Raw genomic sequence first — 280869 nt, 5'->3', positions numbered from 1 at the left:
ATTTTGACATCAAAACTTTAGCTATTCAACACCTATTTCTCAGGAGAGTAAGAAATCAGTTAGGTCTGAGGTGCACTGACTTTCTACTGTATCACTGAAAGCTATGAGCAAAGCACTCATTCCCACCACATTATGTGCCCCCTCCTATTTTGGGGGCTCACTCTGACAGCATGGCTCTTGAGTGTGGGGCTCCAGCAGAGCTTACTAAAAGACTATGCCTTTTATGAATAGCCACTGGACACAACAAACAAGTGGGGAGAGAAAATTCACAAAACGTTGAGACTAATGATCCACAACTGCTTTTTCTTACTAACCCAATTCCAGGAGTGAGGTGGGAATATTACCTCCTCTTTTTTATAGGGAGCTTCCAGCATGGCCTCAATCACTATATCAAAGTCATCGGATGCCACCGTAGCAGATCTGAGGAGAGGATATCAATACATAAGAACCTCATTTATATTTTTTTCTCCCCTTCCAGCACACTACATTCCTCCCTCCCTTCAAGTAACAGACTTCAGAGTATAGTTCTGCTTCATAAATTTCAAAAGAGTCTTACCACCTGTTGCTTAACCTAGTTTTGCACCTTACTGACCAGAACTATTTTTGCTTGGTGGCTTAGAACACATCAAGGGTCTAGAAGGAAACTAGACAGACACAAAATTTTAATACAGACCCTGTCCTATCATGTGAAGAGAAAATGTTGGTACTCTTAAGTAAAATCACCATTCATTTTACAATGAACACTAGGCCACCATTCTATTGTTCAAAATTCTGAATAACTGGTTTAAACTTAAATTGCAAAGTGCACGTTTCCAATAAAAAAGTAAAAATGCGCCCTGGCTGGTGTGGCTCAGCGGATTGAGCGCAGGCCTGCGAACCATGCGATTGCGGTTTGGTTCCCGGTCAGGGCACATGCCTGGGTTGCAGGCCAGTTCCCAGTGGGGGACACATGAGAGGCAGCCACACACTGATGTTTCTCTCTCTCTCTTTCTCCTTTCCTTCCCCTCTCTCTGAAAATAAATAAATAAAATATTTTTTAAAAAAAGTAAAAATGCAACACTAAAAATAAGGATCAAGACAAACAACACCAGAATAATGCAGAACTGCCCTAAGCTTTCCCACCATATCCCTCCCAACATTAATAATTAAGGGATTCATCATTAAGCATTTTCCATACAATAACAACTAGAGTTTAGATAACTCAAAAAGATTAAGACAGGCTTAACCAATCCCACTTTGAAGCCTTTCTGTCTAGACAGGCAGGGTGAGACTTCTTGCCTCCCCCAAGCTGTCACATCTGGCAATCGTCTTCCCCAATGTGTCTACCACAGTCCTGTTAAATAAGAAAAACAGAAGATACCAAACAAAATCAATAGGACAAATTACTCAAAAGTTACTAGCTTGAAATTATCAATACACATAACATGGATGAATCTCAAAATAATTATGCTGAAAGAAATGAGACAAAAAAGAAAAATATGCATTATATACCATTTTTTAAGATTGTATTTATTTATCCTTACAGAAATAGGAAGGGAGGGAGAAATAAAGAGAGAAACATCAATGTGAGAAACATCAATTGGCTGCCTCTTGCACATGCCCAAACCAGGGAATGGACAGCAAACCAGGCATGTGCCCTGACCAGGAATCAAGCCAGCAATCCTCCTTGTGAGATAATGTCCAACCAACTGAACACCACCAGCCAGGGCTGCATGAGTATACTTATAAAAAATTCTAGAAAATGCAAATTAACCCATAGTGACAGAAAGCAGATTAGTAGTTGCTGAGGGACAAGAGTAGGTAAGGAAGGGCTAGGAGGAAAGAAGTACGAAAGTACACAGGAAACTTTGGAGGTGATGTTTCATGGGTGCAACATATCAAAAATCATCAAACTGTACTTTAAATGTGCACAATTTTATATCAATTATACCTCAATAAAGCCAAGCCCCCCCCACCCAATCTTAAGATTTTTTAAAAAGACTTTATTTATTTATTTTTAGAGAAAGGGAAGGGAGGGAGAAGGGAGGGAGAGAAACGTCAATGTGTGGGTTGCCTCTCACATGGCCCGCACCCCAGGTATGTGCCGTGACTAGGAAATAAACCAGCAACCCTTTGGTTTGCAGCCCACATTCAGTCCACTGAGCTACACCAGCCAGGGCAAATCTTAAGAATTTCTATGTTAAGAGGTTAATCATAATCATACTTTCCATATCTATAAGAGCTTTGTCTTCTTTAAAGCAGCTAATACATCCTCTAGTGATGCTGTCCATGTTGCCCTCAGAACCCATGACTTTATTAAACCTGATGATTTAATAAATAAGTAACATAAAAGTTAATAAAAGGAACATGAAAATAAGTAACAAAAAAGTGATATAAAAATAAGAGTAATCATTACACTTATCAACTTTAAATAAAACTAAAAAAAATTACACAGTATATTAAGATGTCTATTTTAAAATATACTATTCTGGAGAATTAATGTTCTGATAGGTGAATCAAAAGAATCAGTCCCATCAGCCACACCTTATTGTGTATGTTTCAAAATACTAAGAAACAGGCTAATTGTAAAATATACTATTTGGCCTATTGTGGAAAAAGTTTTAAAAAGGAAAAGTTTTTGATCCTCAAACCGTTCCTTTCAGTTATTTTGGCTGCTAAGTCTATACCAATTTTCTAAGTGTCATAAAATTCCTCCTATCTTTTACAATCTGCTTTTTCCTCCCTAAATGAAACGCTTCTGATTTCAAGAACTGCTGAGTGTTAGTACAGGGTTGGGGTAACAACACAAACACACACACACATTTCACTTAAGTTGACACATGAAACCCCCCCCCCCCCCCCGGCAATTACAAGTTTTCACTCAGACTCAGAAATAAATGAACTGATTTAGGTATAACCATATACAACATGAGCACATTTTAACTTGCAATCTCACTGGGTTTAGTATAGGTTTCTGGTGTCCTAAAAGCATTTAAGTCCCAAACACTATGCATTTTTAGGTTAGTTTTTAAACTCTCTCCCTGTTTTAATTTATGAGTCAAAGGCCATTCAATCCTATCCATTAAATCGCTACAGATCTTACTTCCATCCCTGCTCCAAAACTACGTTAGGGACCCACAATCATGGTAATGCCTGGAACCTATCATAAAAGTACAGTCAAGACCCAAGCCAGCGCTGAGGCCCACTGCTGCGGGGGCAAAGGAGAGTGAAGAACCACTGTCAGTTCAGTTCAGTTCAGGCAGAATTCACCGAATGCTGGTGATGGTAGCGCCATCTCCTGGGTCCGGTCACTGAGCTGACACAAACTTCTTCAAACTGAAGGCAGCTTAATTAAGAACAAGAACAATGAGAAAAAATAAAAACATTTCCCATGATATGTAACAAGCCAAGGCTACGCTTTAAAAATGGACCTATAAGCACCATCTTTGCGAGGGCCACTGTCCCAATGCTAAAAACCTCACATGTACTCTTTCTCCACGGAAAGTGTGGTCAACAAAGAAAGAGGGAAAAGCCCACAGAGGCCAATATACTGAAATAAGTCTTCCAGAAACTTCAGAGTGAGGAAAAAATCTCGTCTCCCTCGTCTCTCTGAGTGGTGACACTAGAGGCTGAAAACTGACTCTAGGTGTTCTCTCCTCCGTGAGTCGATGCTCCCTCATCAGTAAGGGAGACCCTAAACGTCAGGGATGCAGGGATCTGGAAAGAGATCCGTGAGTCACTGGGATTCTTTGATACAGCGTCTTCATCGGTAAAGGATATAGCCACGAGCGTGCCGAGCCCTAAAATGCTGACAGTGTACTACATTTAAATAGCAAACACTTCCAAATCCAAAAACTTTTTGTTTTTTAATTTTAAAAGTTTGCCTGATTCTGCTCTCGAGGCCATTTTCTGCCTGTGACGTCAAGGGCAGGCGCCGTACGGCTACGTCACGCACAGGTGACGTCGTGGAGGAACCGAGTTTCAAGGTTTCTCACCGGTTCCGGGTCCCCCAGGGGGGACCCCGGTCTTCTCCGTTCCTTTGGGTTTGTTGGGGAGTGCTAAACACTGCTATCTTCCAAAGTGTCAGCAGTAAAAGCAGCACTGCAACCTGATTGCTCCTCTTCCCGCAAAATGGCGGTACCTCCGCCGTCTTCCAGAGTTTTTCCCAATGTGCGCAGGCGCTGAAACATTAAAGCGGTGGACCCAACCTCCCTGGTTTCGCGGCAGCAGTCCAAAATGCAGATTTTCATTGGCTAAAATTCTAACCATAGGTGGACGCAAACTCAAACATTTCTTAGCAACCATCAAGTTCCGACTGATTGGCTACTCTCCTAGACTTCCGGAAAGTGGCAGAGGTCTTAAGCAGCCGCCCATCGCACTCATTGGTTGTGACTTGAGGAAGGCAGGGGAGTTGGGCGGGAAAACAATCAGGAAGGACCCTCCTACCTAGCTCGTGTGCCCCAGCTAATCCACCTATGTGGCCAAGGACCACGAGGAGGTATAGTAGACGTTCTTGGCTGCCCCTATAGATTTGCCAAGGGGGTCACGCCGCTCCCGGGAGGGATTTGTGGAGCGCAACTGCCTTGGTTCTATGTGAAACGGGGCTAGACCCTACGTCCCCGTTCTGAGCCATCTGTCCACACTACCCTCCCAAATGCTTCCTTCTGCCCTCAGTGCTTGGGACCTGGGAAACATAAGTTTTATCACAAATTTGCCTTGTCCTGCAGCTCATAGTTTGGGTTCAAATCAGTACCCCACACACCTCATCCTGCCAGAATAAACTTGAGACACCAGAGGTGACCCCTTCCATGCTGCAGTACTCAACCTTCTAACCAGAAAGGGATAGAATTTATATTCACCCTCTAATCCCAAGACTTCCAAAACATTAGCTGGTTCTACCACAGAAAGAGCCAGAGTCAGAGGACCTGTTCTAGTCTGGATTTGAATACTTTGGATTTGTATTATTGTACCAATTTCAAATACCTCCTCTATAACATGAAGAATTGGACTAGATGACCTCTTAGGACTCTAACACTATGATTTTTTTTTAAAGAGTTTATTCATTTATCTTTAGATGAAATGGGAAGGAGAGAGGGAGAGAAATATCAATGTATGGTTGCCTCTCATGTATCCCCTGTTGGGAACTGGCTTGCAACCCAGGCATATGCCCTGACTGGGAATCAAACTGCAATACTCTGGTTCACAGGCCCACACTCAATTCACTGAGCTGCACCAGCCAGAGCCTCCTAACACTATGATTTTATTCAAATGAAATAGGTGGCTTCTTGGTGGAGTTGCATGGATGGCTTTGTTTCTCTCACTAGAGGTAAAAGAGGTGCTGGCAGTTTGGCAGCTCTGGAACATGGAAGGAAAGTTAGCTTTATCTACCCCATCTTTTTTCCATGGTGGCAAATTATGCCTCCTTCCCAGATGAAAGCCTAATCTCGGGTCTTAGTGGACAAAACCTGTCTGTAGCTAGTCAGAAAGGCCTATACACAGGAGTCCAAGAATCACCACTAAGCTCCCCAAAGTACCTTTGGGTCTTGGATAAGGGCACAGATCTGAACATGCCTAAGTTTAAGAAAGGCGTGGGAAAGCACAGGCAGAGGGAACAGGAAAGGCCATAACTTCACTTTATTTGTATTTCTTCCCGCACAAATCCATCGAAATAGGAAGAAATGGGCAGGAAAAGGGCTGAAAATGTGTGCAATCTGCATGTTCTCAGGGCTATTCCAAGGGAGCGCTTGAGGCTGAGTGCCTGTTGGAGTAGCTTTGCAGCCAGCACTAATTCCTCATGCCTTGGCCTGAAGTCTTCACAGACTGGTGGCTTGAGCCTGTAATTAATTCTCCTTTGCCAACTTTGATGTAAGGCAGGAAGGCAGACTGAAATGCTCCTCTCTGATGTGCAGGGGAAATCACAGACCACAGCTGTACTGCACCTTTTGTGCTACAGGAGCAGAGCCTGAAGCTGCTGCCAGATATTTGCAGGCGGGGCTAGAGGCCAATGGTGTATGAGCGGCCCGTGGGATTGTGAATAGCAGAGCAGACTGGTGCTGTCACAGCCCACTCATACCACACCTTCTTGGAATTGCTGCATCGCCAGAAGCGCACACAGATGGTCTGGCCTTCACGCACTGTAATGGGCTGCTGTAAGAAAAAAGACAGAGTTTTAGGGTGGGGCTAATAAATTATATGTTGCAATGTACTGAGTTAAGGGTGGAGATAAAATGATAAAATATGACATCTCAACCCTCATGAAGCTTATTTGAAGTCTATCAGAACTTAAAATTTTGTCAGGCATTAAACAAATCATCTAAAATGTGACCAGTGCTGTGACATGCACAGGGTGCTCTGAAAGCACCCATGGAAGGGAATGCTAACTTAGTCTAGATGGTCAGAGAGTTCTCTGACAATATGCATGTTTTTATGGAGACCTGGAAGATAAGCTGGCTGGATGAAGAGGTATGCAAAAAATTTTACAGGCAAAGGAGAAAGGTATGAAAGCCTGAGACCAGAAAAAAGATGAGTATTAGAGGAACCAAGCACCAATCCATTGGACTGCAGCAATGTAATCAAGGAGACAGTAGCTGAAAAGGCAGGCTAAAACCAAATCACGCCAAGTCTTACAAACAGTGTTCAGGATTTTGACTGCTATCCAAAAGATAGTGGAAAGGATGTTAAGCAGGAGAAAGACAGAATAAGATTTGAGATTTAAAGATTTTATTTATTTATCTATCTATCTATCTATCTATCTATCTATCTATTTATTTAGAGGGAGAGAGGGAAAGAAACATCAATGTCCAAGAGAAACATCAATCAGTTGCCTCTCACACGCCCCAAACTGGGAATTGAACTGGCAACCTTTTGGTTTGCAGGCCGCTGCTGCTCAATCCACTGAACCACACCACCGGGGCGTATGTGAGTTTTTACAAGATGACTTTTACTCAGGGTAGAAAACAGACAGAAGAGCAGCTAGAGGAGACGTGGGGAAGCCAGGCAGAAGGCCACTGTGGATATGCCAATATCTACAACTGGGAACCAAGCCTGAGAGCAGCAGGACATGGGTCATAACCAAGCATCATCCATAACCGAACAGCCAAAGTTATAGTCCTTAACCCAGGGAGTTTTAAAGGCAATTCCTACCTTTATGGGGAAGAAGATGGGAAACCATGAGAACATCCCAGGAGAGTGAGTCTCTGGACGGATACCTATGTGGACAATAAAAAAATTGAGGTCTCCATGTCTGTGCTTTTTGACTAGGTTGAGGAATCTTTTGGATTACTTTAAAACAAGTAATCAAAGATCCCCATTCACTGACCCCTGGACTCCCTGTGACTCTAAATGAAACATTTACATAAACTGTACGTGCTCATACCCCACCATCCACTGCCCCAGGCACTCACTCAGAGTGATGTCCTGATACAGCACAGTCTCAAAGTAGCCTGCAAAGCCATGCAGTACTGTGTTCACTTCCACGGGAAATTCCAAGGTACAGTAGCGGTTGTTATCAATCATAGGATCTGTCATGGAAAAGTTGTGTGGGTGACAAAGGGCCAAAAGTCCTAGACAATTTGGTAAAACAAAGGAAGCCTAAATAGGGCAGACCCAGGAGAACAAGAGAACAACCAGGAGGGCAAGCTCCTACCCACTGAGTCAGAGGACAGATACGCAGGAACCCACCTCTGTTGGGATGGCTGAAGGTAAAACAGGGCTGGGGTGCAGACAGCTGGTGGAAGTTGTGTAGCCGTACCACATAAGGCATCTCAAACTGGGCCTAACCCAAGAGACAAGAGAGCAAGAAAGCTGGAGAAGATAGGCAAGAGATACCTAGTGCTTTAAGGAAAGTAGCTCAAGCTTCAGGGGCACAGAAAAAAATGAAAACAAACTTTCACTTGGGCCACTTTCCCATATTCCCAACTCCTCCTCGACCTCTCCATCTTCTGCAATGGAATAAAATAATTGGTGCTAGCCCTGGCTGGTGTAGCTCAGTGGATTGAGTGTGGGCTGCCAACCAAAGGGCTGCCGGTTCAAGTCCCAGTCAGGGCACATGCCTGGGTTGCAGGCCAGGTCCCCAATGAGGGCCACGTGCGAGGCAATCACACACTGATGTCTCTCTCCCTCTCTTTCTCCCTCCCTTCCCCTCTCTCTAAAAATAAATAAAATATTTTTAAAAATTGGTGCTAATACAGAGAAAGAAAGGACTAAAGAGAGAAGTCCTCCAGAAGAAGGGGGCTCTTTACCTCAGGGTCACGGTCCTTTTCCCGACAGGCTCGGACCTCATTGTACAGCTTGGAGGAAGAGATAGGAGCCAGAAAGGAGGTATACTCCCCAGGGATGCTTACGCCACCATCTGAGTGGAGGAGGGCACCATTAATTCCCAAGGCATGGAAATGATTTATCTGTACTGAGTGGTCAAACCTCACACATCCAAAGAGACCCAAGCAGCTCTATATCGCATTCCTCCTCCCAACTCCTGTCATGGAAGACTCCACTTCCAGGTTACTTTATAATTATAGGATTAAAACTAGAAGGAATCTAAGATATTCTAACGAAGTATTTAACTTATGTGAAGTCACAAAGCTCTTTGAGATCTAAATGAAAGCTAAGCACAAAGTACGTATCACAGCAGCAGCTCAGGGAGTCCACACACCTCAGATTGAGTCTCTGCTTATTTTATAGGTGAACACAGAAGTTCAGAGAGATTTCCTCAGGGCCATGACCCAAGTCCAACCCTCCTCCCCCTAAAGCTTCCTAGGCCACTGTCTACCCAATCCCTCAACCCTACCACCCCTACTGCCTCCCCAGCTGATAATCCAATCCCCCTACTCAGCACACCCCAGCCTGGAGGCACCTTTTAGGAAGTGCTGGGCTCCATCCAGGCACTCAGGTGACAGTTCATTATCAGCAAAGGAGCCCAGAAGTTCACTGACAATGATGTCTGCCTTCTCTGGAGCCACCCATTCCCGCATGTCTGATGAGACTACTGTCACCTGACTTCCCCATTCTTCAAACTGCCAGTTCTCCAGCCTAAAACAGAGATGATACAAGGGAGGACATTAATAAGAAAAACTGACACTGGGGACCAACTTCCCAGCAAGAGGACCCCTACTCACGTCACCACAGCATTAGGGTTCTTCTCCACAGCATACAGCTTTATCCGCCGGTCAGCCTGCTTGGCTGCCCGCAGGGAAGCGTTCACCAGGGGACCTCGGCCTGCTCCCAGCACCATTAGCACCCTAAGGAAGAAATGAGTAGAGCTAAGCTGATTCAGCATATAAATAGGCATACAAATCTCTGGGATTGTGGGAAGGGTACTCACTGAACATTGGTGTCCTTCTCTTCATCTGGCACTCGGTCTAACAGACATTTATAGATGGCCTGGGAGGAAGAAGAGAAGACCTCATGGCTACAATCCTACCCTCACCTGGGTCATTCCATCCATGTTGCCTGAACCAATCTGGGATGTGCGCTATACCTGCTGATACTGAGAGTATTTGATGGGGTCCTTTTCAAACACTTCATATGTCTGAGATTCCAGATTGTCCATCAGTGGCTGATGAATGATAGTAAACAGGCAAAGTAAGTTAGCCAGTTCCTGGCAAGGACAATGTACCAGAATATCAAAACCTTCCCACCACTGCCTCCTGAGCTTCGGTAGGATTTTAGAACACTCGTTCTCAAGGCATATTCCCCACCCCACTACCAACCTCCCTCCTCTCAGTGCACTCCAGACCTACCTGGAGTGGGGACTGCAGATAGTCTTCATAGCCTTTGGCAAAGAGTTCATAGGCATTGGGTGGAGGGCGGTTCTGGCTCAAGTATTCCAAATACTGGAGGTAGGAGCAGAACTCCTTTTCTGAGTGGTGGTTGGTGCCTGTGATGATGAACTGCACCTCCAACTGTGAGAGCAGTCAGACCGTCAGACACAGTTCTTATGCCAAGACTCTGGAATATTACTATGGCTTATGGCCAAAGAGTCCTGGCATACAACAAGGCCCAAATACCAACAAAAGCAGTATAACGCTTCAATGATCTTAACTTATAAACCCCTCCTGTGCCATATAAACATCAGCCTAGCTCAAAGGGCCCCACAGATCCTCACTGTAACTTCTTAATTGAAATCTTCTACAAAGTTCTCATGAAATCTGATAACTTAAAAATATATTTTTTAATGTGTTGATTTTAAAGATTTTATTTATTTATTTTTAGAGAGCAGAAGGGATGGAGCAATAGGAGACAAACATCAACGTGTGGTTGCCTCTCATGTGCCCCTTACTGGGAACCTGGCCTACAACCCAGGCATGTGCCCCACCTTGATTGGGAATTGAACCAGTGACCCTTTGGTTTGCAGGCTGGCATTCAATCCACTGAGCTATACCAGCCAGGGCTAATGTATTGATTTTAGATAGAGAAAGAAAGGAAGAGAGAGAAGAAAAGATGGAAAGAGGCGGGCAGAGGTGGGGGTGGGGAGGAGAGGAAGAGGGTGTGTGTGTGTGTGTGTGTGTGTGTGTGTGTGTGTATACATATATATATATATTAGAGAGAGAGAGAGAAATCCTGATTTATTGTTCCACTTATTCTTGCACTCGTTGGTTGATTCCCATATGTGCCCTAATCAGGGATCAAATCCACAACCTTGGAGTATCAGAATGATACTCTAACCAACTGAGCTACCCAGCCAGGGCAGCCTGGTTACTTTTTTAATGTTTCCGGGGCTCTTAATGCCATCTGCTTTTTCTTCTCAAGCAGCCCCAACTTTGCCATAATAGTTCTTCAGAAACCAGAGAGGAAAGGAGTCAGCCCCATAGAAAAAGGAATATCACACATACGAAAATAAGGTAAAAGGAATAGATGGAGTACCTTTAAAACCCTTCCACCACCCACCTTGAGCAGCCGGAAGATCAGCCTCTGGTGCATCTTAGAAAGAACAGGAAATCCCTTCTTATTGGTCAGGAAAATGCTGGTGGGGAGAATGGCTGCTTTGATGGGCTCTCCTAGCCAACGATCAATGACATGATTAGATGGGAGGTCGGCCCCAATTTCAAGAGCTACACAAGGGAAAAGAAAGACTTGTCAACTATTGTTTGGCAAGAAGGCTTTTCTTGCTCTTTTGTGCAAGCTTTGTTTATTCCTTAAAAGCAAGGCAGACCGAGGCACAGGAAAATAGCTAAACTAACCAGCAACCAAGTCTACATGAAACTCGTGATTCTTGGTCATAGGAGGTCAGAGAAGGAAACCTATCCTAAGGCCCTCAGGGACTTACCCACTGCAATTCTCTTGCTATAATCACACAAGGTCCGGAAATTGTGCCACCTGTCCAGAGTCAAAACACAGAAAAATACAGTCAAATACATATGGTCCACCAATCACCGTAACTCAAGAAGGTCCCATAGGTTCCACCCAGTACTTCCTTTCACCCTGCCCTTTGCCCTGGTATAGCAGCAAAAGGAGACATACCACATCCATGTCTTCTCCTCTCCACTGCACTCCTCTGTGTGTGTATTTGGTGCATTCTCAATTATATCATCTCTCAGGTCCTCCGGTGCCACCAAAGGTACTCGCATCCAGAACTGTACATGAACAAGTACCCTATTTAGAACTCATTGGGTCCAGAAAGCTTCCTTCAATTAAAAGACTGTGCTCCAGATCTCAAGTCAATCCCTTTACATGTTTTTTCCAAATCTGTGATTATATGTACATGCACACATATCTTGTGTATATCCTTATGTAAATATTGGTCTTGTCCTTAATTTCAACTCTAAATTTCTGGGAATAATTGTATCACCTTTTTTTTATAAATCTCTGCTCACCACTTGTATACAGGGGCAGGCAGAACTGACATTTCAGTTCTGCCAAAAGCACCCTTTATTGAATGACTAGAGATAAGAAGGTATGTAGCACACCTGTACTACCATAATATGCAGCAGGAAAAGAGGCCCAAAGCCATACCATGGAGGAGTGGTGGCCAGTGTGGATATGGTTAGTCAACACTCTGGCCAGGTTTGTGTTATCTTCTTGATTTAAGGGCAGTAAGAAAGCTGGAAGACCCAAATATGCTCCAAAATTCAGCTCCTGTAACATGGCCTGGAATGGAGATCAAAAGGAAAAGATTAAGAGCTAGGAACCCAAAGAGCTTTAATTGCATATCAGAGTCACTAAGTTATAGGGGGTAAAACTGCTCTCCCCCACAGCTTACTTACAGACCTAATCTTTAGAAAGATCCAGTGGAGAAGTCAAATAGTCTTACCGCCTCGGAGTTCCTGCGGATCTTCTCCACTTTTGAGTCTGGACGAATCCACGGAGAAAGCTTCCCCACAATTAGCGTATTCCAGTCTGCACTCCCCCACCCAAGATAGACAAAGACTGAATGAGGTTAGGCAATTTACTCTTCCAATATCTAGTTCTTAATAGGGAATAAGAGAGTAGAGATGAGACAAAGACTTTCTATCACAGATATAGGATAGCCTAATGCAGATTAGGAAACTAAGGTTTTTAGCAGGTAAGCAAGGGGAAAAGAGTTATCTACATCCCAGGGACTAATCAATATATCTAAGCCAGGAAAGAATGAGGGCAGTGACAAAGCAGAAGTTGTTACTGCCTCTAATAATCAAGGAGTATATGGGATGGTCCCTACCCCTTCCTGACAGCAGTAGGTCTGATCGTGTCTGGGGGCCCGGTCGATTCTTAGCAGGTTCCTGAGTGAATTCCCTCTTGAAACGCGGGTGGAAGACAGGCATGCAGAGGAAATCAAACCTACAACCGCGACAGACCCGGAGTCGTCATGTAAAGAGCAGCAGTGCCCAGAGATCCAAGCAACTGGATAAGGCTATCTGGATTCTGCACAACCCTTTCAGCTGCCACCATCAGTCAACGGACTGGACTGCTGAGTTCAGCCCACCTTGGGACATATCACTTCCGCTGAACTGTGCCTCAATACCTCCACAAGACACAGCCATGGAAAAGATGAGTAAGGAGAAAAGATGAAAATCCACACCTAGTGGATTTTCTACTCCGCTGTCATTGGTTTTCCAGGACTGTCACCTCCAGACCGGCCCATGCCTTCCCCTTAAAGGTTATCTCCTCTCTCCCTAGCCCCTAACACTTCCTCCCACTTTCCAGACAATAATTTCGCTCTCCAGGGCCCTGGAAGTCTGTACGCCCATTTTTTTTTCTTTTTAGTTTAACAAACACCTCCCCTGATTTCTGAGCTCAGAGACCACACGCCCCCCCCGGCCAATAAGGTTTTTTTCTAACGTTCCAGGGCCCGGGGCTTCTCCCCCGACTATCCATCTTATTTACTCTGGCCCCCTCACCCCTGCCTTTCGGTGGTGACTAGTCTGCCCCTCTCCGTCCTCGAGTTCGGACCCCGCATTCCGCCCGCGGAGGTCCGGACCCTCACCCCTGCTTGGCCACAGCCCCCAGCGTGTCAGCTATTTCGGGGACGCAATTCAGGTCCCTGCCGCTGGACACGCGGCTCCCACCGGCTGCACCAACCGCCATCGCCGCCATCTTTTCACTCGCCCTGTCTACACCGGGACACCTTGGTACTAGCAGCCAATCACAAAGCCGGAGGGGAAAAAGCCCCCGGGAGGCGGGACGAGTCACCCTAACAACCAGAGCGTCTCTCCGGCTACCCTGGGTCCTTCCCGCCAATCCGTGGGCTGTACAGTGACGTACGCCATGGTTTCAGAAGATCGACCAATCTCAGGGTCTGGTTCTTGACGCTCTTCAATCTCCCAGAATACCTCCTGAATTCATAGAATTTCATTATGAGACTACAAGTCCCATGAAACCCTGCAGTAAAAGCTTGAAGTACTATCACTGAAACGAGCTCGATTGTCTCAGGGCCAGTGGCGCAATGGATAACGCGTCTGACTACGGATCAGAAGATTCCAGGTTCGACTCCTGGCTGGCTCGGTGGGGCAACCAATTTCTTATTGGTTAACTTAATGTAACAAGTTGGTCCCTATACTACTTTCCCTATACTACTTCCCTATCTTTCTCTGTTTTCTTACACTACTGAAACTTTCCTATCTTCTTACACCCACGTTTTCAGGTTTTAATTTGATTGAGTTCAGCAGCGTCTCATGTCAGCTTTTTCCGTTACCTAATTCAGAGGTTCTTGTGTTACTACTACTTAGGTCCATCTGAACCCTGAGAAAACTACGTTAATGGCTGGTCCTCTTAAAACAGCGTTTGTATGTAAGGTATATTATATTTGTGAATCGTGGCAATTCAGCCACTAGTTCCTCGTGATTCTGTGTCTCAAACACAAAATGTGAATAAACACACACCCACACGCAAAGATAGAAACAAAAATTCATGGTGAACAATTACAGTAGAGAGGAGTCATGAACTGCCTGGCGGAGGCCTGAGAAAACCTCTACATTTTCCTTTGTCAATCAATACCTAATGGAAGGATGGAAAAGAATGAAAGGGATGAAGAAAGGAAATGTTACCGGATGGCCGGGAGTAGGTCTGTCTCAGGCGCGCCGGGAGTGTGTGCGCTCTTGATTTCCTGTAGGAAATATTTCACAATTTGAGTCCAGGTGATTTTGAGAATTCGTTTATTAAGGTGGGCAGCAGTGAAATAAAAGAAAGACTTAGGGCGTAAGAAGTAACAGGAGAGAGAGAGCTAGCCTAGGCGGTATTCTACTTTGGCTCCCTAGAAATGTTACAGGAAAGGAGTGAGAGAAGGCAGTGTTCTGCTGTTAGCTCACCTGGGAAGGAAAGCTTACAGAGACAGAGGACTTCAGGTAGAAGAAGTAATAGAAGAGAGCTTAGGCGGTATTCTTTGACTGCTTCGAAATGTTATAGGAAAGGAGTTATTTAGCCAAGGTGGTATTCTGCTGTTAGCTCTCCTGGGAAGTCAGCGTTAGGGGGGGCTCTGGACACAGGATGGGGGGGGGGGGTAAGCCTGGTGGAGCTGCCACTGCCGGCTGCTCCCCTGGCTGCAAGTCTCCCTGGGACCCTTAGAGTTTAGGAGGAACTAAAACGTTCATGCCCAGGAAGGGGCACAGGTATGAGAGCAAGCCTGTGCTACATCTCACTCTTTATCTTTTTATCTTTCCCCCCCTGTGGATGAAAAAAGAGAAAACCCTCTTAATGGGAGGGTTTTAGCAAAATACTCACTAGTTGCATTTTTTAAATATGCCAATACGTCCAAATGAGCATATAGGGGTTTGGGGAATATTCTTTGGTCTGTTATACTGTTTTACTTTTACCTTGGGTCTGGCTTTTAATGGGGTTTTGTTATTTGTTTCCCTGACTTCATTTGTCCTTGGGTTTAGTTGGCACAAATGACATTAATTGGGTCTTTGTTCTTTATTTCCCAGGCCAGGGAGATTTATTTAAGCTATGTGTTGTTTGGTTAGGGAGGAGAGGTACAAACCATTCACTCTCAAGTGTCCTTGCTTAGGGGAGATAAGTTCTTGCAATTCACCAGCTGCCTGTAAGTTGTTCAAACTGTTTGGCTTGTTTAATTTTCTTGTCTCAGTTTCTTCGTTCCACTAGCCCAGAAATTTCCCTAGCTTCTCACTATCCTGCTCAGAAAGACAAAGGGAGGAGAAAGAGAACACCTGCAGGCAGGGGGCCCAGAGGTGCTGAGGGCTTGGTAGCGGGATGGAAAGGGGAACACAGTACAAAAGGCCCTAAGCAGGAGGCATTGGCAGAACTTAGGGACCGTCTGGCAGAGAGACAGGAGAAAGAGAATTCTGGGGGCGATGCTTAGGGTTGTTGGCCTCTCTGTGAGGCAGAAATGAGAGAAACCGGTTCCAGGAGAAGCAGGGTTTGGAGTTGGAAGTGCTGTACTGGACGCCTAGGGGGCGCTGTGTATTAGAGAGTTGAAAGAACAGTGACCTGAACCGGAGATTCGGAAATCGCCAAAGAAGCCATGAGATTGAATGAAATCTCTGGGGGGAACAAAGATTTCGTCACCCATGGGGGACAAAGTCCTTGGGTACACAGGAAGGCTGTGGGTAGGATAAACAGTAAGGACTCCCCACCACTACCACCAGCAGGCAATGTAAGTGTCCCAAAAAAGATGAAATTGCAAAAGCCAAAGAAGAAAATGCCTAGGAAGCCAGAAGGGTTTGGAGGTGCTTTAGTCCCATCTTAGTCTTCATTTGATTTTTGCAGGTATTATTATTATTAGACTGTATTCCTTAGAATAGTTTTAGATTTACAGAAAAGTTGAGAAGGAAGTACGAGTTCCTCACAGCTTTCTTTATTATTATCATCAGTTATAGTACATTTATTACAACTCATGAACCACTATTGAAAACATTTTAACTAAAGTACATGTTTTATTCAGGTTTCCTTAGTTTTTATCTAATGTCCTCTTTGTTTTCCAGGATCCCACCCAGGATAGACCATATTACATACAGTCGTGGTGGGCTCCTCTGGGCTATGACAGTTTCTCAGGTTGTCTTGTTTTTTGAAGACTTTGAGGAGTACCAGCCAGAAATGCAATAGGATGCTCCTTCCTCTATTGGAATTGGTCTGATGGTTTTCCCATGATTAGACAGGGACCGTGGGTTTGGGGGAGGAAGAGCATAGAGATAAAGTGCATTTTTATCAGGTCATATATCCAGTAGACACTCTCAACCTAATTTATGACTGTTGATACTGACCTTTGCCACCTGGCACAGTAGTAGAATTACTCTCCCCTCTCCCCACTTCCATCTTATACTCATTGGAAGAAAGTCACTTTGTGCATCCCACACTTAAGGAGTGGAGAGTTATGTTCCCCCTCCTTTAGGGTGGAGTAGCTACAATATTTACTTGAATTCTTCCCTGCAGATCTTATGAGTAGGTGGTTGTCCATAGGAAGTGGGTGAGTGCTCTGCTGACATTTTCACAGATATAAAAGAGTTGTCGAGGATGCTTGCTTGTTCTCTGCCCCAGCTGTGACCAACCAAACTGCATTCACAGAAGACTTAGTAGATGTTGTTTCTTCTTCAGAAGCTAATTATCCGGGTTGTGGGCCATCTGTGCTCCTGGCATCCTCCTTCCCATGTCAAGCTGGCCGCTCTGTTGATTGTTAACTAACCCATCCACGGGTGAGAGGCAGAGAGGAAAGGAAAATCTGTAAGACAGTAATGTCAGCTTTGCCATCAGTTAAAATAATTTTCAAACGGATTGGTGTAAAAGGAGTCTAGAATTTATGACTATCCTTAAAGTAAGTTTAGGTGAGCTGAATTTCACTTGTCTGTTATGTCTTCAGTTTTGGGTTTTGGTTATTTTTTTTTCCCCATTCAGAGTGGCCTCAGCTACATAGCATGCAGTTTCTCATACTTCCATACCACATTGCTGCCTGCCTTTCCTGCAGCAGTTTCCCGTATCATTTAAGAACAACAACAACAATAAAAAAACAAAAATAAAACCAGCATGTACCGTGGGCTTGTTTATATGAACTGTAGAAAGCATAAGGAAAGGACTAAGAAATAAGTAGAGAATCTTATAAAGGACTCTCCTTAGCACAAAGTCAAAGTTGGTGAAGTCTATCCATACTCTGCTTCTGCTCTGCCCCCCCCATGCTGAGCTCTTATGTCCAGGAGCATGAGAATGACTGTTGTACCCCTCCATGGATGTAGGTCTTGGCTGGGATGAAGACAGAGAGATGGTAGAACGAAATGGCAAATATGCTGGGTGAGACATAATGTTTCTTTTTCCAACAAGAGCCAGTGACCAACAGGACAGAGCACTGGAAACTGGTCTTTAAGGGAAGGACAACCCACTCCCAGACCATCCTCCAATGGGAGTCCAGCATTCCTCACCTTCGGCCCAGTTCTTCTACCTTTTTTTTTTTAATGTCCTTATGCAAACACCTCCAGCCCATCACTGTAAACCCTCCTTTCATCTTCTCTTGTGCTGACCTCTTCCCTCAGCACTTACTGCCCTCCCCAGGACCACCTTCACTCACCTCTCCCTGCCCAGCCAAGCCGAAGTCTTCAATGCCAAAATCATGGCCTGTTTGACCTTCCCGCTGCTCCAAATTGCTGCTTCACAATCAAAGCTGTCCTTTAGCCACAAAAGTGGCCAAGTTACTGAGGCAAAATAATCTGTGCTGATTTGCATTCTCTTCCTTGTCATCTTCTATTATCTGTCAAATAGAAAGTAGAAACTGTTCCGGAACATAGAATAGGATGGAAAACTACCCAATTTGTTTTTGAAGCCAGAATATAACTAATATCAAAACCTGTCAGAAACAGTACCATCACACACACAAAACAATCTATGAATCAATCTCACTTATAAATATAAATGCAAAATCCTAAAATAAGATTAACACATAAAATTCAACATTGTATTAACATTATAATTATATGCCACAACCAGTTAGGGTTTATCCCAGGAATCAACACAAGGTGAGGTGTTAACACAAGGTGCTAGCAAATTTATTTATGTAATAGGTCAAAAATGAACCGAACAAGAAAAACATTTGATTTTTTTATTTTTTATTTTTAAGTGTATTTTATTGATTATGCTATGACAGTTGTCCCATTCTTTTTTCTTCCCTTTATCCCCCTCTGCCCAGTACCCTCATTCTGTCAAGCATTCCCCCCACTTAGTTCATGTTCAGAGGTTGTATATATAAGTTCTTTGGCTTCTCCATTTCCTGTACTTTTCTTAACCTCCCCCTGTCTATTTTGTACCTACCAAGTATGATTCTTATTCTCTGTACCTTTTCCCCTATTTTCCCCCTCTCCCTCCCCACTGATAACCCTCCATGTGATCTCCATTTCTGTGAATCTGTTCTAGTTGTTTGCGTTTGTTTGTTTAGGTTCAGATGTTTGTAATTGTGAGTTCGTTGTTATTTTGCTGTTCATAGTTTTGATATTCTTTTTCTTAGTTAAGTCCCTTTGACATTTCATATAAAGGGGTTTGGTGATGACGAACTCCATTGGCTTTACCTTATCCCGGATGCACTTTATCTGCCCTTCCATCTAAATGATAGCTTTGCTGGACAGAGTAATTTTGGACGTAGGTCCTTGAGTACTCCAGCCCCTTCTTGCCTGCAAAGTTTCTTTTGAGAAATCAGCTGACAGTCTTTTTTTTTTAAGATTTTATTTATTTATCTTTAGAGAGGATCCTCTTCTTCTGGCACCCCTATGATATGGATGTTGGAATGTTTAAAGTTGTCCCAGAGGTTCCGAAACCTCTCATTTTTTTTGAATTCTTGTTTCTTCCTTCTGTTCTGGTTGGATGTTTATTTTTTCTTTTGTTGCAAATCATTGATTTGAGTCCCAGTTTCCTTCCCTTCACTGTTGGTTCCCTGTATATTTTTCTTTATTCCACCTTGTGTAGCCTTCACTTCTTCCTTTTTTTTTGTGGCTGCACTCAATCCTTTCTGTGAGCATCCTGATTCCCAGTGTTTTGAACTCTGCATTGCTTAGTTCTTTTTTTTTTTTTTTTTTTGAGTTTTGATCTTTTCTCTCATTTGGGCCATATTTCTTTGTCTCAGAACACCAGTCTGGATGAGTGCTTCTTCTTTAACTCCTCGGTTGTCAGACTTCCATGCAGTTTGATTTTCTGGCAGTCCTGGTTGTTTTTGTTTTTAAATTGTTTTTTTCCTTCTCTTGGTTGTGCGAAGAGGCAAAGCTTCTCTCCCTGTGCCTCCATCTTGGCTGGAGCTCCTCAGACAGAGGAACATTTGATCATTTTTTAAAGCTACCAAAGAACCCTGGTTGGTGTGGCTCAGTGGATTGAGCATGGGTCTGTGAAACAAGAGATCACTGGTTCGATTCCCAGTCAGGGCCCATGCCTGGGTTGTAGGCCAGGTCCCCAGTAGGGGACGCGGGAGAAGCAACCACACACTGATGTTTCTTTCCCACTCTTTCCCCTTCCCTTCCTCTCTCTAAAAAATAAAGAAAGAAAATATTTTTTAAAAAAAGCCACCAAAGAGAACGTGGTAAGTTATTTCCACTTTCTATAAACATTCTTTTAAAAATTGTTTTAATTTATTGATTTTTTTAGAGAAGGGGGGGAGAGAGAGAGAAACATTGATTTGTTGCTCCACTTATTTATGCATTCATTGGTTGATTCTTGCATGTTCCCTAACCAGGGACTGAGCCCACAACCTTAGCGTATAGGGATGACACTCTAACCAACTGAGCTATCCAGCCAGGGCTATGTAGATATTCTTAATAGTCTTAATATTCTTTACATATAAATACAGTTATGTATATATATGAAATCAATAATTTATGTAATGATAAAATAAAACAAGACTGTAGTCTCATTGCTGTATTTAATATTATTCTGAAAAATCCAATATAATAAGACTGGAAATTAAAAAAGAGGGTGTTATAACTTTTGGAAAGAGAGAGAGAGAGGCAAATTCATCATTGCTTGTAGATGATTTGTTGTATACATAGAAAATTCATGAGAATCAATTCTAAAATAATGAGAATTAATAATAGAATTTAGAGATGTCACTTGATACAAGACAAATATTGGGTTGGCTGAAAAGCTGATTGTTTTTTTTCATAAGATGGTTCTAGTAGCACTTACTTGTCTTCAACTTCATTTGAAACAATTTTGTTAGGTTGTATTGTGATGGCTGTCATATCAGCATGCATTTAAAAAAACTTATCAAAATTGGTGAATTTTCATGTAGCCATTTTAATATTGAAGATGGAAGAAAATAAGCAACATTCTTGGCAGATTATGCTTTATTATTTCAAGAAAGGTAAAAACGCAACTGAAACACAAAAAAAGATTTGTGCAGTATATGCAGAAGTGTATGTAACTGATTGAATGTGTCCGCAATGATTTGCAAAGTTTCATGCTGGAGAGTCTCACTGCGTGATGCTCCAGTCAGGTGGACCGGTTGACGTTGATAGCAATCAAATTGAGACATTAATTGAGAACAATCCATGTTATACCACACAGGAAATAACTGACATACTCAAAATATCCAAATCAATAAATTTATTGCTGAAAATAAAAAAATATGTCTTTTATGAAAAAAACCATATGGACTTTTTGGCCAACCCAATAAAAAACATATGTAGAGCCCTGGCTGGTGTAGCTCAGTGTATTGAGCCCAGGCCTGCGAACCAAAGGATCACAGTTCGATTCCCAGTCAGGGCACATGCCTGGGTTGCAGGCCAGTTCCCAGCAGGGGATGCACGAGAGGCAACCATACATTGATATTTCTCTCCCTTTCTCCTTCCCTTCCCTTCTAAAGATAAATAAATAAAGTCTTTTTAAAAATTGCCTCATTAAAAAAATATTAGCCTCCTTATATACTGAGAATAACCCATTAGAAGACAAAATCAGTTTTAAAAAATATCCCAGTAACATGAACGTTAAGATCACGGCTTGTGGCGCCAGATTCCCTGCTCGGTCATGTACTAACCACGTGACCCTAACCCCTCTGGCTTGTTTTCTCATCCACCAAATGGGAATGTAAATCTCACAGAGCTGTTTGAAGATTAAATTAGTTAATGCAGTAAAGCATCTAGAACCCACTCTGCTCATAGGAAGGCTTCACTGTATCTCAGTTATTGTATTAGTATTTTCCCAATTCATAATGGTTATAATAACATCACCATAAAAAGCTTAGCTGTAACCTTACTCAAAAATGTAAGGAACCTGAGAAAAGACAATTACAAAATTTTGCTGAGATATATAATGAAAGGCTGAAAAAAATGGAGAGACAAGCCATGTTCTTAGAAAAAATGAATCTTATAAAGATATTGATTCTTACCCATCAATTTGTCATTTTTAGAACATCCAACCACAGCTCCAATGGAATCCTTTGTTATTTGATAAAATGATTCTACCATTCATCTGTAATAAAAAACAGACAAGACAAGCAAAGAAAAGTTTTTTAAAAAGGAGAAAGAAGAAGAAATTCGTTCTTCACCTCAAGCCCTTTATGAAAAATAAGCAATACATAAATAAATAAAGGGTTACAGTGTACAAGAATAGACAGAATAAAAGAGCTAAACCAATAGCCCAGAAAAACACCTTTGTATGTGCATGGGTGTGTGAGTAAGTATAAAAATTTCATTTGTGATAATAATTACAGTTAACATTTATTTTGCCCTCATTTTGTGTCAGTTTCTATGAAAAGCAGTTTACGTTCACAAGAAGCCCATGAGGCAGGAAGTATTATTCATCTATGGGTGAAGGGCCTAAGTCTTAGAAAGGTTAAGTGACTTGCTGCCCTATGTGTGGATTTACATGAGGTCAACACACCCAAGTGAAGTACCTCTAGAGACTATGATCTTAACTTTAAGGCATATTATTTATAATTTCCCTTCTAGAAAATTATCCTAGACAATCTTTACAAACTAGGACAAAGATTAATTAAGAGAAAAAACCTAGTGTAGCATTTTTTATGATTACAAAAAAGCATAAAACAACAAGTTGGATATTCTACAGGGATAGGATTAAACATATCATCTCTGCAATGAAATCTTAAGCAACCAGTAGAATCAGTGTTGTCAGAGAAAATTTAATAATGTGGAGAAATGTCCATGATATGCCATTAACTGAGGCAGATTACAAATTGTGCAAACAGAATGACTGCAGTATATAGAAAACTTGTATTTTCCAAGTTATTTATAATCATGTTTATATTATATGGAAAAAATTTTTTCTTAAAGATTTTATTTATCTTTAGAGGAGAAGGGAAGGAGAGAGGGAGAGAAACATCAATGTATGGTTGCCTCTCATGTGTCCCCTGCTGGGAAATGGCCTGTAGGGAACCAGCCTGCAACCCAGGCATGTGCCCTGACTGGGAATTGACCCGCGATTGTCTGGTTCGCAGGCCCATGCTCAATCCACTGAGCTACACCAGCCAGGGCTACTTAAAAATATTTTATTTATTTATTTTTAGAGAGAGGGGAAGGGAGGGAGAAAGAGGGAGAGAAACCTTGATGTGCAAGAGATATATCCATTAGTTGCTTCTTCCACTACCCCAAGTGGGGATCTGGCCTGCAACCCAGGCATGTGCCCTGACTGGGCATCAAACTGGGGACCTTTCAGTTCACAGGCTGGCAACCAATCCACTGAGGCACACCAGCCAGGGCTTGATCATTTACTTTTGATTACGTGCCCTTGTTTCAGCCAGGCTTGGTTCATGTAGGTCTCTCTAAATTTCAGCTGTATTTTTCTGAAACTAGATCTTACTTAGCGACTTTGGCTGGACCGCAGCCACTCAAATATAAAACATCTTCCAGGGTAAATTATTTCTACAGATTGTTATCTCATCCATCATGAGTTGATTCCTGTATTTTCACTGTCTCAAGGTAGGGGTCCTGCTAGTTCCTCTAACAAAATAGCTCAGGTCCCTCAAAATGGGAAATGTGAAGAGACTCTTCATGGGGTGAGGGGCCCCACAGGGAAACTGAACCTCAGAGATTCCTCTGTCCTTTGTCATCAGGCTGGTCTCTGGGGGAGGAGGTGGCTGAGGAAGAATGCGGGGTCACTCCTCAGACCATTCATTCTTCATTGAGCACCTTGAGGGCACAGGTTTTTTTGTCTGAGAGCCTGTTTTCTTATGGAGAGTTATTGTACTCGGAGTTCTGCAAGTGATTTGCTTTGCCTTTTATTATGGAGGATTAGGGTATAAAGGATGGTCTTCTGCTTCTGCTCAGCTGACTTTGACACTAGCCAGGGCCCTCCCTTGTTCTAAGTGGACCATGGAACTTGGTTTCTCAAAGTGATCCTCTCCCACCCTCTGCTTTTGGAAAAAGATGTGACCCTCCAGCCACACCAGAGGGAACCAGGCTCACAGTGGCCTGTGTCCTTTCCTGTAACAAGAACTGGATGCCTAGCTGCTTTATCATAACACCCCCCACTGACAACCAGTGACAGAATAGTTTTCACCTGCCTTAACACCTAACATTCCTCTGGAGATTAGTTTTTCAAGGGCAAGCCCAGTTTTAATCTACTCTTGCTCTCTAAGAATGAAGTCCGACTCCATGTGGACAGGCTGGCACTTCTACCTTCTGCCCTTTGGGTAAGCAACTATAGATCTGTCTCTGTTTGTTTCCACTCAGTTCCCCTCCTTACCCTCACAGCCTTTGATACTCTTTTTCCATCTTTGCCCAAAGAAAAAATGACTAAAACTGAAGACTCAATAGTATCACTTTATTCAGGAAATAATCAAATACAATAAAGGGTTGACACTGAAAAAATAGCTGTGCATAAAATTATATAAATCAGATACATTTTGCAGAAGAGATTCAGTCATTGTAAACAGGAAGAGGAACCAGAAGGGTGCCCAAATGACTGCAGTGTTTCCACCAAGCATCCCGCATGCCCTTAAGTGAAGACGAACCCAGGCGGAGGTGCTCCTTTTAGCAGGAAGAGGAGGAGGCAGCACCAGTGCACAAGCCATGCCTCCTGGCCAGCCAAGTTCAGCAGTAGGCCTTGCTGAACTCCTGGAGCGCCCAGCGCTTGTTCTCAGTTGCTTGCTTGAGTTGGGTGTACTCTTTCACCAGCCTGTCAAACTCCTCTCCAAGGACCTCATAGGTGTTTAGGACCTGTTGGGACTTCTCCACGTCCTGTTCTTGTAGATGAATGGCTGCCTCCAAACGGTCCCTAAGAGCCCGGGCACAGAAGATACAATATAAGGATTTGGCTCCTCAGAAAGTAGACAAGAATGGGAACATGTTAAAATGAGTGAGTCTTGAGAGTGTGGGAACCAGCTCTGAATAGCTGTACCAAACTTTCAGTAGTTCTCACCTAATGAGACGATGAACTTCCACTTTCTCAGCAGTGTAAGTGTCAGACAGAATCTTTAGCTCCTCCATCCTGACAGAGGAAAGAGAAATGTGAAGCTGAGGATCCCTGATAGAAACAGGGTTAGGAATGGGACATAGTAGGTGGTCAAAGGTGTGAACTAAGCAGTGACAAATTAAACAAGGGCACTCTGAATTCCTGAACAGTTTACCTCATAGTCAAGTATCTATTTCAGAAAGCTTTAAAATAAAAGAATGAAGAATGTTGAAAGCTTTGGGGTAATCTGAAGGCTAATAAAAATAACATTTACTGGATCCCCACAAGGAAAGTGAGACAAGGGCAAGGGTTGCAGGGGTGGTTTGTCCCTTAGATCCATAGGGGTCATAACTCACCTCAGCTTAAGGATCATGGCACTGCACTTAATTTCCAAGTACTGGGCATTGATGCGGTCTAGCTCAGACTGAGTCTTTAGCCGGTGCTCTTGAAGAAGTCTCTGCAGTAAGGCGAGGCAGCGGAGAAGCACCTGAGCCCCCAGGAGGCAAGAGGAAGAGGGTGTAAGGAAAAGATAGTAGAAAAGAAAGCAAATCAGAAGTCCCTGTCTTCCCTGAAAGTGTCCAGGGGTCAGAGTGAAAGAGAAGAGGCTATCCCACCGCTAGACAAACCTGGGAGTAGGCAGCACTCTTCTTCTCCAGCAGCACCATCTGCTCCTTCTGCTGACTCTTGGCATCCTGGCACTGCTGCTTCTCACTCACCAGGACCTCTGCCAGTTTCCATACCTTTGCTGCCTTCAGGGTTTCACTGTCTGAATCTGGGCAAAGAGACAGCACTGATTGGACAGGAAACCCCTAACTGCTATGGCCCTTTGAAGGCCATTTTTCAGTGCCCCTATCCTACTTCTAGTCCTAGAAATTCTGTCTTCTTCCAGGTTTTCTTCTATTGCCCTGTTAAAAATGGACCAGTTCTCATAATTATGTTCTCTTCACTCTTACCTTTAATTCCACATTTGGCCCTTAGTCCTTAAATTATAGAAATTAAAACAAGGGGAATACCTATTAGCCTGTACTTTCCTCCATATTCCATTCTGAGTCTTGTGTAAACAAACTCATCCTTCACTGCAGCAAGAGGACACTCCAGCTTGTCACCTTCCTGAATAGAAGGGGTTCTCACAAAATTCCTTAGTTTTGTTCTACCAGCAAGGAAACAAACATCTCCAGTGTCTCCTATGCTTCCCAGATTCTATTCCAAATCTAAAATTTAAATACATTGTTCTCATAAGAGCCGCCCAAGAGCCCTGAGGGCCAGCTGTGAACAGAACACGGAAAGTCAGCACTCACCTGAATTGGGGTCATGGTAGCAGAGCAGAGTGAAACATTTCTTCTTGAGCTGCTCCTCCACTTCAAGTGGGAGCCGGGCTCTCATCCACACAAAATCCTGCAGCCACAGAAACAAAAAGAGAGATACGAGTAGGCTGGCGGAACTGGGAAGACCAGCCAGTGCATACATGAGGACAACAATCTCAATGATAACCAAAGGAAATGCATTAAGAGACATCAGGGAGACATTTTCAAAAATTTTTTTAATGCTTTTAGTAAGGATGTATATAAAAATAAAATTATCAGGGCAAATCATCAGAGCACTGTTTATGATAGCAAATGCCTAAACAGGAAGATGCATTTTAGCCTGTCAAATTAGCAAAGAATAATATGACTGTCAAAATCCCATATTGATGAAAATGTGGGGAACCAGGGGCACCTGAAAACACCTTTTGGGAAAAGTTTGGCCATATGCACCAATACGTTCTATGTGTGGTATCCTCTGACCCAGTGACCCTATTTTGAGCACTGATACTGGGGAAATATACAAGGGCAAAGACACATATATTCACATCAGTGTGATCTCTTACAGCAAAAATGTAAAAATTTCTTTAATGTCCATCAATAAGGATAAACAAATTGTGTTATATCATACAATGGAATCCTGTCTGTTATTTAAACCCATGATATAATAAGAATACTGAGCACTATGTGCCTGGATACCATGCTGAGTGCGTTAGGGGTTATCATCTTATTTACATTTATTGATCAACTTGAAAAGAAGGCCAAAATATATTAAGTGAAAACAGATTATGTTCTCTATACAAGCAAGGAGGGTATAACACTATTTATGTCAAGCTGCATTTTTATATTTAATTAATTTTTTAAAAGATTTTATTTATTTATTTATTTTTTTGAGAGAAAGATTAGAAGGAAGAAATAGGAGAAAAATCTTGATTGGTTGCCTCTTGCATGCCTCCAACCAGGGACGGGGCAGGCAACCCAGGCATGTGCCCTGACCAGGAATCAAACTGGTGACCCTTTGGTTCACAGGCTGGTGCTCAAACCACTAAGGGGCACCAACTAGGGCAACATGTATATTTTTATAAAAACAATAAAACTTAACAAAAGAAATGTTCAAATATATAGGGACAATTAAGCTAATATTGGTTCATCCCCAACCTCTGAGGGGGGCATGCGCTCCAGGAGGTCTGCTTTCTCCAGTCCCAGCAGTGGAGGAGTCTCCCTCTCCTGGCTGGGACCTAAGAGCTGTGCTAGTTCAGTCACAAGTAGCCGCTGTTCAAGGGTCTCATGAAACTAAGAGAGAGAATAAAAACAAAAAGAGGTTACTCTAAAATTTTTCACTCCATCTCTTCCATCCTCATGAACCTGTTCACACATTTTCCAAGTCCTCAAATATATCATCCCCTTCAGATAACTTCTCAGCTGGCAGTGCCTTCTCCTGTTGATCTTTCTCTTCAAAATGGACTGTAATTATGTCACCCACCTCTCCCCCCATAAATGAAGTCCATTTCTTTTTGATAAGTCATTATGTGAAGCTTCTTCTTCCCCCAGGTCATATAATTATATGAAGCCATAGTTGGCCTGCTTATTCCTGTGGTAACCAAACCCTACTTCATCTCTCCTACCTCACCTTTTTGTCCTCAGAAGTTAAATTTGTATCTTGTATCTTCACATAGTAGTCCACAAGCAGCTCTTGAATTACTCTATGTAAAACCTCAGACCTCAGCCATGTTGTCTTATGCAGTCGAACTTCCTTCCATGCCTGGAAAATCAAAAATAGCTCAAGAAGGAACTTTTCTCTCAGAAGATTTTTTCCTTCCTTCTATCATCCCTTCAACCAGGGCCCTTACCTGAGCCTGCTCCTTTGCCAGGGAGAGACTTAAGCCACTCTCGTCCACATGTTGTGAGAGACTCAACAGCAGTTTGCTGAAGTGTGGGTTCTGTAACAAGTCCTCTTCACTCAGGTTACAAGGAGGAAGCTGTTTGCTGCACACTTAATGGGATGTCCCCCATTGGGACAAAAAGCAAAGAAGGTATAGACTCTTAATTTATATAAATGATCATAACTCTTAGCTTAATAGTCATTTCTAAAAAAAACCCTAGGTTTTTGGTAGAGAAGTTTTCTAATTCTAATGAAATTAAAAAATAGAGACCTGGCTGGTGTGGCTCAATGGATTAAGTGCTGGCCTGCAAACCAAAGGGTTGCTGGTTCGACTCCCTGTCTAAGGCACATGCCTGGGTTGTTGGCCAGGTCCCCAGTAGGCGGTGCATGAGAGGGAACTACACATTGATGTTTCTCTCCCTCTCTCCCTCCCTTCCCCTCTCTAAAAATAAAGAAATAAAATCTTTTAAAATTTTTTCAAAACCAAAAAAATTAAAAAATATATATCCACAAATAAATAGAGGCAATGCTCAAAAGAACAAGCATTATATTATATACAAGGGCATTAATCAAGAATTAGGAAGTGAGTCTTTAATAAAAGTAAGATCTTAGAAAATGGAAACACAGCTGAAGAGTATGAGACAAATTGAAATCAAGAATAAGGGACCCTTTAGTAGGGATGAGCCCAGTAACCAAAATGTCTCAGACACACAGAATAACTACAGTTCTTCAGGAAAGGGGAAAAAAAACACCACATGCGAAGTTCCAACTTTGGATATAATCTCTACTCTTATAAGGAAGTCTGAACATATACTCTTCTTAAAAGTAAAAAATTTAACTGACCAAATTTTCTCCTTGGTGTAAATAGAGCTGAGTAACCCACAGGGATGCAGAACAACATATGCATGACAAAAAGTCAAGAACATATGGGATCCTGTTGTAATTCCATATGTCTGAGGGGCTTTCTTTTTTACTCCCACTTACCAAACATTCAAATTCTCATTCTTTGGACTACCAAACCCAAAGTCCTTTTAAAGAAAAAGAAATCTCTTTTTTTTTCCTCACAAGGCAGAAGGATCAATATGAAAATGGTCAAAATATAGAAGATTCAAGTTCTTGAAGGATTCAAGATACAGAAAGGACTTGAGATATGGAAAGGATTGAACATATGGAAGGATTTGAGATTTTGGAGACAAGATGAAAAAATTCAAGACACAGGTAGGAAGAAAGCCTTTAAGGAGTTTTCTAGCTACCCTTATCTTCTGAATATGTTTGTTCACACAGCATGGAAGCATCTTGAGTTTTTATTCTACCATACAAGCATATACTAAACAGGAGTCAGTGTAATCTGTTTTCTAATAAGACAGTGTTTGAGAATCTTCATGTATCCTAATTTTCCTAGAAATATGAGAGGAACAATGCTGGTGAACATTATAAATCCTTTTTTTTTTTTTTTTTTAATAGAAGAACCTGGATAAAACCTCTCTGGATAAGTCATCAAATCTCTTGCAAAAAGCTTGGCTGGTGTGGTTCAGTGGATTGAGCACTGGCCTGTGAACCCCAGTCAGGGCCATGCCTGGGTTGTGGGCCAGGTCCCCAGTATGGGGTGCTCGAGAAGCAACCACACACTGATGTTTCTGTCCCTCTCCTTCTCTTCCCCTCTGTCTAAAAATAAATAAATAAAAACCTTCCAAACAAAAAAACAAAGCCTCTTACAACTGGCTATCCCTACCTTGTTGGAGTATTTCCATCCCCTCTCCAGGTGAGCAGAAATCCCCAGATGCCATCTGATATTCTTATATTTGGAATCAAGAGAGAGAAAACAAACAAAAAAATGAATAAACTGGCTGGCTGCTCCAGAGGAAACTACCTTGGGTTCAAATTTCTATTGTCTACAAGCTGGGGAGGACCTTCAGGGATGCCTCTTAAAAGGAAGGGAGTATATCACACATCCTGGGTCCCAAGCTCTCATACATATTTTATAGACAAACTGACTTATCAGTGGCAAAACATTTTGCATTCTAAACATGTAAATGTTTCCACTTATTATAAGCTGCCTAAAATGGAGCTTTCTTAGGCAGGAAAACTTTCCAACTCATTAGTCTAATGCAGGAGGGTGCCCCCTATCCCCACATTATTTCTAAGCTAAAACTGAGCTGCTGCTTCCCAATTGTTCAAAATCTACTCCCCCCTCCATCACTCAGCTCTTAAATTCCACAATGATTTCTTGCACTTCTTTAACTTCTTTCCTCTAAGACGTGTTGGTAGTTTTTGATCATTAACTCCAGAAACCCCTTCCTGAGTGACAAATCATTCCACATTTGCACAACTGGTTTTCACATAACAGAATTAGTGAAGAGCACTCAGAAGAGTGCGACAAGATGCACAGGAAGGTCATCGCCAAAACAGTAATGCAAAGGTGTAGTTAACGCAGTTGAGGCCAGGACATGGGCTATGGGTGTTTTGCCAGAACATAAAGTAAACTGAAAAGAATGACATCAACACAAAGGGGCAGTAGAGATGGGCAGTTTGGGCTCTGGAGACAATTTTTTTTCCTTGACATTATTTTCTCTTTTGCTGCTCCATCTTCTCCTCTCAGGTATCAAACTCCAAAGGAAAGCTGTGCCTCCCAGAGCAGAACAGACATATAAGGTTATTATGATTTAACACTTCGTGTTCACGGAGCATTTGGTTTACTCCTGCATTTTATTAGTAACATCAAAGGAACTACTCATTTGTTTTGTAACATGGTCTAGAGCAGAACGCAGCTAAGGAGTCAGAATGCTAGACTTAATTTGTAGTTCTGCCGCTGTTAGCGAATTTGAGGGAAATTTTTTTTTGTGTGTTGTGTGCCGAACTTCTTTCCACCTGCAAAACTGAGATAACAATTCCTGTCTTGGAGAGACATTTTAAGAATTAATAACACAATCTACTTGTTAAAAGCCACTACTTAGGTAAGCTCAGTGTTTTTGAAATTCTGTTTATCGTTGATCTAAGCCTGAAAATAAAAGTTCTGCAGTCAAGTTTCATACACGAAAGTGAGGACCACCCTAAATTTCTAAAAAGTGAGTGTTACTGACTCCCTAGGGGAACTGCCCACTTGATTTTTTAAAAAAAAATTTTAGTTATTTTTCAAGTACATTTTTTTGTCTCCACTTGAATATTTTTAATGGTGATTTTCTTTACCCTTTTTAAATGTTACAGGGCGTGGACGACGGCGGCAAACAGGCTGGATTCTCCCTCCACCCTCTGCACTCAAACGTGTTAAAGCGCTGCTACAGCTACCCAAGTATTTCAATATTCTGACTCAGGCGTCTTTTAAATTCTTAGAGTTGTCTTTACACGCTGCACTGAACGTTAAATTGATTTTACAGGTATTTTCACAAGATGTGACCCTTATAGGGCCCGACATGAATCAAAATGCGGAGCTGGTTCTCCGGCTCCTACTTGCCTTCTGTCTGGGAAGCCGGTTTCCCAAGGCCGAAGGCAGCCTGAGACGCGGGATTAACCCTCCCAGGGCTCCTTTCCCCCCGCAACGCCGCCCGCCGACCCTGTGAAGCAAACCTGCACACCCAGGGGCGGCTGAAGCCCCAGGGGCAAGGCAGAGCGAGCTGGGGCGTCGACACCCTGGACCCCGCCCGCGTCCGGGGTCCGGAACTTCTCACTCCGGCCCGGCGCAGAGGTGGGGGAAACTAGGCTTCGGAGGACCGCTGGGTGAGGTCGGAGGGGAAAAAGCCGAAAGAACACGGGAAGTCGCTAGAGAGCGAAGGGGGCGGGGCCACGACCAAGGCGGGAACGGCAGGTCCCACCCCTCGCCGCGTCACGCCCTTAGACGCCCGCGGCCGCAGAACAGGAATTCGGAGTCGGTGGTAGGAAAGCCAGTGGTCTCCGGAAGGTTTCTGTGCACTTTCTCCTGGGTACCTATCTCACGTTGAGGGCGAACGTTGATAAAATGGTAGTGATTGCCAACTACTACTGAGGGCCTCTGACGGGTCAGGCACTGTGCGGAGCATTTTACTTGCCTTGCTTCTCCTCATTTACAGCGTCCTAGGAAGTCACTATCAGACCCATTTTACTGAATGGAAACTTAAGGCGCAAAGACGTCAAGTGACTTCTTCAGGGTGGCGCTGGCCCAATGTTAAGGGTTGAAGCCTGACCCAGTGGCCCTTTGAACCTTCTCAGAGCTGCCGCTCACCTCTACCTGAGTCTCCTCACTCAGGCGCTGCCCACTAACTCTGTCCCCTGGGTGGGCTTCTCCAAATTCCTCTTCCAAGCTTTAGCTCTCACCCTTCATTCATCTCTCTCTTTCCCTCTTAAATATATTGACATTTATTGTTTGCTTAATGAGAAGTCTGGAGCTGAGGGTGCAGAGACTTCTCGGCACATGCCAAACAGGAAGGGAGGAGAAAAGGCATTCTTCCTATAACAGTAAGGCAAGAAATTCATTACCAGAAGCACCCACCAGACTTTCCCATGTTTCACTGGCCAGACTAGAGGTGACCTGCCCACCTCTAGACCAATGAACTGGGTATCTTCCGTTTGCCCCCCACCCCCAGATCCATATTTTGCCCTTTAACACCCTGTGTAGCCGGTAGGACTACTTGTAAGGATCTCAAGGTCACCATATTCCCTGACTGGTTTTAGCCTAGGGGTATCCCAGGAAGAGGTTGGAGGGAGAGAGGCAATGATGGAGGAGGGAGACAATTTCCCTGACTTCCTCCATGGGCTTAACCTCAGGTTGGCTAGGGACTTCAACCGAAGGTTGTTGTTCCTCTCAAGGGGGTCCCCCCACCTTCTGGATGCCTTAAACCCTACCACCATCTTCTTTCCAAAGTTAACTGAAATCTGTCATTAGGTGAATTATTTCAAAAATAATATTTGATGCTAAGTAAATTGCACCAAGGTATCAAGTCTCTTGCATCAGAGGAGAAGCTGATAGTCTAGCTGACAGGGAAGGAATCAGTCTAGTTATGCTAGGTGGTAGAGTTTAACCTTTTCTTTTAGTACCAACTAGAGAATTATTCTAGCAATACATAGAATAGTGCAATCCAGTGCAGAAATTTTATATCCCTACTCATCTTGTCAGCTGTCACCTTTCATGCTTAATACTAAAGTGCTGTCATTTTCTGAGGCTTTTAAAAATCATTTATGCTTCCTCAGCTCTGTAGTGCAGCATCATTAAATATCAGTCATAATGCCCCTAACAAATGGCACTTGGGAAAAATAGGAGGCATGTTTGGATGACTCAGGGCTGATCAGGAATCTACTGAAATTTCATGTCTCATTTTGTCAAGTTTTTTAATATGGTACTACAAAGCTTTGGCTAAGCAGATCTAAAGTATTTGGGAAATGAGGAGGTGAAGGATGCAATGGCGTATCTTCAGGTAGAAGGGTAGAGTCAAGAGTCATGGGAAGCCTTGAATAGGATCAAAGCTTCAAATGAGATTATCTGTCCCATCTCAGTCTCTGACAAACTGAGTGACCTGGAGCTTCAGGTTCCTTATCTGTCAAATGGAGGAAATAACATACTTTTTAGCTCCTCCAATCTCATAGTGTTGATGTAATGATCAAATGAGATAATGGCTGAGAAAGTAACTTTGGAAAGACTATCAAAGTGAGGTGATTTAAAGTTGACACATATTAAGCACTTATTAAGTGCCTTGGGAGAGACATAAAAATAATGTATAACCCAATCCCAGATCTGAAGAGGTTCAGAATCTATTGAGAAGATAAGACATGCACAAGAAAAGTGAATAAGCAGCAAAAGTTGTCAAAGGAGCAGTTTAGATTATAAATACTAGAGAAATTTGAAGAAGGTACAGAATTCTGCAGGAATGGATTGGGAAGACTATGAAATATATCTTAGCTAGTCCTGAAAGGAGAGAAAATCTGGATCAGTTAGAACAGAGGAAACATCCGAGCAAGTAGATTTGGAGACAGAGTCTAAGTTGCATTCTGGGTCCAAGAAGAGACCGGACCAACTGAAGTGATGGATTTCATAGGCCAGTTCTGCATAAGACTAGAAAGTTGAGCCAAGACACCATCCTGGCAGTTAAAACTGAAGCAAAATACTGAAAAAGGATTTTATCATCAGATACCATCTGGTGTCCTTGAGCAAGAAAAAACTGCATGAATCCATAGAATTCATTCTCTTTCTTCCCATTCCTACTCCCCCACATTTTTGTTCTGGCTTTTAAAAAAAAAAAGCTTTACTGAGATAGTTTGTCATACAGTATCTGAAGTATACAGTTCATTATGTTTTGACATAATGATACATCTGTGAAACCATCACCAGAACCCATACAGTGAACATGTGCATCATCCCCTGTTTACTTTGCTCTATTGTAACTCTTCTCTCTGGCGATTCCAAACCACTGCTCTGCTTTCTCTCACTATAGATTTGTTTGTATTTTATAGAATTATATATAAATGGAGTCTTTGGTTCATTTCACAGCATGATTAGTTTTGAGATTCATATATGTTATAGCTAGTATCAGTAATTCATTTTTTAAATTCATGTCTTTATTGCTGAGAAGTAGTGCAGAATCCACTTTAAAAACTTTAATTTGAAAAAAAAAAAACAAACCTTAATTTGTTTGGGTTTGTGTTTAAGGAGGTGCTTCCTCCAAGATTCCATGGTTGCCCATCACAGTGCTTGGCATACAAAGGCACTTATTTGTTGAAAGAATGAATTTCTGACCACTCCCAGAGTGCTGATATCGTGTATGGTTGTTTTTGTTGTTGTTCTGTGGAATGCTTGGCCTTTATTACCCATCTCTTCAACAGTGTTGTTCCTCTCACTTTCTGCTATGCCACATGCAAAATACAATCACTCACTTGTTAAATGTTCTTTAATGATAAAGCCAAGAACACGCTCAGGTATTCCCGAGCTAAACTCTTGTGTGGGGTTGAGGGGGTATAAAAAGATGAATTAGGCATAACTCCAGCCCACAATCCACTACCTTCTTGAAGATGTTGCTCTTGACAAGTATTTTTAAAATATCCATGTATGTTTTTTTTCATGTATTTGTTTTTTGAAAAATGTAAATGGGAATCTGAGAAAAAGTGTACTTAACCTTTCAAACTCAGACATTCCTTTGCTGCATTTTTAGAATTTCAGAGAAAATCCCCAGCTGGTGTGGCTCAGTGGATTGAGTGCTGACCTGAAGACTGAAAAGTAGCCTGTTTGATTCCCAGTCAGGGCACCTGCCTGGGTTGCAGGCCAGGTCCCCAGTGGGGGTGTGCGAGAGACAACCATTCTATGAATCTCTCACACATTGAGGTTTCTCTCCCTCTCTTCCTCCCTTTTCTTCTCTCTATAAATAAATAAATTTAATCTTTTAGAAAAGAAACAATTGCAGAGAATTGCTGAGACATTGCAGGGACTCTGTCTCCCACACTCTATCCAGGAAACAAAATAATGCTTTGAAGATAGAGATTTCAGGTGAGTATTTAGCATTCTACTTGTCAAATTAATAGAAACTTTTGAGTAGACTATGCCTCACACTGAAAACATAGGCTTAAATAACCAGTTTCAAAGGTAGGAAGTTAAAATAGCCATTGGACTGTGGAACCACACTTTAAAAAAACAAAACACCACTTCAAAAGTATCTGAAGACAAGTAGCAGGAATATATGATATTTTAGACCCAGACACTAGTTTCAGGAATTAAAAATTTCACAGGCAGTCAGGAGATTTTAGATTTTCAAGGATGTTCACTGAAAAATAAAGGTATTCAGAGTCACAGCTATTGATAATTGAGCTGGAAAATTTCATGCCCATTGTTAAGTACATGATTTAAAGGGATAACCAAGTAGGTGGACAATATGTAATCAACCTATGACATCAAATGAAAATTTTAGAACAAATGTCCATAATGTGCCATTTTTGCAACTGCTTAACCCTTCCAAGGGATTTCAAATCCAGACCCTAGTGGCTTCAAGGGTTGCCTGCCTGTTGATGGAAACTTTTGTCGTACAATCTGGAATAAGCCTGATTTTACTTTAAGACACTATTGTGAACAAGGACATAAACAAGACTCAACAGGGAATTTTAGATTTGAAAGAAAAGCTGAGAAGTTTAGCTTCAAAAATAGGACAGATTGAAACAATTTTTACCTAAGGAATATGAGACAGTGAAGGAAATTAATTCAGAAGAAGACTACTAGTATCATTTTGAGAAGCTAGATATAAAACACAAGGTGTGCAGTCCTTGTTATAACAACTGAGTGTCCTGCTGTAATGCGAGAACATGTGCCAGGCTGCTAAGTATGGATTTTAAACTGATGGTGACACTTTTATACTGAGTTGCATGTGAAATAGATTTTCACCTTTAAAAATTATATTAGAAGCAGTGGTAGAAATAGACCAACCAGAGGGCATGTGGAGTTTCAGCTTGGAAAGAACATAATATTGTAAATTTTGAAACTCAGCCTATGATTAAGGTATTATGACAAAAAATAAAAACCTTAAAGCCTTAAGGATGTTAGCAATTTAGTATTTGCAAGAGAGAAATTTTGGTAAACTATAGTATGCAAGCATGGTAGCTAGGTAGATGAAGTATCACATCGGGGTTTCCCATGACTGTGTTGCCTTATTTAAAAAACAAAACAAAACAAACCCAGGCACAGCCCTGACTGGTGTGGCACAGTTAGTTGGGTGTCCTCCCACAAACTGCAAGGTGGCCAGTTCCATTCCTGGTCAGGACAGATGCATGAGTTGCAGACCCGGTTCTGGTTGGAGTGTGTGTGAGAGGCAGCCAATCAATCCTCTCTCACATCGATGTTTCTCCTTCCCTTCCCCTCTCTCTAAGAATAAATAAATAATTCTTTTAAAAAAAGTCACAGATAATTCTGAAGTGGATGCTTTTCTTGGTAAGTTAATTTATTGGTACCTTCAAATGATTAGTAATGAGAGGTTGTACAGATGGGGAGGTCATTCAGTTCATCCAAATCAAGGGTTACTTACTCAGATGCCTGTGGGATCTAGGCAGGTAAGCGACTTGTGAAGTGTACAGAAGAAGGAATGGTAGGGACTGTGACAAACAGTCCTCTCTCTCAGAGGTAGGGACTGTGACTACCATTCTCTCTAAGGAGAGAATGCACCGAATAAAGGAGGAGCCATCCCTTCGTTCCAACCAATTGCTGCCATGTGGGAATGGAAGTCTAGAGGTGACAGATATGATTATTCTAAAAGCCTTAGAAACCCAGCTCTTCATATACAATACACAGATTTTTATGTGAAGTATCCTGAATTATCAATGTTGGCAACCAGTTATTTTCTTTGCAATAATTTACTACAGAGGCAGTACACATGAATTGTATAAAAATAGAAAATGCAGGCTAACAAACATATTCTCACCATAGATTACTTTAGTGTGTGTCCTTTCAGATCACTTTTCCATAAATACACAGACACTGTAAAAATAAAATATGATTACCCTCTAATATATGGTTTTGGAACTAGTGTTTGTTAGTGATTTTGACCTTTTAAAAAATTATGCTTATTTTATTAACTATGCTATTACAGTCTTCCCAATTTTTCCCCCTTTGCCTCCCTTCACTCCACCCCCCTGCTACTCCCTCAGGCAATCCCCACACCATTGTTCATGTCCATGGGTCATGGGTATAAGTTCTGTGGCTACTCCATTTCCTATACTGTACTTTACATCCCCATGGCTATTCTGCAACTACCAATTTGTACTTCTTTTTTTTTTTTTTTAAAGATTTTATTTATTTATCTTTAGAGGGGAAGGGAAGGAGAGAGGGAGAGAAACATCAGTGTATGGTTGCCTTTCGTGCCTCCTCTGCTGGGAACTGGCCTGCAGGGAACTGGCCTGCAACCCAGGCATGTGCCCTGACTGGGAATCGAACTGCGATTGTCTGCTTCACAGGCCCGAGCTCAATCCACTGAGCTACACCAGCCAGGGCCAATTTGTACTTCTTAATCCCCTCACCTCTTCACCCATTCCTCTCCATCCCTCTTCTATTTGGCAATCATCAAAAAGCTCTTCGTATCCATGAATAGTCTCTGTTCTTCTTGGGTTGATGGAGTCTCAGATGTGGCACCCACCTGCCAGCTTGTGGCTCTGCCCACCTATCTGTCTGGGAGAAAGCTGTCCCCCAGCTCTTGCCTTGAGGCCAGACACTTCAGTTTCTCTCTATATGCCACTGGTGACTTTCAAGATCCTGGTGCTGGAGCTCAGAGGGAATGAGTCTGAATAGTTTCTTTAAGAGGAACTGCTTGGGATTCCAGAAGTTTCTTTCACTGACTCAATCCCTGATGGTTTTTACAGCCAGAAGTTATGGAGACTTATTTTCTTGGCACTGGTACCCTGGGCTGGGAGGCCTGGTGTGGGGCTGGGACTCCTCATTCCCAAGATATCCCTCCTGAATTTTTACCCACCACACGTGCATGTGGGACCAGCCTGTTCCACATCTTCACACCTTCTACCAGTCTGGATGGATGTGGTTTCATTAATTTAGTAGTTGTCAGGCATCCATTTCACTGATTTCTGCCAGTTCTGAGTGACTGTTATGCTATAATTTAGTTGTAATTTTGATGTGGTTGTGCAAGATGGTGAGCCATGTTTACCTATGCCACCATCTTGATCAGAAGTCTTAATAATTTGCACCTCATCTAATCTTATCCGTTAACAATTTTCCAATTGACCTCAATTATCTTTTATAGCAAACTTTTTAATATGAAATTCAGGACCATGCATTATGTTGTTATTATCGTATTTTTTGGACTATAAGATGCACTCCCCCCCAAATTTGGGAGGAATAATGGTTGTTAATGCTGCTGTTGAGTTCTGTTTACATTTACATTAGTGAAATATTATGTTACTTATGTTATTAAATATTTTATCACATTTTTTGCTTCAAAATTTTTTCCCATTTTTTTCCTCTAAAACCTAGGCATGTCTTATGGTCTGAAAAATATGGTATGTACCTTAAGTATCTCTAATTCTAGTAGCTTTGACTTAAAAAAAATCATACTGACTTGCGGAAGAGAGCTGGCCAGGTGCCCTACAGAATGCCTCACCATGTGGATTTGTCTAGTTGCTATCTCCCAGTGTCCTTTAGTTTGTTCTCTATCCCCACCATGTCCTGTAAACTGCAAGTTAAACCTAATAATTCTTTTTGGGGGTGGGAAGTCGCTAGAATATTTACTGGGTTGGGTTATGTATTTGCCTCCCACTGGAATTGGTCTACTGGTTAGTGATACTAAGACCCATTCTAGGAAACCAGTGACGAGAGTCTGATCCCTCCAACACAATTACACTTCTGGCCTCAAGATTAACCTGATAGTGTCACAATCAATAGTGTTACACTATTGAATATTCAGTTGTCTACCAACCATTTCACCTATGGTTTTAACATCAATTAATAATCTTTGCCAGATCAATAATTTTGTTAAGTTCACAAAATGCTGTTTGTCAAATTCTGTCATTCTTTATTTATTAGCTGGCATTTTCCTTTCAACTAGGGTTTGAATTAATTTTATAAAAAACAAGTGCCAGTGGGCCAAATTCAATGCGTTTGGCAGTGGGATTTAGCCTATGAGCCTCCGCTCTCTGATCTACGATCCAAGCCAGACAAAATCTCACCCCTGTCATCTGTACCCTGCAGTATTAGGTCTTTTGTTTGTAACACTCAATTACTTTGCATTTGTGGACATGTTGCTTGTAATCCTCTGAAGGCATTTTATGTATTTGTCTCCCTGGCTAGACTGTGACCTTCTCAAAGGCAGGGACTCTCCTGCAGTATATTTCCTTTGCTTCTACTAATGTGCTTTTAAAGTTATTTTGGCTACTGCTAATTCTAATTAACAACAACAAAAAGCACTAAGAAAAAACAAATGTTTTCATCACTGTTTTTTGTGTTCCCTGGCTTTCCTACTAAACTTTCCCTAAATGTATATCATAATGAAGTGCTCATCACACTTCCAGTTTACCTCTGCTGTGGGAATGCCTGTGATGGAGTGGGAGGAGAGAGGAAAAATAGGTTTTCTATTGGTCTTCGAAAGTGTCATCCCTCAGAGTTTCTATTTCTTCATTCAGTAAAATGAGGTGACTGGGTTATCTTCAAAGTCACACCTGGCTTGGCTCTAAGTCTCTGGGATACATACATAAGCAGTACCTTGTGGTATATTCCTCCCCGCCCATTGCACCCTGCTGACAGCACCTTGGCTCCCTTCACCATCAGCAGTATTCTTTCTAAGCTTAGGTGAAATAATACCCACAGGCATAGAATTTGCCTCTGATGACTCTCCTCCCATCACAGTTAGACTGGTCTAATCTACACATCCCAGTAAGTTTGCTCATATTTCCAAAGTCAAACCTTAGTTGTTTACAACTAGAGCCAAGTGTGGCTGTTTCAAGGGCCCTGTACAAGCAATTGTCATAGCGGAGGCCCAGTCTTAGGTCCTCTTGCTGCAAGGGAGGAGAGGATGCAAAGGGCTGAGACCGGTTGGACCTTTGTCCTTGTTGTGGAGCCTCACCATTAGGGCTCTGAATGACCCCAGGCCAGCTCTGAGGTATGGGTCTTTCTAAAAAAACAAAATGAAATAAAAATGCTTTAGCTCGCTTTTCTGAATGCTTTTATTTCAGTTCTATTGTCTCCTTCCTCTTTTTATTCCCTTCTGTAAAAAAAGGTACAATCTCAAGGACCTCTTCCAACTGGCTTTATGTGCCTGGAATTAGCTCTTTCCCTAGAAATAAGTCCGATAGAGAAAGACAAACACCATATGATTTCACTTATACATGGAATCTAAAGTACAAAATAAATGAACAAACAAAATAGAAAAACACTGTCCTCCCCCATGGCTGAGGACAATCTCCAGCCGGATTATGAATGGAGTCTCACCATTTCCTGACTTTGAGAGCTCCGGGTAGGGAAAGGGGAAACATCTCTAAGGAGTAAGGCAGAGAGCCACCACCAGCCTTATTTTTTAAGGAACTTTAAAAAAAATCCCCACTTGAGGATATGTTTATTATTCAGAGGTCTGAGAGAGAGAAGAGAGAAGAAACATTGATTGGTTGCTTCCCATATGCACCTCCACTAGTGATCCAACCTGCAACCTAGGTATGTGCTCTGACCTGGAATCAGACCCACAACCTTTGGTGTACCGGACAATGCTCCAGTCAACTGAGCCACCTGGCCAGGGCCCAGCCTTGTTCTTGATAAACCACATTTCGGGCTGTGACAAATGGGACTAGTCAGAGCAAAAAGCCAAAGTCATCTATAAAAGCCTGATCCCTGTCCTGTGACTCTAGCCTAAAAAAGACACAAAACAAATCCATAATTCTTCCATTTTCTCCCCTACCCCATCTTAGGCCTAGTGGGTGTTGATGGCAATCTGGTGGAGAGTTGCCAAACATGATCTACCTGTTGCTGTATCCTTGGCAACACCCTATTAATTTTTCACTATCAACTGTAAACATTAAATACAACTATTAAGGATGAGCTATCTCCCAGTGAGTAGGAAGAAGAGCTGTCAGTGGTGGGGGTAGCTGGGGCTGTGATTCTGACATGGCTTGCCTTCCCTGAGTCTGTCTGTCCTCATCAGATGTTAGCACTGTTTTTCCTCAGGAAAGAAAGTAGCCACAGTGGTAAGAACAGTGTTGGTGAGCATAGAAAAGAATCAGCCAGTCCAGCAGCAGATGGAGGTCAAAATCAGACTAAGAAACAAAGGGTCAGAATGACAGAGTAGACAAGACCCCAAGAGTAAAGAAAATACTGAAGGGATGGATATAGTTACACATGCTTCTGTGGATCTCCCAGGCCTGGAGCACCCTGCTGAGAAAATTTCCCAGTCACAGAATCTAATAATAATAGTTACAAGTAACTCCAGCTGTAGAACGAGTAGTCTAGTGTCAGCACATTTATTCCTCTGAAGTGCATTTGCCCCTCTGGTATGAATCTGAACTCCTACTCACTCACTTTCTCATTGAGGACTCTTCTGTGCAATTCCCAGGATGGCTGGCATGGTCCTCTTAGAATAACCGCTAAATGTGTAATTTTTAATTTTATTTTAGAGAGAAACACGGGTTTTGTTGTTGCATATATTTATGCATTCACAGCTTGCCTGTAGTATGTGCCCTGACTGGGGATTGAATGCACATGCTTGGTTTATCAGGATGATGCTCTAACCAATTGAGCCACCCAGCCAGGGCTTAAATGTGGAATTTCTATTCTCAGGAGTCATTATTTACGTTATGACATTCTAAGTGATCAAGAATGAAGACTAAAGATTCAAAATTGTGAGATTAATTTGCCTAAAACCAATTTATCTAAAGACAGTCTAAAATATTTATCAAATCTGCAGCATTCTCAAAAGGATTTAGCAGATTCACCCCTCCACTTTATATTACTGTTGTCTTATAACCTTGAATTGTTAGTCAACTGCATATGCCACGTGCCTGTTCATTCGTTTAGAATATATTGGCATTTTAACAGCATGGATATGGAAGTTAGACCAAAGCATAAAATCATATTGAGCTTTGTTGTTACATTTTTCAAGGCATCTAATTTGTAAAGGAATATTGGGTTAAGAAACACAAAAAATGATACACAAAATGTTTGTACCAATTATATTTATTACTAGAAATTTGAAGTTTTAAAAAAGTGTTTGAAAAGTAGGTAACATAGCGACAGATACCCATAAAGGTAGCAGGAAGCAATTTCATCATTTACATATTGCTGCAAATTTGATAAATTGATGTTGCTGATAATTCAGTACTCTTGGATGAAGAGATATAAACCTTTGAAATACTCAAAGCATGACAAAAAAGAATAGAACACCTAAAAGGCTAAACAAACAACCCAAATGGGATTTGAACTTTTGGCAAAAGTGGTTGAAAATTTAAACACAGGTTTTCAATGAATTGATTTTAAGAGATCTAGCTTTAGGTGAACCAATTTCAGCCAAACTGACTAGAACCAAGTCAAAGTGTTTTGGCCCTCTGGCTCCCCAGAACCTCCGAGTTCGGGAATTGCAATAGATATAATCCTGGATCCTTCTGAAAGGTGGCAGCTCTGGAGTAGTGAGTTACTGCTAGGCAACCAAGTGTAAGAGTGACCTGAGAAGAAGGGAAGTGAGTAGGTGTGTGGGAGAATATGCCAATGGGTGCACATACTGGGGGGAAGGGCTCAGTGCACTTACACCTAGGGAGCGTGGATAGCCTGAAGCTTCCTAAACATCTCCCCCAGCAACCTCACACCCAGAGACCCACTCATTACCTCCTCCCCCAGCTGAGAAGAGGAACCAAGAACAGGCACCCCAGGCCCACGTGAGTCCCTGAGAAACAGGCAACACAGGCAGCAGGCCCACCTGGAGCTGGTCTCCACTCCCAACAGAGAGGTGAGCAGCTTAATCCTTGGAGAGAAGGTGGCCAAGAAGTAACTCATTAACAAGGCCCACCTCTTCATGTAGATACAGAAATAAGATACTGTGGTGTGGTAAGAACTTGGCTGATCCCACGTCTGACCCCATGTGTGGGGCACAAAACAGTCAGGAGCTCCCATGATGTCCGTTCTTCCTATAATCCAGAACCAGAACACTGCATGATTTATGCACAGATGTACACTGGAGATCAGACTAGAATCAGACCTTTAGAGTATACTGGAACCTGCCTGTGTGTGCCTAAGTATATGGTACAGCATAGGTTGCACATGTGGAAAGAAGGCCAGTCACCCCAACAACGGTAACTGGAAGGTTCCTCCTCCACAATCCATTTGGAATGTCATGATCTTTGGGTCTCTGGCCGTTGGGGTCCTCCCCAAGGGACTCTTCTGCCAGGCCTGCAAAGTACATCCTTTGCCTCATATGGCCTCAGGGGGGCCCACTGGCCAGAGGAATTTGTCGAGGGTGGTGATGGCAGCAGCAGCGACTACAGCTCAGATATAGTTGGCAGGGAGCTGTCGAGCACTGAGCCGCTGCATGTGACAGCTGTGGCAGAGCAAGTGCCCATCCAGAGGGAAGCAGCAGCAGCCTTCCTCATCACTCAGCTGCATCCGGCAGTCCTAGGGAAAGAGGACATCTAGTTGACCTCAGCCCAGGCACCTTGGAAGTCTGCCATTCTCAACACCAGACTTCTAATGACTAGGAGAAAAAGGATGAGTGGGAACAGACTCCCAGAATAGAAACCAGGGAAAATACCTCAGCTGGACACCAGGTGTCGCTGCTATAGTAGAAATAATAAGGCTCCATTTCCAGAGGATACCAGGAGGCCCTATAGTTTTAGGAGTCTTATAAGTACTGCGCACTAATCGATTATGCCACTGGAGCTCAAGTTTTAGGAGTCTTGACTTTAGGGAAGCCAGATTCAGAAAGGACTAAACAACTAGGACCAGAGAGACTGGCTGGAGGATGAGAAAGAGACTGGAGATAGGTCAGAGCACCTTCCTAGTGTTCCATGCTCTATATTCTCCTTCACTCAAGTCCTAGGACTTGACTTCCTGGGCCCTATACCAATTCTCCTCCAGGAGCCCTAGCCCCCAACACTCACCTCACAGTGATAGCACTCAAAGTGATAATCTCGGTCCATGGATATCACCCTCACAATGTCCTCACAGCCCTGAAACAATGCAGACCCCCATGGGGATGAGAGCAGTATAACAACCCCAACTCCACCCTCCCCCATTCAGTCCCCTCCCCCCGCCACCCTAATTGGAAGAGCATAAAAAGGTCCCCAGAGCCTCTCTGCAATCCTCTGTAGCTTTCAGGTGGCTCGTGCAAGTCCTACTAAAACTTCTCCCTCCTTTTCTTTGGCCTCAGGGGTTGGCCTTCCTTACCTCTCCCAGCTGTAGGAGAAGTGAAAGGAAGGGAAAGGGGTAGGGTAAGCTGAGGACAAGGAGATCCAATAGGGTCTGATTCCTCATTGGGCTAGGCATGCCCTTAGCACACCCAGCATAATTCATTTCTAACCTCTTCCTACCAGCCCTGAGGGTTCTTCCCACCTTTTTCCAGCCCCTACATCTGGGATCTGGTGACCTTGACCTCAAAGAAAATCTCTTCCTTTGGATTGGGAGAGAAGAGACAGAGCCCAGGCCCAGTGAGGCTGCCAGACATGTCCAGGCACGGATGTTAGTGTCAGGGTGGTGACCCTGAGAGCAGAGTCACACGGGAATCTTCACAGAATACATTCCTCAGCCCCACTGTATCCCGCGGGAGTCCAGGCAGCATGTCCCCATCCCTTCCCCAGAGGCAGCAGCACTGGCTGCCCTGCAGAACCCAGACATACTGACCTCTGAGGGGAGGATGGGTTGGCCACAGGCCGCACATTTAGGAGCATAATTTCTGAAAGAGAGAGGGTGGGGATGAGCTGAGATTCAGAAGTCCCTAAGCCCTGTTCCATACCATACCCCAAGAGGAGGACTCACTTGTGGTAGTCGGTAACACAGTACACCTGGTTGGAGAAGTCTACAGTAAAGGGGATGCCATCTAAGCACTTGTTGCACACGATGCATCGGAAGCAGCCTGGGTGATAGGACTTCCCCATTGCCTGTAGGATCTGGCCCACAGAATGGGAAGAGAATCAGTCTCCCTCCAGTCCCAGCTCCCCAGCTCCCCATGATGTTCCCTGTTGCTCCCACAAAACTCACCCAACCCCCGCTATCCTCCCAGAACAATGCTATGACATCTGAGGCAACCAAGGAGTCTTAAAGTGGAGGCAGAAACCCTGGAGGCTTTAGTTAGAGAGGACCCAGCCTAGTGGGTCTCAGCCCTGCCTACATAACAGAATCATCCAGGGAGCTTTTAAAAACCACCAGAGCCTGGATCCCACCCCAGAAGTATTATCCAGGTGCGTTCACCACAGGCTCGGCTGATGATCCAGGCACCAATATTTTTCTTTACTCCTTCTCAGGTGATCTGCTAGGCTGCCAGGGCTGAGCACCACTGGTCCAGTTCAATCACTCTTTTACAGAAAAGAAAACTGAGTTCCAACTGATTCTAGCCAGTAGCAGAAAGGAGATTAAGACCCAGAACCCCATATTCCTAGCTCAGCTGGAGGGCCAGACTGTGCCTGCTGAATTAAGGAGAGGTCAGATCACACAGGTCTAGGGACAGCAGGATTAGGAGTCCAGACTTGATCTCAGAGGCGGAGAGGAGCCACAGTAAACAGCTGCTCTGGGGAAGAATGGATGAAAGTGACTCTCTGGTGGTACGTGCTGCCCGCCTATTCTCATTACTCCTTTAGTCCCTGACTCTACCCTTCAACCTTATAGAGTCTCAGCTGAAAATATTTTGCTTACCTTCTCCAAAATCAAATGACCACAGACACAGCACTTCTCAGCTGCCTCCTGAAACCCTGAAAACTAGAGACCAAGGGAGGATGTTACAAGCTGAGAATGACCTGATGGCTGGAATCTTAATGGGCTACAAAAATAAAGGTGCCAGTGTAGGAGTCAATTCTAAGCCCAGGGAGGGAATCCGTCTCACTCACCAGATAATCTTCCTCACAGTACACAGAGCCGTTGACGCTGTAGAAAGCCTTGCAGCGCAAAGTTCTCCCTAGAAGCAACAGAGAAGGGGCTGGAGCCTATTCTGGTATCCAGGAACAGGGCTTCTCCACTCAGTGCTCTCCAGTGTTGTGTGATGTATTTAAATCCTCCTAACTGCTGTCTGCCCTCTCTCCCCCAAAACAAACCTCCCCCATCTGATGCAATTCTAATCTGCTTTAGCCTCATTTTTGCCAGTCTCCCCTCTTCTCTGCTCACTGCTCCTCTAGTTCCTGCCTTCCTCTCCAGCACCCGGGGTGCACAAGGAGCCACTTGGGAAAGCAAAGCCAACCACAGGCTGAGCTGTGAAGAAGGTGGTGTACAATGCACAGAGAGATGATCACAATCACACTGCCACAGGCCTTGCCCTCTGGGACCTCTCGAACTAGGAGCAGAGCCTCTTTGCCTGGGCATAGCTATCCTGCTCTGCAAGCCTGATCTGTCGCCCTCCAGGGATAGGCTCTACGGAGGTCGGTTACTGCTGAGGACAAAGTGCTTTGTATGGGAGCAAAGTTGGTCGACTTTCCTGCTGCACTAGGCTGCTTCCCCAAGCATAGAGGGACTAAGAGGTTCCAGGGTCAGAGGCAGCTCAGGATCTCCTATGAGAAGAAAAGGCAGGACCATTTCCCAGGTAACCCACACCTAGGCACTACACCGGGGCACCTACACTGTCAGGAATGGGGGAGGAGTGAGACCAGGGTGGAGAATGGGTCTTTCTCCCACCTCTGCCCTCTTCTCATCAAAATCTCCACTCCCAGCTCTGCCCAGTGGTTAGAAAAGCTGACTTAGAAACTTACGGGACACAGGGGAGTAGAGAGGGAGAGAGATACCTGGAAGAGGCCCTATAAACAGAAGGACAGACAGATAGATGAACCTAAAGAGAACCAGGCAGAGGCTGGTGGGAGGGGGTGGAGGGTGAGAGAAAAGCTGAGCACTGGAGTCAGACAGGCAGAGATAGGAGATTAAGGGTTTAGCAAAGGAATCAGAGTGGGTAAGCAGTGGGGAGGAGATAATGAGGGACGTGAGAGAAGGGCTGGGGTGTTAAGGCCACTGGGAGCAGGTCCCCTCCCCCTGCCTCGGGCCTCCTGAGTTAACAGCAGGCATTCCTGGAGCGTGATGTCACCAGCTTGGCATGGCCCGGTGGCCTGCACTCTAGCGAGGTGGCTGAACTCTGACCAGCCAAGAGAAAACCCCCTTCGCTGCCCCCCACAGTCCCCCACTCCCCCAGCCCACCCCCCGCCCTTCCCACATTCCAATCTTTCACTGTCGCCCCAGGCAACTGGGCTGCCCAAGACCAAACCCCACTAAGGAGAGGTGGGAGTCCAGGCTGGGCACGTAGGGAGGCAGAAGAGGAAGGAACAGAGGGGAGGAAAGAGGCTGAAAAGAGGAAAGACTTATTCCAGAAAGCAGACCCAAAATGGGGGTGGGAGAACCAGGCAGAGACAGAGAAGGGAAGCAAGAGAGAAGGTGGGGCAGTAGTAGCCGTCCAGATGCATGGTGGGGACAGCTGCTCTAAGAGCAAATGAAGGGGCACAAGTTCTGCTCCTGCTTCCCTGGGCACTTGTGATTGTGTACGTGTGGGAAGTGCTCGAGGCCTCGGTCCCGGTCCAGGTGTCCCGGTCTGGGGGCAGCACTCACCACAGGAGCAGCAGACAAAGCACTGGGTGTGGTAGAGGCTGTCCAGGGCCTGGCAGGCGTTGCTTTGCCCATAGATGCCTTTGTTGCACTTGATACAGGTGCCTGAGGGGAGAAATGTTGTCAGCATCACACCTCACCCCACCGCTCTGCTCAAAACCAGGAATTCCTGCTCCTTCCTGATTGTGCCAGAGGACCACCAGTCGGAGCCTCCCTTTCATGGGCTGCCTTCTGGGGAAACGGGACGGTGAGAAACGGAATGCAGCACGGTCTTGCCTGAGCAGATCCATTCTTATTCATTGATTAATCAACAGATATTTCCTGAGCATCTATCTTATGCCTAGCAAAATATTGTGCTCAACACTGTGAAAACTGGAGAAAAGTCAAAGATAATGCTTTGACTTTTCTATTGCTTTCTAATGCTCACTTTCTATTGGGGAGAAAAGGCTAAAGAGGCAAAGTATAATCCCTCTTGCACTAGTGGGACAAACAGTTGGAGATGCCAGTTCATACAGGCCCAGCAGCAGACTCAAAAAAAACTCCCCAGAGAGAGCAGGCCAGGCCCAAAAAGCCTCTCTGGGACCTGTTTTCCCAATGTGTGAAATGAGCTGGTATTCAGCTACAGAATGACTTCTCACTGCTCCAAACCTCCAGGCTTCCGAGAATGGAAAAGGAAGGCTTTGGCTCAGCAGTGAGTCCTATGCAGAGGGCACCATGTGAGCATGACTCCTGGAGGGAGCTGGCTGCTGAGAATGCAGGGTGTGTTCCCGGGGGGGTTGCATGGGAAGAGGGGGAAGGGTGGCAGAACCCCTAATGTCTCCCTGTCACCTTCTATCATGGGAGGAGCAGAGCTGAACTGCTTTTCCCCAACATCCCCCCTAAAATACATACATCTGGCTCTGGCACCCGCCTTTCCTGGGTGTGTTCTTCCCTCCCTCCACTCCCCAATTCCAGGCCCATGAGTGAGGGTGAGGGCCTGTCTTTGGGGAGCAGATCCCAACGGGCCTGCCTCACCCCGCCCCACCTCTACGCCTCGGCACACTGCCACGCTCCTTGCCTGTTGGGGCCCATCCCAGTCTTTGCCCAGGGGCTTGGGAGCCCGTGCAGCAGCTGCAGCAACTGATGGGCCCAGGCCTGTCCTGCTCCCACCCTCTGGCAGCTGGGCAAAGCTGTAGCCAAGGAAGAGGGCCCCTACTAAGGGCAGGAGTAGGAGGGTACAGTTAGGCTGGGGGTTCTGTCAGAGGAGAGGCATGATCTACAACATGATCTCCAGGGAGAAGAGGCCCCTATCTCTGGGGTCGAAACGTGGTCTCCCCATGGAAATGAAGCTCTGCCCCAACACTGCCATGCCAGGGGGCAAGTCAAAGCCACTTCTTTGCAAAGACTTGGGTATTATGGGAAGGCAAGAGCAAACTGCTCAGGCATGTCGACCTCACTTCCTCTAACTCAGGATATCCACACCTAGGTTCTTCCTGCCATTTTATTGCATGCACCCTCTTTGAGTTCTTTCTTCCTTTTGACTCTTATGGCTTAGCCAAAGAAACTTCTTTCCACCAAACGACCATTTCTCCTGGGGCCCCAAAGAAAACTGCAAAAAGGATTCTGTTACATCCTCTCCCTCGACCAAAGCTTCATCTGTTTTGGGCTTTCCCCTCTAAAGGTAGAGGGAAAACAATGGAAGGGGTTGGGTTAAACCAGGCAAGCCCCTCCAGCCTGCGGCCCTGCTGCCTCGGCACCTCCTCTCCAGCCTTCCCTCTCTGGCTGGGGTTCTCTCCTACTCACATTTCTAGCCATAGAGGTCTAGAGCAGGGGGTCCAGGGCAAGAACATGGACAGGAAGAAAAATGAGGAGATGCTTAGAAAACTGAAGAGGCCCATAGCCCTGGGGTGAGCCCTCCACTTCTTTCTGTTCTTCCTGTCCCAATCAGATTAGTATTTCTTTATACAGGGAAGTGCTGCCTGTAGGTCTTGGCCAGAAAAGTTCAAGACCCTAATATCCACCCCCCCACCCCCCGCCAGCTGAAACATAAAATCAATCAATAGTTCTTAAAGACATGAGGGAAGAGAGACAACGACCAGGGTTCCTTAACAGCAGCAGAAAAGTAAGAAGCTACTTCTAGCCTGAATTCTGAGCAGGTAATGGCCAGAATTTAAGACCACGTTATTCTGGCAGTTACACGGGGTTGTTATCCATCAGGGATGATGGTGTCCCAGTGATCATGCCTTCTGCCCCGACTTCCGGACGGAAAAAATAGAAGCCGACACCACCGGGTCTCCGCTTAAATGCCCACGCAAGCATCGAGCCAGCAACAGCAGGGGCCGGCAACAGCAGGCTCCCTACTTTGCGACCCAGTGCGCTTCATCCCCCCTCCCATGTTCCATTTCCCCAACCGCGGCCACAGCTCCGCGCGTGTTAGGGAGCAGTCCCTCGCCCCCCTTCCGCCGCACCCCACCCCTCCGCCCTGCACCGCACAGTCGGCCCCGCCCGAGGGCACCTGGAACGTCGGGACAGGAGCCGGCACGCACGCGGCGCGCCCGCCCGGTCCCCTCCCCCCAGCGAATTCCCCGAATTCCTGCGGGCGGAGCCTGGGCCCGCGTGGGGGCTCAGCGCATAGAAGCCTGCAGGGGCACCGCCACCGAGGGGGGGGCAGGATGGAGGGATGCTCTCACTGCCCCATGCGCCCCCCCCCCCAAAGGCCTGCTTCGGCGAAAAACCGAGACTCTAGAGCGTGGCGAACTGGGACTCAGGATATAATGGGGGGGACTAGAATTCAGCAGGAATAAGGAGCCTCTAGTCCGTGTGAAACCCAGCAAGAAGTCCCTCTAGCCTCTTTTCTAGAACACGCGTCTACGCCTCTGACCACCCGGCGTCGGCAATTAGGGCTGTCGGGTCAGTGAGCAACCAAATGCAGTGACGGGTCCCTTCCTTTCCCTAACCACTCACCGAAGTAGTCCTCTCTGGCCTCCGGCTCCCGCATTCGGGGTCGGGCGGCCTCCGGAACGAAAGGACCTGGAGGCTCCTCGAGACCAGATGGTTCAATCGCCGAGGGCTCCCCACGGGCACCGACTTCACGTCCACCTGTGCCCGCCGTCAGGCGCAGCAAAGCTGTTAGCTCGTCCTGGTATCCGGCGCCCGCAGCGCAGTCCCCATAGCCGGTCACCGAGTGTCGTCCGGGTTGCATCCCTCGTCTCTCCAGGGGCCCTGTCGCTCCCACTCCAGCCCCGGCTAGAGCCCCAGGGCTGCCCAAGGCCGGGGGATACGAGTGGCGGCTTTCCTGGCAGCCGAACCCCGGGGGCCGATGAGCGCACAGTCGGTCCAGGGCAGCGTGGAGCTCGGGGTAAGCGGACGGCACCCCTCCAGAGGAATAGCCAGCCGGAGCCCCTGCCAGAGGTGGGCCAAACAGGCATGGCCCGACGGGCAGGGGGCTGCCGTGGCGCTGGTCGTAGCCCATGCTGATGCCGCTGGTACGATTGCTGCAGGGTCGGCTACCTCCGGCTCCGCCGGCCCCTGCCCCGTCCAGCAGCAGGCTGCCTCGGGGACTCGAGGGCTTACTCGCATCGCTGGCTGAGCTACTGGCGAAACTGGAGCGGGGGCTTAGGGCTGGGGCCGTGGTCTCCAGCCGAAAGTCTGGGGTCAGTGACTGAGGTAGAGGCAAGGCCCGAGTGGAAGGCGGACCCCCGGAAAAGGAGCCCTCGTAGCGCTGCGCCTCAAAGGAGCCGCGGGGGTTCCGCTCAGCGTCCAGGGGGCCTTGCTCCCGGGCCGGCTCCAGCGGCTCATCCCCAGGTCCCCCAGAACCTCCACCGGGCCCCGATTTTCTAGGTAACCCCGACCCACTCAGTCGCCCCTTGCCTGGTCCGGGGGTCCCATCAGACCCAGACCGGCTAGATTCACCCTTTCTGCGGCCGAACTTAGCGCTGCCGGAGTCCGAGAGTCTTAACTTCTCCAGTAGGCGACTGGCTTTCTCTCCTAACCGCTCCATACCCTCGGGCCTAGGGCCTCAGCCCCTTCCCCGACAGGCACCCTGCGGCGTCTGGGCACCGCTTCTTTTTCCCTGCAGCCGGACTCCGGGTCCCCAGGGGCACAGGGTAGGCACACGGGATTTAGCGGGCGGCCCGGATGCCGGGTGCCAGGAATCCCACAGCATCCCCCAGCAAGAGGGGCTGTGTCCCCCCGGGCTTCAGGGGCTGAGCAGGGCTAGAGGGGCCTATGGCCGCGGCTGTCCCACGGGCAAGTCCTTCCGTTCACGCACCAAGTCGCCCAGCCGCCCCACTCTCCCCAGCCCCCGCCCCCCTCACTCTCACACTCAGCACGGACGGGACTTCTCTCCCAAACTTTTGTCTGCCTGGCCGGATCTACTTTCCTGGAGGGGCGGAGCGCCGACTGCGAGGAACAGGGGAGTCTGCGCAGGGATCTCTGCTGCGCTGACGGGGCGGTGGGAGCTGGTACTAACTGTCCTGGAGGTGGAGATCCGTCGACTGGAGAGGAGGGCAAGTTTGGGCAGCTGCTACTACATCATTCAATAATTGGAACAGGAAAAAGTTAGGGTGGGACTCTTTGTCTACAGTTGGAATGCGCGGAGGGGCACGGTGGAATGTCGCGGTCTTGTACGAGGCGACGCGAGGCATGTTCTGCGCAAACACCACGACTTTGTTCCTACCGTGGGGACTAGAAGAGCTGGAGAGGGACTGATGCAGAAGTGATGGGGGGGGGGGGTCCTTTAAGAGGAAGACAGGGAGAAACCAGAAAGGTAGATACATAGAGAGGTTCAGAGACGCCTACATAGGGTCCAGAAAGGCTAGGAAGCCGACATAGAGAGGTGGTGCAAGACAGGTAGCGAAAGGAAAGGGAGCAAAGGGGGTGGAGGGTGGCGCAGGGACCGAAGAAGAATAGACTAAGAAAAAAATTTGTGTAAGTCCAGGGAGAATGAAAGATAAAGAAATAAACTTAAATAAAAAGACACCGCTCTCTGAACCCAAAGCTCTGTGTAGGGAGGCAAGGTATTGAGCATCTACACAGAAGGAGGAAAAGGATTGGAATTAATCTCTACCTTTAAGGTTAAGACAGATCGAGGCATAGCCCCCTGGTGTTGGGAAATAAGATTGTTAGCAAATATTTCAGGTGACTGGGGAAAGGTCTGGTTTTAGGGCTAGTGAACGCCTCCCCTTTGGTTGGCCCACAGAGGATTGATGATAAAAAGTAAGTATTAAGAGGAATAAATGTCATTTAAAGGAGATAGCAAGTGAAAATGATCAGGGTGGAAAAGGAAGAGAGGCTGACATTGGCCATACTAGAAGGATCAAGAATAAGGAAGAGAAGAAACCATAGCTGAAGCTGAACATAACCAATTAAATACCAGCCAGTTGATTTTGCCCAGACTACCATATCAGGGGCAAGGGATGGAGGAAGTAGAATGGAGAAAGAAAGTGAGTCCTTTGTATTTAGATAGTAAATTAATATGAAAATTATATGTAAACATCATACATACTACTTTTGGCTCAACATTTTGAACACCTTTTATAATCTTAGTGTAGCCTTAGGGAATGGGGAAGGAAAGGAGGTGAATATCTTTTGGGAACTTAATTTGGCACCAACTACTTGGCTTCTTTGTCCTAGCTGCATGCATTGTTTCCCTGACCTCATCTCTCTTGGGAATCAGCCTTTCTTTCCCTGGTCAGGCTTACAGCTTTTCTCTGATCCAGAGGAGACTTTACTATCAGACTGGAAGCAGAGAGGACTGAAAGCATTAGCAATAGAGGGGAGCTATCAAATTGCATCCTGAACTTGCTACGAGCAATATCTTTGGAATTAACTATAGGGCTCTCCCTCCTTTCCTGTTTCCAGATGGGGAAGGAGAACCTGAATTCTTCCTTCTAATTATTTATATCCAAAATATTCTCACAGCCTCTAATATTTGAAAGCTTTGTTCCATTGGGATGAGGATGGGAGAATAAACCTTATGAAAAGTTGAAAAGCTATTAAAGGAAGCCCATTCATGAGTTGGTGGTGGCAGCAATGAGCACAGTTGGGATCAACAACCTGTGTTTTCAAGGGATCATAGGAAGTAGACACAAGATGGAGAGGGCGCACTGAGGGCATGCTCCAACAGTGCCCACAACCTCAGGGCAACCAGTCCACAGCATGAGCTGGAGCCAGGAGCTCCACAGGACATATGGTCCACCCCCAAAACTTTAATTAAGGTCTGTATATACAGGTGACTGCCAAATCCATATCTCCAACCTGACTTTCTTGGATTTAAAAATTTCACCTGACTACTAGTATCTCTACTTAATTGTCTCAAAGCCATACAACACCTTACACTGACCTCACCTTCCCGGTCTCCTGAAACTAGCTCCTCCAGCATTCCCTGAGTAAATGGCATCATTAACCACTTGGCTGCTTAATCCAGAAACCTGAACATCAGCCTTAGCATCCTCCTCCCTTAACCTCAAATCCAACTAAGTCCTGTCACCAAGTCCTATCAATTCTCCTTCCTAAATATTCCTCCAGTCTGCCCTCCCTTCGTCATCACTATGTCAGGCCACCATCTTTTCTCTCCTGAACCACTGCAGCAGTCTCACTGCCAAGGCCTTCTCCCTCCAGCTCATAACCTGAGGTCAAGTGATTCTTCTAAAACACAGAAAGGATCAGCCCACTTTCCTCCTTAAAACCTTTCAGTCATTTCTTACTGCCCTTGAACTTAAGTCTAAACTATTCAAGATGTTTTACAAGGTTTCTCTACCTCTCCAGCTTCTTCTCTCAGCATCATCCTCTCCCCAACTATTCTACAGTAGAACTGTAGAATTTACCTTGTCTGTGCTCTCTAGTACCTGATGTTCCCTATGTTTGAAACACTCTCGTGGTCTCCCCTTCCCTTCTGGTTAACTCTTCCCCATCTTTCAGGTATCAGTTTAAACACTACTCTGCAAAGCCTTTCCAGACCACAAGAGCAGGTTAGCTACCCCTGCGGTATAATGCCAGTGTACCCTACACTCCCTAATTATCACTTATTGCAATTTTCTTCACTGCCTACTAAACTGCCTAGCTTTCTGACTAGATCATAAAACCTCTGATCAGCATCTACCTTGATTAATAGTGTGTCTATAGCACAGTAACTGACACCTACCCAGTAAGCAATGTTTGTTATATGAATGACCGAATAGAAAGCCATTTTTACTTCTCAATCTTTTCAAAATGCACAAATTTTGTGTACTGTGTGTGTGCACATGTGCACACATCCCTTCCTCAAAATACACCTTGGCTGATAGGACTAAGAAGTAACTACAGAGTCCTATATACTGTTTGGTCACACAGTGGGACTGCAGGTGCCAGGGGGACAATGGGAACTCTTTAATCCTTACTCCCTCATGTATAAGGTGTGAATAATAAAATCTGCTTCGTATTATTCAATATAGCTATTCCATCTAAACCCTAAATCCCAAAAAGGGATGGAGCCCCTCCCTGTTCAGCGCAGAAGAATCAAGCCCATGACTGAAACTGCCCACCGGGCGGCAGTATTACCCTGGACTGGTCCTGCGCTGCTTCCACTGCAGAGCAAGACCAGCAGTCCCTGGAAGCCGAAGGTGCAACCAGAACTGCTTCCCTAGAGCTTTGAGTGAAACCAAAAAATAACAACAATAAAAATAACCTCAGAGACCAGAGCATGTCAAGAAGGTCTCATGTTTCTTAGATCCATCCTCCTCCTTCTCTCATCCCAGGCTCTTCTGGGGCACTGTGTATACTTAGGAATTTTCTGGCTTGCCATTCACAATGGGGGGAGTTTCCCCCCTTTCACATAAATCCTTTTATTCTACCAGAGCTGCCATCTTCCACCTCCTTTTCTGCAAGAAAAGAGACAGAATTGCTTTCTGAGACTGCAGAGGACGTCTCGTTATTCTGGGAAGCCCCGTAGCCACCTGTTTCTGGGACGTGGGGAGTGGCAGAAGCCACAGCTACTCTTGATTATAGATTTCACTCATCCTTTTCCACCTTGATTTCAATGAATGAGTTCAAATCAGGACAGCAGGTTTTGTGGGACTGGTCAAAAGACAGGGAGACAGGTCCATTTCCATCACCTCCTTCATCTTCCTCTTCTTGAAAATTAGGATTATAAAGTTCTGGTGGAAGGAGCTGGGCCTCAGCAGAAGGTAGTCGGTCCGAGGGAGGCCCATACACACGGTTGGCTTTCGTGCCATGCTTCGAGTTGGCATCCAGATGGTAGCAGAGCTCTGTGAGGCGCTGGGCCCGGAAACGAGGAGGCCGGGCTACCCAGACACCTGGCTCGTTGAGACTGTCCTCTTCATCTGACATCAGCTCTTCTGTCACGTCTTTCCACAGGCGTTGGTCCTCAGGTCCAAAATGTCTCATGATACTGGATCGGTTGGCAAAAAGCTATGGTAGGAGCCAAGGACAGAGATTAGGAAGACAAACAAACTATGGATCAGGTGTGGGGAGAGGGTTGGGGTAGGAAGAAGTCTCTGTAAAATCTGCGCCTGAGAGAACCCAGCCCCCAAGTCAAATCTTAGAACTAGCTCACCCTGTTCCTCCTCTCTCAGCCTACATTCCTGGCTCTCAACTCTGTTCTCAGATGCCATGACCTCTGGCCCTTCCTACTGTAGCTTATTAGGGTTTAAAGTTTAGCATCTTGAAAGGAAGGCCTAGAAACATACCCGGTATCTGCGACTTCGAAGTTTCTTCTCCTCTTTTTCCTTTAGGCCTTTAAAGGGGTTCAGGGAGTTGCGGTACTCACGCCTCTTAGTAAGGAAGTAGGCTACACAGGCTCCTGGCAGGTAGGGAGAAGGGAGAGAGCGAAGAGCAGTGATTCTCAGCCCTTTGTTCTGCCCGAACACTACTGGATGGGAGGGTGAGAATCACTCTTCAGACAATGGGTTTTCTTAACGTAATCACCCATCAGCCAAAAAAATCAATCCACTATTTTCAAAACTTCCATCTTTGGTTTAGCTCTTCTTGCCCACATCTAACTCTAATTCCTCCCATACCTCCCACTAGAAAAAACAACTCCAGTGCTTTTGTAACTCCTTTCCCCCTGCCCCAGTTAAACTCACTCCCATTCTACTCTGCTGATAGTGGAGTACAAGTGCTTTTTCAGTGGAGGTGTGTTGTTTTTTGTTTGTTGTTGTTGTTTTTGTAAAAAGGTGGCTTTGTCACTTATTCACCTTATCTCAGTTATGCCATTTTGGCATACACAATGACAGCCCCTGGAAACTGGGGTCAGTTTCCCCCACTATGGTCATTAACCACAGAGCTGGGCCTGAGTCTCAAGGTCCCACTGACGGCTAGAGGCTGCATGCAGGCAGGGGCTTCAGGCTTGAGCCATGCCCCCGGGGACTGTTGCCTGGCTGCCAGAGGACCTGGCATCCCCATGGGTGGGGCCAAGCAGACCAGATATGGGGGAGGTGTCAGGACTCTGCTCAGGACTGGGTCTGACATATGATATGCTGGTATCCATATGCCCTGGACTGGGGTGGACTGATCCTCCGACCCCATGCAGGTTCTGTAGCTGGCTTGCCAGGTAGCTTTAAGCAAGTTGTTTCTTGTCCCTTGGTTGGTCTGTTTTCTGATTAGCACTGCCAGTGAGGACTCCTAGGAGCCTTCCTGACTCAGACAGGTGTTAAGTTTGCCCTCTACTGAATTGTAACCTTTGCTATCTTCCACAGAATCATCCTTAATGCCCAGGGTTAGCTACAGACAAATAACATAATACCAAGGAAAACAGAAAGCCTGGGACCTAATACTTAGGGACACACGGGCAGGCCTGGATTCTGATCTTCTTTTCCTAATACCCTAGATGGTTTCTTTCCTTCTCCCATTTTCAGTTCAGACTGAGTGGGGCAATAAAAAGGCAATGAGAGATAATCCTGTGAATACTGTAGGTGAGAAGAAGCAAAAAAAAAATTTTTTTAATCTGCTATTTTCAAAACCACCCGAATCATCTCCACGGTTCCCCTTCTCCATTGACCAGGAACAGGGAGAAAGGATGAAATGGGAGTGAACGTGTGTTTCTCACCTTTCAGCTCTTTATCAGTGTAATTGTGGGGACTGGTCATCAACTCCTGCTTGAGCTTTTCCAGAAGGAACTTCACTACTGAAATATTCCAAGAGGATTTGATGCTGCGACAAAGAAAAGAGTGGATAAGGCAGTCAGCATTTTTGAAATTAGACAAATAGAGATTCCCAGGTTTAATCAACTTTGTGGTAAACTCTTCTGTGGCCAAGATAGGATACAAGAGGCAATGGTATGTCCCAAGTCTTAGACTTACTGTGTTAGACCAGCCCTCTCCACTTCCCTTTCCTTGGCAAAGTATGTCATGGCTCTCTCTCTCTCTCTCTTTTTTTTTTTTTTTCATTTATATTTTGGTTTCCAGGCCAGCATTCAATCCACTGAGACACAGCAGCCAGGGCTATTTATTTATTCAAAAAATTTTTGAGAGAAAGGGGGATGGGAGGGAGAAAGAGGGGGAGAAACATCACTGTGTGGTTGCTTCTTGAGTGCCTCCAACCAGGAACCAGGCCTGCAACCTAGGCATGTGCCCTGATTGGAAATTGAACTAGCAACCCTCTGGTTTACAGACAGCATTCAACCAATGAGCCACACCAGCCAGGGCTATTTATTTATTTTTTAAAGAGAGGGGAAGGGAGGGAGAAAGAGAGGAAGAGAAACATTGATGTGAGGAGAAACATTGGTTGCTTCTCAGGTGCTCCAGCTGGGGACTGAACCTGCAATCCAGGCATGTGCCCTGACCAGGAATCAGGACTCAAACCAGTGACCTTCTGTTTTACAGGACAACACCCGACCAACTGAGCCACATGGGTCATGTGTGCTGTAACTCTTTTCCTTCAAGTGGATCATACCTTTCAGACCCATTGAATCTCTTGTCGTTGGTGATGTGGTTATGTACATTGTGGACCAGTTTCTAGGGGGAAAAAACAAATACGCATAGAATCAAACCAGGAGTAGACATGATGAAACCCTCCTCCGGTCCCTACTCATTGTCCCCATAGGGTTCTCTGCCTGAATCCTTCCCACAGTTTGGGAACCATTTCTGTCAATGCCCCTTCTTAACTAGAAAGCCTATGCAAGTTAGCATCTCTAATGGGGTCCTTTCCCCCAACCTTTTCAATTAATTTGTGTGAAGACTCCAAGATCATGCTTGGTCTTCTGTGCCTAATATGATCACTAGAGCAGAGGGTCTCCACAAACCTACTCCCAATAGCCAGGAGAGAGAATATGCACCAGGGCTATTGCAAGTGGACATTTCTTGAAGCCTCCTACTCTTGATTTTCTAAAATTTTCTAGTAAAATTGATGACACAGAAAAATGCCCCAGGTATACCATTTGCACATTACCACAAATCCCAGGGGTATACACACCATGGTCTGAAAAACACAAACCTAGAATAACAGAATTGTGAATTGAAAGGGACCTTGAAGACTCTATCGCTCAGCCCCCCCTTTCACATCATTAAACAGGCTGTCTTTCAGCTTTGCTTATACACCTTTAATGAGGAGTCCTCACTAGTTTTTGAGTCATCTTATTCTACTGTTAAACATCTCTGTTAAAAACTTCTGTCTTAGATGCTCCAAAATCTGACTTGCTCTGCCTATAATAGTACCTGGAATATTTTAAGACAGCTTTCACATACTCTCAAAGTCTTCTCTTACCTGGTCTAAATACCCCCACATCCTTTAGCCATTCCTCATGACGAGTTTCCAGACAGACTCATCATGAAACTATGAGGCTCTCTGCTTTGCTGGTGACCCTCTTACGATGTGGTGCCAGGAACTGAGTCTAATTTGTCAGTTGAGGTCTGACCAAAGGGGGCATTACTTCCCCAGTGGAGCTCCATAGTTGTAGGAATTAAACCCAAGATGGTGTTACCTTTCTTAGCAACCCCCTACTCCCGGTGTTAGCAGGGATCACTCGTAGTCAACTCAAGTTCACTTTTCATGTGGATTACTATGTCCACCATTCTTTAGTTTTAAAAAAAGATTTTAATGCAGGATCTAACATTTCTTCCTATTAAGTTTAGTTCTGGGTTTTTTTTCCAATTATATTTTCATCCCAAGCTCCTACAGTCAATGGATGTTACCCAGGCCCAAGTTGATGGACTCATATCCTGACCTCAAGACTTTAGCATTGTATTCAGAAATGCCCAGTTTACTCTTCTACCTCTATAGCTGATTGACCATATCAACTTAGGAAATTGTTAATTCTTTGTGGCTATGGCCTCCATTCTATAAAAGACTGTATATTATATGAGCTTCATATTTGATAGAGTTATTTTACTTCTAAAAAGTCCAAACTTAAGGAATCACAGGATGATGTGTGAATGCTTTAGTGAGAATTTCAAAGAGTTACAAAAGAAGAAAGAAAAAAAGGAGTTACATAGTTTCCAATTCAAGTGGCTTAGAAGAGATGAGCTGATAAAAATCAAGCCAGGCTTGAAATGGAAAGGGAAAATACTCTAAACAATAAGTATTAAGACTGTAAAGGCTGTTGGCTCACCTATATCCTGAGTGAGCTAAAAATAAGTGGATTTCTACAAGGGGTGTCTGGAATGTACAGCGTTCCAAGGAATCCAAAGTTCTGGTTTGGTCGTTTGGATCCAGCAGCAATCCACAGCAGTCTCGGCAGATTGGAGAGAGGCCCCTCTGCTCCCTCCCCAGAGCTGAAGGTTGGAATAGTGAGCATCTGCATCTATCCTCTCCCTCTAACCTAGTCTGGCCCAAGAACATCTTAAACCTTCCTCTGTGATGGGCAGCAAAATTCTCTGACTGGTCCTCTAGGTCCTTTTCAAGTACTATAATGAGTGCACATACTGGCCTCCCAGAAGGTCTGCTGCTCCACCAAAGTCCTTCAAAGGGCAAGAAGAGGCCAGGCCTCGGTATTAACCCTTGTTCCCGGAGGCAGTAGGCAGGAGAGGAACGGAAGTGATAGAAAACCCCGATTTTATGCAAATTAGAATTATCATACATTTATTCATTACTTAAACACTGTAAGTTTTGGGGAAATCCCTTGAAATGCCTCCATTTTTACCACTGGCAGCAAAAGCAGACCTCCTGGGTCAGAAATCCATGACAGAGAAACTAAACCTATTCCCTGTTCTTTTTTTCTGTTAAGATTTTTATTTATTTATGTACTTTTAGAGAGAAGGGAAGGGAGGGAGGAAGAGAGGGAAAGAAACATCGGTGTGTGGTTGCCTCTTTCATGCTTCCTCCTGGGGTCCTGGCCCCCAACACAGGCATGTGCCCCGACTGGGAATTGAACCAGCAATTCTTTGGTTCACAGGCTGGCACTCAATCCGTTGAGCCACATCAGCCAGGGCACTATATCCTGTTCCTGATAAGTGATAAGATATCCCTGAACACAACCCAAATTTGAAATGAAGGTTAGAAACCAGTTCATTATTTTGTGTCTTCCTTCCTAGGGAGATAAAGAATCCCTTGATGTAAAAACAAATCAAACGAAAGGGAGAGTAAGAGTAGGATCTCTTAGAAAAAGAAAAAGAGAGAAAGAAGAAATGTAAATAAAGGAGGTATAAATGTTTTCAATCTTTGCTAAGACTGTAACAAGAAGAAATGGGCAATATACAGTGATAAGATTTCTGTTGGATGCGAGTAGGGATCTCCACCGCTAACCAGAATTCCCAAGTTACTTCACCAGCCATTGTCCAGGGAATGGAAACCCAGTATAGGCAATCTGAATGTTAGATGGCTAAAGAACATCTCTGTGGTTATCAGAAAAACGTTTTGGAGAATTGATCCAAAGGACTATAATCACCCTAGAATAGGGTCTCACAACCTTGGCACTTGACATTTTTGGCTGGATAATTGTCGGGGGTTGTCCTGTGCACTGGTGTTGAGCAATGTTCCTAGGACTTTATGCCACATCAAGGCTTTAGAGAGAACTAGTTCGGGCCAGTACCTTCTCTGACAGGAGTTCTTAGACTCACTAGAATTCCCGAACCTTTATAAGTGAGTTTAGTGCCTGGTGGCCCTCTGCTTCTTTGAGGATTAGGACCCCCTCAGGATACCCTGGTCTTTCTGCCCAAAGGGCTTACCCTGAACACTGGTAATCTGCAGGTAGTCTCCAGTGCCACCCCTCAGTGGTTACACTGCTCACTCCCTTAAAGATCTTCCCCTTAGGGTTATTAGATCCCTGGGAGATGTGATATAATGCCCCCCTTCTTAAATGGAAGATATCAATATATCTAGAAAAGGCTTTAAAAAGTTCCATTGATAGCAGAGGGACTGCCTACCCCTAGAGCTATGGAACAAAATCTCCTTCTTGTCCCTCCCACTCCAGTAAGATTCAGGATACCATTCATTCAATAAGGGAAGCTTAAAATCAACCCACACTTCACTCTTCATTTATCTTTCCAGACTGAAGAAAAATTCATAGAAATTGAGCTCACTCACAGAGAGTACCAGATCCCGCTTGCGCCTGGAGTTCTTCTGCCCACTCCCTCTGGTCCTGCACGGGGAAGCAGTAAACCCTAGAGAGTGTCTCAGCTCCCCAGTTCCCCCTGGGCCTGACTCTTCCAAGGCACCTTCCAGCGCAGCGGCAGCACTGAGCATGTCCTCAGGGCGAGGCAGTGGCAGCTTGGTTCCATTTTCTGGCCCTGTCTCTGAGGTTGCCCGCTGGATAGCCAGTTGTGTGGCTGGTGAGAGCTGCTTGGCATAAGCAGAGACCAGCACTCGCTGTACTGCACCCTCAGAGGCCACAAAATCATCCACCAGCTAAGAACATAAAAAAGAATAGCCTATTAGCCAGCTAGGCTTAGGGGAACCTGGTTAACCATCAATCTTTGGCCAAGGATAATGAACAGAGAATGGAAAGCAGGGGGGATCTAGCACAGCCTTTAATGGCCAGTGGTTTGTTTCTCTGGGACTCCTGTGGGAGTGTTGGGCAAATATTTCTGTGTGTACAAGGCCTCTTGTGTTGGGTCATTACCATAGCACTGATTATAAGGATAAGGCATGTTTTTGACACTCCATTTGTGAGGGGTCATTTATGATTTGTTCTTGGGTATAAGAATTGTAGGTAGATAAGTGTTTCATCTCAAAGGGATTGGGGGAGGAAGTGATGACAAGAAAGGAAAACCAAGCAAGAGAAGGAGCAAGAAAGTAAAATGGTAACACCAATAAAGAGGAGCAACAGGAGAAAAATGGGAGCGAAGAGGGAGGTACAAAGTCAGAAATCTCTAGAGGCTGCCGCCAACTCCCCCCACCCCCATTCCTTTTGTGGGGCCAGTCTGTGCCTTCACCTTAATCCTCCCTGACCACAGCCAACTGTCACCGTCTTGACATTTACTTGCCTACCTGTGCCCTCCCTCAAGGACACACAGGACGGGGAAAGGAAGGAGGGTGGAAGGGAGAAAGAGGAAAGAAGGAAGGAGGGGGGTTTCTGCACCAAGAAAACTAAACAGTGAATGTGGGGGAAAAAACACAGAAAGAAGCGGGGGAGGAGGCTGAGATTTATAGACCTGTGAGCTGCTTTCTGCACTGGGAAATGTAATTCCATCCTGTCAGCTTGGAAGCTTTCCCTGCCTGAAGGAACCAGAGCTCGGGGAATTGCCCAGCCTGGCACCCTCCTGCTTCTTCCCACCTTCCCAATTCCTCCTTCCATAGCCTCAGACCATGGACAGTCCTGGCCAGGTACAGACTGGGGAGAACACCAGCGGCCATTACCCACCCACCTGACTAGGCCTTTGGGGAGAAGTGACCAGCTGCAGTGTGCCACTGGAGGGAACAGAGGGATTTATATTCCTTTCTCAGATCCAGCAGATGGGCTGGGTATTGCATCCCTTCCATCCACCCTGTGTGTCCCGTTCCTCTGCTCTTTACTGGGTGACTGAGCCTTGTAGTGGTGGAGAGGAGGAAAAGGGAAAGGACAGAGGAAGAGGCTGGTGAAAGAGAGTTGACAGACCTCCCGCTGTCTCTCAAGTAGCAACACATCTGTTATTTTCCCATCTCTATGATCTCTAGAGCTGTTCCTTCTCCTTTTCTATACTTCTATGTGTGACATTCTGCAGTTTTTACTCTACTCAGCCAGGATTTGCCTGCTCATATGGCCCTGAGCAATGAAGAAACTGAAATAGCACAAAGTATTGTACTTCTATGTCTTTTCCTGTTCAAATATGCTCTCGCCTCCCTCTTTCTCCTTACATTATTCTCTTGTTGTTAACTCTCAGTGGCCCACTTCCTCATTTTATTTCCTTTCCCCTACTTTCCTCCCTTATATTCTCTCTTGCATAAATTATCTTCCCATTCAGATTCACCTTTCTTTTACGCTCCCTTTTTTCACTTGTTCTTGTTCCTCAACCCTTCATTTCCACCTGCCTCTTTTCCTCCCTATCCTGCCTACTATAATCTTTAACCTTCCCCTCTCACTTTTTCCTTCTCTTTATCTCTTTCTCCACCTTTGCCTCTCTCCCCCTCATTCCCATCTCTCCATACTGAATTCCTCTTGGCAAACAGAGGGCTCGTGATAAAATATAAATGAGCCGTCTGTGCACGGCAGGCATTCTCGCTGGGAGAGGCAGCGCACACGGAGCAGCAGAGACAGCTGTGGAGAAGGTGCCGCACAGCTACTGAGAGGGCGGAAAGGACAACCCCATCACCACACACACCACAGATGACCTCCTGCCAGAGAGGAAGGAAACAGGAGTGCCGTTATCCCCGAAGGCAAGGGATATGTGGTACTGTTCTGTTTTATCACAAATACAACCAACAGAGATGTTTAAGGAGGGGGACAAATACAGAAAAAGAGAGAAAAGAGAAAGGCCAGGAAAAGCAACAACGCTCATGTCCTGCTCTGCAGCCATACTCACAGGAGTGAGCATCGAGGTCCCCTCATTGGCAGTCAGGGCACATCCCGGGAGCCGCACATCTCTCTGAGCGGCTGGGAAACCCAAAGGCCCAGGCCCTACAGCCAGGGCTGCTCCCAGCTGCTGCTCGATCACCACCTGCACACCGCTGCCCACGCTGTCACACTCCTCTTCCATGGCAGGCACAGCCTTGCAGGCTTCCCCAGGACTCTCCTTGAGAGACCCAGGCTCCTCAAATGGTGAACCATGTGCCCGGCTGTCCCCATCTTCATCAGGGGTGGACACTTGTCCTTGCCTCAACTCACCCACTTCCTCCTGGAGACGTTTTAACAATTCATTGTTGGCCCTGGCAAGACCCAGAGCAGCCTCAGCCAGACCCACTGCCTTATCCACCCGCTGATAGATAATATGCAGGAGCTGCTCTGAACTTTGAACCGCCAGGCCATGTCCGGTCACTGTGATAGGGGTGCCGGGAGGAGGATTCCCGCTCTGAGAGCCCGTGTTGCCCCCACTAGTCTCGCTCTTACAGGCACAGCAGCAGCATCTGGCCTCACTGCCACTGGGAGGGGAGAAGAGAATGGTGGCGCTGAAGGACATGGCTGACGGAATGGGGAACCACCACGTTCACAATGCTGGACTGCTCGGAAAGCTATCCCCAGTCAACTGGACTTCACGAGTTTGGCAGGAAGCACTGGCCTCTCGATTCACTCTTCTTTCTCATAGCGGGTGATCAGAGGAGCCTGGGCACCAGGCAGTGTCTTCTGGGAAGGAGAAGGCAAGCTGTGAAGGAGCACACAGTCCATGGCTACTTCTCCTCGTCCTGCAGAGGAGAGACAGACACTTTCTTCTGTCTGCAGATCCTGTGCTCTCCTAGCACAGCACACTGGGTGTCACATTCACCCCTTACTGAAAGGGTGGTGCCTACAAAGGCCTTCCTGATGAACACAGTTTCTGCGGGTAGAAGGCATTCTCTCTGCACACAAGCATGGAACCTCCTACCACTCCAACCTAAGGAGCAGAGAGGGACTCGAGGGACCCACCAGGATCTGAAAAGATTAGAAGATTAAGGAAGAAAATGTAGATCTGTCTCCTCCTCATCACTATCTTTGCTATAACAGTATTGTACTTTATTGCTTTGACATCATTCCCTAAGGAGTTCAGAACATTTCATATAGGTTATCTCACCCATAGAGCAGCCCTAGGAAACACATATTACACCGGGTCCAGAGAAAAGACTTGTGAAGAAGTTATATATCTTTTTCAATATCAGAGGAAGACAGCAGAATCCAGTTATCTATTTTCAATCTAGTGTTTATTTTTTTTGAACTGATATCAGTTCTTTATGTCAACTACTTTTTGTTGACATAAAGAATCATGATTCTATCCTCTATAATTTTCATACAGTTGCATTAAGAGCAAGACTCCTAAATAAGAAACATGCTGGTCACTGATCAGAGAATTGAGCTACAGTAACCCAGGGCCGCAGAGCCCCCTGTCCTGTTGTAGACCTGGGCCTCCACCTCTGCAAAAGAAAGTTCTGAGTCCTTCAGTACATAGCCCAGAGAGATCACCTCTTCAGTCCCTCAGCTCCACTTCTTGTGCTCCTTGAAGGGGAGGCAAAGCTCAACAAGAATGTCTGAACAGCTAAGTGCAGCCACGTTGCCCACATGACGAGCCCCCATAAAAGGAGAAACCAGAATACCACTGATAAACCAAACTGCCTCTCTTTTGAACTACTGTAGTTAAGCAACTACACTACTTCAGGAGAGAGAGAGAGAAGGAAAAAAGGGGTGGGAAGGTTGATTTGTACCAATGGGAACACTCCAAGGAACTTCATACTGTCATTTTAGAAAAAAGGAATCATTCTGCCTGAAGCTCCCTTAGTGATAAAGTCTAAGTATGTTTACAATTTCCTTAATAGATACATTTCTATCTCACCCTGTAAATGATAACATCACAATTAAAAGGAGAGGAGGAGGTTAGGATATTTTTGTATATATTGAGATTTGGGGTGGGGATTGGTTTTTTTGTGGTTGTTTTTTTGAATCAGCAATCCATTTCAGAATCAGGTACTATCAATGCCTCTGAAGTAGGTAGGTGTAAACCTGACAATGCATTTTCATTACATTTGGTTATGAAAGAAGTCTTTAATTTGTTCTTTCCACCTTTTATATGAAGAAATGATTTTTTTGGTGCCAGATATTCACTTCTTGCAAGAACTGAACTTAAATCCATTATAGATTCTCTGTCATTAAAGTTACTGGAAGGCACAACTAAACCTAAAACTAAAGGTTAAAGCCAAATTAAAACTAAAGGTTAAAGGGAAGCACTAAGTGATTCCTGTGTCAATTCATGGATGAATCATTTCTATATCCCCTTTCTTCCTAAATAAAGGCCCACGCTGCTCCTGCAGGTTTTTTTCATTTTTTAATCCACATCATTCAAGGAGTTTAGTCTGAAACATGAGTGTTATGAAAAACATAACGTTAAGTAGATGATAACATACAAATGCTTTTCAGTTGGGATCAGTATTTGTAAAATCAGAAATTTAAGATGCATCAAGCTAGGATACTGGGTGGGATCTTTCTAACACCAAACTGATGTCTGCTACACTCTGACCCCAAACACTTTCCTGCAGAAGGTATTAACCCCTGCCCACAGATGCCTGCCTCGAGCCCTTCTCTTCCCTTGAACGATCTTTCCCAAACAGCATTCAACTGGAAATTTGTTAAAAGGCTGGGTGGGGTGAGGGTGAGGGGGTTCATCCTGCTGCACCACTTAAGAACTGTTATTCACTCTTTTTCTCATCTCTGCCTACTCAGTGTGTTTTTGTTAAGATTATCTAGAGTGCTGGTATTTACAAAGTAAGGCATCTATAGTGCTGGCACATGGTCAGTGCTCCACAACAGCAGCTGGACAATACAATGACTATTCCTGAAACACTTGGGTCCCCATGGACACCCATCCCCATTTCCTAATCTTAAAAAGAAAAAAAATGCAATGTCTTGAAATGGAATTTGGGGGATTTCCCCTAAATTTAATCTGAAATTTCTAAGAATAAATTCAAGTTTACAAACATGCATTTATATAGATACACAACCTTATGATACAAATTAAAGATAATTAAGAACACAGTATTTGCAATTTATTTACTATAATATCTGGTTTTAGACTAAATAATATTCAACTCTGGCAGTTTTTAACAATAGACTTTCCTATTGTGAATTCTCTTTGTTCCTCAATTTCTTTCTATTTTTCTATTCTATGTATTCACATACTATGTTCATTTTAGAATGTCACATTCAGGACAACAAATAGGTGTTTTCTTGAATGAGGTACAGTACACTGTAGGCACAATGAGAATTAAAATAACTCTTTCTTGGTTTCCATAAATATTGTTGCTGACTTGTTTCCCTGCCTCCTGCTATAGTCTCCCATTGAACTCTAAGACATTGAAATGAAAGGACAAGGAAAGAAACTGGGTCAGCAGGGAATTTCACATTATAATATTTACTAACCAGATAACTTAAATGCTGGATAGTGATTAAAAACAAAACAAAACACTAATTTCATTAATTTCATATATTCCCATTACAGAAGGTGAACAAGTTTGTTGTTTAAAAAAAAAGAGGTGTTTCTAAAAATTCCCTATATGTAATGACATGCAAAAGGATGAGTCACCAAAGTGAATTATCATTTCTAAGTACTCAAAGACAAGACGAAGTCCCTACATGCAAGGAGCTAACAGCCTATGTGAGAATAGGAATGTCTAAAAAACAAGCAATACCACAAGTGCCTAAAAATATGGTACAGGCTAAAAAACTGAGGAGTTAGGTGGAAATAAGGAAAAAGCAACAAAATGAAATCACATGAGAAAGGGGTCTTACAGAAGAAAAACCTCTACTTGAGCCTTGAGTAATGTATAAGATGAACAGGTTAGGGCAGTATGAAGGTGTAATAGGTGAGAAGGAAAATAAACATTACAGGAATTAACAGGGCACGTGTGAGAGGTCAGAACAAAGGGGCTTATATAGAAATGTAAGGAAAGCTGACAGAGGACTTTGTAAACCAAGTTAAGGAAACTCGCACAGCAGGAGTCGGCAAACCTTTTTCTGTATGATTACACAGAAAACAATTTAGGCTTTACTTTTTCTCACAGCTTCTCAACTCTGCAATTGTAGCACAAAGCAGCCATGGACAATATGTTAAAAAATTGAGCATGGCTATTCCAAAAAAACTAACTTTATAGACATGGAAATATCATAAAATATTATATTTTATATTTACATTAAAATTATATAAACCATTCTTAGCTTATGAGCCATACAAAAACAGGTGGAAGGCCAGATTTAGCCCATGGGCTATAGTTTGGTGACCCATTTTAGAAACCTAAGAGGACTTCCGCCAAGATAGAGGTATAGGTGGAAACACTGTACCTCCTTGCAGAACCAAGTTTAAAAACCACAAAGTTTTAGTAACAAAAAAACGCAGTCAAAACACAGAAAATTGAACTATACGGAAGTTGGACAACAACGAACCTTTCAGCCAGACGGGTAAGAGGGGCAGAGCCAACAGCGGAGTGGGATCGGGCAGGAAAGATCCCCCGACCCAGGCGCAGAGGCAGCCATGGGGGGATCCCAGGTGTGGGGTAGCAACGGGGCGGACCCAGTGAGAATGCAAGGCAGCTGGCTGACCGCGGTCACACATTTGCACGCAAGCGAAGAAGTGAGCAGTGAGACAGACAGCGCAGGCCCCAGTGGTGGGAAGCAGCAGAGGGAACCGCCATTGCCCCTCCCTGACCCCACCCCTACATACAGCGTCACAAACCAGCGACTTAGTTGCCCCACCCTGGTGAACATCTAAGGCTCCGCTCCTCTTACATAACAGGCGCAAACAGACCAAAACCTGGCTCAAGAAGAACTCAAAGCCCCCGAGCTGATAACTCTAAGCGACCAAGAAATAGCCAAACTTTCAGATGCACAGTTCAAAACACTGGTGATCAGGATGCTCACAGAACTGGTTGATGATTTTAGTCACAAGTTAGAGGAACAAATGAAGGGTAAACTAATTGAAATGAAGGGAAATGCACAGGAAATAAATAGTGATGGAAAGGAAACTGGGACTCAAATCAATCGAGTGGACCAGAAGGAAGAAAAAAATGACCAAACAGAAAAATATGAAGAAACAAGAATTCAAAAAAATGAGGACAGGCTTAGGAACCTCCAGGACATCTTTAAACATTCCAACATCTGAATTATAGGGGTACCAGAAGGGGAAGAGACAGAGCAAGTGGAAAACTTCTTTAAACAAATAATAAAGGAGAACTTCCCCAATCTGGCAAAGGAAATACACTTCCAGGAAATCCAGGAAGCTCAGAGAGTCCCAAAGAAGTTGGACCCAAGAAGGAACACACCAAGGCACATCATCAATACATTAGCCAACATGAAAATGAAGGAGAGAATCCTAGAAGCAGCAAGAGATAAGGGGACAGTCACCTACAAAGGAGTTTTCATCAGACTGTCAGCTGATTTCTGACAGTCTGATGAAAACTTCTTGGAAAGAAGTATTCCAAGTCATGAAATTCAAAGACCTACATCCAAGATTACTCTATCCAGCTAAGCTTTCATTTAAAATGGAAGGGCACATAAAGTGCTTCTCAGATAAGGTCAAATTCAAGGAGTTCATCATCACCAAGGCCTTATTATATGAAATGTTAAAGGGACTTATCTAAGAAAAAGAAGATAAAAAATATGAACAGTGAAAGGACAGCAAACTCACAGTTATTGACAACCACACCTAAAACAAAAGCAAACTAAGAGGACAGCTAGATCAGGAGCAGAATCATAGAAATGAAGATCACATGGAGGGTTAGCAACAGGGGAGTGGGAGGAGGAGAAGGGGGGAGAAGGTACAAAGAATAAGTAGCATAGACGGTAGCTAAAAAATAGATGGGGGAGGGCAAGAATAGTATGGGAAATATAGAATCTAAAGAACTTGAGACACGTGGTCATAAAGTAAAGTGGGGGGAATGGTGGGGGAGGGGGTGTGCAGGGTGGAGGGGAATGAAGAGGGGAAATAGAACAACTGTAATGGCATAATCAATAAAATATATTTTAAAAAAAGAAACCTAAGAGTGGAACAGTTAGAGATTAGGAGACTCCTTAAATAATCCGGGGTGAGTTGATGAGAATGAGAGGGCTGTGAAGGTTTAACATCCTGGAAGAAGAACTGATAACATTTCTTTTTTTTCCTTTTTTTTTCATTAAAGATTGGTTGCCTATTGCACACTCCTAACTGGGATCTGGCCTGCAACCTAGGCATGTGCGTCAACTGGGAATTGAACATGTGACCTTTCCTCCATGGATTGAGTTCCCGAGCAGGCACTCATTCCATGGAGCCACACCAGCCAGGGCTGATAATATTTCTTTACTTAATAAATATGGGGGATATTGGTTGAATACAGAGATATTGGTTGAAGACAACTTCAAGATTATAAGACTGAAGGTTAGAAGATGGTACCACTGAAATGGTACAAATGAGGAAGTTGAGAGGAGGCTCTAGCACGTTAGAAACCTGTATTTATTTAACCTGTTAAATTTCAACTGATGGCAACATCTTTAAATAAAATGTACTGAAAGCAAGTGACTACGATTGGGAAACACAACCAAGAGGAGGGTCAGAGCTGGAATGCAGATTTGAAATCTTTAGCAGAAGGGTCTTAGTTGAAACTGAGAGTAATTTAGTTCACTGAGGGGTAAATATAAAGTGTGAAATGCAAAGACCAAGGGCAGCACTTTAGGCCAATCTATGAAAGAGGCTTTATTAAAAAAGAATGGTCAGTGAGGTGGGAGAAAAACAGTGTTATGAAAGCCAAAGGAGACAAAATGTCAAGAAAGTGGGCCTAATCAATAACAATTGCAGCAGAATAGTTTAAGAAGACAAAAAAAATTGCGATAGTCAGAGAGAGTGTTTTTTGGTTTTGGTAGTAGAAGTAATACTATGTAGTAGCAAAAGAGGAATTGATGGAAAGAAAATGGAAGGAAAATATGAAGTCAAGTTTTCTCTAGTTTGGTTATGAAAGGAAGAAAGGAAATAGATTAGGGACTCCAGACCTTTAGTATATTTAAATGCAGAAAGAAAACGTTCAGTGAAAAGTCAAAAATAAAGATATTAGAAAAAAAAAGCCCTGGCTGGTGTAACTCAGTGGATTGAGCACTGGCCTGCAAACCCAAGGGACACTAGGGGTCCCAGTCAGGGCACATGCCTGGATTGTGGGCCAGGTCTCCAGTTAGAGGCATGCGAGAAGCAACCACACATTGATGTTTCTCTCCCCTTCCCCCGGTCTAAAATTTAATAAAATGTTTTTTTTTTTTGGGGGAGGGGGTGGTGGCTTCTGGGGGCCTGCGGAGGCGCTGATGGACGGTGGGGTGCCGGTTAAAAGATATTAGAAAAGGATATAAGGTTTCTCCTGGCAAGGATCCTCCCAATATGAGAGGAAGAAAGGTGAACTCTTCCCTGAGACTGCAGGGAAGAAAAACATAAATGCAGGGACAAGGATTCATTGAGGTGGAGAAAGAAAAAGTCATATACTATAGAGACATTTTTTTTACTTTGGAGACAGATCTTCTGCAGTACGAATAATTCAAATCGGTAACAGAACTTTATTATAGGCACTGCTGCATTCTGTTATTACAACCTGTTGAGTTCTTTTATAACACTTCAGACCTAACGTAATTATTCTTGTTTTTTTCCATCACTAGTTTAAGGTTCTCAAGCCTTAACCCTGCTACATTATTAACATGCCTAAACTTGATTTTGCTACCTTACTTCTCTTAATTTAATAACCTATGAAGCAATAGGTGGAATGTTTGGCAAAGCTATGGTTAACTGCAGTAAATTAACCAGGGAGTATCAATAACAGTATTATTAAACATTGATACTGTCAACTTTTGCAATTTCAGATTGTTAATCTATTTTAAAACTGAACTCATATTTTTGTTCAAGAAAGAAAAAATAGGAATAAACTAAGATTGACCACCATATAATAATATACATGCCTTTTGCAAAATGCTATCAACTTTTAAAATTGAGTGTTCAGAAAAAGATCTTCGGTCTTACAATAAGTTGCCAACACAAAATGACAGCATCTGTCAAACTTAAGTTTGAATGAAATATGTGTTTGGGGTTTGTTTCAATATTGGTCTAATTTTAATACATGTGAAAGGAGCCTAGAAAATGCACTTTTCCATAATTTTTATATTTGCCTCACAAATATTTGGATTAAAAAAAGAAAACTCATCTTCTTCAGACAGGTAGTTCAGCATGAGACAGTCCATAATCTTAATTATCCCTTTTCTCCCAAGTCACATGTATTTTTGTTGGAACTAAATATATCATACTCTGGCAGCTCACTTGTTTGCTTTCTACCAATTCTGAGTTTGAATTTTCTGCATGACTGAGTTCACCTCCAAACTATGAAAAATAAAAAGTTTTTTCACTAATAGATGTGTTTGATATGGTATCACTCAGATGATATACGTTTTTATAATGGACCCTTGACTCATTCAGGGTCATGCTAGCAATGGACTTCCTGAGATGTGATTACTGAAAGCATAGCAATTCATGCCATAATTTTCATTTTAAGAAATAAAAAATGAAAACGGCCACTTAAAGCTCCTGCTGTGCTGGTCAGCTCCAGTCCTCCACTTGAAGGTGCAAAATGGCTCGCTTGTTAAAAGGTCCCCTGAAAATCTATTTCTATCAGAAATGAGCTCTATCACACAAGAGTGGTTGGCATATATCATAAAGTACTAATGTCCTGCAAAGAAAATCTAAGATCTCATATTTAGGGGTAAAAAAGAAAGATAGAGCCCTGGCTGAGTAGTTCAGTTGGTTGGAGCATCATATGTCAAGGATGCAAGTTAAATCCTGTCAAAGCACATATAAGAAATAACTAATAAATGCATGAATAGGTGGAGTAACAAATCCATGTTTCCTCTTTCCCTTCCTCCAACATCATTTGAGAGAGGGAAAGAGATACAGACCCACATACCAGAATGAAAAGAATTTCACCTAGCCCTTGCTGGTGTGGCTCAGTTGGTTGGAGCACCCTCTCACACACCATTGGGAGTTGATTCCTGGTCAAGGGCACATTCCTTGGGTCCCCAGTAACCAGTCGATGTTTCTCTCTCTAAAATCAATAAACATACCTAATGCAAAAAAATTCAAGTCTAATTGTAGGGTGGTATGAGTTTTTAACTTAGCGTAGCACCAGCTTCATTTACACTTGATAAAATGCAATTTGGTCGAATTAAATTTTCCGTTTTAAGCTTTTCATATAAATATGTCTGATGTTAAAGTATTCTTCCTGCATTTCTGGAGAAACTGAAAAATGAAAACCTAAAGCTATATCAAGTGCCCAGAAAGCCCTTGGTAAATGTTAGTTGATTAAATATTAGTCAAAGATGACAGGGTGGCCACCAGGAATAGAACCATTTCCGAAGAGACAGTGTGAGTCATCTACAGGCGGGGCGACCCAGCGACGCGCGGGGGAAGAGAGCTCAGCACTGCCTCGGAAGCCACAGGGAACAGGGCGATCCGCCCCTGAACCCAATCATAGAGCCTGTCCTGGGAGTCCCTGGAAAGGCACGATTCTAGAGAGCATGGTAGGCAGCAGTGTCCCGAGGCGCTCTCCGGCACCTAGCTGGGACACCGTGAGTAGACTACGTGGCCATGAAAGCTCTGCGGACTTTAGCTGAGGGCGGCTGCAGAGTTCCCACTGCCGCCCGGGTATGGCAGCCCTAGGCTGCCTAGGCTGTTCCACCACGTGTGCCCGGATCCGCTGCGCCAGCTGACTCAGCGATGCCAAATTCCGCGCGCCGAAGGCAGAGGAAGATCGCTGCGCCCGCCCGTGTACCGCACTGGGGCGCGCACGCCGGGAGGCACCGCCCCCGCTGGCCCTGTCTCCCTGTGATTGGCGGTTACACTACAGGGGGCAGCACAGCCAGGGACACTACTGGCTCCAATCTGCAGTCACTCAACGAGCCGGGGGGGGTGGGACGTCCTAAGGGAGGGCCACAACCACAGGCTTTTTCAAGGTCCGTCAGGCGCCATCTTTAACTTGTTTTTACCCCCTTCGTTTTTGTTTCTCTGCCGCTTACAAAGCTTTGTGTACAAGATTATAAATGCAGTGGCCACAGATCGGGTTCTTTGTTGTTGTTTTGTTTTCACAAATCAGTTTCACACTTTTGTTGGTGGAAGACTTTTCGTTTCTGCCGGCCTTGGTTACAATTTACAGATATCACTAGTAAAGTGGCAGCTCCCTTTAGTTTAAAGTTTTCATCTCTAGGGGCCTCGCAGATCCCACGTAAAATCAACTAAGTTTGCTTTGCTTTGGATATTGGTTGAATATAGAGATATTTGGTAGGATGGCCACGCCAAGATATATTCGTGAGAGGAATTCTCTTTTTTATAAAGAAACTCAAAGCAAAAACATTAGATGTGACACTACAATCCTAATAAAAAAGTCAAATAGCCTAGGAAGCTGGGGCTACAGCTGTGTTCCACTCTAGGAATAGCTCTCCCTTTTCTGGGAAGCTAAAAAGTGAGGCAAAAAGTGTATGTGATGACATGCAGTTCTGCGGAAAAGAATTAGAAAGGGTAATACAACTCCATTATAAATTCCCAGCATTGCCACCATCACAAAAGTCACTAGAAGCTGACTAGATTTCAAAGTTAGGCAGGTCAGACCTGTATATTAACCCACATTTGAGACGGTGTGTATTAAGCACTGATCTGACTTGCATTGTTAGGGAATGAAAATACATTCAGTCCAGGTAAGAAACGCCGAGCGCCCACACAGGGCCACTTTCATTGTAATGGATTTCAAGGTCTATACAAAGAGTTTCATAGCTGTAGTTGTTTAGGTCTCTCAAATATTGCTTGAAACTAGGACACTAGGTGAAGAATAGAAATGTATTATCATCATACACATTGTGGTAATGAAATCTGAACTCCACGGTAGAGCCTTTTTTATCTCCTGATTGCTACTACACTTGCAACATTCCGGTTTCTCCCTCGTCACCCCGTATACTTCAATGTTTTCACTCCAATCTGCCAACAGAGTTAAATATAGCTATTTTCTGTATGACTCCTAATAAAAGACAGTGGTTCTGTAACAAAATGAAGTGAGAATATTGCTCATGTAACTGGAGATTCTGCTCTAGGCTCTTCCTCTAATTTATATACTTTGTGACTTAGACACAAGCAGTGTTTTAATTCCAAAAATGCAACATGGTAAAAAAGCATTTCTCATCCCTCCTATTATTTATTTGCCTTTGCCTCCTCTGACCCCTCCCCCTCACAACAGACCACCGTGAACAGTTTTCGAGAATTGGCTTTGACTGGATTATTTTCCTGATACTTTGCCAGCTGCACAACTTTTCAAACAAATCCCAACCTATAAACGACAATTTTGTCAAAAAGCCAAGAGAGAACTTCCCTTTTTGAACACATCAACCAAACCACACATAAAGGCTAAAATATACACAGCTGTACATTTAACAACAGGAGACAATAATAAGCAAAACCACTTAGTTGAAACAGTCACTAAAAAAGGCTTTGAATCACACATTCAATAAATTGCCTACCCTCATTTGCCACATGGACTGTATACTCCCTGGCAATTATTTAATTATTTACCCATCTGATCCTAATAGTAAATGCACACAGAATGAAAGTGCATGAGTATGCTAAGTGTAGGAATTCTTCTAAATTCGATTTTGCACACAACCCTGTTTTGATCACACACTTGGGAACACAACAGAAAAAAAATTCACACCCCAGGGGTTACTGTGCACACCTAAAACCAAAGGCAATCACTTCTGAAAACAAAATCTAATATGGCACGTATACACATACTGTACATATACACAAAGCACAAAACCTCAAGACACACGTTTACGAAATTATTTGCTTCATGAAACACACACGTATTCATGAAAATCGTGTAAGATACACTGTAAAAAGGGCTTTGACCCAATCCCCGGGGAAATTAGTGTCACAATTATAACAGCCAAACATTTGTAACCTATTGGCCTTGGACAATTGCCACATTAAAGCCACTTGGTTTTGGTTCTGCGTGTGTAAAACGCACGCGAACAGCTTTGTGAAGGAGTCTTAAATCTCCGCTTTCTTCGACGATGCCAGAGGCAAAATTTACATTATCCCTTCAGCCCGCTTAAAAAACGAAATCTATAGTTCCCAAGCGGCTAATTTGTTTAAATCCCTCGGCCATAAAAATTTACCAGTTCTTAAAATGTGATAGCAAAAAGAAAAAAAAAACTCTATAAATTCGGCTGGAAACAGTTGTACACGAACATCCTGCTTCTCAACTTCTGGGTATATTTAAAACCTTGACCAGGAAAAAGAAAGAGTAAGAGAGATAGAAAAAGAAATGGGGGAAAGCACAAATCCCCCTTAGCAAGTTTCCTCACCCCAACACTGCCACAGATGTCTATTTTTTAAAATTTTGAACACACACACAAGATTAAAGAGGGAAAAAAATGGAAAAAGGATACCCGAAGGTCGTATGGCTCTTTGTATTCGTGTGTGTGCAAAAAGGAGGACGCGCGGAGCCTGAGCCGGCAAGCCCCGCCCCTCCCCGGACGCCGGCCCGGATTGGCCACTGGCGGCTGCGGGGCGCCCCGCCCGTGAGCACACGCGCGGCGCGGGAGGCGCTGGCCCTTTGGGGCCCTCTGAGGGCCGCCCGACCCCCGACCCCCTTCTGCCAGGATCCTGGTGGTCCAGCTCTCACGTATCTGCTTCTCCACCTCTCTCACCTTTCTTGCATTTTTTCTCACCCTCCTTTCACCCTTACCCATAATTTTTTTCTCAGTGCAAAGAGGTCCTCATACCACTATAAATAAACAATCTAGTTAGCAAGTCCCTTCTGAAAATTCGTAAACTTAGTTAACTAGTCAGCAACATTCTAGACTGGGATTGAACCACAAGGACGTGGTCTGTGGGGGTGAGCTCATGATTTCTAGGTGGAATGTCTCTGGACACCTGGTGGAATGTCTCTGGACACTTAATGTCTGTGCTTAGCACGCCCATCTTTAAGTAAATATTCATACAAGTATATGACATCCTTCAGGTGAAAGTAGTTTTACGGTTTTGGTGGCGTTTTTGCTCATCCAGAGTCCTCAGTTTTTCTCTGTTCTACTAAGACTACATTGTCAAGAACCTAAAATGACTTCTCGTAACATTCTCATAAAGACTTGGTTGCTTATTCCACTGCTAGGATTATATCCCAAGAATCCTAAAACATCAATTTCAAAGAACCTATGCAGCACAATTTATAATAGCCAAGAGTTGGAAGCAACCTAGGTGCCCGTCAGTAAATGAATGGATCAAAAAATTGTGGCACATATACACAATGGAATTCTATGCGGCAGAGAGAAAGAAGGAGCTACTACCATTTGCAACAACATGGATGGAACTGGAAACCATTATGCTGAGTGAAATAGGCCAGGTGTTGAAAGACAAATACCATATGATCTCACGTTTAACAGGAAGCTAAATAACAAAACAAATAAGCAAGCAGAATAAAAACAAAGACACTGAAATAGAGAACAAAGGGACAGTGACTAGAGGGGAGAGGGAAGGGAATTTAATGGGCAAAAAGGAGAGGGATTTGGAGGAACAGATATGAAGGACACAGGGATGAGAACTAAGGAGGGTGGAGATGGGAGGGAGGTGGGGAGCACGGGGCGGGGTGGGTTGGGATGGGAAAAATAGGCAAAAAACTGTACTTGAAAAATAACTAAAATTTTAAAATAAATAAATAAAAATTTAAAAAAGACTCGGTTGCTTATACCTGGATGTTTTATTTTTAAAACTTAATTTCATTGTTTTTCTTTCTTTTTTATTGTTTATGCTATTACAGTTTTCCCCACTCCCCCCCCCTTTCCCACCTCCACTCAGCAACCCCCCTCCTCCTTCAGAACACATCATCACACAATCATTCCTGTCCAATATATGTTCTTTGGCGAATCCCTTCACCTTCTCTCTTCCAGTCTCCCCCTCCCCCGTTACACTTGATAGATGTCAATCTTCCATGTATCTATACCTGTTTCTATTTTGCTCATTAGTTTATTTTGTTCATTAGCTTCCACATATAGGTGAGATCCTATGGCACTTATCTTTCACTGACTGGCTTATTTCACTTAGCATAATACTCTCTAGGTCCATCCATGCTGTCACAAAGGGTAAGAGTTCCTTCTTTTTTTTGCTGCTGGGTAGTGTTCCATTGTGTAAATGTACCACAGCTTTTTATCCACTCATGTTGATGAGCACTTGGGCTGTTTCCAAGATCTTTGCTATTGTAAATAGTACTGCTGTGAACATAGGGGTACGTGTATTCTTTTGAATTGGTGTTTTGGGATTCTTAGGATATATTCCCAGAAGTGGGAATTACCTGGATTTTAAATCCCACATAATCTGGTCTCATTCCCCTGTTTGGTCTTAGTTCCCACTGCCCTCACCTTTTCATCCTTTATTATTCCTTTATTCAAGTGCTCTTCTCTGACGAGTCAGTTTTTATCCATTCTTTAGCTATTTCTATCAACATGGACCACTTCCTTCTGTTCTATCAGTGTGAACTTCATGCTTAGTCAGGGTAGCAGCATCTAACTCTACCTTCATTGTTTCACATATTTTAGTAATTTCATAGTAGTAAACTGTTTGAGATCAGTTAAACTTCTTTTTCCATTCAGAATTTTTTTTTGTTTTGTTCTTAAAGATTTTATTTATCCATTTTTTTAAAGATTTTATTTATTTATCTTTAGAGGGGAAGGGAAGGAGAGAGGGAGAGAAACATCAGTGTATGGTTGCCTTTCGTGTGTCCCCTTCTGGGAACTGGCCTGCAGGGAACCTGCCTGCAACCCCAGTATGTGCCCTGACTGGGAATTAAACCGAGATTGTCTGGTTCACAGGCCCGTGCTCAAGCCACTGAGCTATACCAGCCAGGGCTATTTATTCATTTTTAGAGAGGGGGAGAGAAGGAGAAAGAGAAGAGAGAAATATCAATGTTTCCTCTCTCACACCCCGTACTGGGGACCTGGCCTGCAACCCAGGCATGTGCCCCAACTGGGAATCGAACTGGCCACCCTCTAGTTCACAGCCCAAACTCAATCCACTGAGCTACACCAGCCAGGGCAGAATCATTTTTTTAGTACTACTTCACCAATTGGCATAATTGTAGACATTTAGTAAATACTGAAAAGAGTCATAATTAAATGAGCTAATTTTTTCTCTAGCTAAGACACAAATTTGGAAATTCAAGTCCCACATCAACAATATGCCTTCTATTCCTGGCTGGTAGTTTAGTTGATTAAAGTGTCCTTCTGATACACCAACGTTGTGGGTTCCATCTCTGGTCAGGGCACATACAAGAATCAACTACTGGCCCTGGCTGGTGGAGCTCAGTGGATTGAGCTCAGGCTGCAGACCAAGGAAGGGGTCACCAGTTTGATTTCCGGCCGGCCAGGGCATATGCCTCGGTTGTGGGCCAGGTCCCCAGTGGGGGGCCATGTGAAACCACACAGTGATGTTTCTCTCCCTCTCTTTCTCCCTCCCTTCCTTCTCTCTAAAAATAAATAAACAAAATCTTTTTAAAAAATGAAGTCATTTAAAAAAAAGAATCAGGTAATGAATGCATAAATAAGTGGAACAACAACTTGATGTTTTTCTCTCCCTCTCCTTCCCTCCCTCTTCTTTCCCCTCTCTCAAATAAATGAATAAATTGCCTTCTGTAGTAACTAACAGTTGATGAGTACTTACTGCAGAGGGATTGTTGTGAACATTTTACATTTACTTATTTAATCCCCTCAGCAGTGGGTGGCAAGATTATCCCCATTTTATAGATAAGATTAAACCACAGAGAGGCATTATAATTTTGCTAAAGTTATACAGCTAGTAAGAAGGAGACCTGGGACTTGAACTCCCAGAAAAATCTAGCTCCATAGCCTAAGTTCTTAACCACCATACCTCAGTGCCTCAAGAGCACTGCTCTTAACAATATTGTTACCTGATTTCACCCTCACAACACTCTGCAAGGTAGATAGCCTGAACACTTCCAAAATATGGATGTAAGAAAGCTACACACAAAGATGACTCTTCCAAATTAAAGTACAATACAGAGACATAACAAATTCAAAATATGATCCTTGATTGAATCTGGGTCAGAAAAAAACTATAATGGACATTATCAGGATAATTGGGTAAAAATTAATGATAATTGAAATTAGATAATCTCACTGTGTCGGTGTTAAACAGGCAGATTATTGGCATCCCCATTTACAAAAGAGAATCAGAGAACAGTTTACTACAAATTCTTACAGCTAGAGCATCTAGCATGGTCTTTTTTTGGTAAAGTTTATTTATTTATCTTTAGACAGTGGGGAAAGGAGAGAGAGAAGAGAGGGACAGAAACATCAATGTGTGGTTGCCCCTCACGCACCCCCTGCTCTACCAGGGACCTGGTCCTCAACCCAGGCATGTGTCCTAATTGGGAATTGAACCAGCAATCCTTTAGTTCACAGGCCAGTGCTCAATCCACTGAACCACACCAGCCAGAGCTAGCATGGTCTTGACAGGATCTGGTTCTCAGCAGAAAGACCCATTGCCTTTAGTGTTGTTTTCACCCTAAGAGCACCCTAGCTTATGCTGCAGGCAACCCTGGCAACAGCTTCCCCTGTTACACGAAAATGAGGTGGCAGTGTTTTCTTTCCTATATTTCCATTAATTTTTATTTTTTATTTTTTTAAAGATTTTATTTATTTATCTTTTAGAGGGGAAGGGAAGGAGAGAGGGAGAGAAACATCAATGTATGGTTGCCTTTCATGCATCCCCTGCTGGGAACTGGCCTGCAGGGAACCGGCCTGCAACCCCGGTATGTGCCCTGACTGGGAATCGAACTACGATTGTCTGGTTCGCAGGCCCGTGCTCAGTCCACTGAGCTACACCAGCCAGGGCCTATTTCCATTAATTTTTAAAAATAATACAAGTCAGCCAGGAAATCACCAAGAAAACATTAGCTTTTGATAGGAGTATACTAGGACAACCCATATCCTCCAGTGTACACATGATTATTTTCATAAACGTAGGATGAAGGATAGACAGACCTATTAACAACAATGGCTATAATCAACATGTACTGAGGATTTACTTGATGCCAGGCACTATATTTAATCAATTCTATGAGGCAAGTATTGTTATACTGCCTCTTTTATTGATGAAAAAACTAGGACTCAGAAAGGGAAGGTGACTTACCTCAAGGTGATTAAATTAAATTAATGACATTATGAAGTCAGAACTCAAATCCAGGTCCACTGACTCCGGAAGCTGTGCTCTTGAGCATTCACTAGTCTGTGCCTACACTAAAATCCACTCTGTTTTGCTGTCTTATCCTCTTTTGTGCTCTTGTTCTGAGCCCATGTAAGTCAAGCTGTCTTTCCGTTGATGATCAATAGAGTGTTTGTAACCCCCCCTATGATATCTCTTGATTTTTATTATTTTTTAAAAGATTTTTATTTTTTTTAAAGATTGTGTTTATTTATTTTTAGAGAGAGGGGAAGGGAGGGAGAAAAAGAGGGAGGGAACCATCAACATGTGGTTGCCTCTCATGTGGCCCCCACTGGGGACCTGTTCCCCAACCCAGGCATGTGCCCTGACTGGGAATCAAACCAGCGATCCTTTTCTTCATAGCCCAATGCTCAATCCACTGAGCTACGCCAGCTAGGGCTAAAGTAACAGAAAGATGAAAGATAATGCAAAGGGAAAAATAAGGAAGACAGTAGGCAGCCCAGAATAGTACTCAAGAATAGGAAAGAAGGGCCCTGGCTGGCGCAGCTCAGTGGATTGAGCACTTGCCTGTGAAACAAAGGGTCACACATACGATTCCCTACGATTCCCTACGATTCTCGATCAGGGCACATGCCTGGGTTGCAGGCCAGGTCCCCAGTAGGGGACGTGTGAGGAGCAACCACACATTGATGTTTCTCTCCCTCTGTTTCTCTTTCCCTTCCCCTCTCTCTAAAAATAAATAATAAATAAAATCTAAAAAAAGAAAAGAATAGTAAAGAAAGGAGTTTATGTTGCAGCAGGAATGAGGGCAGATTAGACTTTAAAAGGAAAAAGTTCCGAATTTGACTGGTTATTACATGCAAAAAAATTATATAAACAGTTGGGAAGTTTTTCTTTAATGACCACTAAAATACAATTAATACAAAACAATTAAAATGCAATAAAATAAAAAAATTAAAGAGATGAGTGCAAAAAAGGTGGAGGACGACTATGGCTATTTGTTGGACTATTTTTCAACTTTTCTGAAGTTTTGAAACATTTCAAAATTAAAATATAAATGACATATTTGCTTTATTTTTTAATTGTTGTTCAATTACACTTGTCTGTATTTTCTCCCCAACATATTTGCTTTAGACATTTAGATTTGGCCCTTTTAAAAAATATTTATTTATTTATTTATTTATTTATTTATTTATTTATTTATTTATAGAGAGAGGGGAAAGGAGGGAGAAAGAGAGGGAGAGAAACATTGATGTGAGAGAGAAACATCGATGGATTGCTTTTTGCACGTGCCCGCCCTTGGGATGGAAGCTGCAAGCCAAGAGTGTGCCCTGACTGGGAATCAAACCCACAGCCTTTTGGTACACAGTGTGACACTCCAACCGACTAAGCCACATCAGCCAGGGTGGCATAACATTTTAAAAAATTCCTGCCCTGGCTGGTGTAGCTCAGTGGATTGAGCGTGGGCCTGTGAACCAAAGGATCAAGGTTCAATTCCCAGTCAGGGCGCGTGCCTAGGTTGCAGGCCAGTTCCCAGCAAGGGACTCACGAGAGGCAACTGTACATTGATATTTCTCTCCTTCTCTCCTTCCTTTACCCTCTAAAGATAAATAAATAAAATCTAAAAAAAAAAAAATTCCTTAAAGCAAGTAGTTTTTAATTTGTCCTAATTTTTAAAAATGAATCTCATTCATAGTATGTTTAAGAACTACAAATAACATCTTGAAATTCAACAATAATATGGAGTCACAATGCTGAAAAAAGTAAGTATCACTGGTACAAGGATATTATAGTGAAATCCTTCATTCATTCATTCACTTGTTCTTTAAAAATACATCTATTAAAAATACATCTATTATATTATCTCTACTGAATAGCCTGTGCCACGTTAGACACTGGGGAACAAAGTACAAACACAGTAAGTGTTTAACTGAAAAGGAAGACAGGCATATCACTAAACAACCAGAGACTTTACATAGATGCCCTTCAACATAGCACACAACTAAGGCTATTTAAATGAGGTGTGGGACACTGCTAACCTAACCCAGGACTACACTTGAGCTCTATTGACTCAAGGCTGACCCCCACCTTTATTCACATTTTTCCTCTTTGGGAGATACTTAGGGTTGTGGGGCTATGCTTAATCTGTTGTTCTGGTTTAAAATGCTCTATTGCTTTCTTTTCTAAAGATTAAGCTGTGAGTGCAGCCTCAAGGCTCAAGGGATATAGGGTGATTATGAACCCTCCCATGGAACCTGGGTGCTCAGTGGATTCCCGCTAATCAGACAACACCATATGTTACCACTTGAAATAAGCTGCCATGAAAAATGGCCTATGTATTACTCTGTGTGCATGAAGAAGCTCAGAATGTATGACGTCCAGGGATGGTGATGGTATTGAGGCTAGGCTGGAAGAGCTGTAGTAGTTGCAAAATATCCCCTTGACTTTACCCCCTGTGGTCTACCCACATTCCTACTTGGACCTACTTATTCCCTTCTTACCGAAAGCACCTATTATTCCTGCCTTCCTGGGAGCTCGTGTCCCCTTCTCTTTATATAAACAGCCTTGGCCCTGATCATGTATAGAAAAAAGGGGATGTGTTAGGGACATGTGATCTGTGTGGCCAGGGGGTATGGAGTGAGGGGAGAGAGGATCTCTTCATGAACGTAAAAATAAAATGTTAGAAGTTACTGAATCTGTGATCCTTACTTGCTTTCTCTGCTCTTCTGAGAGAGGTTTCTACTTATGACTTTGGCATGACTGGACTGAGGTTATTCTGAAAGAGTGTGAATCTTTCCAACCTTGCACAAGCAGGATAGACATGGACGGATCCTTGCAGAATCTAAGTGACTGTGACAGTACAGGGGCAACACACAGAGGCGCGTGATCATTATGTATGGCTGGAGAAATTATCTGTCTCCAGGGAGACATGTTTCATTGCGCATTAGTTTCCAGTCACTTCCTTCCTCCCTATTTCTCTGCCCACTCTATCACTGTCCTTCAGGGTCTCCTTTCTCACTCCCTTACCTCCCTTCACAGTCCACCTCTGCCCATCAATGTCTCCATCCATCTTCTCTGCCACGTCCATGTCTCCCTCTTCACTTTACTAAATCTTACTCTGGCTGTCCGTGAGTTGCTTTTCTGTTTGCCTCTCATTTGTCTCTTGTTCTCTCTAGCTCACTTTCTCGCAGTCCATCTGTGTTTCCCTCTGTTAGTAGCAGCTTTCTGGGTACCCGGAAGCTAATGATAGCCTTTTCTTGTTACATTAAAGCCCATAAGCAGCACTTGGTTTATTGATTGATTGCTTTTTATTTAAATTCTATGGAGGAAAGAAAAGGGAAATTTTTAAAGTGAGAGAACAGAGAGAAAACATAAACTCAAGCAAAGGGAGATTAGAAAGAAGTGGCAGCCCTGGCTGGTGTGGCTCAGTGGACTGAATGCCAGCCTATGAACCTAAAGGTTGACGGTTCGATTCCCAGTCAGGGCACATGCTTCGGTTGCAGACCAGGTCCCCAGTTGGGAGTGTTAGGGAGGCAACCGATTAACCTCTCTCATACAGATTTTCTCTCCCTCTCTTTCCCTCTCCCTTCCCCTCAAATAAATACACAAAATCTTTAAAAACAAAAAATGAAGGGGCAGCCTGAGAGAATGATGAGGGTGAGGAGTAGGGGGAGGCATCAGAAAAGATTGAATCCATGTCTGACTTCCTATCAAATGAGCTAGGTCAGATATTCATGGCTGATGACAGTTAAATATGGACAATAAAGGGTTAGTACCAAGTTGGGCTTGGCACAAAACTCAGAGGCGAAAGCTTCAGGGAGAAATAAGTTGAACAAACCTGAAGAGCTGACATGGGTAGAATTTCTTCTGCCTGACCCACTAACAGCTGCGAATAAGACGTTTTAGAAATGGTTTTTATTGAAATGCTTCAGTGGGGCATAGCCCCTGGAAGCAAGGACTTGGCTCTGAGGCCAAGCCTGGGGAGAGCTCTGCAGGAATGTGGACAGTCAGCTGATGTGGGTGGGAGCAGGGAACAGAGGCGGTGGCCTGAGTTAGGCAGGAGGTGGCAACAGCTGCTGATCAGGGCAGTTCTGACTGCTGTGTTTGCTCTCTCTTCTTGCTCACTATAATTAAAGCTTTTCCAATATGATTCTGGCTTGCTGAAGGGAAACCAGCATTTAAAAAATAAACAAAAAACAGCAGAGATGCTTGGTTGCAATATACATGTATTTTAAATCATAAATCACTTAATCGTGTCTTGAGGTCACTGCTGCAGGTCAATTTTGAAAACTTTGGGGCTCTTCTACCAGAACAAAAATAACACAAAATAAAAACCTAACTGTACTCACCAAATAAGATAGGTCCATGTAAATTCTTCATCGACCTAGTCATCCTCTTCACTTCTGAGACAAAGATATGCTCCCCCAAGTTTTTCTCCACCTATTTTTCACCTTACTCCTTTTTCATCCCTTCTCTTGTAGCGGACCACATAGACTCCACAGACCAGAATAAACCCATTATTTTATTTCCCCTCAAAGGATATGTCCTTCCACTCCCCAAATAGCTTTGACAGTTTTCTAATTTGCTAGCTGAGGAGGGCAACCAGATGCTGATCTTCTGGTTTTGCCTAAAGACAGAACCTTCAGTAACTACTCCACTTCGGCCCCCCATTTACTTTCATTGTCCCCTCTTCCCCCACCCCCTCTACTCGCCTACCTTTTCACTCTCCCTCATGAATGTTCTATTCACCTGCGGTGAGATGCTACTCCCCACAGCCCTCCCTTGCCTGGTGTGGAGATGCTATATGGCACATTTGCCTTCAACCTCACAGCATTCCCTGCTAGCAAGAGAAAGCACAGGGCCTCAAGGAGTGTTTGCTCCCTATTTTAATCATATTAGTCCCATCATCGAACTCCTACCCTGAGGAGTTCGATTTTGGTATTACTGTACTATCTGTGGAAGGAGGAAAAATTGTCAGACATCACTTAAAGAGCCCTGTCCCTTGGATGCCTGGAAACAGCTGAGAGAAATTAATCTTTCAGCTATTTAAGGCAATTTCTTTTCCATCATCCTTTGTCAAGAGGACTGCACTGGGAAATTGAATCTGATGGGAGTCCCTAAATTGGTACACTCCACTCAACAGCATCTCTCCAACCCTATGCGGCATCTATCACCCCACACAAGCAGAGACATACAACATCACTACAAAGCCACTACCCACCAGTCCCCAGCAGTAAGAAACCACACAGCACACAGCAGATAGCACTAAACCTCAAGTCCTGCAGTTTTCCTCTACCTCTGCTCTAATTTCTTTCCAAAAAACCTACCACAAACTGATCTCCTCTATTAAGTGAGTCTTGCTTTTACCCAAGACCCAGGAGAGGACAGAAACAGGGATATTACAGAATAGAACATGGGATTGTTGGTTATGTATTTTCATTATTTTTTAAATGATTTATTTTTAGAGAGAGAGGGAGAAAGAGTGGGAGAGAAACATCAACATGCTGTTGCCTCTCGTGCAACCCCAACTGGGGGCCTGGCCCACAATCCAGGCATGTGCCCCAACTGGGAAATGAACCAGCGACCCTTTGGTTTGCAGGCCTGCACTCAACCCATTGAGCCACACCAGCCAGGGTGCATTTCTTGCTTGAACATAAGAACTCAGCTACTGAAGAATAATTGTTTATATTAAACAGTCAAACCACTGCCAAAGTCAGGCGTGAGACAGAAACAGGACAAGGGCAGATTGCTTCAAGACCATCTCTTTTCTCCAGACTTTCTGTTTATAAGCTAAGAGCCTAGGCAGTCTCATGTTCTCTTGGGGCACGTAAAAGAACCCCAATATTCAGCCCCGGCTGGTATGGCTCAGTGGATTGGGCACCAGCCTGCAAATGGAAACGCTGCCAATTTGATTCCTGGTCAGGGCACACGCCTAGGTTGCAGGCTAGGCTCACGGTAAGGGGCGTGTGAGAGGCAAACAATTGGTGTATCTTCAATGTATCTCTCACACGTCAATGTTTCTCTCCTCTTTCTCCCTCCCTTCTCCTGTCTCTGAAAAGAAACAAAATCTTAGAAAAAAATTAAAAGAATACCAATCTTCAACTTTCTTTCCACCCTCAAGGTTATTTCCCAGGGCAGTTATTTTCAAACTGTGTTCTGGGGGCAGAGTTTTGTGGGAAGTGGCTCCAGGGAGGGGAATGCTCAGTGGTTAAGGTTCTGGATCCCTCAACTCTATTTAAACCTGACTTGATTTCTCATAAGAGTTCATTTTAAAAGAAGGGTTCTAATTTTTAAAAAGATCTGCAAACCTGCCCTGACCAAGTAGCTCAGGTGGTTACTGATTTGATCCCCAGTTGGGGCACGTACAGGATGCAACAATTGCTGTTGCCCTCTTTCTCTCTCCCTTCCTCTTTAAAATCAATACACATATCCTCAGGTGAGGCTTTAAAAAAAATCTGTAAACCAGTGTCCTAGGGGAGAGGATGGTGACTACACCTCTGCCTCTCACACAGCTCACCACTGGCCAATGGCTCCTCCCTGCTCCATAGGTCCAGGTACAAGCCAACAGCTCCCTGCCTCCAGGGGCTCCTGAGGCACTTTTTGGTAAAATGAATCTCCTTAGGCAAGAGTCATTTGTTTTCCAAACTCTCTTCACCAATCTCACTAATTCCCAATTTCCCAGCATTTGACAAATGCAATTAACAAGCCTCGATCAGTTCCTGGAGGACAGCCCTCATCAATCAATAAGGCGATTATACAGGCCAAGGGGGAAGGGAAGCTGTAAGGAAGGGAAGATATCCACAGCACATGGAGTACTTACCCCTCTGTTTCTATGAATGAGCCCTCCCAAGCCCTCGGTCTCAACACATGACACTGGGTTGTCACCCTCACCACCACTTTCTTTCTTCCTGCTAACTAAATGCAAAGCAGTATTGTTCATGCCTTCGTCTCTCATCAACTCCCACCTTCCCTATGTCTATGCCTTCTCTTTAACAGAAGGCCTTGCCGTCTGCTGCCACCACAGCTTGGGAACCCCACCCCCCTCAGTGCTGGGTGTGATAAATCAGCCATCCCTCTGCACTCAGCAGGGCTTCTTCCCAACCCACTCCACTGCAGTGACGGTTTTGTGCTGCTTCCTGCCCCGGAGGATATAAGCCATGATCCTCGACACACACGCACACTGGAGGGCTACCAAGCCTGTGGCCACTCCTGCTCTCACACTCACCTTTTTGCCTTCTCTTTTCACAGGGTCCAAGCCTTTTGTTTCCAATTGGTTTAAGATTCAAGGTTTACCTTCTTCACCTTTCTGCTCTGCATGTAGCATCAGTCTACCCTCCCCCATCACAGGGTGAGAGCTTTTCCCTCTGCAGCTCTGCCTGGTCCAGCCCTATGCATCTTTCCACCTCATCAACTTTTCATCTCTTTGCAAACAGAATCGGGAAGTCTCTCCCTCCTCCTTGCATCTCCTTCTCCTTTGTTATTAGCTTCATAAGTGGGGACATTAATGTATTCACTAGACAATGTCTTCACATCACTGTTTCCTGTAATTACAGTCACTTCCCTCCCACTGTCCTAGCTTATTTGACTGTAAAGTGCTTGGAGGAGGGGCAGCGTGGACAAAAGACACAACTTAGGCTAAGGTTGAATAGTGTAATGTTAACATCCAAGAAAGTAAAATAAATCATCACCTCTGCAGCAGCTTATTAACAACTTGTAACACATACAGGTCAATGCGCCAGAGCTTAAAAAAAACAATCAATATAATTGGGGACCCTTCCACTATAGAATGCGGAGCTGTATCCATGTTACTAGCAAGTCACCCCAAGAAACGCCTCCTTCAGGGGGTCGATCCACCGTACTTGTCATGTAGATCAGCTACATTATCACTGGAGACTCGGATCCAACCATCCTCACGGACATGGTAGAGGTTGACCGCACCTCCTGAGTAAGCATCTCTATAGGTCGCTTGGTAGATGGCTCGACGGGCCAGATCATAGGCTTCTTCCACCTCTAGGTCATAGTCGTAACCCCGATCCATGACCCCATATGCATACACAGAGCCAGAACCTACAGAGAAGGCAGCTCCCGAGATTCGGTTTCCTTCACTGTCCACGTAGTAGAGGCCTGAAAAGACAGGTGAGGTCAGCAGGAAAACAAATGACCACTCTTCTGACATCTAATTCATCCCCTAAGACACAGAACTCTTTCCCTCTTTTTTGAAACAATTTTTTGTTTATTGACTTTAGAGAGAGAGAGGAAAGGAAAAAGACGGAGAGAGAGAAAGAGGCAGAGAGAAACAGAGGGAGAAACATCAACTTGTTGCTCCACTTAGTTGTACATTCATTGGAATGTGCCTTGACCAGAGACTAGACCTGCAACCTTGGCACATTGGGACTATGCTCTAACCAACCAAGCTACATGGCCAGGGCTCTATCACTCTTGAAACCTGGGAGAGACCAATAAAAATACAAGAGGAAAGCACTATTATAAAGTTACTTAGAAACATAAAAGCCAAAGAAACCATAATGAGATATCACCTCACACCGGTCAGAATGGCTATCATTAATAAATCAACAAACCACCAGTGTTGGTGAGGACGTAGAGAAAGAGGAACCCTAGTGCACTGTTGGTGGGAATGCAGGCTGGTGCAGCCACTGTGGAAAACAGTATGGAACTGCCTCAAAAAATTAAAAATGGAACTGCATTTTGACCTAGCGATTCCATTGCTGGGATATACCCTAAGAATCCCAAGACACCAATTCAAAAGAATCTATGCGCCCCAATGTTCATTACAGCATTATTTCCAGTAGCCAATTTCTGAAAACAGTCTAAGTGCCTATCAGCGGATGAGTGGACTAAAATACTGTGGCACGTTTACACGATAGAATAGGTACAAATCAGAACAAAAGAACTCCCTACCTTTGTAACAGCACGGATGGAACTGGAGAGCATTATGCTAAGTGAAATAAGCCAGTTGGTGAAAGACAAGTACTGTAAGACCTTACTTATAAGAAGAATTTAATGAACAAAAGAAACTAACAACCAAAACAGAACCAGAGACATAGAAACAGGGAACAGACTGACATCTATCAGAGGAAAGGGGGGAGGGGGAATGGTGGAAAGGAGGGGAAGGGAGTCCAAGAACATGAATGATTACCCATGGACATGCACGATGGTCTGGTGGGGATGGACTGAGGGAGCGGAAGGGGGGGGCTGGATGGAGGACGGCAAAGGGAAAAAAATTGGGACAGCTATAATTGAGTAAACAAATAATAAAAAATAAAAAGCCAAAGGAATCAAATAAATACTAAGACTCCAGGATTCTACAATATACCACCCCATCTCACCCCACACTGTAGTAACAGCCTTATCTGTCTTCTCTGTATAATCAAAAAGCAAGTATAATTCAAATGACTTAGGTTTCAAGCACAGAATATCTGTGGGAGATCATGTTTTACAACAACCCTAGCCCTCAAAGTTTAGACTACTATCTGGGGCACAAGACATGTGTCACAAATGAGATCATAAAGCCTGGGGTTCCAAATCATATTGTAAAAGATCTGCACAATCCAATGTGGTGGCCACATGTGACTCCTGAGCATTCGAAATGAAGCTAGAACCACATGATGAAATGATAATTTGGATCTATTGGATTAAATAAAATATACCAAAAAAATTTGTTTTATTTTTATTTTTAAAATGTGGCTACTATAAAGTTTGAAACTACATGTATGGCTCACATTTCATTTCTGTTGTTCAGCACTGGTAGAGACCAGGTCGATGGAACTGTTCTTTCACAACTTTCAAAGAGAAAAGTTGTCTCAATTCCAAAGGAACAAACTAAGCCCCCTCCCACATCCACTTTTTAATCTCCTCATTCTTCATTGAGTAGTGAACTGATATTCTCCAAAGTGCGTGAAAAAGTGGTGGGTATCCCACAATTATTTCACAGAGAAAAACTTGGCATTTAATAAGCAGATAAATGAATGAAACAAAAACACTGGAAGAAATCATTATTTTTAAGCACAGAGGGGGACAATTACACAAAAAATGACTACCTGTATTCCAACTTGACTAAAGTTGGTGCTAACATCAGATACAAGGTTGAACTTCCTGACAAAGAGTGCATACACTGGAAAGGAAACTAGGCTACGGAATTTCTTTTTGGAGATGGCAGAATAAGACCCAGGGTGAGTATATCAAGCAAAGAAAGATTAGCATCAAGGCTCTTTCTAGGTCAAAGACTCCTAAAGGAAAAAAAGGAGAGAAATGACTAACTTTGGAGTTGCTACTTCCTATGTATTAGCTTGGAGGTTCAATACAGGAGACACTAGTCACATGTGGCTACTGCGCACTTGAAATAGGACTAATGCCACATATGGAAATGCTATTTTAGGTATTTTGTATTAAATTAATTGTTAAAATTTCACCCTTTTCTTTTTATTCTTTTAAAAAAGATTTTACTTATTTATTCTTAGAAGGGAAAGAGAAAGAGCGGTAGAGAAACATCGATGTGAAAAACATCCACTGGTTGCCTCTCACAGAAACTCCAACTGGGGACTAGCCTACAACACAGGCATGTGCCCTGACTGGGAATTGAACCAATGATCCTTTGGTTTACAAGGGATGCCCAACCCACTGAGCCACATCAGTCAGGGCTCTTTTTACTTTTTAAAAAATCCTTCAGAAACTTTAAAATCACACGTGTGGCTCATATATTTCTCTTAGACGACACTGACCAGAGTTTTTATGTCTATTATTATGCACTTCAATTCTCAAATACACTTTTTGTAGGTCTTATTATTTTATGGGAGAATAGAAGCAAAAACATTATGTGCCAGAAACTACATGCTTTATGTGTGTTACATAATTTAACCAATGTAACAGAAGATGAAACAGATACTGAGAAAAAAGCAACCAGCCTAAGGTCACATGGGTAGGTAGTCAATGCCCTTTTCTACACACTACAGTGCTTTCCTTTAACAAAGAGTTGAGAAACTAAATCAACACATCCTTGGCACTGAACTAAAAAGCCTTTTCTTTCTTGCATCTGTTCATCCAAACCCTGCTCTCTGCTGTGTCTGCCCAAGAATTATGTGGTTGAATCTTGACTCACCAGGGCCTCTCTTATCCCAGCCACAGATCATGGTACCCATGGACAGCCCCATGCCTTTATACTGATACACCATGTTGGCCAGCAGCTTGGAGGCAGCTGCTACTGAGATGCGTTCCTTGTTTCGAAGCTCATAGATTCGACACTGCCGGGCCAACAGCCGCTCCCAAAAGCTGCAATCTGCTGCGCCCCCAGCCATGGTGCCCAGCAGGTAGGGGTTGATCTCTATCACCTTCTTTACCGTCTGGGAGGCAATGTAGGCACCCGCTGTGGCCCGCGAGTCTGCTGCAACAATGACTCCATGTCGAAACTGTTAAGATCAGAAAAAAACACAAAGCAGGACACAGGTTAGACCACAAAAGGTCATGACATTAATTTTTATATCAATGCAACCCCAAAACATCTCCTTTGTCATTTTATACTTCACAATATACCAGTGATTGTCAACCGGTGTGCCACAAGAAACATACTAGTGTGCCGCAAGAATTTTTAAAACGTGCAATTCCTGGCTTTTTAGTCATAGGCACTGACCTCTCTTCCCTTAGATTGTCAAATAAAAAAATGACAACAGCCAACACAATAGCCGCCCGGTTTGAACGAATAAAAATTATATCACATTTTTTGGTCAGATCTGCAAAAAATATATTTTTGGTGTGCCACAAAATTCTTGTAATTACTTTTATGCCATGAGATCAAAAGGGCTGAAAATCGCTGTAATACATCTTTCTACATATGAATGTCACATGAACTTCACATCAATCCCGTGATGTGGGTATAAACATTTCCCATGGATGAGGAACAGGTTTAATGAGATAGAAGGACTGGCCCAAGATCGCAGGGCAAGTTACTGCACAGCTGAGCTAGGAATCCCGATAGTCTGGCCTAGTACATAAATCCCTTCCAAGATCCCCGCCTCTAGTCGTAGCGTTTCGGTTACCCTGGCCTAGAGGGCCAGTTTCCAAAACCTTTGGTGAATGGTTACAACTGCTTTCCCTTTGTCTAAATTCAGTGCGGCTGCAGCCTCCCTTTTCTCGGCAGAAGCAACCTGAAGTTGCCTAGGATTCAATCCAAGCAGCCTCAAATTCTTCCTCTTACCCCATCCCCACCGCCCCTCTTTCCGGCCAGAGTAAGAACCAGCGCCTCCTGGGGCAATGAGACAGCGAAACTCCCGGCGTCAGGACAAGGGACCCGAGGCTCAGCCTGGGTTTCGCGGCTGCCGCCACTGCAGGATCCGGTCTGGGAAGGGCGCGGGAGCGCAGGATTTAGGCCGGTTCTATAGCTGGGTCCGCACCTTGAAGGCCAGGGTGGTGGTTCCATGAAGTATTTCGATTCTTGGCTCCTCTGGGGCATCCCAGCTGGGCGCGGCCAGGTTGAGCCCATCACTGGGACTACCTGGACCCAAGTCCAACAGATCCGCACGACCCCCAAGGCCGAAAAACCCGTGTCGGTTCACCGGTAACGAGCTCTCCAACACACTGGCCAGCGCCATGTCTAGTAAGGGCAAAACGAGCTGCCTCCCGGAAAGCCTAGTAGATAACGGCCTGGCAACGCCCCGCCCACACAGCTTCTCTTCTGTTTAAATCTATCCCAGAAGGGAGCCATTTTAACTTCTGGCAGGGCAGCCACGCCCCCCAAAACAAAAGCCAGACGCTAGGGCCCATTTTCGCCGAACAGGGGTTAAAAAATGGCCTCTCTTCCCTAAAGTTCTAAAGGGATATATGTCTACCATTTTAGGTTTTGTCAGGCAAACAGTATTGGATTACATTAAGCTCAAATTTCTAAGAAACGATTGGAAACGTCCTTGTTGAGGGAGGGAAGTGAGGCCGGCCATCTTTGAGAAGGGCGTGACTGGTTGAAAATCTGCTCTAAAACCTCAGCAGTAAATTATCCCCGCCCAGTCAGATGTCCAGGCAATAGCTTACATCTCTACTGCTTCAACACCCTACTAACCTATTGAAATTGCCATTTTGTTTTACTGGATAAAATAATAATCCACTCTAAGGTTATTTTCCTATGAAGTTAGTTAAACCACATTTGCTTGTGGTAAAAGCTCAACAAAATAAAAGTGCTATACCTCTTGTTTGATAGCCTTAATCACCACCCTACCCAAATTCTCTATCAGTACCAATTTTTAAGATTCAATATTCTTTACTCACTTTGGTATAATAAAGGGATAAGGATAAAGAAAGAAAAGAAAACAGTTATCTATGAGAGTTCATTCTGAATAACTAGTATTTATGTAAACACTGGAGGAGAGTTGGGGCTTGTAAGATAGAGTTTCTAATTTAAGCTTGCTAAGACAAGCTCTTGATTCAGAATGTGCTATATTTCATTGTCTCTCCCTCTCTTTACCCACCTTCAGTTTTCAAGCATTTTGGGACCAATAACAAGAAAAGAAGTAGACAAAAGTATGAAATGTTGCCTCTTGCTTTATGGTTTTATGAAGTCAGTCTTAGGCCTTCCTTGTTGGATTCCAACAGCAAGCAACATCGATCAATATTTAAATTCTACTTTCCTCTAATACTCAAACTCAGCCCCTTCCCTTCCTCAGAAAATTCTGCATGTGTTGTATTTTTAATGCTGAAATTTGGCAACCATTTCCAAGCCCAGCATCAGAATGTAATGAAGCGAAAGATCCTTATCTGTGTTTCACACTTGGTTGGTATTTAGCAGGTATTATTTTGCAGTCACCTGTGTAATGCAACTAGTACTCCTACCGACTTCTCCCAATGGTTCTTTTACTCTGACACTAATAACATTTATACTTCTCTGAAGGTACTTTTACATTTTACCTAGTTAAATGGAGACCTCAAAAGGGGAGGTACAAATGATCCGTGCTGCCGTTGGTGGGAATATAAATTGGAATAGCCACTATGGAAAATAGTGTGGAGCTGCCAGAAAATAATAGAAATAGAACATATGATCCAGAAATCCTACATTTGGGTATTTATCTGAGGGAAATGAAATCACTATCTCACAGATATATCTGCAACCCAGTGTTCACCGCAGCATTGTTATTTGCAGTAGCTAAGACCTGGAAACAACTATATATGTAGAATATTATTCAGCCATATAAAAAAAGAAAACCTTGTCACTTATGATGACATGAATGAACCTTCAGAGCATTATACTAAGTGAAATAAGTCACTTATTTCAGTGACTTATTTCAGACAGAGAAAGGCGAATACTATATAATCTTACCTATGTGAACTCTAACAAAGCTGAACTCAGAGAAACAATAAAGGTGGTTGTCAGGGGTTAGGGAAATAGGGAGATATTTGTCAAAAGGTACAAACTTTCAGTTATGAGGAATAAGTTCTGAGATACTTAATGTACAGCATTAATGATACTATGTTTTATACTTGAAAGTTGCTAAGAGCAGATTTTAAAATGTTCTCACTATAACAACAATAACAAAAATGGTCATGTGCAGTGAAGGATGTGTTAACTAACCATATTATGGTAAACATTTTGCAATACATATGTATCAAATCATCACATTGTACATCTTAAGCTTACACTATGTTATATGTCAGTTATGTCTCAATAAGGTGGCGGGGGGAGGAAAATGATAGATGCTGTAAATTCACATGTGGAAGAGGAGGTCAGTATAGATTAGGGTGAGTTGGGGATCCACGAAAGTTTTGCCACGGAGGTCTGGATTCATTTCCCTAAGTGCCACTGGGGTCCCATTGCCCCGAAACCTACAGGCTCTTCTCTCTCTACCCACATCTGGGAAGAATTTTCAGACTAGGTGGTACTTAAGCCAGATTTTGAAGGATAGGATTCAAATAAATGAAGGAGAGGTGGGTGATAGTGTGAAAAGAGGTTGTGGTGGATGGATTAGGATTAGACCATAGTAGGGTTTAAATGACGGCCTGGGATGGAGAGGAGGTTTGGATTTGATCTTGTCATCCTTCAAGGTTTCTTAGTAGAGGAAACACAGGATTTGAGTGATACTTTAGGAAGAAATGTCAGTGTGAAGGATAAGATTAGATAGGGAAATTGGAGGGTGGCCAATTATGAGGCCATTCCACTGTCCAGATCTGACTTGACAATGGCCTGACCTAGGGAGGTGGCCATCCATCCGTATATAAGGGGTCTAAGACTACCCTGGCTGGTGTGGCTCAGTGGATTGAGTGCCGGCCTGCAAATCAAAGGGTTGCTGGTTCAATTCTGAGTCAAGGCACGTGCCTGGGTTGTGGGCCAGGTCCTGGGGGGGGGGGGGGGGGTGCATGAAAGGCAACCACACATTGATATTTCTCTGTCTCTTTTTCTTTCCCTTCTCTCTCATTAAAAAAAAAAATGTTTTTGAAGAGTCTAAGACTTACTTAGTTTTTAGAAAGAGGAGATATTCTTATCTCTTTAGTAAGATTTCCATGTGGTCCTACACAAAGGAAGGGAGAAGAACTGGTTGGACCTTAGCATGGCCTCCTGGTTTTTCCAGTATTCCCATGACATGTTCACATTGCCCTTGGAACCGAGACCCTAGGTAACTATGATACCACAGCCCCACCATCGTGACGTCTAGAAGGTCCAGGCTCTTTCCTTTGTGTGTGGGTCTGTTTCTCTGAATAAACCCATTCCTATAGCACCCTTTGAGCTGCAGTGTTCAGTAAAATATACTCCACATGGTGCTAGAAGTAGTTGCAGCTTGTCGCTCTACTCTTGTCTACTTAGTCTTTCTGAAGAGCCAGCTGTCAGGATTCAACATCCTTACCCCCTTGACCACACCTGGTTGGTCTAAGACTTAGACTCAGCATTATGGGGTCAAAGTCAGTTGTTTCTCCTGCCTGGGAACTATGAACCAGTCTCTTGTCATTGTGAACTATTGGGCAGAAGGGGAACCAGGAGAGAGGAGGTCATCAGACTTTTTCGAGCTATATACTCAGAACTGTATAACACAGGTGGAGAAGCTGTACTGCTGGAGAACTGTCAGGAATGGAGTCTCTGTGTGCAGGTGCAGATTCACATTTACCTTCAAAGCAGAGGGGAAAGAGAGCTCCAACTGAAAATTTCCCTGACCCCTGGCCCCTCAGTATCCTGCCTTTCCCAAAGGTATTTGTGTTTCTTTACCCCCAACCCTTACCTCCCAGGGCTCTCTTGTTCTTTTCTCTTTTGTCCTTGTCTCAATCTATTTCTCTTTTCCCACCTTGACCTTGAGGTGGAAGTGTGAGGTGAGGGAGCATCACAGTTCGCTGACCCCATACCTCTGAGGAGGGGACCCCATATTTAGAACTCCTGGCTCGATGGGGCCACAGCATCCTATTCTGACTACTTTAGCGCACTGACATGTGTTTATTCCTCCTCCTAGGCTGGGAGATCTTTCAGGGCAGGGACAGGAAAAACAAGAGGAACCTAGCTCTGTTCCTTTCATTTGCACTTCCTCTCCTTGGAGGGTGACAGACAGGGGACTCCTTGGGTGAAGCTCAGATGTGTCAGGGGTAGCGTCTTCCCAGTGCTGGAGACTCATCTTGTCTCCCCTCAGTGGTCCTCTGAGGAGGAGGGGGCTGCTCCAACAGCCAGACCCCAAGCCTAATTTGGAGTTAGGGAGAAGTGAAGCCACAAGTCACATGCCTTCCTTGCCAATTCTGGCTGCAGCCAAGCTTTTCCTTAGCGTCCGTTTTCCCTTACTTGACCCAGCTCACAAATCCTTGTCTTGCTACTTCTAAGCTTCACTCAGTCCCAGGGATGGCTCTGCAGGACGTATGCAAGTGGCAGGCCCCTGACATCCAGGAGCTATCACCTCACCTGTCTCAGGCTGGTGGCTGGGCCGTGCCCCGGGGCTGTGATCCTCCAACCTTCTTGCAGACCCAGGGCCCCAGGCTGGCTCATGGCACCACCACCCTGGCCTTCCGCTTCCGTCACGGAGTCATTGCTGCGGCTGACACCCGGTCCTCCTGCGGCAACTACGTGGACTGTCCAGCCTCACGCAAGATCATCCCTGTTCACCAGCACCTCCTGGGCACCACCTCTGGCACCTCCGCTGACTGTGCCACATGGTACCGGGTTTTACAGCGGGAGCTGCGGCTGCGGGCGCTGAGGGAGGGCCAGCTGCCCAGTGTGGCCAGTGCCGCCAAACTGTTGTCAGCCATGATGTCCCGCTATCGGGGGCTGGATCTGTGTGTGGCTACTGCCCTGTGTGGCTGGGATCGCTCGGGCCCCGCCCTCTTCTATGTCTACAGCGATGGCACCCGCCTGCAGGGGGACATCTTCTCCGTGGGCTCTGGGTCTCCTTACGCCTATGGCGTGTTAGACCGCAGCTACCGCTACGACATGACCACTCAGGAGGCCTACACCCTGGCTCGCTGCGCCGTGGCCCATGCCACTCACCGTGACGCCTATTCTGGGGGTTCTGTGGACCTCTTTCACGTGCGAGAGAGTGGGTGGGAGTGCGTGTCACGCAACGATGCCTGCGTGCTGTACTCAGAACTGCAGAAGCTTCCGGAGCTGGAGGAACAAGAGGAGGAGGAGGCCAGCCAGGCCCATCCTGAACCTGCCACCCCCTCAGAGCTGGCGAAGGTGGGGGACTCTCTGTAGGACTGGCGTCAGGAGCCTCGGGACTCTCCACAGAGACTGAGGCTTTGTAAGAAGTGGCGGGACTTGGGGGACCTAGTGCAGGCAGTGGGTGGAGGGTGTGGTGTAAGCAGCATCACAGCGTCTGGCTCCAGCCCTAGTGGGTGGCTGGTTGCATTTGTTCCAAGTCCATCTCTTCTTTCTGCCTCCCAGAACTATTGATGGTTCTGCCCAGCGCGTTCCTATTGACACCCAATAGATTGGTCCAGCCCCCTTCTCAGTGCCAAGTCCTTCTTTCAGCAAAGCCTTACTGTGTGCCTGCTGTGTGCCAGACGCTGTGCTAGGTGCTAGACCCTTTCTAATTGCCACCCTCTTTTCTGCTATTTCCACCCTATCCCCAGCCTTCCTTCTTCCTCCCATTTTAATCCTCATCTCAGCTTCAGAGTCTGTCATTTTCTCAGCTTGCTGAGGTGGGGTAGCCAAGGAGGAAAATGAGGTGGGGAGTATTCCAAAGGGCCCAGGCTGGGAGAGGCAGGGCAGTGCATTGCAGACCCCTGGTGGGTGGCGATGGACTTCTCATCTGCTCTCCTCTGCCCCACCTTTCATTCCAATGACTTTAATGATTACTCCTTCTGAGTGCAATTTTCGTGGTAACTCTTTGAGGTAAAGATTATCTTCACTTTACAGAAGAGGAAGCCTTGCCCGAGGTCACACAGTAAGTGGCAGAGGTGAGGCTTGGACCCAGACCTTCTGCTTCAGAGCAATGCTCCTTTAGCACGGCTTCCCCTCCCATGTCCTCTCCCTGACCTTCCTCTCTGCCACCAGAATAGAACCCTGCAGGCATGTGGGGAGGGACGTGGGGGAGAGTAGCTGGGCACATCCCATGCCTGGTGGCCAGGGATGACTGAACCCAGAGAATCCTGAGGGCTTGGAGGGGTGAGCCCAGGGAGACTGCTCCCACTGAGCCTCATGTGCCCTGCCTACCAGGGCCTGGAGCCATCGCCACAGCTCACCTGTGCACTGCTCTTTGGGGTATGTCATTGCTGCTGCCAGACTTCCCCTCCTTTCTTTCCCTCCTACTTCCTTCTTCCTTTTGCCTGCTTTCCAGCCTCTCCTTTCTATAGCTCCTTCTGGGGAACGCAGAAAACAGGGAGGTGGCTATGCCCATGCGAATTGTCAGGTTAGCACATCTTCTGCCCTTCCTGGCCCCCTCCTTCTCCCTTGTGAGCCCAGATTTGGAGATGCAGGCTGACATTTCTCAACCCCTCCCCTCCCCAGGACAAGTCAGGGAGAAAGCACAATTAACCAAGAGATGGGGCCTGAAGGAAGGTTGCTGAACCTTCTTTCTCTCATCCCACTCTTCCTAGCCTCCAGCCCATCCCCGAGTTCCAACCCTAAACCTCAGGCTCAGGGTTACTCCAGGCAGGAGCTGGCCAGACAGAGCAAACCTCCAAGCTCTGGCCTTGCGGGGATGAATGGGGAGGGGGGAGGAAAGGTCAGGAAGCCTTAAGAAGGAGAGCAGTGGGGGCGGAGGAGAAGAAATTGCAGTTTTCTGGGGAGGAGCCACAGAAAGGTGCCCAGTACAGCAGAATTAGCCTTCGAACCAGGGTCCAGAACCTGGCCAGTGGCCTCTAGAGCAACCCTCTGCACTCTTCTCCCATTTCTCAGGATCAGGAAAGGAGAGGCGGGACTCTGGGAAGGATAGCGGGAGGTCACGGATCCTGGCCAGCCTAGTCCTGGAGGAGCGTTGGAGGAAGGGCAGCTTTTGTCCAGGGTTCAAGCATTTGATGGACTCAGACACGAAAGTACATCTCCATGTTCAGAGATGTGTGTGGGTTGCGGTATGAGTGATCCAGGATAGGTGCGTGTGAATGTGGCAGGTGATGTATGTGTGGTTTCTCGTGCAGACAGGAGACAGACTAGAGAAGCGCAATGCCTGGATAAGGAAAGCAGCCCTTTATTGGGGAGAATGCCAGGCCTCGCCACTTCTTTTGGGAAAATGCTTCAGAGTAAAGAGGGGCTGGGGTCAAGGCTCCACCCACCAGCTCACTACTTCTCTGAGAAATTCGGGGAGGGAGTAGCGGAGCCTGAGATCGCCACCTGAGCCCAGCCAAAGGCTTCCTGTGAACTGCATGTAGCTCATTCCCCAGGGATGTTCTGCACCCTTCCACTTCCCATAGACTGGGAGGAAGGACGGAACTCAGACAAAGAGGGTGGGCAGAACAGGAGGAGAACCCTTCTCCTCCTCCTTTTTTTTTTAAGATTTTATTTATTTATATTTAGAGGGGAAGGGAAGGAGAGAGGGAGAGAGACATCAATGTATGGTTGCCTTTCATGCATCCGCTGCTGGGAAGTGGCCTGCGGGGAACCAGCCTGCAACCCAGGCATGGGCCCTGACTGGGAATTGAACTGTGATCCTCTGGTTCGCAGACCTATGCTTAATCCACTGAGCTACACCAGCCAGGGCTCCTCTTTCTTTCTTTCTTTCTTTCTTTTTTTTTTTTTTTTTTAAGGGACAGAAAGGGAGGCATAAAGAGAGGGAGAGAAACATCAGTTGGTTGTCTCTTGTATGTACCCCAACTGGGACTGAACCCACAACCTAGGCATGCGCCCTGACCAGTAAAGTGAACCAATGAACTTTTGCTTTCCAGGATGACCAACCGCTGAGCCTCTTGGTCAGGGCACCAACCCTCCTTCTCCCATTTTGTTTCGTCTTTTCTTTTTCTGTCATGTCCTGCCCTTAACTCCTTTGACAGCTTCTGTCCTTCCAGATGATGAGGTATTTGAGACCAGAGATAAGGGTCTCGCTGACAAACCTGTTTCCCTATGCCCCGTTTTTCCCCTCTCTAAATTTAGTGAGTTGGGGAGGACCGGAGGAGGGTGCTGGGAAGGGCTGGAAGGAAAGGCGCAGGTGTGCGTCCATGTCAGTGTACCCCTTACTACCTAAAGCTGCCTACGGTCAGTCTCTCCTATTCTTGATAAAGGTGGGGGCGGCAGGCCCAGATTCGGTGGCCCACCCTTTCCCCAGCGGGCACCGCAGGCCCCTAGAGACTGGTTTGTCCCGCCCCCTGCACTTTGTCTCAGTCTGCAGTCCCTCTTCCTTTCTCCCCCTCCTCTCTTCTCTGCAGCCCTCACCTTCTGCTTCTCCTTCCCACCCTCCCCTCCGGCCAGTCCCTGCATCTTCATTTCTTTGGACAGTTTGAGAACAACAGGGGACTCAGAGAGCCGATGGTGGGAGTGGGGCACTTACTCCCTGAATAAAACCAACCCAAACTCTCCTCTATCTAGAGGGACTTGGAGTGGAACGTCTCCCAAGGGACGGAAAACGAACCAGAGGGTAGAGGCTCGGGCCTTTGCTCTCACTCTCTGGCACAGTAAAGCTCCATACAGAAACCTCAGTGCACAAGCAGAACAGGGCTCTGGCTTTACAAAATAAAGTGTTTGTTTATTATGAAATTAGAGATGGAGGCCCCTCCCCTTCCTCCCTCTTTTCTCTTCCCCGCTGCCTCCCCCTTTCCTTCCCCTGCCCGTCCCCTGGGGCCTGGGAAGCACACAAGACAAGGCCCAGAGTTGGGACGCCAACAGCTGGGCAGAGCTCCAGGGAGGCAGCCAAATGCGGGGCGGGGGGGGGGGGGGGTGGCTGGAGCTCTCCCCTGGGAGGTGGGCTGGCACCCCCTCTCTGCTGGAGGCCAGTCGAGCTGGGATGAGGCCATGAGTGATGGATGGAACCATGCAGGAAGGTCTGTAAAGACAGGAGAGCCCAGTTAGAGACAGTGAGGCGGGGGAGGCTTCAGGCCACCCGAGCCCCAAACAGTCCAGGGGCACTGACCTGGGGCAGAATATCCCCTGCAGGAAGGTGGGCAGCAGTGGCTGGAAGTGTCTCTTCCTTCTGGGATGAACGGAAAAAAACCAAAATCCGCAGGGACCCAGAGAGAAAGAGGGGCAGACGTGGGCAGGAAACAGACACAGAGCATGTGTGTGGGGCGAGGGGGACAGAGAGGGCGTGTATGAGAGACTTAGAACCAGAGAGACGAAAGCAGGGCCACGGGTAAGGTGGGATCACAGTGACAGAACAGAGAGACTCAGAGTCGGAGCCACACAGCGGAGACCCAGACAGTGGTACAGAGACAGAGGTCCCTGGAGAGGACACGGAAGACTCAGGAAGAGGGCGGTGAGAAGAAGGTTGCTCTGGGGGATCTGGGAGGAGGAACACAGGGATGGGAAGAGGCTTGGGGGCCCTGGGCTGCTGCCGCCTGCTTGGACCCTGGGGCTCACTCAGAGGGCCAGTGCGGGCTACCCCACCTTGGACGGCAGGGCAGCCCGGCTCTCAGGGGCCTGGGGGCTCCTTGGCCCCGTACAGCTCGGCCAGGGTGCGGAAGAGCGGCCCCCAGTCATCCAGCGGCTCTGCGGGGCCCGGGGCGCCACCGGCCTCGGAGCCCAGGGAGCTGAGGGAGCCACAGGACGAGCCCCGGCCCTCGTAGCCGTACACCTGCACGGAGTCATAGGGTGGCACGCTGGGGTCCTCGTCCGCCTCTCGGAGCCGCAGTGCCAGGAGCTGGGCCACGTCAGCAGGGCCAGGAGGCCGAGGCTGGCGCTGTGCCCGGGCCCGTGGTAGCACATCACGGCGCCCAAGGGGGCCAGTGGCGGGCAGGGCTGCTGCGTCGGGGTTCTGAAGGGCGCTGATGTCAAAGGCCTCTGTGTCCTCTTCGCCGCCGCCCTCGTCGTCGTAGGTGATGATGTTTTCCCGGACGTCCTCCTCCTCCAGCACCATCAGGGCTTCCTGCTTCTGGTGCCGCAGGGCCACGAAGAGCACCACCAAGGCTGGGGGAGAGGCCACACAGGCGCTGAGCCAGCGGCCTGGGCAGACACAGATGGTTGGGTGACAGAGGAGGCAGTGTGGCCTAAGGGTGGCAAGCCCTAGGTTTGACATCTGACAAACCTCCTGTGACTCCGGACTTCACCCCTTACTTGCTGTGTGAGCATGGGACATTGCCCAGCTTCTGCAAACCTCTTTGACTCTTAGACTGATTACTGGTATGGAAAACAGGGAAAGCATTTACCGATTAGGGCTGCGGAAAGGATGAAACGGAATACCATAGGTGATGGGCCCAGTGCCACACGTGGCCCAGAGTCAGGGCTCAAAAAACAGTTTCTATGGCTTGTTACTGTCATTACGGACCAGCAGGTCAGGGATACGAGGCCAGAGCGTTTTCTCTTGGATGATGCACCAGCCACTGGGACGATCCAGGCACAAGGGCTCCTGTGAACCCGAGGGTGGATTTCCCTGTGTCCAGGATCCCGATTCCTCTGCACATTCCCCAAATACTTGGACCCCACATCTGTGTCCCACTGTGGCCTGACTCACCAAGCAGGGTGCCCACACAGGTGACGATGGCAAGCAGGGCCCCAGTGCTGAGCCCGGCAGGTGAGAGCCGAGCCTCCGGACGGCAGGATGACACGGAGCCATCGGGCCGGCAGCGGCACATGCTGACAGTCACGGTGGCGGTACTGCTTAGTGCTGGGGTCCCCCAGTCCCACAGTTCTATGGGAACCAGGTAGGGGGTCTGGCGGGGTGGAGCAGGACGAGAGGGCAGCAGCAGGCTGGCAGAGCCATCTGAGGGAGAGGAAAATTGTTAGGGCATCTCCTGGGACCAGTAGGGTCAGTCTGGCCATGGAGATAGCTTTCCATGGGGAAGGTTTACAGTCAGCAAACCTGTGCAAATCCACATCTACTTTCTGTCAGGAGGAGGGCCCAGATATGTGGGTGGGGGTCAGGCAGGCTGGACTGGGGTGGTGGAGGAGAGGAGGGGGAGGCAGGCACGGGCATGGTTGTAGGAGGCCGCCCACCTTGGTTGTCCCGGACAGTGAAGTTTGCATCGGGGCCCAGAGGGCCTTGAAGGGAGATGCGGCTACTGTTGCCAGCTTCATCTCTGTCCAGGGCCTGGATGACCTGAATCAGCTAGGAGGAAAATGACAGGCCTTGTATGAAGTGGGCAGCTGGAGGTCTTGAGGTCCCAACCCTTCCGTCTCAGCAGCTCACCTGGCCAGGGGCTGCAGAATCACACACAAAGGTGTCATAGGGCTCGGCCAGCTGGGGAGCGTTGTCATTCTCATCCAAGGTCTGGATGGCCACTTGCACGCGGGAAGCCTGTGCGGAGCTGTCTGAAGCCAGAACATGAACACATACACCCCACACACCCACACACAACGCATGTGGTACATGGGCATGGGTGCCACACGCCGCATATAGCACTCACACGCAACACGTGAAATATGTGTGCAATTTGTATGTAGCAAACAATGTGAAATGAATTAAACACCACCAAGCACATACAACATTCATGTAGTACTCAAGATATGTACAATACACAACACAGATTTCACAGGAATAGCACTCATGATATACATAAACAATGACCCGCATGTAGGGTACATACACCGTAAATGAAGGTTAGACAGAAGTGCATTTAGACAATAGCCATGAAATGTACAAACATACGAACACCATACATTAGAAGGACACTCAGCATTTAAAACAAATACAAGATGCATGGAGTGGATGTTCAGTATACAGAGTGAATATAGTATACCCCCACCCAAGGTCCAGAGAATGCATTTTCATGCACAGCATCGGTGGGAGGACACACACACACACACACACCCCACGCCCCGTCAGAGGTCTGGAAGGCTGTGGTGCAGCAATGAGCATCACTTAGCATTGACCTTGGGGGAAGGGAGGAGCTGTACGATGCACAGTGTGCAGAGCCAGGCTGCCCTGGGCACCACAGGCAGACGCAGGCCCCTCTTCCCGCATCCCTGCATCAGGTGGCTCCCACCATTACCCTGCCTTTCTCTTCACTGCCGGGGCACCCAAGAGAGAATGAAGAATGTGCACCCCTGCCCACCTTGGTGCTCGCCTCTCCGAGGCTGGTTCCTTTAGTTTCTCCCCCTGGCAAGCCCTGAAGGTGGCAGCTTGGCAAGGAGGCTAAGTGGACTGCCTGGCTAACGGCTTGGGACAGGGACAGGATGGGGCAGGGACCATTCCCTCACTGCAGTAAGGCCCAGGGTCTGCTAGTCAGTAATGAACTTCTGAGGGGCGGGGGGCAGAACTTGGCAGAAGGTTGAGAAGATGGTGAGGGGAAGTACACACATACACAGTCAGTCACATATTCACAGGCAGCCACAACACACAGGGCCACGCACAGACAGACACACATGCACTACCACATAACACACTTCTGCATGGACACAAACACAAACCTACACATGTCCAGCTGAACACATATGACAGCAGTGTGGTGAGGGAGAGAGCTCAGACTCTGCAGCCTGCTCCGCCACTTCATCTCTCTGTGACCTTGGGAAGTTAGTTAACTTCCCTTCACTTGAGTTTTCTCATTGTAAAAGGGGGAAATAACCACACCTCTCACATAAACTTATGGTGCTGATGCAATGAATAACCCCACATTTGGTGCTGAGACCAGCACCTGATACACGATAAGTAATAAATTATTATTACCTGGCCACAGACACTCACATACACAACAGACAAAACCAGCTCTGTGTACCTGTCACTGTGCCCATTCAGTTACACACATGGGTAAGTAATGTAAATGTAATTCTACATACTCAACTCTAGAAACAAAATTATAGATATGTACTCACAAACATACGTGTGTATGCACATGTGATTTCCACACACATGGAATAACACACATAGGTGCACACCACACACACACATTAGCTCTTGACTGCCATGTACAAAACATCCCCCCACACAGTGACAACTGCCACAGACAGGACACAGCGTGTGTGGACACCCTCAGACGTGAGCAGGGTGCTAAGGGGAGACCGACGGAGGGGAGGGGCCTGCTTGCCTCCAGGAGACGGAGCTGCCCAGAGAGGAGCTGAACCGCACAGCTGGTGACTGGGTCCTGACGGGCAGGAGAGGGCTCCCCACGGGGCTTCCCTGGGAGCGACTGCTGTGGCTCCCCAGTCACCCCTCAAAGGAGGTCCCAGCTCTTCCCTGGCCCCAGGCTTTGGCCTGAAGCAGAGAGTGGGTAGGACAGGGTCAGCCAGGGTGCAGGTTGGGACTGTTGGAGGTTGGAAGCTATCTGAGGTTAGGGTTATTTTCCGAATGGTAAGAGCCAGGTACAGGAGCGAACTTAAGGTCAGGAGAGTGCTCTGGCAGACCTCCTGGGCCCAGGCCAGCCGAGGGCAGCAGGCCTGCCTCACAGTGACAATCCAGGCTGGGGATGAGGCTCCGACGGCAGTGACCTCCCTCCCCCACGCCACGCTCAGGGACAGCCCCTCCGCCAAGAGGCCAGTACTTTCTCCAGGGCCTCGGACTCCTCACCGAGCTCCGTGGCCAGCACTGTGAGGTTGTGCCACACTCGGGCCTCTCGGTCCAGGGGCACAGCTGTGCGGATGGTGCCGTCCTCAGGCTCGATAGAGAAGCAGCGCTCCACGTCAGAGTGGGGGAGGATGGAGTATCTGGGGAAGACAGCGCAGGAGCTGGGGCGGGCTGGGGGCAGCTCCTCGGCTTGCTGTTCTGTCTCCTTCCCTTCTGTTCCCCTTACTGGGCCTCCTGGCTCATCTAAGAGAATGGGCCTGAGCTCCTGGGGCAGACCCTGCCCCATGCACTAAGAGCCTAACTCACACAGGGCCCCCTTAGAGGTCGTCAGCATTAAATACCTGTCCTGAGATTCAGGGGAACTGGGTCTCCCTGGAGTGGGAGAGAAAGACAGCAAGAGGCAGAAAGGGGGAGACACTGTCTGTCTTTCAGACTCCGGGCTCTGTTCCAGGGACCCCGGGATCCATGTTCCAGTCCCACTCGGCCTCAGAACAGCCACGTGACCTTGGGCAAATTGTCTAACCTTAGCTTCCTCAACCATGAAAAGGGAATGACACCAGCACCCCCCTCAGTGCTGCCACAGGGACGCTGGCTGGGAGGTGGAAAGAGTGGCTCTTTTCTAGGCACCACCCTGGTTCGAATCCCAGCTCTGCCACTTACTGACTGGGTGACCTTGGTTAAGTCACTCATCCCCACAGGGCCTACCCCCGGAAAGACGGGTAATGAAAACACCTACTTCGAAGGGCAGTTCTGGGAACTGAACATCAGCAAGTGGGTAAAGCACGACATACTGGGGGACTGGCCGTAGTGATCAAGGATCAGTTACACTCAGACGAGGTGACATCTGCACACCTGCTGGCACTGCCACTGGGGCACCACTGTTACCCACCCAGAGGGATGGATGGAGGGCCCGGGAGTGGACAGCCAGGCCCTCCAGCCTGCACCCGGCCCCGGCCCCCAGGGAGGGAGACCTCTTCCAGGAGGCCAGTGTGATTTATGGTCAAAAACACATCCTCTCTGAGACTGGATTGCCTCTGGGCAGCCCAGGCCTGGCGCTGCCTGGACACACCCTCGCTCACCTGATCAGGCTGGCAGGCGAGTCCAGGTCCGTGGCTGAGACCTGGCCCACCAGGGTCCCCGGAGCCTTATTCTCAGGCACCGCCAGGTGGTAGGCAGCCTGGGCGAAGGCGGGTGGCTCTGGGGCGTCCTGCACGGCTATGCGCACCGAGGCCACATCCTTGAAGGGCCCTCGCCGCAGGTAGGCTGGGTCAATGAGCGTGTTGGTGGCCTCCACGCGGAAGGAGTAGGAGCGACGAGTCTCGAAGTCTAGGGGCTACGGCGAGGGGAGTGGAGTGGCTGAGGCGTGTAGAAACCAGGGCAGGCCCAGCCTCCCGGGAGGTGGAATCCTTTCCCCACAAGCTTCCAGTGCTCGGCCCACCTCAGAGGAAAGGTGCACCAGAAGGTCAGCGGCCTTGGTGGTCAAGGGTAGGGGCAGATGACTTAGTAACTCTAGGTCTACCCCCAGCTCGATCACAGGTTTGATGTATGAAGCCTTGAGCCAATCACACCCCCTTTCTGGGTCCCAGGCCCTCATCTAAAAGGCAAGTGGATGACCATGATCTCTAATTGCCAACATAGGTTCCTGAGTCTGTTCTAGACCACTTATGAGTGTGTCCTGGTGGGGCAAGAGGAGGGTATGAGTGAGTCTACAAGTGTCAGCAACAGGAGGCTAACCTTTCGGACGGTGAGGAGCCCGTCTCGACCCTGGGCGTCTGTGCTGATGCTGAAGGCCTCAGACCCCTCCCCATCCAGGATGCTGTATGCCATGAGGGCGTTGTCACCCAGGTCTGGGTCCTGGGCCCGAAGCCGGCCCACCAGGGTGCCGGGCCCAGCTGTCTCCACCACGGAGAACTGGTACAGGCCTTGAGGGTAGGTGGAGGGGAGACATTCTTAGAGAGGTCCCCAGCTCTCCTCCTTCCCCCAACACCTCCTTCTTCTGGGGCCTGGCTAGGACAGGGGTGAGGGGGTGGTCAAAGGGTGGCCCAGGCGGCAGCAATGGACGCTTACTCTGAGGGAACTTGGGGGGGTTGTCATTGACATCACTGAGGGTGACTGTCACGGTAGTACTGCCCGACAGCCCCCCCATGTGGCCGCCCATGTCCTTGGCCTGAATCACCACCAAGAACTCCTCCTGAGTCTCTCGGTCCATGTTGGGGATGGCAGTGCGCACGACTCCTAGGGAGAGATTCTGGGTTAGGGGGTTCCTTCTCCTGTGGCTGCCCCACCGCTCCCGAACCCTACCCTCACCGGTCTGGGGGTCCACGGAGAAGAAAGGCAGGCCGTCCAGCACAGTGTACACCAGCTTGGCGCTGTTCCCGTAGCTGGGGTCATCAGCATCGTGAGCAGTCACCTGGATTACCGATGTCCCTGCGGGGGATCCCAGTATCCCACTCAGCGGGGGCAAGGCCGGAAGGGGAAGAGTAGCATATGGGGGAACCCAGATGTGAGCAGGGCTGAATCAGAGGATTGGGTTCCAGGGTAGAAAGCAATGGGGGAAGGAGAGGAGAGGGCACTCGAGGAGGTGGGAGGACCTGGGCATCCAGACTCGGGGTACTCACCGACGTTGGACATCTCGGGCACTGTAGCATGGTAAGGCCCCAGGGGAAAGATGGGGGGGTTGTCGTTGATGTCTTGCACCTTGATGATGAACTCTGATGGGGGCTCCAGGGGACGGTTGGAAGCTCGGTCCACAGCTTGGGCCAGTAGCACATACTGTGCCTTCTCCTCCCGGTCCAGGCTCTTGGTGACATGGATATTCCCCGTGGCCTCATCAATCACAAACACGGTGCCTGCTCCCTCCCCGGTCAGCAGGTACTTGGTGCGGCCCTCGCCCCGGTCCACATCTGAATGCAGCTGTAATGGTCAGAGCAAAATGACGGCGGTTCCACATAGGAACAGAAAGTTCAAGAGTCTGAATCTAGGATTGGGTGGAGTGTTGGGAGTCCTGAGAGACCAAGGTCATTGCAGAAGTGATGAAGTTACAGGGCTGAGCTACAGAGTCAGGGTCGCCATGGGAGGGCTTGATCCTTACCTTGCCAATGAGAACGGGCTCTGGACCGGCATATTCCTCGATGACAAAAAACTGGTTCCACACCCAGCTCCTTCGGGTCCGCAGCAGTGCTGGTCCTGGGCCCCCCCGGGACCATGCCCAGGCCCGGGCTGGGGCTGCCAGGCGTCCCATGCAGCCCCATCCACCCAGCCAGGCCAGCAGGAGCCTCACCAGACCCCACATGTTTGGGCTCTAGCTAGGGCTTTCTTCACTGCCCCCAGGTGTTGAGACATGAGCTGGCTGGGGCAGAGGCCACATGTGCTGGGGCTACCCCATGGATCCACACCTGCAGGACAGGTAGCTCTTCAGGGTCAAGGAACCTTAACCTTCCACCCCACCAGAGGTAGATGCTGAAGAGCCAACCTCTAAGGAACCAGACTCCCAATGCCCAGAATGCAGTCGAAGACAGAGCAGACAGCCGGATCCTTTCCTCTTCTCAGGCTCTGCCTGTATTCACATCCAGCCCTCCAAGCAGATAAATCTCCAGCCAGTCAACTCTGGCAGAGAAGCTGGGGCAGAAAACAGGACAGCAGATGCTGGGAGGGCCTGGAGCCCCACTGGCCCATGTCCTCTCAGGTGAGGCATGCAGCAAGGGGCTGGGGGAGGTGGGGGCTACCAGAAAAGGCGGAAGCCTTTTGTAAAACCTAGAGGTTGGGATTCATGGAGCTGTCTAGGGTCAGGCTGAGATAACAAGGAGTGCAGCCTAAGACAGGCTCGAGAGCCTGTGAAAAGTCCCTCCTCCCCAGAAACCTGCCCCCAGCGCACACTGCCATCTGAAGTCCTTGAAGGGGAACTGGGCTCATGAGGCAGAGTGAGGGGCCAGAGCTGAAAGAAGAGCCAGTGGAGGTGGGGGTAGGACCAGGAGACTGGGGAGGGGGAAGAGGCAAACTCAAGCTAGAGACAGTGTGACTGAGGGCGAAACCAAGGCTCATGGACTGTCCAGCAGAGACAGGGACAGAATGGCAGTGAGAGACTGAAAGAGAGATCAAAGGAAGCTGCTTGGTCTCTGAAAGGCAGACAGGAGTCACTGGTACTAGTCTGGGGAATGGGAAGGAGCAGGAAGAGGGGCCTTGTGCGTGATGGGCGGGCAGGGCAGCCCTCACCTCTGGGTGTCAGGCCAGGCCGCCAGAACTTCGTTCTGGGAGAGGGGCTTGTTCAGAGGGGGCCACGGAAGGGAGGCGGACAGAGAACCCTCCCCACCGCTCTCTCCTCCCTCTCCCCCCAGGGTGAGGGAACCCTCGCAGGTGTCTGTGGCTGTGCCCCTGCTCCCCCAGAGCAGACACACACCTGCCAGTCCTTTCCCTCCCGAGGGAAAAGGGAAGCCGGAGGGAAGCCGGGGACCAGAGTGGTAGGCAGGACGAAAAGGAAAGGAATAGAGGAGTGGAGAGCAGGATAGCGAGGAGGGAAGAGAAGGGGACAGGAGAGGGAAGGAACAGGGGACGGAAAGGAGGGCGGGAAAAGAAAAAGAGGAAGAACAGGAAAGGAGAGAAAGGTAGAGGGAAAAAAAGGCAAGAGGAAGTGGAGATGGGGAAAGACAGGGCAAGGGACAGAGAGAAGGCTTGGGGAGACAGAGGGAAGGGGCAGAGATGGCAAACAGGCTGAGAGAAGGCAGGGCGAAGACACCGAGGGAGAGGAAAATGGGAAAAAGAGGGCGGGAGGAGAGAGGGAAGAAGGGAAAGAGGTAGAGCGCGGGAGAAGGGAGCCAGCGGTGGGCTCCCAGCCGGGGAGCGCACTGCTCTGAAGACACCCGCAGGCTGCGGGCCCCCTGCTTGACCCTCCGAGGACCCCCAACCCGGACTCCAGGGCAGACCCTTACCTGGCAGTGCCAAGGGGCCCAGCCCAACGGGGAGCACCCCCGCCCGCCCCGGTTGCCGGGTCCGGGGGCACAGCCCCGACGCGATCCGAGCGGGCGCCGCGGCTCCGCTGCAGGTCTGAGCGGCCCCGGCGAGAACAAGGGAGCGAGACAGAGGGGGCGGGGGAAGGAGGCTCCGCCTGCGGAGGAGCGAGGCGGCTCCGCGCCGCGCGGGAGTGGAGAGCCCAGCCTCCGACCCTCCCCGGCCAGCTTGGGCTGAACAGCGGGGGCGGGGGGCGGTGCTGCTGGCCGCCAGGCGCATACAGATGTACCGCCCCTCCTGGGCCATGCCCGCAGCGCCCCACGGGGCACTTGAGCAAGAGGAGGTCCAGGCCAGATCCCCAGAGCTGGTGGGGAGGATGCACCCAGGAGCACCTAGCGGCCCGCATGCCCCCCGCAGCAGGGCAAAAGGGGAGCGTGCGGCGAGGCAGAGGAATCTGGAGCCACTGCAGCAACTCGGCTTGTGCTCGCAGACCAGCCTCAGAGGGCTCGTTCGGACTCTGGGTGCAAGACGGCAGCATTTGGGGATAGGAGCGGGCCGGCTGGGGTACGCTTCAGGACTTCATAAGGGTCCAGAGCCTGTGGGTTGGGCCTAGGAACAGGTCAGAGACCAAGGCAAGACACGGGCGGGAGTGGACGGAGACAGGGAGTGGAGCCTGTTAGGGAAGCTCATTTATAGATGCCTACTGAGCAAGCGGCTAACGCCCCCTCGTGGCAGTTGTGGGAGGCATCTTGAAGGTGAAAAGCAGGTGACCAAATACCTCCAGCTGCTTCCCTCCTACCCATCAGCGAGGTAGCCCTACAGCTGTGGTGTGGGTAGACCCAAGGCAGGGAAGGAGGGAGTTACTCTGATTCCGGGATGCAGCAGCCTGCACAAGAAACGCTGGCTCCACCCATCCTCTTCAATTTGGCTCTCACCCAGGCCCTGCCCAAGGAAAATCACTCACACACTAGTTAAAACTAAGTCAGATTTTTATTATTTTCCATAGACCACATCATTTAATAATAAAAAAAATAAAAATAAAAATTGAACAAAAGGAAAAGGTGGATATAAAGTGGAACCGGTGAGCAGGAGGCAAAGGCTGCAGGACAGCAGAGACTGGGAACTGCAGGGGCCCTGGGACTCAGGAGATGCTGATTCAGCTCATAGGTAACCCAGTCCTGGCCCCAGCTGTTCCCAAGAGGTGTGAGTACCCAAAGGTGGTGAGCAGTATGAAGGAAAAATGAAAGGTGGGGGATCCTGGCTGTTCCCCACCTCTGGGCCAACCACCTCTCGCTCTAACCTAGCTCTTCCCTCTCACAGACCTCATGGGAAATGCGAGAAAGGAGAGGGCTAAATCCCAAGAGATTGGTTATGGGATGTACGGGAGGATGATGGCCGCTGCTCCGTTTGGTATGTGGGGACAGGTGGCAGCCATACTTCAGCACTGGGCAAATGGTGTGAAAGACCCCTGGTTCCCAGGTGGTGGAGATTGTACCTGTCCCTCTGTGGCCCTGCGTCCCCACCCAGGAGCAGGGTGGCCGATACCTGCAGTTCTCCCCAGTATTTCCGCAGCTAGCGGCGCCCACCCCGGTCCCCCCGGTCCCGCACAGGTGTGCTCCGACTCCGGCTCCTGCTGTGGCGCTTGTTGTCTCTCCGGTCCCTCTCCCTGCCTCGGTCCCGGTCCCGGTCCCTCTCCCTGTCTCGATCCCCCCTGTCGCGTTCGCGTTCCCTCTCTCTCTCCCGGTCCCTCTCTCTGCTGTGCTCTCGCCGCTTCTCTCGCTCCAGCTGTCGGTTCCGCTCTCGCTCCGCTTCTTTCTCCCGCTCCTTTTGCTCTTCTTCTTCCTGCTCCTTCCGTCGTTTCTCCCGCTCCTTGGCCCGTTCAGCCCGCTCTGCCTCCTTCTGAACAATCTGTGGCCAGAAGAAAAGGCAGAGAATATATCATCTCAGCCCAGCTCACATCAGCCCCACTCTACTTGCACCTGGATCCAGTACTCCTCGCTCAGGATAACCACCGGCTTTACTGTTAAGCAGGAGGGGGGGGAGGAGAAAGAGGGAGTGTGTGTGTAGGGTGGTTGGTGGTGGTGGGGGTTTGGGGGGGGAGAAGAGGAGCGGTAACATCTGTCCTTGTCTCAAGAGCCCCAGTTCCTTTAAGTGTTCACCTTTTACACCCACAATAGGTACTGGCACATTCATGCAGGCCACCGATATTTCCCTAGCTGTCTACATGTGAACAAATCTCTACTTGAGTAGCATAAGCTTAAAATTCCCAAAAGGCCTGTTACAAAGAAACAAATTTAAGAAGGAAAAAACACTAAGTATTGAAAAACAAGAAATGGGTAAGTTTACAAAACAGGAAATTTCTCTGCTACCTAAAAATACTTTCTAAGAATGACTGGCACAGCCACTTTCCTAGGCTACACAAACACATTTCTTGTCTTTGTGTCTACCTTCACACTCTCAGATTTGACTTCTCCAGGCAGACTCATCAACTGCTTCTTAAAACATCCTTTCTTTGATGCTTCGATTTTTCTGTATTGCTCTAAGCTGTTCCCTGGGACTCTTCCCTCTGACACTCCTATGACTCTCCCCAGTGTCCCACACCCCAGCTTCCCTGCAGCTCTGAGAAGGGCAGGAAGGCCATCACTCACCTGGCTGTCAGTCAGCGGGAGCCAGTAGATGCACGGAGCTGCTTTGGTCTTGCGGAAAAGGTCATCCAGGAGCTTGGCTGGTGGTTCCTCCTGAGCTTTCTCTGACGTGGAAGAAAGTGGGTTGGACTTGATGCACAGGGCCCTATGTCCCATCCCATTGTTCTCTTTCCCATGTACCAATGAATACATGCGTCCCCACAGCTAAGTACCTTTCTTCTCACTCTTCTTTTCTTTAGACTTTGCACGTTCCTTGCGGCGGCGGTCACGGGACCGTGATCTGGAACGGGGCCCTTCTCGAACTTTGTCCCGATCCCATTCACGCTCTGATCGAGTTCGCTCCCGCCGCTCCATTTCCCGTTCCCGCTCTGCCCACTGTTCCCGCACTGCCCGCTCTTGCTCCCGCTGCTCTGCCCGGGGATGCTGTGGTGGCTGGGCTGGGGGTGGGGGTGGAGGGTGCAGGGGCCGTGGTACCCCCTGCTCCTCTGTCTTAGTTTCAGAGGGACGGTCCACCAAGAGGCCCCGATGATAATCCAGCTGTGGGTAGAGGAAGGACAAGGATACTCAGGATGGAGATGACATCACTCCCACAGAAGGAGCCCAGGTACCAGTGGACAGACTTTGAAGCCCCACAGTTCAACTAAAGGAAACAAAGAGGAAGGACAGAGGGAATCTTGGGAGAAGATAACCTCTCTGTCTCTCCCTAAGTTTCTTACCTCATCTTGCTCAGCATAGTCGGCACAAAGGAATTTGGGATTGGACTGAGGCCATTTGACCCCATGTAGAGCTGTCCGGGTGGCAACTGCTTCCTCTATTGTTGAGTACTGGTGGAGGAAGGGAGAAGGCAGAGCAGTCACAATAGGCCTTTAATCTCTCCCACTTGCCACAACACCCTCAAACCTGGCCATGTTGGTCACAAAAGAGAACATGCCAGAACCTAGAGCTTTTGTCCCTCACCGTTACAAAGCAATGAGATTTGATCTTGTCAATCCAGAAGGCCTCTTCCACCAGAGTTCCTGTACGTCCCAACAATTCCTTCAGTTGGCCTAAAGTGAAGGGACGAACCTGTGAATGGAAATGGAAGAACCACACTCATATAACTATCTGAAGATTTCCCAAGCTGCTGTCATAGGAGTATAGCTTCAAACTATGGATGACGGCAGAGAAGTCAGAACCCTCTAGTAGGAATGTGAGAAGAGTGGCAACACTCATTAAGGCATTACGTGCCAGGCCCTCTACAAATTCTCAAGAAAACCCTGCAAGGTGATACTTTTTTCTCCCCATTTTTCAGATGAGACAGGTTGAGAGATTTAAGTAAATTCACTCAGAGTCAATGTCTCCTTAGGAGCTGAACTTAAGAATCATGAATCTAAAACTCAAACTCAACAAGGCTGCACTGTGGGAAACAACTACTTACCAAATTGGAGATGTGCACAATGTTACTGATCTTGCCCCGGGGTGGGGAGGGCACCTGAGCAGTTCGGACTGGATCATCAATTGTAATGGAAACTCCAGACTTCTGCTGGCTAATGGAACGTCTTGTTAAAGTATCTCCTAAAGTCACTATCAAATAGAGCACACAAACGTTTTTTAGTAGGGAGCAACATAACTTACTTTCTTTTACGTTGCTCCCTACTCTTCCATCTAAATGTGCAAAGCACCTATCAGGTATTGTCTAGGCCAACCTCATTACAGGTACTCAAAGATTTAAACAGAGTCGAAACTAGCCCTCAAGTACAAAAGCTTAACAACTAGGAGAGGCAGAGAGAACAGATATGTAAGATACTGTAATAAAAGGCAGGAAAACATTAAAAGAAGTCCAAATAAAGTGCTCTGGGAATTCAGGGAGCTGCACTGTTTCAATCATTAATGGTTCACCCACCTTTCTTTACTTCATGCTCCACAGGGGGAGGCAAGGCCACCTCTACTGAAACCTGGGGAGGTATAGGGGGTTCTGCTTCAGGCTCTTTTTCTTCTTCCTCTTCTTCTCTCTGCCCATTCTCCTGGCCCTCTGCAGGTACTACCTGTGAAGTATCAGATACGGAGGGATTCTTAAAACTGGCATTCTTTTCAGCTTCTGGTTTCCTGGTGAAAAAGGGTGGTACAGTCAACCTATTGTGTCCCTTCCACTAGGGGAAGATTTCATCATTAAGTTCACCTCCACCAGATCCTGGGACTGTTAATGCCTCAGCTCTTCCAGGAGGAAAACTAAGGCAGGAGTCTTGTAGATTTGTTCTGTACAGGATAAGAGTAAATAATTTTAGGCTTTGTGAGCCATACAGTTTTTGGTTGCAAACATTTAACTCTGACTTTATAAGACAGAGCTGCCACAGACAAGAGTACATGAACCAGTGTTACTGTGTTCTCAAAAAACTTTATTATAGGCAACAGGTTGGATCTGGCAGCCAACTGATCCTTAAAAAGGACTAATTAATCCAACCCTCTGCAGAGACGGGAGACTTCCCCGTTAAGACTCTACCACAGCTCTTCAGTTGCCTGCTCTGCCTCTACTGACCATGCCCAACACAGGGGTGAAGGAGCCTTACCTGAGTGACGGTCCGGCATATTTTCAGCCCTTTGTCATGAGTCCCATCGTCACCATTACGCTCTGTCTCATCCTCAGAGATTCGGGAGTCATCGGCATGAAGATCCACAACAGCCTCCTGCCCCACCAGGGGTTTGATGTCGGGGATGAGGCTCTGGGACACAGATACCCCCCACCCCGTTACACTGGGCCCATGTCTACTCCCACCTTAACGTGTCTCATCCTCCCTTCCCTGGCTTCTCCCACCTCACCTTGAGTGATTCGGTGGTGATACTGATGGAGGGTTTCTTCTGTGTGGTGGCTGTGCTGGCTCCCCAACGTCGCTTCCGACCAGGCTGGCCCCCCTCTGTGTCACTGTTTCCAGCTGGCACCCCCTTGGTAGCTGCTGTCCCCAAGAAATAGGACCCAATACTTAAGATGGTCTCAGGCCCTCTGCTGGTTCACATTACAACACTCACAGATAGCCTTTGATTGAAATTTTACTAAAAGGTTAACTTAAGAAAATTGTATTTGGGGACTGGGAAACCATGCTTCAAAAGGACTGGAGCCACTTTCTGACAGTTGAAAACCACACATCTCTGAAGGAAACAGGGTTGGATGACCAGTTTAAACTTTTAGTGGTATAAGTATGTAAAGTACGGGGAAGAAAGATTGAGGATATGGGAATGCAGGGGGAAGGGTCTGGGAGAACATGATACTAAAATCTAAGTTAATTTAGATCATGATGTAAACTGATCATGCTTTAGGTTAATTTTCACACTACATACTGGTATTTAAGTTATAAAGATCCATTATACTTCTGTCAATTTAGAGAGCCTCACTGGGGAAATGTTTAAAATGTGATTGTCTTGAGCCCTGGTGGGTGCTGCTCAGTTGGTTGGAGAATCATCCCACACGCCAAAAGTTGCCAGTCCCATCACTGACCAGGGCATGTGTGGGAGGCAACAGACTGATGTTTCTCTCTCTCTCCTGCCTTCCTCTCTCTAAAATCAACAAATATATCCTTGGGTAAGGATTAAAAAGTGATAAAAATAAAAATAAAATAAAGTAAAATAAAATGTTAACTCTGAAGTGTGGAGCACTTTCACTTCCTCAGATGCTTTCTTAGAATAAGGCATAAACTGGTAAGCATTATGTAAGAGTCCCTCAAACCTACTACTGGTTTTTGAGGATTCAGGCACCTGAAAGAATGCATGTAGGACTACATAAGAAGTGATGAGACACCTTACAATCTCACTGGAGTTAGCAAAGAAATATGACTGGGGAAAAATAATAGGGATCATCTAATGCTTTGAATTTCAAAACAGAACCAGATTTGATGGGTGGAGGTGATGGGGAAGGAGGAGTGACCCAAGAGTGCCACTGAGAGAGAATGGGAATCTGTTTCTCTATGAACTCTTGATTTTTATGGTATTCTTGGCTTTTATTAGGGACTGGGGTTAGACTTACAGACAACGGAGATCTTCCTCTTGAATGATTTGGGCAGCGAACTCTGTATAGAGAAGAAGAGGGAAAAAAAAGAGAAAGAGACACACCCCACAGAGAGGGGGAAAGGAGGTTAGATGAGGCAGTCTTAGCTTAAGCTCCAAAGACACACAGAAAGAGAGAGACAGAGACAGACAGAGACCAAAACAGAAGCGGCAAACGGCAAAAACGAAGCAGAATCAATGCAAGTTAGAGAAAAAAATAAATAAAACCAAACATCACAGCAGGGAAAGTCATCTAGTTCATATACCACAACTATGTATTAGCTTAACCAGAAATAAGCTGGAAGAGGAATTCAGTAGCCTCCCAGCCCTTCAAAAGCACACCAGTCATGACCCCTTCCACTGTCTCTATGGGGTGAGAGAATGCCAAGCTCAAGATGTGCCCAGAACTGGGTCACCTGGCTTCCTAGGTCTTCCTTGCTAACTCGAGGAAAACATGAAGAAATTAAAAAAACCACCCTGAGATGGCAACTTTAACAAGGTTCCTTTTCTCAGTGTCCAGCCTGACATTCAGTCACAGTAGCTTTGAGTCATTAAGACAGCTAGCCGTTAAGACTGTCTAGACTCCTACCGCACTGTGGAAATGCACAGCTAATGCAGATGAGGCCCCTGAGCGAAGTGCCCCCCAAAAGAATTTAAAGGTGTCTTCAGTAAAGGAAGGCTTTTACAAAGGACTGTCCCCAAGGAGAGTCTCAGACTTTGCAATCACTACATGGAGCTCTATTAAAACCTTACTGTTTCCTCCCCAACCAGAGCTTAAATCTTAGGGGCTCTTGCAAGGACTAGAAACTTCCAAACTTGCTTTTCAAGCAAGTTTCTGTCCCAAACACTGAGGAGGAAAAAGGAAATGGACAAAGCAAAAAGAGGGAGAGAGAGAAAAGGAGAATAGAGCATTTTTTAGATTTAATGCTTATTTCTGGAAAAACTAAGAACCACCACCCTTCTTAAGGGCAGGGCAGTACCCTCTTGATGAAACCCCCTTTCCCCATCCACCCCCAGCCCCGTTTGTGTCGTCTAACCAAGTCTCCTTGGTCTCCGTTAAGGGCCAGCCTGACCCCTAGCCAGACCGCTCTTGATGGGTAAGTTAGTGGAAAAAAAAGTCTTAATTAGAACAGGAAAAACATGAACCAAATAAATAAATCCAATAAAGAAAAAAAAAAAGATAAAGAGAGAATTAAAATAAAAGATTAAAAAAAAGAAAGAAGAAAATAGAGGAAAATAAACTAGGAATATGACAAATGTTCCAGGTACCATCTCACACCTGGGATCTTCAGTTCAGCCAATCGCACCTCACTGTGTACTGTATCTAGTCAACCGCCGGTCCAATCAGAATGAGCCCTCCCTGCTAGGCGCTGTGCAATTGGTGGGGGGTTGGGTTGGCAAAAATGTGGGCGCACGGCGTGGTGGTCAGCACGGCACTGCCAGAGTCCTCCCAGGGGCGCAGGGGGGGCGGGAGGGAAACGTGTGGGGGGACGCTGCCCAGTTTCCATGATGTCAAGACAGTTCACTGGTGGTGGCCAGGCTCAGCGAGGGGTACAGAGGGGAAAAGGGGCAGAGACATCAGTCCCGGCCCTGTAGGGGCATCATCTTGCAGTCCCTGATGAGATGGGCTGTGAGTAGCAGAAATGGTCCTGGCCTTTTATCGTGAGAGGCAGGCAGGACCCTATGTCCACCAGTGGCAAGTTGCAGCGATACCACCACCCGATACTTGGAATTCAGGTGATGATTCCAGAGTCCCTTTCTCCCCTGTCTGTAACTGGGGAGGGGGGTCCTCTCACCGAGTGGGATCATGGAACCTCTGATGAAGGTAGAAGGCAGCCTGGGGGTTGAAGGTGGGTAGCCCCAGGGCCTGGCACACATTCAGCAGCAAGATCAGAATGCTTTTCTTCTGAGAGTTGTATGTGGCATCTCCTCAGGGACTCCAGCTGAGACAGTGGTTCCAGTCAGGTGGATGAATGAGACCCTGCCTCCAGGGATGGAGGAGAAGTTGGAGCAACCAACATGCTGCCCTTCACCATGGATAACAGGGACCAAAGGAAAGTCCATCTGATGAGCAAGTGGTGATACATGGCTGGGCTGTCATCAGCATTAAATCACTGGGCTCAGACCCTAGACTTCTCTGCAGGGTTCCTAGTCGTCACAGCTTAGGCCGAGAGCCCCATTCGGTATTTTACAGCATGGCACTGTGATCACAAACATTGACTCTTTAGGAGGTCTTGGTGCCCTAGAAGGGGATCCCAACAGTCTGTAGCAAACAAGATAACCCACAGTCCTCAAAAGGGTAAAGGCATGTGGGCAGGCGCCCCAGCACTGACACAAGCTCTTCTTGGGGTGTCCCAAATAGGGAGATGGTGCAAGTCCACCCCTTTCCAAGTGCTGTTTGCTTTCTCAATATAAGTCTCTCCACAACAGTGCTCTTCTTGGCCCCCTGATGTAAGCAAGACAGGGAGGCAAAAGGGGGCCCATCACAGGATCCCATATACATGCCCCCCTCTGGCCAAGACGCCTGGATAGCAGACTCGGCTCTGATTGGGCAGCTCAGTAGCAGCGGGTGGGTCCAGAGGAAGAGGCGGCATCAGCGATTGGCCAGTTGGGCAGGGTTATATTTTACGGGCGGATTACCGTACATGAGGTACTTGGACAAAGTTTTAAGAAGGACCTTGTAATAAATAATATTCTGCACATCAAATCACTTTCACCGGCCCCCACCCCCGCAACACACATCAAAGAAAGGCTACACACACAACAGTCCCTCCCACCCTGTTACCCCACTCCCAACCCAGCTAATGCTTTTTCTATTAAGAGCCAAGTAGACTTCGCTGGCTCTGAAGGGGGAGGCCCCTGAATTGGGTGCAGAACACCAGGATAATATATATGCCAAAAAAGTAGGTAGAGGGGTCACAGAAATGGAAAAAGGGTTTTGGGATCACCCTAGGTGCTGAATTCTAAGTAGCTACATCTCTGCAATGAAACCACTGGGGGGCAGATGCCAAACAAAAATTCCTCAGCATGGCTGGTCAACTGAAAACCACCAAAGCCCACTAGATGGCGTTTAGCTCCCACAGGCTTTTAAAAAGGAGGGAAAGCTAAAGGAGTTACCACAGGAAAAAGCTGGAGGAGGTGGCAGGGAAAGCTGAGCTGGGTCTTAAAAGGGTCATTAACTATTTTCCTGTTACAAACTTCCAGAGTCTGGACTGTACTACTTCCCAATCAAAGAAAGGGCTAAGAATGAGGCCTGTCGCCATCACAAAGGGTCTCCCTTGCTAAACCAGCGAATTCTCCCTTGGCCCTACCCTGATGGGAGTCTCTGCCTATCCCCTTCTGTAGCTATCCAACTGTGGGTGAGGGATCACCAGACTGGTCCACTCCTTCCCCTAGGTCCACTCCTGCCTGCCCACCCACCCCAACGAGTAGTTTGAAGATTTACCTCTTTCTTCTCCTCATCTTCAGCACTGCCCTCTGGGCGGTCATCATTGCTGATTTGGTCTGCAATAGGCATGGGGGGCTCTGGCACCTCATTTTCAGGTCTGTTTTCACTTGTGTCCATGGTCACTTCCTCCTTCTCCTCACTGACAGTATGGGGAGAGGTTGGGAGAAAAGGGCAGGAAAAAAACCAAAGGGGAAAAAAAAAAAGAACAAAATGTTAGGTTTTCAGTCAGGAAACCCATACCTCATTACTTGAGTGGGTTTGGAGAGCTACTTTTCACATTAGACTAGAGATCTTTTCCCTTCGGCAAAGTGGGAAACTGTTCTCCTTGGGGAAGTATATAGATCAAGGCAACCATATCCACCCACAGCCCAGATGGGATAAAGCTGTGATTTGTTGGGTCAGGGCTCCATTTGTTCTTAGGTAATTAACCAAAGCACTCTTACATGCAAACAGCCCCTCCACCCAAAACAGTCCCTCAAAAGTGACTGTGATTTGCCCACAACCTCTGGCCTCTCTGTCCCCTGGCCATAGGCACCTTTATTTAACAAAATTGCACGACAAACTAAGAGAAGCCTGATTCTTTAAAAAGACAAGGAGAAATGACCATGGCCATGGTGAATGATACCAGACTTATGCTTAATCAACTGCTTAATAAGGCCTACTGACCCACAGGATCTGGACACACCAGAAGAAAGACGGTGGGGGTGCAGGCTACAGGGAAAGTAGGGCTGGTTAAGGTTCAAGCTTCCAACAAGCACCTTCTCATCTAAAAGGAAAAACTACAACTGCTGGAGAGAGTATGAAAGCTCAGAGAAAAAATCAGGCCACTTTTACCTGCTCAGAGGTGTAGGAATTGTTCTTATATTCTGCTTTCGCCCAGTTTCTCCCATTCCCTCATTCCAACTTCCAAAAGATAAAGACAGCAGGCCCCCCAGTCAGGACACACCCTCCCCCACACCATGCATTCTGCCCCCACAAACACTGAACCCACTCCACCCACTCTCCAATCTCACAAGTTATCTCTCATTTCAGGCAATGAATCCCACAGATACACTTCAGATAAACTATTTTCCTCTTATTTTTCTGTCTTCATGTCTAACTTCTACCTCTAATCTTACCCCCACTCCCACCCAAACACTGGGGTTAAAAAAAAAAATCCAAATTGAGATGATCAGGGGCCTAAGTCTCAGAAGGGAAACCAAACCTCCCCAGGCTGATAACTACCACCAGGAAATTCAGCATTCCCGACAGGCTAACTGACACTCAGAGGTCAGAACAGCTTCCCCAGAGTAGGGAGGGATGCACAGGAAGGGGGGGAGGGGAAAGTCGGAACTGTGCCCCCAGCTAACAGGCCCCCACAGAAACCCAAGATTCAACTCTCTAAACCTAAAAAAAAGGCTTATAAAAAAATACCTATTTCCTACAGAAAGAGGGCAAGTGGGGCCAATTAGAAATCAGGCAGGAAGGACAAAGGGGGAAAGCAGAATGACTGAAAACAAACCAAAATGAAAAACGGAATGAAAGCCATGGATGGGGCAGAGAATAAGATGAGGTGGGCTAGAGTGGTGGGGAAAGGGGATACATGGAAATGTGAAGCTCTCACCCTTCTTTCCTTTCTGATATCATGATTTTTTTTTCCTCCCCCTGGAAGTGCTGTTTATCCCTTTCTGGAATGGAAGAAATAACAAAAACCAAACAAAAAATCCTAAAAAATTAAAAAAACAAAACAAAACACCTTTCTTGCCCCAAGATCCCACCACCTCCTCCCCAGCCACCCAATCCAGAGAAAGAAAATTGAGATGGAGCAACTGGGGATCCAAAAAAAATGGTAAATGGAAGGGGAGGTGGTGGTGGTGAGGGGAGGCTAAAATAGATCTGGCTTTTAAGAGATAAGCGTTAAGTCCTCACGGCAAACCCCGAGTTCGGCTGGATTGGTCTCTCTGGAGGAGGAGGAGGAAGGAGAGGGCCAGGCTGCTGGTAGTGGCTGGCTCTATTGTATTAGCGGAGCAACGGCGATCAGCCGGAGACATGCAGGGGAGCCATCTTGCCACTTACCCAGCAGTCTGTGTGTGCGGATGGGGGAGGGCCCTGCTGCAGCAGGGGAGGGGAAAGAAAAGAGGGAGGGCCCTAAGTGAGCAAGGTTCTTAGCCTCTAGCAGGCCACAGGCAGCTAGCTCACTGCTGGCTCAGTAGGTATGGCCTTTTTCCTTCTTTTCTCAGGTTACAACAGCTAAGGCCTAACCCCAAAGGGAGAGGGTGCTCTCTCCTCGTCTTCCCAGGGGGCGGGGAGGGGGCTGGGTAGAGAGGACATACAAAGTTACAGCTGCTTGCTTGGAAGATTCCAGAGAATACAGGCAAGGAAAACAGCAGAGCAGGGAGTGAAAAAACAATTAAAGAGGACAGATAAAATCAGAATTGAGAGACAGAATGGAGAGTCTTAGGCCAATTTTTATGTCCACCCCCCTCTCCCCAAGAGACCAGGCATTAAACCTTGAAACCACATCACCCAATCAGCTGGTCAAGGTGGGATGAGAATTGGCAGTATCCAATCAGTACAATAACGGGCTGCTCACCCCTACCATTGACCACACGTTTCTATCTACTCCAACCTGTCCTTTCACCAGGGGTGTTGAAAGAAGTGGATAAGGAGAGACCCTTTTTGAATTACTAGTGGGGGAGAAGGGTGGGGGGAGAGGTGTCTCTGAAGAGAAGACAGACAACTTTGTTTCAGAGTCTTTAATAAGGTCACCCTGCCCCAGAGTCCACTGGAGTCACAAAAGAAAAAGATAAACAGAGCAAGGGGACCTTGGGTAGCTGAAGCACAAAGGCAATTCTTGGAGTGAGGGCTCTAAGGTGAAGGCTCTGAAGTAGATGAGAAACTGAAATTAGAGAGGGCTGTTATATGGGGTGGGGGCTACCTGCTGGATGGAAAGTGATTAAATGGAAATTAATTATGGGCATCTTCACCAGCATGAATGAGAAATGGTAAGTTGACTCTAACCATTCATAAAATACTCAGTAGATGCTCAAAATGCTCACTGGTGGACTCCAAAGGTGCTCCTTTTGTATCCTAGTGGCAGGAGAAGTTTGACACTAAGACAAGCTTCTGGGCTTAACCAAAAATGTTATTATTTATCTCATTTGTAACACCAGAGCTTATACCCAGGAATAAAATTTCCCCTATGCTGCTTAAAATCTTAAACTTATATGCCAAAGGCATGCTAAAAAGGTTGTGCAGTTTAGCTTTGGAGTCAAATTGGCGAGGGCCCAATCCTGGCCTCAGTCCCACCCCCATACAAGTTGTGTGAGACCGGGCAAGTTCCTAATCATTTTTGTGCTTCTTAATTGTAAAGTGGGGATAATAACAATACCTAACTCATGGAAGAGTGTGATAAAGGTTCACTCTTAAAGGTCTGGCTTGAATGACACTTCCAGTCCAGGTAAGGATATGCATAAACACCTGTCCTATTAGGCTATTATCCCATTGGATGCTACCTACAGAACTCTTTTTTGGCTCACTCAAAGAGTAGGATGCTCTCTCCCATACAAAGACTTTAAGTAAATTGCCTGACAGGTTTTTAGGCAATTTACTGAAATTGCCCCTATCATTCTATGTAATAACCCCTGGTTTACTTGCCCCTCATCTTTGTCCTGCAGCATTCCTGAGGGTCAGACACTGTATTCCTTGGCCCCTAGCCCAAGGCCTAACACAGAGAAATGCTCAGTAAATATTTCTGAATTAGGTTGTCACTTTGGGTGCGAGGTGGACACTTTAATACATGCTTGCTAAACTAAAAGTTTTCATCTTAAATCAATTTTTTGGCTAGAATTCCCATAGAGAACGTCACTTTTAAATATCCAAATAACTGTTCCCTGTCCATCAACTGTCCTAAATGCTTTCAGCTGCCAATATGCCTCTCCAGAAGTAGTATCCTTGGAGAAAAACATTTTCTTTTACTGGAAATTGTACCTCACTTTTTTAAGAATAAGAATTTTACCATGTTATCCTTGGCCTTAAGACATAGCAAGTTTGTGCTATTCCCCTACGATCAATTCTGTGGGATCCAAAAATTCCCAAGGCTTTATTTTCATAAAAGAAGAATCCTTAAAATTACCCCCGAAGGGGACTCAATCTACTTGCAGGACCAGTCCTGAAGCCTTGTTAACTATGTCAGAGCCCCATGCAGCTTCTCCTTGTAGTCTCTAAAAAGACAAAAGAGATCTCCCTTCCCACTTACTTAAATTCTTATACAAATGTTTCTGATATCTCTGAAATACATGTGAAGTTGAGTGGAGGTTAGGGTGCGGGAATAGCACATAAAGCATCTGTAGCCCAGAATAAAAGGACAGAACTACTTGAGGGCTAATAGCATCACATTACAGTTAATAAGTGAATATGAATGAGATACAGATAGGCTAATGGTAAATGAAATTTTTAGGCAAGTATGCTTGAATTTTAGTTTTTGTAGAAAACTAATGAGAGGTGAGGACCTGATGTGAAAGTTAGTTAAGAAATAGTGGGAGTTACACATCCCTGGCAGTGAGATTAAATATAGAATATCCTCAGGCGCATACTAGTTCCATGAAAACCAAGGACAGTAGGACTTGGTAGATTATGTCCTTAGATACCAATTTCTCAGTGAGTAAACTCTAATGATTACAGTAAACTCAGCTTTTTTTATTATGCATCATTTGGAATATTGGCCCTGCAGGTTCTGTGGGGAGTTATCGATTATACTGTCATATTGGCTTAAAGGACCATATCCTTCCTCCAACTCAGGCAAAATAAAATATACATAATATACATAATATACATAATACCAAGAACCCCAAATTGCTATTTCAAGGTCTGTATACATAGGAAGGTTGTCTTTAGAAAAATTCAGGTGTGAATTAACTACTACTAGATGATACGATTGCCCACACCAAGTATCCCCTGCCTTTCCTATGTTTTTTTTTAATGTAGAAACAGAATACTATTACTTTCTGCTGTATGAGGACATTTTTGTTATAGTCAAAGCAAGCATAAGACTGTATTTTGGGCCCTGGCTGGTGTGGTTCAGTGGATTGAGTACTGACCTGTGAACTGAAGTATCACCAGTTTGATTCCAAGTCAGGGCATGTCAGTTGCAGGCCAGGTCCCTGCTTGGGTGTGTGCAAGAGGCAACCCATCCATGCATCTCTTGCACACAGCTGTTTCTCTCCCTCTCTTTCTCCCTCCCTTCCTCTCTCTAATAAATGAAGTAAATAAAATCTTAAAAAAAAAAAAGACTGTATTTTTGAATAGGGATCAACTGAAATAGAACTGAGGGCTCACAAATTAATGCTCCAAGCAGTGAAAAAGACACCTTACCTCACAAATCTAAAATTCCTCAGGGAACAATTAGAATCAGGGTGGATTAACCAAGCACAATGAAAAAGTTAGGAAATCTCTTCCGAGTGATGAAAGGTCTTTGAAGTAAAGAGCCTAATTTTTTTAAAACACTTTACTGAATCAATGGGCCTTAGGCTCTGTTTTTATTAAAGTCATGTGACTTCTTATTGAGACAGACAGTAAAACCAAGGTTAAGTCACAAATGGTCTTTTTCATTTAAAACTGTTCATCCCACTTATAAAATCGGCTTGGGTTCCTGAGATCAGCCACTGAACACTAGGACTTTAAGCTGGTGAAAGACTAGAGTGTTGTGAATTAATTGTATCGAGATCTCCAGAAATGTAGGCAACCTTTTCAAAGGTTTATTTACCAAATCCAATCCCAAAATAGTCTACGATGTTAGGCCTTTGGGTATGCCTTTTTGTTAGGCTGCTGGACAGATCGTTTGAAAGGCAGGCAGGCAGGCAGAAAGTGGATAAGAGGGGTATGTGTGAGCTACTCCTAAACTCCCAATGCATTTCTAATTTAGAGGCTGCTCCACTGAACCTTGCCAAGGCAACAATGAATAATCTCAGTATTTACCCAAAGTGCCACTTGCCTATCACCTTGCCAGGATCATGTAGATTACCTTAGTCATAAAATGAAGATCAAAGCCACCTTTACCTGGGGAGAAAAACTGTGTATGACTCCAAGCCTTATTTGCCCTGGACTGCATGCAGAAGTCCAGAAATAAAGGTGCTTCAAAACAGCGTAAGTATACTGTTCTGTTGCCAGGACCTCACAGACCCACAGAATTTAAGGGCAAGCACAGAGCTTTTTAGAAAATTACTTGCTTCTCAAGGTGCATAGGAGGCAGTTCCTCATGCCCAATTAGTAGCAGATTGTCAACACCTACTTTGAAATTGCCATTATGCAAAGGACATGCTATACCCCCATGGGATGGGGATTTGGATGGGGAGGCAAGTATTATCTCTGGCTGATATGGAAGGAAAGGTGTCCCCATTCCCTCATCGATGGTGTGTAGTTGGGGAAATCCTGAACACTTCCAGAATCCGCTGGGTTTTCACATTACGGTCCTAGAAGAAACACCCTTTTCCAAAGGAGAATGTACTCATCCAAAAAAAAAAAAAAAAACCACGAAAACTTTTCAAAGGAAGTAGAATGAACTTCTGGCTTTTAAACCCAAAATGAAATGGCCACAAGATGGCGGCAGAGGCAAAAATATTGGAATGGACAGCTGCAAGGGTATTACCAAGGCAAGAGCTATCTAGTAAGGAGTACAAAACTATTATTAAAGTCATAAGGAAATGAGATAATAAAATCATGTCACCTGCCCACCACCCCCCAAAATCAGAAGCAAAAAGATACACTCTTAGAAGAGTGTAAATTATTAAAATTCTACATAAAGGGAAAAATCATACTGGTAGTATAGTGTTAAAATGACACAGAAACATATGGAACAACTTTAGGCCAACTATCTACAAAGAACATTCACCAAAGCAGTACCAGATTCCTGATGTCTAAAAGGTAAACATCTTATTTCCACAATGTTTTTCTTTTTCATTTCCTATGAGAATTTGAAGTCAGAAATTTTGGTTCAATTGCTTAATTTTTAATACTTAAGAGCTCAGAATAATAGTTAACTATTCAACCACAGATTTAATTTGTTGTATTTTTCTAGAACTAATATAAGGAATAGAAAACACACATTAATTGTATGAATGATAAGGTCAATTCAAAGGTCTTTGGGAACTAAGGAATAAACCTTGGACTTGATATGGACTTCATCTTTTGCTCTTCTGTATGCTGTAAGAGCTAACTAGACTGTGTTTAATAAAATGACAGCTAATTATCAAGAAAAATACAGAAACCAAAACACAGCAGCACCCTCCCGTGCTTTTCTTTGTAGACCCTCAATATACTTAATATTAAGTTGTATTCCTGGGCTTAGATGTAGCTGGTAAACGTGAGTTAAAGACTGAGTTAAGACGTCCTGGGTCAATTCCCTTACACTGTCTTCAGTTTGGTAACAGAAGCCTCTGCTGTCTTCTCCTTAAAGAAACTGACTATTTTGGTCAGATGATCAGTATGGGTTTCTTTATGCTTTCACCATCACTTTTCAGACTACCTGAAGAGCTCTGGTGGCAGGTCCCAACATAGTAACTGAAGTCTAGCCCTTGTCCAGATAAAGCTCTGCCTTCATGTTTTAAAAGGAAACTAGGACTGCTTAGTCGAAGAACCCTATGAAGTAAAGAACTATCCAGAACTATCCCACATTTCTAGTTCCTTATTATACCCCAATTGAGGTATATCACTTACACAGTGTGATGAATCTTTTCTGATTCTGGTAGGTGAGAGGTTGGAGTTGCTGAGGTTTGGGGCTGTGTGGCAGCTGGTGGCTCTGCCTCTTCAGCTTCACACTTCTTTGGGCTCCCCTGTCAGGACAAAGATAGCAAAACAAACATAGCAACGTACTTATATCTGCTGGGTTCCTTTTCTTTAACCTGGAGCTGGTAAAAGGCAGAGCAGGGCATACATCACACACCAACTCTGCACTCAGCCCTATATATCTTTATTTCATTTTCCAAAGTAGAATGGAATATTGCTTTAAAAATTTCTACGTCAGAAATCATTTTATTAGAATTCTATTTTGAGAGAAACAAGAAAAGGCTTCCTTTTAGGCAGAAAAAGAGTTCTGTGGAAGAACTGACCCTGAGCACCCTAGAGCTGAGAACTCAGCCTCATGAACCAGGGAGATGGAAATGAGTTAAGTGGAATCTAACAGGTATCCCCAACCTTCTACATTTCTAGTGAATCTTATCCAGACTGACCTTTCAGTTTTGTAGCTAAGACAAAAAGGAAAATCATGCCTAATCCTCCATCTCCCTCTAGGGAGAGGGAGTAGCCTACCCGCTCAGGCTGTACCCTCTGTATCACATGCTTTTCGGCTGGCTCAGGTTGGCTCATAGGCCTCACTGGAATAGAGGATGAGGTGGAAGTCCTCTCCTTTGGCTCAAGGACCTGCAGTTGTGGCACTGGTGGAGTTGCAACCTCCTGACCAGAAGAGGGATCTTTGGTTTCAGTGTAGCTGGTGCTGCTGTCCCTGGAGACTCCAGGGCTCAGAGACTGAAGAAATGAAACACATAATGCAAATTATTTTATATGGTCTATGTTCAGTAGATCACTGAGTTTTCCAACTTCTGCTGACCCAATTTAATACTTTGGAACTTTTTGTCCCTGTGTTTATTCCTGTTTGTGTTAGTAGTGATCTCCCTGACTTCTTTTATTACTCCACAAATTACTTATTAAGTCCCAACTAGGTGCTGGGTACTGGAATACACATGTAAAAAGACATGTCTATATCCTTAAGAAGTTTATAGTCTAGGGGAGAAGGTGGGTAAATGAAGCAAAAAAAAAAAAAAAAAATCCAATTCTTTTCTTTGTATAGGGGCTCAAAAAAGAAAAAAAAAAAAAAAGGACCCTATTTAGGGATCAAATAATTGAAAGTTAGACTCTGAAATGGGGGAAGTAATCACTGAACTGGCAACTAAAGGAAGCTTTTCCTATTTCTGCCAGAAAATGATAGCTTCTCCTGGGGTTGAAAAACACTGCCATACAGACAGAACATCAAAACACCCAGGATACTCCCACACTTACTTTTCTGCTGTTGCTTGATGCTGACCGTGAACGAGAACGGGAACGTGACCTGGACTCTGATGTTGATCTGGAGCCCATCTTGGATCTACCACGAGGGTTGGCATGAGCTATATCTCTCTGCTTAGATCTTGGAGGTGAGTGAGAATGAGAACCTGAACTATCAGGAGAGCGAGATCTTGATCTAGAACTGGAAGATGAAGATGAGGAGGACCGGCTAGAGGATGAGTCAGCTGACTGTTTCAATCTGTGGCTTGGGAGAAGGGTATGAGAAGCCCTTCTGCCTTCCTTCTGTTCCAAAGATGGCTGTTTCAGAGATTCCTCAATGATCCTTTTGGCTGGTGCTAATTCCTCAAATTTTAGAGGGAGTGGTGGAGCAGATTTATCCAACTCAGTTTCAGGACCCTTCTGGGTTGAGGGGTCAGCTAGTGTGCTTTTCTGAACTAGAGGCAGGGCACTCTCTTCGGGCACTTTCTCAGCTGGAGATTCTGCAGCATTGGTGCCTGCAGGACTTGACAAAAGAGACAAGCCCCCTGCCAACTGGACAGTATGCTGAGCTATTAATGGCTCCCTGGCCTCAGCATCTGTATTAGGAGGAGATAACTGGATGAGAACAGGGGGGGCTGGGCCTTCCATGGGCTCTGTTTCTTCTTCACTCTGAAGCTGTGTATTAGGTGGTGGTGAAGATGCTTCCTTGGTAAGTAAAGGTGGGGGAGTCTCCTCCTCACTGGCAGTTTGCTCTGGCTGTAGCATAAGAGGAGCCTTTTCCAGATCTTCAGTCAATCGAGGAGGGGAAGGAGACTTTGATTTTTCCTCCAAGACTTTCGAAGATTTTATTTCTCTTTCTTCTTCCTCAAGGGGAGAAGCTGTCTTCATCTCTTTCTCTTGCTGCTGTCTGGCCAGATGACTTCTTCTACTAGCCTCTTCCTGGGACCTTGTAATTCTCCCTCCTTTCTCTAACCCCTCCTGTTCCTGTGATCTTATGGTTTGGGGTCTCTCATACATCACCTCTTCTGGTTTTGCTTTGGGCATCTCTTTCCTTTCTTCTTCTTCCTCAAACTGTTTCAGAATTGGTGCATCCATAGATTTTACTCCCTCATCTTCTTCCTCCTCTTCCTCCTCTTCTTCCTCTTCCTCGTCCTCCTCTTCTTCCTCCTCTGTTTTCAAATTTCGATCTGCTCTGATCCTCAGATTTCTGGAAGGTGTCTCTTGATCCTCTTCCTCCTCAGCAACCTGGCTGCACTCTGAGAGTTTAGCAGCTCGTGCCTGAAAGAAAAAATAGATCTACAATGGTTTCAAGTATACTTGCTCACTATCAAAAGAGAAGAGAAAAACTATCTCATGAGACACATGCAGGAAGGAGGAACTCAAATGACAGGCTTTTTTTCAGTAACACAGAAACGTGTGACAGTAAATAAGCATGACAAATATGGACTCTTACTGAATCAGTGACCAAAAGGAATACAATAATGAAAGCTTCCAGTTTATTTTTTAGCTTCAAGCTTTAAAAATAAATATAAATTAAACATCTAGAAAGAAGGGGGGAGTTGACCTATTATCATTTAATGTGATTATTTTTTAATTTTGGTATATTTAATTTTTCCCATTGTTTCTTTTCTAGTCACAAACTACACATAATCTTTCATATTTGCTCATTTAATATCATATCGTATAGTTTTAAGGTTTTAATTGAATAATTATGCTTTTAAATAATGTGCTTTAGGAAGAGAATATATACCAGCCTCCTAACTTTCACAGTTAAGTTTTATTTTTAAAGTTTTCACTCAGAAATCTGAAGGCCGGAGCAAATCTAAATTAAAAATGAAAAAAAGAGAAAGAGAAGATGAATGCATAGAAATCTAGAGATGCCAACTGTGAAATAGTTTGAGGAGAAAGAAAAGGAGGAGATATCTAAAGCATTACCCAAAGAGGTGATGAACGCTTTAGGAGGTATATGAGTTACCTGTCTGACCCTGGATGATCGTCTTTCTCCTTTCCTTGGTTTCTCATCATCTGAGTCACCTTTCTCTTCAGAAACAGAGGAGCTTTTTCCTATCAAACAAAAGAAAATCAAGTCAGACTCATGACATGAACATTCACTCAAGATTGCTTTCTTCTAAATTTAGTCAATCATAGCACATGAGCTCGTCGATACATACTGATACCAGCTTATTTGACTTCTATGCAGAAGAAAAGACGTATAAAGCCCTAAGGGTCAGGGTAATATTAATAATTCCTGCCCTGTATGTCTGGAATATTTTTAGTATGTTGAAACCAATTCACTTATTACAAATAACTCAAATAAATGTAAAATAACTACCAGGGCATTCAAACTGTCTAGCAAAAATGTACAAATACAAAATGCACTTATTTCTATAAAATATTTTCTTACTCTGAATCAAAACTCAACACTTCACTATATTCACTGTTTTTATGGATTGCCAATTGCTACCACTAATTTTGACCAATATGTTATGATTAATATACCAGTTTGTAATATAACAATCTTAAACAAATAGTTTTCAGGGCCCTAAAGTACTTAGAAATTACTAGAGGCAAACTGAACAAGGCTTCAGAAAGAGCCCTTCTCAATTATGTTTTATATAATGGAGCTCAAGGTGAGATTTTTTTTGGGGGGGAAATAAGTTCTACTAAAAGAAAGCTTGGAAACTGCCAGTCTAGGTTACTGCAAATACTACTCCACATAAAACTGGAAAAATTTCCTCACACATTTTACAAAACATGGTAAGTTGGTCACAATGACTTGAGAAAAAGGAGGGAATGGGCTGGAAGATTTCTAAGTTTTCTAAAAGTATTAAAAAATTAAATAGAGCATCAATGCAATACTGATGAGAAGACAGTATATAGAAGACAGCCTAAAAAACATTACATTCCAATACGTACTCCATTGGGCTCCATTTTAATACAGTACAAAAGGTTTAAACGATCCACAAAGCTATATTCTACACTAATAGTATATAAAATGGTGGCAAATAAAGCAGATGGTATGACCTCTAATGCAGGATCTCCTCTCTTATTTCTGTATCTCAACAACCTTATAATGAACTAGTCTTTGTTTCTGTAATTAAAAAAAGAAAGTTATAAAATGACCTAGAAAACTGCACATATTTTGTAAAACTTTACTCCATGATCATTTAACTAACAGGATCTCTGCATATACACCATTTTTTATCTGGGTTAGTAAATAAAGACCTGCACTGTGGGTGTGTATACAGGATGTATGGTTAAGAGATACAGTACCAGGCCAAATTTTTTTAGTAAACATTCAGAATAACCTGTAAGAAATCAATAAATAGCCCTGGTGAGGTAGCTCAGCTGGCTGGAGTGTCATCCCAATAAAGCAAGGTTGTGGGTAAGGTCGGGGTACATACAATAGTCAACCAATGCATATGATTTCACTAATATGTAGAATCTGGTGAACAAGTTGAACTTACGAGCAAAATAGAGACAGACTCAGAGAGAGCAGGCTGACAGCTCCAGGATGGGGATTGGGAGGTAGAGGGAGTGAGAAAAGAGGCGAAAGGACTAATGGACATGGACGTCAGTGTGATGACTGTGGGCAGTGGGATATAAGGGAGATAAATGGAAGAGAAAAATACCAATCATTCCCCCCACAAAAACAAAACAAAACAACTCCTAGACAGACAACATTTGTACAGTGATTACCACAAGGAAATGAAAATTGGGGAAGGTAGGAGAGGATAAAGAGGTGATAAACGATGACAGAGGGAGACTTGACTTGGGGTGCTGAACACACAATACAATATACAGATGATGTATTATGGAATCGTATACCTGAAATCTGTAATTTTATTATTAACCAATGTCACCTAAATAAACTCAATTAAAAAAATGAATGCATAAATAAGTGGAACAAATGGACATTTACCTCTCTCCCCCCTCTTAAAAAAAAATGTGACAACGTGAAACAAGAGCTTACTTAGTAAACAATACAAAATATAAGAGACGAAGAATCTCTAGTTCTTTGTATAAAGCCGGTATGATACAGACAAGCTTTTGGGAAAGGTGCCATCTTTCTATTATGAGCACAGGGCCACATAAGTGTTCTAAGCCAGATGTGAATAATGTGTAGAAACTGAACACCTTTAGCAAAAGGTGGAGCAAACAGTGGGGATGGGTTAATAAATGTATTTTGGGAACTGAAAAGCAAGTCAGGGTAAATGTTAAGATTTCCAAGATTCCAAAGCCAGATGCCTTCGGGACAAAGGACAAGGTGGCTGGCTACTAGCTGCTAGACAATGTATAAGGTTTTCAACTGAACAATGGAAGAACCATATTGGAGAGAAGGTTCTTCACCCTAGAAGACAAATCTCTGGACAGGATTTACAGGACCTCAGTAAGGTAACTAAAGATCACAGCAAGCCCTGGCTGGTGTGGTTCAGTGGACTGAGCATTGGCCTGTGAATTGAAAGGCTGTAGGTCTGACTCCCAGCTGTGGGCCACATCCCCAACTCAGGGTGTGTGAGAGGCAACTGACTGATGTTTCTTTTCCTGTCTTTCTTCCCTCCTTCCCCTCTCTCTAAAAAAATAGATAAAGCCTTAAAAAATAAAAGAGCAGAGCAAACTCCTGTAGCCAACGGGTATTTGGGTTTGAATAAGACACAGGAATTAAAAGAATGGAGACCTGGCAATGATGCCAAACCTAAATCTGAGTCACGGTGGCTGTCTCCATTAAACATCTAGCATTTCTCTAGCATCTCAGCATCCAGATTTAATATGAGAAAAGTAGTAAGTACTACATGTTCTGTAAACAAAAGCCTCACTAAGATCTTTGGGGCTACTTCTTAGTTAAAGAACCTGTATTCTAAATATTCATTTTTAAATATTTTGGCATATTTTTTCCTCCTGATTTTCCTAGACTGGGCTCTTTTTGAAATAATTAACATAGGATATTTGTATACTCAGTCATGATCTAAAAAGACTCCAGACAACTTCTGACTATTTAGAGGGTGAGTACTGACTCCCAATACCTAAAAAAATCTGATGAAAGTGATAGACAGGAAGGCAAGGAGAGTCAGGGAGGATTTTATAAACCAACTCTTCCTTCCTATTTGGGATTGTCTATAGCACATAAATAGGAGGTTGCTAAAATATAAACCAAGGATCATGATTAAATACTACACTGAAAAACTATTCTTTCAGTTAGTCATTCATAAATTGAGTTGATCAACAGAATAAGAAGACTTAAAAAAATGTAGAGTCCCAGAAGAACAGAACTACAAGAGGACTTTAAAAAATCTAGAGTCCCAGCCTTTGCCAGTATGGCTCAGCTGGCTGGGCATCATCCCAGTAAGTGAAAGGTAGCCAGTTTGATTCCTGGTCAAGCCACTTGCCTGGGTTGTGGATTGAGTCCATACAAGAGGCAACTGATCAATGTTTCTCTCTCACATTGATGTTTCTCACCTTCTCTGTCCCTCCCTTCCCCTCTCTCTAAAAATAATCTTTTTTTAAAAAAATACCACCTTCTAGTGTTAATTTTATGTGCAATTGTCTTCTCTCTCCCTAAATAGATTTTTACAAATGTGCTATCTCCCTATATACTCTAGTATGGAGATATGTAAATAGCAGGAATCAATAAATACTTTGAGTGATTTTTATTTGAGAAGGAACACTGACAACTAATTTATAAAAGTTTTCCCCCTTTCTCCTGGCTTCATGATCAGGGAAAAAAAGAGTGCTAAGAACTAAATGGATCAATTGAGGTTCTATCACTCTTATATTTGAGAAGAAGTCTCTAAAAGAGTGTGTTTCTCTCCAACCATTAAACACCTCCTAAAAATCCATTTTCAAGAGGAAATTCTATATTAATGAGAAGAGCCAGCAACTAACCATGACCACTAATATTAATAATGACTCAGCCCTGGTTGGCATTAACTTAGTGGATTGAGCGCAGGCCTGCAAACCAAAAGGTTACCAGCTGGATTAGTAGTCTAGGGCACATGCCTGCGTTGTAGGCCAGGCCCCCAGTAGGGGGCACATGAGAGGCAACCACACATCGATGTTCCTCTCGCTTTCTCCTTCCCTACCCCTCTTTCCAAAAATAAATAAAATCTTTTAAAAAATGATTAAAAATACTTGTTAATTTAACCATTGGTTCCATATAGCTATCTGCCCTGACCATTGTGGCTCAGTTGGCTGAGCACTGTCCTGTAAACTGAAAGGTCACTCATCCAATTCCGGCACATGCCCAGGTAGCAAGTTTGGTCCCTAGTTGGGGTACGTGCAAGAGGAAACCAATCAATGTTTCTCTCCCTCTCTTTCCCTATAAAAACTTTATTAAAAAATATAGCTATTTACTGTACATAAGTCTTACACACATGTTCTTCTGAAAGGATACTTATATAAGTATTTCCTGACAAAGGCTGCATTTACACTTTTGCATGAGATACTATGCAAAACTAGTTGCCTAATAATGTGAAAAATTTAATCCTGCCTGAATGTGGTCCACATACTGGGTCACATAATACTCTGCACTGACTTTCATAGCAAATAGTACAACTGTAATTAATTACGTCATAATTTGTTTAATGTCCATCTCCTCACTAGACTATACATTTCATTAGGGCAGAGACTTATCTCTTTCTTTACCATATTCCTGGTGCCTAGCACATGCCTGGCATAAACAGGTGCTCAATAAAAATTATGAATTAATAAACTGTAGTAGATGCCCTCTTGGGAGTGACTGGATGTGCAACTCATAATATACATAATTGATAAAGAGGTGGAAAAAAGTTGTGACTGTTGCTAAATTCAGAGGTAGAAGAAGTTAAAAGGGTAGAAATGAAAAGAAAAATCAAATTGCTTTATAAAACACTTTAAGAGGTTAACACAACATAGTGGTGAAAGGAGACCTCAAAAAGGACACAGTTTTCATAAAAAAACATGTCAAATATCAAGTCACAGAGTTTCCCTGGGACTTTAACGGAGGCTTAGCAGGAAAGGAGGTGTAACTACCTCCCCCCACCAACTACGCAGGATTGACAAAACAGCGCAGTGGGGAGGGAGATACGTACTGGGCGAATGTCTGCTGAGCTCCAGCTCTGGTCTCTCCAGGCTGCTCTGAAAGTCAGGAGGCAGCAGGGAAGCCACTCCCTCAGGATGGATCATCTCGTCCTCCGACTCAGCTGAAGCTTCTGCAAAGTACAGATTGGGTCGGGGCAGGGAGGGAGTGAAGGGCTCAGCATGTGGGAATATGTAGGAGTGAAGGAGGTCAGGCAAAGTCATGGATACAGAGTATTTACTAAAAGAAAGTGCTGTACATAGAGAAAAACTCCCTAGGATTAAGCTGTACCTCATCTACAGGGTGGCTTAATTTACTTATAACTCTTCCTGGTGGCAGGAATCCTCTTCTAATAAGATAGTCAAATTAAGTGTCTTCTGCCCTGACAAAAAGTAAATAGTAACTCACTTGGCTCCATAAACTACCAAAGCAAATAAGTAGTTAGTCTCAGACTGACTTATTCCTGAAATTGCCTAAACAGGCCGATCTACTTGGTTATAGGAATAAGAATGAAGAACTCCTTTATGTAAGAAGTGACAGTTCTGGGCTTACCTTCAAGTTCTGCAGCTTCTCGAGCTTCACGTTCCAGACGCTGCCTAAGTAGCTCCTGCTGCTTTTCCAGATACTGTTTTATGAAACTGTTCTGGCTCATTTCCTCGCCGATCTGTGTAGAGGACATCAAAAAGGAAAGTCTAGGAAGGCAAATTAGGAAAATGCAAGGAAGGACATTCCATGGTCCAAAAGTCTACTCCTTACTAGACTCAAAAAAGATGATTAAAATGTTAGATGGCCATTTTTTAAGCTACTTTTATGCTGAGGACCAAAATAAATAGCCCTATGATCCATAAAAGATGGCAAAATGAGGAACTGCACGTAATTTTTTTAATTTTAAATATTCAGTTCCCATCCAAAGAAAGATGCATAAATAACTTAAAAGAAATAACTTCCTGTAAAACTACATCGTGTAATATAAACTTTTAGATAATAAAAACATATTATCTACAAACAATCTAGCTCTGACTCTTGTGCTGTTGGTTGGGTGTTGTTCCACAAAGCAAAAGGTTGTTGGTTTGATTCCCAGTCATATGCCTAGGGCCTATGCCTAGGTTGTGGATTTGTCCCCAGTGGAGGAAACTGATCCACGTTTCTCTCTCACACTGATGTTTCTCTCCCTTTCTCCCTCTCTTCCCCTCTCTAAAAACAAATAAATAAAACCTTTAAAAAGGGAAATCTAAATTTCTCTTATGATAGTAACATCAAGAAATGAAATGAAAAAATTCTAGTTCATTTTTTGTTGCTAACAGAAGACTAATCTCAATATATCCAGGCGACATTTTGACAAACATCTCCAAAATTCAAGAATAGTACTTAAAAGTACGAAAGCAAGAAATTTTAAAAAGGATGTCCATTCAACTTTTAGACAGAGTTCAAGATGCATTTTCTTTGGGTGATAAGAAATCTGTGGTAACAACATTTAAAATCCAGAGGCTTAATCCTCCCTGCCTTTTTTTTTTGCAACACAGACCCCCACATCACTCTTCTGTCCTTCAGCTTTCTCTTCACAAATCCTCCTCCTGAGAACCGTCTTGCTTGGCAAGTCCTATTAGAATTCCAGAAAAAGGAAAAAAATCTAAATATGTTCTATATTACTAGTTATCCTTCCTAAGTATGGTAAATGTTCGCTTTCACCTAAAGCAGAAATGAGTTTCTTGGTACTCAATGGACATTGACGAAGTGTGGGTTCATATATTAGAGAACACATGTATTTATTGCAAAAATGCTATGATAGCTCTGGCTGGTGTGACTCAGTGGATTGAGCACCAGCCTACAAACCAAAGGGCTGCTGGTTCAATTCCCAGCCTAAGGCACATGCCTGGGTTGAGGGCCCAACTAGGTCCCCAGGGCTTGTCAGAGGCAACCACACATTGATGTTTCTCTCTCTTTCTCCCTCCTTATCCCCTCTCTGAAAATAAATAAACAAATAAATAAATAAAATCTTGTAAAAAAATCCTATGTCAATAAAAGCAAATCTGCTGCTTCAAAGATTAAAATGAAAAAGGAATATAATCATAAACTGATTAACTTATGCAGTTTTTAATGCTTATTAAAGTACTTAACTAAACCTCTGTAAACTGGCTGGATTAAGAGTCAACTTAATGAGGTGATAACAAGGTAGGAGGAAGGCTTTCTTGTTTTTCCACAGCATCTTGGGACTTAATCTAGTACCGGAGCTGCACACCACTGCACTAACAAAGATCTGGATTTTTCCTTTAAGTGCATGATACACTACAATGAGGGGATTTTTAAAAGATTGTATTCATTTACTTTTAGAGAGAGGGGAAGGGAGGGAGAAAGAGAGGGACAGAAACATCAGTGTGCAAGATACATGGATCAACTGCCTCTCACACGCTCCCTACTGGGGACCTGGCCTGCAACCCAGGCATGTGCCCTGACTGGGAATCCAACCAGTGATACTTTGCTTCACAGGCTGGCACTTAATCCACTGAGCCACACCAGCCAGGGCACAATGAGGGAATTTTAAAACTAAAAAAAATCTTAAGAGATCGTGCAGTTTAAGATAGTGCTAAGATTTTAGTTTTTACGGTTTTTTATTTTAAAGGGAAACTGTAGAATGATTATTTCTAAAGTCTTATGCAAAAACTCAATATACAAAGCAGATAGATCTGATCTAGTTTAAGAGCAGAGTATGAACCCTTGCTCACTTGGGAAGAAGGTGTATTTGCCAGGAAGCTGCCAAAAGCAGCTTCACAAAACCTGAGCAGAGCAGTTATAAAACTATGGATCTGGTCTAACCTCTTATATTACACATAGGGAAACTGAAGAAACCAAGGCCTCTAAAGGTGAAGTATCTTGCCTTAAGTAACAGAGCAACTAATTATGTTTAGGAGTAACTATATGGTCAGTATTAACACTTTTAATGGTGGATGATTTCCAAAGGACCAAATTCTTTAAAAATCTGTCAACATGAGAGCTCCTCAGCAAGTATTTTTCTAAATTGCCCTAGTGACCATCTACTTTATTTTTACATTCAAAGACTACTACTTCCCCCAAATCAATGGTAAATAAATGGCTTCAGATTCCTGTACAACACTTAAGTTGGAGCCACATCTTTCTGCACACACCATTTCAAGTATGTATTAGAAATTAACTAATAGCTCTTCTCTTTTGAAAGAACCAGCTCCTGGATTTATTGATCCTTAGAATTGTGCTTTTAATCTCTGCCATTTAATTCTGCTCTGATTTTGGTTATTAATAGCTCTTCTGATTCTGCTCTTGAATTCTTTTATTAGAATTCAACTTTCCTGGTATAAGAACATTTCTGAGCCAGGGAACTTTAGGATATGTTGTAAGGAATTAAGGATCAAGTATATGTCGTATCTTTCCATGTTGTCTGTGCATCCAAAGAGCTTACCCCCTCTAATGAACCTTCTTTCTTACCTGGGAATTTGGCTGAAATGCAGCATGGGGTGTTGAGTGTTTCTGTAAATTTTCTAGCATTAGAGCCTGGTGTAGAGAAGGGCAAAAAGTCAGAAATCAGGTGGAAATAAGCCACCCCTCCCCCAATCTTTTTGTTAAATGCAACAACTAATCATACACACTTAAACTGTACTCTCTTTCCAGGGACCTAAGAGCCGTTTACTAATACTGTTCTCGTTTATCTTCAGAAGACCCTTAAAAGTAGCCATGGTTACTGCTCCCAAATGTACAGAGGTAAAATGCAGGTACATGAGACAATCAGTGTCCTAACAAAATCAGTGACAGTGATGGAGCCAGTACTACAATATAACCTCTATACTCTTTTGGACTTCTGACTAGTGCCCTTTCTAAACCTGGCACTGCAGGTAAAATTCAAATCCTCAAATCAGCTCCAAATACACGAAACCATGGGGCTGCTGGTTTTGGTCTGATTGAATTACTTGGTCAAACAGTTAACCAGGACTACATTTACAGTTACCTTGGACCAGATCTACTTAAAATTCTTTCCATAAGAGTGGCACCTAGATTTATTAAATTTAAAGAAGAGACTACAGAACAAAATGAGCAGACCCCATGAACTGCGGTCTGACTTAATGATCCTCCCCAAGAAATTGTCAGTTAATGTATAAAGCAACAATCTGCCAACTCAACCCTTGAGCCAACTCAGCCCTAATCTGTACTACCCACCACATATCCTAATTCACCCCACTTAAAATCAAGACATCCTCATGTTCCCTTCGTTTACACCCATACACAACCAATCCATCCATCCACCTCATAACTATCCTACCATAACCTACTCAAACCGATTAAAACCCCCCAACATATATAACAACCTGCCTCACCTCTCTCACCAATAGTCATCAAACTCTAATCTACCCAAATTGCTGTGGATGCCCTATAAATTATACACCCCTCTATAACCATACCCTTCAAATTAAGGATTCTCTTAATCACAGCTCCTAATGTAGACATTTTTACCCTACTCCAATCCGATTTTTCTAGATACCGATACCAACCCCATCAACCTCTCCGCCCAACTATACCCCTAAACTCCCCACCAGCCCAACGAGCCCCCCTACAGGATAGCAACACCGGCACTAGTAGTGGGATTTAACTCCTTCTGCAGCGCATGCGCCGAAACCACAGACACAAACAAGGAGGGGGTGGGGAAAGAAGGAAGGAGCTTAAGACACTCCGGGAGAGTAGCGCGCACCCTCCCATTTTGGGCTCGCGCTGCTGCCGTTAAGGCGGGAACCGGCGCTATCTCTATACCAGCGCGAGCCTCGCCAACCACCGTGCGCACGGCTCCGGCTCGCGCTGGCGGCCTGAGCCAGCTCGCGCCGAGCCCGGACACTGCGCCTGCGCCGCAGCAGAGACTCGTCTCTACCGGGTCCGCTCCCCTCCGACACCCCGGCAAGGCCGTCTCCTCACCCCTTTGAGCCGCTTGACCAGGGCACTCTTCTGCCCGCTCTTGGCTAGGCCTCGCTGCTCTAGTGCGGCCTTCAGGTCGGTCACCCGCAGCGCCTGAAGAGGCTTCCCGTCCAGAGTCACCTCCTCCAGCTCCGCCATCTTGCGTGAGGTACTCGGGTCCGTCCCGACGGCTTCGGGCATCTTCGGTAATTTCCGCTAACGCCCTTCGAACGTACCGGTCTGACTCCGCCCACTGCCATAATCCTCCCCTCGATTACCACTCAGAACTCCCCGAGTTCCTCCGGCACTGCTCGGGTGTTTCCGTCTCCACATCGGCACCAATCGGTTCTTTCCATTTTCCCAGACGCTCCCCACTCCGTCATCCTTCTTTCAGAGCTCGATTATCTTCGTTTTACCGAGGCTTTAAATCGAATCTATTCGGAAGCTCTCGACTCTGGCATAATCAAGATCGGAGTTATTCGGCTCTCTCCGGACCTGACGCTGGGGCGCTTGGGCGTTTGGGGCTGGTCCGGGGCCGGAAGTGCGTGGGCTGCCTGGCTGGCTGTGCTTAGGGTTTTCAGGAAACATGGAAGCCTTGGCCGTAGATGGAGCCCAAGTACTCTTACGATGGTCTCTCGGTTCCCTGTGAGAGGAAAGGGGAGGTAAGCGGGGTAGAAGTCCTTGTCTGGACTGGGTCTGACTCGGTGTTTGCGGGTCACCCTCGTGGGGCAAGTTTCTTCTACGGAAACAGATGGTGCCTCCCGTCCTCTTAATCCCCGCCACTCCGATCTAAGTCTACGTTTTTCTTTGGGACCTCGAAATGCCGGGCTCTTTGGCCTCCAAGGTGGAAAAGTAGCAGCAGCGTGCCTTCGAACTTAGACTGAACCAATTCATGATCGTTGAACTTGAGTTTGCCGTGGAAGCCATGTCGCAAGACTCGGAAAAAATTCTTTCTCCGAATAAGGGAATACAGTTTTTTTTAGGAGAAATTGTTTCTTGTAGGGCCACGTTAAAAAGTCTCGCAGGACTGAACTGATGGTACTGAACTGATATTACTTGCTTAGAGGTTCCTTTCTCTTTACAAATAATCCAATTGGCACAAACAGTACGATAGCTCACTTACAGTAGTAGTTTAAGGTTCTCATTGTTAGAGATTCAAATTGTGGTCCTTGAAAATCATTCAAGTTGGCGGACCTTATAGTTGCATTAGTGATGCACATCAGTGATAGGGCGATCAATAGGTATTATGTTGAACTTTAGGGAAAACTGTTGAAACACACAAACTGTTACACATCTACAGCAGTGTAACTCTTGTTAGATCTGTAAGCCTAGAAACCAACTATGCCTTTTTTCAATCATGTATAAACACGTGACTATTCTTTTGTTTTTTTTTTCTTACTATGTTATTTTGGTTCAGGGCCCATCACTTCTGCCCTTCTTCCTGGTGCGTTACAGAAAATACAAAGAAGTAATGGATGTTATCATTTTCTTGGCATATTTTATTTATTTTTTAAAAGATTTTATTTATTTACTTTTAGAGAGAAGGTAAGGGAGAGAAACATCAATGTGTGAGAGATAGATGGATCTCCATCTCTTACATGCCCCCAAGTGGGGACCTGCCCTGTAACCCAGGCATGTGCCCTGTCTGGGAATTGAACCAATGACCTTTCAGTTTACAGGCCAGTGTTCAATCCACTAAGCCACACCAGCCAGGGCTGTTGGCATATTTTAGAAGCTCTATATACCTTGCAAAGGAGACTCATTCATTCATTGTATGTGATGTATTTTTTACCCTCCACTGTGGATGGCTCTGGAATGGTTAGCATTGGGCCTTCCCTGACCAGGTGTATATACTTGATTAAAAAACTGGTACCTTCTAAAACTTAGGGAAGATAAGGTGGACCAACATTAACCGTTTTTTCTTTACTCAACCTGGAACATCGAAATAGGCAGGAGAAAATGGGCAAGAAATGTATTGGATAAGCCGGAATTATTGAGGGTCAAGGAACAGCAGGAGAAGAGGAAGAAAAGGAAAAACAAAAGAGATGTGGAAGCGGGCAAACAAACAAACAAAAAAAGACTGCCAAAAAAGATTATGATAGCCAAAATTCCTAGAGCAAAGAAGAATTATGTAAGAGTATATGGCCTTGCTTTGGCTGGGTGGCTTACTTGGTGAAGGGTCATCTGTACACCAAAAGGCTGCAGGTTTGATTTCTCATTCAGGTGCTTGAGGAGACAACTTGCCGTTTCTTACTCACATTGATGTTCTTTTTTTCTCTCTTCTCCCCACCCCCCTGTCCAAATCAATAAATATATCAGATGAAAAATTTAAAGAGTATGTGGCCTTACAACTTCTGAAATTAATCTTAAAAAGAAACAGATTTTTTTGCTCAAAAATTCTGTAGTGCCTCAGTAACTGGAGAACGAAATCATCATTCAGGGAGACTTTACAGGTTACGTCACTGATGTCATTTTGGAAAAATGGCCAGATGTAGATGATGATAGATTTTGGAGAAGTGAAGAAATGATTTTAAAATGTGTATTTCGATGATCTGAACTGATATGGCCAAAGGGAGAGATGTTATTTGAAAACATTTTTCATACAGTAAAACTCTTAAGCTACTCTCACCCTTGGCATGTTCACTGTTTGGTACAAGGCTACTTGTGTTTAATCACCAAAGTCTAATAAACGGGAAACTGCCATGCTGTTAGTCAAAAAATTTTGGTCACTTGAAAGAAAAGTTATTTTTAGATTTTTTAATAAGAATGATGCCCTGGCTGGTATGGCTCAGTGGATTGAGTGCCAGCCTGCGAACCAGAAGGTTGCTGGTTCAATTCCCAGCGAGGGCATATGCCTGGGTTGTGGGCCAGATGCTCAGGTGGAGACATATGAGAGGGAATCAAGTCACGTTTCAGTGTTTCTCTTCTCTTTCTTCCACCTTTTCCCTTCCTAAAAATAAATAAAGTATTTTTTGAAAAAAAATGGAGAGAAACGGTGGTTGGGGAGGGAGACTGGTTTGAAAAAGAAGGTTGGCAAGTACAAAATTTATTCTTAGATGACTTCTCTAAAGTAGTTTGATAATAACCTAATTTTTGTAAATTGTACTGGTGAAAAGTAATTTTCTTTATAGATACTGATTGAGTGTGATAAGATTTCTTGTTGGGAAGTTGTATTTTGGTTGCTTTGTCCAAAGAGTATATAACTGCTTTTATGTTTCAGGATGCCACTGGACTCATCTTCATCATCGATGCAACTATCCTTCCCTTCTCCTTTACCCTCGGTGCCAGACAATTTTACCAACTCTTCCTCTCCCCCAATGTCTTACATCACATCCCAGGAAATGAAGTGTATTCTTCACTGGTTTGCCAATTGGTCAGATCCTCAGCGTGAACGTTTCCTACAGGACCTGGTAGCTAAAGCAGTACCAGGAAAATTACAGCCATTGCTGGAAGGTCTGGAGCAGCTTAGTGTGTCTGGAGGAAATCGACCACCCTGTATCTTTGAGTGCCAGCTGCGTCTTTGGGATCAGTGGTTTCGAGGTTGGGCTGAGGAGGAACGCAATGAATTTGTCAGGCAGCTGGAGATCAGTGAGCCAGACTTTGTGGCAAAGTTTTACCAGGCAGTGGCTGCTACAGCTGGTAAAGACTGATAGGCATTAAAATCAGAGAAGATAACCATAGCTGATGGAGTCAAAGCCACAACTTGACAGTGAGAACTTCAGGTGTGCCGCTTAAAGGTCTCGGAATGGTATCCTAATCTGCTAACTAAAGTCGCTGAATACCACAGGTCTGGTTATTTCAGTATTAGCTGGACTCCTACTGTAAATGTTTTCAATCTAAGCAAATCCAGATCAGCAGTCTGCCTCAAGAGATGTCAAACACTCAAGAATTTAATGGCTTCTTCTGTAACTATAACCAAAAGGCACCTACACATTGTTACTCAGGCCTACTGCTGGTCCATGGGGTTATAAAGTAGAACCCTTCTCCAGAAATAGAACAGAAGGGCAATAAAAGATCATGTTTTTATATTTAGCTGGATTCAGATGGCTGGTTTCACCACCCTTAGCAGATTCTGACATAATTATGTGATATCTCAACCACTAGCTTTCCTGTGATGGTATAGTAAAATTATGGGAAAATTAGAAGAGGGAGATAATAAGTTACTCCTTCCTCCATACTGATGTGTGTTTGAACCCAAATAGCAATGATTTTTTCAAAAGCATGTGTGATATCCTTGGAGCTGCTAGCAGATGTTCTTATTCTGTAAGTTTGCTCTACAGCAATATGAGAATAATTGATACTCTTTAGAGGTAGAAGTGTTTATTTTTTATATCAAAATAAAGAATGAATCTTTGGAATGATAAGTCTACCTTTTTTTTTCCATTGCAAACCCAGTATGAAAAGAGGCATGTTGAGAAAAGTAGAACTTAAAGGTAGATAGTAGATTGACCTCCGATCCAGTTGTCTTTTTAATTTTATTTAATTTTTATATTTTATTTACTTTTAAAGGGGAGAGAAACATCAATTTGTGGTTGCCTTTCACATGGCCCCCAACCAGGGACTTGGCCTGCAACCCAGGCACGTGCTCCAACTGGGAATCAACAAGCGAGCCCGTGGTTCGCAGGCTGGCACTCAGTCCACTGAGCCACAACAGCCAGGGCCCACCCAGTTGTCTTAAATAATTTCTGTCCTGTCCCATCATGCTTTCAGTACTATCACACCTCTCTTACTCCTCCAGCTAAGCCCCTAGTTGTAGTTTGGACTTCTGGTGAATGATAAGGGGCAGATGATCCCACCTGAAGAGTAGCTCGTTTCTGATAGGCCACAGTTCCCAGTGCACCTACCAGGATAAGCAGCGCTAGGCAGAGCCCTGTGGGCAGACCTAGGTGGGTCATGGAGGAATTATGGCCCGAGGTAACCAGCAACCTAGGAACAGAAGTAATGGTGGAGTAATGGCTAGGCCAATAAGGTGAAGGGCTTTACCTTCATAATACACAGAGCTCATAAAACCCTGTTTCATCCAGACAGTGAATTAAACAGGAAATTAGTAAGTGACTATAGAACTTGAAAGTGGGAATAGGACAAAATTCCAAGTCATCAGCAGCTTAGATTGTTGGAAGGAGATTTAATGTGGTGGTGAGGGAAGTGGCTTAAGGGGGAAGTGTTAGACTGGTGTTTAGGTAGCTAGATATGGTGCCTAGGTTAGTGCATAAGACAGGAAGGGTGCTAGGACCCCTATCTCCTAGAGTTGGGGGAACACTTGTGAGTGAAGAGGTCCCATAATGATAGGCTTGAGGTAATGTTAGGGATCCTTGTTTTCTGAAATGAATAACTGCTTAATAAATGCAATTTCAAACATCTAGACTCTAGGAATTTGAAAAAGAAAACTGCTTGGAATATTACTTGCTGTATTCTGTGGTAAAGTTGGCTCCTCCATAATATACTTCTAGAGGCTTCTTCTGGAGAGTCAGGGTCAGGGCCCTGTGGAGCACACTAACTGAAGGTCCTTGGCAACCAGGAGATTTCCATATATGCACAGTGAATACCAGGCTGGTGGTAATTGAAGGGCTGTGGAAGTAGCACCTAAATGGACATTTGGATCTCTTAATGGAGGTATAGTCCCTGGAAGATATCAAATATGCAGGCTTAGGAGTGGGGTGAACAGAAGTCTCAGAGGACAGTTGTGAAGTAAAGGACTTAGCATTCTCCCTGGCACATAGTAAAAATCAGCCTAAACTATCCCTTTACCTGCCAGTTCCTCTGTCCACCAGAGCCTGTAGAATTGCCTCAGTCAACTCTTCTCGTTCTTCCTTCCCCAGGGAATGGCCCGGGGGCCCAGCTAATCCTAAAGATAGCCTGAATAACAGGTCTTGGGTTGAAAGACTCATAGGTGGGGTAGTAACAGCATCTGCACCTTCATTAGTCAGACACAGCCGACCTCGGGGACAGAAGAGAAGACCATAGTACCCGGGTATCTACAAGGAAATGTAGCAGGGTATAGTTAGAGCCTCAGTTACCTGCTCAAACCCTACTTCTAGCTCAAAGTTGTGGGCTCTGTGGGTGCTTAGTAAAAAAAAAAAAGAACATAAAACAGATTGGGTAGGACCACTGTATAAGCATCTCCAAATTTCTTTTTGCCAGGGTGCTGCAGCTTCCTCACCTATAACACCCACCTGAATAGCCTCTCCTGGAGGGCATGAGGCCCAGGGGGATCCTTCCACCCGCACCTTATAGGTTCCCCTCTTCGTGCATTGATGTAAGTAGCAGTGGCCAGCGAGGTCTGTTTTCTGCAGGTGTGGGATCTGAGAGGGAAACCTGGCCTTGTCCCCAGGGAGCAGTTGTGATGTGAGGTTGGCAAGGAAGCACCGACTCTGGGAATGGTAGATCTCCCCGTGGGGATTCTCTGCCCCAGGTGGGAATCCATTTTCCTTCTTCCAGCATTCACTCTGAAGGGCAGGGCAGAAGGTAAAATAGTGTTTTTATCGATGCCTTCAAACTTGACTCCTCTCCAGGCCCACTCAGTTTCACTCTGTTTTCTAGTCTACTCACTCTGTTGGCCAAGGGCTTGTACATGCGGCAGCCATCCAGCACGGGGTCTGAGGAGCAGCTTCCCTTGTCCAGGTGCAAGTAGTGGCAGCCCAGTCCACTGTAGGGAAGGGATGATAGACTAAATCCAGGATCACTGACGGCCGCACAGCCCCTCAACCACTCAGCACACACACCTGCCAGTACAGAAGAAGTCTGAGGAGCCAGTCCCACATGTGGTCACCAGACCAAATTCCAGGCCAGATCCTGCATGAGAGGAAGAGGAAGAGAAAGAGCCCTCGGGACGAATGAAACCCCAAACATCCCTCGGTACTGGTTGTGCTTACAGCTTCCATTCCACCTTAAGCAGCAGATAATTCGGTCCAGCCTCTCTCACTCTCCCCAAGCTGACTTTGGCCATGTGCACCCCTCTGTATTTCTCCCTCATTTCTCACCCTGGCCCCACAACAGCTCCTCTGCAGCACTGTGATTGACTTGGTACCAGCCTGAGTCTTTGAAGGCAGCAAGAGTGATTGGGTCTAGTCGAGTGTGCTGGGCACCGTCAAAGGTAGGAGTCATTATAGAGCCTTGGAGTAGTCGGGCCTCCCAGTGTGAAGACAGAGGGCCCTACTGGAGGAGGCAGCTGGTTGCCACCTGGCTACTGCTTCTTCCTCCCAACACCCCAGGCTGTTCTTATTCTCACCTCTTCTTCCAAGGGGACGCCCAGGGAAACTTCTGGCACTCCCAAGTGTTTGGCCAGGCTGTGGCTAACAGTTGGGGTGGTGAGAAGCAGCTGTCCCCGCTCATCTCGCCTTGTTACCTGTTGCCTTGTGGTACAGTTCTCTCGAACTGAATAGAGAAAGGGGAAAAGGCAATGTGAGGAGAGGAAAACTTAGGAAGGGTGAGGTAGAATTGGAAGGAAGAAGTTCAGGAGATAGCAGTGATTCCCTCCAATCGAGATTGTGGGATGACCTCTTCCTCATTCCTCTCATTTACCACTGGGTCCTGAGGGGCAATCCCGCCACTTCTTGAAGAGCTGTCCAGAGAAACCCAGGATATGGAGCAATTCGTGTAGTGTGGCCTATGGACAGTGACAGCAGAGTGAGGGGACTGGGTGTGCAGCAGAATCGCCCAGCCACTCCTCAGCCCCTCTGCCCCACCACTTCTTAGAACCCAAGGCATCTCCTATCCCGTCTTAAGTAGTTTCCTCCACTGCATGTGGGAAAGCTGCATGACCTTCCCCACCCCCCCAACCTGTCATGCAGCAGTCACCATGACGATGTCACTGTGGCTGAGGCTGAGGCTGGTGAGATGTTGGGCACAGTAGACAATAGTACCAGCAAGGGGCCTGTCTTCTGAGTCCAGCTGGCAGCAGGCAGCATAAGCAATGAGAGAGGGCTGTGGATGGGTGAGGACAACGCAGGGGAGGAAAGGAGAGAAGTATGGTAACGCAGGAGAAACCTTCCTGAAAATGGAGGTCCAGTGGTACCAAGGGATGGAATAAAGTGTTTTAAATCCCCATCCAAACTTCATCAGCATGCCCCAAGTTACCTCAAATAAACACAATTTTTAATAAAAACTGCTTTATGTCCCTTACCCCTCATATTTAAGATTAGGAGAAACAGAGTAGGGAAAAGGGATTTTATTTGAACCTCACCTCTCCGTGGCACTTGGCAGTGTGGGCAACCCGCACATACAGGAGAAAGTCAGTGTTTTGGACTCCAGGCCCATCTGGCTGGACTGGTTGTGGGGGACCCTGCTCTGGCCACAAGGCATAACCTCGGAGATGGGCGTCAGGGATCTGGCAGGGAGTGAAATGTGGCGTCTAAATTAGCAGATGGGCTGGACGGATAAGACCATAGGAAACGGGGTACTAGGAGTGAAGGCAGAGAGTTTCTATCCTGAGTCTGCCTTAGTGTCATTGGGGCAGCCGGCTAGAATAGGGAGCTCTATCATCCCCACCACCAATATCCTACTTAATAAATTCAGGGGGAGAGGTGGTTCGGGGCTGTATTGTTAGAGAGCACATCTGGTAATTCCAATGCTGGTGGTCTTGGAGAGGTCTTGGCAGGCTGCAGATCTCCAGATCCCCAAATCTGAGAAATTGCTCTCACCTTTGCACCCAGGCAACTCTCTCCTTTGTACCCTAAATTCAAGAGGCTGCACCTGCCAAGAATGAATATCTGCAGGTGAGCTGAAGACCGGGTACCCCTGAAGAGGAACTGTATACATTCATAATGATGTGAACTCACCTGTGGTAGTTTGGGGTGTCTGGGTCTCCCCAGACAGCATGGCAGTACTGTGCAGGGTCTCGGCTCAGAAGCAGGGGTCCTTGCACTGGAGGCACTTAACGAGGCAAGAGGTCTATTTTACCTCAGTATCTTAGAGTCTCAGTTCCTCTTCTGTGGAGGCAGTCTGCTTCCGATCCCTCTGTTCCTCAGCCCTCCCAATTCCTCTGTTCATCCACTCACCTGCTAGGACACCCTGGAGTCGCTGAGCAGCCTCTGTCACTGCAGCCAGGGCTTGGGATTCCCCACTCATCCCATCTCCCTCGGAATCCCAAGCTCCATCTGACACAGGGTCTCTTATATAGCAGGTTTGGATTCGGAGGGGTTGAGGATCATGAGAGTCAGGGAGAGTGAGGGAGGAAGAGCGGAAGTTTGAGGAAAGTTGGGGCAAAGGGGGCCTGAGAAGGCTCACAGACTTCTGTGTCTCATCATGTAGACATCTGCTTGCGGCAGCCCCCAGGAGTAGCAGCAGAAGCATCTTCTCCCTTCTCGTGTCTCCCGCAGCCTGCCCTGGGTACTGCCTGTGTTCCCTTCCCTGCTTCACTCACTTCTGAAGTTCCTTTCTTTACTGTAAGTGTGCCTGTCCCCTCCTCCACTTTTGCTTATTTTTCAAGATTTAAGTGTTGTTGACTAAATCTACAATTCCTGCCAGGAGGTCAGATGTGAACCACAAGGGCCAAAGCTGCCTCCACCCCAGGGGGTGGGGGTGACGAGGTCGGGGGGTACCACAAGTGGAGAGCTGAGGAAGGGGCAGTGTTATTTTCAAGGCCTAAACTGACCTTAGCAAAGAGGACCCTCCCCACTGATGAAGGAACTCAAATACCTTGCTTCCTTCTCTCATCTTAACTCCCCTGACGTTCTGAGTGGACAACCTTGGAACCTTCTCAGAACTAAAATATGGGTGTTAACATAATGGTGTGTGTGTGTGTGTGTGTGTGTGTGTGTGTGTAGCTGGGCATTCTTTGTTCATGGAGATGGGCAAACAAGCCTCCTGCACTTCACTAGCCCCATGTGAGAACCGGGTGGACTCTAAACCTCCAGACATGAATGCATCTCCTCCATCTGTTAGGAGACTTAGTAGGTGCCACAAATAGACGATGGTTGACATATCTCCAAACGAGAAGCTGCTGTGTTTGCTCTGTGAGGTCTCACGGAAGCCACCAATAGGCACATCCTGGAGGGAAAGTAAACTCTTTAAATGGACAGTAATGGAAGATGTTCAAAGATGACCTTACCGAATTCTTGGAACTCCCTCAGTTTTCTTTGCTCATGCTGTGCTTTCACATCCTGTTGACTCTGCCTGGATACCCCTCCTTCCCTGACTGCCTGCTGAATTCCTACCCTTTCTGTAGTGACTCTGGGAAGTCTTTCTTAACACCTCCAGCCCAAATCCCGAGGGGGAGGGTGCCCTTTCTGTCCTGCTCCAAACAGAACATTTGTCATCTTCTTTTACAATTGTTGGCTCCGTGGCTCTCCCTCCACATCCTGCGCCCTTTCAAGGTGGGCCTTCATCCTGGCTGGCTTTGTGTCCACAGCACTCAGCATAGCCCAGGAGGCTTAGTCTTCATTTTGTGGACAAAGGAACAGAACCTAACCCTATTATTTAACTTCTGAAAAGGCAGGTGAGGGGTGCTATGACTAAGGCAACACAGCTAACTAGTGACAGACAAGGCTGGAGAGGTTGAATTTTATACTTTGACATTCCAGAGCTGTGGCTGGCACTAGCCATTACAAGGGAGGCATCCAAACTCGAGCCAAGCCAACTCTGTCCCTTTCTATGTATGCAACTTTGGCCAAGTGCCTCATCTTTTCCATTCGCAAAAATGGGGGTGGTTGCACTTGTCTGATAGGGTTGTTATGAGGAGTAAGATTTGCAAAGTGCTGAGAACAATGTCTGGCTCATAAAAACAAAGCCAAGTAAAGTGGGTATATTCTAGAGACAGTTTAGCTCTGGAGAAATACTCTTCTCTTATCAACATGTACAAGTCATTGGGGGACTCTTGTTCTTTCTGTAAAACAAACCTGGTTTTTTTACCCCTCCAACTTTTGGAATCTTTTCCTCTTCTGGTTGGGATGGGCTATCTGTGAACAAAGTTTTCCGGTCAGGATTTGGGTGATAGACCCCAAGGTCTGTGGGGCTCCCTTCATATTTTCTGGGTCCTGTGCTTTGCTGCCTCCTTGTGGCCATAAGGAGCACGGTGTGCCCCACCAGGGTAGGGATTCACCCTAACTTCACAACAGCTAGCAGAATGCCGTACCTTCCTATAGAGGAAGTCCAAGAAACACCTTACGTTCCTTCTGCTGCAATACGTTTCTCCTACATTTGCCTGGCAAATTCTTCCTGATCTCTCAAGATCCAACTGAGAGGTTATCTGCCTGTTGAGACTTAACTCCTCAGGCTGAGTTAGTTTGCATATCATCGATTCTCCAATAGCATTTCTTTCACATCTTTGAAGTAGCTCTTATTATACTCTCCTGACATTTATTTTTGTGCTGTTTCCTTGCTAGACTCCGGGCAGGGGCTGAGTCTGATTCACCCCTGCTTCTTTGAAGAGATATGGAGTAGTTGCTGAGAGGTAGTAGAGGTAAGAGATGAAAGTGAGGATAGAACAAGGAGGTAAGGAGAAAGGATGAGGATAACGATCATTTTATTGAGCACTTTCTCTGTGCCCAGACATCGTTCTAAGCACTTTATGCTCATGTGATCCTTTCAGCAACCTGTCCCAGTTTTACAACTGAGGCACAGCAAAATGTGTCAACAAGAGTAGGTGGAAAGTGTGGTATTTGAATCCACATAGTTAGGTTCCTGAGCACAGGCTTTAATCCATCCTGCAATAGTGCTTCTCAAGTGCACAGCTTGGAGGAGAAATAAAGCTGTGATGGGAGTAACAGGACGAGAAAGAGGAGGCTGAGGAGAAAAGGTAGAGGTGAGGAGAGATCCTGAGAAGGAAAGGGTGAAGGCTATGGTGAGAGAGGGTGGAGTTAGAATGGAAGTTAGAGGAGGTGGGGCTGAAGGTGAGAAAGGGCCCGGAGTCAGGGATAGGAAGTCGGATAGGGGTAGGGAGAAGGGGTGTTGATGAGGAAGGGGTGGAAGTGCAGGAAATGATGTGGGAGGTGGGAGGATGTGCAGGGTGGAGAGAGGATGGGGCCGAGCGGAGCAGTTGTCCTGGGTTGTGCATCATCTGTAAGGCTGTCGAGCACGCTGACCTCTCGGTTCCCTCACCCTTTTATCTCTAACGCTTTTCTCCGTTCCACCTTAGCAAGCCACTCCCAGACTCCTGCCCAGAGCCTTATCATCACCAGAAACTGTAGCACCAATGAAATAACTGAATCAAACATCCCACTCTCTGATATAATCTCCTTTCCCTATGTTTGCTCAAGTCGGCTCACTGCAACTGTTCTACACGCTCATTGAAGAACCATTAGCCCTTCCTGTCTTTTCATCTCTCTTTGTCCACTTTAGGTTCCAGCTTCACCACTAAATCCCTCTTTTGTAAGTGCCTTCAGCTCCCCTCCCCGGTGTCTTGTCCATCCTGCCTCCCCGAGTAAGCCCCACTTGCTGCAGAGCAGCTAAGGAGCACTGAAGGAAATCGCCCAGAGGACAGACTGCTGTCACTCTAAATTTATTAGGTGCTTCCAAGCCAGAAATCTCAGCACTCAGCTTCCTCTTCCACCCCTGGCAACTAGGAATTTATACCTTCAAGCCTCCTTCTCAGTCACTTGCGATCACCTCTTCTTTCGTGGCTAAATGGGAGTCTGCCCCAGTCTGCTGCAAACCTGTTTGTGTTTCTATCTGTGTCTGCTGCCATCTCTTCTTTCTCGTTAGGAGAGAAAAGGTGTTCTTCCTCTGGAAGGTGTTTTCTCTCACTGGTGCTCTGGACCCTTCCATGGGAGTGAGATGCGGTCCCAGCCCCTCTCTGCCCTCCTGTCCCCCACTCAACCCAGTCTGCCAGGAAGTGCCTGCATCTAGGGACCTTTGCATGCTTTTCTTTCTCCTGGGAACCACATTTGCCAGACTGACTCCTACTTACCTTTTCTTATATTTTTTAAAATATTTTTTTAATTTATTTTTAAAGAAGGGGAAGGGGGGAGAACGAGAGAGAGAGCAACATCAATGTGTGGTTGTCTCTCGCGCATCACCAACTGGGGACCTGGCCAGGAACTCAGGCATGTGCCTTGACCAGGAATCAAACTGGTCACCCTTTGGTTTGCAGGCTGGCGTTCAATCCATGAGATACCTGGTTATATATTACTTGCTCAAAGAAACCTTTCCTGATGCATTTAAATATCTGTCACAATCACCTTTTTACTTTTGCCACAGAGCACTGTCCACAATTTAGAATTATGTATTTCTTTGTGAGATTCTGTTTGTCCCCCTCACGAATCTGTAAGCCCCACAAGGTCAGGGACTGTCCTCCTTCTTTATCCCGTAGCTCCCGTAAGAAGTTAAGTGCCTGGCATGGAGTTGGTGTTATTAAGTATTTTTTGAGCAAATGAATGAATGACTGTAGTGAGAAGGCAGGATGGAGCTGAGGGAGGAGGAAAGGTGAAGATGGAAGTTGGCAGGTGAGGAGAGTAGGTGGAGAGTGAGGGGTGAGGACAGTGATGAGGACAGTGAGCAAAGGTGAGGCTGGGGTGGAGGGGAGAAGATGTGGGGAAAGGACCAGGAGTCTTCAGTGGGTCTGAGTAAGCCTTCCAGACCCTGAGTGGACTTCCCAGGAACTCTGTCTCTTGGCCACGCTGCTTGTGAGGTTTGAAGGCAGAGCCGGTAGGCGGAGCAAGACTTTATCTTGGGGTGCAGCCCTAACCTCAGATGGTGACAGAGCGGGAGCCAGCAGGGGTTTTGCAAACCGTCCCGATTGCAGCAGGCCAGCAGTCTCGCTCGGGACAGGCGGGCGGGGCTGGGGCTTATCTCCCAAGGACAGCCCTAACCTCAGATGGTGACAAAGCGGGAGCTAGCAGGCGTTTTGCAAACCGTCCCGATTGCAGCAGGGCTGAATGGTCTGGCCAGGGGTGACAGTGCTAGGTGTGGGGGCAACGGGTTTGGACAGCTTGAGGCTCGCTTTGGGGTGAAGCTTGGCTTCTAGGGTGTGGGGGGGTGGACCCAATCTGTGTACGGCTTACCTCTACCTACCTCAGATCTCTGTTCTACAAGAGAAAGGGGAGGTTCTGCAGGTGGGTCTCTCTCTGTTTAAGGAAGCCTTCCTTTCCCCAAGTCCTAGGATACTTCTGCTGCTCCCCGAAGTCAGAACTGGTGGCCAGTTGCAGCCATTTTCTTCCGAAAATACACATCTCTCCATGAGTTAGCCTTGGGGAATTTTTTAATGTGCCATGGAAGTTTTTTTTGAGGCCAGGCCAGACCTGCTTATAGGAGAAATTGACAGTGGCCAGCTAGGAGTCCTGCCCAGGTAAACTATTCCCACTTTGGAGCAGCCCAGGCTGAGTCAGAGAGGAGAGACAGGTCTGCCTGCTGGGGGCCAGTGAGGGTGATGGCAAGGGACTGACTGTGAAAGAGAAGGTGCACAGGCCCTTAGCCAGCCCTGGCTCTTGTTGCCTCGGCATCTCCTGTGCAGCCCCCTCCATCCCGCAGTCCCCTCACTGACTTGGGGTAGGGTAGGAGGTGGAGGTGAAGAGGCGCCTTTCCACCCCCACAACCCCAACTGGGATCTTGCAACACTGGGATGGGGGCCCTGGGGGCCCAGGAGTGTGGCAATCTGTGGGGGTGGGGTGGGGAGGTGTACACGGAGCAGGGGGAGAGGCTTTCACAAGCAGCCTCCTCCATGACTGACCTTGGCAGGCTCACCTTGGGGAGCTTCCCCCTCTCCACAGTATCTCCAAACAGCCTTCCTTCTGGGCCGCTTCCCCGAGGCCCGAGAGCCTATCTCTCAGCTCAGAACTCTTATCCTGCTCCCCAGTTATGCTCATGGAGAAAAAGTGGGCCTGAGCTATAGATTCTAAACCAAAAGAAATGCTTGTGTGTGCTGTTTGCACCTTGATTGGCAGGTTTCCCCAAGTTGCCGTGTCCCCAGGCCTCGAGCCTTTCCCCAGGCAGAGGTGGGGTAACTGGCTTCCCTTCCTGGGGGCTCCTCCTCTGGGCCATCGGCTTTGCCTTCAGTGGGAGCAGAGATAAGCCTGCTCTTTGTTTCACTCCAGCTTCTTAGGGACGGTCCTCCCCAGCAGAGGGCTAAGAGTGTCTGGAGGGAGGAAGGGAGGCATTTTTCTTGCTTGGCCCCTTTCTCCTCCTTTCCATTCCACCAGCCTCCCTAGGCTTCCTTCCTTTTTCTTGATCACACCGACACTTTAGGGCCTTAGCATTCGTCCTCCTTCTGCACACCCTTTGCTCCAGTACAGCAGGTCTACTTCTTTATTGAGATTTTTTAGGTTTCGATGTAAATGTTACTCCTCAAAGAGACCATCTTTGGTCACTGCAGCTAAAAAGAGCCTTCCCACCTGCTTCTTTATTTGGTTTCCCCATTGGGCATATTCAAATGAAGTACTTAGTGACTGCAATGAAGGTGCTTTACAGAGGTGTGAATGAACAGGACTAAGGGAAGGCAGCATGGGGAGGGGGTGCAGTCGGCTGGTGGGGGGGGGCCTCACCTCCTCAGGCTGTTAGAGCATGAATTCTGTCAGAAGGAGCTGTGGAGGGTACTTGTCCTGTCAGGGAGGGATTAGGGACAAGCACCTAACCTCACTCTGCTGTCCCACCAGGTGTGTAGCAGGATGTCCAAGAAGGGACAGAGAAGACACTCAACACACTCGTTCGTTGTCTTTTTCTTTCTGCTCCTTTAACTATGCGCTGGGTTTGTCTTAGTCTCCGCAGTGTTCTGGGCATCTTACAAGGACCTGGTACAGGAAAGATGCTCAACAAACACTTGTCCGGTAAGTTACTTTGGCCCAAATCAGTTGGGGTCAGCTTAAAAACCTCATTCACAAAGTATGACATCTGGCTACCTGTCATACCCACCCCCGCTCCCCGCCCTGGGTACGATCTGCCGCAGAGGATCGGGGTGTGCTCTCCACTCTGTCCCACTTGAGCGGGCTGGACCTTTTCCTCCTAGTGGGGCTGTGGCTCTTCTCCGGTCCTGGTGCCAGCCACCTGCCCTGAGGAACCATCGGGGTAATGGGAGCTGGGAGGAGACACATTTCAGAGCTGTGGGAAAGAAGCCTGGGGTTGATGCTGAGCAACCCAGGTTCCATCACCCAGAACCCTGAAGATAAGTCAAGGGGCAGTGGTCTTGAACGAGGAGGAGGAAATCCGGAGGTTGAGTCACTCAGTGTGTTCTGTACAAACCCCCCTTATGCAACCCATCCCCCTGGGCTGAAAGGAAGGTGCGGGATTCTTCCAGGCATCCGCAGAAATTGGCACCTCCCCCTTCCAAATTTAGGCAGCTTGGGGGGGGGGGGTGAGATTCAGATCTGGCTGCCCAAACCAGACCTGGGGCAGGGGATCCAGGGCACAGATATAGGACAGACAGTGCCCAAGAGACACTGAGGCAAAGGCAGGAGAGGGATGAGTCCTGGGTAAGGCAGCCATGGTGCACATGAATGCCCCAAATGTGGAAAGGCTCTGACGCTGGGAATATGGGGGGGGGGGGGTTAAGGATGCAGGCTCCAGTCTCTCTGCCTCTCAGAAGAGAGGAGAAATTTTAGCCTATATTGTGTCTCTCTTCCTGTCTCTGTCGGGCATTTCTGATCACTTGTGAATGAAATTCAGTTGCCCTGCCCTGTGCCTCTGAGGGGAGGCGTGAGCTCCAGGGAGACAGACAGCAAAGGGGCTGAGTGAGCTTCAGGAGAATGTCTCTTTCCCCTCAACTGCTTTATCTATAGAATGTGGCTCACACTATCTTGCTTCTCTGAGGGCAAAGCCCACCGGATGATCAGATGACGGGATGATCGCTTGAGGTCTTTCCCAGAACCTCTTTTGATCTGTGATTTTATGGAGCTAATTTCTATTCTGCCCCTAACCAATCATGTAATTTTGAGTAAGTCTCTTCCCCTCTCTGAGGCCTCAGTTTTCTCACCTGCAAAATGAGAAGTATAGATGAGATCTCTGAGGTCCTTTCAGTTCTAGCAGAATGAATAATAATAACAACTACTCATGCCGGCCCTGTGGCAGGCCCTGTTATCTACGAACGGAACAGCACTACTCCCATTTTGCAGATGAGGAAACTGCAGCACAGAAGGAAGTAACTGGCTATAGGTCGCACAGCAAGGAAGTGGCAGAGGGAGATTCAAGCGGAGGTTCTCAAGCACTGTACTATTGTGCTTCCTAGGTGAGGGTCCTGTGGAAGGGAAAATGCTCTAAACGCGTTCTTTCACTGGTGCAGGCAGCTGTCATCCTCCACGCTATCAATTTTCTCACATACAAGCAGGCCTCTTCCAACTGATTCCTCTCCCAAACACTCAAGTGCTCATGTGTTGGGGCCCCAGGGGGTGAGGGCCAAGATGGGAGGGGGTGGGAAGGAGCCTTGGGGACTTGTCAATCTGGTGGACTGAAGCCAAGGATCTGGAGATAAGGGACTGAGTCCTGGTTGAAGAGCTAATGGTCCACGAATAGGGCAGAGTCATCTGGAATTTTCTTGGTCACCTGGGGCAGGAGCTCCCAGATGCCACTTCAAGGTGAGGGAGAGCAGGACTGGGGTCAGCAGGGACTGGGTGGTGCTGGATCTCCCTCCAAGCCACAGAGCTCTGTTAAGACAGTAACCAGAGGCCAATCCAGGTCCTGTGTGGTGACAGGAGGGTGCCTTCAGTGTCCAGAGGACAGAGTAGGGTTGGGGGAGAGTGACAGATGTGGTCTGGCCAGGTGCTCTCCTAGAGGAGAGCTATGGGCAGCATGTCTGCTGAATATTCAGGAAAATTCCCAAATATTCATTTGGGCATGGAATCAAGAGGTAGTCACCTGCATTCCCAGACTCTCACTACAGCTCGGTTTGCTGTCTTTCCTTCTGCAGGGCCATGCCCCCCTCCACACACACACACTTACACAGGCCCAGGCCCAGTGTAGAGCCCCAGTACTGAGTCACAGTACAATTTTATTCAGCCGTAGAATCATAATACTGAGGCCTGCCCTCCTCCCTTGCCACCCACTGCCATTTGTCCATGGTCCATGTCTCAGGCTTGGCCTGTGAGGGGCTCTAGCACCCCAGCAGGGATCTCCAGGTTTCCACAGTCTGCCAGCCGGGCTCAGCTGCAGCCCCCCACACCCTTGATGAGGTTGGCGGCCTCGGGGATCTGGCGGAAGAGGTTGCGAAGGGTGTCCAGCTCCTGGGTCAGCTGCTCCACACGGCTGCGGAGGCGCTCATTTTCTGCCATGTACTCCAGCACCTTCTGCTGTGTCTCCAGAATGCGCCTCTTGGCCTTGTCCCGACTCTTGCGCACGGCAATGTTGTTCCGCTCCCGCCGCAGCCTGTACTCCAGGCTGTCTTTGTTCACTGCTTTCTTGCCCTTGTGCGAAGGGCCAGCGGGAGAGGACGCCTTGAGAAGGGGACTGCAGGGGGCTGCAGCGGCAGCCAAAGGTGCCTGCAGGGGAAGGCACGGAGGGACAGTCAGAGGTGAGGGCTGGCCAGGAAGCAGAGTGGCGGCAGGGGGAGAGTGCTGGCACCAGAGCGCCCCTGGGCCTCAAAGGGATCTGGGCTGCAGAGCCAGCTCCAGGTTCCCAGTCGGAACAGCCTTGGCCCTGCTAGATACCCAGGGTCCCTGCTCTGACTAAAACTTCCTTTCATGCTCCCACATTCTCTGAGGACACTTTCGTTCAATCTATCTTGTTTCCAGTTCTACGATCAGCGGGCATTTCCTCTTCTAGAAGCAGGCTTCAGAGAAACAGAGGGAGGTGGGCAGCAGAGAAGCTGTGGAGGCCTGAGATCAAGGCAGTTCAGCTGGGCATGGAGACTGTAGGACACAGCGGGCTCCAGGGTGGGAGTGAACGCGCAGAGAAGGAAGGCAGGGTCATAGCTGGGTGGTGAGTGTGGAGGGCTTTGGGATGGGCCAATTTCACAAAACACCACCAAACACAGACCAATTAAGAATTTAAGCAGGAGGCTCAGAGTTTCCCCATCCACACCGGCCTCTCTCCAGGCCCAAGGAGAAGTGATCTGCTCTTACCTTGAGGACACGCAGGGGCTGGCTGGGAGCTGCCAGGGCTGGGGGCAGGTGCATGGCTGTCTGCCCGCAGTGTGCCACTTGGTACTGCAGAGGATTGTAGCTGCTACGGCTGGTCCCTCGGCTGCCCTCGGGCCCCCGGGGCTCCTCCTTCACAGCCACGGCCCTGGGGTCGTAGCTCCCTGGGCTGCTGTAGATTCCAGGCCCCAAGGCCTTCCTGTCTGGGCCGAAGGTATGTGGTGGGTAGGCAAAGGGCCTCGGGTCAGGTGGCAGGTAGTGAGGGAAGGCAGGGGTTCCAGGGCCCTTGAGGCCTCGGGCCTCCGGTGCTGGCTTCACAGCGAAGAGGTCAGAGAGGAGCTGCTCCTCCCCAGACTCGATGTAAGCAGAGAGGTCGATGGAGGCCTCATGCTCACACATGTCCCCCAGCTCCCCAGGCCCTGCTCGGGCCCCTGAGAACTCAAGTGCCTGCTGGCCAGCCCGGGGCTCACACTCGTAGTAGGTCCCGTGAGACATGGCTGGTCCGCCCCCTGGGCTCCCCGCCCCCGAGCCCTGCTCTAGGGGCGCCCTTGGGATGCTCGGCCTGCCCTTTCTCGATCTCTCCCTGCCCTAGATTTGCCCTAGATCTGCCCTCTCAGTCTCCTCAGTCACCCACTCCCGTGTGGCCTCTCCTCCCTGTTCTGCTGTTTCCTTTTCCTTCCTCTCTAGTCAATGCAGCTTTTCTCTTCCCTTTTTTCCCCCTCTCTCCCTGGGGTGACTCAGGGAGGGGCAGGGCGCACCCCAAGGGAGGGATGCAGGCCTTAGAGAAATAGGGCCCCCAGCCTGTTGAGCGGTTGGGGCACTCTTTGGTCAGAGTTCAAGCCCGAGCTCTGAGCTGCCCAGGAGCTGATGCTTCCGGGAACGCCTCCCAGTCCCTGTTGAGTCCAGGGGGTTCCAGAGTCTCTGCTGAGGGCAACACCTCCCTCTGAGGGTCTTCTCCCCTCCAACTTCCTAAAAGTTCTGTGCAGAATGAAGTGCAAAGTCAGAAGGCACCGGGAACACCCTCCTCAGTGCTGACCCCCAGCTGGGGCTGAGCTCCTCCCTTGACACACCTCTCTCATCCCCCCCCTGCCCCCAAGGGCCGGGCTCCACCCAACCCTGGGGGCAGTCAGTTCCTTTTGTAGCCCCACCTCTCAGGGCATTCTCCTGGTTCAGGCTAGGGGGTGTTTGAGGGGTTTAGGAAGTACTGATAGGTTCTGAGACCAAGTCATGCAGGGGGACTGTGTCATGGCTCAGAGCATGCTCATTTGCTAGGTTTTTTCACAAGGCCTGTGCAATAGCCCAAACACTCGGGTTTCCCACTGGCTTTAACAGCCTGGCACTGGCCCTGAGTGCCTGGGCTTGGCTGACCAGGAGCTTCAGCCACAGGAGCCCTGTGCCCCAGGTCCAGGCAAGGTACTGCCCCAAGAACTGACTGTCACACTCTGGTGGCTCCAGAGCCTCTCTCTTCCAGCCGCCCCGTGCTACCAGAGTCTCAGGCTGGAGCTCTGCCCTGCTCTGGCCCTGGTGCTCTGCCCCATTTCCTGTGCCCTGGCCACAGGGCTCAGGCGCTCGCTACAGCTCAGTTTGCTGTCTTTCCTTCTGCATGGCCATTCTCTGACCTTGATGCATGTCTCTTGGGTCCACTTCCTCTTGTGAGGCTTGAGAAGCCTTGTCTTTTGTCATCACCTCTTCCTGGGGCTCTGTTTCAGGGTCTTCAGGAGAAGCTCGGGGCTTGCTCTCGGTACCTTTGGTCTCAGGGGAGGCCTCCTCTCCATCCCCTTTTCTTGTTCTTTGGGTGCTTCCCACTCCCTTCTGTCAGAGGCACTGGTTGTAACCCTGCTTGTACCTTTCGAATGAACTTCATCTGTAAAAGGAACTATAGGCTCAGTGAAAAAGGAAGGGCACAATAGAAATATGTTACTGGCTCTTTTACTATATGCAAATGCTGGGGTGTCCCTGTGGGAAGCTGGAGGTTTTATTTTTGAAACGTTTTTTTTAAAAAACATTTTATTTATTTATCTTTACAGGGGAAGGGAAGAGGAGAGGGAGAGAAATATCAATGTATGGTTGCCTCTCATGCATCCCCTGCTGGGAACTGGCCTGCAACCCAGGCATGTGCCCTGACTGGAAATCAAACTGCGATGCTCTGTTTCGCAGGCCTGTGCTCAGTCCACTGAGCTACACCAGCCAGGGGGAAGCCAGAGGTTTTATAGATCAGGCATACCAAGGGCCAGGCCACTGTGGGGCAAGTGCAGAGGGGATATGCAGTGGCATTAAACACTACAGTAAAGTAGGCAAATAGGGCTGCCTGTAAGTCAGGCAACTCGTCCCTCTAGTGAGTATGCTCTTCCTCCCTCCTTCCCTGCCTGCCCAAGACCCCAGGAGCTTTCCGTGCAGGTTTTGAGCCCTAAAAGCCCTGACCTAGATCTTCGCACATCCTGACAGATTTCAGGAACCAGATGGGGAAATTTGTTCTGCCTTTTCCCTATTTCTAAAAACCCTGTGGCAATAGGTACCACAGCTGAGCTAACTCGGTTTGGCAGCAGTGCCTCTGTGGACCATTAGGTGGCAATATAGGTCCAAAATCCGGATTGGAGGGGCTGCTGGGGTTAGGAATCAGGTGGCCGACAGAGGGCAGCCTCCCACAGCCCTGGCACCGGGGAGACACAGGCTGGGGGTCCTTGGGAAAGGAGGAAGAGGGAACATGGCTGGGAAGAGGACTTGCGGTGTAGTTACGGGGAGGGTGGGCAGGCTGCCGGGGCCTTGTCTCAAAGAAAAGTTCTGTCTCTCTCCAACTTTGGAATACTAGTGATGATGGTGAAAGCCTGGCATTTTCTGGTGTTTGAAACGTACACGTTTTCATTTCGATAGTTTCCCTGTGAATTAAGTAGGAAGGTAAGCAAGACGGATGGTATTTTTATCGTTGTTTTATAAATGAGGAAAACAAAGCTGAGGGGCAGGGCCACCCAAGGTCATTCAAGCATGCTGTGTAGATCGTGAGGGAAAGGGCAATGGGACAACTCTTGAAACCCCCCTGGCAAGAAGGGATAGAGAAAGGGGGAGCTGTGCGACTCAGAGCGCCTTCTTTGCTCTCAGTCCGCCACCCTGGGAGAGCGGGAAGGCATCAGCAGTGAGGGAACCGGCGCTGGGGAAAGCAGAAAGGTGTGCAAACAGAGTTGGCGGCAGGAAATGAGCGAGTCTGCCGCTTGGCTGTGGGGAGATAAGTAATCTCGGGTCTCTCACCTCCCAGGCTGGGAGCTGACGTTGCAGGCGTACTGACACCGTGTTTCCCGGTAACCAAGGGGTTTGGCAGGGTGAGAGGCGCCCTGGATGTTTGGGCAGGGAAGGAGGGCCTGCTGGGCAAGAAGGAGGGTGGGGAGAGCATTGCCAGGCAAGGGCTGGGGGATTCTTGGGTACTGCATAATTGCTGGGGGGGGGGGGGGGGGGGCGGGACAGAAAGAAGGCCTCCCTGGTCAGCGGGATAATCTCCTTGCCTGGGCAGTTGCTACCTGTTTGCATTAACTGAGGCAATGCATGTGTATTATTTTATTGACTCTTAACCTGCATTAGCTCACAACCACCTCTTTCATCAAGCCTTTCCAACAGGGAGGCAACTGAGCGTGGCAGTGAGCTACGTGGCAGTGAGCTACGTGGCAGTGAGCTACGTGGCAGAGATAACTGGGCTCAAATCCTGCCTTTGTCAACAGCTTGATGATCTTGGACAAGCTACTTAATCTTGTAAAATATCAGTAGTCATGCCTACTTGGTCAGGTTGTTTAATTAAACTTGGAATAAGACAATGTACAGAAAGCAACGTTCGGTCCCTTCTGCCCTTCCTCTGTCCACCCACTGCAGTTTATCTGTCTCCTAAGCAGATGTACACTTTCTTCACCCTCATCTGGTACTTCAAATTGACAGGCGCTTTTGAACACTCACAGACCAGGCAATGCGTGGGCTCTGGGGATCTGGTGGGTTCAGCCCTGGCCTGTAGCAGCTGGAGTCCAGCTGCATGAAGTCCCAGTCAGCGATGCTAGGAAGGGCACACATCTGTGCCGTGTGCAGTCTTGCCTTCGCCTGCTCAGAGACTGCTGCTCCTTGAAGGAAGGGTCAGATACACCTTTTGGACCTCTTCAGCTGTAGTGACTGTATTGCCGGAATTAAAATTCAGGACAAGTATGAATATTCTTATGGGGGAAATGGAACAAAATATTTGAAGACTGTGCTGAGTTGGAAAATCAGGAATAAGTTTGCTATTCCACAGCAGATAGAACAATTCTTGGACACGATGGTCACACAAAGATTTGTTATATGACTGTATTAATAAATGAATGCTTAAGCTGCTGTGATTTTGGTGATCTCCAAAAGTCTCCCAAGTTCCCTAAGGTCTCAGCATGAGTTCCTAGCATTAATGTGACTGAGGGTTTAGACAGGTGAATGGGGTCCAGGTTAAAAATAAATGCATGTTGCTCAGGAGGAGACCCACATTAGCGCATTTGACCAGGTTGAAAGATCAGCAAGTATCACCTTACAGAGAGAGAGGGAGCTCCCAGAGACCAGTGTCTCCATGGAGCAAGAGGGGATTGGGGAGGGCTAGACTTGCTGGAGTGGGGTGACATGAAGGAAGACCTTGCGCCGCCCAGGGAAAGGAAAAGTGTGTACTGGAAAAGATGGGGTCCCAGAGGGTAGCTGTGAAGCTTGCAGAAGGGCCTCTTACACAAGACTAGCCTCTGCCCAGTTTTGCCCTCAGTCTTCTGGAACAACCTCGGGCAGGGAGACATAGGAACACTCCCTGACCCGCTGCCCCTGCACAACTGCTAAATAGGTTAAATGACTTTCCCAAGGACACACAGCTGTTTGGTGGCTGATGTGGGACTTGGAGCCAAGTGTCGGTGCCCATGGCAAACCTCCAACCTCAGTCTACAAGAACACCAGCCACAAAGCAGGACTGTTAGGGCCAGCCAGGACCGGGAGTGGAGGCGTCTCGCCTGCCTGTGTCCTCACAGTGGCCAAGGCGGTGGAGGGCGATGTTTTGACACCTTTCCACCCCACTCCTCCTCCTGCCCATGTCTGTCAGCAGTGCTGGCTCTGGACTGATGCTGTTCCAGGACAAGCAGTAGGGAGGGATGCCCACAAAGACGGGACTCCAAGCAAGGACAGAATCTAATCCCACTAACTTCCTCTAGTAGTTAACCCAGAGCATCAGGAGGTCCTTGTGTCTACCTTAAACACTTCTTCTTTTGTTCTAGTCCAACAGTTCTCCTGGTCTTCCACCTTGAAACCTTCCACTTTCTTGGCTCTGTACTGCTAAGTGGACTCCATCTCATCTCTCAGTCTCTCCCATTAAGCCTGCTGGACGCAGCTGGGTGCTTTCCCGTCCCGCTCTCCATCTCTCCACAGGGTCAGGCTGCCCCTTTTTCCCTCACTCAGCTCTCACTGCCCTGGCACCAGAAGAAGCCTTTGCCGACCGAGACTCGGGAACTGCTTCTGCCTTTGCCTTCCTCCACTCAGCTTGGGGCCTCCATTCCCACGCTGGGTACTGATGCAGTTTTGCTTCGTAGTCTTTCAGCACAGAACACAGAGCAGGCGCTTAATAACACTTCGTGACTTCATAGCAGAAATGAGAGCAAGTTTTTGGTTCAAAAGAAGTGGCTGCTTGAAAGGACTGCCACTGGCCCCTGGGACAGAGTGAGGGCCTTCAGGAATGCCGTCCTGGAAGGGACCTGATGAGCAGAGACCTCCTGACAAACCCAGAAAATGCCTGGAGACTCTCTGAGAAGATCACTGAATTATTGACACCACCAACTCCATTTCCATTTTAAATTTTATTACATCAAAGAAAAAACCCCAAACCCTCCATAAAACCAACCAACCAACCAACCCTCGGGAACCTAAACCAACTCAAAGACAATTATTATCCAGGTATAACCAACTCCCTGCTCCTCCAAACAACCTTACATTAAAAAAAGTCCAAAAGAAATAGAAATGCCAGCTTCAAAAATATTTCTCCAAAAAGTAAGGCATCCACTTAGAAAAAAATACTTGAAGGAGGGAAGGTGGTTGGAGGAATGAGAAGAAGAAATAAGAGGATGGTCCCCTGACCCTCCAGGGGCCAGCCCCAGCCCGCCTGGAGTCCCCTCAGAAGGGACCATAACTCAACCCAAACCTGGCATCTCACCAATACAGGGTGAGGCAGGCCGGGCAGGAAGCTGGGATCCTGGAGCAGGCCAGAGGGGCTCCTGGGTATTCCAGTTTAAGCACATGGTATGGGGAGTTACACAAAGCAGGTGGCTCCGTTTGGGATAAAAGGATCTAGTCCTTAGCACAGCAGGTGTGGCAGGAAGGCTCAAGGCCCAGGGCAAACACTACCTCTTTCCTTTGGAGCACAGGGAAAGGCATCCTTGGCCAGAGTCCTCATTCTACGGACAACAGGCTTCTCCGAGGGCCTCCAAAGTGGGCACCTGCCACCACTGCCTTCTCACCCCGCCCTGGAGGCTGTCCAAAGGCAGGACAGTGGCGGGAGGACAGAGGGGGAGGGGTTATTAGAATTGGGGGAGGAGGGAGGAAGTGGCCTTCTTCCCAAATGGCCCCTCTGGGCAATGGGCGCGCACCCTCTCTCTGGGGAAAACTTTTCATACCAGGTCTGCCCTGAAGGTTAGAAATAAGGGAGTATTTTTAGGTCCAGTTCTTGGATGGGAGGTGACTTAAGGCAGATTTGGCTCAGGTTTCAGGCCTGAAGGGCTTGGGGAGCCTTCACACCCAGTCCTAGGTCCCAGGAGCCAAGGTCCAAAGAGGGGAGGGAAAGGGCATGATGGGGGGGAGGGGGGCAGGCAGTGCTGGCTGAGTGGTATGTGCTGGGAGCATAGCTGCAAGGTGACAGGGTGAGACTGTTCCTCCCCAGGCGGGTGGGGAGGGAGAAGGAGCTGAATTGCTTTGTCATTAGGAGAGGACTTTCTGGCTTCAGAAAGCTTTGGCACCCAGTTGGGGGCAGGATGCAGGGGTCAGGGGCAAGGCTGGGTTTCTGCAATCTGAGCCTTTCCCAATCTGTTCCATGGGCCTGGCTGGGGGTCAGGTGAGGGGCAGTTCCCCGGTTCCTTGGTCCTTAGCCCAGTGGGGGATGGGAGATGGGATGTGGGTGGGGATGGTATCCTGAGGAACTTACTCTGGACAGAAAGCCCAGGCTGCAATGCATGGAGGTGTGGGGGGAAGGGCAGAGGGAAGCATCGCCTCTGATTTCTTGGGTCCCTAGTGAAGGGAGGGGATACAGGTCTCTCCAGCTGACTTTTAATGGTGACAGATTTATTTGCTTGGGTCTGTCCCTTCTCAGCCTACTCACTGTTGCTTGTTGCTGCCACTTCTCTCAGAGCTGAGTCCTTGGGTTCAGGAATGGGAAGAGAAAGCAGTCCTGAACTCAGGCTCCTGAGGAAGCAACAGGGTGAGGGCTGGAGAGAGGGCCCTGGAGGGTGCTCCAGCAGCTCCACTGTCCTCTCACAGCTCGGCCTGAGCGTGGGCAGCCCTGCCTTTGGGCCTGGGCCCTGGGGTGAAGGGCTGGTTCTTTGGGTACAAATGTCAGTGTCTTTGTTTATCATTTCTCACCACCCACCCCCGGGTCCTGTCCCTGCTTAACAGAAGAAGCAGAGGGGTGTGTGTTGGGGGGACACAGGCAGGGCAGGAGGACAGAAAGGGGGTAAAAGAGGGAGGAGGCAACTGAGAGGAGATGGTGGTCCTCAGGGCTGGGCTGTTCCACTAGTCCTTGTCCTTGGAGGCAATGGGCTGCCACTGCTGCTCTGTGTCCTCATTTGTCACCTCTGTCCCTGAGCTACCCCCCACATCGGGGTACACAACCATACACATCTTCTGGCTCACCAGGGTTAGCAACACTGTGGGAAGAGATCACACAAAAACCAGGTCAGTGCCGAGTGGCCCACCATGCTCTTCCCTGCTCTCCTTTCCTGGGTTTTGCCTCCGCAGAGCCATCACTGTCTTCAGGAGATTCCCCCTCCAGGAGATGCCCCCACCTGCCTCCTGTGTCTCTGGGCAGCCTGTTTGCCGGCTGCCCCGTGCTCATCAAGGCCCCAGTTTTCTACTGTCCCCAGGCCCACCGATCACCAATTTCAGGGCCTCCACCTGCCTCCACCAAGCCCAGGGCAGCTCCTGCAGGATAGCTATCAAGATGCTTATTCCTGCAGGCCCAAAGTCTGTGTGGAAACATCAGCTGCTCTCTCCTCAGAGGTGCCTGGGGAGGCACCTGCCCTTCCCTGCCCCAGCTCCTTCACCAGAGCTCTGTGGCCCAGCCTAGCTCTTCTGATTCTGGTGGGCTTCTCCTGCCAGACTACTGACCACTCCACCCAGACCAGGAGGCCCTTAGGCACCCAGAGCCTTCAACAACTCACTGATGAAGTTATCGAAACACTTGGGCTTGTGTTGCCAGTAAACACCGAGGAAATAGACGGGCACTCCTGTCAACATGATAGCCAGGCCAGTGCCACACACCACAGGCTCCGACCACAGGCTGAAGATGAGCAGAAAGGCCCAGAACAGCAAGTAGATGATGGGGAACAGCAGGTTTATCTGTGGAGCAAAGGCATTGTTAGCTGGGTGGACCCTACTGACCCAGGCTTAGGGCACCCTCCCCCTTCTTCACCCTCAGGGAGTACCTCTGAGTGCAAAGGCTGAGCTTTGCTCAGCTCTAAGGCTCCCACTCCCTGAACCTTGGGCAAGTACTGTGTCAACAAATGTTGGTAAACTTAGACCGGGGGACAAGGACTGGGGAACCTAAGGAGGGAATGATCCTCACCACCCACCCTCTCCCTCCTGGGTGGGATCAAACAAAGCCTTGTCATCCATGCCATGTGCCTATGGCAGCCAGAGCAGCCCATGGGGGCTTGCTGGCACATTGGTGTATACCTGCTGTGGTCGTAGGGTGAAGGAGAGGTGGAGAAACGAGTGAGAGGCAAGCAGGAAACCAGCAGGTTAGTCAGGCCCCTTGCCCCTCGCCCACTTCTAGGCAGAGCCCTCATCTGGGCACAAGGCACATGGCCATCCCTCTCACCAGGATCAGTCCCTACGTATTTCTCTCAAGCAATTTGAGAAGAGAAATCTGCCAACACCCAAGAAATCAGGAAAGTTAGCACAATATAAGGCAGTCTAGACCCTTGACTTTGTTCAGAAAGAAGCATCTTTCTGGGCTTCATCCCTTCTTGTTAACCACTGGTGGGAGTTCCCAGCAGAGTGCTAGCCTCTAGATTCAACTCCTTGTCCTCTCTTCTCAGGTGTATGCATGTGGGCAGATGGGCTTCTTCTACTCCTCTTCCCTATTAGCAGGCTTTCTAGGAGTGGTAGGAAAGTGAGGGGAAACTAGAGATTTGGAGAGCCCTTGGTTTCTCAGCTGGAAGAATCTTCTAGAAGCATCTGGGGTCCCTCTGTTTGCGATACAGAATTGTTCAAATATTTCAGGGCCATACTCTATTCTTCTGATTTGCAGGAAAATCTGGAGCACTCTTGCATATTTTGTTCTGAGTAGTCCTGTAAAACCTATCACAAAGTTATTTCTTGTAACGACCAATAGGTTCACTGGGTTGCTATGTACAGGGTCAAAAGTAGTTTCAAAAGGAAGGCTCACTCATGGATTGCTGGAGTGGACTGGGAGGCTTCAAAGAAGAGGAGGTGCTTGAAGGTTATGTGGAAAATGGTTAGAATTTGGACAGGCAGATGGGAGGAGGAAACTCATTCTGGGACAGAAGCACAGAACAAGTGGATTCAGCTATATGGAGGGACAAGGAAGAGACTGGCCAGACAAGAGGGTCCAGGGAAACGCTGAAGAGATAAGAGAACCCTGGCTATCAGCTGCAGTTTAAGACAGAGTCGTAGGAAACAAAGAAATAACGCAATGAAAGTATCATTTAATCTAACTTATCTTCCCAGCTGCAGTTTGCTCTGGTCCTATCCCCAGCAGAGGATGGGACTAAATGGCTGCCCCATTCCCACAGGGCTCTTGCTTCCCAAGGGTCTGTTACCATCATACAGGGGATTGGTAGGTCAGCAGCTGAGAACAAGGTGATTGAAAAATCTGCGATGCGGCTGGAACCAGTAGGTGGGGGACCCCCAGGGGGAGGTTTCCGCACCTTGATGGGGCGGGGGATGTCAGGCTTCTTCCAGCGAAGAACTATCTGTCCAGCAACTGTGACTCCGTAGAAGAGGTAGTTGATGAAGCCCACGTAGTTGATGAGTGTGTATATGTCGCTGGTGACCAGCATCAGCAGGGTGGAGATGCACTGGGGGAATGGGAGAAGCGCGTCCTCAGTGATCGGAAGGACAGTTGGAGACCGGAGTTGTTTACAGGTCAGGGACTGTGTGTGTGCTTCAGGCAGATGGTGCCATTTCATAAAGAATGTCTCAAAATGGAAACCGTTTGAACACCCCTAGAAACCCAGGCCATCACCAACACCTTCACTGCCTGGAAGTTCCTTCCTATGGCAGGGGTGATAAAATATTTAATCACTGGTGTGGCACGGTGACTAGCCAGTCAGAACAGATTTTGGCTGTAGATAACTAGACTGGTCACACTGGTGGCCCCTGACTCCATGTCCTCCATGGTCTCGTTTATGGTGTATTTCTTCCTTGGTTGTAGCTCAAATTAATTGCATTTTATCATTTTAGGGAGGATTGTTAACTGCTGACTAAGACTTTATCTTGCCCTCATCCTCTTCTGTCTGAGTCATTTGTTTTTCTCCCTTCTTTTTTAAAATATCATAAAGACTTATTTACTAGGTGCCGGACTCCATTCCTCACATTCTACAAATATTAACTTGTTTAAGCCTCATAACATCCCTGTGATGTTTTCTCAGTAGAATACACTTTTCAACTTCAAAATCATTTCAGTGGCTCCCACGGAACAATGTTCTTCCCTTTGGCTAATCCACGAAGGCCAATAGAAGGCTCCATTTTCCTGTGAGATCTCATGGGGAAAATAACTGAGAACATTTTAACGAAGGCATGAGCCAGATTCTCACTGTACTTGCCCTGTAGTCACAGTGCTGCCCCAATGGCTCAAACTGAAAACAGCCTGTGGCCGCTGGGAGTATTGTGTTTTCTCTAATCACCTTTCACAACAAACCAATCATGATGACCTCCTCCCTGTATCTGAACATGCTGAAATTTCCCCCAATGCTGTACAACAAATGCCCTTGACCTTCTGAGGCCTCTCCTATCCTGCTGTAACTGTGTCTCTCTGGTAGACGAAGTAATTTTCAATGTTTTATTCAGGATCCAGAAGGAAAAAAAAAAAGAGGGGGCTCAGTGGGACAGTGCTTTGTTCCTTCTTTTTTGCTCTCTCTAAATGACTCTATTCTGGGGTCATTTTACTCCCAACCCCCCTCCACCCCACCCCAAGTTTCCCCTTCTCCATTTCCAGTGTGCCAGTCTTCCTTTATGATTTTTCTTATTTGGTGTACCCTTAACACCGAATTTGTTTTAGTGACATTTCCCACTGGCAGAAAATCCTGGGGCAAGAAGACTGACGGGTGTGCGCTGCTGGGAGCAGAGGCCCAAAGGGCAACCCTGGGGGCAACAGGTGCAGCGTAGAGTCAAGAAAAGAGAAGTTTCTTTGTGAGGTTATAAAATCTTGAGGAAGTCAAGTCATTCTGCTCCAGAGGATGGGAGCACGGAAATGACCTGGCCTGAGAGCCTTAAGGTCTTTCAGGGCTCAGTTTCTTGCCTTGCTCTTTCTCTTCATATTAGTGAAGCCTATGTAGACCACCTGTCAGATTCTCTAAGTCTGGTGAGACCAAGGAGCAGAAGAAGGGTGACAGGGGTGTCTGTGGGAAAGGGTGAACTCCCAGCTCAGAGAAAGCAGGAGAGGGAGGGCGTGTGTAGGACCAGTAGAAGGAGGGGCCCTTACTGTGAAGAGCAAGGCTGGGATGGGGGTGCAGCGCTTCACATGGATCATGGCCAACACGCTGGGAAGGTGGCCCTCCCTGGCTCCAGCAAAGAACAGCCTGGCAGGGAGAAAAGCAGGTCAGCCTGGGGTGGCCCCTGGACTACCCATGAAAGCTCCCTCCCCAGCCCAGGCTCCCTCATCCATGCCCTGCTTCTGCCCACACAGGGGAGTCAACCCTTGGACCAGGTACCCACTTTCTCGTGCACGCCTTCCAGCCCACTAGTCACAGAACCCACAATCACAAATGCAGATGCAGGCAAACCAGAAGCAGCTGGTGGGTACATGGATGGACCCTGGGTGTGTGGAAACCCTGAGTGTGACCTTGGTGGTTTGGGGTCACTGATGATTGTGCTGTCACTCTGTGGTTCTCTCTTAATGCCAGGAGTGCTGCTGCGGGGGCAGCTTCTCTCCTTTGCCTAAGGCCTTAATCCCATAAAAAAAGTGCCTTCCACATCCTCAGGGGATACAAGGGGATTGAACTGTACAAGGAAAGCCTTAAAAGCATCATGTCCTAGTCAGAAAGCAGCTGTCTCTGGGGGTGGGAAGGGCGCGGTGGAGCAGAGACATGTGAGTACTTGCGGGATGGGTGCAGAGGTCCTCTATCTAGTTGTGGTTCATACGCCTGTCTACAATCGTGAAACTCATCAGTCTGAACACTTATGATCTGTGTATTTTATTGTATGCAAATTGTACCTAAAAATTTTATATCTTTAAGCTACTTATTCTATTTCCAAAAAGCCATCAAAAGAAATGAATAGAGAATTAATGAAATGTGTATAGAGAGAGATATTCTGGTAATTAAAAAATGGGAAATATCATAAGTGTCTAAAAATAGGAGATTGATAACATAAATTATGGTATACCCATAAAATGGAATATAATACAGTCTAAATAACGTTCTAGAAAAAAATCGTTACATGAGAATATATTCACAGTATAATGGTAAATGAAAAGAGCAACATAGAAAATTGATGATTCCATACAATATAATTCCAACTCACTTAAAAATGATTTCCCTGGCTGGGAGGCTCAGTTGGTTGGGGTATCATCCTGTGCACTAGAAAGCTACAGCTTCAGTCCCTTCTCATGGTGCATTCAGGAGACAACTGATCAGTGTTTCTCTCTCTCCCTTCCTCTCTCTCTAAGATCAGTGAATGTATCCTTGGGTGAGGATTAAAAAAATTATTCATGGGGCATGTAAAAACATATATTAAAATACCAACGGATTATTCCTGGGTAGTGGGATTATGAGTAATTTAATTTTTTCCCTTTAGACATTATAGAAAAAAGTTGAAAATTCTAAAATAGACAAAGAATTTGCAATCAGAATAAAAATTATCTTTTTAAATTTTGAAACGATTAAACTTTTTATTCTGAGATTATCATATATTCACATGCAGTTGTAAGAAACAATACAGAGCAATGCTATGTATTCTTTACCCAGTTTCTCCATTGGCAGCATAACTACAAAACTACAGTACAATATTATGGCCAGGATGTTAATGCTTAAGAGTGAATTTTAAAACATTTTCTGTTCTTTTTCTTGTATATTTGTTTAATGACATTTTCTTTTTCTAAAAAATTTTGTTTATTTATTGTTAGAGAGAGGAAGGGAGGGAGAAAGAGAGGGAGAGAAACATCAATGTGTCATTGCCTCTCCAGTGGCCCCCTACTGGAGACCTGTCCTGCACCCAGGCATGTGCCCTGGACTGGGAATCAAACCAGTGACTCTTTGGTTCTCAGGCCAGTGCTCAATCCACTGAGCCACACCAGGCAGGGCTAAAAGTGATTTTTTTAAAAAAGAAATTATAACATAAAAAGCAGGCCTTCTTCCCCTTTCCTCTCCTGAGAGAAGACATTACTACAAACTGTTAGGCGTCATTTACATATTAGTGTGAATTATACCACTTCTTTTTTCTAGAATTTTGTAGGGAAAGGAGTGCCTCAGAGGTGAGAAGCAGGGGATGGTGTGATGAAGACAGAAAGGCACAGAACTGGCGTACTGGGTGTTCCGAAGAGAACGGTCATTTACTTTGTAACTTGTATATGGGGGAGAGTGAAGCTAAAAGCAGTAGCTCATCGGAAGTGTGGGGGTCGATTATGGTCCCGAGTGCCCAAACGCATCACCATCAGCTGCCATCACCAAATCCCTAGGCTAGTGTCCTTAGTTTCATGCAGCCACATGGCACTGGCCTCCACAGTGCAGCCTCATGCACCCAGCTGATACCCAAGTGTCCTGTCGGCCTCATCATGCACATGGCCAGGGTCCCGCATTCACAACCCTCCTCCACAGGAAGCCGGGACCAAGTGGAGTTGTCCAGGTCCAACAGCATTTGTAAGTGTCAAGTTCACAAGAGACAATCCTTGCCCAGCTGGCTGACAACAGAGGAGACAATGACAGTAAGCATGACACACACCCACACACACTCCTACTCCTCAGGAAGGATCGTCTTCTCCATACCCCCAAAACACAAAACACAAAAGTGTAAGAGAAAGAGAGAAGGAGGCAAGGAAGAGGAAGTAAGAAAGAAAGGAACTGGAAGATGAGCAGAGGAGGCCTGGTGGGTGAGCCGCACCTCTGAATCGGAGGCTGAGTACACCAGGCCGCAGCTCCTGCATGCACACATCGCTATACCACATGCACGCAGACCACTCCTTGGCCTGCCTGAGGGACAAACCCCACTCAATAGTGACTGTAGCCAGTCACTCTCTTCCAACAGATCCCAGAGAGCCTCATGGGTCATTGCTCTTCCACTGCTCACCCACGGCTGGGGCCTCCAGGTGGCCACTGCTCCTGTGTAACACGCACACGAGGTTGCTGTGGATGTGTCATGGGGTCCCGGAGAACAAGGGACACCCACATTCCCTCTTTCCTGCCCTGGGTCCTGAAAACATGGCACTCTTTTGTCATTTTATGGGAACTCCTCCCTGATGTGATGGGTGGCTTTACAAGTAGCTGAATTCAGGGACATACTCCTTTGCTGTATCTTGTCAGTAGGACTGTGCCTTGGGTACTGAGGGGCTTTCTGAGAACCCTGGGAAGACTTCTAGAACCACACTGATAGAAATCATCCATCATCTGCTGTTCTTACAGCCCATTCTGGAGACAGCAAGAAGGGGTACCAAGGAGGTAGGTCCTGGATGTGTGGAGGCAGGAGATGGGGACTCCTGGGCTCCCTTGAGCTTCTGGCTTCCCTGAGAGGGATGAGGGACATGGCTTTAGGCAAATGCTTTCCTTTTGCTCTTCCCCAGCCCCCTCATTTCACACGAGTGAGTCCACCTGGGTCTCCAGGATGGTTACACAAAGACCTCCCACAGCTGCCTGTTTGTGGAGCAGAGAGGAGCCAGCACCTGCAGGGCGCCCAGAGATGATCCTGTCCCACCTGCAGTCTGGTCCCAGAACTCCCCCGGGAGGCCAGCCCAGAGGCCCCAGGCACAGGTCCCCCCCAATCCCTTTCAGAGTGGGGTTCCTTTCTAGCCAGCACAGCCCATTTCTAGGAGAACGGAAAAGGAGCTCTGGAGTTGCAGCTGAGACAGTCCTGCCACCAGACACAGCCCCTGACCTGGGACTGCTTCAGCTTCCTGCTCCAACTGAAATGAGCTGGGATGGGGCTTTTCACCACTTCATGTGAAGGCACATACATCAGAGGTAACCACGTGAGCAGCATACACCTCTCTGCATCTACACTGATACATGCGTGCCCTCAGGTGAGCAATCGCCCCCTTCAAGGCCACTGCCCAGGTGTCCACACAGGCCCCGCTGACAGAGACAAGCCCCCACATATACACAGAGCTATATACACAGCAGAGTGGCCCTTGGCCCAGAAAGGACCCAGACAGCACTCACCGGGAGGAGGTGAAGAGAGACCCATTGACTCCTCCAAATGTGGACAGGGCAACAGAAATAGGCATGATCCAGGCCATGACCCCTAGGAGCTTCTCTCCGAAAGTCTGTGAGAGAAAACAAGGAGTAAGTGGAAAAGGAGAGGCTACAACCCTGCACCTGTCCATCACTGCTAAGAGTGCTCCCTCCCAGGTCCATCCTTCCTAAGTCTCTGGCTTCTCCTGAGAGGAGGTGTGATGAATGGCTATGATCTATCTGGCTCCCGTCCCACACCAACACCTCCAACAGCTGAGGGAGACAGTGTGTGATAAGAATACTAATACTGCTAATAATGAACTAACATTTGTTATCCTTGATTTACAGATGAAGAAACTGCGGCACAAAGCAATTCAGTGGATGGCCTAAGATCACACATCTAGGAAGTGGCAGGGCTAGGACTGGAGACGAGCCACGTGAGCCCAGGCCTCGCTACACGATACACCATGAGACAGGCAGGTTGGGGCTCCCCTCTCGGCGCAGCATTCAGGAACTGTAAGACCTTGAGCAAACTTCTTAATTTTTGAGCCTCAGAATTAGAGAGGAATTGTAATTCATAGAGTGAGAATTTCTAAATTCAGAGAAACAAATGCTATTGAGGGAAAATGGTAAGAGGCTATTATGTAGGCTGAGAAAGAAAAGGTGGTGATGCCATAGACTAGTGTTGGTGTATAAGATGTCAGGGAACCTGCCTTTCTATATTCTCTGGGCCAAGTACACACTTGATTTATAGCATATTATGGGGACGGGTTTAGAGTAGCCGTCCTTCTGGGGAAGCCTGTGGACCAGGCTGCTCTGGGACATGGGAGGGCCTCTTTCTTTAGTCTTCAATAAGGCAAGTGAAGATACCGTTTGACAGGGTGAGGTTAAGGACCAGGGGAGGCCAGGTGAGGGAGTGACGTGGATCCCAGATCTTTCCTGCATATCAAGGACCCCAGAGCCTCGGTCCTGCAGGATCTCTTTCCCTAAAAAGCACAACCCACTCCTACTTCCTCGTCATTTATGACACACACTCTTCCCTAATGAGGGAAGGAGTCAGGCTGCTTGATTTTTCGAGGTGGAAATGGAGCGGGAGAGAAGCAGCATGTCTTGTGCAAGATGGCATCTTTCTGGGGAGAAGCCTGTCTCCTTTCTACAGTCATTGCATTCAGAGTTTAAAGTGCCCTAGATAAGAAGTTGGCAAACTTTTTCCGTAAACAGTCAGAGAGTAAACATTTCGGCTGTGCAGGCCATACAGTTTCTGTGGCAATTACTCAGTTCTGCTGTTGTGGTTGTTCTAGGTACGACGTGGCCATCAGCTTGCTCCTGAGCACTTGAAGATGTGGTTTCCGTCCTAAGGACTTGGGATAACTTCCAATTTCACAAATCCATGGAACAGAGGAAAGCAAGGGTAGCTGAGTAGGCAAGTCTATGCCAACCTGCCTAGTTTGAGGGGCTGTGAGTTTGATTTCTTACCACAGCGACTGCATTTGATGCCAGCAGCTCCTGGGGGGACATTGCAGTGACATAAGCGACATTGGCAAAGACATACACAAATGTGACCAGTGGGATGGAGATGAAGATGGCTCTGGGAAGGTTCCTGTAGAGGGAGAGGAGGTGAGAGGGGAAAGGCGTGGCACCTGGGACCACCTGCCTCACCATGGGGTCTGGGAAGTGCCTTCTGTTTTTCTGCATGAAGCTGACCTTCATTCCTTCTGTGATTTCCCCTCTCCCTGGAGGGGTGGGAGGAGGAATTTTTCTCAGTATGGGCAGGATAATTTAAAGGAATTATCTAGACAGCTTAGGCTGGACATATATTCCATAGCTACCGATCTCTTCTTCACCATCAGCTCCACAATGCGCCCTTTCCCCTGCCTCAAGACATAGAGACCACCTGTCCCCAAACGGGAAGATGCCTGAAAACATTTCATTCTCTAAGGTGGTAGTGTTATCTCGGCACCGTTTTCAGCCTTTAACCTACTCTGGTAGTGTCTCCGGGTCAGCTTTCTTCTCCTAACAGAGTGAAGGGCAAGAGGTCTAAGTTCCTGGGTAATGAGCTGCTTTTTCAGGATGGATGGGTCACAATTAGAATCGGGGCTGGGAGGAGGAGAAATGGGCAGTGGACCCCTGGTTCCCCCTTGCCAGTAGCAGGTGCCTTGGCCTTTCTAGGAAGAGAGAAAGGGCTGGGCTATTTCAACTCACTTGTAGGGATCAACAAGTTCCTCAGTCACATAATTAAGAAAATTCCAGCCTCCATAGGCAAAGGAGCCCTGGAGGAAAGCCAGTGCAATGAGGCCGATGTTGGGTTCTTGGAAATTGTCAAATGCATTCTTTGGCTCCAGCCAGAAGTATTCTCCTGTGGACACAAGGGGCAGGAAGCTGCTCAGAGAGACCAGTCCGAGTCCTGGCTGCCCCTAGCCTGCCTGGTCTGGCTTCCACCACTCCCTGCGGCAATGATTCAATTCTTTGTCTCATCTCCAGTACACCCCATGCATTGGGGAAGGGGGACCAAAAGGAGCAGAGAAATACGACTCCGGGACCTCCCAGAACCTGGTAACCATTACTCCAATGGGGCTCAGGTTCAAAGCACAGTTCTGAATGTTCTTTCTTTTTTTAAAAAAGATATTATTTATTGTGGCTCAGTGGGTTGGGCGTCTTCCCGCAAATGGAAAGGTCACTGGTTTGATTCCTGGTCAGAGAAACAGGAAGCAAGGGAGAGAAACATCAACGTGCAAGAGAAACATCAATCTGTTGCCTCTCGCACGCCCCCAGCTGAGGACCTGGCCCATAACCCAGGCATGTGTCCTGACTGGGAATTGAACCAGTGGCCTTTCAGTTTGCAGACAATGCCCAACCCACTGAGCCAAACTAGTCAGGGATGAATGTTCTTTTTTTATAAGGCAAAGTTACTTGGAAGGAAAGGCCAGAGGAAGGCCACCAGGGACAGCAGGATAACCTGGGGGACTAGCAGGGTAAATTGGAACTGGCTTGCTGGGATTTGGAGATGCAGGATTAGGGCCCTTGTCAGTCTCCTCACCACTTTCCCTGATGTTTAAGTTTGTACACGTTCATAAAGAAAGCATCAAGAACAACAGACGCTCAAACATAAGCCTCCATAATGCTATATTAGTTTAAGCCTGTCTGCTCTCCTTGTCAACCTCCAAATGTTTCTTTCTGAGGTGTGTGTTTAGTCTCCCCTTTTATGGTGTAGATTCCCTGAGGACAGGGGTCCTTTAGCAAGGAGCTTTTAAATTTTCTTCCCAGCCCTTAGCATAGTGTCCTGCACACAGAGGTCTCTTGAGAAAGGTTGCTGACTGAGGTTGTAACGAGACACAGTGGAACTGCTCATACTTTACTTATTCATCTGTAACCAACATGGAGACAGCAATAAGGAGATTAGAGTGATCAGGAGAAAGCACTGGGGCCAGATTACAAAAGACTCTATTTTTGAAAACACAGCACAGTGATTTCCTTATGTCTAAATTCCTGAAAACAGTAAAACCTCCTAAAGAACTTAATCCATATGATTAAAATAATCATGGACATTTTATACAGCAGACTTTTAATTATGTTTCCTGGAGTAAAAATCCAGGCACCCCATTCTGCTTTCTGGGCTTGTGGGCGGGTGGGAGGTCTCCTGCTGGTCACCCGACTTTCTCTAGGAGGCAGTGACACTGGGCAGAGCCTTGTGGTGACACGGGTCCCAGGGAAACCAAATACAGACTTAGGCTTGGAAAGGACCAAATCTGGTGGGGAATGTGGGCAGGGGCCCAAGAAATGCAGAGCTCTCTCTTGTAGAGATTGCAGGTAATTTAAAAACACATAAAATCTCCTCTTCCATCCCCCATTTTAAGTATGGATGAGGTACAATGTAAGATGCAGGGAGCTTCCATGGGGTTGGGGCAAGAGGGCAATAGGACCCCAAGGACCCCAGAGATCTGGGGTCTTCAGAGCCCAGCATGGGAGGCCTGAATCTGCTAACAGGCAAGGTATGTTCTATTTCCTGTGAAAAATGGTTTCTCTTCTCCTTTGTCAAGCAAGTGAAGAAGAGAAGTCATTTAAGGCCAGAATTGGGAAATCTCAGGGTGTGTACATACCCAAAGACAGTATGAGGGGGTGTGTACATGCAAGGGATGGGACATTTGACAGGTTCCTATTGTTTCAATGACACTCACCTTTGCAGATCTGTACAACCCCCATGATGATAATCAGGGCCAGGGCCAGGAGCTTCCCAGCTGTGAAAATGTCTTGAACTCGGGTGGCCCACCGCACACTGGAGCAGTTGACCCATGTGAGGAGCACTGAAAGGAAAGACCCCCAAACAATACCCTCAGGGGCCATAAAGAGGCTGCAGGATGCTCTCTGAACAGGAGCAGAAAGCCTCTTTGATCCTGATGATGGAATTGTAGCAGATGCACCAAATATCCTGCAAGCTCAGCCCCAGTGTGTAGAAATTTTGGCTAGGTTAATGGGGATTACATGTCTCAAATCTGTGCTCAGAAGGTGCCATGGCCAGGGCTGGAAGCCAGAAGTAGGCATGGAAGTGTGGGTGCTAGCTTTGCGGGGGGGGGGATCAACAGCTGATCAGGGCAGCAGTGTGAACTTCGTTTTCAAGTCATTGTATATTCAAGGGGTGTCGTGAACAGCTGGTGGAATCCTGGTTCTCATATTCTTGAGCCTGGTTTAGGGGGCTACAGAGGTTCAGAAGAGTCTTTTGCTACTTAGGTTTATCAAGGTATAAACCTAAGTTTAAACCATAGAGAATAAAATTTATTTTTCTAAGTGTATGATTTGACAAATGTATTCAGCTGTCTAATCACTACCATACTTTCTATATGGAACATTTCCAATACTCTAAAAAGTTCTCTCATGTGGCCCTGGCTGGTGTAGCTCAGTGGATTGAGTGCGGGCTTGCGAACCATAGTATCGCGATTCGATTCCCAGTCAGGGCACATGCCTGGGTTGCAGGCCAGTTCCCAGTGGGGGACACATGAGAGGCAACCATACATTGATATTTCTCTCCCTATCTCCTTCCTTTCCCCTCTAAAAATAAATAAATACAATCTTAAAAAAAAAGTTCTCTCATGTGTTGTTTCTTTGAAATCAGTCCTCTTCCTCTGCTGGGATCCACTTTTTGTCCCTATCATTTTGCTATTTCCAGAATAGCACATAAATGGAGCATAGTATGTAGCCTTTTGAGTCTGGCTCCTTTCACCTAATGTGATGCTTTTGAGATTCATTCACATGTTGTGATATATATATATATATATATATATATATATATATAGTTCCTTTTTATTGTCAAGTACTACTCTGTTATATTAATACATCAGGTTGATTTTCCATTTGATAGCTGATGGACATTTGGGTTGCTCCCAATTTGGAGTTATTACAAATAAAGCAGCTATAAACACTTGCATAGAAGTATTTAAGTAGACTAGTAGTCTTTCAATGTGGTATTCATTTCCCTTCAGTAAATACTCAGGAGTGGGATCTGGGTTCTATGGTAAATGTATAAGGTCTGTCCTCGTACATGTAATATGAAAAAGATATCCAGCCACGTAATATGAAAAATAGAGCCCTGGCTGGTGTGGCTCAGTGGATTGGGTGCCAGCCTGCAAACCAAAAAAGTCGCTGTTTCGATTCTCAATCAGGGCACATACTTGAGTTGTGAGCCAGGTCCCCAGTTGGGGGTGTGCGAGAGGCAACTGATTGATATATCTCTCCCTCTCTTTCTTCCTCCCTTCCTCTCTCTAAAAGTGAATAAATAAAATCTTAAAAAAGAAAGAAAAATAGAGACATTTATTGAAGAAGACAGAAGACACAGCAAACATTGTACACAGAACAATGATGCCTAAGTCCCCTTCAAAGTAGCAACTTGAGACCTCACACAGTTCTTCCAACTGCCATCAGCTGCCCCATTGTATTTTCCTGAATCTCATCAACGGTCTGAAATCTCTTCCCTTTCAAAGGTGATTTTAGTTTTGGGAAAAACCAGAAATCACAGGGCACCAAATCTGAGCTGTAGGGGGGCTGAGTCATCTGTGTGATTTGATGTTTTTCCAAAAAAATTTGCACGAGATGTGATGCATGTGTGGGTGTGTTGTCATGATGAAGCTGCCAATCACCAGTTGCTCATAGCTGCGGCCTTCTGAATCATCCAGATTGTTTCCACAGAAGAATGTTCAAGCTCAATGTGAAATCTGATGCAGATTCATTGCTCTACTTGCTCAGTCATTTTGAATGCAGTGGCCACACAGTACACGTGCTCACTTGATAGCATCTACCACCCCCACAGACTAGTACAGTGAGGTTATCATTGTTCAGACATGCACATTCCTCGTCTGCCAGCTTACATGTTATGCAAACTGTTCTCAGTAGGTTCACAATGGCTGGACTTTTTCCAGACAGACCTTGTATACTAAACTTTGTAAGAAGCCACCCAACTGTTTTCTAAAGTGGCTGTATCATTTTGCATTCCCACCAGCAATGTGTGCAAGATCCCGTTGCTCTGCATCTTCGTCAGCATATACTACTGTCAGCTTTAAAAATCTGGCTATTCTAATAGGTGTGAAGTGGCATTTCAATGTAGTTTTGATTTGCATTTCCCTAGTGACTAATAATGTTGAACATGTTTCCCTGTGCTTATTTCCACCATCTCTATATCTTCTTGGGTGGCATGGGAGGCTTTTAGTCTGTTTCCTTTTCTAGGAGTCATGGGCTCTCAACAGAGATCCCAACAACGTGGGACCTCTAGGCCTGGAGGAGAGCTTAGAGGCTGAGCAGTAGGATAGAGGCACTTTCTGTTTTACCATCACATTCCCTAAGTAACCCATGGGAGCCCTGTGATACAGGAACAGGAGTCTCAACTTCCCGGTGGTTATGGAGTTCTTGAGAACAAAGGGAAAAGGTTAAAATCCTCTTGCTTCCCCTTCCCTTGAAACAGTGACCAAGATGCCCCTAGTTCTCCAAGGTTATAAGTCATATGTATAGAAGCATAAGACTCTTTCTTTCCCCTAACCAGGTCTCTGATTTCACTTAAACAGCTGATCAAGTTCTATCAATAGCTTACCCTGAAACCGTGCATTTACTTTCCAAATATATTCCAACCTTACTAGATTCTGAGAACATTTGGCAGGGCAAGGACCTGACATTATTCTTCTTCTGTAACCTTCCTCCCTACGGTGTCTCTGCCTGGCAACTCCTTCTCATCTTTCAAGACCCAGCTCAAATATCACCTGTCCTGTGAGTTGTTGTTATTCCACTTATTCCTGACAATGTGCCTGCCAGGCAAGCATATCAGCTGCCTTTCACAGACAAGGAACAAAGTTTGTCCCTTCTGTCTCCTATCAGACCACTTTGTTTATATCTAGTTTTGGCACTTATTTCTTTGTATTATAATGATCTGTTTCTTTTTCTCTGTCTTCTTGTAGAGCAGGAGGGTAGGGACTGTGACTTTTTCATGTTTTCAATCCCAAGGCATATCATTGGTGGCTTCAAACATTAGGTGCTCAGCAAATATTTGATACTTGAATAAAGAAGATGCCCCAATTCATTATCTGTCCAATCTCACCTCAGTCTACATATTTCACAATGCATACCAATCCCCTTACTCTCCAGGAAGCTCATCAAAAGGAGACATAATCCTCAATTGGTGTCACAGAGCCAAAAGAGCAAGAGGAAGAATGACTTCGAGAGTAGAAGCTCTTGACTCCTTGTGGAGAGGCTGTTAGCCAAGATTGTGTCATAAGAGGAGAATGATAACATGTTGTTAAAGGGAGGATTTTAAATGCCCGAACAGGAGAACATTTTGTAAATACTAGAATGTTCCAGATGGACTGAGATATCCTAATAAATACACATTTGGTTTATCTTACTCAATTCAATAAGGATCTCAGGATCATGTGCCTGGTAACAATCCAACCCAGATCACTCTAAACAACTAGGCTTCTCCCCAGGGCTCTGAAGCATGCCAGGGATGAGGCTGGGCCCCTGCGCCCCAGGAGTTCAGCAGACATAAGTAATAATGACTAAAAGTAAAGGAGATTGATTTAGGAAAGGAAGGAATATCAGAACACAAAACCCATGTGGCTCAGGGATAGGTAAGAATTATAGAACAAGGAGCAGAGAAGAAAAATTATCCTCCATCAAGGAGAGGAGGGAGAGGGCAGGGATGTGGCAAGAAAGTGCTTGGAGGGAAATGAGGACAGAGCAGGACAACCAAGGAGGAAGGGGAATGTGGCCACTTCCCTGTGAGCTAGGACAGAAAACACAAAATCATCTCTGTCAAGGCAGCCAGAAAGACTCTTTCGAAGAGTCAACTCTGTAGTATCCTGCAGGGATCAGAGATGTCTGAAGGGATATTTGTCAAATAAACTTGACGTATGTATCTTCTGTCTTTCCTGAGCTTGTCCCAACAACTTCACAAGAACCCAGTCCTTGACTAATATTTAACCTTTCCCCTTCACGGGGATCTTTCAGAAATAAAGAGAGAAATCCTGAGAATGAGGTGATGAGACGGGCTGCCTGACACTAATCTCCCTGGAATAATGGCTGCAGGCCTTGTGTGACCTTTTAACGGCAGTTAGGCAAGATTATAGCATGTGACTGAAGAAAAAAAGAAGGTACTTTCAGTCTCCTGGTAGCACAGGTCAGCTTCCCTCACAGCAGGATGAAACCTGAGTCTCCATCCGGAAGGAAAGGTCAGTGAGTGAAGGCAAAACTTGCCAGATGCTTGCCAAGCCTCTGCCCGGCTGCTATCCCGCACCCCTTTCTGTTGCTGACAGCTATGTTCCCTCTCTCTCCCCTGAATTTTGTATGCCTGAGATATAGTGATATCAGGAAAGCTGCATGAAGATGGGGACCAGTAGCCCCTGCAGCTTGCAATGTGAGGGTATCTATCTATCTATCCATCCATCTATGTATCTATCTATCCATACATACATATATGCAGTTGTCGTCTACAAAGTTCCTACACATGCTAGGCACTCTAGTAAGTAGGGGAGTTATAAATAAGACTCAATTGCCCACCCTTAGGAAGTTGACATCCTAACAGGGAAGATGGGTGAGCTAAAGGATGATCACAAACAATGTGGTGATGGTAGAGCTCTTCGTGGAAGCCAGCGGCGTCTTTTCTATAGCACGAGGAGGCCCTAGCAACAGGGAGAATTTTATAATTCTGGCCTAGCTGGACAAAATAATAAAAAGGCATACAACTCTGGTTCTTGTCCATTGTAATCTGGCTGTGGGGGTGGTTGCTGGTTCTCTAAGGGCCCCCATGGAAGCTCAGGCTTATCCATATTTCTTGGGCCTTATCTCCTTTGTTTCCTTGCTTATAAAAGAAAAGGTGAAAAAACTATTAAGAAGATGCTGAATGAAGTCAAGGGTTAGTTACTTAATCTGCCCTGTTTGAAAAGCCTAATGTCAAGGTGATGGGAAGGGTACAAAAAATGAGGCAGACAAGAGTAGCCCCAGTCATCCTGTGCCCTGTCCAGAGCCCAGGTCCTCTCAAGTGCCAAGTAGGAGAGGCAGGCTCAGTGCTTCCTGTGGCCAGTGGGAAAGCTGCAGGACTGGCAGAGAAATGCAGAGCTCTCCTCGGATAGATGACAAAGCAGATCCTGGAAGGTGTCTGCTGTGGAGCGGGTGGGCCAGCTCCTGCCTCCTGCAGAGAGGGCGTCCCTAGCCCCGTCTCAGCTCTGATCCTCAGGCTCTGATCCCTGGGGAGTCACAGAAGCCTTTCCTTTACTTCTTCCCTCTGACTATAGCGCCAGAACTCATGGCGACGGGCAGAAGAATGGCATCCCCAAATGTCAACATCTTAATCTTGTGAGTATGTTACCTCGCATGATGTGAGAAATTCTGCAAATGTGACTAAATTAAGGATCTTTAAATGGGGAGATTATTTTGGATTATCTGAATGGACACAATGTAATCATAAGAGTCCTTTACAGGCCCTGGCTGGTGTAGCTCAGTGGATTGAGCGCGGGCCTGCGAACCACATGATCACGGTTCGATTCCCAGTCAGGGCACATGCCTGGGTTGCAGGCCAGTTCCCTGCAGGCCAGTTCCCAGCAGGGGCACACAAAAGGCAACCGTACATTGATGTTTCTCTCCCTCTCTCCTTCCCCCTTCCCCTCTAAAGATAAATAAAATCTTAAAAAAAAATAAGAGTCCTTTACAAAAGAGGCAGGAGGGTCAGAGTTAGAAAAGGAGATACAATGACCAAAAGAGAGATCAAAGAAGGAGAAAGAAAGACTCGAAGATGCCACCCCGCTGGCTCTGAAGATGGATAAAGGGTCCATGAGCCAAAGAATGTAGGGGGCTTCTAGAAGCTGGAAAAGGCAAGGAAACAATTCTCCCCAGAGCCTCTAGAAGGAATACAGGTTTGTTGACACCTTGAATTTAGGACTTCTGACCCTCAAAACTGTAAGAATAAATCTATAGTTTTAAGCCATTGAGTTTGTGGTAAGTCTTCCCAGCAGCAATAGGAAACTATACAGAGCCAAACTCCCTACAGAAAGACCAGAGAGCAAGGTGCATACATAGCCTTAATGAGAAAAGCTTTTAAAGAGCAACCAGGCAGCACACACCAGGACCCAAAGGAACCACTGTCCAAAAAAACACCAAGTGGAGGGAAATGGTAGGGATCTCTACAAGTGGGCAATGAAAGTGAGGTCACCATTATGCTGATCTAGTTGGCAAATTTCCACACCACATGGTAGCATCCCAACTCTTCCTCACCCTCCTCCTGTTAGTGGTACCTACGGTCACTGCTACCAGTGCCGTTCTAGCCTCTGAGTCGGCTACCTGAAGACACTGGCCAGGTGGCTCTCTGGGCAGCAGGAGGTAAGATGCCACTGTGGCAAAAAGAGGAAGACTAAGGTGGCTGCTCTTCAGAAACCAACAGAGTCATCATGTCTATCATGCTCAGGGCTTTGAAAATAATTTTCCACAGGCAGACTTGTCTCTCTGCCTTGTGTCCTCTCCCCTGGGCCCTTGTCAATGTCACCATCACATTCCTGGGAACTCCGGGAACTCCATCTGGATTTCTCAGTCTTGCTGACTTGCCCCTTGCTCAGGAGTGGGCTGGAGGGAACCTGGAAAGCCTTGTTTTCCTTTAGAATTTTCAAAACCAGGCCTCTCCTTGTCTTTCAGAAAACAGGCAGTAGAAAGGGTGAAGACAGATGGTGCAGAAGGGAGAAGAGTGAGTCTGAGAAACAACAGCAGGGAGGAAGGAGGGGGAAGAGCGACGAAGGGGAGAGGAGCGGACAGAGAAGGGGTGGGGTAAAAGACAGAGAGAGTACAAGCCACAAGCGAGTGAGTTTGGGCAGCAAAATAGAGTGAGAAGAGGCCAGGATAGAAAAAAGAACATGGAACATAGTAAGCAGGCAGCTGCTGAAAAGGGAAGCTAGTGATACTACTTTGTAGAAATCTCAGCAGCCTGTTCCTTTCCAGAACTTCAAAATAAGCACCTTTCTGGGATAGAGTTCCCCAGCCCTCCCAAGCAGTGGTGTATTTCACCTGGTCATGTGCCTGACAGTGTGTAGGTTTCTGTCTCACCTTTTGCTGCGGTGTGCACTTCTCTGCATTCTGCCACGCTCTGGCCAGCTTCCCCGACTCCCTCCCTCTGGACCCAGAGCAAAAGGGGCGAGGTGATACCGGTCAGACCAGCCTTCCAGTGACCACACTGAAGCAGCTGGTGAGCACCCAGCCTGCAGGGCGAAGGGGTGTGGCGACACTCTGCTCTGTGATAGGCTGGACGGCTGGAAGGGACCCCTTGGCTGCCTTCTTTGCTCTCTGAAGGAACTGGGCACGTGTTTCTAATTGTGGAAAGGCTATTCCGGGTTGACCTGCCTAACCGTTTTCAGACATAGGAGGTACCCAGTACTGGCTGCCAAAACGCACTTGATAGGCAAAGAAAACACAGAACCCTGTTTAAATCCTAACACACTCAACCCAAGGCTCTGATGAGGTTCCAGTTCTGCCCATGCAGGCCAGCCCGAGCTCTTTCCTCCTCAGAAAGGCTGGGGAACAACTGGGGTAGGATTGCAAACACAGAGCCAGCTTCCTAGAATCTTTTCCTGGGTCCCTGGGCCAAGACATTTTTCATATGGGCCGAGGATCTGCCTTATAAAGTCTCAAGTCCCTGCCTGCCAAAAAACAAATGTTGGTATTACTGTATGTTTAAATAACTTGACTGGTGAAAGACAAAAACACCTAAACAAAGCAAGCGCAACCAAAAAAATCAAAGTAGCCCTTCCTGATACACTATGCTTTGATCCCAGTGTCTGTTAGGTCCACAAATAGGCTCTGAGATAGATCCTGCCTACCACACTACAGTAACATTTTGCCCTTCTCCTCCAGACCTTTTCAATGTTGAAGCACTGACACCGGTTGAGAAGTCTCAGACGCCCCTCTAAGAGGAGAAGGTGTGCTGAGCCTTCTGGAAGGGCCTCTCTCACCCAATGACAGACAAGCAGAGGAGGACGAGTGCAGAGACCCAGTGGAGCTTCTGGAGGCCCTGAATCTCACAGCTTTTCCTGAAACTTTTGGCTAAGCTCCCACCCCCTTCCCCTTCCCTTCCTGGCTCTCTCTTCCCCTCCCTTTTTATCCTGATCCTTCCAATGGCAAGTGCCAGTTGCTGGGCCTGGAGTTTCTGCTGAATCACCATCCAGTACTTAGTTCAGCCAAGAAGCCTGAACGCCCAGCTCAGCATTTTCTGAGAGCTGAGAAGTTCTCTCTTCAGCAATAGCTAAGCACGGCTCCTGAGCTGGAGTGGGGGAGAAGAGAAAAATGGGACACCCGAAAAGCAGAGACAGACAGACATAGTGCACCACGCCACTTTGGGAAGCTCTGTTTTAATCCTATTTATTACTGTTCCAGCCTTGGCCTGAAGAATTCCTGTTATTTGATGTCCCAATACTCAGGGCCGATGCCTCCCAGACTCAGAGCAAGGGGGATGGGGTGTGGGTTCCGAGGGGTCTGCACTGAGCCTGGGAGGGCTAACCTGACTATTATCCTCAGCTTTGGGGGAAGGGAGGTCTGGTTGATTCTTACACTAGAAGGCTTGTGGGCTCTGTTAGCACCCACCTAAATCTGTGGATGCTTGAGTCCCTTATGTAAAATGGTCTGTAAACCTGCTCTATAAACCTGGACTTAGGCTGCAAAATTCCCAAGACTGGTCAGTGTGGGAGAAAAAAGGGATTCTGGGGAGCCCTGACTGGTGTGGCTCAGTTGGTTGAGCTTCATCTCCATGAAGCAAAAGGTCTCTGGTTCGATTCCCAGTCAGGGCACATGCCTGGGTTGCACATTCTGTCCCCAGTCTGGGCACATGCAATAGGCAACCAAACGTCAATGTTCCTTCCCCTCTCTTTCTCCCTCCCTTCCCCTCTCTCTAAAAATTAATAAACGAAATCTTTTTAAAAGGGGGGGCATTGGATAATGGGGAAAGTTACCTCACATAGTGATCTGATCATAAATCCCTAACTGGGCAGGTCATGATAAGTAGTCATGCCCCAGGTCTATAACTTCTTTAGTAAAAGGCTTATTTTTGCCTTAGCGAGGCTTTGCTCCTGTGCATCTAAGTTAACACACTTTTGAAATGCCCTGTTTCAGACCCTTTTTTTGAATACCTGACCACCCTTTTAGACCCCTCCTTCTAAAGCATGACCACATAACCACAACTCTCCTGTAATCCGATCCCTGCCATGCTTTCTCTTACCTTCACGTAATCTTCTTTACATTCCCTCCTTAGTCTCAAGTTTGCAAAAGAAATGGCAAACTGTTATTCTCAGAAGCATTTATCTCAGTCTTTTGAGATCTTGCTTCCAGGTGCATCCTCTGTTTAACTCAAAATTTTATGAAAATTCTTTACAGGTTTTGACATTCTTATGTTGACATCAGTTATAACCCAGTTCCAAGGACAGCTAGTGCTCAAACCAGCTAAACTCTCGAAACAAATCTTACCCTCTCTTCTTTCTCCAAAATCTCCCAGTGCCACTAGGCTTTACTCCCATGAATCTTCTGATTGATTTCACATTCCTGGGTATGTGATGTAAATTTGGTGTGTCACATTAACCCTTAAAAGTTTACCAGACACAATTAATGGATGATTTCAGAAACCACAGGTGCTGGCTCTGCTGGGGTGGCGGTGGGGGTGGGGGAGAGAAAGTGATCCTTGAGAGTCAACAACACAAGGCTAGTGGAGAATTTGAGCTTCTAGGCTGGTATGAGAGAGTCAGCAAGTTGTTTCCATACTGGTGGAAGCTGAAATCCAGGAAGACTCCTTTTCAGGGAACCTCAATCTCGTTATCTTACCAAGCTTCTCATTCCCTAGTTCCCAGGACTTGGGATACCTACATCCTTTAAACAGCAGAGTTGTAGTCTGAGAGTAAAAAGTGGAGACCAGAAGAGACACTCTGAGAAGCCAGGAGAGAGGAGATGATGTGTCCAGGAATTAAAGCATACTGAAACTAAAAAGAAGACCCTGACTTCTCAGGTAGCCAGTGGTTAAATCCTGAGCTGAGAATAGACTGGATGTCAACTAATGGACAGAAGTGTCCAACACTAATGGATTTCAAAGGAAAAAGACCTACATTCTTGAATTCTTTGTGATTGCTTACTATGATCTGTGTGTGATCTTTGTAATTGCTTACTATGATACATAAACCAATGGTTGTTCATCTTATTAGAGCTCAAGACTAAATTGCTCTACCAGTAATGTAAGATAAAAGGCAATAAAGATACCTTCATTCCCAGGGCTACAGGCACAAGGAATACTCCAGAGGCCAGATAGGGCAGGGAGGAGGTAAAACAGCACTAAGGAGTGGGACTCTGCCATTATAGGCGTGGAGTCCAGAAGCATAGGAATGCCTTCCTCAAGTGCTAGCAACAAATCTGAAGTATTAGAGAGTGAACAGAAAAGGTGGCAAAGACAGAGGGGTCAGGTCAGCCCAGTCTGAACCTCACCAATGAGAAGATACTAAAATATGAGTTTCCTTGATGGGTTTCATCTATATTCTCACAAGAACGTGCCATCCTTGACTCTCTCACCATTAATCACCAAATCCCACTAATTCTACTTTGTAAATGTCAAACACAGTTGACCCCTGGACAATGTAGGGGTTTAAGCGTGCCAACCCCAACCTCCATCCTCCTTTGGTTAAAAATCTGCATATTACTTTTATCTCCCCAGAAACCTAACTACTGTCCTCCCTGGGTACCAAAGAGGGTTGGTTCCAGGACCCCACCTCCCATACCAAAATCCACAGATGCTCTAGTCCTTTATGTAAAATAGTGTAGAACAACGCACACAGTCAGTTCTCTGCATCCACAGATTCACAACCACAGGACTAAAATACTGTTTTTGGTCCAAGGTTGGGTGACTCCATGGATGTGACACTTGGGGATAGGAAGGGCCAACTGTATATTTAGTGAAAAAAATCCAGGTATAACTAGAGTTGTGCAGTTCAAATCTGTGTTGTTCAAGGGTCATTTACTCTCTACTCCACTGCCCCATCCCTAATTCACATCCTTATCATCTCCAACCTGAATTCCCATAACCACACTATAACTGGTCTCCCTGCCTTCGATCTTATTCCCCTCCTCAATCTCTCCTTTACACTTTCAGCCATGATTCTTCAAAAATCTAAATATGATAATGTCAGTCCTCTTTTGAAACCCTTTAATCCCTTCCCATTGCTCTTAGAGTAAAGCCTGATCTCTCTAGCATGCCCCATGAGGCCCCTCAAGTTCGGGTCTCCACTTCTATCTACATTTCCTACCTAGAGTCTATGCTGTGGTTATCCAGAACTACCTGGAGCTCCCCCAGAGGGCCCTCATTTCTGTCACATCTAGCTCCCAGAATGTTGTCCTCTTGGGGGAACTTATCACTTAAAACTGAAATTCACTGTGTACTTGTCATAATCATCCATTGGACTGAGGGGTATTAAATATTCTCATACTGAACACAGTGCCTGGGGCAGAACAGACTCTTAAATATTTGATAATTGAATGACTCTGTGTCCTGCAGTTCCTATAGAGGACACACAGGTAGACTCAATAAACACTTATGAGAAAAGGCTTAATTTTCTGCTGCTGCTGCAAATGAGAATGCAGATTTTCTGGTTCACAGCTCTATCACCTGTGCCAAGAAGAGTATCTAGCACATCCTGGGCTCTTGATAAATATTTGTTGAATGAGCAAAGTATTGTGATTCTCATTTATATAATGCTTCTTAAGAGTCTCAACTCCTAAGTTATGTGACTCTAGAGCAGACTTTGAGTAGCATCCTGGGGTAACCACCTTGAGAAAGATTTCCAACCAAAGACCTGTTCAGTGCTTCTCAGGGCTTTGGAGAGGACATGAAAGGCAGAGACACAGAGACGGCGTAACTGCTCATCACAAAAGCTAAAGACAGTTAGATGAAAATATTTTATTTTGATCCGTAGATAAAATAGATTCCTTCCTCTTAGTAGTCAACCAGTCAACATGGCCAGCTGATTCTACCCCTGAATCTTGTTGTTTTCCCCTTGTAACTTTGCTTTTATTTTAGGCCACCACCTCTCTGGCCTGGAATTAGCTTAGCTTGCTAATTCATCTCCCTGCTTCAAAGGTCATGGCCTTTCCTTCACTCAAATGTGAACCTACTCTTGTTACTCCTCAAAATTCTTCAATGGTTCCCCATCCCTTTGATGAAGTCTGTTTTCTTCTGCATGGTGTACAGGATTCTTCAAGGTTTGGCTCCTGCTCACCTGTTCTCCTGTCACTCTCCTTGGCTCCACCCACTCAAAAGTACTTGCTTTTCTCCAACAGGTCATTTCTCCCTGGACCCCAAATCTTGCCTGTGCCCTTCCCTCTACCTGGCTATTCTATTTTATGCTCATCTGGAGCCTATCTACTTGCTTTTCAAGATTTAGCTCAAGCTGGGAGCCTTCCCTAACACCTCTCCCAACTTTGAAGCACCTTTTGTCATTCCATTGTATGGTAAGTATTTGTAAGCCTATCTCTTTGCTAGCCTTTAATCTCTTCCAAGACTGTATAAATACTGCTGTATCTCTGCGCAGTGTAGGAATTCAATACGTAACTAACCGATGGATTTGCAGTTTCTTTTTTTCCTAGAAAATCCATCTACAAAGTAATTTTCATCTTATGCATTATAATAATGAAAAATGGAATTTTAGTCAAATTGACTACTGCATAAAAACCAAGGGATTTGTAATACATTTATATTTTAAATGTTGACTAGTTAGAAGATGTCCAGAAAAAAAGGGCGGGGGGCTTGGATATACGAGAATCAAATTCTAGCCAGTCTGTATTTGCCGGGATTCCCGTGCATATAAAAGATGGATGAGACACCAAAGAACTCTCTGAGGATGAGGGAAGGGCAAGAAGGCAGTGCTGCTCAGGCATATGAGGCAGGCAATACTGTTTAGTGCCCAGGATGAGAAGTTTGGGTCTTTAGAACATGAAGCCTCAAAAAAAAAAAAAAAAAACAAAAAACTGAGATCAAAGGATTTACATGCTAGGAAAGACTGTTGAATCCTCTGAGGTAAAGGGATTAATTTGCAAGAGACATGCAAAACAATACACATAAGTTTATCTATCACGGGATCATGCATGAGCACCTGGAAACTTTCTTAGAGCATCACCTGCCCTTTATGTAGAGAAACTGCAGAGCAACTCAGGGCTAAAGTAATGCATACAGTGAAGTTCTTAAGAAGAAAAAAATCTGAAGTCCTGGCAAATTAGCCTATTAGGAATCTCAGTAGAGAAATAGAAAACAAGATAAGAAGCGTTTTTTAAGTTGTAAAATGCATGCAGAATATTCTGTTCTACTCAGGGAGAGAAAGGAAAAGGAGCTTATTTAGTACAAGACATTAAAGGAGAAGAAGGGGATTGAATAAGAAGGGAAAAATCTACTTCAGATACTGGACATAAACCCAGACCCAAAGAGGGGAAGCAGGCCAGGAAACTGCCTGAGTAAAAGGTGGTCTGGTCCCCCGGGGGGTGGAGGTGGGGGTAGCAAACAGATCCCAAAGGCTACCCACTGTTAGGCAGCAAGAAGCACAAATAAGGGACCCCAGAACACCTGGTGCTCTTTGTCACTGGAACCACTTTGTTTCTAACCTGAAAGTCAGGTAAGAGCCAAAAGATGCAGCTACATGCTCAAAGAGCAAGCTGCAGAAATAACCTATCAATGTGTATATCTAGCAGCATAGCCGCCATGTCCGCCCCAGGGCCAGTGTGAACGCCCTGCAGGGTCTGGTGGAGCAGCTTAAGCTGGACGCCGCCGTAGAGAGGATCAAAGTCTCCCAGGCCGCTGCAGAGCTTCAATAGTACTGCAAGCGGAATGCCTGCAAGGATGACACCCTGCTGGTCGGCATTCCAACGGGAAGCAACCCCTTCCGGGAGCCCAGATTCTGTGCTCTATTCTCAACACTGTAGGAAAGAAGTAGGTCAAGGAGTGCCTTCAGGCACAAAGTGATGAAAGCCTGCCTCCCAAGTCTCAAGGAAGCATTTTTCCCTAACCAAATGACTTTTAGGTATTTCAGATCTTCCCAGTGACCTGGTCCTATCGCCAAAATTCTACAGAAGTTGATGAGTTTCAACTCAAATAAAGAAACTGGGTGAAGAGTAGACTTCACCCAGTAGACTGGGTGAAGAGATAATGGCCCAGTTTGTTTGGTGAAGTGCTTTATACTTAAGGCAAAAACTTTACCACCAAATATACAAAAATGCACCTCTTTCACAAGGGAATTACTAGTGTTTCTATACCTGGAATATAATGTATGTTTTATTTACTGGATGTTTACATTTTGGAAAGAAAACCATTTTTGTTTATTAAAAAATTCAATATTTGGAATTTTGTTGTTCCTAAGATTTTTACACCATAACAAAATTTGTCCTTTGCTCATGAATTTACAATTTTTAAATGAAGATAAGCCAGTGTAAAATTGTGGAAAGGATAGGCTTTATTAATCAAATGCTGTCTTGATTTTTGTAAGTGAGAAGACTGTTTTACTTTTCACACTGAACATGGAAGCTGTTTCTTAGCAGAACTTGTTGGAAAGATGAATGCGTTGTGTATTAGATCTCCTGGTTCTGTGTGTGACACACAGCTCTTCCTGAGCCCCTCTGGAGTTGTGGCTGTACTTAATAGTATCTTATTTCATGTCTTTGAAAAACATTTAAAATATGACTCACAGAACATTGCAAGTTATTAAAAACAAAGTAATGTGAAAATTTTACAAACTAAATGAATTTTTAATGTCATGTTTTACTTTGATGTTGTGCCTTTGATTTAATTTGAGACACTTTCAAAAGAACACTTTGTGTTTGTAATAATCTTTAAAGAGCTTGGAAATAAAATTTCTGCTTAATTTAAAAAATATGTATGTCTACATACCCAGATGCATCCATGGATAGATGCATTTTATTTAGGATGTAAGGATACCCATCCATGGTGACCAGGGCTACTGGGCAGGAGAGAGGGGTGAAGATAAGGGGAAAATCTTTTACCTAGAGAATATAGTCATCTTATGAAATACTAAAAAATAAAGAAGGAAGGAAGGAACTCAAGCAAAGCACAAAAGAAGGCACCAAAACTGTTTTTACACCTCCTGATCCCCTCCTTCCTAATTCACTCCTCCTACTAATATGCTTGCTCTGGAGAAGGGAGAAAGGCTTTTCATTTAATTAAAACGTAAAATACTTTCTTTTTTTTTTTTCACTGCCTGGTGGCTAGGAATATTCTGCTGAGTCAGCAGTGAATAATCAGCTTTGACCTAAATCATAAAATAACTCAAAGCGGCAGCTGCAGTTGCATAAGCGTGATCCAAATCCGCAGTTCCTTCTCTCTTTCCCCTCTCCTCTCCACCCGCTCCAGACTCCCGGCAGGCAAGCCAGTTGTTACATCAGGTTCTTTCTGCGTCTCCAACCTCATCTGGTTCTTCCCACCATCATTTTTCATCCGGATCTATTTTAAAAACGCCCCATGGAACCAGATTTCACCTCATCTCCTCTCTCCCACAGCAAACCCCAGCCAGGGGCTTTGCCATACTAGTTCTCCCAGCTGGGCTCCTGCCCAGTCCTCCAGCTCCTCAACCAGAGGCCCTCCCTTTATCACACACCAGCGACCTTTCCACAGAGGGTGGCTTTTCCCTCAAAAATTCTCATTTCCACAGTGGATCCAGCCTGTCAGCACACCAAATGACACAGCAGAAAGCAGAGCTTCTTATATCATTACATCCAGATCATCTTCACACTCTCTACTGCTTCTATTAAGAATATGGCTGGACTGGGCCAATATTGGCTTTACTGCCAAGGAACACTGGACTTATTCTCCACAGCTGGCTTGCCTGGCAACTGCTAAGAGATTGAGATGCAGCTAGATGATGGTGAAAGGGGTGCCTAAACTAAAAGATAGCATGTAATGAAAGGCAGCATCTACCAAACCTTCCTGACAGCCTGATTCTTATTTATTTTACTGGGTACCTTAAGAGATGATTCGAGCGGCCTGTAAAAGGGGGTTCAAAAAAAAAGTATTCAAAGAACCAGAAAACAGAAACTTTGCACATAAACTCCAAGTACCTGGGAATGTCTGAGAGGAAGTGTGGCTGTGTGGCTGAGTCCACAAGTGCACTCCTGTGGAGAGAGGAGTTGGGGACTCCACTGGCCCTCACATCTGGCAGGGCAGGGGTAGCATACAAGGTGAAGTGAGGAGCTGTTTTGCATTTTCCCCAAGGAAATAAGGAGGAATAAGTTCGGGTTTAAGAAAATTTCCCTGCTTATGAAGGTGGAAAAGTATTTGCACATATATCTCAAGGACACTGATAAATTCCTGTCTCTGGAGGGCAAGCCCGCCCATGTTAAGCTGGTCATAATTGCTTTGCGGTTCTACTTAGAAGGCAGAGGAGAGGCCAGAGAAGCTTTATTGGATCTTTGATGTCAGGAATCAGGAGAGGGGAGAGCTTATCGTTTTTGTCCTTAGAGTTTCTAAATTCCTCCTGGCTTGGTGCTAGCAGTATCCAGATGAGATGCGGGCTGCCAGAGGAACCACGCACAACCTGTCTTTCTAGAAATGGGCTGCAGGCAGGAGTGGTCCTCATCTCTTGGGAGCATTTGTACCTCTCTGGCCTGAGGGGCAATCTGTGAGGCTATACTAGTACCAGAAGGTCTTTGCCTAAGATGTCACCCACCCTTAGTGGGTTTAGGGAATGCAAGGAAGTTGTGGGGTGCTAAGGCTCAGGGAACTCCCCACTGCGGCTTGGTTTCTCTCTGAGGAGATGGACTGAACAACCTCAGGAATCTCAACTTCTAGTCGGAGGCCAAGAGTGCCCTCCTGACTCAGTCGTTTTACCAGCATCAACAGGAAAAAGGAAGCCGTGTCTGTGTGCACGAGATGCTGAAATAGCAGTAGCCAGCACTCATGTGGTCTCCGTTATAACTCCCCTTAGTCTGTCTGATGGCAAAAAAGCACTCTTTCTATATCTCCATCCCCTTTTCTCCTCCCCCACCACCCTAGCTCTAGATCGAACTCGAAAGTAGGCACCAAGTGACCACCGTCATTGAGTAATGGCTGGGCCATAAGATGCCCGAGTGTCCCGTGCAATCCTTGCAACCACGCCCTCCTGTACAGGCTGGGGAGGGTTACTTTGCCACGTACTCACAGTAGTTAGAAAGTGGTACAGAGATGCAGTTTCCCACAGCCTGGTTCTGGAGTCCACAAACCTCTCTAGATCTGTGAGCAGGCCTGACCAAACAACTGTCTTGGCCCCACAGTACCACTTGCCTGAATGGCAGAGGTCTATCCCAGGGCCAAATAGGGCACACTTTCCAAGGAGACCACCTCAAGGGGCCCAGCTGGCTGTCCTGTGGGAGGCTTTGAGATGGCTGAGTTACTCCTCCCACCCCATCCCACCAGCGTGACAAATCATATAGGTGAAAACGCTTTATATGAAGCACACTGCCAATGAAAGTTTGAGCAGCTACTTAATTTTCTTCCTTTTTTAACATCAGGTAATGATATGCAGAATTCATTTATTCAAAGCACACATGTAGGAAATGGCAAAATAAGGAATGGGGAAAATATAAAAGAGGGCAGGGAAGAAAGAGGGAGAGGAAGAAGCAACAGAGAGAGACATGGAGACACCAGGAAGGCTAAAGGGGCTGCCTTGGGAGCAAGGCCCAGATGGTACTTACATAGGCAGATGGCAGCCAGGAGTCGGAGTCCATATTCTGGGGGGAAGCAGGTGGGGAAGAGCGGCTGTAGCACGTAGTTGGAGAAGGTGAGGGCGATGACAGCCTGGTTGGTGGGGTAGATCACCAGCACAGCAATCCATAGCCTCAGGAACCTGAGGGGGAACAGGACAGGACTTGACCCAAGATGGCAATGCAGACACCCGCCCCCACCAAAGGCATGGCAGGGATTCAGAAGTCATCAGGGGAAGCCTGGGCAAGTCATGGGGCATTAGGAGAGACAGGTAGGCTACAGAGATGCATTTCCTTTTTAGTTTGAAGATGCTGAGGAATCCAGTCCCCTCTGAAAAGAGACACTCAGCCCTCTGCAATGACAATAAAATGGTTTAATGATGAAGAGCTAAGTTTCAACTAGTACTAATGCATGTCCTGGCATTTTTTCACTCTTCCCTCTCCTTTCATTATCTCTTCTCTACTATTCTGGCCCCCAGCATCCAGTGGTGGAAAATAAAATGTGCAACCTCAGCATTTTGACAGCCAGGACATGCTAAGGGTGTGACCACTTACACAAATGCCATAAGCGTCACTGAGCGGGTGTTGTGGGAGAAGTGTCCTCCACACCCTTGCACCTCATGGGTGAAGGCTACTACTTCTTTAGTAGCAGGGCTGCAGAGCTGAGGAAATTCAACATCAGAGCCTCACTTTTGAGGAAGTGAGAAGAGAGTACCTCTGTCTCTGAGGTCTTTACTCTCATTTGTCATGATAAAAGGGCTTTGTTTTGTGATGTGCTTTCCCTTGAAGTCTCCAGTCAGAGTTATCATGTTTGCTCTCCCTCAGACTCTTGCCCACTAAGGTCAACAGAGATTCAAACTACAGCCTGGTTCCTCTGTCACTCTCAGGAACATCAAGAGGACACAAGACTTCACTAGCAAGCATGACACGGAGGGAAAAAGAGACACTCCGTTCTCTCGCTCTCCTTGGCACATTGGAAAATCCCGGTCTCGACTTCCTAGAACACTCAGGTCTCTGCAGTCTCTTACCCTGCCAGTCCTCCAAAGATGTCCTTGACGTAGGAGTAGTCACCCCCAGATTTGGGGATGGTTACTCCAAGTTCAGCATAGCAAAGGGCTCCCACAGCTGTAATGAGACCCGTCACGATCCAGATGATAAGAGCGAGGCCCACGGAACCAGCATTCTCCAGAACACCCTTTGGTGAGACGAAGATTCCAGAGCCAATGATGTTTCCTGTGTGAGGCATCAAAAGTTCAAGGGAGACAGTAGCATCAGCAAAGGTGGCAGGACCGGCATTTGCAGAGATCGTCTCATCTCTGATATGATTCTAAAATACCTTTGGGTTGCATGAATCATCTTCAGGCAGGTATGTCTAGCAATCCTTCTCTTTAGGAGCAGGGAAAAAAGGGGCAGACAACAGGCACTTACAGACTAGGAATGTGGTCAGGTACTGTACATGTCTTCTTTAATCCTTAGGTTAAGCCTATGGAGTCAGAGATCATTTCTCCCATGTTACAGAGGAAGAAACTGAGTCTCAGAGATACCACCAAGTGCATTGCTGAAGTCCCTACACTAGTAAGTTCTGGCACAGGTATTGAACCTCAGGACCCTCTGACTGGGTTGCACATGGTCCACTCAAGGTGATAAAAGTTTTAAGACTGGCTGGAAATGCCAGGACTTGAAAAAAATGGGTTGTTCTCAGAGACCAGCTGCCAGTTAGCTTCAAAAGTGAGTCAAAGGGTCAGATTCTGGTCACACCCCATGCCTGGGGTTTTTTTAGATTCATGGGTGAGGACAGCATTCTTGGAGGCTGGTCTCTACCATAGACACGGCAGCCCCACCCTTGGTGAGAAATAGGAAATAACCCTATAAAAGTCCTAGTTGTGCCCTAGCTGGTGTGGTTCAGTTTATTGAGCACTGGCCTATGAACTGAAAGGTTGCTCATTTGAGTTCAGTTAGGGTACATGCCTGGGTTTTGCAGACCAGGTCCCCAGTTGAGGGCATGCAAGAGGCAACTGACTCATATATCTCTTCCACACTGATGTTTTTCTCCCTCTCTTTCTCCTTCCCTTCCCCTCTCTCTAAAAGTAAATAAATAAAATTAAAAAGAAAAAAGAACATTTCATAATGTTGAAGGACTCATATAATCCTCATAAACATTTATGAAAAATTTAAAAAGTCCTAGTCGTTTGGAAGTGATTTTTAAGCATGTAATCCATGCAAAGCCTCAGCACTATATTCCTCCAAAGGTCATTTTCCTCCACTGTTTCATGTAATCCTTACAATAAAGTGTGAAATTGAAGAAGAGGAGCAAAGTAAGGTATATCTCTATTTTACAAACTAAGGAACTAATTCACAAACTAAGGTTAAGTGGCTTTCTCCAAATTCCACAGTTACTGAAGTTGGATCTAGAGGTCAGTCTCCCAATGCCTCATCCAGAGCTCTTTCCACTAATCCACTTCCGCCTTTGTACGTAAGTGGCTGGATTTCTCTTGGGAGGTGAGGCCAGCACCTAGGACCGAATGGTTGGCTAATTCAATGTGTGTATTGGGCAGCGAAGAAGCAGAGTGTGTGGGAAAAAACTGACAAGCTCCTTCCCAAGCTTTCCTTTGTGTATTTCTTATGATACAAGGTGGGATTAGGGTCCATTGGACAGATACTTTGAAAGCTCTCTTCAAGCTCCACACCAGCTGCACCATTAAAGGCCTGAAGGAGGAAGCAGCAGCTAGATGGACCCAGGCAGAATGCAGAGCTGGAGGGTGTATTATGAGGCCGGCTGGATTTGACTGTTCTGAGGGCGAGTCAAATTCCCAACATACCTCTTTAGTGGTTTGGAACTGGTGCTGGGCTGAATGAGACACAGAGTATGGGGTTGTACACTCAGCTTCCCAAAACAGTCTTTCAGACCTCAGCCATAATCCAACCTCAATCAGGTCTTGAAACTCACTTCTGAATCAAAATTCAATTTCTAATTCCAGGCCACGCATTCAGTTATTTCAGCCAAAGGGAAAAAGAAGAGAATATTTACATTTAAAAACAATAATGTCCTATTCCTCTGGGGTGCAAAATAAGCTGTCCATTTTCAGACTGAAAAATCGCAGCATGAGATAAGTAATGGAAGAGGGAAGGGGTCTAGACAGTCCCCATGTGTGCTTTGCCTGAATGTTAGGTTAGTGGAGACTAGAAGGCACTAGTATCCTAGGATTGAAGACATAGGCACCCTACCCTGTCAAGTGACCCTTCAAGTGCCAAACTAAATGTGCTTCTGAGAATTGATAACAAGCACTGAAAGGTAACAGTAAATTCCTTGCCTAGCAGGTATGTATCAGAAGAGTGACCTATAGGGCATTTCAAAGCCAGCCAAGACGAGAGCAGTACAACTAGGGTTAAAAAACTAGCCCAAGAAGTTTAAAAAAATCCATCAATACAGGAGGAAAACAAGGTTTGACTTTGGTTTTTTAGGTGCTAAAAAGCAGATTTGGGAACAACCAGACATTTCTTAGAGCCAGGAATGGCTGTCACAAGGGAGAAGTGGGAAAAGAAGTTATTTAAAAGATTCCTTCTTTTCGGCCCTGGCTGGTGTAGCTCAGTGGATTGAGCACATGCCTGTGAACCACATGATCGCAGTTCGATTCCCAGTCAGGGCACATACTTGGGTTGCAGGCCGGTTCCCTGCAGGCCAGTTCCCAGCAGGGGACGCACAAAAGGCAACCATACATTGATGTTTCTCTCCTTCTCCCCTTCCCCTCTAAAGATAAATAAATAAAATCTTTAAAAAAAAAGATTCCTTCTTCTCAAGAATAAAGAATGTTAAAGTTCTACTAAGGGTTCTTGGAAAACAAATTTTGCAATGGGAATGAATACACACTTCTGTTCTCTAGCTTACACTTGGACATTTCTAGACTGCACGCTTCTTCCCTCATGCCAGGTAGAGGAAACACTGGAAGGTGGGATGTGCAACACCAACAACCTACTGCAAAGTCTGACTACTTCTTGCCTCATCTTTTTTTTTTTTATTTTATTTATTTACCTTTAGAGGGGAAGGGAAGGAGAGAGGGAGAGAAACATCAATGTATGGTTGCCCTTCGCACATCCCCTGCTGGGAACTGGCCTGCAGGGGACTGGCCTGCAACCCAGGCATGTGCCCTGACTGGGAATCAAACCGCGATTGCCTAGTTCGCAGGCCCGAGCTCAATCCACTGAGCTATACCAGCCAGGCTTGCCTCATCTTATAGTATTCCCGGATAACATGTCTTTCCACAGAGCTGCTGGAATGACGGTGAGAGCTGCAATCGCTTAGCAATGAGACAGGAATCTTCATTTTATAAAAATTGGGTTCTCCCCCTCCCCCCAACAATATCAATTTTGACTGAGTTAAAATCAGATAAAAGCTAACATTGATTTATGCTAGGGAACAGGAAGGAAAGGAATGCACCTCTCACTAATTCTAGGAAGCTGCTATCTAGAAAACCAGAATCATGTAACACTTCCTCCCACTTAGTGGCCTTTGGAGCTTCTGCAGGGGGAGTAATGTCACTCACAGCACAGCTGTGTTCTGGAGCTGAAAGAACATTACCCAAAACTAATACCCTCTATATCAATTTTTAGTGTGATTACTTGATGAATACTTACCTCCTCCACTACACCGCAAGCCCCATGAGAACAGGAACTGTATCGCTTCTCCTCACGTGTGAGGTAGGCACTCCATAAATGTTTACCAATTGAAAGATGTCTGACATCAATCTAGAACTTATCTCTACAGAGTAATTCTTCTTTGACAAGAGTGTACTTGTTTCTTTGGAGCCTCTGAATTCTGTGAAATGTGTCAGATGTATATTGTAGGCAAATGAGTAAAGCAGCCCAGTTATTCCCCTGATGAGAAGAATAGACTATCTAATCTTATGATCTCAAGTTTGTAGGGGAAGAAGATAAGTAGGATAACTACAATTCCCATTTTCCAAATGGGGAAAATTAGGGAGGTATTATTATCCTTATTTTATGAATGAAGAAACTGAGACTCAGAGAGGTAGCTATTTGTCTAAATCATAGAGTAAGTTAGTAGCAACTGGATTAGAACCTAAATCTTCTGTTATAGCTTCAAGCTTTCCCCTGAAAATAGTTTTACATGCTCCACTCTATAGGCAATAAGAACAATTCACAGAGAATGCTTATTCAAAAACTGGAACACAGATCTGATGCTTTCCTTCTATTGCAACACCCCCTTCAACATTGATTTACAAAACACTCACAGCTTATACCTAATTTGATTCTCATAACTACTTTCTTAGGTCTGTAGGTCAGGTATTATCATTCTTATTTACCTTTTTGAAGACTGAGGTGAAGAGATCATTTAAATCACATAATGTGTATATAGCAAAGCCTGGATGAGAGGCAAAGGCCTTGGGTTCCTGGCCCAGGATTTCCTCAACTATCCCACATTGCCTCTCCTCTAGAAATTGCACAACACACACTTTAGCTGCAGGGCTTTTAAAGTTGGACACTGTCTAAATGAGACTTCCCTGGAGTGGCTTTGAAAAAGGAAAACTTGGAAAGAGCTTCCACCTAGGCTCTGAAGCTTTTTTTAAAAAGATTTTATTTATTTATTTTTAGAGAGTGGGGAAGGGAGGGAGACAGAGAAGGAGAGAAACATCAAAGTTTGGGTTGCCTCTCACATGGCCCCACTGGGGACCTGGCCCGTAACCAAGGCATGCGCCCTGACTGGGAATTGAACTGATGACCCCTTGGTTCGCAGCCTGCACTCAATCCACTGAGCCATACCAGCCAGAATGCTCTGAAACTTTCATGATGAAAGTTTGAAAGTTGGAAGTAAGTTTATTAAGGTGAGATTTTTTTTCTTTTTATTCTCACCTGAGGACATGCTTATTGATTTTAGACATAGGGAATGGAGGGAGAAAAAGGGAGGGAAACCAATGTGACTGATTGCCCTCCGTAGGCTCCTGACTGGGGACCAAACCAGCAACCCAGGCATGTGTCCTGACCAGAAATCAAACCTGCACATGACCTTTCATTCTGCAGAATAACACCCAACCAACTGAGCCACACCTGCCAGAGGGGCACTTTTGTCTCCATTATTTTACTCTTAGACTCATTGTCTACATAAAGCCATTCAAGAATGAGATGTCCACCCATCTGGTATAGCCAACATGCTGAAGATCAGTGTTTCAACCTTCTCTTTCATCCACCACAATTAATAAAACAATCACCTTATCACACAGATCTTTAGTGAAGAATGAGTCTTAGGATGCCTAGACAATGAGGCCCAGCTTGGCTTGTTCTGTCCAAGAAAAGCCAGGCAAACCGCTCCATTAAAAAGGGGCCAATTTGTATCAGTGGACAAGTCTTCACTAGGAAAATTGCCAGAACTGAGAATATCTACTTTTGCCATGAATTACCACGAATTTCCCCACCTGTGGGCCAATAACCATGTGACTCTTATTAAAGGCTTTACTCACATCCAGACCTGTCCACAGTGGAATGCTGTAGCCATCAAAGAACTTCCTAGGACATGGAATTACAGGCTTCTAATGCCTAACAGACCCTCAGATCCAAAAGGCCTTGGCCTTCCTTGCAAACTCATGCTGGTCTTGACTTTGAGCTAGAGCTCCTCCTGGGGCTTGAAGGTTCTGTCCATTTCCACAGTGTCCAGAGAAAGCTGAGGTGACCCTTCTTTGTGCTTCTCCCATTAAGTGGGTGGGAAGACCTCAGGATTTTCAGGCCTGGGAGAACAGTGTAGAAGCAGGGTCCAGTAGGTTGAGGCTGGGCTTTGATTCTCACAGCCCGGAAGCTGACCACGCCTCTCACCCTGTGTTACACTTTCCATCAGGACAATACAAATAGTTACCTTAGGAGGAGAGCAGGTTAAGACTCTGCCACAGGCCCTGGGAGCTGCCATCTTTCACAGAACACAGATGTGGAATGTGCTACAGGACTCTGCTGTCTAGCTAGGATTTCTTACTAAAAAGTGAAAGGACACTCAACCTAGAGTTGGAGGAGCCATTGAATCCTTGCTTTGCCACTCACAAGCCACACACATGTCCTGAAGTTTTCTGAGGGACCCTTCCTTCATTTGACGAATTCGAATAATCACTCCTGCCCTGCCTATCTCAGAGAGCTGTTGTGGGGATCAAAGGTCATATATGCATGGTACAAGTTAATATTCTGTGAAATGCTGGCACATATAAGGAACCGCTTAGATTTACAGCAATAGGAAAAGACACCATCCATAGAAGAATCTGAGGCTTGGCTCCAAGGTAAGTGTAGTCCTGACTGTTGTGGCAGTGGGTTGAGCATTGTCCATAAACCCAAAGGTTGTGGGTTTGATTCCCAGTCAGGGCACATGCCTAGATTGTGGCCAGGTCCCTTGTTGAGGGGCATGTGAGAGGCAACTGATTGATGTTTCTCTCCCACACTGATGATGTTTCTCTTCTTCTTTCTCCCTCCCTTCCCATCTCTAAAAATAAATTTTTTAAATCTTAAAAAAAACAGGAGCGTAGAGCCAGGATCACAAAGTATTCTCTGAGTCATTTGTCTACTTGTCTAGGTATAATTTTTAAATGCTGCAGGTGGGCGGCCAACAGGTAATTGCATCTCAAAGGATATTTATTGAGCACCCACTCTGTACATGCCTGCTTTAAAAGGTAACTGGGAAGCACTTGTTCACACATGGATATTTAATAAAATAGTGGGAGCCAACCACTACCCACCAGCCACTGAAAGACGTAGGCATCCTGACCTGAGGGACTAAGAATGCTGAGCCCTTAGATATGCCCATTAAAGGCTGCCATCTGGTCTCCAGGGTCTCCCTGTCTGGTTGGGGAACCAGGCACCAACAGTGAAAGGCTCTGTCCACCTCAGAGTTTCTCATCTAGGAACAATTCTGTGCCACCCTCCCACCCCCAGAGGATAGTAGGCAATATCTGGAGGCGCTTTTGGTTGTCACTACTGGAATCTAGTGGGTGGAGACGAGGGATGCTGGTGAACACCCTACAATGTACAGGACAGCCTTCCATGGCAAAGAAGTACCTGGCCCAAAAGGTAATAGTACCAAAGTTGAGAAAACCTGCTCCACCTTCATGCCTCAATGTCATCATCTGGATAATCCCTAAAATCCTCTTCAAACTTGAATTTCAATGATATGGGTGTTTTATTTTTAAGTCAAGCACAAAAATGTATTGTTCATGAGAATAATTCATTTTAAGCTAAAATGTTTAACATTTAATTTAATTTAATTTTCCTATCACCATTTATCCTCCCCATACCCTCTTCCACCTCCACCTACCCATCTTCCCCCTAAAATATATTTTACTGTGATAAAGAACAATAACATTAAATTTACCATCTTAATCATTTTAAGTATGTAGTTCAGTAACATTAAGTATATTCATATTGTTGGGAAATATCCCAAGTGGATGATTTGTTTTTGACCAACTGCAATACTTTCTAAGCATTACCACATGCCAGGCTGAATGTGTGGGGATGTGAAAATGAGTTGGACTCAGTCCCTGCCATCAAGGAACCGTGTGGAGAAGTGAAGACATGTGCATGGACACAGAGCTGGCAACACTGTAAGCTTCGTGAGTGCCACTGCAACATACGACAAGACATTGTATTAGGAATGGAAAAGGTGCAGCCACTGTGGAAAACAGTACGGAATTTCCTCAAAAAACTAAAAATGGAACTGCCTTTTGACCTGGCAATTCCACCCTAAGAATCCTGAAACACTAATTCAAAAGAAACTATGCACCCCAATGTTCATAGCACAATTTACAATAGTCAAGTGCTGGAAACTGCCTAAGTGCCCATCACTAAATGAGTGGATCAAAAAACTATGGTACATTTACACAATGGAATACTACACAGCAGAAAGAAAGAAGGAACTCCTACCCTTCATGACAGCATGGATGGAACTGGAGAGCATTGTGCTAAGTGAAAAAAAGCCAGGCAGAGAAAGGCAAATACCATATGATCTCACCTATAAGTGGAACCTAATCAACAAAACAAACAAGCAAGCAAAACAAAATCAGAGACATGTAAATAAAGAACAAATTGACAGCAACTGGGGGGGTGATCACAGGGAAGGAAGGGGAAAGGTGAAGAAACATGTATAAAGCACCACGGACAAAGACAATGGGATGGGGGGAAGATTGAAGGTAGGTGATGGGGATGGGTAGGGTGGGGGGACAGTAATGGGGGAAAAATGAGGACAACTATAATTGAACAATAAAAAATAAAGAGAAGAGTGTAAATTTAAAAACAAAACATTTTTAAAAAGGAATGGAAAAGGTCTCTGGTACGGGCTCTTCCAAAAAAGCTTCCTGGACAAGGAGAAGTACAAAACAGATGCTGATGAGTAAGCTGATTCAAATCAACAGAAAGAAAAGGGAAAGCATTGGATGGTTGATGAGCAGGTCAGACTTGGGCTGGACTAGTCACTTTTCATCACCTGGTCAGTGTAATCAAAATCTGTGGACCAGAATTAGAGAGTGTATGTATTTGGGTTAGGGTAAGAGGGGAAGTGGAGGTGGTGGAAGGATGAGCTTAAGGAGAGAAAAAACCACATTTATGGAACGTATACCATAGGACACCAGCTTTATTTTAATACTCCACAGGAAACTTCCATTTTACAGGTAAGTAAACTGATAATTAACTTGTTCCAGGTTAAAAGTTTGTCAATAGGGAAGCAGTTTACAAATCAATACTATCTCCAAAGCCCTTCCTCCTCTGCTGTGTTGTGGATGGCTCCTCCCTTTCCACACCTCACTGACACAAGTGATAGAAAAACACATCCTTTCTACTTTCGGCATCAGGGCTCACTTAACACATGGCTCCTTTCCCCTAAGGCAACCTGATTTGCCTGTATCAGTTGTTTATTAAACACCCTATGCAGAATTGTACTCTAAAGAAGCAGCTAAAGCATTTATGCATTTCAAAGATGTTCAAACAGGCACTTTTAAAATCTATATATAACTAAGGAAAGTACAGTGATAATGCTGCAGCAATGGTACTATCTCTGGGAAATTTCCTTTCATCACGTGCAGCTCAGTGTGAGGCTGCCCTGAACACCCTAAGGTATGTTGTGAAACCCTCCCCCTGGAAACCACTGCTAATGCTGAGAATATTTAAAGCAGAGAGTGATCCAATGGGAAGACTTGTGACTGTGACAAAGGATGAGGGATGAAATGTAATCAATAAAGCTTTTTGGCTCACACTTTATTTCTTCTATAAATAAAACAGCTTAAAAACAGATTGGAGGGATAATTTTGCTTCTTAGAAATAAAATCCAGTAGTGCTCTCAGCACAGAGTCTAGCATATAATGAGCAATAAGGGTTTGCTGAATGTGAACTATGGACACATCTTGAATTCTATGACCAGTAGCCGCCACCCCTGTGACAGGGAACAGCCTGTAATTTGCCATTTCCAGATCTCCAGGGAGAAGGGACTGGGGGTGACTCATCTGTAGGTAAGTTCTGGGAGGAGAGCAAGATATGGTTCTTCTGGCTATGTATGCTCAGCCAGCTGGGAGTTAAAAATTGGAATGGAACAGTGCCTAGTCCCTTGGGGTCCTGAATTGTTATTGTTTTCGGTAGCTCAGAAAATATTCTTGAGATTATACATAAAAAGCTTTTTTTCAGCACCCCCTCACCACCCTAACCAATAACAACAACAAAACAATGAGAACAACAACAGAAATTCCAGAGGCATTTCTTTGCAGGCAGAGTGCTGCTGGGTTAACCCTCAGAGGAAAGCAGAAAGTAACCTGCGCAGTCAACTAGTCTGCCCTATGCCTGCCTGCTGCTTCAAGCAGCCAATTCACAAAAGTAATACACCTATATGGTGCGTGCCTCTCAGAGAAGACTGTCTAATCTGGGTATGGGTATTTTTGTTTTTCTAAATATAATGGGCTATTTGGTTCTGTTTCTTAGATACAGTTTTTTACCTGCTTCATTCCTATTTTCTTTCCCCAACCCTAATCATCTCCTGGTAGTCACTGACCTGTGTAACTGCTCTTTGAGAGAACATACTCTAGCCCTGCCAGCAGCCGCCTCAACCAGATTGATCCTCGAGTTCCCTGGTTGCTGGAGGCAGGAAGCATGCAACAGGATCCACGGTCCCAGTCACCCTGAGCTCCATGCTGTGGAGCATTTTGATTAAGCCCAGTGGCCTCAGAATTCAGTGACGTGGGTGAAAATCCTGGCCCTGCCATTTCCCATTTACTACTTACTCAAACCTTTCTTTTTATAACACTACTTATTTCATGGGATTATATAAGAATATTCATAAACTACTGATAAGGTACTAGGTATCTGATGCACAATACTGCTCAGTAAGTTATGTATTACGTATTCTCTATTCACCAAGACATATCTGTTTTGACAAGGCTCCCAGCTGGTTTCTGTCTCAGAGTTTTCTTTAAAGACAATGAGAGTTTCAAACTTGTTTTCATCCTGAATGAATCAAATCCTAATCTCTCTATGCATAAAAAAATAATTGAACTACAAACTCAAGAAGCAGTTTTCATACTCTATCCTCCTGATTAATATCCAGTAGACATTTTAGGGATTAGAAAGCTAATATATCATATTAGAGGCTAAAATGTAAAATCTTCTAACGTGGTATAAAATACATGAGTCTGAAAATCTTTTGGGCTTGAAAATTTTCCAAACTAGCCCAGTGCCATTCCATATGGTTATAATTATAGCCAAACTTCTCGACAAACAGCCTTAAAAAAAGGTTTGCCCCCAAATTTTCAGCACCAGACATTCATGGTCTTCCCAGACTCCAGTGCCCACATGGTGGTCCTCTATTGCCCACTCCTCCACTACACAATATGCACCAGCCTCCTTGGTTACCAGTAAAAAATGGGGAATGGCTAAGAGCTTTGGCCATGGAATCAGACCATCTCAGAAATCAAGTTTGTGATGTTGGGCAAATTACTAGCTCTGTGATTCAACTTCCCCATATTTATTGACTTATTTTTAAGATTTTTATATATTTTTAGACAGAGGGGAAGGGAAGGAGAAAGAGAAGGAGAGAAATATCAGTGTGCAGTTGCCTCTTATGTGCCCCCCACCAGGGACCTGGCCCACAACCCAGGCATGTGCCCTGACTGGGAATCAAACCTGCAACCCTTTGGTTCACAGGACAGAGCTCAATCCACTGAGCTACACCAGCCAGGGCAACTTCCCCATATTTAAAATAGAGATAGTTAGAATATCTTGTTCCATCGGATTGTGATCAGGATTAAAGAAGGCAGTATACATAAAGTGTTTATAGTGCAGGAAATGGCATTTAGAGCTCTGTAAGTACTGTTTTTTTAAAACATCTTTTTCACTGGGAGAGAGTTAGTCTAGTAGCTAGACCTGTATCCAGTATTGCTGTATAGGAAATAGATCAAGTTCCCCCAGGAACACAAACTATGGTAAAAACAAAATGGTCTGACCTAGTATGAATATTTTTCTTTTGGCTTTGCAGTGAGCCTGGTGCCTTTGGACCTAGATTCTAAGTATGTACCTAAGTACATAACTGATATAAAGTGACCCAAACAGCCAGGAACTCTAGGCTTCTCTTCCATGGTTGGGAAGACTGCTGATCTATAGAGGAATGGTTTGCAATGTGGGAGTGTATTCTGGGCTGGCCAGATCCTGTGGGAGCTGAGCTGACAGACCTCAGGCTTCCCTCTCAAGTCTTCCTGCAGTTGTACCAGGAATGCTACCTTCTTCCACCCCAGCTGATAGCCCAACTCCCCTTTAGTCTAAGGACACGTCCTCGCTGGGAATACAATAAACACTAACTGCTTCATTTATAAAAATGAATAAGGGCATCTTTCCAGGGTCTAAAGGAAAATACCCCTTTCCAGACATAAAAACAGAAATAGCAAAGAATAATTCTTAAGAGCTCAATTCAGGATTCAGACATGCTCTGGGTTTGAATCTTGGCTTCTGTACTTTTCAGCTGTGTGACCTTCACCATGTTGTTTATCCTTCGGAGCCTCTATTTCCATATCTGGAGGAAGGGTTAATAAGTGTCTACCACATGGGGTTATTGTGAGGGATAAATAAGATACTGTATGTTATATAATTGGATGACTGCTTGGTGTATAATAAGTGTTTCATAATGATAGCTAGTAGCTCGGTATACTTAGTAAATGGATTTTGTTGTTCCCTCACATGTTCTTTACATTTTGGGGGGATTTCACATTCACAGAGAAATCCAAGTTCATGTGTCACCAATGGGTTTCCTTACCCAAGTACATGTAGAGCAATAGCCTGTTTAGCTTAGGGCAAAGGTGGAGTTAAAGAAAGAAGAACAGAACAACCTAATTGTGCAGGTTGATGAAATTATTCCTAGCTCAAAGATTTTCAAACTAGGCTCCCGATAGCCTCTCAGATAAGCACTTATTACTACTGTCTTAGGACTTTTGTCCAAGAGTCAATTAAATTCAACAATCATTTGAGTCATTGTTTCATGTCGGGCACTCTGCTAAGCAATAGAGACTTGGGGATGTATAAGACACATCTTTTTTTGCTCAAGGAAATAACACTTTAGTTATTGCCCTTTTGCCTATAAAATCTCCTCAAATTATCTTCTCTACTCTATCTTTTTTCACATCTGTTAAGACGCTTCTTAATCTAGTTCTGGGTGAGAACCTCTCTCTTTTTATGTTTTCCACCATTCACTTACTTTTGCCTTCCTTCATCTCTTACACACTCAATCATAGCGTGCATTTTCAATGTGCTCTGTTTAATGCACATGGACTTGATCTCCCCGATTAGATTATAAGGAGCTCTAGGGCATGAGTCTTCTATTAGTTCATTTTATAATCCTACAGCACTTGCCATTCCCTTATTTCTACTTTAGTGCAACAATGATGATTGTGAATGAAGTTTTATAAGCTCGTATGAAATATAGTTTCACTTATCCCTCTAAGTCAACTGTGTATGAGACAGATAAAATTGGGGCAATTGCTACTTTCCTGCAGCACATCACCTGATTCGCTTAGGAAATTTCCTTTCTCTTTTTGCTTTCTAATTCTGTTTCTTCCATGGTGGTGACATTGAACACCAGATCACTAAATTCTGGGTAGAAAATGCCATTTCTATTTTTGCATTTGGTTTTCATAAAACGTGAATCACTACCATCCACTTGGAAACTCCTCTAAAAAAGGACAAGGCAGCTGCTCAGCACATTTGTAACTCAACAACCACGCAGGAGTGGAAGCAGAAAGGATTTGGCCCCCGTGTCATCCTGAAGGGGAAGCTGGCATCTTATTCTAGCTTAAATGTAGGATAGTGCCCGGTAACTCTGCCAGGATTCTCTCATTTTAGAAAAATATCCCGATTTCTCTGAAGTCACATATTTGGAATCTCTTTTCACCATAGAGCCATCCATGAGGTTGTGGACAAGTCAGCAGTAACAATCTCTCAAGTTATACTTTTTATATCTGAACACTCCCATTTCTTCATAGACTTAGAAAAATGTTAAAGAAAGACACAAACCAACCTTAGCACACAGGAAAATATCCTCTGCCCTTGAAAATCTGCTCATATGTTGGGGTGGGTGAGCAAAACTCAGGCAGGAAGAAAGCAGTTGTGCTCGAGTGTGTGAGTGTGCACATTTGTGTATGAATCAGAACCTTTTCAAAGGGAGGAAAATGCTTAATGCTCTCAGTCAAACTGGTGAAAGAGGTAACAGACGCTGAGCTATTTATAGATCTTAAATTGGCATGTACTGTACATATTGAGTACTTTGCTGATCTAATTTTTTAGAGCACTTGGGATGAAGGACAGGCAAAGAAAGGATAATAAGAGATTCAGATCAGGACTATAGTTTTTAAAATAACATTGCTTTTCCTATAACTGTAGATGCCTAGAAAACCTTCCACAATCAGAGAATTAAACAAAATGGGAGTCTATTTTTAAAACAGGATGGAGACAATTATCACTGAAGTCTGGGTGTAGGGGTGAAGAGGATTATCTGAATACTGTACTGATTTTATTTGATTTCAAGGGTGTTCTCCAGTGTCACTATTGCACAGGCGCCAAAAATGTCTCTGCGCCACCACATGGACCATCAGGTCATCCAGAGAAACTGGTTCGTGGGGCACGGAGAAACAATAAGCCTTCAAAAAGAACTCTGGAGAAATGACACAGAAGCATATCCAGCCTCTCTGACCTGCTCTCCTTTCCATGGGGAGAAGGTTAAGCCCTCTGCCAAAGACAGCAGAAGAAACTCTCTCCCTCTGAAGTGAGGACGGTAATGCGCCATTAAGGAGGAGGAGGTATTTTCTAGAAATGAAGCCCTATTTGGGCCCCCTGCTGGATGGAGTACAGGCAGGGGCTGGAGTGGCCTGCACAGGCACCCTCAGGGACACCCAGCTCCCCAGTTTTAAAGCCTCTTGGCTGGGACGAATTTTACCCATCTTTTTTTTTTTTAATTAATTATTTTTAATTTTTTTTTACATTTTTATTTATTTTTAGAGAGACAGGAAAGGAAGGAGAAAGAGAGGGAGAGAAACATTTAAGTGTAGTTGCATTTCACATGTCCCCTACTGGGGACCTGGCCTGCAACCGAGGCACTTGCCCTGACTGGGAATAGAACTGGTGACCCTTTGGTTTACAGGCCCATGCCTGATCCACTGAGCCACACCAGGCAGGGGGCCATCAGTGCTTACTTGACTCCACATTCTAGTTACTCCCAGTTCCGTTTGAGAACCTCACAGGGTTAAGAGACAGGGGGACTTCACTAGGCAACTAGAGAAAGTGCAAACTAAACATTTACAGAAAGGCACAGTCTGTCTCTTCTTCCATAATGTGTTTCCTCATCTGTGAAATGGGAGTAAGAGCCCTGACACATTTATTTCACTAAGAGCTGCCTAAAGTGGAAGAGCTATAGAAAGGCAAGGTAGTATTATGGCTATTGTAGCTATTTTTATTATTATGCGTCTCTGTAGGGCCATAGTTTCATATAACATAAAACAACAAATATCTACTAAACATGTCTCAAAAGCTAGTCTAGAGTCTGGGAGGAGATGGCTGCATGAAAACTTATTAAAACTTGAGGTTCCCCAGCCCCTCAAGCCTACTGAATCAGAACCTTCAAGTGGGGAGCAGAAAATGCTGACCTTCAGCCAGGTGTGTGATCCCTATTTGCTCATTCTATGAACACTGGACAAAATTGTTCAGCTTGGTTTAAACAACACTTGACCAGCAGCAGGTGGGCTACAGCATTACAGTACAGGTGACTGGCAAACATTTTCTAAGGGAATAGGAAGCAAAAACAGTACTTTAGAGGGGTTAAGTTTCCACAGAAGGACCACCAAGAGGGGGAAAGAAGGAATTGCACTCACCCACAATGATACCGCAGGCACTGACCAATCCAATCTCCTTCTTCAGGGCTACTCCGCCCTCTCCCTCTTCGGGCCCAGCTTCTGACTCGCTCCCACCTGGGTGGTTCTTTTCCGTGCTGTTTCGGTGCCTGGCTTCTTTTTCCATCTTAATAGAATTTCAACCTCCGAAAGATATCTTTCTAAATGCGAATGGGTGTGAATATATTTACAGAACAAGCCTTTCAAATTAAAATGTCTTCTCCCGAAATAAGGACCACTCCTACCCTCTTAAAAAAACACACAGGCAGATAAAAGAGAAAACTGAAAATATTTCTACTTTGTATTGACACTTTCTTGTCACTCGTGCTTACAACCCAGGAAAATGTTAACGGGAGGGGGGGAAGAGACACAGATATTTAAATACGAAAATATAACTGTACCGGCTACTCCGGCTGGAATTTTCCTGGAGAGATGTTGATCTTCAGAAAACAGGAGGGTTCTGCAGTGTTCAGGCAGCGGCTGATTTCAGACGCTTCAAAAAGGGAGAGTCTGGATTTCCCTCGGCTCGCCCCCTAAGAAAACAGATTTTTACCGCCCCTCAGCTTTTTCTTTTAGGAGGATAAAAGTACTTTTCGTTAACTGGAGGGGCGGAAAGGCAACCCTCCAGCCCTTCTTTTGCAGAAAAACAACTGTAGATCCGACCGGTTTGCTCTGGATCTTGTTTCCACCTGGTGTGGGTTTCTTTTCCTTTCCTCGTGTTCTCCCTTCCGACTTTTCCAGATGTCCTTTTCTGTCTCTCTTGTCCTGTCCTTATTTTCTCTCTTCCAGTCTCCGTGCTCACTGCACAGACCGCCCCATCTCTCTGGTTTTTCGGAGAATGCTCTGGCACAGCAAAACGTGCTTCCCTTTTCGCCTGTGCTTTTATATGCTGAGCTAGCTCCGCCCTCACTCCGTTCATTCCTCTCCCATCCTGGCTAGTCCCCTCCCTCTTTGATTTAATATTAGCGCTCAGCCTTCAAAGATCACAGAGAAGGTAAGTTAAAATATTTCTCCTCGTAATCGTCTCTTTTCCTCCATGTCAACTGTTCCGGGAGAGTTGATTAGCTAGTAGAGCGTTACAGGTTTTACAGCTTTATAAATGAGGAACTAACTAGTGCAGATACTTTCATGCAATCAGAAAGACGCTGGCGAATGCACTAAAATATTTATGTCTGGATCGTTTGAGGATACTAGAGAGAAGGTTGTAAGGTCATCATCTTCAAGTTTCTGAAAGGAGGAGAAGATCCACCTGTGGGGGTGGGAAATGGAAAGAATGAAGAATAATAGGCCCTGGCTGGTGTAGCTCAGTGGATGAATTGTGGGCCTGTGAACTGGGGGATGGCCAGTTGGATTCCCAATCAGGGCACATGCCTGGATTTCGGGCTGGGTCCCCAGTGGGGGGGGCCCACAAGAGATAACCACACATTGATGTTTCTCTCCCTCTTTCTCCTTCTCTTCCCCTCTGTAAAAATAAATTTTTTTAAATCTTAAAAGAAAAAAAGAATGGAAAATAGGTTCATTATAACCTTGAACTGTGAAGAGTATAGTAGAAAGAAGCTCTCCAGGAGGAGGCAATGGCTTCACTGCTGGCAGCTCTTATTTAGTGTTAGCTGAGACAGGAAAAAAATGGCTCCCCCCCTGCTTCCAGGAAAGAATGACACAAAATCTAGTGGAATGGGGCCTTTCACAGTTTTTAATATTTTTTGCATCTATAAATTATTTGAAAGGCAGACTGAGGAGGGGTAGGAAGTTATCAGCACCTCTCTGATCATAAAGCAGATTGTTGATGTTAAGAGAAGACTAACTTATGACCAAATGATATTGTCTCTTGGCTTCCCTGAAGAATTTCACCCAGAAACTGCTGCCTGAAGCATGAGAGCAATGATGTCTATTTATAATTGCAAAGTACTTTGGAAAAACAGCAAAAAGCAATATAGCAGACAACAAGATAAACCTAAAATAAAATTATTTTGAATGTGTATTAAGTACATTACTCAAAAGTATTTGATTTTAAAGCAGGTCTAAAAACCAAAGTTCCCCAACCTAACCACTAAGTACAGAAATTTGGCCTCACTTTTTGGGAACATGTTCCAAAAGATTTTGACTTTTTTTTAATCTTCACCCTCGAATATGTTTATTGATTTTAGAGAGCGAGAAAGAAACACCAATCTGTTGCCTCCCATACACACCTGATCACAGAGATCAAATCTTATACCCCGACCAAGAACTGAACCTACAACCTTTTGGCATTTGGGGCAACACAATAACCAAGTAAGCCACCTGGCCAGGGCAGAGATTTTGACTTTTAAGGAAAATAAATACTCCTTTAAAATGGGGATATTTGAGCTAAAGTGCATTTAATCATCAATCTTTTCTACTTTGTTCTTTGATCCACTCAGGAGGTGTGAAGAGATTTCAAAGGTTGAGAGTTCAACCTCTTCTTCTGTGCCAGTTCAAGATATTGTAAATTGAACACCTCAGCAAAGAAAAAAAGAGGGTGTGGTGATATAAAAAGGATTTTTAACAAAAAGAACAGACAAGGAAGAGAATATATAGCACAAAACTCCATAGGTGGGATGAGTTATGGGAAGTGAAATATTTTGAATTGCCTCTGGCCTTTCCTGACAACATTGGAAAGCACTGGGAGAAAAATTAGTGGATTCATTTTTAAACAATATGATTTGAGGACTTCTGATCAAATTTCAGCATCAAGGTATAAAACAAATCTTCCTGTTTTTCCAACATAAGTTCTTTTGGTTATGTTTGCACTCTAATTTAAATTATGTAGAATTATGAGATAAAACATGAATGCAATAAATAGTAGGTCTGTTGCCAAAATGAGTGCAAACTGACTACAATATGATAAACTTTAGCCATTTTAATTTATGAATTTAAAAGTTAAAAAGGGTGGGGTGTGTGCAGTCAAATATATTCTTGGGATATCATGGTACGAAGCACACCAAATTGGAAAGGAAGTGTTGGTGAAGATTAATATTTCTATTTCTTTAGTATTTAACTATAACTGTGTATTAGTAGTACAGTGTAAAAGCTAGGAAAAACTCTCCTCCCATTCCTTCAAAAGGACCATTTATTTATATTACATGGTTCTCTTCAGGTTGGGATACTTTGTTAAATAAACCCTAAGTGTGTTAAAATTCCATGACTAACATTGAACATAGGAGAGAAAAATTTGTTGGTGTGGTATGTTAAGAAAAATCTACAGAAATAATTAATTGAAATTTCTTAAATTTTGAGCACTGAATATTTTTTATTTATAATTCTATTCTGCATTTGGCTTTATATATATTATTTTACTTTCTACATTTAAATAGTGCTTTACCATCTACAGATTGTTTTGTGGACGACATCTCAATTCTTTCCCTCCTCATTGAACACTTTGGGTAGACAAGACAGTTATTCTTTCGTATTATAAATATCAGACAGCCAGGCTTAGAGAAGTCTCTTACCTGAAGCTGAAGACAAGACACTTAACTTATTCATGGACGAGGTGGATATCGATGGTTTACACCGAGAACTTTTCTCAAGACACTATAGCTCTTTGCAGATGCCTCAACTTCCTTTGCCTGAAGAAAATAGAAGACCCTTGGATAAGATCATATCCATCTCTTCTTGAGTTGGTGTCATAACTGTGTCTTTTAGAGACCCATCCTGAAGCCAACACTTAACATCTGTTCAGTGTGACCTATAGGACTTAATCTGCCTTTTCCAGTCCTCCACCTCAACATTTGGTTAGGTCATTTTTCAAGTACGTTAGTACAACTCCATCTCCAATATGTGGGTGACTGTTTCCTATTGCTGTGCATGTTTAAGATGGGAAGAAAAAGAAATTGGTTCCTTTAACCAAGGAAAGGTAAGAGGGTCATTTCCTTATGCAGGTGCATTTAGGAAGAGAAAGGCTGTGTGAGGCTGACACCTACTGCACAAAGAGGAATACGGGATGGGACGTGCTACTTGTATACTAGTTAAACAAAAACACAGTCATGTTCCAATATATTCTGTTTTTGAAATAACTGGTAAGAAATATCTCTTAATGCAAAGAACTAGAGCACAAAGCTCATTCACCCCGCTCTTCATTTTTTTTTTCTGGACCCAATAAAGAAGTGCTTTATTCTTGTTCTTTGTAACAGCTGTGAAATCTGAGGTCACTAATAGAGGACCCAAATTTTTTGCTGGAAAAAAGTCACAGTCACAATCTATGCTCCCACTCCACTCTTCTTCTTGCACCTATGTGTGCAGAGTCAAAAGGAAACCCTGACTTCAATTAAAACCAGCTCTTTTCCTAGAGTCCCAGTAATCACTGCCTATGATTGAACAGTGGCTTCCTGAGCTAGTGGTTCTCTGGGAGCCTTTATTTTGTTAAAAATGGAAAGTAGACAAAAATTAGTGAGCAAAGATGAAGGAAGAAAATAGAAATTGCCAAAACAGGTCAGAATGAAAGAAGGTAAGAGAAAATGTGGAGATGCAACCAGTTAATAAATTCTTTTTAGTGTATGCTGTTTGCCTTTCAGACATATTCATAAGTTCAAAGGGAGTTGTATCTTTTAGGGTTTATGCAGTCCTGAGAATTTGGATGAGGTGAACTTGTTTTGTTGTGATGGTCAATAAATTCATGCTCTTCTGAAGATAATGATGAATCCTTGCTCTGACACTAGAAACAAAAATTCCAGCAAATTACTCTTCTGTCTGCTGCACATGGTTGGATTCCATGGGGCCAGCCCAGCACTAGTGGGAACAAAATAAAGATGCATTTCCTAAGGCAGGCTGCATGTTCTTAACTCTTTGGCTGAGACCAGTCTTTCATGGAGCCTTGGTGTTATCTAAGGATTTAGGTGACTCCAGTTCTGAGTGCTTAAATATGGAAACTTTCATTTCTTAATTGGTTTTTACTGAGGATTACTCTCTACCAAAGATCAGGGCTCTTATTTATTTAATTTTAAAAACTTAGAGTAGAAAGAGTAAAATGAGGAATCTTTATTGATAGCTAAAAAAACAATATGCTGTTGCTTCTGACAATGCAGTATATATTGAGAAATCACAGCTGCTTTTAAATCTAACACAATACAAAAGCAACTAGGCACCCAACAAATGCCTTTTATCATAATCAACTACAAAAATGAACATTGTAAAAAGATATGCCTTCCTCTTCCAGACTATGGCTAATACACCAAAAAATAAAATATTGTCCCCATAGTTAATAAAAAGTGTTTGCTTTGGGGGCTATAAAATAATAATATACCTTGAGTTCTGGCCAAGATGGAGATGTAGGTAGAAATGTTTTGCTTCCTTACACAACCAAAAGAAGGATAACAACCAATTTACAAACAATAAATAACCCGAAGTGCCTGAAAATCAAACTGCATGGAACTCTGACAACCAAGGAGTTAAAGAAACATTCATCTAGACCTGTTGGAGGGGTGGAGATGAAAGACAGGTGGGCAGAGAGGACACATGGCAAGGCAGTGGATCATGGCGGTGAGGAGGGGCTGGCTGAATGGGAAACTAAATGCTCAAGGCTAGCTGTAAAATACTGTGGGGGTTGTGATGGTGGGAGAAACTCCCAGTCTCACAGGAGAGTTTGTTGGAAAGTGGGGCTAGAGTGGAGCAAACGAGCAACATTGTTCCCTCTTAGACCCTTCCCCCACATACAGCACTACAACACAGCAAAGAGGGTTGCCCCACCCCCAGTGAATACCTGAGGCTCCGCACCCTTATAACAGGTAGACAAAGAAATGTGGCCCAAATGAAAGAACAGATCAAAATCCCAGAAAAAGAGCTAAGTGACAAGGAGATAGACAACCTATCTGATGCAGAGTTCAAAACACTGGTAATTAAGATGCTCACAGAACTGATTGAGCTTGGTCACAAAATGAAGGAAGAAATGAAAGCTACTCAAAGTGAAATAAAGCAAAATATACAGGGACCCAACAGTGAAGGGAAGAAAACCAGTACTCAAATCAATGATTTAAAACAAAAGGAGGAAATAAACATCCAACCAGAACAGGATGAAAAAATAAGATTCAAAAAAATGAAGAAAGGCTTAGAAACCTCTGGGACAACTTTAAGCACTCTAACATCCAAATCACAGGGGTGCCAGAAGGAGAAGAATAATAGCAAGAAATTGAAGGCTTTTTTGAACAGATAATGAAGGAAAATTTTCCTACTCTGGTGAAGGAAATAGATGTGCAAGTCCAGGAAGCTCAGAGAGTCCCAAAGAAGTAGGAACCAAGGAGGAACACACCAATACACATCGTAATTAAATTACTCAAGATTAAAGATAAGGGAAGAATCTTAAAAGCAGCAAGAGAAAAGGAGACAGTTACTACAAAGGAGTGCTCATAAGACTCTTGGCTGATTTCTCAAAAGAAAACTTTACAGGCAAAAAGGGGCTGGAAAGAAGTATTCTAAGTCATGAAAAGCAGGGACCTACATCCAAGATTACTCTATCCAGCAAAGCCATCATTTAGAATGGAACTGCAGATAAAGTACTTCCTAGATAAGGTCAAGTTAAAGGAGTTCATCATCACCAAGTCCTTATTATATGAAGTGTCAAAGAGACTTATCTAAGAAAAAGAAGATGATCAAAACTATGAATGGTAAAATGACAGCAAACTCATAACTATCAACAACTGAACCTAAAACCCCCCCAAAACAGAAACAAAAACAAACTAAAGAAACAACTAGAACAGGAACAGATTCAGAGAAATGGAGATCACATGGAGGGTTATCAGTGGGGAGGGAGCAGGGGGAAAAGTTACAGGTATTAAGAAGCAGAATTGACAAAGGGGGTAGAAATGGGAGGGAGAAGGGGAGGGTGGGGGTGGGCTGGGATTGGGGTAGAGGGCAGAGAACTGTAGTTGAACAATAAAAATAAAATAGAAGATAAAATAAAATAAAATAAAAAAGAGGTTACTATCCAAAATTTCTAAAGAAATTACAAACTGAACACCAAAAAAAAAAAAAAAAGAGAAGCAGAATTGATAGGTATAAAATAGACAGGGGGAGCTTAAGAACAATATAGGAAAGGGAGAAGCTGAAGAACTTACATGCATGACCCATGAACGTGAACTAATGGGAGTGAATGTTGGAGGGAGGAGGATGAAGGGCTGAGGGGGATAAAGGGGACAATAAAAATGGGGTGACTGTAATAGCATAATCGATAAAATATACTTAAAAAAGAAATATTAACAAAAATCGAATTGTAAATTATAGATGTGTATAACATCACATTTTTAAAAAACATTTGTAACATATGTTTGTTTTGTGTGTTGGTTATGTGGAATAAGATCAAGGGTGATGGGCTTTCACTTTCCAATTTATAAACTTGTTTTTTAGTTTTTTTAAAAGAATAATGAAGTGCAATATGTGGTCCTGAATTTCTGTTGTTTTCTCTCTTTAGGACATTTGTGGGACAATTGGTGAAATTTGAATAAGGTTTCTAGATTATAGTATATCAACATTAATTTCTTGATTTCGATAATGGTACTGTGTTTATGCGAGAGAATGTTCTTGTTTATGAGAAATGCACACTGAAATATTTAGCAGTAATGGGCATTATGTCTGAAAACACTGTCAAATGAAACAGAACAAATAATGAAAGAGAATAACAAAGCAAATATGGTAAAGTCAACATTTGGGGAATCTGGTTTAAAATAAACAAGAATTATTCTATCTTTGCACTTTTTCTGTAAGTCTGAGATTATAAAATTAAATGTTTTTTAAAGGTATAGAACAGAATAAAAAGTACGTTGCCATGTGTATAGGAGACCATTCTGCGCGGCATGGGCCCAGTTCACATTCAGAAAGACCAGTGGAAAGCGAGGTCCGATGCACAGGACCCACACCTACGAATAGGTTCTCCCGTGGGGAATCAGGCCTGCATTGTACCTAGGCCACTATGAGACTTGCTTTTTGCTAAAACTCCCTCATGTTGAATTGAGACAGCAAATGTTTACTACATATCTTTAAAGTAGCTTCCTATAATCTATTCTAAACCTTCCAAGGACCAGTGTAACCAGTTCAACTACTTTTCCCTTTGCATTTGCAAATACTCTTCTTCTGTGATGTGATTAGTGGCCTCCTCTCCTTTGTTTTCTGTAAAAGGTAAACCACCTAAAGCAATCCTCTGCATAGTAAATGAGAACCAGAAATGCAATAAAAGCTAGTCAAGGCAAAGGTTGGGGCACTCTCCTCTTGAGGGAGTGGCTAGGCCACTCCGAAGCACTCTCCCCTTGTGAGCATGGCTGTGCTGTCCCTTTTCCTCCACAGGACTTGTTAGTCCATGTGAATTTGTTGTGTCTCATCCACAATGTTGTGGACCCCATATGTGTATGGAAAATGAAATATAGCATGTGCATATATATGTAACTATAGAAATGACCTGTGAAAAGACACACAAGAACTAGCACTGTTCACAACCTTTGGAAATGAAAATTTGGTGTCTGGGAAAAAAAGAAAGACAAACTTCTTATTGTATGTCCTTTCAGTTTTTACTAAGTAAATAATCTGCCTATCAGTTCTGAGTGATGGTCGTTCCAGATTTTAGTTGCAATTTTGATGTGGTTGTGTGAAGAGGTGAACCATGTCTGCCTATGCAGCCATCTTGACTGGCGGTCTTGATTTTTTTTTTTTAATCTTCACCTCAGGATATTTTTTATTAATTCTAGAGAGTGAAAGAGAAAGAGAAACATTGGTGTGAGAGAGAAATATCAATCAGTTGCTTCCCACATGTACCCAGACCTGGTATTGAACCTGCAACCCAAGTATCTGTATTAACTGGGAATCGAATCAGCAACCTTTTGGTATACAGGATGATGCTACAACCAACTAAGCCACCTGGCCAGGCCTGGACAATTAATTTTTTGAGAAATGCAGTTTAGTTGAGAAAATACAATCTTTTCAATGAATAGTGCTGGAACAATTGAATATTCATTTGTAGAAAACACAAACAAAGCCACAAACACATATACATGAAAGAACTTTAATCTATACCTCATGCCATATAAAAAAATAAACTTGAATTGAATTATATTTTTAAATGCAAATCCAAAACTATAACTCCTGGTGTCTAGAATTTCTAGAAGAAAATATGGGGGAAAATCTTTGTGACCTTGGATTAGGTAAAGATTTCTTAGATATGACATCAAAAATGCTACGTAAAAGAATAAATTGATCATTTGAATTTCATGAAAAGTAAGACCTGTTCTTCAAAAACCACTATTAAGACACTGAAAAGATGAGTCACAGACTGAGCATATATTTGATAAAGGAGTCTCATAGAAAGATTTTTTTCTCACTGCTCCTAGGTTAGAGGTATTCACCCACGTCTTCTTCCAGTTTTGTATATTTCATTTTTATATTTAGATTTCTGACCCATTTGAAATATCCTGAATAATATGAGAAACAGACCCGATATTACATTTTTCCAAATGGCTATTCAGTTGTCCCAACCCTATTTGTTAAGAAATTCACGCCCCTCCCCCCACTGAATTCCCCACCTTTATAATAAATTTAAAATTCCAAATATACATGATTTTATTTCTGGCTCTCTATTCTATCTAAATTCCCTGTGTGTTTATCCATGCACCAATACCATACTTTTTAAATTATATAGTCTTTATAATATGTTGTAATACCGAGGGGTGTCCAGCTTTCTGTTCCACATGACTCTTAAAAAATTATCAGGGGTTTCCTGTATACTTTTGTTTGTTTGTTTGGTCATTTTCCATATGAACTTTATAATCATTTTGTTTAATTCCAGAAAGGCAACCTGTTGGTGTTTTTTGTTAGGATAGTGTCAAATTTACACATTAACTTAGAATTGATATCAAGATGTTGACTCATCCTCTCCAAAAACAAGACTTGCTTTTCCACTTTTTTAAAAAATTTTTATTTATTTATCTTTAGAGGGGAAGGGAAGGAGAGAGGGAGAGAAACATCAATGTATGGTTGCCTTTCATGTGTCCCCTGCTGGGAACTGGCCTGCAGGGAAGCAGCCTGCAACCCAGGCATGTGCCCTGACTGGGAATTGAACCGCAATTGTCTGGTTCACAGGCCTGCGCTCAATCCACTGAGCTACACCAGCCAGGGCAATGCTTTTCCACTTTTTTATGTTAACTTCTTTCTCTTTCAGTAATATTTTTAAATTTTCTTCATATACATTTGCATATTTCTGTATTGCCTAGGCATTTTACCTTTTTTGTTTTTATTTATTTGTTTGTTTATTTAAATATCTTTTTAAAATTCAAATACCATTCTGATCATTTATGGCCCAAGAACATTCAAATAATAAACCAAAAAGAAATAGATGTTAAAGATTGATCTTCAAACATAGCCAATGATGCCATGCTTGCCTATGATCTCGCCAACATAAAACCACATCCACACCTCAGTGACCACCAAACCATTCGGCACAGCTTCCTTGACTGTGAGCTGTTTGAAGCTACCAGTCTGGACACTATTGACTTTTTTTCAAGCTCTGTATAGCTGTTGGAATCTCAGCAGTGGTTGGAGGAATCAGCTCAACCTTGGCATAGTGCCAAAATGTGGCCAGTCAAGCTTTTGAGTAAGTCACAGCAACATTTACTAGCACTGGGGCCTTCTCTGCGAGGTTACGAACAAATTGGGCCATGGTTGCTGGATGGAAAGTCTGTGGTCCTGCCAGCCAGCTGAATCCTTTGTTGTTATTTTAAATAGAATCTTTTCTCCCATTATTTCTCCCGATTTGTCATTATTTGAGTGTGTATATGTTACTTATTTCTTTTTGTTAATTTTATTTATTTATTTTTAAAGATTTTATTTATTCATTTTAGAGATAGGGGGAGAGAGAAAGAGAGGGAGAGAAACATTAGTGTGTGGTTGCCTCTCACACACTCCCCAGTAGGAACCTGGCCTGCAACCCAGGTATGTGCTCTGACTGGGAATTGAACTGGCGACCCTTTGGTTCACAGGCCAGAGCTCAATCCACTGAGCCACACAAGCCAGGGCTCTTTGTTAATTTTATCACCTGTTACTTTACTAAAGTTTATTATTTATAGTAGTTTTCTCATTGTCTTGGATTTTTCAGATATATAATATAATCATATAATCTACTAAAAGAAATATTTTTATCTTATCCTTTTAAACTAATTTAAGATTTTATGTATTTATCTTTAGAGGGGACGCGAAGGAGAGAGGGAGAGAAAGATCAATGTATAGTTGCCTCTCATGCATCCCCTACTGGGAACTGGCCTGCAACCCAGGCATGTGCCCTGACTGGGAATTGAACCGTGATCCTTTGGTTTGAAGGCCCACGCTCAATCTGCTGAGCCAGGGCCTAAATAATATTTTAATACCATGTTAAATGTAGTGGCACTCTTGCCTCAATCCTGACTAACAAGAATATGTCTTGTGTTTCCTTATTTAAAAAACATTGGCTTTTACATACACATGTATCTCTTTTAATCATATCAAGGAAATATCCACTGATTCCCACATTATTGAAATTTTAAATCAGAAATGAATGTGAATTATGACAAATGCTTTATTGGCACTTGTGAAGATGATATTTATTTTTAGAAATATTACTATAATATATTACATTAATGCATTTTCTATCCTTGAACCATCTTTTCATTCCTATAATGAACATCACTTGGTCATAATATGTACTTGAAAATGTGTTATTGGATTCTATCTGCTAATATCTTATTTAAGATTTTTGCATCAATATTCACAAGCAAGACTGTTCTGTAGTTTTTTTTTTTAGGTGTGTGTACAATACTGTTTTTAAATGTCAATGTTAAGTTCATTTCATAAAATACTTTGGAAAATTTCCTCCTTTTTCTACGGCCCAGAATATTCAATAGAATTAAGATTGCATTTACAAAAACCATTTATGCAATGGTTTGAGTTGTAAGAAATAATTATTTTTCAATGAAACAGCATTTTTATTGAAAGTACAACTAACTATAGCCATTCAGACTTGGGTATTTGGTAGATGTTTTCTCAAAAATAAACAAAATGAACTTGTTATGTCAAAGAAAACAAAGAATACTATTTGTTGTCAATGATAAAATTCAAGATTTAATATGAAAATAAGAATTTGGGTTAAAAAAAATTTTTTTTTACATTGACTCATATATTCCCCATTCCATGCCTCAGAACGCTATTCTCCCCCAAACAGGGCTCCAGCCTTGGCATTAACAGAATTGGCTTACCAATTCTTGGTAGCACCGAGAATTTAACTTTGGAGCTCTGCTTCTTTTATAATTTTGTGCTAGGCCTGGTCCTCTGTTTTTTCTACCTTCCTGATGCAGGAGATGAGTCTCTTCATATGTTGTGAGGAGGACAAAAATAAAATTTAGAGAAAAGAAAGTTAGAATTTTGAAAAACTTGTACTGCAGCTGCGAGCCCGACAGCTTCTCAACACTCAAAGACTTTCCTGGTAAGATTGGTAGTGATACTCATAAAAGTGATTTTTAAATGCTGTATGTGTCAGTGTGCATAACTCAGTGAACCAATATTTTCCAAATGACCACTTTGATCTACTTGTAAGATGTTACATATTTATTGATCAGAATTCCATATTGCGACTAGCTTTAACAAACTCCCATTTCTTGAATTTTGGAATTTTGGTACAGTACCAAAGGAAAATGTTCACAATTATGTGAGTAGCTATTAAAATAGTAATTTCTTTTCTAACTACATATTTTGGTGAGTCCAGATATTCACACACTTCAACCAAAACAGCATACTGCAACAGGGTCAACGCAGAAGCAGATAAGTGAATCCAGGTGATTTCTATTAAGTCAGCTAGTAAGAGATTATAAAACTGTAGAAGAATGCCATGCTTCTCGCTACATTGATCTTATTTTGGAAAATATAGCTATTTTTCATAGTTTATGTTACTATTTAATGGATTTATCATTATTTTCAAATGAGTTAATAAATATTTTAAACCACTTAGTTTTTATTGTTAATATGATAAATATTGATAGATACAATTCATATAAACAAAAGCTCTTTGTGGAGGGGGGCCCTCAATAATTTTTAAAATGAAAAGGAATTCTGAGACCAAAAAGTTCGAGAGCCACTACTTAGTGGTTTCCTCAGGAAAAAGTTCATGTTCTTATTTTGCAAGTGGCCTTTATACCTGAAGGGTAAAAAAAATACAGTATAATGGAAAATAAAATTTTTGGATCATATTTTCTTTTTCAAATTTTCAGAAATGCTCTTTCATTGTTTCTAGCATAAAATGCTGCTGTAGAGAAGTTTTATGCCAACCTAATTTTCTTTTTCTTGTAGGTAAATAGTACCTTTTGCCTGGACCCTCAAAGAGGTTTTTTGGTTTTGACTATCCTGGGTCAGTTTTCTTGAATAGACAATATACTTTTTCAATTTATAGATTTATATCTTATTTTATTTCAAGAAAAGTTTTGCAAAATTTTGTTTTAAATATTTGTTCTGATGCATCACTCTGGTTTTCCTCGGGATAATAAATGTTTCTGTACGTATGTTTGTAAAATCTCTTGGTTATTTTCTATATTCATCACTTTATCTTAAAACTTTTTATTTTCCTTTTTTAATCTTTCAGTCTGTAATTGTGCTTTCTTCCAGTTTTTTCCTGAAAAATGTTTAATAATTCCTTCCTGAGATTTCTGATTGTTCTCTATCCATACCACTTTTTAACTTTTCTAATTCTGATTTGTGCTGTTCTTTCAAAGCATCTATTATTATCTATTTCATTTAAAAACATGATGAAGTCTGCATCTGCTTTGTGACCACAGTTTTAGCATGTTGTCGACTACTGGAACATTATAAGGTTTACTGTACTTTCACCTCGTCGTCTCCACAGTAACATGTATGCAATTAGCTCACATTCCTTATTCGTTCCCAATCTTAAATGAGATAGATATCCACGGACAACTACTCAGAACCTGCGTCCGGCAAGCCCCCAAAAAACCCCGCCCCGCCCCGGGCCCGCCCCGCCCCGCCCCCACTTAGCCGCTGAAACACTCCCTGGCCCCGCCCATGCCTCAGGCACGCAGCCGCGAGCCACGCCCAGCCTCTTGCTTCTCCCTCCCACGAGGCTCGCTGTAAATTTTCCCGCCATTTGCAGCACTTTGAGGAGAACCGGATAATTTCGGTGAGATCCGCAGCCTTCTGGGATCACAGCGGCTAGTTGGGCAGGGAAGATAGTTGTAAAATAACTCCTGGAAAATTTAAGGTTCTGCCAAATCCCTGTCATCCCTAGAAACCAGGCAAGTCTTGTCCTCACAAACCCTGTTAACTGCCCTTCCTGTAGGGGTTCGTCTGGCCAACTCGTTTGACTAAAATTGCTGCTCCCTCTAAACAAACCACGGCATATATGGCGGGGCCTTTTCCGAAGTTCTGCAGACTCACTTCCGGGTAGAGGTTAGTGTCCAATGAGCAATAAATTGAAACCTGAAGCTCCTGGCTTTGACTGCACAATACCTTTGCATTGATCTGGTGAGTTACTTGATCGTGACTCTTACCTTATGTTACAATAATTTAAAGTTTTTAGCAAACTAGCTACCATTCTTTCAGGAAACCTCCTCCATAAACTGTTTTAAAACATTTTTTAAAGATTTAAGTGGGGGGGGGGATTATCTCTTTTTTAATTATTTTCCCAATTTAATTTCAAAGGATATTCAAAGTAGTAAACATTATATTCTTAAAAAACGCTTTTTTTTTTTTTCCCCCCTGGCTGGCATGGTTCAGTAGATTCAGCACCTGTCTGTGAACTGAAAGGTTGCTGGTTCAACTCCCAGTCAGGGCATATGCCTGGGCTGTGGGCCTGGTCCCCAGTAGGGGGTGCTCAAGGGGTAAACAATCCATGTTTCTCTCACACATGGATGTTTCTCTCCCTCCCTTCCCCTCTCTCTAAAAGTAAAGAAAATCTTATTTTTAAAAAAAACGTATTTTCAAAGCATCATCTCCTTTAATCCTCACGATAGCCCTGTGAGCTCAGACCTCCTAATGAGCCCCTTTATAGATGAGGAAACTGAGGTTCAGACGGGCTCCACAACTTCTTTGAGTTCACAAAAGCAGGGCCCAGATTTGCTGAAATTCAAACCCAGATTTGCTGAAAAGATCAGCTTTTGAACCATTTACTATAGGTATATAATTACCATGTCTTACAGATCATACTATTTTTGAAGATTATTGATAAATATAAATTTCAGAGCTGATGGCTAAGTAGGTCAGTAACCTGGCTTCTTGCCTTCCTTCACTTATGTGGAGACTACAAAGGCTAACAACATCTTTTTTACATTATATTTTATTGATTATGCTATTACAGCTGTCCTGGTTTTATCCTCTTCTGCCCCCTTCCATCTGGAACCTCACTCCCTCAGGCAATACCCTCACCATTGTTCATGTCCACGGGTCACATGTGTAAGTTCTGTGGCTACTCCATTTCCTATATACTATGTTTTACATTCCCATGGCTACCCTGCAACTACCTGTTTGTACTTCTTAATCCTTTCAGTTCTTCACTCATTCCCCCACATCCCTCTCCCATCTGGCATTAATAAAAATACTCTCTGTATCCATAATTCTGTCTTCGTTCTTCTTTTGCTTAGTTTGTTTTTTAGATTCAATTGTTGATAGATATGTATTTATTGCCATGTTATTGTTCATAGTTTTGATCTTCTTTTTCTTAAATAAGTCCCTTTAATATTTCATATAATAATGGCTCTGTGATGATGAACTCCTTTAGTTTTTTCTTATCTGGGAAGTTTATTTGCCCTCCAATTCTAAATGATATTTTTGCTGGGTAGAGCAATCTTGGCTGTAGGTCCCTGCTTTTCATGACTTTGAATATTTCTTGCCAATCTCTTCTAGCCTGTAAAGTTTCTTTTGAGAAATTAGCTGATAGTCCTCTGGGAACTCCTCTGTGGGTAACTACTTTCCTTTTTCTGCTTTTAAGATTCTCTCTTTATCTTTAAACTTTGGCATTTTAATTATTATGTGTCTTGGAGTGGGCCTCTTTGCGTCCATCTGGGACTCTCTGTGCTTCCTGGACTTGTATGTCTGTTTCCTTCACCAAATTAGGGAACTTTTCTTTCGCTATTTTTTCAGATAGATTTCCAGTTTCTTGCTCTTTCTCTTCTCTTTCTGGTACCCCTATGATGCAAATGTTGGACCTTTTGAAGTTGTCCCAGAGGCTGCTTAAACTATCCTCATTTTGGGGGGGTTCTTTTTTTCTTCTTGTTGTTCTGGTTGATTGTTGGTTTTTTGTCTTCCTTTTGTTCCAAATCATTGAGTTAATCCTCAGCTTCATACAGCCTACTGTTATTTTCCTATAAATTGTTCTTTATTTAAATGAGTGTATCCTTTGTTTCTGACTGGATCTTTTTTATGCTGTTGAGATCCTTACTAAGTTCCTTGAGCATCCTTATAACCAGTGTTTTGAACTCTGCATCTGATAGATCGCTTATTTCCATTTTGTTTAGCTCAGGAGTGTCTAACTTATGGCCCGTGGGCCTTAAGCAGTCTAGGATGGCCATGAATGAAGTCCAACACAAAATTGTAAATTTATTTAAAACACTGTAAGATTTTTTTTTATGATCACATGTTACAATGTATTTCATATGTGGCCCAAGACAAATCTTCCAGTGTGGTGCAGAGATGCCAAAAGTTTGGATGTGCCTGGTTCAGCTCTTTTTCTGGAGTTTTGGCCTGTTCTTTCATTTGGGTTATGTTTCTTTATCTCCTCATTTTGGAAGCCTCCCTGCATTTGTTTCTATGTATTAGGTAAAGCTGATTTGACTCCGTGTCATGGTAGTGTGGCCTAATGTAGTAGGTGTCCTGTAGGGTCCAGTGGCACAGCCTCCCCTATCACACAAGCTGGGTACTCGAGGTACACCCTTCATGTGGGCTGAGTACACCCTCCTTTTGTAGTTGAGCCTTGATTGCTATTGGCAGATCAATGGGAAGAAGTTACGCAGGCCAGTCAGCAGCAAGGACTGGCTGTGACCACTTACCACGAACCTCCACCTTCCGTGGATGATCAGCTGTGCAGGGGCAGGGTGGTGATGCTCTTACTTGATCTGTAGCTGTCCACTGGCTGTGCTGGCCTTGGCATTTCCCAGGTGGTGCAGGCCAAGTTCAGTGCCCACCTGTGTGTTCTGCTCAGGACCATTCTGCCTGAACTATAAAGCAATCTGAGATGGGTGCCACTTGTGCTGGGCTTGGAGATTCCTAGGTGAAACTAAGCTGTGAATCTAGGCTGGCTGATGCTAGTACCAGGCCTGGGGCTCACTGAGGCCAGCTGTTGCTTGTGTGAGAGGATTTAGGAAGTTGTACGGTATGAGCTAAGACCATCTATTCATGTGGAAAAGCAGCTTGTGTGGGTCCATAAGTTGAATGGGCCAGAGTCTCTGGGGATCTCCAAGGCAGGTCAAATAATATTAGCCATGTTGATGGAGTTTCAGATATGGCACCAGCTTGCTGTCTCTGTCGGGGGAGAGTTTAGAAAAGGGACAGTGGCTTCTGCTTGCCTTGATGCCAGATACTTTATTTCCTCCCTTGTGCCATTGGTGCCTTTCAAGTTTCTACCCCAGTGCTGGAGTTCAGAGCAAGTGAGTATGAGTTGGTGAGTCCATGTATGGGTTCTTTTTTTTTTTAACATGATTTGTTCTTTTTTTAAATAAAATGTTTTATTTTATTTATTTATCTTTTAGAGGGGAAGGGAAGGAGAGAGGGAGAGAAATATCAATGTGTGGTTGCCTCTTGTGCATCCCCTGCTGGGAATTGGCCTGCGACCCAGGCATGTGCCCTGACTGGGAATTGAACCGTGATCCTTTGGTTCACAGGCCCACGCTCAATCCACTGAGCTACACCAGCCAGGGCTGTATGGGTTCTTTAAGAGGAACTGCTTGGGACTCCAGAAGTTTCTTTCACTGACTCAATCCCCACTGGTTTTCACAGCCAGAAATTGTGGGGACTTATTTTCCTTTCACTGGAATCCTGGGCTGGGGGGGCACTGGTGGCAGTGGCTGCAGAGGTGGCACCCTGGGGTGGGGCAGGGCTGGGAGATCCCGCCCCACCATGTGGGCTGATATTACATTCTTAAATAGCATATTCATGTAATCAAGCATATGAATTCATGAAATATGTAATTATAACTCGGTATGTATCAGCTCAGTTCTGTATTTTTTACATGTCCATATCTTCATTTTAAATCTTACAAGCTCACATAGTTACATATTTATCAAGTTATATGGAATTAGCATTGGCAGAAAATATGGGACATATGGTTACTATGTGTAACACAAAGCCTTAATGTGATAGCAAGAACTTGACACAGGGAATAAGAGGCCAGGCTCTAATCCCAGAGCTGCCACTAAATAAAGATGGAATTTAGCACAAGTCATTGAATTTCAGTGAACATAAGGTACATCTTTTGAAAAATGATGGGACTGGACAAAATGTTAAATTATTTTCAAGGCCCCTTCCAGATCTGTGATTCTGAGTTTCTGCAGAGTAGCAGGGAAAGCGTACAAGCTGAGAAACATTATCATTCATAAATCATGTTTCCCTTAGTTAAAATATGTGCCAAGTGGCCAATATGTGATCTTCTGTATTTGGTCCACTCTGCCTGATTCTACCTCCCATATCATAGGAAACTATTAGGAAAGAAATAAATGGTTCTTTTTTTTAAATTAAGAGATTAATTATTAATTAATCCAGAAAATTTGGGAAAAAATATAAAGGTAACACACACACACACCCATGATCACATCATTCAGAAAGAATCCTGTCATTGTCCTATTGCTTTTCTAAATATGCATTTTTTTCAGTGATATAACATAGTCTGCAGCCTGACCTGGACAGGCAGCTCAGGTGGTTAGAGTATCCTCCTGATACAGCAAGGTTGTGGGTTCCATCCCTGGTCAGGACACATACAAAATCAACCAATGAATGCATACATAAGTGGAACAACAAACTAAAGTGTGTGTGTGTGTGTGTGTGTGTGTGTGTGTGTGTGTCTCCCTCCCTTCCCTTCTTCACTCTCTCTAAAATCAATTTAAAAAACAACAAAACAGCCTTCAGGCTACTTTTTTCACTTCAGAGGTGTATGTAACTTCCCCACAACTGGTTGGAATACCCACAATAATAGGCCCACATGCCAATAAGATGGGACACAAACAAACGTTGTTATATAGAGTTTGGAATAGCTATAATTCTATTATGCCCTAGGCTATTCTTACTCTTTCTTTTTATCTGCTTCAGAATGGATTGGTTTCACTGTAACCGGTGTTTCCGAAAAGATGGGGCCCATTTCTTTGTCACCAGCTGCGGTCATATTTTCTGTAAGAAGTGTGTGACTCTGGGTGAGTGACTTACCTGTTTTCAGAATCAGGCAAAAATGTTTTTAACTTGGAAATAATGATTCGCTATTTCTCTGTGTGATGGGATAAAAATCACTTAGTAGGACATAGGTGGTGTGGATAGAGTAGAATACTGTCGATTATGGAAATTGGAGGAATCTATTAATAAAGAATGATTTAGCAAATGGAATACCAATTACTTGAGCACCAAAAGATACTTGTCAGTGTTTTTTAAAATTTTTTTAAAAGATTTTTTAAAATTTATTTTTAGGGGGGAAGGGAAGGAGAGAGGGAGAGAAACATCAATGTATGGTTGCCCCTCGTGCATCCCCTGCTGGGAACTGGCCTGTAATCCAGGCATGTGCCCTGACTGGGAATCGAATTGCGATCCTTTGGTTCACAGGCCCACACTCAATCCACTGAGCCATACCAGCCAGGGCACTTGTCAATGTTTTGAAGCCTGTGGCAGTAAGAAAGCCACAAGATTATCAAACTGATTAGAGAAAAGAGAAAAAATAATAATGAGTAGGAATAGGGGAAAGTTTGGTTGATAACAAGAGCCATATCTGAAGGGAAGTGGTCTAGCCTGTGAAATCAATTTGATTAGAAATGATGGTGGTGGTGGTGGTGGTGATATCTTTGCAGTTTAAAAAGTATTTTCACATGTACCAATTTTATGTATTCTCACCACAATCCTAGGAGGTAATTATCAATAGACCCACTTTACAAATGAGGAACTGGTTCAGATGCGTGATTTGATCAAATTCTTACAGATATTAAGTCTTAGAAGTAAGACTTGAATTTAAGGTGTTTATTTATTTTTTATTTGTTTATCTTTAGAGGGGAAAAGAAGGAGAGAGAGAGAGAGAAATATCAATGTATGGTTGCCTCTCATGTGTTCCCTGCTGGGAACTGGCCTGCAACCCAGGCATGTGCCCAGACTGGGAATTGAACCACGATCCTTTGGTTAGCAAGCCCATGCTCAATCCACAGAGCTACACCAGCCAGGGCTTAAGGTGTTTTTTTTAAATGCTAAAACAGTTACAAGGTAAGGAAGTAACCCAGAGGAGGGACTTAGAATAAAGTACTTTGATCAGGAAAGATTTTATAGGAGAGATGTTGCTTCAATTGAGTTTTGACTAATAGATGGAGTTTGCCAAGTAGATAAGCAAGGAAGATCATTCTAGTTCAAACAATAATATGTATAAAGTCATACCACATCATAAAACCATAGTGCAGTGGGCTATGCATGGTTGAGATTTGTGGAGTGTAAACAATAAGGTAAGGTTTTTCCCCCTCTCTTAAAAATATAGATAAATAAAATAGTTATGCCCTGGTTGGTGTGGCTCAGTGGACTGAGCATAGTCCTGTGAACTGAAAGATTGCAGGTTTGATTCCCAGTCAGGGCACATACCTGAGTTGGACACCATGTCTCCAGTTGGGGGTGTGCAAGAGTATCTCTTGCACCAATGTATCTCTCACACTTTGATGTTTCTCTTCCTCTCTTTCTCCCTTCCTTCCCCTCTCTCTAAAAAATTAAATAAAGAAAATAGTTAAAAAGAAAAAAAGGTAAGATTGGGGATATATGAGTCTAGGTAGGTAGGCAGTGGCCAGATGATGAAAGGCTGTATAATCCAGGCTAAAGAAACTGAACTTTATCCTGCAGGTGACGGAGAGCTGTGCAAGTTTGTTTGTTTTGTGTTTTTCTTAAATAGAAGAATGATTTGTACTTGCTACCTTACTCTGGCAATAGTATGGAGGGAAGACTGGGAAAAACCTTTAATCCCAAGGAAAGAAGGGTTAGGACAGGTAGCCTCTGGAGAACCTTTTCTCTCTCTATCAGTGATTTTTCAACCCGTGGGCCACAGCACAGTAGTGTGCTGCAAGAATTTTTAAAACATGCAACACCTGAGTATTTAGTAAGAAGCAGTGACATCTTAAATGACAATAGCCAACACAACATTAGCCGTCCAATAGGAAAGAATCAAATTTATATTAATTGAGGACTTCTGGCCAAGTAGGTGTAGGTGTACGTGGAAATACCGTACCTCCTCGCACAACAAAATTTAAAAACAACAAAGATTTAGAAACAAAAATACAACTAAAACAGACAGAAAATTGAACTGTACTGAAGTCCGACAACAATGAATCATTCATCCAGACTGGTGCAAAGAGATCAAAACATTATGGCTCAAGCAGAAGAACAACTCAAAGTGCCAGAGCCAATACTTCTAAGCGACCAAGAGATAGCCAACCTTTAAGATGCACAGTTCAAAATACTGGTGATCAGGATGCTCACAGAACTGGTTGATTTTGGTCACAAATTAGAGGAACAAATGGAGGCTAAACTAATTGAAATGAAGGGAAATGCACAGGAAACCAATAGTGATGGAAAGGAAACTGGGACTCAAATCAAGGGAGTGGAACAGAAGGAAGAAAGAAACATCCAACCAGAAAAGAATGAAGAAATAAGAATTCAAAAAAATGAGGAGAAGCTTAGGAACCTCCAGGACATCTTTAAATGTTTCAACATTCAAATTATAGGGGTGCCAAAAGGGAAGAGGAAGAGCAACAAGTGGAAAACTTCTTTGAACAAATAATAAAGGAGAACTGCCCCAATCTGGCAAAGGAAATACACTTCCAGGAAATCCAGGAAGCTCAGAGAATCCCAAAGAAGTTGGACCCAAGAAGGAACACACCAAGGCACATCATCATTACATTAGCCAAGATGAAAATGAAGGAGAGAATCCTAGAAGCAGCAAGAGATAAGGGGACAGTCACCTACAAAGGAGTTCCCATCAGACTGTCACTGGATTTCTCAAAAGAGACCTTACAGGTAAGAAGAGGCTGGAAAGAAGTATTCCAAGTCATGAAAGGCAAGGACCTACAGCCAAGATTGCTCTATCTAGCAAAGCTTTCATTTAGAATGGAAGGGCACATAAAGTGCTTCTCAGATAAGGTCAAGTTCAAGGAGTTCATCATCACCAAGCCCTTTTTATATGAAATGTTAAAGGGACTTATCTAAGAAAAAGAAGATAAAAAAGATGAACAGTGAAAGGACAGCAAACTCACAGTTATTAACAACCACACCTGAAACAAAAGCAAACTAAGAGGACAGCTAGATCAGGAGTGGAACCATAGAAATGGAGATCACATGGAGGGTTAGCAACAGGGAAGGGGGAGGAAGAGAAGGGGGAGAAGGTACAGAGAATAAGTAGCATAGACGATGAGTAGAAAATAGACAGGGAGAGGACAAGAATAGTATGGGAAATGTAGAAGCTAAAGAACTTGTGACACATGGACATGAACTAAAGGGGGAGAATGGGGGGTGTGTGCAGGGTGGAGGGGAATGAAGGGGGAAATGGGACAACTGTAATGGCATAATCAATAAAATATATTTTAAAAATTTATATTAACTTTTTTTGTCAGATCAGCAAAATATATAGTTTTTGGTGTGCCACAGGATTTTAGTAATTGCTTTATGTGTGCTATGAGATGAAAAGGGTTGACAATCGCTAATCTGTGTGAATCTTATGAACATTTAAAATGATCTCTTAATGTAACAAAGCCCTTGACTATGGTGACAGCAGCTCACTTTGGAGTGGTTTGTCTCAATGAAGCATATGCCATGTGATATTTTCTCCTGACATGGCATTTATCTTTTTTAAAAAGATTTTATTTATTTATTTTTAGGGCAAGGGTAAGGAAGGGAGAGAGGGAGAGAAACCTCACATCAACATGCTGACGTGCAAGAGAAATCAGTCGGCTGCCTCTTCTTACACAGCCACAGTCGGGGACCTGGCCTACAACCCAGGCATGTGCCCTGACTGGGAATTGCTGTAGACCCTTGGTTTGCAGGACGACTCTCAACTAGTGAGCCACACCAGTCAGGGCCTGGCAAAGCATTTATCTTAATCAATAACCGGCACCACTGCTCAGATTTCAACTTACAAGGAAAAATTGGGAATTTTAATTTTCTCATCCTTCAGACAGAGTTAATTAGAGAATGAGAGTAGGATATCTAGGAAACAAGATCTAGGAATATTAGCAAAGTGAAAACAGGGCAAGAAAAATTGGGGAGTTCTTACAGTATGTAATGTGTGCCTACTGTCAGGGAGGTGGGATAATGAAGAGTAACTTAAAGTTGAGATCATCAGTACTCTTGTACTCTTCCTAGTACTCTTGTAAATGTACTCGGTACTCCTGCTGAGTCATTAGAACTGGCCCTTACCCACAGAAGAAAATTGGGAATTTATAAACAGGGAGATGGGTAGAAGTACAGTTTGAAAATTTTGCCATCAACACACAAGTTTGGAAATGCTGATTTAGAGAATGGAGCTCAAGTTGATGTCTTTTTATAGCAAATTGTATTCTAAATTTTTTTCTTCTCTTGCTAGCCTACTTGGCTGTTAGCATGTACTTTAGGAAAATCTTACCTCATATCCATGAAAACCAAACATTTTCCGCTTTTCTCCCCTAGAAAAATGTCTTGTTTGTGGAGCTGCCTGCAAGCATTTGGCTCTTTCTGATAATGTAAGTTTTTCTCTCCCCCATCCTACCCCTGCCACCATTTTATTCCATTCCTGGCCTAGAGAGGATAATTGATAAGTGACTAAGCACTGAAATTTAAAAGAGAAAGAAAGGAAAGAAGAGAAAAAAAGAAAAGAAAGGACTCGCTGATAGCAATTGTAAAAAAAAAAAAAAGGGTAAATAACAGGAGAATTATCTGTGGCTGCTGTTACAGAAACCCAGGGTTAGGATAATAAGGATAGTATAGTCTGCAACTCCTAGAGCAGTGGTGTTCGCTCTGCTCTCTCAGTACAAGGAAGTGGTACCAGGTGCTTTAGAAGGGATGGTACATCCTTTGCCATACTGGGCAGCATTTTATTTCATTCCATTGTGGGTATGCTCAATGTTTTTGTTACTTTCTTCATAGCTGAAACCTCAGGAAAAGATGTACTTCAAAAGCCCTGTGGAGACAGCTTTGCAGCATTTTAGTCACATCTCTCAGGTATGAGAGGCAAAAGTGAAAAAACTGATTCTCCAGGCAAGTTTGAATTGTGTCTTATTTCTTTATCAAAGGTTCTATTTAGATTGCATGTACACAGTGGACAGAATGGACTGATTAGTTTGCTTTTTTCACTAATGATATAAAACTCAACAGTTAACTTTTTCACACTAAAAAATTAATAATTTTATGCAGGAACCACATAAAATTTAGTTTTAGTGTTTAACATTTAATAGCACAACTTACCAAGATCCAGGATGGGAAGTTACCATGTTCAAGAAACTGGGGGTGGGGGGAAATCACTCTCTCAACTAACTATGTAGAGCACGATAAGAATGCACACTTTACAATATAAAACCTGTCTACACGTAGTAATTAGTGGCCAAAAGCCATTTTGTCTTCTCTTGGCTTGTAAAGACAATGTTCCAGATTTCGGTGTAAATTAGCAACCTTCAGCTCTTCTGTGTAGCAGGCATCTTGTTTCCACCTCCCACCTCCCACCCAGTCTGTGTCATGAGGTCTGCAATGTTTTTCTCCAGGGGCATCAATGCAACTACTCTTATCATCATTTCTTCCAGTGATCTGGCTGGACATGGTTGAAATTTATCTTGCATCTGTTGCAGGAGTGCCTGCACCACTGAGGTGAGATCCTGCATGGTCTTGGGGTCAGTCCCAACCATATCCTCAGCTTGCAGCTAAGCAGTGATATCTCAGCAGTTAACTTTTTACTGACCCAGAATCTGTGAAAGGCTGTAAAAACCACTATGTAGCTGACATCTTGCCTTTGTACTTCCTAGTGCTGTTAAGTAATTTGTAAGAATAAAGGAATTTCGGGAGCACAGGGATTGGGGGTAGGCTTGGATGGGAGTAAAAGACAGAAAACTGTACTTTAACAACAATTAAATAAATTTTAAAAAAAGAATAAAGGAAGTTCTAGGGAGCTTTATTATTTTTCTGTGCAGATGAATAAATCATTTAAAAATTGCTTTGAATACAGGGGCTGGCAGAAGTAACATGCTTGAGAGTGTGTGGTTGGTTGGGTAATAATATAGGTGTAATCATTTATAGTTTTCATTTGAACATTTTGCCTGAAATGTCATATGGGTGCTTGAGTGTGATATTATTATGTTACAGAGTTACATGCTTATGACTTTGTAATAAAAAGGGGCTTTATTTGCGCCAGATCTTGTATATAGGCCTGACCCTGCAAACAATGAAGTTAGTGGTCTCTCAACCTTTTGCTTAAAGTTCGAGAATGGATTTCTTGTCTCCCATTCTCACTTCTCAATAATATTTCTTAGCGATGCATATAGATTTAATTTTTCATTTAGTGTTTATAATTGGTCGCCTGAATTTTAGAGAAATATTTTTCTTTTCCTGGTGCATCATCATGTGTTGGCATACATTGACTTGGCCAGGAGCAATAGGAATGTAGAAAAACATACACGACAGAAGACAGGACAGTTGATTGAGAGAGCTCCCAAATTGTAAAGGCTTTGGCCTTTCCCTTCCACTCCAGTTCTCCCCTGAGATTATTTCATAGTCTCAGTGAATTCCTATGTTGGCGTGTTTCTTGAGATTTTTATTGCTGTTCTCCTACTCTTACTTCTCATTCTTAGGAAAGTATCTCTCTCCTAAATGTGAAGAGAAGACTTGGTCATTTTCTGGCTGAAGATGGTAGATTTAATTTTTATTTGGTTTCACTCCTCAGTGCTAACTCTGGTGATAGAGGAAGGGGAATTGAGACTTTGGCTGCATCCTGCTTTTAGCTGCTGGGGTAAAACATCATATTTTAGATACTATTTAACATTATGGGGAGATAAAATCCAGCTGAGGCTGAAGGAAAAATGTAAACAAGGTCACCTGAACAAGAAAAGGAACAGACCTTTAGTTAGTAACTAAACCCAGGATTAATTATTAATAGAGAAATTATACAGTCTGAGTCAACCTACCTAATCATGGGACCAATTATACATGGTTAAATAATCAAGATAAAATAAGTGGAAAGGGTCAGTTAATCATCACTTTAGTAAAGGGCCAGTTTGATGAAGTCAGCAATGTCTGAAAATGTGTTTTCCTAATCTGTGAAGTTGAATAGCTGATCCAAGTAATATCTAGGCTGCCTCATTCAGGCTTCTGCTCAAATTTTCCTTTCTCAGTCAAACCTTTTCTAGCTCTCCTATCTTAGATAATAGCCCCAACACTCTCTACTTGTATTGCTTTATTTTTCATCATAGCTCTTATCTCTAACATTCTATGTTTGTTTAGTGCCCGAATCTGGCACTGAAACGTAGTAAAGTCCACAAGGCAGAGATTTGGTTGGTTTGCTTATTGTTATATACATAGCTTTTCAGATAGTTCTTAATATGCAGTAGGCACTCAAAAATTGTGGAATAAATGAATGAGTATTGATCTAAATATCAATTTATTTTATTTTTAAAATATATTTTATTGATTATGCCATTACAGTTGTCCCATTTCCCCCTTCATTCCCCTCCACCCTGCACATACCCCCCATTCTCCCCCTTTAGTTCATGTCCATGTATCACAAGTTCTTTAGCTTCTACATTTCCCATACTATTCTTGTCCTCTCCCTGTCTATTTTCTACTCACTGTCTATGTTACTTATTCTCTGTACCTTCTCCCCACCTCTCTTCCTCCCACTCCCCTGTTGCTAACCCTCCATGTGATCTCTATTTCTATGGTTCCACTCCTGATCTAGCTGTCCTCTTAGTTTGCTTTTGTTTCAGGTGTGGTTGTTAATAACTGTGAGTTTGCTGTCCTTTCACTGTTCATCTTTTTTATCTTCTTTTTCTTAGATAAGTCCCTTTAACATTTCATATAAAAAGGGCTTGGTGATGATGAACTCCTTGAACTTGACCTTATCTGAGAAGCACTTTATGTGCCCTTCCATTCTAAATGAAAGCTTTGCTGGATAGAGCAATCTTGGCTGTAGGTCCTTGCCTTTCATGACTTGGAATACTTCTTTCCAGCCCCTTCTTACCTGTAAGGTCTCTTTTGAGAAATCCACTGACAGTCTGATGGGAACTCCTTTGTAGGTGACTGTCCCCTTATCTCTTGCTGCTTCTAGAATTCTCTCCTTCATTTTCATCTTGGCTAATGTAATTATGATGTGCCTTAGCATGTTCCTCCTTGGGTCCACCTTTCCACCTTCTTTGGGACTCTCTGAGCTTCCTGGAATTCCTGGACATCCTGGAAGTGTATTTCCTTTGCTAGATTGGGGAAGTTCTCCTTTATTATTTGTTCAAAGAAGTTTTCCACTTGTTGCTCTTCCTCTTCCCCTTTTGGCACCCCTATAATTTGGATGTTGAAACATTTAAAGATGTCCTGGAGGTTCCTAAGCTTCTCCTCACTTTTTTGAATTCTTATTTCTTCATTCTTTTCTGGTTGGATGTTTCTTTCTTCCTTCTGTTCCACTCCCTTGATTTGAGTCCCAGTTTCCTTTCCATCACTATTGGTTTCCTGTGCATTTCCCTTCATTTCAATTAGTTTAGCCTCCATTTGTTCCTCTAATTTGTGACCAAAATCAACCAGTTCTGTGAGCATCCTGATCACCAGTATTTTGAACTGTGCATCTTAAAGGTTGGCTATCTCTTGGTCGCTTAGAAGTGTTGGCTCTGGCGCTTTGAGTTGTTCTTCTGCTTGAGTCATAATGTGTTGGTCTGTTTGCACCTGTTACATATAAGGGGTGAAAGCTTAGGTGTTCACAGGGGCAGGTCAACCCAGTCGCTGTGTTGTGACTGGGGGCAAGATCAGAGAGGGAGGATGGCATTTATTGGGCTCTCTCTCAGATTTCAGTCCCTTCCACAGCTTCTCACAAGCAAATTGGGCCCTTCTGGTGCTGGTTCCCAGGTGGGTGGGCTTGTGTACATTCTAGGACCCTGTGAGTCTCCCCAGCGAACCCTCCTGTGAGGCTGGGAGCCTCTCCCCGTACCTCAACCCCCAAATGTTTTTCTAATCTGTGCTTTTAGGCTTTAATTCCCATCACTGGGGTCCTTGGTTGCTCAGTCTGTCTCATTGTCTGTTTTTTTTCACCTGGTTTATCTGCACATGAATGTGTGACTGTGGTCAGCCAGCCACCTTGTGCCCTCACTGAGTCTGCCCATTGCCACCCTGTGCCTGGGAACTGCCAACTTCTACCTGCATGCCTGGGTTGGTCCGGCAGCCACCGCTTTTCCCTGCTGCGACCCCCTCCACCGGCCGCCAACTCCGCCCCTCTTACCTGTCTGGATGAATGGTTCGTTCTTGTTGGACTTTGGTACAGTTCAATTTTCTGTCTGTTTTAGTTTCTAAATCTTTGTTGTCCTTAAATTTGGTTGTGCAAGGAGATACAGTATTTCCACCTACACCTCCATCTTGGCCGGAAGTCCTTTGTTTTTCCTCCACTTATATTATAATCATCCTCAATCTCTGTAATGACTTAACAAAGTTGTTTTTCTGCTGTACTACTCTGTGGCCAGTAGTTGATTAAGCTGCTGATTTTGAATTCTTTACTCACCTCTAGATAAAACTATCTAATTAGCCCTGGCTGGTATGCCTCAGTGGATATAGTGCCAGCCCACAAAAGGTCACTGGTTTTATTCCCAGTCAAGGCACATGCCTGGGTTTCAGACCAGGTCCCTGGTTGGGGGCATGCGAGAGGCAAATGATTAATGTTTCTCTCACACATGATGTTTATCTCTCTCTTTTTCTCCCTCACTTTCCATGTCTCTAAACAAACAAACAAAAATGATCTATCTATATTTAGGGATTGGAGAGCTCCATATGGATCTTTTAGCTTTCTTCCTTTCCAAGGTCATAGACTGCATGCACACACTCTTATCCACAACTAGCCATCTTTCAAACGCATGCCAGTAATTGTTCCTTCTTTGTTAAAGTCTTCTTTGATTCCTGTAGGCATATTTTTACTCGTTCCTTTGTCCCACCTTGCTCTTAACTCTGCAAAGGTATTTTGATTTATTTGTTTATGTGTCTTTTTCTCTCACTGGACTAAAACTTTGAAAGGCAGGTAACATATCTGTATTGCCCACTGACTAATTAGGTACCTGGAACAAATTAGGTACATAAGAAATGTTTGCTAAATGAATGAATGCACATGTAAGGCTGTAAGGGTGGGAGAGAGGAATAATTCAAGGTAAGGTCAGAGAAAGAGGCTTATAGTATAGGGACTTGGAGGCCATGGTGAGGACTTTAGATTTTCTTCTAAATGTAGTAGGTTTTAAGCAAGGAAATGGCATTATCTGATATATAATTTTCAAAGAGAATTTGGCTACTGAATGGAGAAAGAACCAGAGAGAAGTTAAAAGTAGAAACAGGAAGACCATTTATGAGGCAATGGGAGAAATCTAAGCAAGAATACTTGGGCCAGTGTGGTGGCAACCCAAAGGAGAGAGATAGTTAATATGAGATATGTTTTCTAGGAAGAACTACTAGAACAGCTATGGAAGGAGAGCTGTGGAAGATGAAAAAAAGAGAAGTATCAAGCAAGATGTGTGGGTTTTTGTCTTGAACAGTTAAGTGGGATGATTGTACCCTTTACCAAGACTAAGAAGATCATTTTGGGGGAAAACACCATTTTGGATGTTATTAGGTTAAAGTGCTTGTTAGAAATCCAGGAGGAGAAATCACAAAAGCAGATAAATTTACTATTCTGGAGCTTAGGACATAGATTAAAAATAGAGATATAGGTATGGAACTCATCGGGATATAGTTTTTAAAGCCTTCCGACTAGATGAGATTACCCAGAAAAGAGTTCCTTCAGTGTCTAGTGATTAGGTAGAGGAGAAGTTAGCAAAGAGCAGCAAAGAGAGAGAGGGGTAAACAGGGGAGTGTGGTATGACAGAAATGAAGGAAGGAAATGTTTCAAGAAGAAAGAGATAACCAACTGGGTCAAATACTACTGAGAGATGAAGATGAAGGCAAAGGAAGGTTGACTGGATTTGACAACATGAGGATTGGTGGTGACCCTCACAAGAGCCTGTCGAGTAGAGTCTTGAGAACTACATTGGAGTGAAGTGATGGGCATGTGTCTATACTCAGTCGGCTTCACCTCCCAAACTTTTCCTCAACCCTTAGCAGTCTGGCTTCAGATTCTGTCACTGAAACTGCTCTTGCAAGGACATTAACAGCCCCCTTGATATCAGTTCCAGTGGAATCTTTTTGTTCTTACTGCTTTTGATTTCTCAGCAGTATTTGAGGCCCACTCTCTACTCCTTAAACTACTTTTTCTTTGACTACCATCACCAATTTCTGTTTTCCTTTTGCATTCTTCTTCCTCTGTCTCTTAAACAGTTATATTTCTCAGAGTTCTATACTAGATACTTTCCTTATTTTTTTATGCTCTACATGGGTAATCCCATCTACTCCCATGCCTCAGTTATCATCGACATGTGGATGATTTCCAAATCTATTATCTCCAGTAAATATCTCAAATGCCACCTCAGAGGAGCCTTCTCTGATCACTAGTCCTTAATTAGTCCTCCCCTTTTAATGTTTGTCATAGCAACCTTTTTGTTTACTTTATAAAACTTGTGTAATATGCATTTTTAGTATCATTTATTATCATTTTGGTATCATTTATTATAAATTTATTATATGCTCCATAGATTGTAAGCTGCATAGAGGCAGGCACTAACTTTGTTTTGTTCATTGTTGTATCCCCAGCAATATTTTTTAAAACATTTTAATTCTTTATTTTTAGAGAGAGAAAGGGAGGGAGAAAGAGAGAGAGAGAAATATTAATGTGTGGGTGTCTCTCATGAGGCCCCACTGGAGACCTGGCCTGCAACCCAGGTATGTGCCCTGACTGGGAATCAAACTGGCCACCATTTGGCTTACAGCCCAGTGCTCAACCCACTGAGCTATGCCAGCCAGGGCCAATGTTTTTTTTTTATTACATAGGAAGCATTTGTTAGAACTTTGCTGAATGAATGAGAGCACACTCTCTTTCTTCAGAGATATATATTCATTTGCCAATTTGATATTGTCACTAATTCAATATGTCCCAAACTGAACTCACTATTCTTAACCTCTACAATGCCCACCCCAACATATGCACAGGAAAACAGGCTATTCTTTCTGTTTTTATCATGGTGAATGATAACCGCCATCTACATAATGGCCAAACCAAAATGTAGCATCATTCTTATTTATTTATCCTCACTGGAGGATATATTTATTGATTTTTAAAGAGAGAGGAAGGGAGAGAGAGGCAGAGAAGAGAGAGAGAAAAACACTGATGTGAGAGAGAAACATCGATGGGTTGCCTGGGAATCAAACTTACAACCTACCTATGTGCCCTGACCTGGAATCAAACCCACAACCTTTTGGTGTATGGGATGATGCTCCAAACAGTTGAGCCACCTGGCCAGGGCTATAGAGTCACTCTCTTTTTAAAAATATATTTTATTGATTATGCTATTACAGTTGTCCCATTTTTTTCCTTCTCTATATTCTCCTCTGTCCTACACCCCCTCTCCCACCGGCATTCCCCCACCATAGTTCATGTCCATGAGTCATACGTATAAGTTCTTTGGCTTCTCCATTTCCCACACTATTCTTAACCTCCCCCTGTCTATTTTGTACCTAATATTTATGCTTCTTATTTCCTGTACCTTTCCCCTATTTATCCCCCTCCCCTGCTCCTTCCCCACTGGTAACTGTCCATGTGATCTCCATTTCTCTGGTTCTGTTCTTATTCTAGTTGTTTGCTTAGTTTATTTTTGTTTTTGTTTTTTTAGGTTCAGTTGTTGATAGTTGTGAGTTTGTTATCATTTTACCATTCATAGTTTTGATGATCTTCTTTTTCTTAGATAAGTCTCTTTGACACTTCATATAATAAGGATGTGGTGATGATGAACTCCTTGAACTTGACCTTATCTGGGAAGCACTTTATCTGCCCCTCTATTCTAAATGATGGCTTTGCTGGATAGAGTAATCTTGGATATAGGTCCCTGCCTTTTATGACTTGGAATACTTCGTTCCAGCCCTTTCTTGTCTGTAAGGTTTTCTTTTGAGAAATCAGCCGAGAGTCTTATGGGCACTCCTTTATGGGTAACTGTCTTCTTTTCTCTTGCTGCTTTTAAGATTCTCTCCTTATCTTTAATGTTAAGTAATTTAATTACGATGTGTCTTAATGTGTTCCTCCTTGGGTCCAACTTCTTTGGGACTCTCTGAGCTTCCTGGACTTGCACATCTATTCTCTTCACCAGATTTTGGGAAGTTTTCCTTCATTATTTTAAAAAATAAGTTTTCCATTTCTTGCTCTTCCTCTTCTCCTTCTGGTACCCCTATAATTCAGATGTCAGAATGTTTAAAGTTGTTCCAGAGGTTTCTAAGCCTTCCTCATTTTTTTGAATTCTTATTTCTTCATTTTGTTCTGGTTGGATGTTTATTTCTTCCTTCTCTTCCAAATCATTGATTTGAGTCCCAGTTTTCTTGTCTTTACTGTTATTTTCCTATATATTTTTTATTTTTTTAAAATATTTTATTTATTTTTAGAGAGGAGGTAAGGAAGGGAGAAAGAGAAACATTGATGTACAATAGATATATTGATTGGTTGCCTCTTGAATGCACCCAACTGGGGACCTGGCCTGCAACCCAGGCATGTACCCTGACTGGGAAAATTTTTCTTAAAGATTTTATTTATTTATCTTTAGAGGAGAAGGGAAGGAGAGAGGGAGAGAAACATCAATGTATGGTTGCCTTTCATGCGTCCCCTGCTGGGAACTGGCCTGCAGGGAACCGGCCTGCAACCCAGGCATGTGCCCTGACTGACAACTGAACCAGTGACTCTTTGGTTCACAGGCCTGCGCTCAATCCACTGAGCTACACCAGCCAGGGTGGAAGGCCATTATTTAGGCCAGAAAAATATAGTCAGTCAAACTAGTATTCACTTTCAAAATATATATTACTTTTATAAACAAACAAAATCCCTATTTAAAAATGAGGCAGTAAATTGCACATCCCTACATTGGACCAAAATATCTTATGTCTTATAATAAACTACTGAGCTCCTCCTTTGCTTCCATTATGGTGCTTCTCTCAGTATCTTTCAGTGGTTTCTCCCTTATTTTCTCCAACTTCTTTCCATTAACTGGACCTAATTCAGAACTGAAAAGTTTTAAAATACTTTCTTCAGGAAATAAAATAAAAATTATGTTCCATGCTATCAGTTCTAAAATGACTGGGAATCCAGAACATGAAGACCAGATACCCTTACCTTGTTCTTGTATGGAGATACAGGAGAGGAATCTAGGTCTAGAAGTAGGTAGTTTCATACATTATTCCAATAAAATAAACAATATTTAACACTTGGAGATATCCACACAGTGTTTAATGGTATCAACTGAACTACTTTCATTATTATTTGTTCTATATTATTATATTAACAAAATAATCTCAGGTTTAAAAACAAAAAACAAAGAACAATCCTTGGCTGATACGGCTCAGCTGGTTGAGTGTCGTCCTATAAAACAAAAGGTTGTGGGTTCACTTCCCAGTCAGGGCACATGCCTAGCGTATAGCTTCTGTTCCTTTTGGGATGTGTGAGAGGCAGCTGATCAATCTTTCTCTCTCACATCAATGTTTCTCTCCCTGTGTTTCTACCTCCCTTCCCCTCTCTCTAAAAATAAGCAAATAAATAAAATCTTAAAAAAGCAAATGAGTGCCTTGGCTGGTGTGGCTCAGTGGATTGAGCATGGGCCTGCGAACCAAGGGATGACGGTTCGATTCCGAGTCAGGGCACATGCCTGGGTTGTGGGCCAGTTTCATGCAGGGAATGCACGAAAGGCAACCATACACTGAAACATCAAAACATCAGTTGTTTCTCTCCCTCTCTCCTTTTCTTCCCTTCCCCCTCTGAAGATGAATAAATAAAATCTTAAAAAGAAAAAGCAAATGAGTGAGCAAAATTGTCCTTAAAAAAAATAATAAGCTAACCTCTTTATGAGGCTGAAGGACTTGAGTGAGATGGAATGAGTTTGGTAACAATAGAAATTTTTTAAATACTGAGACTCATTACTGAGTTACGCTTTAGAATCTTCTTTGGTGGACGTATTTGGAATGGCCTAAACATTTGTACTCTAGCATCAGGCAAAATCACTTGATCCTTTCTTCTAACACTTCTTACTGGTGGTTGTTTTTGAATTGGTTTTCCTTTTTCTTGGAATGGTCAGATCTGAGATTTGGGTTTGAGTTAGGTAGGTAAAATAGGCTCACATAGGCCTAGGCAGAAGGCCCTTCAGAAATTTATTCTGGCTCCCTGGAGTTCCACAGTGGGGTCTATTCTCTGCACGAATGACCCTTGGTGGTCTCCAGGGAGAACTTTTCCAGGGCAAGATTTGGGGTTTTTTCTCTTTTTTTTTTTTTGGCCCTGGCCTGATACTTAATCTCACCACAAACTGATCCCACGGGTAGGTTAGGAGTTTGTGATACTGTCTCTTGGCTATATGTTACATCTGTCTGTAATATTCATTATTCCCCAACACCCACCACCACCATCACCATTTTAGGTAACTCCCCCCACCCCAAATTCTAAGTGAATTTTTTCTGCTCCTGCACTGTTCAGATTTCCTAAAATGAACATGTTTTACTTTTACTGAAATCAACTTTTTAAAAAGTAGACTACAATTAATTATCTATCTAGAGCTATTTGTTTGCTTTAAGTAGAAAGAAAAGAGGTTAGAGATGATAAATGCTTAAGTACAATTCTGTAGTAAGGTGGCAAAAGCAACTTGCAAATTTACGTCAAGATACCAAGATCTAGGGAAGAACATTAGCCAAAGGGTTTATAGTCTGGAGTAGGAAGGAAGCAGATGAGATGTAAATACGGCTGTGTATTAAAAAGTAGAACCAGGGGACTTCCGCCAAGATGGAGGTATAGGTGGATGTGCCGTGCCTCCTCACACAACCAAGTTTAGGGACAACTAAATATTAGCATCAGAAAACACAACCAGAACACGGAAAACTGAACTTTTCGGAAGCCCGCTAACAACAAATTCTTCAGCCCGACCGGTAAGGGGCGAAACCGGCGTCGGGTGAGGAGTTACAAAGGAGGGCTCGGTCGGACCCGGGCGCGGAATCCAGACACATGAATCCAGTCTCACGGGTTCCAAACCCAGGATTGGACCTAGTGAGCGACCGAGCAGTCCACTGGTGAGCGACTACGGAGGAGTCAGTGGGGAGGCGGTGGCAGTGAGTTGACTGTGGTTGCCTGGTTGCGGGCGAGTGAGGGCGTGAGCGATTGGACCGGCGGCGGCGCGCCATTTCCCCGCTCTGACCACGCCCCCACATAAGCGTCACAACCCAGCAACCTGGGACTCCAAGGCGCCGCTTCTCCCACTTAAAGGGCCAGAACAGACCAAAAATGTCGCAGGGAGAACTCAAAGCCCCAGAGATAAATCTAAATGATGAAGAAATAGCAAAACTCTCAGACGCACAGTTTAAAACACTGGTCATCAGCTTCCTCATAGATCTGGTGGATTATAGCCACAAATTAGAGAAACATATGAAGGCTAAATTAAGGGAAATGAATGGAATTCCACAGGAAACCCATAGAGATGAAAAGGAAACTGGGACTCAAATCAATGGAGTGGACCAGAAGGAAGAAAAAAATGATCAAACAGAAAGGAATGAAGAAATAAGAATTCAGAAAAATGAGGAGAAGCTTAGGAACCTCTAGGACATCTTTAAACGCTCCAATATCCGAATTATAGGGGTACCAGAAGGGGGAAAGACACAACCACCAGTGGAAAAACTATTTGAACAAATAATAAAAGAAAATTTCCCCAATCTGGCAAAGGAAATAGACTTCTAAGAAATCCAAGAAGCCCAGAGAGTACCAAAAAAGTTGGACTCAAGAAGGAACACACCAAGGCATATCATAATTACATTAGCCAAAATTAAAATGAAGGAAAGAATCCTGGAAGCAGCAAGAGGTAAGGGGACAATCACCTACAAAGGAGTCCCCATCAGGCTGTCAGCAGATTTCTCAAAAGAGACCTTACAGGCAAGAAGGGGCTGGAAAGAAATATTCCACGTCATGAAATCTAAAGACCTACAACCAAGATTGCTCTACCCAGCAAAACTTTCATTTAGAATGGAAGGACAGATAAGGTGCTTCTCAGATAAGATCAAATTCAAGGAGTTCATCATCACCAAGCCCTTATTATATGAAATGTTAAAGGGACTTATCTAAGAAAAAGAAGTTAAAGAAACATGAACAGTGAAAGGACAACAAACTCACAGTTATTAACAACCACACCTAAAACGAAAGCAAACTAAAAGGACAGCTAGATCAGGAGTGGAAACATAGAAATGAAGATCTCAAGGAGGGTTAGCAACAGGGGAGTGGGAGGAGGAGAGGGGGGAGAAGGTACAGAAAACAAGTAGCATAGACAGTAGATAGAAAATAGATGGGGGGGGCAAGAATAGTATGGGAAATATAGAACCTAAAGGACTTGAGACACATGGACATAAACTAAAGGGGGGTAATGGTGGGGTTGGGGGGGCAGGGTGGAGGGGAATGAAGGGGGGAATAGAACAACTGTAACTGCATAATCAATTCAAAAAAATAAATAAATTTAAATAAAAAAAAAAAGTAGAACCAGTTCTTCTGCTTTCAGCTGGAGGAGGCGAAAGTGCAACTTTCTTCGGTCATCCTGAACCCGGGTTCATGGACACCAAATGGCTCCACCTGCTTCCAAAGTTTGACCCCCAATAAGATCAAAGTCGTTTACCTGAAATGCACCCGCAGGGAAGTCGTGCCACGTCCACCCTGGCTCCCAAGATTGGCCCCTTGGACTTGTCTCCAAAAAAGATTGGTGACAACATCACCAAAGCAACTGGTGACCAGAAGGGTCTGAGGATCACAGTGAAACTGACCATTCAGAACAGATAGGCCCAGATTGAGGCAGTGCCTTCTGCCTCTGCCCTGATCATCAAAGCCCTCAAAGAACCACCACTAGACAGAAAGAAGAAGAAGGAAAAAAAAACATTAAGTACAGTAGAAATATCACTTTCAATGAGATCATCAACATCGCCCAATAGATGCGGCACGGATCTTTGACTAGAGAACTCTCTGGAACCATTAAAGAGACCATGGGGACGGCCCACTCTGTGGGCTGCAGTGTCGATAGCTGCCACCCTCACGACATTGTAGATGACATCAACCATGGTGAAGTGGAGTGCGCGGCTAGTTAAGAACTACAAAGGCACTTCTGCCAAGATGGAGGCATAGGTGGATGTGCCATACCTTCTCACACAACCAAGTTTAGAGACAACTAAATATTAGCAACAGAAAACACAGCCAGAACATGGAAAATTGAACTTTTTGGAAGTCCGTTAACAACAGATTCTTCAGCCTGACCAGTAAGGGGCGAAACCAGCGGCTGGTGAGGGGTTGCACAGGAGGACTCGTTCAGACGGACTCAGGCGCGGAATCCAGACGCACGGAATCCAGGCGCAGGGCTGGACCTAGTGAGCGACAGAGCGAGCCACCAGGCGAGCGACCGCAGAGGAGACAGCAGGGAAGCGGTGCTGCGTGTTGACTGTGGTCGCCCATTTGTGCGCGAGCGGACAGGCGAGGGAGTGGGCGGTTGGACCAGGCCCGGCGGTCCCCGCATCAAGCGGCAGTAGAGGGCGCCACCATTTCCCCGCTCTGACCATGCCCCCACATACAGCGTTACAACCCAGCGACCTGGGAGTCCAAGGTGCCGCTTCTCACACTTAAAGGGCCAGAACAGACTAAAAATGTCACAAGTTCTCAAAGCCCTAGAGCCCATAGATCTAAGCGATGAAGAAATAGCAAAACTCTCAGACGCACAGTTTAAAACACTGGTCATCAGGATCCTCACAGAACTGGTTGATTATACCGACAAATTAGACAAATATATGAAGGCGAAACTAATTGAAATGAATGGAATTGCACAGGACACCAATAGCAATGAAAAGGAAACTGGGACTCAAATCAATGGAGTGGACCAGAAGAAAGCAAATAATGGCCAAACAGAAAAGAGTCAAGAAGCAAGAATTCAAAGAAATGAGGAGAGTCTTAGGAACCTCCAGGACATCTTTAAACGCTCCAACATCCGAATTATAGGGGTACCAGAAGGGGGAAAGGCACAGCCACCAGTGGAAAACTTATTTGAAAAAATAATAAAGGAGAATTTCCCCAATCTGGCAAAGGAAGTGGACTTCCAGGAAATCCAGGAAGCTCAGAGAGTACCAAAGAAGTTGGACCCAAGAAGGAACACACCAAGGCACATCATCATTACATTAGCCAAAATTAAAATGAAGGAGAGAATCCTAGAAGCAGCAAGAGCTAAGGGGACAGTCACCTACAAAGGAGTCCCCATCAGACTGTCAGCAGATTTCTCAAAAGAGACCTTACAGGCAAGAAGGGGCTGGAAAGAGGTATTCCAAGTCATGAAATCCAAAGACCTACAACCAAGATTGCTCTATCCAGCAAAGCTTTCATTTAGAATGGAAGGACAGATAAGGTGCTTCTCAGATAAGATCAAATTCAAGGAGTTCATCATCACCAAGCCCTTATATGAAATGTTAAAGGGACTTATCTAAGAAAAAGAAGTTAAAGGAACATGAACAGTGAAAGGACAACAAACTCACAGTTATTAACAACCACACCTAAAACGAAAGCAAACTAAAAGGACAGCTAGATCAGGAGTGGAAACATAGAAATGAAGATCTCAAGGAGGGTTAGCAACAGGGGAGTGGGAGGAGGAGAGGGGGAGAAGGTACAGAAAATAAGTAGCATAGACAGTAGATAGAAAATAGATGGAGGGGGCAAGAATAGCATGGGAAATATAGAATCTAAAGGACTTGAGACACATGGTCATAAACTAAAGGGGGGTAATGGTGGGGATAGGGGGGTAGGGTGGAGGGGAATGAAGGGGGGGAATAGAACAACTGTAACAGCATAATCAATAAAAAAATTTAAAAAAAAAGAACTACAAAGGAAAATATTTCAATTAAAGATCACTTAACAATAAAAAAAAAAGTAGAGCCATGCCCTGGCTGATGTGGCTCAATGGATTGAGTGCCAGCCTGCAAACCAAAGGGTCACCAGTTGGATTCCCAGTCAGGGCACATGCCTGAGTTCCAGACCAGGTCCCCAGTAGGAGCCCTACAAGAGGCAACCACACATTCATGTTTCTCTCCCTCTCTTTCTCATTCGCCTCCCCTCTTGTCTAAAAATAAATAAATAACATCTTTTTTAAAATAAAAATAAAAAGTAGCTCTGGCTGGAATAGGTCAGTGGATTGCGAGTGGGCCTGCAAACCAGATGATTGCAGTTTGATTCCCAGTCAGGGCACATACCTGGGTTGCAGGCCAGTTCCCAGCAGGGGATGCATGAGAGGCAATCATACATTGATATTTCTCTCCCTCTTTCCTCCCCTTCCCCTCTAAAGATAAATAAATAAAATATTTTAAAAAATAAAAATAAAAATAAAAAGTTGAGACTGACAAAGCTAAAACTCTTTCTAAATCTTAACTTTTGATCTGATTCAGTAAACCCATGATAAGCACACCGGTATATCAAATGGTTAAGTAAAGCAAAAGATAAAATTATTTGTTCATGCCCAGAAATAAAATTCAGGGATAGGTAAACCCTTCCCATGCCCCTTTGCCCTTTACTGTAACAGCATAAGCAGCCTGCAAGGGACTGTGTATGAGTATCTTAGGGAAATTAAACTGGCTACCAGTACTCTGGAATGTGGAAGTTGAGTCCAAACTTATAAGTCAAGTGCAAACTAATCTGATAAGTCAGATCAGAACCCATTCTAAGCTTGAAAAAGTTTTTTGGGTATCACTCTTCTTGCTCAAGATGAAAGATTATATTTTTAAACTGATAAGAACAGATGCTACACTTGATCTTAGCCAAAAGGCTGAGAAGCGATGAAAGATTATATTTTTAAAGGGTCCTTCTACTATGTCAGAATATTCTTGTTAAGATGTTAGGAAGCCATTGTCCCAGAAATGAAAAGCTTTTGTTTTCTCTAGTGCTGAGCTGTCTAGTTCTGGGGAGTCATGATTTAGGCCAGATGCTCCAGAAGAAAATGATTAGTAATAAAGTATGAGTTGATGAGTGTCCCTTTGTTGCCAGAGTAAGGGAAAAGGAGTTATGGGAATGTTTGTCCAAGGTCTCATTTTTCTTTGTAGGTGTGGAGTTTCCAGAAGAAACAAACAGATCTCCTCATTGCCTTTTACAAGCACAGAGTTACAACATTAGAAGCAGCCATGCAGGAGGCGCAGCAAACAGTGACCAGCCAGAACAAGTAAGTGACAAACCAGTCACCAGAGAGCTTTCTTCTTTAAGAGATGCTATAGCCCTTAATTCCTTATGGTCGCAAAGCCTGAACATTGCTCCCTGTGTGTTTATGTTTGTTTATCTTGGGCAGATCAGGTACATAATTTTTGGCCCCCTCAATCTCCACTCTGTTTTTCTCTTTCTTTCCTCAAGTGACACTCCTCATTTTACAGCTTTCCTCTTCTATCTCCCCTGATCAAAAACTGCTTCTTCAGAGAAATCGGACTTAGCTTTTTCACAGTAATACAGATAAGAGATAGCATTTGAAATGTTACCTGTAGGAGGGTATATTTTGGAAATCATAAGCTAAAAGATGGAATCCTTGATGGAAATTCTCAGATATCAGCAGACCATGGGTATATGTGGAGAGGAAATGGGACTCTATGTAAACTCCTCTGAAATCATACCAAGCGATTGTTTACTTTGTCCAATTCTCATCATCAAAAACCCTGCCATTGTCTCCCCGCATCACTGGATCTCTGAAATACCATGAATAGTGGTTGGCAGGCATCTCTCCATAAGCATTAACTAGATAATAATCAAAATCAGGGTTTTTTTTATCCCGCTAACCAACTAGAGCTGATTGTTTTCATCTCTTTCCTAGAGAGCTGTCAGTCTTAAGGAAAGAAAATGAAGAACTAAAGAAATTTCTAGCCATCCTAAAGGTGAGTGAAATAGATTTTCCTTATTACATTTCCTCCTACTTTTCCCATCTGAATAGCATACTGAATAGAATAGTATTTCAGAACCTTTTCACATATAAGTGATTATATATGTGCATACTGTAGTAAATGGATGAGAACATCTTGGAGGGCTGAAAGGGTCAACATATAGCACACTGGTAGCCCATTCTTGAACATCAGCGAGTCATGACATACCATTTGGAAAGCGCTCTTATAGAAGAGACATCTGTTGTAACTTAAGATTTTTCTTCAAGACTCCTAAGACACCTTGGGCCCTTCCTGTCCCTCAGATTGTCCCTCCTAGACATTTCTCTCTTCCTGAGAACATTCTTTGTACTTACGTAATGTTCCCCTTGACCCTGCTCCTGTAACTATTCTAGCACATTGTAATCCTGTCATTTTTCTTTCTCTCCCCCGTTACCCCATGTATATCAGTCTGTGGGATTCCCAATGTGTTTTTATAATGAGGAACTAAAATTTTATTCCCCCCTCAAGCTAAAAATTTCTAACGGAAACACTGCTGCTATTTTTCTCTCCTACTGGAAGTCTGATTTAGCAACCACAACCAGAAGACATTGCAGCTTAGGATCCTTGAGCTGCAGCTTCCTTCACTCCCATTTTTTTTTTCACTTACAGGAATCTCCAAGTTGGTACCAAGGAAGCAGGTCAGTTTTATCCAGCCCCATTCTAGCCCTATTTGAAAATTTCTGTTCTTACCTGACTCTTGGTTGTAACTCTTGTGTGAGCTCTGAGGTGAAGGAAATGGTTGATGAACTTTTTTACTTCTCCCAGAAAAAGTTACTCACTGAAAAGTGCTGAAGTAAAATCTTGAATGTAATGCTTACCCTTGACTGTTACCTTATGAAATCCTACTCATCCTTCAGAATTCAATTCACATGTCATTTCTTCTGTCAAGACTTCATTAAGCAGAGTAGATATTTTATTATCCATTTATGCAATAAATATTCATTAAGTGACCACTGTTTATAAGTGCTGGGTATACATCACCAATTATTCTAATTGGTAATGTTTGTAACCTACTAATTGTTATTTTTCTTTTAAAAAAGAAAGATCCTATTTATTTATTTTCAGAGAGAGTGGAAGGGAGGGAGAAAGGGAGAGAAACATCAATGTGTGGTTGCTTCACACACCCACCCCCTACTGGGGACTTGGCCCACAACCCAGGCAAGTGCCCTGACTAGGAATCGAACCGGTGACTCTTTGGTTCCCAGGCTGGTGCTCAACCCACTGAGCCACACTAGCCAGGGCCAATTGTTAAATATGTTTCATGTTAGCTCGATATTTGGTGAATTAAAAGAAGACATGCCCATTATAACACTTTAACACTGATTTATTTTTTGCCTCTCCCACTAGCCTGTGAGCCTCTCAGAAACAGGAACTATATTCTAGTTATCTTTGTGACCTCAGTACCTAGAATGTATGAGCACTTAATAAATGCTTGTTGGATATAAATGGATGAAGGATGGAGAGAGTGAGGAGTGGCAGATGTATGAAAGGACAGATGGATAGATACATGTAAATTGAAAGTGCTTGTTAAGGCTCCAAGGAACGAAAGAGGGAGGACTTCAAAACTTCTATTATGGGCAATAAAGAAGGGGAGAAGTTTTCATTTAGGGAGTTAGTTGAACAGGCAAGGAGTCCCCTATGGAAACTTTGCCTCCATATTTTGGGATAATTCCTGTTAATACATGATAATAAGCAATTTGTTCTCAGAGAAGAAGCTATTATTTATAAAAACAATTATCTGATTTATCCTTTAATGTGAAACTTAACTTCTACCTAGAGATATTAGAGCGGCCTCTTTTGTTTTTGTCTTCCTTGCAGGTCAACCACACCTCGACCAGTGGGCATTACTTCCCCATCACAGTCAGGTAGAGAACATTTTTCTTCCCAAATATCTGTGTAAGATGAATAAATATCCTTTTCATATATGAAAATGGTTTCCTCTCAGAGACTATAATAATATGATTTTCCTAATCCTATGTATGACATGGGAAGATCACACACCAGATACCTACTTGCAACAGATTAGCTAAACAAGAGCACACTGTTGATGGCAATTTTCCACTCTGCACTTCTTTCTCAGTTGCTCCACGACCCAGTTCTCAGCATAGCAGCCAAGTGGTCAGGTGAGTAGGAAGCCTGCATAACAACGCTAAAACTGTTGGCAAAAGTTGGAAGAGGAGAGAAATACCTACATATCGCTGAGAGAGGGACTAAGGAGACTTTACTAGGTCTATGTAAAAGTTTAACACCAGGTTTGCTTGCTTGTTCTCTTTTTGTCTCACCTTATACAGTCGGTCCTCCTCAGTGGAGTCTATCCCCTCTAGAATGGCTGGCTTTAGTAGCATAGGACAAGTAAGTAATAGTTCACTTCTCTTTCCTGGTTGAGATTTCTAGTGCTAAATGTAAGCAAAGATTTAAGGCAAGAATATTAAACTAATTGGCATAAAATTATCTGATGCCAATTAGAACTAACTTTTCTTTTTGGTGTTACATACCTGATGTTGGAAGCTGACAGAGAATGAATGGGGTGAAATAGTGGAAGTGTTCAAGGACTAAACTAATAGAATATGTCATATTTATTTCAGAAGTAGTAAAGTGACCCTGGCTGGTATGGCTCAGTGAATTGAGTCCCAGCCTGTGACCTGAAGGACCACTGGTTCGATTCATGGTCAGGGCACATGCCTGGGTTGTGGGCCAGGTCCCCAGTAGGGGGTGTGTGAGAGGCAACCAATCAATATATTTCATGAACATTGATGTTTGTCTCCCTCTCTTTCCCCTCTTTCTAAAAATAAATAAATAAAACCTTTAAAAAAGTCTCTTTAAAAAGTAGTAAAGTGTAAAGTATACCTTCTGGGAGAACAAAATGTGCTTCAATGTGTAGATATAGAGAAATAGCAAGGAATATGGAAGCCAGAAAATCAGAATATATTTATTAATTGATGTTTATTATTTGTTCATCAGGAAGCCAGAGGCTTTCAGGGAAGGAGCACTCCCAGAGACTCTTATACTGGTGAGAGGGAAGAAAAAAAAAGTGTCAGAAACAAAATATTTTGTGCATGCACCAGCAGTTTCTGGTTTTCTGTGCACGATATAATGCCATTTTACTTTGGTCCAGTGATTCCAGATATCCAGACATATATTAATACTTTTCAAATAATGATATTTCTGTTCTCAAACTGGTAAGAATGAAATAAGGAATGCTTGAAAGTCATTGAAAAACTCTTCTAGTTAGTTAACAAGTAAAATAATTGACTTGGATTTTTTAAATTGCCACAAGATGGCAGTAGAAGTCAGGTTTAAAAGGAAGGTTAACTAGATGCTGACTTTGTTAGCCTAAACGGTATATGACTTATTTACTGTGTATTAAACATACAAATATTCCAGTGAGGAAATATTTTGGTTCCACCCACTTAATTTCTTGTTTCTTCCCCCTTAGAACTATTACTGTTATTGCTATTTTCCAGGGCATTTAGCCACTCCATAGTGAATACTTACCAGAGATTTCCCTTTCTTTCCTAAGAGGCAATCTTGAAATTTACAAGTATCTTTCTGGATGACCATTTTTGAACTTTACCAGTCTATCCCCAATTCCTTTATACTTACCTCTTTGAAAACTGTAGATTCTAAGATTCTAGGCAATTTATTTCTGGTAGTTTAGTAGTAATATTCCTTCTTTCATTCCTGATTTTCATTGAGTCTTTCTCTACTCCCTCCACCCCCGACTCCCCTGCTCTTGGACAACCTGGCTAAATATTAATCAGTTCTGTCGATCATTTCAAAGAACCAAAGATTAGAACAGAACTTAATGAACTAGAAAGTAGAAAAACAGTAGAGGAAATCAGCAAGACCAAAAGTTGGTTCTATGACATACATGCTGAAAATCTTTGACCCCAGTTCCTTTGCTCTGGCCCTGAGTATACCTGAATCTCTTCTGCAGTTCATGGATTGTCTCACAGGCTCCTTTTTATGCTTTCTAGAAACCCCTTCACCAGCTTCTACTCACAGCCTATCTTATAGGTGAGTAACACTATGCTTCCTTTCACTTCGGATCTTTTCACACTGACACTCTGCCAGCAGCCCTGGGGTTACTTCTCCACTGACCTGGACCACTGAGGTTTATAATCTACCTTGTACACAAAAGCAAAGTTTGAACAGCACTGTGTCTAATGTACACCTGAGTTACTTAATTTTATTCTCAGTTGCAATAAGAGTCTCTGGCCTAAATGGACAGGTTCTTCCTTTTACATATGCTTTTTACCTTTACCTTTCCTTTTCTCTGGTAATACTTTTGTTTCCTCCCCGTAGAACTTCATCTGCCTCCTCTGGACTGGGGATTTTTTCTTTCAGGCCATCCCTAAATGGTGGAGATTTGGGCCACACACAAATACTCACCCCCAACAATTCAGGTAAATAATGTTCCCAAAGGACTGTAGCTTCGACCACTGATGCATATACCATAAAATGAAGATTTTCAAGGGAAAAAGAAGTTAGAGTTCCCCCCAAAAGAGCATGGTCTCCAGTTTGACTTCTTAATATTCTTTAAGTTACCCCACTTCCTTCACATTGAGGGGAGGCTTAGAATTTCACCTAAATAGCACTCATCCTGTCACCAGTTAAGTTGTGCTATGAAGCCAGGTCACCTGTAGAATTAAATTGGCTTTTTTTTTTTTTCTTTTGAGATCCCTGTTTGAATATTGCTAGGAGCTGAGTCCTAGATGAGAATGATAAAGCCAGTATCCTATTTTCTAAAAGGCACCTTTGCTACCAGTCTCGTGATAAGGGGCTGTCATCCTGTGGCTCACCAAAATCTTCATATTGTTTCTATATCTTTTTACTCATAAAGTCAAATCTTTCTGTCCCCACCCCATCCTCACAGAAGAGTGAACTTTATGAACCTCCTTTTAAATTAATTGCTAAGTCTTTTCCTTTCCGAGAAGTGTTCTGTGGATTAAGAACTACCCTGATCCACAAGTAACACTACCAAGGAACTGCCTGAGGCAGTTCATCTTTTACCATTCCATTCTGTCCTTCAGGTCAGAGGGAGAGTAGAGCTCCACTAGAAAGTCTTCCTGGATTCCAGGTACCAGTCCTGCAGGTGAGCTCTGGCTAGCCTAATTGTCTGCATACAAAAAACTCACACGGTTAGGCCTGCACACCGAATGCCTCATTCTGGTCTCTCGTTAAGGTGATGGAATGTAACCAGTGGAGAATGACATGGGTTTCAAATGTGGTGACCATATGTATACAATTTTCCATAATGGTCTGTTTCAAAGATTCTATCCCACCATCAGATTAGCTTCCTGGTTTGGGGTTTAAAAATTAGGTCATGCCCTGGCTGGTGTAGCTCAGTGAAATGAGCGAGGGCCTGTGAACTGAAAGGTCACTGGTTTGATTCCCAGTCAGGCAGGACACATACCTGGGTTATAGGCCTGGTCCCCAGTAGGGGGCATGACAGAGACAACCACACATTGGTGTTTCTCTCTCCTCCTCCCTTTCCCTCTCTCTAAAAATAAAATCTTTTTTAAAAATTGGGTCATGTAGTACTGAAAGGTTTTAAACTGAGAGGTCTTGGCCAGAGAGAGCTAAGTGGGATACAACTGACATCCCCAAGTTCCACATTCAAGAAAGTATTCTCAATGGAATATAGCTTTTGCATAGAGGTACTGCTGGAACTAAGAAAACCCATGTTTATGTCTCCTGAGATAGCCAGAATATTGTTTTGCAAATTTATAGGACCATGATTCTGAATCCAGGCAACAAGGGGGAAAGGTCAAGGTAATAGAAAGAGGTTTGGAAGGAGCTCTATTCAATGCAAAGTCCAGGCTTGCCTTTTGAGTTAACTTTCGTGGCTTTGGGTGAGTCTATTTAAGCCATTTTTCTTAGCCAAGCTCCTGGTGACCCCAGGGATATATTAAGGTAGATAAATATTTTGCTCTCATATTCCAAAGTTCCTTTTATTTCCATCAGCAAGAAATTAGGGTCTATGCCCTAAGAGGCAAAACTGCAAAATTACCTCCTGTTCTAAGATCCTCACAAATGGAGAGGATAACCTACAGATGAGGAAAGACTTTAGAGACATAGAAACCAGCTGCAAAGATGAAGTTGAGGAGAACTGAATATCTGTTGGACACTTGATATTAAAGAAGAGTTTTGGTAGGCATACTGCTATTGTGTTATTTTTTTTAAACAATCTTTTGTAGATACATACTAAAATATTAAGGGATAGGAAGTTAAATTATCTGGGTTTTGCTTTTGTCTGTTACCTTATTAGACTAGCACTTCAGGAAGATGTTTACACTTCTCCCACAAGACACGGAGATGTATCATTTGTACATGAAACAGAAGTAAAAATGGTCCTTTGGATCCTTTGGTAGGCTGGAAGTAATATACTCAATAACTATGTTTTATTTCTGGATTTCATTTCTTAGTTTTGCTATTATCTAGTGGAGAGGGGTAGAGAGTAGAAATGAAAAGCTGGCCTGAGTTATCTGTTGAAATTGGGTGATGAGTACATGTGAGTTCATTATACTATTCTACTTCGGGGTATTTATTAAAAATTTCCATTAACAAAGTTTAAAAAAAAAAAGTCATTGAAGAAAGTGCCACCTCCCCAGAAGCACAAGAATTCTACCTCCCTGGGAATCATCTGTGGGTGTGGTAGTATTTCCAGGCATTCCAAAAGAGTTTGATTTCTTGGTCTATCTTACTATCACCAGAAACCACTGCAATGTCAGTTTCCTAAGTAGCAACGAAGCCTTTGATACATTAGATCAGTGGTCCCAACTTTTTTGGTACCAGGGACTGGTTTCCTGGAAGACAATTTCCCCACAGATGAGGTTGGTGGGGAATGGTTTCTGGATGATTCAAGTGCATTACATTCAAGCTCACCTCCTGCTGTGCGGGCCTGGTTCCTAACAGACCCAATCTGTACTTCTCCGCAGCCTGGCGGCTAGAGACCCCTGCATGAGACGTCTCAAATCTTAGTTTGGAAAAGTTAATTTTCATGCAGTGGAGAAAACTATGCAAAAGCAATAGTGGTGGTTTGCTGTCCTGATAAATTTCATAAAATGGCTTGAGAGGGCCTTGCTTGCCTTTTTGGTTGTAACACCCAAGCATGCCTTCTCTTTTCTGCTGTAGACTCTCTACCAACAAAGGCAGATGGGATTAGCCACGGGGAGAGACCCATGGACCACGCCCAGATAGATCATCTCCGAGGTCTGGTCTATACATACTGCTGAAGAACAGAACGTAGCAGCCAGTCCCATCAGGCACAATGGCCTTAGAAAATGCACCCCTGCCTCGTTTCCCAGTTTCACTGTGCGCTGTCAATCTTTACCACATACACCCTGCATCACCTCTTAGGCTAGTGCTTCAGGAGGATGTTTATGTTTCTCCCACGACATGGAGTGGTCTCATTTCTACAACTTGAGACAAAGGCTGTAAAAATAGTCCTTGGCATCCTTGGGGGGTGGGAGTAATATACTCATTAGCTATGTTTTATTTCTGGATTTCATTTTTTAGTTTTGCATAAACTCTCTCATAGCCAATTCTGTTCCCTGTCTTTATTTGTTTGCCTGTTGTTTCCTCTATGCCTAGTTATTAAACATGGTTTTCCTTTTTGTCTGATAATAGTTGGAGATAGACATTCAGCTTACTGAAGTACATAGATAGTAAAATAAAAAGGAAGTCCTTTTATTGCTACTGCAACTCTATCGGTACTTCAACCTCTAAAATGGTGGAACAGGCAAAGAACACTACCACTGAGGGCAAATATTTATTCTTCGTTGGGCACTAAGGGGTAGAAATAAGGAATTACATTGGTAGGCCACAAGCAGGCAGGCCTTAAGCAAAAATACTGAAAAAATGTGAAGATAGCATCTGCCAGAAATAAGTTAGGTCTTAGCAGTGACCTTGTAGCTGAACTAAGATCACATTACCATTTCTGGAACTCTGAATTTATTTTTAAAGGCATTTCTAGACACACCTCACCTTCGGAACAGGAGCCTGTGCTGTACAGGTACAGGAAACAATCTGCCTAGTGATGCTGATACACTGCCCCTCAAGGTCGCTGTTCTTTTACTTTACCTCAATACATCCTACTGCTTCAAAAATAAATAAAATGTATACTATATCAGAATGTTAATGACTTTGGCTCCATTAATCTCTAAACCATACAAGTGGCAAGTGGAGAGAGAAACAATTTTATTTTTGGCCTTTTTATTGTTCTAGCAATTTGGGGCTTCCACTCTTACTTCTATATGGTTAACCCACTGCTATCATTATATCTGACCCCAACTGATAAAAAACATTCTTGAACAGCACTCAATTCTGTTGAAGACCATGGTCCTCCTGTCCCCAAGGCAGCTCCTATAAAGAGAGGGAAAGTCTCTTTCTGTATACAAATTGAACCAACATCAAAACAACAAAAAATCAGTCCCTGTCAAGTCAGGCAGGAGGGAGTGTCAGGCTTGTAAAACCAAACCTGCAACCTGCCCGCAGTCCTCTGAGCAGCAGAGGCCATTCCCTCTCCTCTATATCTCTGTAGCCTAACTCTACTTTTTTTTAAAAGGACATCTCCCCTAATTCCCGTCTTCAATAAATATCCAGTCTAAATTATTCTCCACCCAGTTATTTTTTTTTTCACAAGCTCCATGGGGAAGATTTACCCTGAGACATAATGAAGAGAATGAGGATTTTAGAAAGAGATAAAAAGGTACAAGGCAAAGTGGTCCCAGTATCAGAAATGAAAACATTCTGCTTCCTGTGTGATTCAACAATGAAGCAGGTAAAAGAGCTGAAATATTTGTGAGACTGGGACATACTGAGATTTCAGCTGCATTACGCTTGGAGTTGTGCTCAGAGAGAAAAGGACAGGTGCAAGGCAGCCTTGTACTCCAAGAAAAACAGCGGGACTAGGGGGTGCATTGGAATCAATTCAAATTTTCACTCCTCTTTTCCAGTCCTCCTATATACAGGGAACTAAGGTCTGGCCTCTCTGTAGTCTACTAAGGGAAAAAAACAGCAGATGAGAGCAAGAGCCTTTACCCAGCCCATAGTCTGGGCCAGATCCTTAGCACTGTCTTCACTGAGGCCAGAGGTCTGGATTTTTGCCCACTGAACCCCCACATTTGTGCCTTACGCTCATCCTCCCTGGTCCACCCTCATAACATCCAGGTTTCCCCCAACCTCAAGAACACAAAGCTTTTCAGTTCTTTGCTACAAGGTAACTTTAAAAATGTGGTTTCTTTGTTTAAACAGTTACTAAGTTGGTTCTATTTTAGTAACAAACTGCCCTTCTATAGCCCTCCATTCAGTCCTGTATAATCACATCATCATCGCTGTCATCCTCTTCCTCCTCCTCTTCATCCTCATCTTCTGGTACTTCTTCTTCCTCCTCTTCCTCCTCTTCATCCAGACAAACCACCACCTCAGCTGGCTCAGGTAATCGAGAATCAAACCAATCCAGTACTTGCTGGGTGCTAAGCCTTGACTCCTGACTCAGTTGAGGGATATCACTTTCCCGTAGCTGTTGGTGGGCTGCCCAGTACCTCTCCAAGGGCCGTATATCTGGTGGAGGTGGGGGCATTGGCAGAGGTGGTGTGTCAGCCCATTCATTCAAGGAGCGAGTTGAAGGCGATGGTGTGGGAACTGCTGGGTCCTGGAAACTAGGGGCACTGGGCACTGCGTTATCCCGAAACCATTTTAGTTGCCCATGCTTCAAGGCATAGCGTGTGTCACCAAACCACTGAATAATCTCAGGCCGAGGTAAACCAGTGATCTGTTCTAATTTATGGTAATCCTCACGGCGTGCCCATTGACACTGTAAAAAAAACGATTTGAGGATAGCCAACTGCTCTTTGGTTTTGCGCTTGGTCTTTCGCTGGCGTTGGGTATCTGGGGAAAGGTACTCGGCAGGGCCAACCCTATCTAGTACTGAGTTAGGCCTTAGCCTCTGGGGCCAGGCTGGCTCCACATGTGGCGGCAGAGCCTGTTCACTGGGTGACAGTGGCTGTGGGAGACGGCCCAGCGGCTGGAGGGGTGTAGAGGTGGCGGTAGTTCCATTAGCTTGTACCTGGAAAGAGGAAGAGGTAGAAGAAGGAGGAGTCACATTAGACGCTGACCCCTGCTTACAACTACTGGCAGATAATGAGGTTGGTGGGGGCTTATCTGGAGCATGTGGCTGGTGGACAGCTGTGGAGTGGTTCCAGGAAGCAGGACCAAGGCCATGAGACTGGTCAGGAGCCCTGCCTGTCTGATCCTTAGGGAGGCCACTGCTTTGAAGATCCTGCCAAAATTCTGACTGGTGAGAGAGTGCTCTACTGCCAGGTGCAACCAGGGGCTCCTTTGCTTTCTGGTGACTCAGTGGCTCTGAGGGGTCCTCAGGCTCTGCCTTTAATCCTTTCGTCTGGGTAGGCTCACTAAGAGTCAGGGGCACTATTCCAAGACTAACTTGTTCTGGAGGTGGCACTGGAGAAGGCACCTCCTCTGGGGGCCGCCCTGCATGATGAGTAAAAGAGAGAAGGGATTTGAAATGAAGTTGGTCCCTGTGATAAACCACTCGTGCTCGCGTCTCTTCTATTTCTTCAGATGACCAGCTGATGCCACAGCGGAGGCGTTGGGCCATGAACCAAGTCTTGACTTTCTCCATCTGCAGCCCATAGCGTAGGCAGAGAAGGGCAATGTCTGCTAGACTGGGATAGGGGAAGTAGCTGAAGGTTTGTAGCAGGTGTTCATTGCCATCCAGCTCACTGGTCTGGGCTGCTTGAGTCCACACAAGCTGGAGGTCCTCGGAGATTGGAGGGAGACAGATGAGCCCCGCATGGGAGGTGTTAAGACTGCTGGCCTCTTTGTTAGGAGGCATGGTGCTTTCTGATTTGTGCCCTTCAGAGACAGCTGTAACAAGAAGAGAAACAGCTCAATCACTGGCGTCCTCTTTTGGCTCATTGGTTAATTTCTACCAAACAAAATGCTGGATTCCAAAACAATCAACTTTCTATGTGTACTCTGCTGTTTGTTTTTAAAGTGCTCTAACAGTTTCTTATTTACTTTCATAACCCTATCGGTCATCAGAGCCTGCTAAAATTCCCACTATGTGAATGAAAAAACCAAAGTCCTGATTACCCAAAGTCACATGACTAGTAAGTGCTTTTATCTTAGATGAAAATCTGTCTTTAGAAGTTAAGAAGGACTTCCGGCCAAGATGGAGGCATAGGTAGACACAGCTTCCTCACACAACCAAAAGAAGGACAACAATTTAAAAATGAAAAACAGCTAGTACTGATGGAAAATTGAACTGTATGGAAGTTCAACAACCAAGGAGTTAAAGTGGACACATTCATGCAGACCAGACTGGTAGAGGGGGTGGAGTAGGGCAGCGGAGGTGGACAGAACTTACGGCAAAGCGGAGGCTGGCAGACCTAGTGAGGTGGGGAATGTGGAGCGCAGCATGGTGCCTAAGGTGGCAGGTGGTCCCACATTCATGCACAGATAAACCAGGCAAAACTGGGGAGTGAACAGACCATGCAACCTAGGGTCCCAGTGCAGAAAAATAAAGCCTCAAAACACCAACTGAAAACACCTGTGGGCGATGAGGTGCAGGGAGAAACTCCCAACCTCACAGGAGATTTTGTTAGACCCACGAGGTCCTAGAACGTACACGAACCTAACCACATGGGAATCGGCACCAGAAGGACCCAGTTTGCCTGTGAGAAGCAGGGGAAGTGACTGAAATGCAGCAGAGAGCAGAGCAAGCACCGTCGTTCCCTCTCAGACCCCTGCCCCACCTACAGCATCACAACCAAGCCACTGGGTTGCCCTGCCCTGGGGCACCCCTTAGCACGTAACAGGGGTGCCAAAACAAACGAACAAAAAATGGCCCAAATGAAAGAACAAATCAAAGTTCCAGAAAAAATACAACTAAGTGACAAAAAGATAGCCAACCTATCAGATGCACAGTTCAAAACACTGGTGATCAGGATGCTCACAGAACTGGTTAAATTTGGTCACAAATTAGATGAAAAAATGAAGGCTACACTAAGTGAAATAAAGGAAAATGTACAGGGAACCAATAGTGATGGGAAGGAAACTGGAACTCAAATCAATGAAGTGGACCAGAAGGAAGAAAGAAACAACCAAACAGAAAAGAATAAAGAAATAAGAATTCAAAAAAAATGAGGAGAGGCTTAGGAACCTCCAGGACATCTTTAAACGTTCCAACATCCGAATTATAGGGGTATCAGAAGGGGAAGAGGAACAGCCACGAGTGGAAAACTTGTTTGAACAAATAATAAAGGAGAACTTCCCCAATCTGGCAAAGGAAATAGCCTTCTGGGAAGTCTGAGAAGCTCAGAGAATCCCAAAGAAGTTGGACCCAAGGAGGAACACACCAAGGCACATCATAATTACTTTAGCCAAGATTAAAGATAAGAAGAATCTTAAAAGCAGCGAGACAAAAGGAGAGAATTACCTACAAAGGAGTGCCTATAAGACGTCAGCTGATTTCTCAAAAGAGATCTTATAGGCAAGAAGGGGCTGGAAAGAAGTATTCCAAGTCATGAAATCCAAAGACCTACAGCCAAGATTGCTCTATCCAGCAAAGCTTTCATTTAGAATGGAAAGGCAGATAAAGTGCTTCTCAGATAAGGTCAAGGTCAAGGAGTTTATCATCCCCAAGCCCTTATTATATGAAATGTTAAAGGGACTTATCTAAGAAAAAGATAAAAAATATGAATAGTAAAATTACAACAAACTCACAACTATCAACAACTGAATCTAACAAAACAAAAACAAACTAAGCAAACAACTATAAAAGGGGTCCTGGCTGGTATGGCTCAGTGGATTGAGCACAGGCTGCAAACCAAAGGGTCGTTGGTTCAATTCCCAGTCAGGGCACATGCACAGACCAAGTCCCCAGTGGGGAGCATGTGAGAGGCAGCCACACACTGATGTTTCTCTCCCTCTCTCCCCTTCTCCACTCTTTAAAGTCTTAAAAAAGAAAAAAAAAAAACCAAATAAACTAGAAAAGAACAGATTCATAGAAATGGAGATCACATGGAATGTTATCAGTGCTATCAGTAGAGAGGGAAGAGAGGAGAATGGGGGAAACTGTACAGGGAATAAGAAGCATAATTGGCCCTGGCTGCTGTGGCTCAGTGGATTGAGCATCGGCCCACTGCCGGTTCATTTCCCAGTCACGGCATATGACTGGGTTGTAGGCCACGCTAGGTCTCCAGTGGGGGGGTAAGTGGGGCAACCACACATTGGTGTTTCTCTCCCTCTTTTTTTCCTTCCCTTCCCTTCTCTCTAAAAAAATAAATAAATAAAATCTTAACATAATTGGTAGGCACAAAATAGACAGGGGGAGGTTAAGAATAGTATTGAGGCAGGAGGTAGTCAGGAGGAAACTCCAGTGGTGCCCCAGGGCTAAGATGGAGGACATCCATACAGGACAGAGACCCTCTAAGACCAGTTGTTCCTGCTTTCTGGATGCACCTCGCAGAAGATCCTACACGACCCCTGCTTCATTATAATAGCATTATAATAAATTAACACTGTGGGACCTCCTTCTCCAGTAGCCAATCAAGAAAAATCATGGGAGACCGCATGTGCAGCAGCTTTGGAAGGCAACTATTGTACATGCGCAATAGAAGCCCACCAAAAAAAAAACTAGCCAGGAAGCTTCCGCCCTGTAAGAATAGAATCCCTCCAGCCCATGAGACCATTCTCTGCTCAGAGTTTGACCCGCTCCCATGTTCTGTGGAGTGTACTATCACTTAATAAATCTTCTCTCTTTCTTTATGCTATAAACTCTGTGTTCGGTTCAATTCTTTGTCCTTGATCACTAAGAACCTGGTTACTTGTGCACACCTGTGATGGTATGGGAAATGAAGAAGCCAAAGAACTTATATGTATGACCCATGGACATGAACTAAGGTGGGGGAATGATGGGGGGGGATTACAGAGTGGAGAAGAATAAAAGGGAGAAAAAAATGGGACAACTATAATAGTATAATCAATAAAATATATTTTTAAAAAGTTAAAATGTAAAAAATAAAGTTACGAAAGGCCCTGGCTGGTGTGGTTCAGTGGATTGAGTACTACCCAGCAAACTGAAAAGTCCCCAGTTCAATTCCCAGTCACAGCACATGCCTGGGTTGTGATGGTGTACATCTCACACACTGATGTTTCTCTCCCTCTTCCTCCCTCCCTTCCCCTCTCTCTAAAAATAAATAAACAAACCCCTAAAAAAAAAAAAGAAAGAAAGAAAAGCATCCTTATAGAGCCTTTACCTTTCTAAGTTAAACTTATTTCACCAAGTTCATGGAACACAAGTCACAAAATGAAGGCTCAACCACAGAAACAAAAGGAGCAGTGATCTCCTCTTTATACATATGTGTCACCTCCTAACAGTTAATTTTTTATCTCTAGAATGTGAAGATGAGCTGGGAATACAACATAGGAAAATCTAGAAGGTTAAGTCAGCACTGTTCCTCAGCCCAATCCCCAGCTCTCTTTTTCTTTCCCTTCTTGGTGCTGGAGTGTTGGGGAGAGAAGAGACTTACCTTTAAGTCCTAAAACCAAACCCCAGAGCTTTAGTTTTTCTCTTTCAGTAGGATGAGAGAGATAGGTCAGGTATCTGGAATAAATGGGGTTTACCCCGCCCCCACCCCACCCCTGTGAGGTTAGAGAGGAATGTTCCCTTTCCCCAAATCACCCTCTGAACAAAGATTATCCCCTCCCCCAGCCTTTGTCTCTTCCAACTGCTCAGTCTCTCTCCAGGGAGCCTAGAGAGCTACCTCAGAATTTAACAAGCCCCTCCACTCGGGGCGGAAGGCCTGCAGCTCTCATCTCTTCAGGCCAGCTTTCTTCTCAGGCTCAGGTGGGCAGATGCATAAACTGTAACCAGGTCCTGCAAACCACCGAGCAGCACAGGTTCTGGGTGTGGGGACTGCAAAGATAGCCCCTGACCATGCTTCATTCCTGAAATACCTGCTCAAGTTATTGCCCAGGATAATCCTGTTGACTGAATTTTAATTCAGCTGCCTGTGTGGGTCTGAGACTTTAGCCTTTACCCTTAAAGGGATCTCACTTGAATTTACAGATACTACTCCTAACGTGTTGAAGATGGGACAGGATTCCTATGTAAATGCTACATATGAACTGAGAAAAACCCCAAGACCAGAAATTTACAAATAGAGCAGCATACTAAAAAGTTTGATATAATGATTAGAAAATGTAGAAGCATTTTAAAGTGTCACCATTCCCTTTCAACAAGCAAATCTTAACTGAAAAGGCCGTGAAGTTCCCAAAGGCAATATATACTGAAGAGAACCTAAGAAGGTAAATGGAGGCAGTAGGGCACAGTGTGCAGAAATCTGATTCTTGAGTATGGCCAATCTGCAGTCTAAACCCCAATTCTGCCACCAGCTGTATGAGCTTGGGCAAAAGTTACTAAACTTGTGAGAGTCTGTTTCCTCATGTATAACAAATGGAGACAGTGCTGGGTATCTAATAAAGTCACTTATTTTTACTGAGCACCTACTATGTGCTAGACACCATGAGTAGGCAGGGCCTGGATTGAAGTCTGGAGTGAAGTAAATTAGAGATTAAGCAAAGTGCCCCCACTTCCTACAGTGGGGCTGGTCCTTGGGAAAGTTATTTAACCCCTCTAAGCTTTAGTCTCCCATTAGAAAAAAGGGAGATCATAACAAGACCTATTTCACAAGTTTATGACTAAGAAAAAATTCACTTGACATTATGCTAGAACAAAGGCTCAGTAAATACCAGCTTTTATTATTACAGCCTCATGGGATGATTCTGATATAAGGTAATGCTCCTCCTAGACAATAGAGGAAGTGAGACACAGACTGAACTCTTTAAAATCACTGTTTTCAATCTGCTTTGGCAGAGTTCTAATTCTAACAAGCACAAGAGGAGACAAGAGGGTGTCTGTGGTTTTATACTTCTTACATTTTGAAAGTTGGATATAAATCCAGAAAGGATTTTGCTGTTTTTTAAAGTGTGAAAATCACTGCTTTAGGAGAACTGAATCCATAATTTGGACCTAAGTCCTTTTTGATTACCAGGTGGAGTGCCAGTGTGGGAGCTCTACTTTTGCCCTTCAGGTTCATCCCAGACACAGCGGAGTGGCCTATGAGGAAATGCTTGCACAGTCAGGTCTAAACCTCCAGGAACACCACCAAACCTAAGCTGCAATACTTATGCTTGCAGCATTTGACATCTACTTAACCTTATCTGTGTCCTGTCCAAGGTTACACCACCACTTTGGATATGAGACAGATGTAGCACAAGGAATAAAGCAGCCCAGTATGAGGATGGACTGCCAGACGGGAAAAAGGCAGGTGCAGCTCTAAGCCTAGGAGGAGGCATTTCGTTTTCATTCCTTCAGATTCTCATGGCATCTTCCTGATACGTCAATGAACATTCAGTAATGCAAGTACCATATTGGTGTACTGTGTATGTTGACTGTTTTCCAACTATGCAAAACACAAGTTATGGAAGACTTCTAATTCAGAATGGAGGCTTAAATTAAGCCATAACTGTATAGCTGGCTTTGAAATAGGAAGAAACTACAACCAGAGAGTGACTCACAAATAATAACAAGTAGGGTAGACCCCACAGTGATCAAAACCAAAAGCCAACTCTCCAGTGACCTGTGCCTCCATTTGGAAAGGGAAGGAGAAGGAAAGGGTAAGAGAAAAAAAGGGACTCAAACCTGCAAAAATGACTCCTACAAGGCAGAGGTGGCAGTGGTGGTGGGATTATTAATTCTGAATAATTACTCAATTTGTATCCTTATTAAATATGCCAGATATGCCCTACTGCTACTTAAAGTCACTAATAAAACGCACAGGATATAGCCCTTTTTCCTTTTGGACTTTCCGGGCCCCTGAGCAGATGGCAGAAAAGAATGGGCTGCCCTGAATCTCCAGCCTGGGTGTTCACACAGTCCTAGGAAAAAAGGTGTTCAGAACTTTAGGCTTGAGCCTAGGCTCATGGTTAAAACAGGAGAGACAGTTCAAGTGAACGACTAGATATGATCCTGCTAAATGTCCTAAATCTTTATTCAGAGAAGAATTGAAGTACTAATTGCAATGTGTTTTGGTGATAGAGTTTTAAGGGCCTTAAAGGACTTCTAGTGAACTCAATTTATGTGCTTCTCAACTTTTTACATCATGAATGGAATAATCCATAACTTTTACCTCTTTATGAATGAGGTAAAAATTATGGACCCTCACAAAGTTATGACTACTCCTCCACCCTCAAATAAACATTCACACTTACATGTTATATATGTAATCTCGGGTGGTGCAATGGCTGCTCAGAAGTCCAGCTTAAGAACCTCTGTTTAATGTTCTCCCAACTTAATAAAGGCAATGAGGGTAAGTGCTTGATGTGAACAAACAGCGTGATGTGAATGAATGGAAAAAGTGGATGGAAGACTCAAGACAATTTAAATAACTGGGTATTGGTGACATTATCAATAGTTAGAGACTGAAAGGGAGGAGCCAGGAGCCTGGCTTCACTGAACCACTGGATTATAAAACCAATACCCACACTTCATTGGATACTAGAGGCTGGTAAGCTACTGACTAGTGTGCCAAAACCATCTTCCTTCTGATGCCCTGTGTATGTGAGCCAGCTATGTGTGCTTCCAAACCTGCTTATGGCCAGTGTTGTTCTGTATTTATATAACAATTAAACACCACGTAAACCTATGATAAATTAGTGCATTAAAAATGGTTCCAATGAAGACAAAAATCAAAAGCTTAGGTAGACAACACAAAGGAGTATACATTTTAAAAATTCTTGAGAGTTGGCAAGACAACTATAAAAGACTGGAGGGGCAGGGGACTTAAAAATATCTCAGAAAGAATTCTGCATTTGGGTTGCTTCAAGTGTTTGAAGTTCTCACTCCAGTTTAAAGAAACCAAACCTCAAAATCATAGATAATGAGAGGCACTGGCCCCCACACCAGACCACACTAGAACTACCTAGGAAACTTAAAGTGGGGCGCCCTCCCCATTTCGACTTAATTAGTCTGGACTGGGGCCCCAGCATCAGCAGTTTTAAAAAGTCCTCAGGGTGCAGCCAGATTTGAGATTTGCTTGTGTAATTTATTCTAGAAAGACAGTTGAGAACTCCAATCAGCAGACTTACACAAAGAAAACACGAGGACTATCTCAAACAGGTTGGTGAAATGAATATACTTTTAATGGTGATGTTTAGATATGTATGCATCATTTTTAATACTCTCAACTTTAACCAGCTTTAAAATTTTTTTTTTCCAACTAGTGCCATCTACCTATCCTAATCATATAAAAGGGCTTCAAGGTATGGTGAACAGGAAGTCCGTGTGATAAAAGATCTGCTGATTTGGGCCCACCTTACCAAACAGGTCTCAGCTTGAGTATTCTTTAGGTTTTTCAGTCTCAGATTAGGACGCAACACTAGGAACCTCTGAGGACTTGGGGTTCACTTTCTTGGTTGGTTTTCTGAATACATCTGGGCAGCGGGTCAGAAGGGCCAGTTTCTCCTAAAACTTCATTCTCGAAGACCACTGCTACCCAGAAGGCAGGCCAGGTTTCTGTACGTGTGTTGAGGTCGCCAGGAGAGAGTCATAAGGAGGAGGGAGGCCTGGAAGGAAACATTTCTCCTATCCTCCATTTCACAGGCAGTCTAGAAGGCTCCAAACTGGGTCAGAGAACAAAAGTTTCTGCACTTGGGGCGACGAGCCCCAGGGGGCAAGCAAATCTCAATCCTCTCCTCACCAAGGGCGTCCCAACCCAGGCATTCCCCTCCTCCCTACACACCCACTCACTCTCCCCCAGTTACAACAGGGAACCTAAAAGTCCATAGGATAAAGAAAGAAGAACCGAGCGAGTTAGAAACTCGCATTCTAACCTACCGTGCAGGGAAAGGGTTCCGCATGTTGCACGTCGCAGACCGTATAGGGGGGCTGGGAGGGGAAGTCGAAGGGGCTGGGGAATCACTTACCGGGGTCCGGCCCGGGCGGCCGCTCCAAGACTCGCACCATGGGCCGGGCGAAAAGAGGGAGAAAGGGCAGGGGACCTCCAGGATGGAAGTGGGGTTCCCGCCCGGTGCGGCCTGCTGCGAGCCCACTAGCACGGAGGGTCGGGACCACAACTGCCCCTTCCGCCCCGAGAGCGCGACGGTCTAGCCCAGCCTGGCACAGCGAGTTGGAGGCGGGGCGGCGGGGTAAGGCGGGATCCAGGGGCGGTACCTAGGTGGCCCGAGTCTGGATTCGTGGACCCGGGCAGGCGGGCGCCGGAGGAACACACTGGGCTGGCTATTGGCTGCGTGGGTCTCAGCTGAAGTCGGTTATTGGCTGCGTGGGCCTCAGCCGGGGTGGCTATTGGGTGCGTGGGACAGGGAAGATGTCCTCCGCGGCCAGGATACCGCCCCCCCTCGACCTAGCGGCGCCCGAGCTTCAGACTTCGGGAGGCCCAGTTGGTCCAGGTGGTCCCCCCCCCCCGGAATTCACAACACTTTGCCGAACTGCCTAGAAGGCCTACAACTACTAGTCCCCATCTGTTTGCCCCAGGGGAGCATTCTTTTAACGGCCTTATACACGAGCGCACCTTTCCAGCAAACTGGGCAACCGCAGGTAGCAGCGTCACCGTGAACGAAGCGCTTAGCGCAACCGGGAACTTGTTCTTGAAAAGGATCAAATAAATGTCATGCCGCCCAGAAAGACGTGGGGGGGGGGGCGGGATACTAGGAGCGTGACTCTCTCTGCTTCCAGGGTCCAGCTGGCACCCGCTGGAGGGGTCACCTCATTGGGACCTACCAGATCCCAAGTTACCTCCTTGCGCGAAGCAAAGAAAACCTGGAGCTCTGCCTCATATTTAAGGCAGCGAAGGGCCTTAGTCTTCGCTGTCAAAAAGCAGATGACAATGAAATAGACTCTCCACACGCTCTGTAGTTCTGGGCCAAAAGTTTCTATGCTTAGGATGCTCAGTCTTTTAAAACTTGGGAACAGTAGTTTTTGTAGTTATTCTTGTATTTTATGTTGGTCTTTGAAAAAGTCTCTTTCCTATTCAGGTCACTCAGTAGCCCTATTTTCTTTCACTGGCCCTGTGTTTGACCCTGCCTCACTGCTCTCCCTAATTACGTTTAGTAATTACCTCATCCTAAGAACCAGCCCCACGCCCTTCATTCAAATTAATATTGCAAAAACATAGGAGTGGGCAACAGAAAGACATACTGGGGCGAGAAAGACTACAGCTGTGAGAAGGCAAAAGTTTATTCTTGTATTGTGTATTAATTATTGTATTATTTTTAAATATATTTTATTGATTATGCCATTACAGTTGTTTTATTTCCCCCTTCATTCCCCTCCACCCTGCACACCCCTCCCCCACCATTCCCCATGCCTTTAGTTTATGTCCACGTTTCTCAAGTTCTTTATTTTTTTATTTTTATTTTTTTAAATATTTTATTTATTTATTTTTTAGAGAGAGGGGAAGGGAAGGAGAAAGCGTGGAAGAGAAACATGAATGTGTGGTTGCCTCCCACATGCCCCCTGCTGGGGACCTGGCCTGCAACCCAGGCATGTGCCCTGACTGGGAATCGAACCAGTTACCCTTTGCTTCAGAGGCCCATGCTCAATCCACTGAACTACACCAGCCAGGGCTCAAATTCTTTAGATTCTATATTTCCCATACTATTCTTGCCCTCCCCCCTATTTTCTACCTACCGTCTATGCTACTTATTTTCTGTGCCTTCTCCCCCCTTCTCCTTCTCTCACTCCCCTGTTGCTAACCCTCCGTGTGATCTTCATTTCTATGGTTCTGCTCCTGATCTAGCTGTTCTCTTAGTTTGCTTTTGTTTCAGGTGTGGTTGCTAATAACTGTGAGTTTGCTGTCCTTTCACTGTTCATCTTTTTTATCTTCTTTTTCTTAGATAAATCCCTTTAACATTTCATATAATAAGGGCTTGGTGATGATGAACTTCTTGACCTTGACCTTATCTGAGAAGCACTTTATCTGCCCTTCCATTCTAAATGAAAGCTTTGCTGGATAGAGCAATCTTGGATGTAGGTCTTTGGATTTCATGACTTGGAATGCTTCTTTCCAGCCCCTTCTTGCCTATAAGGTCTCAAACTTTTGAGAAATCAGCTGACAGTCTGAGGGGAACTCCTTTGTAGGTGACTGTCCCCTTATCTCTTGCTGCTTCTAGGATTCTCGCCTTCATTTTCATCTTGGCTAATGTAATGATGATGTGCCTTGGTATGTTCCTTCTTGGGTCCAACTTCTTTGGGACTCTCTGAGCTTCCTGGATTTCCTGGAAGTCTAATTCCTTTGCCAGATTGGGGATATTCTTCATTATTTGTTCAGATAAGTTTTCCACTCATGGCTGTTCCTTTTCCCCTTCTGGTACCCTTATAATTTGGATGTTGGAACATTTAAAGATGTCCTGAAGGTTCCTAAGCCTCTCCTAATTTTTTTTGAATTCTTGTTTCTTCATCCTTTTCTGTTTGGTCATTTTTTTCCTCCTTCTGGTCCACTCCCTTGATTTGAGTCCCAGTTTCCTTTCCATTACTATTGCTTTCCTGTGCATTTCCCTTCATTTCAATTAGTTTAGCTTTCATATGTTCCTCTAATTTGTGACTAAAATCAACCAGTTCTGTGAGCATCCTGATCACCAGTGTTTTGAACTGTGCATCTGAAAGTTTGGCTATTTCTTCGTCACTTAGATTTATCAGCTCTGGGGCTCTGAGTTATTCTTGAGCCATGTTTTGATCTGTTTGTGCCTGTTATGTATGAGGAGCTGAGCCTTAGATGTTCATCAGGGCGGGGCCACCCAGGTCACTGGTTTGTGATG

General features: G+C 44.8%; 15 protein-coding genes, 1 non-coding gene and 5 pseudogenes across 34 annotated transcripts in view; 6 read left to right on the top strand and 15 right to left on the bottom strand.

Annotated features, from left to right (window-relative positions):
• Positions 1 to 4297, bottom strand: part of RBM23 (RNA binding motif protein 23) — a 10107-nt gene extending 5810 nt beyond the window's left edge. The window contains 1 exon segment of the mRNA XM_053654884.1: positions 315 to 4297. Coding sequence (XP_053510859.1) covers positions 315 to 374 — 60 coding nt within the window. The 5' untranslated portion in view covers positions 375 to 4297.
• A 1301-nt stretch (positions 4298 to 5598) lies between these two features.
• PRMT5 (protein arginine methyltransferase 5) lies at positions 5599 to 13509 on the bottom strand. 2 transcript variants are annotated; one of them, XM_037129456.2, is made up of 17 exons: positions 13379 to 13509; positions 12614 to 12732; positions 12227 to 12312; positions 11929 to 12063; positions 11437 to 11549; positions 11243 to 11292; positions 10864 to 11027; positions 9717 to 9878; positions 9455 to 9532; positions 9299 to 9357; positions 9093 to 9215; positions 8831 to 9006; positions 8220 to 8329; positions 7660 to 7753; positions 7383 to 7499; positions 7123 to 7187; positions 5599 to 6126 (listed from the first exon to the last, which is right to left on the bottom strand). In XM_037129456.2, exons 1-17 carry the CDS (start codon positions 13486 to 13488, stop codon positions 5974 to 5976), a joined length of 1914 nt encoding a protein of 637 aa, XP_036985351.2. In that variant the 5' UTR covers positions 13489 to 13509; the 3' UTR covers positions 5599 to 5973. The 2 variants fall into 2 exon arrangements, with proteins under 2 accessions (XP_036985351.2, XP_036985352.2); XM_037129457.2 differs by lacking the exon at positions 13379 to 13509 and adding an exon at positions 13293 to 13370.
• Positions 13510 to 13823: 314 nt separating this feature from the next.
• On the top strand, positions 13824 to 13896 carry TRNAR-ACG (transfer RNA arginine (anticodon ACG)). The gene has a single exon. It is a non-coding gene; the product is annotated as a tRNA-Arg (tRNA).
• A 10170-nt stretch (positions 13897 to 24066) lies between these two features.
• On the bottom strand, positions 24067 to 31638 carry HAUS4 (HAUS augmin like complex subunit 4). Of its 3 annotated transcripts, none has more exons than XM_037129462.2 (10): positions 31465 to 31638; positions 29633 to 29695; positions 27869 to 28011; positions 27649 to 27780; positions 27177 to 27311; positions 26016 to 26112; positions 25344 to 25489; positions 25074 to 25204; positions 24685 to 24753; positions 24067 to 24540 (listed from the first exon to the last, which is right to left on the bottom strand). In XM_037129462.2, the coding sequence occupies exons 2-10, from the start codon at positions 29685 to 29687 to the stop codon at positions 24357 to 24359; spliced, it is 1092 nt and encodes a 363-aa protein (XP_036985357.2). In that variant the 5' UTR covers positions 29688 to 29695; positions 31465 to 31638; the 3' UTR covers positions 24067 to 24356. The 3 variants fall into 3 exon arrangements, with proteins under 3 accessions (XP_036985357.2, XP_036985359.2, XP_036985360.2); XM_037129464.2 differs by having other exon boundaries at positions 31473 to 31638; XM_037129465.2 differs by lacking the exon at positions 31465 to 31638 and adding an exon at positions 31352 to 31440.
• An 8845-nt stretch (positions 31639 to 40483) lies between these two features.
• On the bottom strand, positions 40484 to 52376 carry AJUBA (ajuba LIM protein). Of its 2 annotated transcripts, none has more exons than XM_053654893.1 (8): positions 50535 to 50575; positions 48044 to 48145; positions 46351 to 46418; positions 46160 to 46222; positions 45287 to 45417; positions 45152 to 45203; positions 44413 to 44481; positions 40484 to 43927 (listed from the first exon to the last, which is right to left on the bottom strand). In XM_053654893.1, exons 5-8 carry the CDS (start codon positions 45403 to 45405, stop codon positions 43802 to 43804), a joined length of 366 nt encoding a protein of 121 aa, XP_053510868.1. In that variant the 5' UTR covers positions 45406 to 45417; positions 46160 to 46222; positions 46351 to 46418; positions 48044 to 48145; positions 50535 to 50575; the 3' UTR covers positions 40484 to 43801. The 2 variants fall into 2 exon arrangements, with proteins under 2 accessions (XP_053510868.1, XP_036985350.1); XM_037129455.2 differs by lacking the exon at positions 50535 to 50575 and adding an exon at positions 50984 to 52376 and having other exon boundaries at positions 40486 to 43927.
• A 3322-nt stretch (positions 52377 to 55698) lies between these two features.
• CUNH14orf93 (chromosome unknown C14orf93 homolog) lies at positions 55699 to 77533 on the bottom strand. 2 transcript variants are annotated; one of them, XM_037129410.2, is made up of 7 exons: positions 77466 to 77533; positions 64891 to 65933; positions 62477 to 62797; positions 58910 to 58971; positions 58065 to 58168; positions 56707 to 56819; positions 55699 to 56428 (listed from the first exon to the last, which is right to left on the bottom strand). In XM_037129410.2, exons 2-7 carry the CDS (start codon positions 65482 to 65484, stop codon positions 56009 to 56011), a joined length of 1614 nt encoding a protein of 537 aa, XP_036985305.2. In that variant the 5' UTR covers positions 65485 to 65933; positions 77466 to 77533; the 3' UTR covers positions 55699 to 56008. The 2 variants fall into 2 exon arrangements, with proteins under 2 accessions (XP_036985305.2, XP_036985307.2); XM_037129412.2 differs by lacking the exon at positions 62477 to 62797.
• A 12354-nt stretch (positions 77534 to 89887) lies between these two features.
• PSMB5 (proteasome 20S subunit beta 5) lies at positions 89888 to 94884 on the bottom strand. Its single transcript, XM_037129470.2, has 3 exons — positions 94656 to 94884; positions 93368 to 93674; positions 89888 to 90375 (listed from the first exon to the last, which is right to left on the bottom strand). The coding sequence occupies exons 1-3, from the start codon at positions 94851 to 94853 to the stop codon at positions 90089 to 90091; spliced, it is 792 nt and encodes a 263-aa protein (XP_036985365.2). The 5' UTR covers positions 94854 to 94884; the 3' UTR covers positions 89888 to 90088.
• A 4171-nt stretch (positions 94885 to 99055) lies between these two features.
• On the top strand, positions 99056 to 99954 carry PSMB11 (proteasome subunit beta 11). Its single transcript, XM_037129338.2, is given in 2 exon segments — positions 99056 to 99869; positions 99872 to 99954. Coding segments are annotated over 2 exon segments (897 nt in total).
• Positions 99955 to 103408: 3454 nt separating this feature from the next.
• On the bottom strand, positions 103409 to 113271 carry CDH24 (cadherin 24). 4 transcript variants are annotated; one of them, XM_037129476.2, is made up of 14 exons: positions 113156 to 113271; positions 111703 to 111848; positions 111322 to 111625; positions 110849 to 111143; positions 110538 to 110657; positions 110298 to 110465; positions 109965 to 110152; positions 109310 to 109563; positions 108234 to 108370; positions 105921 to 106042; positions 105728 to 105839; positions 105246 to 105494; positions 103710 to 104737; positions 103409 to 103622 (listed from the first exon to the last, which is right to left on the bottom strand). In XM_037129476.2, the coding sequence occupies exons 3-13, from the start codon at positions 111520 to 111522 to the stop codon at positions 104208 to 104210; spliced, it is 2376 nt and encodes a 791-aa protein (XP_036985371.2). In that variant the 5' UTR covers positions 111523 to 111625; positions 111703 to 111848; positions 113156 to 113271; the 3' UTR covers positions 103409 to 103622; positions 103710 to 104207. The 4 variants fall into 4 exon arrangements, with proteins under 4 accessions (XP_036985371.2, XP_036985370.2, XP_036985373.2 ...); XM_037129475.2 differs by having other exon boundaries at positions 111322 to 111848; XM_037129478.2 differs by having other exon boundaries at positions 103710 to 104701; positions 111322 to 111848.
• Positions 113272 to 114145: 874 nt separating this feature from the next.
• On the bottom strand, positions 114146 to 144480 carry ACIN1 (apoptotic chromatin condensation inducer 1). Of its 4 annotated transcripts, XM_037129281.2 has the most exons (20): positions 144283 to 144480; positions 142810 to 142875; positions 140876 to 140950; positions 139903 to 140014; positions 139364 to 139483; positions 134272 to 134360; positions 132312 to 133574; positions 131565 to 131780; positions 130974 to 131089; positions 123279 to 123420; positions 119814 to 119856; positions 118616 to 118749; positions 118366 to 118518; positions 117702 to 117843; positions 117237 to 117382; positions 116777 to 116884; positions 116536 to 116643; positions 116032 to 116356; positions 115823 to 115923; positions 114146 to 115082 (listed from the first exon to the last, which is right to left on the bottom strand). In XM_037129281.2, the coding sequence occupies exons 1-20, from the start codon at positions 144460 to 144462 to the stop codon at positions 114747 to 114749; spliced, it is 3975 nt and encodes a 1324-aa protein (XP_036985176.2). In that variant the 5' UTR covers positions 144463 to 144480; the 3' UTR covers positions 114146 to 114746. The 4 variants fall into 4 exon arrangements, with proteins under 4 accessions (XP_036985176.2, XP_036985177.2, XP_036985179.2 ...); XM_037129282.2 differs by lacking the exon at positions 131565 to 131780 and having other exon boundaries at positions 144283 to 144479; XM_037129284.2 differs by lacking the exons at positions 130974 to 131089; positions 131565 to 131780; positions 132312 to 133574; ... (4 more) ...; positions 142810 to 142875; positions 144283 to 144480 and adding an exon at positions 125190 to 125350.
• Positions 144481 to 144557: 77 nt separating this feature from the next.
• Positions 144558 to 148619, top strand: CUNH14orf119 (chromosome unknown C14orf119 homolog). Of its 2 annotated transcripts, none has more exons than XM_037129286.2 (2): positions 144558 to 144923; positions 147482 to 148619. In XM_037129286.2, exons 1-2 carry the CDS (start codon positions 144889 to 144891, stop codon positions 147909 to 147911), a joined length of 465 nt encoding a protein of 154 aa, XP_036985181.2. In that variant the 5' UTR covers positions 144558 to 144888; the 3' UTR covers positions 147912 to 148619. The 2 variants fall into 2 exon arrangements, with proteins under 2 accessions (XP_036985181.2, XP_036985182.2); XM_037129287.2 differs by lacking the exon at positions 144558 to 144923 and adding an exon at positions 144932 to 145299.
• Positions 148620 to 148976: 357 nt separating this feature from the next.
• On the bottom strand, positions 148977 to 153552 carry CIROP (ciliated left-right organizer metallopeptidase). The gene is given in 14 exon segments (XM_053654834.1): positions 148977 to 149187; positions 149665 to 149844; positions 150010 to 150236; positions 150435 to 150707; positions 150811 to 150907; positions 150984 to 151053; positions 151242 to 151416; positions 151490 to 151635; positions 151783 to 151867; positions 152059 to 152184; positions 152444 to 152587; positions 152901 to 152952; positions 153039 to 153132; positions 153258 to 153552. Coding segments are annotated over 14 exon segments (2175 nt in total).
• An 8550-nt stretch (positions 153553 to 162102) lies between these two features.
• CEBPE (CCAAT enhancer binding protein epsilon) lies at positions 162103 to 165046 on the bottom strand. Of its 2 annotated transcripts, XM_037129414.2 has the most exons (3): positions 164813 to 165046; positions 163179 to 164171; positions 162103 to 162596 (listed from the first exon to the last, which is right to left on the bottom strand). In XM_037129414.2, the coding sequence occupies exons 2-3, from the start codon at positions 163686 to 163688 to the stop codon at positions 162261 to 162263; spliced, it is 846 nt and encodes a 281-aa protein (XP_036985309.1). In that variant the 5' UTR covers positions 163689 to 164171; positions 164813 to 165046; the 3' UTR covers positions 162103 to 162260. The 2 variants fall into 2 exon arrangements, with proteins under 2 accessions (XP_036985309.1, XP_053510853.1); XM_053654878.1 differs by lacking the exon at positions 164813 to 165046 and having other exon boundaries at positions 163179 to 164241.
• Positions 165047 to 169000: 3954 nt separating this feature from the next.
• On the bottom strand, positions 169001 to 218437 carry SLC7A8 (solute carrier family 7 member 8). Of its 3 annotated transcripts, XM_037129290.2 has the most exons (12): positions 217983 to 218437; positions 217564 to 217742; positions 202225 to 202429; positions 201188 to 201339; positions 183163 to 183288; positions 181190 to 181343; positions 180464 to 180587; positions 178976 to 179079; positions 175090 to 175186; positions 173315 to 173464; positions 171584 to 171761; positions 169001 to 171070 (listed from the first exon to the last, which is right to left on the bottom strand). In XM_037129290.2, the coding sequence occupies exons 2-12, from the start codon at positions 217706 to 217708 to the stop codon at positions 170937 to 170939; spliced, it is 1569 nt and encodes a 522-aa protein (XP_036985185.2). In that variant the 5' UTR covers positions 217709 to 217742; positions 217983 to 218437; the 3' UTR covers positions 169001 to 170936. The 3 variants fall into 3 exon arrangements, with proteins under 3 accessions (XP_036985185.2, XP_053510829.1, XP_036985186.2); XM_053654854.1 differs by lacking the exons at positions 201188 to 201339; positions 202225 to 202429; positions 217564 to 217742; positions 217983 to 218437 and adding an exon at positions 190547 to 190659; XM_037129291.2 differs by lacking the exons at positions 181190 to 181343; positions 201188 to 201339; positions 202225 to 202429; positions 217564 to 217742; positions 217983 to 218437 and having other exon boundaries at positions 183163 to 183278.
• On the top strand, positions 196506 to 197469 carry LOC119037322 (guanine nucleotide-binding protein G(I)/G(S)/G(O) subunit gamma-10-like; annotated as a pseudogene).
• A 5-nt stretch (positions 218438 to 218442) lies between the features above and the next one.
• Positions 218443 to 267108, top strand: RNF212B (ring finger protein 212B). Of its 3 annotated transcripts, none has more exons than XM_037129294.2 (15): positions 218443 to 218575; positions 236839 to 236939; positions 241417 to 241469; positions 241873 to 241947; positions 258145 to 258260; positions 258897 to 258957; positions 259612 to 259640; positions 260821 to 260867; positions 261083 to 261125; positions 261294 to 261354; positions 261964 to 262012; positions 262980 to 263019; positions 263350 to 263408; positions 264036 to 264097; positions 266140 to 267108. In XM_037129294.2, the coding sequence occupies exons 2-15, from the start codon at positions 236840 to 236842 to the stop codon at positions 266203 to 266205; spliced, it is 861 nt and encodes a 286-aa protein (XP_036985189.2). In that variant the 5' UTR covers positions 218443 to 218575; position 236839; the 3' UTR covers positions 266206 to 267108. The 3 variants fall into 3 exon arrangements, with proteins under 3 accessions (XP_036985189.2, XP_036985188.2, XP_036985190.2); XM_037129293.2 differs by having other exon boundaries at positions 263308 to 263408; XM_037129295.2 differs by lacking the exon at positions 236839 to 236939 and having other exon boundaries at positions 263308 to 263408.
• On the bottom strand, positions 227923 to 228229 carry LOC119037257 (ATP synthase subunit g, mitochondrial-like; annotated as a pseudogene).
• On the bottom strand, positions 242397 to 242624 carry LOC119037218 (heat shock factor-binding protein 1-like; annotated as a pseudogene).
• LOC119037253 (60S ribosomal protein L12-like) lies at positions 247913 to 255165 on the top strand (annotated as a pseudogene).
• Positions 257705 to 257882, bottom strand: LOC119037329 (uncharacterized; annotated as a pseudogene).
• Positions 267109 to 267187: 79 nt separating the features above from the next.
• HOMEZ (homeobox and leucine zipper encoding) lies at positions 267188 to 278225 on the bottom strand. 2 transcript variants are annotated; one of them, XM_037129289.2, is made up of 3 exons: positions 278020 to 278225; positions 269453 to 269895; positions 267188 to 269074 (listed from the first exon to the last, which is right to left on the bottom strand). In XM_037129289.2, exons 1-3 carry the CDS (start codon positions 278057 to 278059, stop codon positions 268313 to 268315), a joined length of 1245 nt encoding a protein of 414 aa, XP_036985184.2. In that variant the 5' UTR covers positions 278060 to 278225; the 3' UTR covers positions 267188 to 268312. The 2 variants fall into 2 exon arrangements, with proteins under 2 accessions (XP_036985184.2, XP_036985183.2); XM_037129288.2 differs by having other exon boundaries at positions 267188 to 269895.
• Between the last annotated feature and the right edge of the window lie 2644 nt (positions 278226 to 280869).

This window comes from Artibeus jamaicensis, unplaced genomic scaffold (assembly GCF_021234435.1).
Source record: "Artibeus jamaicensis isolate MK-2021 breed Jamaican fruit bat unplaced genomic scaffold, CSHL_Jam_final contig_887, whole genome shotgun sequence".
In the NCBI taxonomy this organism is placed as follows: domain Eukaryota; kingdom Metazoa; phylum Chordata; class Mammalia; order Chiroptera; family Phyllostomidae; genus Artibeus; species Artibeus jamaicensis.
Note: the sequence above shows the minus strand (reverse complement) of the source record. Positions and strands in the feature narration are given on the sequence as shown.

Excerpts from the sequence above, each read along its gene's own strand:
- PRMT5 (XM_037129456.2), bottom strand. The coding sequence starts at position 13,488 with ATGGCGGCGATGGCGGTTGGTGCAGCCGGTGGGAGCCGCGTGTCCAGC. Across the intron at positions 12,733-13,378 it reads GGGGCTGTGGCCAAGCAGGG|GTTTGATTTCCTCTGCATGC; the intron begins GTGAGGGTCCGG and ends TCGCGGTTGTAG. Across the intron at positions 7,500-7,659 it reads CTTCAGCCATCCCAACAGAG|ATCCTATGATTGATAACAAC; the intron begins GTGGGTTCCTGC and ends TTTCCATGACAG.
- HAUS4 (XM_037129462.2), bottom strand. The coding sequence starts at position 29,687 with ATGGCATCTGGGGATTTCTGCTCACCTGGAGAGGGGATGGAAATACTC. Across the intron at positions 25,490-26,015 it reads CTACCATGACCCCAATTCAG|ATTCAGACAGTGAAACCCTG; the intron begins GTGAGTGCTGAC and ends CTCTTTGCCCAG. Across the intron at positions 25,205-25,343 it reads AGAGTGCTGCCTACTCCCAG|GTGCTTCTCCGCTGCCTCGC; the intron begins GTTTGTCTAGCG and ends CTGGGGGCTCAG.
- AJUBA (XM_037129455.2), bottom strand. The coding sequence starts at position 52,019 with ATGGAGCGGTTAGGAGAGAAAGCCAGTCGCCTACTGGAGAAGTTAAGA. Across the intron at positions 46,223-46,350 it reads ACTGTGAGGAAGATTATCTG|TTTTCAGGGTTTCAGGAGGC; the intron begins GTGAGTGAGACG and ends CTTGGTCTCTAG. Across the intron at positions 43,928-44,412 it reads TTGAGTGCTATCACTGTGAG|GACTGCCGGATGCAGCTGAG; the intron begins GTGAGTGTTGGG and ends CTCTTTCCCTAG.
- CUNH14orf93 (XM_037129410.2), bottom strand. The coding sequence starts at position 65,484 with ATGTCCTTCAGCGCCACCATTCTCTTCTCCCCTCCCAGTGGCAGTGAG. Across the intron at positions 56,820-58,064 it reads CACTGATAAAGAGCTGAAAG|GAGCCTGTGTAGCCTACTTC; the intron begins GTGAGAAACACA and ends CCTACCTGCCAG. Across the intron at positions 56,429-56,706 it reads TTCGAAGTCGCAGATACCGG|CTTTTTGCCAACCGATCCAG; the intron begins GTATGTTTCTAG and ends CTCCTACCATAG.
- PSMB5 (XM_037129470.2), bottom strand. The coding sequence starts at position 94,853 with ATGGCGCTGGCCAGTGTGTTGGAGAGCTCGTTACCGGTGAACCGACAC. Across the intron at positions 93,675-94,655 it reads CCACCACCCTGGCCTTCAAG|TTTCGACATGGAGTCATTGT; the intron begins GTGCGGACCCAG and ends TGATCTTAACAG. Across the intron at positions 90,376-93,367 it reads CTGGGATAAGAGAGGCCCTG|GCCTCTACTACGTGGACAGT; the intron begins GTGAGTCAAGAT and ends CTGTCTTTTCAG.
- CDH24 (XM_037129475.2), bottom strand. The coding sequence starts at position 111,522 with ATGTGGGGTCTGGTGAGGCTCCTGCTGGCCTGGCTGGGTGGATGGGGC. Across the intron at positions 105,840-105,920 it reads ATTCTGCAGCCCCTGGCCAG|CTGATTCAGGTCATCCAGGC; the intron begins GTGAGCTGCTGA and ends TTTTCCTCCTAG. Across the intron at positions 105,495-105,727 it reads CACTGTCCGGGACAACCAAG|ATGGCTCTGCCAGCCTGCTG; the intron begins GTGGGCGGCCTC and ends CCTCTCCCTCAG.
- ACIN1 (XM_037129281.2), bottom strand. The coding sequence starts at position 144,462 with ATGCCCGAAGCCGTCGGGACGGACCCGAGTACCTCACGCAAGATGGCG. Across the intron at positions 116,885-117,236 it reads TTGTGCACATCTCCAATTTG|GTTCGTCCCTTCACTTTAGG; the intron begins GTAAGTAGTTGT and ends TTCCATTCACAG. Across the intron at positions 116,357-116,535 it reads ACTATGCTGAGCAAGATGAG|CTGGATTATCATCGGGGCCT; the intron begins GTAAGAAACTTA and ends CTCTACCCACAG.
- CUNH14orf119 (XM_037129286.2), top strand. The coding sequence starts at position 144,889 with ATGGTCTCTCGGTTCCCTGTGAGAGGAAAGGGGAG. Across the intron at positions 144,924-147,481 it reads CCTGTGAGAGGAAAGGGGAG|GATGCCACTGGACTCATCTT; the intron begins GTAAGCGGGGTA and ends TTTATGTTTCAG.
- CEBPE (XM_037129414.2), bottom strand. The coding sequence starts at position 163,688 with ATGTCTCACGGGACCTACTACGAGTGTGAGCCCCGGGCTGGCCAGCAG. Across the intron at positions 162,597-163,178 it reads AGCCCCTGCGTGTCCTCAAG|GCACCTTTGGCTGCCGCTGC; the intron begins GTAAGAGCAGAT and ends CTTCCCCTGCAG.
- SLC7A8 (XM_037129290.2), bottom strand. The coding sequence starts at position 217,708 with ATGGAAAAAGAAGCCAGGCACCGAAACAGCACGGAAAAGAACCACCCA. Across the intron at positions 201,340-202,224 it reads ATCTTTGGAGGACTGGCAGG|GTTCCTGAGGCTATGGATTG; the intron begins GTAAGAGACTGC and ends GTTCCCCCTCAG. Across the intron at positions 180,588-181,189 it reads GAACTTGTTGATCCCTACAA|GAACCTTCCCAGAGCCATCT; the intron begins GTGAGTTGAAAT and ends CTCCCTCTACAG.
- RNF212B (XM_037129293.2), top strand. The coding sequence starts at position 236,840 with ATGGATTGGTTTCACTGTAACCGGTGTTTCCGAAAAGATGGGGCCCAT. Across the intron at positions 241,948-258,144 it reads ATTTTAGTCACATCTCTCAG|GTGTGGAGTTTCCAGAAGAA; the intron begins GTATGAGAGGCA and ends TTTTCTTTGTAG. Across the intron at positions 259,641-260,820 it reads AGTTGGTACCAAGGAAGCAG|GTCAACCACACCTCGACCAG; the intron begins GTCAGTTTTATC and ends TCTTCCTTGCAG.
- HOMEZ (XM_037129288.2), bottom strand. The coding sequence starts at position 278,059 with ATGGTGCGAGTCTTGGAGCGGCCGCCCGGGCCGGACCCCG. Across the intron at positions 269,896-278,019 it reads GCCGCCCGGGCCGGACCCCG|CTGTCTCTGAAGGGCACAAA; the intron begins GTAAGTGATTCC and ends TTCTTGTTACAG.